The following is a 288,358-nucleotide window of genomic DNA, read 5'->3' as shown; positions in this document are numbered from 1 at the left end:
TGCCGATTTGAGCTTTGAACAATGCTGGGATCGACTGTCTTGGTTTGGCCGCTTGCATATGAACCACATCGCTGGCGGTCGCTGCGGAGGTAGGCACACCTTCCTGAAGAATCGGGGACTCGCCTCCTGCACCTGCCGTCTTCGTAGGTCCGATCGCTCGAGCCGATCTGCTAGCTACCGCCACAGAGCTCTTGGAAACTTTCGCAGGCATGGTGTTGAAAACGTTTTGTTCCTGTAACGTTTGTGACTTATTTCTATAAAAGTGAAAATGCACCTACTGACATCGTACAAAATAGGGGGCAGTGTGTAAGAGGGTAGAGTGTGAGGGGGCATTGTATGAGGACAAAGTGTGAGTGTGTAAGGGTGCGGGCTGTGTGTGTGTGCGGGTGTAGTGTGTGTGGCCTAAAGTAGTGTAAGTGGGTAATGTGTGAGGGTGCAGAGTGTATAGGGGCAGTGTGTCAGTGTGAGGGGGGTGCAGAGTGTGAGAGGGGGTGCAGAGTGTGAGGGGGTGCAGAGTGTGAGGGGGTGCAGAGTGTGAGGGGGTGCAGAGTGTGAGGGGGTGCAGAGTGTGAGGGGGGTGCAGAGTTTGAGGGGGGGCAGAGTGTGAGGGGGCTGCAGAGTGTGAGGGGGTGCAGAGTGTGAGGGGTGGTGCAGTGTGTGAGCTGGCAGTTTGTGGAGTCTAATGTGTGTAGGGCAGTGTGTGAGGTGGAAGTGTGGGGGGTCTAATGTAGGTAGGGCAGTGTGTGAGGTGGCAGTTTGTGGTGGCTAATGTGTGTAGGGCAGTGTGTGAGGTGGCATGTTGTGGGGTCTAATGTGTGTAGGGTCAGTGTGAGTGGTCTGTGTGGAGGGGTAAGTGTGAGTGGTCTGTGTGGAGGGGTAAGTGTGAGTGGTATGTGTGAGGAGGGCATTGTGTGTGGTCTGTGTGAGAGGGGGCAGTTGGTTGTTTATTGACTTGTCAGTAAACTGTATTTCTATTTTCTGTAAAGGCTGTATTAGTATTGAAAAAAATACACAATCTGAAACTGGCTCACGTAAATGACTGCAGTGCCTTTGAAGTAAACTCTATTCTTATATATTTGAGGGTGAGGGGGTGCAGAGTTTGAGGGGGCTAATGTTTGCTAGGGCAGTGTGTGAGTTGGTATTTTGTGGGGTCTAATGTGTGTAGTGCAGTGTGTAAGGGTGGGAGCTGTGTGTGTGTGCGTGGTGTGAGTGTACAGTCTGTGTGTTTTGAAAGTATTTTTCATTCACGTTTCATGTGAGGTTTGTGACTTGTAAGTAAAGTGTATTTGTATTGTAAACTCTCTTCTTTTGAGAAAAACACGCACAGTGTGACACTGGCTCACGTAAATCACTGCAGTGACTTAGAAGTAAAGTGTATTCGTATTTATTTAAAGTACTATCTTTTTAATTGTACGCAAAAAAAAACCACACACTGGCACCAACTCATGTAAATCACTCCAGTGCCTTCAGGGCTGTGAATACTCACGCTAAAAGTACAAACAAAAGGGGAGATGAAAGGAAGGGTGAGAGGGACTTTGTCGACAGAGTATATGGGGGTGAGGGGGTGTGCAGGACGGTGAGCTGAATGCGTGTGTCAGTAGAAGGAGAGCACGGCGCGTGCGCGCCACAGCATTTCCAGACCGCAACCTCCACGTGAATTTTGTTGATTTGTTAAATAAAATTACACAAGAATTAGGCACCAAATACATAGCACCGACAAACATTGACCGAAAACAAAAAAAAATGCTTAAAATGCGTTTTGGAAACGTTTTGTTCCTGTAACGTTTGTGACTTTAAAAAAAAGTGAAAATGCATCTACTGACATTGTACAAAATAGGGGGCAGTGTGTGAGGGGGCATTGTATGAGGGCAAAGTGTGAGTGTGTAAGGGTGTGGGCTGTGTGTGTGTGCGGGGTGTAAGGGTGCAGTGTGTGTGGCCTAAAGTAGTGTAAGTGGGTAATGTGTGAGGGTGCAGAGTGTATAGGGTCAGTGGGGCAGTGTGAGAGGGTGCAGAGTGTAAGGGGGGTGCAGAGTGTGAGGGGGGTGCAGAGTGTGAGGGGGATGCAGAGTGTGAGGGGGTGCAGTGTGAGGGGGTGCAGAGTGTGGGGGGTGCAGAGTGTGAGGGGGCAGTGTGTGTGGTCTGTGTGAGAGTGGAGCAGTATGTGTGGTCTGTGTGAGAGGGGGGCAGTGTGTGTGGTCTGTGTGAGAGGGGGCAGTGTGTGTGGTCTGCGTGAGGGGGCAGTGTGTGGGCTGTGTGGGAGGGGGACAGTGTGTGTGGTCTGTGTGCGAGGGGCCAGTGTATGTGAAGGACCAGTTGCAGGCGACTTGCGAGGGCAGACCTCAAGACACAGAGAGGCGCAACAGAATAAAAGTGCTGTTAGTGTAGAGAGTGATCTTCATCAGAATGTAAGCAGGAAAGCAAAGAATGAAAGTCATACAAAAGCATACGTGTTTGGGTGTGTAAAGTAAAATAATGAAACACACATTCAAAAGTAAATAAATATAAGAGATGAATGCAAAGCACAGAGGCAGGCGGAGATTCCGGAAAAGATGCGAAAAAGAGAAGGCGGGGCAGAACTACACGGAAGGGGAGAGATGCGTGGGCGGAGAGGAGCCTGTGAGAACACGCTGCGGAGATCAAAGAAAAGGTTTGTGACCATATGGAGAGTGAGGGGCTGTGCAGCCTGGTGAGCTGAATGCGTGTGGCAACAGAGGGAGAGCGCGACGCGCGCGCGCCACAACATTTTCAGACCGCAACGTCCACGTGAACTTTGTTCATTTGTTAAATAAAGTTAAACAATAATTCAAATTTAAGCACAAAACACATAGCACCAACAGACATTAACAGACTCAAAAAAGCAAAAATCTACTGATGCGTTTTAGAAACGCTTTCATCCTGTAACGTTTGTTTTTGTTAAAATTTAGAAAAGGCACCTACTGACATCGTACGAACTTGGGGGCAGTGTGTAAGAGGGCAGTGTGTGAGGGCGAATTGTATGAGGGCACAGTGTGAGTGTGTAAGGGTGCAGGCTGTGTGTGTGAGGGGTGTAAGGGTGCAGTGTGTGTGACCTAAAGTACTGTGAGTGAGTAATGGGTGAGAGCAGTGTATGTGGGGGCAGTGTGTCAAGGGGTCAGCGTGTGAGGAGGGGTCAGTGTGTGTGGTCTGTGTTAGAGGGGGCCAGTGTGTGTAGTCTGTGTTAGAGGGGGGCATTGTTTGTAGTCTGTGTGAGGGGGCAGTGTGTGTGGTCTGTGTGATGGGGCAGTTTGTGTGGTCTGTGTGAGGGGGCAGTGTGTGTAGTCTGTGTGAGGGGGCAGTGTGTGTGGTCTGTTTGAGGGGGGCAGTGTGTGTGGTTTGTGTGAGAGGGGGGCAGTGTGTGTGGTCTGTGTGTGAGGGGGCAGTGTGTGTGGTCTGTGTGAGAGGGGGGCAGTATGTGTAGTCTATGTGAGGGGGGCATTGTGTGTGGTCTGTGTGAGGGGGCAGTGTTGGTTTGTGACTTGTCAGTAAACTGTATTTCTAATTTTCTTTAAAGGCTGTATTAGTATTGAAAAAAAATACACAACCTGACATGGGCTCACGTAAATGACTGCAGTGCCTTGAAAGTAAACTGTATTTGTATTTGTTTGAGGGTGAGGGGGTGCAAGGTGTGTAGGGCAGTGTGTGATTTGGCATTTTGTGGGGTCTAATGTGTGAGGTGGCATTTTGTGTGGTCTAATGTGTGTAGGGCATTGTATGAGGTGGCATTTTGTGTGGTCTAATCTGTGTAGGACAGTGTGTGAGGTGGCAGTGTGGAGGGGTCAGTGTGAGTGGTCTGTGTGGAGGGGTAAGTGTGAGTGGTATGTGTGAGGGGGGCAGAGTGTGAGGGGGTGCAGAGTGTGAGGGTGGGACAGAGTGTGTAGGTGCAGAGTGTGTAGGGCAGTGTGTGAGGTGGCAGTTTGTGGTGGCTAATGTGTGTATGTCAGTGTGTGAGGTGGCATTTTGTGGTGTCTAATGTGTGTATGGTCAGTGTGAGTGGTCTGTGTGGAGGGGTAAGTGTGAGTGGTCTGTGTGGAGGGGTAAGTGTGAGTGGACTGTGTGGAGGGGTAAGTGTGAGTGGTATGTGTGAGGGGGCAGTGTTTGTGGTCTGTGTGAGAGGGGGGCAGTGTGTGTGGTCTGTGTGAGGGGGGCATTGTGTGTGGTCTGTGTGAGAGGGGGGCAGTGTTGGTTAGTGACTTGTCAGTAAACTGTATTTCTATTTTCTTTAAAGGCTGTATTCGTATTGAAAAAAAATACACAATCTGACACTGGCTCACGTAAATGACTGCAGTGCCTTTGAATTAAACTCTATTCTTATATATTTGAGAGTGAGGGGGTGCAGAGTTTGAGGGGGATAATGTTTGCTAGGCCAGTGTGTGAGTTGGCATTTTGTGGGGTCTAATGTGTGTAGTGCAGTGTGTAAGGGTGGGAGCTGTGTGTGTGTGCGTGGTGTGAGTGTGCAGTCTGTGTGTTTTGAAAGTATTTTTCAGTCACGTTTCATGTGAGGTTTGTGACTTGTAAGTAAGGTGTATTTGTATTGTAAACACTTTCCTTTTGAGAAAAAAACGCACAGTGTGACACGGGCTCACGTAAATCACTGCAGTGACTTAGAAGTAAACTGTATTCGTATTTATTTAAAGTACTATCTTTTTAATTGTACGCCAAAAAAAATACCACGGGCTCATGTAAATCACTCCAGTGCCTTCAGGGCTGTGAATACTCACGCTAAAAGTACAAACAAAAGGGGAGATGAAAGGAAGGGTGGGAGGGACTTTGTCGACAGAGCATATGGGGGGGTGAGGGTGTGTGCAGGTCAGTGAGCTGAATGCGTGTGCCAGTAGAAGGAGAGCGCGGCACGTGCGTACCACAGCATTTCCAGACCGCAACCTCCATGTGAAATCTGTTGATTTGTTAAATAAATTTACACAAAAAATAAGCACCAAATATATAGCACCGACAAACATTGACCGAAAACCAAACAAAATGCTAAAAATGCGTTTTGACAATGTTTTGTTCCTGTAACGTTTGTGACTTTTTTTAAAAAGTGAAAATGCACTTACTGACATCGTACAAAATAGGGGGCAGTGTGTAAGAGGGTAGTGTGTGAGAGGGCATCGTAAGAGGGCAAAGTGTGAGTGTGTAAGAGTGCGGGCTGTGTGTGTGTGTGCGGGGTGTTAGGGTGCAGTGTGTGTGGCATAAAGTAGTGTAAGTGGGTAATGTGTGAGGGTGCAGTGTATAGGGGCAGTGTGTCAGTGGGGCAGTTTGAGGGGGTGCAGAGTGTGAGGGGGGTGCAGAGTGTGAGGGGGGTGCAGAGTGTGAGGGGGTGCAGAGTGTGAGGGGGTGCAGAGTGTGAGGGGGGTGCAGAGTGTGAGGGGGGTTGTGAGAAAGTGGCTCTGTATATACTGTTCCCAAATAGGTACAGGGTGTACAGAGTCCACAGTTCCCAGAGGCTCGGCAGAGGCTAAAGTTAGATATAACCTTACTCTCTAAAGTGGTAGCTTGGTCGAGCAGTAAGGCAGTATCAGAGGACAGTGTAAAGCATTTGTTGTACACACTCAGTCAGCAAATGGTCTCACACACTCAATAACTGAACTCTAGGCCAATGGTTTATATATAAAAAATATATGCTTGTTTTATTTTAGAAACAACAATTGGAATTAAAATATACTTTCTCAGTAGGAGATGCTTTATAAATACTTTTGCAATATGCAATTGACTTTTGTAAACAGTTACAAGTGGTTGCAATAGGTAACACTATTTTAAACACAATAATGCATTGAGTTCAATGGAAGTTTCATGTTATTTGCCACAGATTACATTTAGGATTACTTTTGGAATTCCAGGACTGGATCCTAGATTCAGTCCTGGGTCAGTACTTGGAATCAAGTGATAAAAGTCGACTTAATTACTGTGATGATTTTTAGACAAAATTTTGCTATTTTAAAAGTTGACACTTAGAAAATATTTCATAGAAAACAGTCAATGATTCCCTATGGCAGAAAATTCAAGTTGCAGGTATAGTATGTTCTCGCTACTTTTGTAATGCAGTACTGGGTGCCTAGACTCAGTACTGGGACCTTTATCCAAAACAGGTAAGTAATTACGTTTTCAGATATTATACGATTTTTAAAGAATATTTAAAGATTGCAGAAATCGACACTTAGAAGAAATTTCACAGAAAAACAGTCAATGATTTCCTATGGAAGAAAATTGGGTTACTGGTAAGTACAGTTGTAAGTAGTTTTCAGAGTCAGTGCTGGGTACCAAGATCCAGCACTGGGAGCTCACCTAAGAGCAGGTGAGTATTTTCGTTTTCGTTACTCGGCTGATTTTTGGTGAATATTTTAGGTTTTGAAAAGTCCACACTTAGAAGAAATTTCAGAAAAAGCTAGTCAATGTTACCCTATGGAGAAAATTGAGTTATCGGTTTAAAGGTAAGTACTCGACTGGCAGAGTTAAGGTTCTGGGCATAGACTCAGGGGTCTACCAGGGTCAGATAGGTACAGTTAGTTCACCCCCAGCGGCACAAGGGCGACCGGGTGCAGAGAGAGTTAGGCCCAATGTGATCCTATGAGAGGTAGGGGGGCCTTGGTTGCAGGCCACGCGGCTGTGGGAGCTGGGCTCCTGGTCACTTACTCAGGGCAAGTGGGGAAGTAGGTAGGTGTAGAGGTTGCACTGCCAGGGCCACTCGGGCGGCTGGGTTGTTAAGTGAATCCAGAAGTCGTAGTATGATTCATGACAAGATTTCATCCAGAAATAAGAAAAAGGAAGCACCGCTGGTTACACAGCTTCAAGCTCCAGCAGACCTCCCACAACTGTCGCCTCTTGGTTCATGGGACCGATCACATGTTCTATTCTAGAACACTGTGATCGTGCCATTAACCAAGGGTTTATAAAACAACACGCATATGATCTCGTGCATGCAAGCACGAGATAAACAAAGGAAAAGCAAGTTAACACATATAACACATCCTTCCCCCTTAGGTAAAATAAACAAAAATAAAAACATTTAATACACAAATCTGTTTCTGATAAATGAAACAAAATCAGCCATCCACCCTGGTTTTTTCCGCTGTCGTTTTCCAGAATCTGCATTACATTCATCATCATTGGAAACATTTTCAAATTCAGCATTGCTGATAGGACAATTGACAAGATCTTCGTCTTCAAGATTGTCAACTGACTTTGTTTCATCCTCAGAATTGGAATAAATACTTTTTTCTCTTTTGAGAACAGCAATTCTACTTAAATTCCAAACCTTATTATTGGTAAGTTTGACAGAGTTCTTAAGTACCTCTTTTATTTCAAAAGGTCCCATAAATTGGCTTTCCCCTTTTTTGACTTTCCAGGGTTTTTTAACTTTAACAAGAATCCCTACATTAACAATTGGATCATGTACAGACCCTCTTTTCTTATCATACCGTTCTTTATTAACATCATGATTTTTGATGAGATTTTCCTTTACAATCTGAAAATCCAAACTAGACATGGTAGACGGAGCTAACCACGCAGGATTGCATTTGGTTCTTGGAAGTCTACCCCTCATTATTTCAAACGGGGAGTAACCCGTCATAGCATTAATGGAGGTTCTGTACATCCATACAGTTTTAAAAATGTGTAGTTCCCGTTTATCATTTCCAATTCCCGTAACTTGGATTGCACTTTTGAGAACTCTATTAAACCTTTCAATGACACCATTACCACTTGGGTTGTACAGAGAAGTGGTACAATGAATAATGCCTACTCTATTGAAATACGCTTTAGCTTTGTTAGACAGAAATTGAACACCATTATCTGTAATTAGCAGTACTGGTAACCCCTCCGCGGTGAAGATTTAATCCAAAAACGATAAAACAGAATCAGTATCCACTTTATCTACAATTTTGACCACTGGCCATTTAGAAAAAACATCGATGGTTGCTAGAACAAATTTAGAGTTAGGACCAACAGGACCCATAATATCCATGGCAATGGTATGCCACGGAAAATCCGGAATGTTATGTTCACCTATATTAGGTTTGAGAGTAACCAAAGTCTTATCAGCATTCGCACAAGTGATGCAATTCCTAATAATAAGTTCAATGAAAACATCCATGCCGGCCACCAAAAATTATTTTTCACTTTTTGTTTGGTTCTGACAATACCACAGTGACCCTCGTGACCGTGAGAAACGATATTATGTCTTAATTTGCATGGAGGAATGGCACGATCACCCCTTTTTAGCACACCATCTACCAAAGAAAGTTCATCCTTAATCTCCTAAAAACTTCTAAGGTCAGAATTAATGTTCTTTTTATTAGGCCAACCCGATAAAATATACCCTTCAACATTTTTTAAAATGGGATCATTTTCAACTCCCTTAAACCAAACCTTCCGGTCAATTGGTAAAAGGTCTTCATCATGCACCAAAGCTATATGATAATCATCCCACTCATTGTATGTACTTTCTCTCAGAGGTAAAGGCATTCTTGATAGAAAGTCAGCCGTTACATTATCTTTTCCGGGCACATAAACAATGGTGTAAATAAAATCCTGAAGGCGCATAGACATTCGGGCTATGCGTGCTGAAGCTTTCAACATGCCTTCTGTGGTTAAAAGGCGTACTAAAGGTTAATGGTCACTTCTAATTAAACACTCCTTGCCCCACACAAACACTCTGAAATGCTCAAGTGCCCATACGCATGCTAAAGTTTCCCTTTCTATAGTAGAATATTTCTCTTCAGCAGGTGTGAGTGCCCTGGACGCATGCGCAATGATGTGTTCATTCCCATTATTTGATTTCTGAGACAGCACAGCTCCTAAACCCTTTGAACTAGCGTCTGTAGTGATAATACTAAGGAGTGAAGGATCAAAACCTGAAAGTGCAGTAGCAACACAAATGGCTTTCTTAACGTCATTAAATTCAGTCTCGCAAGCCTTAGACCACAAAAATCTGCTTTTGTTTTTAATCAATTGTCTTATGTTAAATGTACGACAAAAAAAATGTGGCACATATTTTGAATAAAATTCAGTAAGACCTAAAAAAGATCTAACATCGTCCTTGGATTTGGGATGAGGAGCAGATCTAATAGCTTCAACTAAGTCATTTTTAGGTTTGACTCCCTCCTCACACAATTCATGACTTAAATAAGTCACAGACTTCACTCCAAATTTACATTTGGAATGTTTAATGGTCAAGCCATGGTCAGAAAGAACCTTAAGTACGTTCTCCAATGCTGACAAATGTGACTGAGAATTACTTCCAAAGACAAGAATGTCATCTTGAAAACAAATTGCATTTTTGCAATTCTTGAGGATGTCCTGCATTACACGTTGGAAAATGGCTGCGGCAGACGCCAAATCAAAGGGCATTCTATTGTACCTGAAACATCCAAAAGGAGTAATGAATGCGGTGTAATCTTTGCTATTCTCATTCAATTCAATCTGGTGATACGCTGCCGATAGGTCAATCGTAGAAAAAATGTTTGCCCCCCCGACGCTGCTCAGCATTTCAGAGATGCGTGGTAAAGGAAATTGATCAATGATGATGTTGTTATTCAAATGGCGTAAATCAATGCATAATCTAATTTTCCCATTGGCACGTTTAGCAACGAAGATGGGTGAAACCCACTCAGAAGACTCAATTCGCTCAATAATGCCATCTCTCACTAATGATTCTAACTCTATTTTAACTTCCTCACGGACAAGAATGTAGGATTTGATCCTACATTCTTGAGAGTAAAGAGGGAAGTACTCTCTGGTTTCGCGCACTATCTTTGATCTATTACGGCAACCACTGATATTTGTTGGGTGCGGATTCAATCAGCCTCTACCCTCCTCTTTGTGCTTATACCCTAGGTTTCCTACCAGAATATTTTAGTACACCGCCTATATTAAAATCGCTTGACAGATTAATATTTAAATCACCAGAAAAACAAATAGGGTGCAGCCATAATGCTAGTTCTACATTAAAAAAATGTAAGACCTCCGGATCGTCCAGGTTTGATCCATAAACAGTGCAGATGGTTAATGGTCGGTTATTTATTACCAATTCAGCTATTGCCCATCTGCCCACACTAGATTGGCTAGACTTCCTACATATTCCAACACCTCGTTTCAGCAGAATAGCAACACCCCTTATCATAGATGACTGACGGGAGCATCCAACTAAATCAAAGCCAGGAATCTTCAAATACTCCCGTTTGTCCCAAGGTACGTGCGTCTCTTGTAAACATAGTATATCTATCTGCATGGTCAAAACAATTTTAGAAAACAAAGCCCTTTTCTTAGGATTATTGAGGCCACATATGTTCCAAGAGCATAATCTTAGTTTACCCAGCCCCATTTAAATTCATGAGGAAACCTACTCTACAGCGCCACAAGATGACCATTTTAATCCAACCAACTGAAAAGATACAATAACTAATAATGACAAGATAACCATACATGCCATACATGCCACGGCTGAAATTCTCAATCAAGCATTTAAAAAACCCCCATCCCTCCCCAACCCCCTCCCCGCCACCCTCACCCCTCCCTACAACAGCCCCACCCTGACCCTGAAACCCCCCCCCCCAAACCCCTCACCCCCCTTACTGGGCAACAGGACTAGGTCCTTGTGAAGGGAGAAGCTGGCTATGACCCCCGCTCTCCCCTGGCCTTAGGCTGAAGACTCCCCCAATCCTAGAGTGCCAATTAAATATTTGAGGACGTGCCGAAGAGGAAAAAAAAAAAAACAGGAAAGAGAAATACAATAAACAATAAGCAAGCAGCAAGGAACAGACCCCACAATGAATGAAAATTGTATCCTTATATCCTTATATCCTTACAAAATGGAACAGGCTCTTTAACTTTATCTTTAAGATCCTTGGCTCCTAGAACCGAAGATCTATTCTCAAAAAACAAAAAACAAAAAAGCGGACAGCGTAGTCAAAAAGAGACTAGGTTGTGTTTAAGGATTCCTTAGCCTGAATTTCAGAGACAAAAAATTTTGTCTGGCCCTGATATAAGATTTTCAGTTTAGAAGGAAAGAGTAGGAATGCTTCTGCTCCTTTCACCTGAAAAGGCGTTATTAGCTGTCGAAGCTGCCACGGTCGCTCTACAGTTGCTGGGCAGAAATCTGGCCTAACAAAAAATTCACAGCCTTTGCCAACCCTCTTTCTATCTGGCCTGGCCAGATCATAGATCCTCTCCCTAGCCAGAAAATTATTCAAGCAAACCAATATAGCACGTGGCTTTCCCAAGGTCTGCGCGGATCCCTGTTTTTGCTTAAACGGAGAGCGGTGAGCACGCTGAACTTCTGATCGCCAATCCCACTGTGTCACATCAGGAAAAGCCTCCGCAAAAAGTTCCACAACAAACTCCCTAGCGTCCGCTCCGTCACATCCCTCTGGAACCCCCAAAATTCTAAGGTTATTCCTCCTTGCTCTGTTTTCAAGATTCGTAAGTTTCCAAAGGACATCTTCCCTCTGGGTTTTAATGAGATCTGTAAGGCCCTTCTGCGTAGCGAGATTGTCTTCTAATGTAGATATCCTTTCCTCAGCCTCGGAGATCCTAGATGCGATATCAGAGCATGTTTTAGCTACTCTACAAATTGAGTTTTGAACACTCCGATTTGCTCCCTGGTTTCGTAGGCTCTTCTGGAGGGTCTCTTCGCGGCGAGTCATGATTGTTTGATATATAATTGAGAGTGTCACCTCCCCAGGAGGCGGCTGAGAGAGATTGACCACCTTAGCTGACCCCATATCAGTAGAATTACTCACTAATCCAGATGAGAAGGAATAGTCCCAAACAAGTGGACCCGGATTAGGACTTGACAGGAGAGCCACCTGCTCTCTTGCAGCTTTACGGACTGTACGAGATCCACTAGGTGATAGCTCCACTCTTGAATCTTCATTAGGTTGGAGATCGCCATAGTCACTATCATCATCATCATCCGTCCATTCCTTGCCAAAACATTCCTCCTCTAAAGAAGCTGAATGGTCAGAAAGGGAATAAAATGTGTCTCCCCCCTCTAAATCTCTTACATTTCCATTAAGTAGAGGCTGAATAGCACACTTCGTTTCTAAATCAGTAATAGGGTTTGTTTTAGAAGATAGCTCAGTCATGGTTTGCAAACAAAGAACCCCATCTCCGATATTTGATGAGTTCAGGACTACAGTTCCCATAATTCCACTGAGTGGGGTTGTAGGTGCTGGCAGCCCTTTATTATTAAGATCAGGCTGGGGAGGTTTGTTATCCTTCAAGACATTCACTCCCCCCTCAAAATTTACTGCCTCGCCAGATGTAACCCCCGCACTGGAAGGAGTTAAGCCTTCGGAGCATGAAGGAGAGCCTACCTTTCCACTCGACCCTGGTTCCAAAAGACTCACAAGTAGCAGATGTCAGTTGCCCGCGTTTATTCTTAAGCGGCAAATGAGGAGTTTTACCTTTGCCGATTTGAGCTTTGAACAATGCTGGGATCGACTGTCTTGGTTTGGCCGCTTGCATATGAAACACATCGCTGGCGGTCGCTGCGGAGGTAGGCACACCTTCCTGAAGAATCGGGGACTCGCCTCCTGCACCTGCCGTCTTCGTAGGTCCGATCGCTCGAGCCGATCTGCTAGCTACCGCCACAGAGCTCTTGGAAACTTTCGCAGGCATGGTGTTGAAAACGTTTTGTTCCTGTAACGTTTGTGACTTTTTTCTATAAAAGTGAAAATGCACCTACTGACATCGTACAAAATAGGGGGCAGTGTGTAAGAGGGTAGAGTGTGAGGGGGCATTGTATGAGGACAAAGTGTGAGTGTGTAAGGGTGCGGGCTGTGTGTGTGTGCGGGTGTAGTGTGTGTGGCCTAAAGTAGTGTAAGTGGGTAATGTGTGAGGGTGCAGAGTGTATAGGGGCAGTGTGTCAGTGTGAGGGGGGTGCAGAGTGTGAGAGGGGGTGCAGAGTGTGAGGGGGTGCAGAGTGTGAGGGGGTGCAGAGTGTGAGGGGGTGCAGAGTGTGAGGGGGGTGCAGAGTTTGAGGGGGGGCAGAGTGTGAGGGGGCTGCAGAGTGTGAGGGGGTGCAGAGTGTGAGGGGTGGTGCAGTGTGTGAGCTGGCAGTTTGTGGAGTCTAATGTGTGTAGGGCAGTGTGTGAGGTGGAAGTGTGGGGGGTCTAATGTAGGTAGGGCAGTGTGCGAGGTGGCAGTTTGTGGTGGCTAATGTGTGTAGGGCAGTGTGTGAGGTGGCATTTTGTGGGGTCTAATGTGTGTAGGGTCAGTGTGAGTGGTCTGTGTGGAGGGGTAAGTGTGAGTGGTCTGTGTGGAGGGGTAAGTGTGAGTGGTATGTGTGAGGAGGGCATTGTGTGTGGTCTGTGTGAGAGGGGGCAGTTGGTTGTTTATTGACTTGTCAGTAAACTGTATTTCTATTTTCTGTAAAGGCTGTATTAGTATTGAAAAAAAATACACAATCTGAAACTGGCTCACGTAAATGACTGCAGTGCCTTTGAAGTAAACTCTATTCTTATATATTTGAGGGTGAGGGGGTGCAGAGTTTGAGGGGGCTAATGTTTGCTAGGGCAGTGTGTGAGTTGGTATTTTGTGGGGTCTAATGTGTGTAGTGCAGTGTGTAAGGGTGGGAGCTGTGTGTGTGTGCGTGGTGTGAGTGTACAGTCTGTGTGTTTTGAAAGTATTTTTCATTCACGTTTCATGTGAGGTTTGTGACTTGTAAGTAAAGTGTATTTGTATTGTAAACTCTCTTCTTTTGAGAAAAACACGCACAGTGTGACACTGGCTCACGTAAATCACTGCAGTGACTTAGAAGTAAAGTGTATTCGTATTTATTTAAAGTACTATCTTTTTAATTGTACGCAAAAAAAAACCACACACTGGCACCAACTCATGTAAATCACTCCAGTGCCTTCAGGGCTGTGAATACTCACGCTAAAAGTACAAACAAAAGGGGAGATGAAAGGAAGGGTGAGAGGGACTTTGTCGACAGAGTATATGGGGGTGAGGGGGTGTGCAGGACGGTGAGCTGAATGCGTGTGTCAGCAGAAGGAGAGCACGGCGCGTGCGCGCCACAGCATTTCCAGACCGCAACCTCCACGTGAATTTTGTTGATTTGTTAAATAAAATTACACAAGAATTAGGCACCAAATACATAGCACCGACAAACATTGACCGAAAACAAAAAAAAATGCTTAAAATGCGTTTTGGAAACATTTTGTTCCTGTAACGTTTGTGACTTTAAAAAAAAGTGAAAATGCATCTACTGACATTGTACAAAATAGGGGGCAGTGTGTGAGGGGGCATTGTATGAGGGCAAAGTGTGAGTGTGTAAGGGTGTGGGCTGTGTGTGTGTGCGGGGTGTAAGGGTGCAGTGTGTGTGGCCTAAAGTAGTGTAAGTGGGTAATGTGTGAGGGTGCAGAGTGTATAGGGTCAGTGGGGCAGTGTGAGAGGGTGCAGAGTGTAAGGGGGGTGCAGAGTGTGAGGGGGGTGCAGAGTGTGAGGGGGATGCAGAGTGTGAGGGGGTGCAGTGTGAGGGGGTGCAGAGTGTGGGGGGGTGCAGAGTGTGAGGGGGCAGTGTGTGTGGTCTGTGTGAGAGTGGAGCAGTATGTGTGGTCTGTGTGAGAGGGGGGCAGTGTGTGTGGTCTGTGTGAGAGGGGGCAGTGTGTGTGGTCTGCGTGAGGGGGCAGTGTGTGGGCTGTGTGGGAGGGGGACAGTGTGTGTGGTCTGTGTGCGAGGGGCCAGTGTATGTGAAGGACCAGTTGCAGGCGACTTGCGAGGGCAGACCTCAAGACACAGAGAGGCGCAACAGAATAAAAGTGCTGTTAGTGTAGAGAGTGATCTTCATCAGAATGTAAGCAGGAAAGCAAAGAATGAAAGTCATACAAAAGCATACGTGTTTGGGTGTGTAAAGTAAAATAATGAAACACACATTCAAAAGTAAATAAATATAAGAGATGAATGCAAAGCACAGAGGCAGGCGGAGATTCCGGAAAAGATGCGAAAAAGAGAAGGCGGGGCAGAACTACACGGAAGGGGAGAGATGCGTGGGCGGAGAGGAGCCTGTGAGAACACGCTGCGGAGATCAAAGAAAAGGTTTGTGACCATATGGAGAGTGAGGGGCTGTGCAGCCTGGTGAGCTGAATGCGTGTGGCAACAGAGGGAGAGCGCGACGCGTGCGCGCCACAACATTTTCAGACCGCAACGTCCACGTGAACTTTGTTCATTTGTTAAATAAAGTTAAACAATAATTCAAATTTAAGCACAAAACACATAGCACCAACAGACATTAACAGACTCAAAAAAGCAAAAATCTACTGATGCGTTTTAGAAACGCTTTCATCCTGTAACGTTTGTTTTTGTTAAAATTTAGAAAAGGCACCTACTGACATCGTACGAACTTGGGGGCAGTGTGTAAGAGGGCAGTGTGTGAGGGCGAATTGTATGAGGGCACAGTGTGAGTGTGTAAGGGTGCAGGCTGTGTGTGTGAGGGGTGTAAGGGTGCAGTGTGTGTGACCTAAAGTACTGTGAGTGAGTAATGGGTGAGAGCAGTGTATGTGGGGGCAGTGTGTCAAGGGGTCAGCGTGTGAGGAGGGGTCAGTGTGTGTGGTCTGTGTTAGAGGGGGCCAGTGTGTGTAGTCTGTGTTAGAGGGGGGCATTGTTTGTAGTCTGTGTGAGGGGGCAGTGTGTGTGGTCTGTGTGATGGGGCAGTTTGTGTGGTCTGTGTGAGGGGGCAGTGTGTGTAGTCTGTGTGAGGGGGCAGTGTGTGTGGTCTGTTTGAGGGGGGCAGTGTGTGTGGTTTGTGTGAGAGGGGGGCAGTGTGTGTGGTCTGTGTGTGAGGGGGCAGTGTGTGTGGTCTGTGTGAGAGGGGGGCAGTATGTGTAGTCTATGTGAGGGGGGCATTGTGTGTGGTCTGTGTGAGGGGGGCAGTGTTGGTTTGTGACTTGTCAGTAAACTGTATTTCTAATTTTCTTTAAAGGCTGTATTAGTATTGAAAAAAAATACACAACCTGACATGGGCTCACGTAAATGACTGCAGTGCCTTGAAAGTAAACTGTATTTGTATTTGTTTGAGGGTGAGGGGGTGCAAGGTGTGTAGGGCAGTGTGTGATTTGGCATTTTGTGGGGTCTAATGTGTGAGGTGGCATTTTGTGTGGTCTAATGTGTGTAGGGCATTGTATGAGGTGGCATTTTGTGTGGTCTAATCTGTGTAGGACAGTGTGTGAGGTGGCAGTGTGGAGGGGTCAGTGTGAGTGGTCTGTGTGGAGGGGTAAGTGTGAGTGGTATGTGTGAGGGGGGCAGAGTGTGAGGGGGTGCAGAGTGTGAGGGTGGGACAGAGTGTGTAGGTGCAGAGTGTGTAGGGCAGTGTGTGAGGTGGCAGTTTGTGGTGGCTAATGTGTGTATGTCAGTGTGTGAGGTGGCATTTTGTGGTGTCTAATGTGTGTATGGTCAGTGTGAGTGGTCTGTGTGGAGGGGTAAGTGTGAGTGGTCTGTGTGGAGGGGTAAGTGTGAGTGGACTGTGTGGAGGGGTAAGTGTGAGTGGTATGTGTGAGGGGGCAGTGTTTGTGGTCTGTGTGAGAGGGGGGCAGTGTTTGTGGTCTGTGTGAGGGGGGCATTGTGTGTGGTCTGTGTGAGAGGGGGGCAGTGTTGGTTAGTGACTTGTCAGTAAACTGTATTTCTATTTTCTTTAAAGGCTGTATTCGTATTGAAAAAAAATACACAATCTGACACTGGCTCACGTAAATGACTGCAGTGCCTTTGAATTAAACTCTATTCTTATATATTTGAGAGTGAGGGGGTGCAGAGTTTGAGGGGGATAATGTTTGCTAGGCCAGTGTGTGAGTTGGCATTTTGTGGGGTCTAATGTGTGTAGTGCAGTGTGTAAGGGTGGGAGCTGTGTGTGTGTGCGTGGTGTGAGTGTGCAGTCTGTGTGTTTTGAAAGTATTTTTCAGTCACGTTTCATGTGAGGTTTGTGACTTGTAAGTAAGGTGTATTTGTATTGTAAACACTTTCCTTTTGAGAAAAAAACGCACAGTGTGACACGGGCTCACGTAAATCACTGCAGTGACTTAGAAGTAAACTGTATTCGTATTTATTTAAAGTACTATCTTTTTAATTGTACGCCCAAAAAAATACCACTGGCACGGGCTCATGTAAATCACTCCAGTGCCTTCAGGGCTGTGAATACTCACGCTAAAAGTACAAACAAAAGGGTAGATGAAAGGAAGGGTGGGAGGGACTTTGTCGACAGAGCATATGGGGGGGTGAGGGTGTGTGCAGGTCAGTGAGCTGAATGCGTGTGCCAGTAGAAGGAGAGCGCGGCACGTGCGTACCACAGCATTTCCAGACCGCAACCTCCATGTGAAATCTGTTGATTTGTTAAATAAATTTACACAAAAAATAAGCACCAAATATATAGCACCGACAAACATTGACCGAAAACCAAACAAAATGCTAAAAATGTGTTTTGAGAATGTTTTGTTCCTGTAACGTTTGTGACTTTTTTTAAAAAGTGAAAATGCACTTACTGACATCGTACAAAATAGGGGGCAGTGTGTAAGAGGGTAGTGTGTGAGAGGGCATCGTAAGAGGGCAAAGTGTGAGTGTGTAAGAGTGCGGGCTGTGTGTGTGTGTGCGGGGTGTTAGGGTGCAGTGTGTGTGGCATAAAGTAGTGTAAGTGGGTAATGTGTGAGGGTGCAGTGTATAGGGGCAGTGTGTCAGTGGGGCAGTTTGAGGGGGTGCAGAGTGTGAGGGGGGTGCAGAGTGTGAGGGGGTGCAGAGTGTGAGGGGGTGCAGAGTGTGAGGGGGGTGCAGAGTGTGAGGGGGGTTGTGAGAAAGTGGCTCTGTATATACTGTTCCCAAATAGGTACAGGGTGTACAGAGTCCACAGTTCCCAGAGGCTCGGCAGAGGCTAAAGTTAGATATAACCTTACTCTCTAAAGTGGTAGCTTGGTCGAGCAGTAAGGCAGTATCAGAGGACAGTGTAAAGCATTTGTTGTACACACTCAGTCAGCAAATGGTCTCACACACTCAATAACTGAACTCTAGGCCAATGGTTTATATATAAAAAATATATGCTTGTTTTATTTTAGAAACAACAATTGGAATTAAAATATACTTTCTCAGTAGGAGATGCTTTATAAATACTTTTGCAATATGCAATTGACTTTTGTAAACAGTTACAAGTGGTTGCAATAGGTAACACTATTTTAAACACAATAATGCATTGAGTTCAATGGAAGTTTCATGTTATTTGCCACAGATTACATTTAGGATTACTTTTGGAATTCCAGGACTGGATCCTAGATTCAGTCCTGGGTCAGTACTTGGAATCAAGTGATAAAAGTCGACTTAATTACTGTGATGATTTTTAGACAAAATTTTGCTATTTTAAAAGTTGACACTTAGAAAATATTTCATAGAAAACAGTCAATGATTCCCTATGGCAGAAAATTCAAGTTGCAGGTATAGTATGTTCTCGCTACTTTTGTAATGCAGTACTGGGTGCCTAGACTCAGTACTGGGACCTTTATCCAAAACAGGTAAGTAATTACGTTTTCAGATATTATACGATTTTTAAAGAATATTTAAAGATTGCAGAAATCGACACTTAGAAGAAATTTCACAGAAAAACAGTCAATGATTTCCTATGGAAGAAAATTGGGTTACTGGTAAGTACAGTTGTAAGTAGTTTTCAGAGTCAGTGCTGGGTACCAAGATCCAGCACTGGGAGCTCACCTAAGAGCAGGTGAGTATTTTCGTTTTCGTTACTCGGCTGATTTTTGGTGAATATTTTAGGTTTTGAAAAGTCCACACTTAGAAGAAATTTCAGAAAAAGCTAGTCAATGTTACCCTATGGAGAAAATTGAGTTATCGGTTTAAAGGTAAGTACTCGACTGGCAGAGTTAAGGTTCTGGGCATAGACTCAGGGGTCTACCAGGGTCAGATAGGTACAGTTAGTTCACCCCCAGCGGCACAAGGGCGACCGGGTGCAGAGAGAGTTAGGCCCAATGTGATCCTATGAGAGGTAGGGGGGCCTTGGTTGCAGGCCACGCGGCTGTGGGAGCTGGGCTCCTGGTCACTTACTCAGGGCAAGTGGGGAAGTAGGTAGGTGTAGAGGTTGCACTGCCAGGGCCACTCGGGCGGCTGGGTTGTTAAGTGAATCCAGAAGTCGTAGTATGATTCATGACAAGATTTCATCCAGAAATAAGAAAAAGGAAGCACCGCTGGTTACACAGCTTCAAGCTCCAGCAGACCTCCCACAACTGTCGCCTCTTGGTTCATGGGACCGATCACATGTTCTATTCTAGAACACTGTGATCGTGCCATTAACCAAGGGTTTATAAAACAACACGCATATGATCTCGTGCATGCAAGCACGAGATAAACAAAGGAAAAGCAAGTTAACACATATAACACATCCTTCCCCCTTAGGTAAAATAAACAAAAATAAAAACATTTAATACACAAATCTGTTTCTGATAAATGAAACAAAATCAGCCATCCACCCTGGTTTTTTCCGCTGTCGTTTTCCAGAATCTGCATTACATTCATCATCATTGGAAACATTTTCAAATTCAGCATTGCTGATAGGACAATTGACAAGATCTTCGTCTTCAAGATTGTCAACTGACTTTGTTTCATCCTCAGAATTGGAATAAATACTTTTTTCTCTTTTGAGAACAGCAATTCTACTTAAATTCCAAACCTTATTATTGGTAAGTTTGACAGAGTTCTTAAGTACCTCTTTTATTTCAAAAGGTCCCATAAATTGGCTTTCCCCTTTTTTGACTTTCCAGGGTTTTTTAACTTTAACAAGAATCCCTACATTAACAATTGGATCATGTACAGACCCTCTTTTCTTATCATACCGTTCTTTATTAACATCATGATTTTTGATGAGATTTTCCTTTACAATCTGAAAATCCAAACTAGACATGGTAGACGGAGCTAACCACGCAGGATTGCATTTGGTTCTTGGAAGTCTACCCCTCATTATTTCAAACGGGGAGTAACCCGTCATAGCATTAATGGAGGTTCTGTACATCCATACAGTTTTAAAAATTTGTAGTTCCCATTTATCATTTCCAATTCCCGTAACTTGGATTGCACTTTTGAGAACTCTATTAAACCTTTCAATGACACCATTACCACTTGGGTTGTACAGAGAAGTGGTACAATGAATAATGCCTACTCTATTGAAATACGCTTTAGCTTTGTTAGACAGAAATTGAACACCATTATCTGTAATTAGCAGTACTGGTAACCCCTCCGCGGTGAAGATTTAATCCAAAAACGATAAAACAGAATCAGTATCCACTTTATCTACAATTTTGACCACTGGCCATTTAGAAAAAACATCGATGGTTGCAAGAACAAATTTAGAGTTAGGACCAACAGGACCCATAATATCCATGGCAATGGTATGCCACGGAAAATCCGGAATGTTATGTTCACCTATATTAGGTTTGAGAGTAACCAAAGTCTTATCAGCATTCGCACAAGTGATGCAATTCCTAATAATAAGTTCAATGAAAACATCCATGCCCGCCACCAAAAATTATTTTTCACTTTTTGTTTGGTTCTGACAATACCACAGTGACCCTCGTGACCGTGAGAAACGATATTATGTCTTAATTTGCATGGAGGAATGGCACGATCACCCCTTTTTAGCACACCATCTACCAAAGAAAGTTCATCCTTAATCTCCTAAAAACTTCTAAGGTCAGAATTAATGTTCTTTTTATTAGGCCAACCCGATAAAATATACCCTTCAACATTTTTTAAAATGGGATCATTTTCAACTCCCTTAAACCAAACCTTCCGGTCAATTGGTAAAAGGTCTTCATCATGCACCAAAGCTATATGATAATCATCCCACTCATTGTATGTACTTTCTCTCAGAGGTAAAGGCATTCTTGATAGAAAGTCAGCCGTTACATTATCTTTTCCGGGCACATAAACAATGGTGTAAATAAAATCCTGAAGGCGCATAGACATTCGGGCTATGCGTGCTGAAGCTTTCAACATGCCTTCTGTGGTTAAAAGGCGTACTAAAGGTTAATGGTCACTTCTAATTAAACACTCCTTGCCCCACACAAACACTCTGAAATGCTCAAGTGCCCATACGCATGCTAAAGTTTCCCTTTCTATAGTAGAATATTTCTCTTCAGCAGGTGTGAGTGCCCTGGACGCATGCGCAATGATGTGTTCATTCCCATTATTTGATTTCTGAGACAGCACAGCTCCTAAACCCTTTGAACTAGCGTCTGTAGTGATAATACTAAGGAGTGAAGGATCAAAACCTGAAAGTGCAGTAGCAACACAAATGGCTTTCTTAACGTCATTAAATTCAGTCTCGCAAGCCTTAGACCACAAAAATCTGCTTTTGTTTTTAATCAATTGTCTTATGTTAAATGTACGACAAAAAAAATTTGGCACATATTTTGAATAAAATTCAGTAAGACCTAAAAAAGATCTAACATCGTCCTTGGATTTGGGATGAGGAGCAGATCTAATAGCTTCAACTAAGTCATTTTTAGGTTTGACTCCCTCCTCACACAATTCATGACTTAAATAAGTCACAGACTTCACTCCAAATTTACATTTGGAATGTTTAATGGTCAAGCCATGGTCAGAAAGAACCTTAAGTACGTTCTCCAATGCTGACAAATGTGACTGAGAATTACTTCCAAAGACAAGAATGTCATCTTGAAAACAAATTGCATTTTTGCAATTCTTGAGGATGTCCTGCATTACACGTTGGAAAATGGCTGCGGCAGACGCCAAATCAAAGGGCATTCTATTGTACCTGAAACATCCAAAAGGAGTAATGAATGCGGTGTAATCTTTGCTATTCTCATTCAATTCAATCTGGTGATACGCTGCCGATAGGTCAATCGTAGAAAAAATGTTTGCCCCCCCGACGCTGCTCAGCATTTCAGAGATGCGTGGTAAAGGAAATTGATCAATGATGATGTTGTTATTCAAATGGCGTAAATCAATGCATAATCTAATTTTCCCATTAGCACGTTTAGCAACGAAGATGGGTGAAACCCACTCAGAAGACTCAATTCGCTCAATAATGCCATCTCTCACTAATGATTCTAACTCTATTTTAACTTCCTCACGGACAGCTAAAGGAATGTTGCGTGCCTTATGAATCCTTGGACATGAATCTTTTTTTAAACGGATCTCATGTTTAAAATTGTTTAATTTACCAATATCAGTACTAAAAGCACTGGGAAATTTTCGTAATAAAAGTGCACTAAGGCCATTAGACTCATGTTATGTTATGTTATGTTATGTTATTAAAGTTTATAGAGCGCACGATTACCTTCCGGTGTCCTGGCGCTAAACACTGATAGCCTGTGGAGTAGTGGAGGATTAGAACTGAGAGAAAAACCAAGTTTTAAGGTTCTTCCTGACAGAGATGAGATCTGATGCATTTCTCAGCGTGAACGGAAGTTCATTCCATACTCTAGCAGCCCCATAGGTAAAACTCCTTCCTCCCCAGTTTAACTTTTTTATGCAAGGTATTTTCACCAGCTTGGCTCCGGAAGATCTAAGCATTCTGCATGGAGTGTACCAAGAAAACTTCTTTTTGAGAAATTCGGGAGCTGTCCCGTTCAAGGCTCTGAACACAATACACGAAGCCTTGAACCTGGCTCTCAGGTGGACAGGAAGCCAGTGCAGTCTCTTCAACTCATCTTTAACTGATACCCATCTAGGAGTCCGAGTCAGGAGTCTGGCAGCAGCATTTTGGATGACCTGCAGCCTATTTTGATGTTGTGACTGCATATTAATGTAAAGACTGTTGCAATAGTCGAGTCGGGATAGTATAAGTGCAGTCACTACAGTGCGGAGACATCCCTCAGTAAGATAGGACCTGATTTTCCTGATCATTCTGAGTACCAGGGAACAGCCAGAAGTGACCCTACTCACCTGGTCCCCCATGCTAAGTTTTTCGTCAACCACCACTCCCAGGTTTTTTGCCTTCCTGCAGGGAGTGGGGCAAAGCCCTAATGAGTCAGGCCACCAATCAGGGGTCCACATCCGAGGGTTGTTTCCAAACTTCACCACTTCTGTTTTGGCCGAGTTCAGCTTAAGACAATTAGCTGACATCCACCTGGAAATGGCTAACATGCAGTTCGAAAAGCGATTGCCTGTTTCGTTCTCAGCTCCATCCCTGACCGACTGCACAATTTGCGTGTCGTCGGCGTAGGAGGTAAGCTGGAAGCCAAATGACCTTATGATACCGGCCAGGGGGGCTACATAAACATTAAAAAGCGTGGGGCTAAGAGAGGAGCCTTGCGGCACCCCACAGGGCAAAGAGAAGGCTTCGGATGTAGTGTCGTTTAATTCAACTGTTTGAAGTCTGTCTTTAAGGAAGGACTCAAGGAGCTTCCAAGCTTGTCCTGTTACCCCGATCTCTGACAACCGATTTAGCAAAATTTTATGATGCACGGTGTCAAAGGCCGCGGATAAATCTAAAAGGACAAGCATAGCACTTCCTCCTTTGTCCATGGTTTCTCTGATCTCTTCTGTTGATTTAATAAGCGCCAACTCAGTACTGTGATATGGTCTAAAACCGAATTGTGAGTGATCCAAAGAGTCATTCAGCTGAAGAAAATCGCTGAGTTGCCTATTCATAGCTCTTTCAAGCATTTTGGCTGGTAAAGGAAGTCTGGAAATGGGGCGGTAGTTAGAGGGATCTTTAGGGTCCAGGGATTGTTTCTTTAAAAGAGGAAGTACTGAGGCCTTTTTCCAGGGAGTAGGAAAAGTGGCAGTTTGAAATATATTATTAAAGAGGGGTGTGAGAGCCCTGCAAGTGGTATCTGAAACCTGTTTAATAATCCAGGTAGGACAGGGATCGCTGGGCGCACCTGATTTAATATTGTTCGTAAGATTTTTTGTTTCCTCTAAGTTCAGCGGAGTGAAGTGGTCCAGGGTATTGGCCAAGGGAGAAGGAATATTGGTATCTAAAGCCTCATGCTTTTTGTTGATCATGTCTGATAAAGAAGCAAAAATGGATTCCACTTTAAATTTGAAGAATGCGGCAACTGTATTGCAAAAGTTGGGTGCAGTTGGACCGTTGGGCGTCCTAGGGTTGGAGAGTTTAATAACAGTTTTAAAAAGCTCCTTCGAGTCGGATTTGGCATTAGAGATTTGGCGTGAAAAGTAATCTCTCTTGGCTTCCAAGAGTGATTGTTTATAAGTTGCCATTGTTGATTTAAGGTCCATTTTGTCAGCTGTTGCGTAATTTACCATGACTGGGTCAGGACTATTGGGGTTAAGAACAATATCTAATTTGCCCTGATCGAACCAGCTTAAGACAGATGGTCCTTTTTTTTGACACGTATAATTTGGTAGTGCACTCACGATTTTTGAATCTAAAGATGAGTGTTCTATAACCCAGAATGTCAATTCTTTCACCGGAATAACCCTCTGGACTGATGTCCATCAACTCTAACGTGCTACCTAATTTTGGCACAAATTGTGAATTCCATACATTCTCATTCACAATGGAGTAAAGGGAACCTGAATCAGCATACATCTTGGTATTAACACCCCCGATAACCATATCACACACAGGTTTTTTCCTAATGACTGAATTATCAATATTCAGAATGGGATGATCTGAATCCTTAATATTGAGAAGGTAAGAACATACCTTACTGTAATCAGAGTTAGGTTCTTCGCCCTCACTATCGTCAGTTTGATCAATACACTTTACTTTGCTGTTAACCTTCTTTTTGTTGCAAGCTTTTGAGAAGTGACCAACTAAACCACAATTAGAGCATTTCTGCTTGATGGCTGGACAAAGTTTGAAATTAGCTAAATGAGTTTTACTGCAACATCTATAACACCTCAAATTATCTTTTTGTTCATCATTCTTATTCTTGAAAGAACTAGAGGTTTTATTAGTTTTAACGTCCTGTTCTTTGAAGCGAGTTTTTGTATTAACTTTAGCAATAGTATCTTTATTGGCACTGTTAGATTCCCCCTTGACCTGCTTTGCGCTTCTGCATGACATTTCAGATTTTCTTACGATGGCTAGAATACTCTCAAGAACCGAATCCCCATTGACCCATAACCTCTCTTGGATAGTAGAATTGTTTGTGTGCATTACTACTTGATCTCTAATGAATTCCTTTTGTAAATTGCCAAACTTGCAATCTAAAGACAAGGTTTTCAAAATGGAAACATAACTATCCACTGATTCATCAGTAAGCTGTTTCCTTTGAAAGAATTTGTACCTTGAAATGCCAATACAAACTTTAGGGGAACAGTAGCGATCAAAGTCTGAAATAGCCTTATCAAAAACATTTCCATCACCACTGCTTTCCACTCTGGGTAATTGGTTAAACGCTTTTAGACCTTCAGGACCTAAGGAATGTAAGAAAATGCCTTTTTTTTCAGGTGGTTTCATTTTACCATTAGAATCCAACGTCTCAATATAGTTTATGAAATACGCTTTCCATTCAACCCAGGGCATACATGGAGAGCTACCAGCTGACCAATAAGGTTGCGGAGGGGAAAGAGTATAACCTTGTGCACACATGTTTATGTTTTACAGAAAGAAACACAGTAAATGGGAGATAGATAAATCAACTATGGTACTACAAGTACACAAAAGCAAAACAGATAACGTGCTTATATCCAAAACACACTTTAAATTGCCAAAAGAAGCATTGAAGAAAAAAAACTGAAGAAATAGCACACAAATGCTTTGAATGCAATATGGAAAGGTATGCCACACAAAAAAATACCAAATTAAACCACTAGATGGCGTAAACGGCTAAAGCAAAATTGAACAGAAAAAAACATTAGTAAATTTTGCTTCGCTAATACAAACCAAGCCGGAACAGAATGTATTTAACCCGTTCAGCGCGGCGCGGATTTCCGCGCCGCGCTGAAGATTCCGTGCGCGGGCGGGGCCATGACGGAGCGGTTCCGTCATGCGCACAGCGCAACCGACGCACGTGACGGAACCGCTCCGTCACAAGCGTCGAAGGGGTTAAAGTGTCTTCGATGGTATAAATTGCTTCGCATAGATGAGAAGAACGTTTAAATCCGTCTCCTTGATGATGGAAATTGGTTACAAAAAAACTCCCAAAAGAACAATACTGAGTCAGTGTTTTGACGGGAAGAACTCCGTAGGCTGTTGAAATCCTGCCGATCTATGTGTAACGTAGCACGTGACGTTAAGACGCACACGCCATCACCATAGTTACGTAGCCAGCGCAGGAAGAAGAAAGAACTCTAAACGGAACGACGATGGAGCTCCTGGGGTGAATTCGGTGAGTGGAGCGTTGGTTATGTTTTAAAACATAACAACTAACCAGATGCTAGCCACGAGTGCTCCGCACGTCTCAAAAGACTGATGCTTACACTGCTGTAGGTTCCACACCTCTGTACAATACGAAGAGATCGTCCACTTCCAAATTTTCTTATTTATTTCCCCGCTCCGTCTCAGTATCCGTCCACTCTAGGCACAGCACTTGAAGAAATAAAATGTTCATAGGAAACGAACATCCAATCAAAATAAACTCCCACGAAGTTAAGCACAGTGGCTAGGAATTAGGATGGAGGTTCAGTTCAAACGAGATAATCAAAAACTGGATGATGAGCAAAATGCGAAGAAATTCTTGAAATTACAAAATCAATCCAACTCGTAGGTTCGATGGAAGGTGCTTCCTTAGATCGTCGCCAGTTTGTTAAGTGAATCCAGAAGTCGTAGTATGATTCATGACAAGATTTAATCCAGAAATAAGAAAAAGGAAGCACCGCTGGTTACACAGCTTCAAGCTCCAGCAGACCTCCCGCAACTGTCGCCTCTTGGTTCATGGGACCGATCACATGTTCTATTCTAGAATACTGTGAACGTGCCATGAACCAAGGGTTTATAAAACAACACGCATATGATCTCGTGCATGCAAGCACGAGATAAACAAAGGAAAAGCAAGTTAACACATATAACATGGGTGCAGGGTGCTTTTGAGCCTTCGGGCGCTCAATTGATTTCAATGGGAAATCTCCGGTTTAGAAAAAGACTGCAAGCTCGGGGACGAGGATTCTTCAGGTGCCACCACCACTTCGAGAGGTAAGTTGGGTAGTTGGAGGATAGGTAGGTACCACGGGATTGGGCACAGGGGTGCCTTTTGGTGTCGGGAAATCTTACCCTCTGTTGATCGCGGCTGGGGGGGCACCTTGTTCTGAGGCTGCAGGCTTCTTCAGGAGTGTCGAGGGAGGTCCTTGGATGCCGGACTCGGGGTCACAGTCGCCGTGGGGTCGTCCTCGTGGTCTTTGTTCACTCCGGCACAGGCCAGGCTTGGCTGGTGCAGAGTGGGCTGGGTTCGCGGTTCCGGGCTGCTGCCAGGGATTGGAAGTAGATTTTGACTAGAGCCTCTACTCATGGGAGTCCCAGGGACTTAGAGTCAAAAGGTAGCCAGGTCCTCCGGGGTTTGTGAGGTTGCTGGCCACAAGAGATGCCGGGTTGGAGCAGGAGCAGGTTCGAGGGTCGACATGGCTGGTAGGGCTGGGGCCAAGGCAGTTTGTGTCTTCCTCTTCTTAGCAGCTGCTGGGCAGGTCTTCTTTCTTCTAGCTCTTCTTCGGATTTTGGAATCTGGAATCTGGGAAAGGAAGGTTCAGGGTGCCCCTAAATACTAGATTTAGGGGCGTTATAGGTAGGTGAAGGCCGGGACCAATGGGTCCCTGTCCTGGGGTGGGTACACCCCCTATCCTGCCTCTCTCCTGTGTGAGGGGGGCAGTAGCCTAGTCCTGGTAGGGTAGGGCTTCCCATCTTCAAGATGGCGAGAGCCCGGGGATGTGCTTCACCTCGCCTCCCCCACCTGAGGGGTGGGGTTGGCAGGCTGGCACATCCCCTGTCCTTATTTGGGGTTTCTGGCCAAGCCTCCCGCCAGAGTGGGGGGTTGCAGTGGCCTGGGGAAGCTCACAGCGGCGGCCTGCCTTTAAAGCTTCCCCCTGCCCATCCTAGGGGAGGAGATTTAGCACCTCGCCCAGGATGTGCATTGTTGCAGGCCCAGGAGAGCAGGAGCTCTCCTACCCAGGGGTCCCGCAACATGTCTGCTGTGTGGCGGCCTAGCCAGCCTCAGAACAGACGTGGATTGTAGGTTAGGTTTTAGGGGGCATCTCTAAGATGCGCTCTGTGGTGCTTGGTACATTAAATCCCACACTGGCATCAGTGTGGGTTTAATGTGTTGAGAAGTTTGATACCAAACTTCTCAGTTTTCAGTGTTGCCATTATGGTGCTGTGGAGTTCATGTTTGACGAGCTCTCAGCACCATGTACTCTTAAATGGCAGCACTGCACTTACAGTGCCCAGGAATGGACCTGGGTACTGTAGGGGTACAGGGCTCTTGCTCCTGTGCCCACACCATTGTCATAGGGCACCCAGCTAGAGGGGTGGTTGATATATGCCATGGCAGTGTAGGTGATGGGCATGGCACACAGGGATGTGTGCCATGTCGACTCTTTGTTTTGTCTTGCACCCAGACACCCAGCCTGCAAAGGCAGTGTGTGTGTGTAAGGGTACAGGGCCTCTAAGGGTGGCACAATGAGTGCTGCAGCCCTTAGAGGCCATCCCTGGTCACAAGGCCCTGGGTACCATTTACCAGGGGCTGACATGTGGCCAGGGTTTGCCAATTTGGGTTTTGCGTGTTTAGGGAAGGAACATAGGCCCTGGGCACCTGATTGGCAGGAGTCCAGGGCACACTCAGTCAAAGTACATTCAGCAATTCAGCAAAAAGTGGGGGCATACCATGCAAGAAAGATGGCACTTTCTCACAGGGGTGCAGAGTGTGAGGGGGGTGCATAGTGTGAGGGGGGTGCAGAGTTTGAGGGAGGTGCAGAGTGTGGGGTGGTGCTGAGTGTGAGGGGGCAGTGTGAGTGGTCTGTGTGAGAGTGGGGCAGTATGTGTGGTCTGTGTGAGAGGGGGGCAGTGTGTGTGGTCTGTGTGAGAGGGGGCAGTGTGTGTGGTCTGCGTGAGGGGGGCAGTGTGTGGGCTGTGTGCGAGTGGGGCAGTGTGTGTGGTCTGTGTGCGAGGGGCCAGTGTATGTGAAAGACCAGTTGCAGGCGACTTGCGAGGGCAGACCTCTAGACACAGAGAGGCGCAACAGAATAAAAGTGCTGTTAGTGGAGAGAGTGATCTTCATCAGAATGTAAGCAGGAAAGCAAAGAATGAAAGTCATACAAAAGCATATGTGTTTGGGTGCGTAAAGGAAAATAATGGAACACACATTCAAAAGTAAATAAATATAAGAGATGAATTCAAAGCACAGAGGCAGGAGGTCAAGTAGTCACACAGAGCCGAGATTCCGGAAAAGTTGCGAGAAAGAGAAGGCAGGGCGGAACTACACGGAAGGGGAGAGACGCGTGGTCGGAGAGGAGCCTGTGAGAACGCGCTGCGGAGATCAAAGAAAAGGTTTGCGACCATATGGAGAGTGAGGGGGTGTGCAGCCTGGTGAGCTGAATGCATGTGACAACAGAGGGAGAGCGCTACACGCCACAACATTTTCAGACCGCAACGTCCAGGTGAACTTTGTTCATTTGTTAAATAAAGTTAAACAATAATTCTAATTTAAGCACAAAACACCTAGCTCCAATAGACATTAACTGACGAAAAAAAACAAAAATCTACTGATGCGTTTTAGAAACGCTTGGTGAGGGGGCAGTGTGTGTGGTCTGTGTGAGGGGGCAGTGTATGTAGTCTGTGTGAGGGGGCAGTGTTTGTGGTCTGTGTGAGAGGGGGCAGTGTGAACTTTGTTCATTTGTTAAATAAAGTTATACAATAATTGTAACTTAAGCACAAAACACCTAGCACCAATAGACATTAACCGACGAAAAAAAAAAAAAATCTACTGATGCGTTTTGGAAACGCTTTGATCCTGTAACGTTTGTGTTTTTGTTAAAATTTAGAAAAGGCACCCACTGACATCGTACGAACTAGGGGGCAGTGCGTAATAGGGCAGTGTGTGAGGGGGAATTGTATGAGGTGCTGTGTGTGTGTGCGGGGTGTAAGGGTGCAGTGTGTGTGACCTAAAGTACTGTGAGTGGGTAATGTGTGAGAGCAGTGTATGTGGGGTCAGTGTGTGAGGAGGGGTCAGTGTGTGTGGTTTGTGTGAGAGGGGGGCAGTGTGTGTGACCTAAAGTACTGTGAGTAGGTAATGTATGAGAACAGTGTGTGTGGGGGCAGTGTGTCAAGGGCTCAGTGTGTGTGGTTTGTGTGAGAGGGGGCAGTGTGTGTAGTCTGTGTGAGAGGGGACAGTGTGTAGGCTGTGTGAGGGGGCAGTGTGTGTGGTCTGTGTGAGGGGAGCAGTGTGTTTAGTCTGTGTGAGGGGGCAGTGTGTGTGGTCTGTGTGGAGGGGTAAGTGTGAGTGGTCTGTGTGGAGGGGTAAGTGTGAGTGGTATGTGTGAGAGGGGCAGTGTTTGTGGTCTGTGTGAGAGGGGGGCAGTGTGAACTTTGTTCATTTGTTAAATAAAGTTAAACATTAATGCTAATTTAAGCACAAAACACCTAGCACCAATAGACATTAACCGACAAAAAAACCCAAAAATCTACTGATGCGTTTTAGAAACGCTTTGATCCGGTAACGTTTGTGTTTTGTTAAAATTTTGAAAAGGCACCTACTGACATCATACAAACTAGGGGGCAGTGTGTGAGGGGGAATTGTATGAGGGCACAGTGTGAGTGAGTAAGGGTGCGGGCTGTGTGTGTGGTCGGGGTGTAAGGGTGAAGTGTGTGTGACCTAAAGCACTGTGAGTGGCTAATGTGTGAGAGCAGTGTATGTGGGGTCAGTGTGTGAGGAGGGGTCAGTGTGTGTGGTTTGTGTGAGAGGGGGCAGTGTGTGTAGTCTGTGTGAGAGGGTGGCAGTGTGTGTGGTCTGTGTGAGTGGTCTGTGTGAGGGGGCAGTGTGTGTAGTCTGTGTGAGGGAGCAGTGTGTGTGGTCTGTGTGGAGGGGTAAGTGTGAGTGGTCTGTGTGGAGGGGTAAGTGTGAGTGGTATGTGTGAGGAGGGCAGTGTTTGTGGTCTGTGTGAGAGGGGCATTGTGTGTGGTGTGTGTGAGAGGGGGCAGTGTTGGTTAGTGACTTGTCAGTAAACTGTATTTCTATTTTCTTTAAAGGCTGTAGTAGTATTGAAAAAAATACATAATCTGACACTGGCTCACGTAAATGACTGCAGTGGCTTGGAAATAAACTGTATTCTTATTTATTTGAGGGTGAGGGGGTGCAGAGTGTGAGGGGGCTAATGTGTGTAGGGCAGTGTGTTAGTTGGCATTTTGTGGGGTCTAATGTGTGTAGGGTAGTATGTGAGGTGGCAGTTTGGGGGGTCTAACGTGTGTAGGGCAGTGTGTGAGGTGGCATTTTGTGTGGTCTAATGTGTGTAGGGCATTGTGTAAGGCAAAACAGAATAAAAGGATACAAGTGCTGTTTGTAGAGAGAGTGATTTTTTGTTTGTTTTGCATGAGAATGTAAGCAGGAAACTCAGACAAAAGCATACGTGTTTGGATGCGTAAAGCAGAACAGAGAGGCTGGAAACTGTTGAAGACGAGGGCAGACAGCAAACACAGAGAGGCGAGACAGGGATTTTTTTTTCCGCATAAGAATGTAAGAGGGAAAAGAAACAATTAACGTGTTTGGGTGCGTAAAGTTAAATAAAAAAACATTCGATTGTGTAAGCGTGGCTGTGGTGCCTTGGCAACTTTCATGCATATTCTGTGGGAATGCCCACAGGTGGAGCGATTCTGGCGTGGTGTGCATGAGGTCCTGCGTGTGGTGACGCATGTTGCGCTGTTGCCTGAAGCGAGGAGATGCTTGCTGAATGTGTGGGAACCAAATGACTATTCGGTCCCGCAGACGCGGTGGGTGACTCTGGGATACATGATAGCTAAGCGCGACATTGCTCAATTGTGGGGATCCCGGTGGCCCCCAGCGGTGTTGGCCTGGAAAGAACATATGGATTGGTGTATGTTTCGTGAAAAGGTAGTGTATGTGGCGAGGGGTAAGCCTGGGGCGTGGGTGAAAATCTGGGGCCCCTGGAACGCCTATCGCGGGGGTATTTGTGAGCCGCCACTGCTACCGGCCGCCTCACCAGCTCCGTCCCCCTAGCCGACCCCCTCCCCCAGCCGCGGGCATGTGGTTCCCCTGTCCCTGATTTATTCCCATTCCCCTCTTCAGAGTTTGGCTGCTGGTTGGGATCCCCCACTTAAGGAGCACGTGCCGTCACTTTGGATGGCGGGTTGCCTTGCGGGTGTGGTTTTTTGTGTTGTTCTGTTTGGAAAAAAGGAAACCGTATTGTGGGCTTGGAGTTATGTGGCCTGCGCTATTGATATCTCCTGCTTTACCGATCTGCGCCGCCAAGAGACTCTTACTGTAGGTATGTCATATGCTTCTGCCACTCTAGCGGCCGGCCGGATGGTTGTAGGCCCATACTTGTAACCCTTTTTAACATGTAATAAACGGTTTCAAAAAAAACAAACAAAAAAAAACATTCAAAGTAAATAAATATAATAGACGCATGCGAAACTCATAGGCACGAGGTCAAGTAGTCAGTCACACAAAGCCCCCCAAAAAAATGCGACAAAGAGAAGGCGGGGCGGAACTACACAGAAGGGGAGAGACGCGTGGGCAGAGAGGAGCCTGTGAGAACGCGTGGCGGAGATCAAAGAAAAGGCGTGCAACCATATGGAGAGTGAGGGGGTGTGCAGCCTGGTAAGCTGAATGCGTGTGGCAACAGAAGGAGAGTGCGCCGCGCGCGCACAAAGTGTCTGGTAGAAAATTGAAGCTGTAAAGAATGCGCGTGGTTGTGGCAGTTGTTGACAATGCGCGTGAATGTGTTCCCATGACCTATACGCGATCCGCAGCTAGGTAAACTTTTCGGACTGCTTACTATAATCTCGCCTATCCATCCCTGCGGGATAGAATAGGCGAGACCTAAAAAAGAAAGAAAAAGGGGAGGAAAAAGAGAATAAAAGAAAATAATGGGCTATAAGGACTTTTTTGTCAAAAAAAAGGATAGCCCAGTGGTCTCACTGCCAGCTGCGGTGGGCTAGTGGGGCATTCTCTAGTGGCCCGGATTTGTACTGCCTTGCCTGCTTTTCCATTGGCCCAGAGCTCCTTGGGATTTTCATCCTTTAATAAAAGAAAACATATACATATATAAATATATATATATATATATATATATTTTTTTTTCAGCAAGCTCCACACCTCCACACGGCGAGAGTTCCACAGCACCAAGGAGCAGATATCCACAGGTAATTACCAAAAAAGTGCTTTATTGATGTACCATTGTGCAGAGCATGGACGATCTACGCGTTTCGGCTCTCAGCCTTCAACTGGACCTTATATGTATATATACTTAATTCAATTATAGCGGCCTGGATTCACTCGCAAGAGCTCAACGCTCCCTGAAGGTTCATCGGGGGTCAGTTCCAATCTCCAGCCCGTTGAGCTCTGTGGATGATCCAGTGGCAAGGGGTCTAAAGGATCAAAATCAGGAGAGGCCCGAAAACATCAACCGGGAGGGGGCGTCTTCTGATAGAGGAGTTGAAGGACCGGATAGTGTCCAATCCGTCTTAGTCATGTCCGGGCGAAATCAGTTGTGGACAATCCGACATTAGAGGATCTAAAAGCTACATTGGACCAAGAAAATGCATGGGAAAATTCCTCCAATGCACTTCAAAGTAAGACTAAGGAATTCCCGCTCTTTTTCAAAACTAAAATGCCCTCCCTGCCTCTACAAAGTCCAACTCCAGAACACCAGCTCCTTGATACTTCATTAGGGAGTGCTCCGTTAGCCACCCAGAGTCCGGCTTCGTCTTGAGACCATTGGATATACTTCACTCATCCTCCGGGGCAGGTAACCAACTGGCAGCGGGGGAGCAAGATCGGCAAGGGCCGAAAGATCTTCTTGGAGACCAGCTAGTAGAGCCTGGGACTAGCTTCCAATACGATATTAAAACCATGTTAAATCTCATCCTCGACGAGATACGGGAGCTGAAAGTAACGCGAATTAATGAAATAGCAGCGCTACATTTGTGCCTCTCTAAAACTGAAGAAGCAGTCTGCCCTTTTCTGGTAAGACTTCAAGAAGCCGAATACAGGATTTTTCTTCTGGAAGATCAGATGACCTCGATGCAGCAGCAGGCCACACTATAGAAGAAACAGAAAATTTTGTTGGATAGTAAACTGGAAGAGTTGGAAAACCATTCTCGACGATCTAACCTATGGTGGTTGGGGTACCCAAAGGCTGCGAAGGGACACAGATGCCCCAATGGGTCGACTCATTTATCAAAGATAATGTGTTACCCGAGTTCTCTGGTGAGCTTACTATTACACGAGCACATAGAGTTCCAGCTCAACCATTTCCGAATTCAAAGCTCCTAGAACTCTTGTAGTCAACTTTGCGGACCACCGAGTGAAAGAACAGATACTGACTAGAGCCATTCAAAAGAAACAATTTTCTTCTCGGGAAGTTCATGTTGCCGTATTTTTTCTGACATGTTTGCTGCAGCGGCTCTTTGTCGAAAAGAATGTGTTAAGCTTTTGTATCTGTTCAAGGCCCAGGGAGCCCAGGCGGCCATAGCCCAACAATCAAAACTTCGAGTCCTGGTCAAAGGGAAATTCCACATGTGCGCAAATCTCGATGAAGCGCAGGAATTACTGCAGAAAATCACTACGGAGAAGAAGAAAGTCAGAAAAGAATGAAGTGACTCTTGCTCTTCTCTTTTGATTCTGAATATATAATGATTTCGTTTTCTTTATATAAGGGGGGCAGAGTAGTAGGTCACATTAGGGTGCAATAACATGGCACCCAGCTTAGGGGGTTTCCAGGGAGGGGAGGCAGCGGGTATGGTGGGCTATTCCCCAACTGCCAGGGGTGGGGAGCGGCACGGGGGCTTAGTGAAGGGTAGGGTGGGGGATAGGCAAGAGGGAGGGAGAGGTAGGGAGGAGGGGTAAGGGGAGTAAAAGTGGGAAAAAGTGCCGAATTATAGAAGAAAGAGTAATTATGAGATTAAGTACGAGAACAGAATAGTGTGTTGGAACATATTGAAGGGGTATAAAATTGTATGTTTTTTTACTGCATTTACATTACTGAAATATGGATCTTAAAATAAGGATATCGATGAATGTCAAAGTGTGTCCAATAAGAAAAAATATGGTGGGCTGATTTAATGGCTAACCTCTTTTTCTCCTCAGGTTTTATATCTCCAGGAGACCCATTTAAAAACAAATTCACTAAACTTTTTATTCCTAAATATTATTCAAAGGCTTTTTTTGAATCTGCTGGGCTAGCAGTTAGGGGAGTAGCTATTTATTTTGGGCAAGGGATTAATTGTGAGATTGATCAAGTTACAAGAGACCCTAAGGGAGGTGGATTTGGATCATTGCCAGGGTAGACAGGATACCTTTTAATTTTGAAAACTATTACGCTCCAATTGATGATGATCCTATAGCTCTCATAAAGATTAATGAGTTGGTTAGAGGCATAGAAGGACCTATAATATTAAGAGGTGATTTTAATTTTATTCAGGATTTAAAAAGGGACACCTCTAATAAAGCAGAAAAGCAACTAAAGCCTAGGACTAAAAAAAATATTAAACTTCATGAAACAGGATTATCAACTCCTAGATCCATTGCACACGGTGCACCAAGGAGATACACAATTTACTTGCTACTCCCAACGATGCCAGACAGCTTCCCGTATCGATTTCTATCTTATTCTTTGCTATGTTAATTGTATAAGCGCTGAAATCAGGGCCAATTCATTCTCAGATCACTCACTAGTTATAATTGAGATCAAAGTTGAGGCTGTAAGGCGGGAGAGATCCAAGTGGCAGAAGGATCGGCTCCTCCTTTCAAACCCTAAATGGGTAGAGGACATTAAAGTTTGGATTAAGACATTCTTCCAGGAGAATATGGGCACAGCAGCTCTCTTCTCGGTCTGGGGGGCCTTTAAGGCAACATTGCGGGCAAGATGTTGGCATTTACGGCAGCCCAATCTAAGATGCGGAGTCAACAAATAACTGAACTGCAATGCGCAGTTGATACTGCTTTAATTGGCAGGGGGAGGTGCTCGGAAGTGGAGGAACAATTAACTAAAGCTAAACAGGAGCTAAGAGAATTTTTTATTTTGGAAGAAATAGCTAGCTCCTGGATGTATCAGCAGTGTGTATATGAGGAAAGTCAGATGGTGGGGAAATTGCTCGCCTGGGCAAGCAGAGTTAAGCAGGAAGCAACATTAATTACAGAATTGGAAGAACCAGAGACAGGGGTATAGACTTGTGACAAGGCAAAAACTGCAAAAATCTTTGGGACCATTATTACAATTTATATACAACTAAATATAAGGTGTCGAAGGAGGCGATAAATCAATATTTTTAGGGCATCAATCTCCCACAGCTTACAGCTGCCCAGGCAGAGGAAATAAGTGCAAAAATTACTTTAACAGAAATTAAGAGTGCTCTCGCCTCAATGCCGGGTGGAAAGGCCTCAGGAAATGATGGCCTACCAACTGAGTTTTATAAGGCATTCTCAGAGGAACTAGCAACGTTTCTGGTAGAGCTCTTTAACTTTGTGAGAATAGGAGGGAAAGCCCCTTCAACTTTTAAGGAGTCCACCATAGTTAGTTTCGTAAAAAAGGGACAAGAGTCCTAAAAATGTCAACTCGTATAGACCAATTAGTCTGTTGAATGTTGATTATAAGTTATTAATGAAAATTTGAGCAAATCGATTTTCTCCGAAAGCCCAGCAGATAATACGTAATGATCAGACGGTGTTTGTCTCAGGAAGGTACATGTAATCTAATACTGGTTTTTAGAACTCGCAGACCTGCGTTGCAGCGCGCATGCGCTGCTCGCTCTGCGAGGCTTTTTGTAATCTAGCAGATTTCTGAAGTGGAGTCGAAGCCCCGCCCATTATTTTCATAGGCTGGCATCATCCTTTATGCTAAACGCTGGCAGCCCGCCATTGCCTTCCGGAACGACCTGAGCTCCAACATCAGGGCCCTCAAGACCCTCCACCTGCGCTTCCGCTGGTTCCTGGCCAAAGTGCGCGAGCTGGGGCGCCGAAACAAGCTCCTCGAAAAGCAGCGGGCCCAACCGCTAGACGAAGGTCGGCATCAGCGCGCTCTCACCCGGGACCAGTCGGTTCAGACCAGCTTCATTGGACCCATCCGGCCGTATTTTTCATTGCGCTTGTTCGTTAAAAATATGTATAGTTACTTTCGGTGCATGTGTGCGTTTAACATGTTTAGTTACTGTATATTTTTGCTGCACACGAGCCCCACCTCTCCCACACCCACAGCTGCGGACGTCATGACCACTCGCCGCTCGCAGAAAATTGAGAGGCATAAAACGTTTAAAAAGATCCATGAGCCTACTAAGGCTGGCCCGTTTGATGACTTGAAGAGGTGATCCTGGACACCATTGATGTATGCTGCATCTGAGCACAATCAAGCACATCTGCTGTACTCGGTAAACAGACCCCCCGAATGGCCACCCGCTGTTGTCCATGTTAAGTACCCTCTGTGCTGCCTCCCACCCGCAGACAACCTTAGTGGTCTGACATGCCTAGCACGGATTGCTTTTTATCAGCCGCGCAGCTGTTGTCCATGTTGCCCGTTCACACGCCCGCCTTTTGTTTTCTCCCGGTGTCCCGCCAATCACCAGTCCTCCCCAAAACACGACTTTTCAAACTAAAGGCATCCTTCCTACCCATAAATGTTGTTGAAAAAGCACAAGGGGCTACTTAAAACTAGCACTGTCCTTCCGCGAAGAGCCCTAAGTATCTGTAAATATCGGTGTGCCCATGCTTGTTGAACAAGCATTTGCAATGCAATAGGTCTCGCATTTATGAAACTTTAAGCTATTGCCATTGTAAATGACAATACCTTTTACTTATCTGTTTTCAAAACCATCACTTAGATAAAAGGTTTGTCATTTACAATGCCAGTAGCTCAAAGTCTCGCAAGTGCAAGATCTATTGCATTACAAATGCTTGTTTAGTTCAAGCGATTGATTTTTTTTAACACTAACAAATTGCCTGTTTTAATCATGATGGTCGATGCTGGAAAAGCTTTTCATCCAGTTAACTGGAACGCTCTCTGTTGGACCCGGCCCTTCTGGCAGGTTCACCCCCGAGACTTTTCGCTTTTTATTGATGACTTGGTTTGGTGATTTTTGGATTTCTGCGCACTTTACCGCTGTGTCCCAGGGTAAAGTGCGTGCGTGTTGTGAGGTTGGCCTGCCCTCCCATAGGAATGCATGGGGGAATGTATGTGTCCTGGTAGTTCCTGATGCGTGGGGTGTGCAGGCCCGTGTTTGGTATGTGCGGACTCGTGGGAGTGAATGCTGCGCGTTGATGTGTGCAGCGTGCATGTACCTGGTGTGGAAGTGCCACTTCTAGAAGTGGGCACTTCAGTGTGCAGTATGAAATGTGTGGCTTGTCTGGTGATTGGCTGGTGAGGTCAGGTGACGGACTAGGGAATTCCCCAGAGTCAGGAGGAGTCGCCCAGTGGTGAATGGGGAGTTAGCATGTAGATGGCTGGGGAGGAGTGTACCTGGGTCCTGAATAGGACAGGGATTCCCCCACACAATGCTGGCGCCGGCCCCTGTGGTGCGTCTAATGACCCTAGCCCTGCCAGTGAATAGGGAGAGGGGCTGAGCAAAACAAAGTGCTCAGGAACCTGCTGGAACTGGTTCGCCCCTTCCCTGCACCTTAGACAAAGCCTTGTAGTGTATAAAAAGGGGCTGTGTCCCCTTACATTTGGGGTTCTCTTGCAGGATCATCTGAGGGGGGGCCTGCTGCTGCTGGGCGCCAGGAGAGACCGCCACTGGGGACTGCCTCCCTGCTGGAGGGCCCTGTGTGCTGGCTCTGGGCCCAGCCTGTGCCCCTGTTCTTTGAGGACTCTTTGCTGGACCTGTTTGGTGATCCATAGCGCCTGGGAGCGCTTCCTAGGCTTTGTGGCGCTGTGCGCGCTGTTTTCCTGGACTGGCTCTCTTTGTAGCGCCTGGGAGCGCTTGTGGGGCTCTCCAGCGCTGGGAGCGCTGTGCGTGACTTTCTAGCGCTGTGAGCGCTTTGTTTCAGCTTACGGGTGCCTACCCCGCCGAGGATTGCGTGTACGAGGGAGCCTACCCCTCTTATTGCTGAGGGTTCCGATCACCGCTGCAGCCCGGTCCGAGGAAACCCGGAAGTCAGGCGGGCCGAGGGCGGGCCTCCGGGACAACCGGAACTGAGAATAGGAGGGCGGGAGCCTACCCCGCCTCCTACGAAGTATCGCGGCTGCTCAGGGCCCCGGAGCAGGCAGGAGCCTACCCTGCGCCCCGGGGCACTCGAACGAAAAGAAGAGTGCGGCAGGAGCGGGTGCGGAGGGGGCGCGAGGCACATTGTCGGTGCCTGCCCCTCCGCGTGGAGAAGAGTCCGCCCGAGCAGAAAGAGCAGACGACGCGGGAGTCCCCTGAAGACAGCCCGGTAAGTGCAGAGGGCTGGGGACTCCACGCATGTGTTTGGGGGCTTGAGTGTCCAGAGCGCTGACGCTCCAACGACGGGGCATGGTGACTCAGAGTCCAGTGTGACTCCAACTACGGGGGCATTTCTTGTCTAGAGCCTGCGAGGCTCGAGGGGGCATTGTGTTTTCTTGAGCCCAGTGAGGCTCCAACGTTGAGCAGAGCCCAGAGAGGCTCCAGAGGCACGACGAGTGCCTGAGTTTCATTCTACAGCTGCCCAGCACTTAGTGGGCAGCTGCAACGTTTAGGTGGGGAAGAAATTGCTCTTTGGCTGGCGCAGCTGGCGCAGCTTGCCTGAGACAGTGTCCTAGCTTGGACAAGGCCAGTTGGCCTAGGGACTGCCACAGGTGGTGGCTCATGTGAGTTTTCACGCTAACGTTCCTACCTGCACCTCTGAATGTATTTCTGATGCATCATGTGTTTCCCCTTTTATGACACCGCTGAATGTAGTTTCTGCATCATGTGTTTTCTTCCAGAGCACCGCTGAATGTTTTATGCATCATGTGTTCACCATGTTCTGCACCTCTGAATGTTCTATGCATCATGTGTGATATGTGTTTTCCCATACAGGTATTGTGAAACCTAGGTGGTAGTGTTCCCCTGGTACCGGTGGTACTAGGGAGGTTCTGAGTCCCTGCGTGATAGTCTCCTAAAGTGGTTAGGGTTGCGTAGGTGGTACTGTCTGGTTACCAGTAAGTACTGGTTGTGTGCGATATGAATATTATTTTTTGTGCTACAGTGATTTTATATTTGGTGCTAAGTGCTGAATATCAAAAAGTGCTAAATCTGGACAGTGGTCCATGTGGCCCTGTCCCCTGTATATATATATAATCCCTTGTAAATTCTGCCCGTGCCTGTTGGCACATTGTAAAATGTGTGTACTTATCTAATGTGTTGTGTATAATACAAAGGTTATTTTTATAGAATACCTTGTGTGGAGTTTCCTTTGTGGTGGGCCTTGGGTGTTGTTGCTGGGTGCGCGCGCAAACGCTTTACACATTGCCTCAGAGATAAGCCTGACTGCTCGTGCCAAGCTACCAAGGGGGTGAGCAGGGGTTATCTTTGGCGTGTAACTTCCTTGCCCTGACTAGACTGGTGGTTCCTGCCTGGCTTTGGCGCAAGCCTCAGCCAACCGGAAATCGCCAGGTCTAACATTGGTGATCAGCGGTGGGATTTGGACTTGCGTTTGCGCTGTACCGCAGCAGCGACTGGCTACACCACAAAACTCTGCATTAGATAAATCACATTTTAGGGATTATTGTTTTTCTTTTTTTTAGCTCCATTATTTCTTCTCCCAAAGGTGTCCCTTTTGAATCATGTACTCCTGTGTTAGCTCAGACACTCAGGTTCCTTGTGTTAAACTCTTCTCAGGAACGTCCGCCAAAATGGAGCCTGCTTTTAACTTCTGTAGTCTGTTTAGGTACAGTAGGTTGGAGCTGGTAAGGTTCTGTGAGGAGAGGGGCATAGAGGTGGGTGAGTTAGATACCCAGTCCAAACTGAGGGACAACCTGATCACTTGGCAAAAGGTTGAGTGGGAGCGAGAGCGCAGCGAGGGAGATAGGGCCAGGGCCGCACGCCGAGAGGGTGGTGGGTCTGTGGGGAGCCCTGAAGATTCAGAAGAGGAGGAAGGTTACCTGACAGGGACGCCAGTAGAAAGTGAAGACCCCATAGATAGGGAGTCCCTTGCTGGGTCCAGTGTCAGGAGCAGCACCCCATCCCTTTACCTGTCCCCAGAGGAGTGGATAGATAGGAGGGAGGAGAGGGAGCATCAGCTGGCCATGGAGAAGCTCAGGTTAGAGCATGCCAAGGAGATGGCGCAGCTGGGTATGGAGGAGAGGATGGCGGAGGCAGAGAGGGCCTTCGCCAGGGAGAGATTAGCTCTGGAGGGTAGGTTGTCCCCAGAGCGCAGTTGTGGTTTTCTGGATTCCCCAGGGAGGGTGGAGTCCAGTGGTGGCAGCGATAGAGAGAACAGTGCAGAGAGACCCATTCCCAGTTCACCCAGTCTGGTACCTGTTTCCCAGGAGGAGGAGTTAAGGTTGACATTCAGGGGCAGTAGGAAACTGTCTCACCAGTCATGGGAGGAGTTTGTGGAGGCATGTGAGAATGCACTGTTTGATTGGGTAAGAGTTCCCGCAGGATATGATTATGACAACCTGTGTGATCTGGTTCTCAAAGAACACCTGCTCAGTTGTTGTGTGCCTGGGTTGCGCCAGCACCTGTTGAGGTGTGGATTGTCTGGGCCGTTTGAGCTGGCAGAGGAAGCGGACCGTTGGGAGGGTGCCCAAGGTTCTGATGAGGTATGGGAGAGTACTTCCAATAGCAGTGGCTCAGGGATCTTCCCATCGTGGATGGGGGTAGAGGTTCAGAGTAGCCCAGCTAGGTCTCAGAGTAGTGAGAGGGGTGTAGGGGCTCACGGCCTATCTCAGTGGAGTAGGAGTGAGTGGGTGACTTTGAGTCCCCAGAGGCCCGAAACCCAGTCTCAGAACCTGGATGGTTTCTTAAGGGAACACCAGGTTGGGGGCCTAGGCTGTCCTGTTAGGTCACTTGAGGAAGCTCGCCTAGGGTATGGAGAACCTGGAGTCTCTGTAAATGGAGCTCCAGTGGTTCTGGTGTCAGGCAGTACCGCTCCGGTAGGGAGGGTACAGAAGTCCGGCGAGAGGAGTGGCATGGGGCTGTGTTCCCCGGTGGAGGAGCCAGTGGGTCAGGGACCAGCCGGTAGGGCTGAGTCTCCTAGAGGTGACCATGGCGACTGCACGTCTGTCCTGGGGGATCTTCGCGCACTGTCAGTTGGACAGGTGGCGGGAGATCTGCGCCAGGCAGACTGTCATGCAACATATGAGGAATATGTTACTCTTGGGGGGATACTGTGTGAGTCCCCAGAAGTCCTGGAGTGCCAGGCAAGTATGCAACCGAAGGTTTTAGACCAGAGGTTGGGAGGCCAGGTTCAGGATCAGCCTGACCTGAAGGGTAGGACTACTGTAACCAGTGTCCTGACCAGTGCTTCTTCCGGAGGTACCGCCCCAGTTGGTGGGGAGCAGGACTCTGGAAGGGGGTGCAGAGGGTGGGAGAGCCCACCTCTGACCCCGGTGCAACCTGAGGGGTTAAACCCTAGGTTGGGAGACCAGTTCTCAGGGAGGTGTCCTGAGCTGGTGGGAAAGTTGATTTCTGAGGGTGCCTCTCAGAGGAGGAGAGGACGGAACCCTAGAAGGAGAGGTAGGGGGAGGAGAGCCTCACCCGTGACTGTTGGTCAGCTTGAGGGTTCAGACCCTGGGCTGGAAGATCAGTGGATGTTTCGGACAGCCCTGATGAGGGGAAGGGTGGAAAATGGTCACTATGTGCCAGGGGTTACTACCCCCCACTCTGTGGTTAGGCAAGGACCAGTGGCGCCTAGATGGCCTAGGGCCTGGTCCTGGCCGCGGACAGCTGAGGAGTACCCGTGGGGTAGCCCAGTTGGTCCGCCGAGTTCTTTTAGAAGGAACTCCAGGGGTTTGGAGTGGCGTAAAACCGGAGAGTGTCCCTGCCGTTGCGGGCCTGTGTCCGTGTTTTGTCGCCCAAAGCAGGGAAGACCTTCACGGTGGTGATTGGTCTACCCTGCGTTTTGGCTGGAAGGGGGTTGTGTTGGACCCGGCCCTTCTGGCAGGTTCACCCCCGAGACTTTTCGCTTTTTATTGATGACTTGGTTTGGTGATTTTTGGATTTCTGCGCACTTTACCGCTGTGTCCCAGGGTAAAGTGCGTGCGTGTTGTGAGGTTGGCCTGCCCTCCCATAGGAATGCATGGGGGAATGTATGTGTCCTGGTAGTTCCTGATGCGTGGGGTGTGCAGGCCCGTGTTTGGTATGTGCGGACTCGTGGGAGTGAATGCTGCGCGTTGATGTGTGCAGCGTGCATGTACCTGGTGTGGAAGTGCCACTTCTAGAAGTGGGCACTTCAGTGTGCAGTATGAAATGTGTGGCTTGTCTGGTGATTGGCTGGTGAGGTCAGGTGACGGACTAGGGAATTCCCCAGAGTCAGGAGGAGTCGCCCAGTGGTGAATGGGGAGTTAGCATGTAGATGGCTGGGGAGGAGTGTACCTGGGTCCTGAATAGGACAGGGATTCCCCCACACAATGCTGGCGCCGGCCCCTGTGGTGCGTCTAATGACCCTAGCCCTGCCAGTGAATAGGGAGAGGGGCTGAGCAAAACAAAGTGCTCAGGAACCTGCTGGAACTGGTTCGCCCCTTCCCTGCACCTTAGACAAAGCCTTGTAGTGTATAAAAAGGGGCTGTGTCCCCTTACATTTGGGGTTCTCTTGCAGGATCATCTGAGGGGGGGCCTGCTGCTGCTGGGCGCCAGGAGAGACCGCCACTGGGGACTGCCTCCCTGCTGGAGGGCCCTGTGTGCTGGCTCTGGGCCCAGCCTGTGCCCCTGTTCTTTGAGGACTCTTTGCTGGACCTGTTTGGTGATCCATAGCGCCTGGGAGCGCTTCCTAGGCTTTGTGGCGCTGTGCGCGCTGTTTTCCTGGACTGGCTCTCTTTGTAGCGCCTGGGAGCGCTTGTGGGGCTCTCCAGCGCTGGGAGCGCTGTGCGTGACTTTCTAGCGCTGTGAGCGCTTTGTTTCAGCTTACGGGTGCCTACCCCGCCGAGGATTGCGTGTACGAGGGAGCCTACCCCTCTTATTGCTGAGGGTTCCGATCACCGCTGCAGCCCGGTCCGAGGAAACCCGGAAGTCAGGCGGGCCGAGGGCGGGCCTCCGGGACAACCGGAACTGAGAATAGGAGGGCGGGAGCCTACCCCGCCTCCTACGAAGTATCGCGGCTGCTCAGGGCCCCGGAGCAGGCAGGAGCCTACCCTGCGCCCCGGGGCACTCGAACGAAAAGAAGAGTGCGGCAGGAGCGGGTGCGGAGGGGGCGCGAGGCACATTGTCGGTGCCTGCCCCTCCGCGTGGAGAAGAGTCCGCCCGAGCAGAAAGAGCAGACGACGCGGGAGTCCCCTGAAGACAGCCCGGTAAGTGCAGAGGGCTGGGGACTCCACGCATGTGTTTGGGGGCTTGAGTGTCCAGAGCGCTGACGCTCCAACGACGGGGCATGGTGACTCAGAGTCCAGTGTGACTCCAACTACGGGGGCATTTCTTGTCTAGAGCCTGCGAGGCTCGAGGGGGCATTGTGTTTTCTTGAGCCCAGTGAGGCTCCAACGTTGAGCAGAGCCCAGAGAGGCTCCAGAGGCACGACGAGTGCCTGAGTTTCATTCTACAGCTGCCCAGCACTTAGTGGGCAGCTGCAACGTTTAGGTGGGGAAGAAATTGCTCTTTGGCTGGCGCAGCTGGCGCAGCTTGCCTGAGACAGTGTCCTAGCTTGGACAAGGCCAGTTGGCCTAGGGACTGCCACAGGTGGTGGCTCATGTGAGTTTTCACGCTAACGTTCCTACCTGCACCTCTGAATGTATTTCTGATGCATCATGTGTTTCCCCTTTTATGACACCGCTGAATGTAGTTTCTGCATCATGTGTTTTCTTCCAGAGCACCGCTGAATGTTTTATGCATCATGTGTTCACCATGTTCTGCACCTCTGAATGTTCTATGCATCATGTGTGATATGTGTTTTCCCATACAGGTATTGTGAAACCTAGGTGGTAGTGTTCCCCTGGTACCGGTGGTACTAGGGAGGTTCTGAGTCCCTGCGTGATAGTCTCCTAAAGTGGTTAGGGTTGCGTAGGTGGTACTGTCTGGTTACCAGTAAGTACTGGTTGTGTGCGATATGAATATTATTTTTTGTGCTACAGTGATTTTATATTTGGTGCTAAGTGCTGAATATCAAAAAGTGCTAAATCTGGACAGTGGTCCATGTGGCCCTGTCCCCTGTATATATATATAATCCCTTGTAAATTCTGCCCGTGCCTGTTGGCACATTGTAAAATGTGTGTACTTATCTAATGTGTTGTGTATAATACAAAGGTTATTTTTATAGAATACCTTGTGTGGAGTTTCCTTTGTGGTGGGCCTTGGGTGTTGTTGCTGGGTGCGCGCGCAAACGCTTTACACATTGCCTCAGAGATAAGCCTGACTGCTCGTGCCAAGCTACCAAGGGGGTGAGCAGGGGTTATCTTTGGCGTGTAACTTCCTTGCCCTGACTAGACTGGTGGTTCCTGCCTGGCTTTGGCGCAAGCCTCAGCCAACCGGAAATCGCCAGGTCTAACACTCTCTTTGCTGTACTTACAAATTTGGGATTTCCAATACAGATAACACAAATGTTGTGAAACCTATCTCAAGGGGATCAGGCCCAAGTCTTTATTAACTCGCGGTTGTTGGACAGGCCTCACAGACGACTTGCTCCCTCCCCGCTCGACAGGGCCCGGACTCCGGCCCACCTGGCATAACCCCGCGACAAGCACCTGTACTCCGTCTCCCGACGGACCCTTTGCCCTCGGACCCTTACTCCTCACGGGGTCCAGCCCCACCGGCTTCCCCGGCCGGGTCAAGCCGCCATCTTGGGCCCTGCACCACGCGGCCGCCTGGCCTCCCCTCGACCCTAACCCCGGGCCTGGCCGGCCCCGACATCCCGGCACCACCATCCACCCAGGAGGTGAGCGGACCACTTGGCAGGTCAATGGGAGAACGAAGTGTCAAGGGCTCCCCCGCCAGGTGCCGATCGCCCCCAGCTCCCCCAGGCACTGGCTCCACCCCCTGCTGGGTGTCTGGACACTTTCATCCCGGACCCTCCGACCTCCAAGTGCGAGGGTCCGGACATCAAAGGGCACCAGCCCTATAACTGAGGCCGCTCCGGAGCAGGAAGGCAGTTGTATCCTGGAGTCGAGAGACACCGAGTGAACTCAACCTTGACGGTCTACTGGCGCTGCCATAGCCCGCTCTTGTGAACCATCGTCCTGCCTGCTGGCGCTGCCGCGGCCTTCTGCAACATTCATCTTCCTGGGACCTGCTGGCGCTGCCGCGGCCCGTTGTAACGACCATCCTCACCGGGACCTGCTGGCGCTGCCGCGGACCGTATATCTTCCGGGGACCTGCTGGCGCTGCCGCGGCCCGTTGTATCGACCATCCACACCGGGACCTGCTGGCGCTGCCGCGGCCCGTACCACCAAGCTCGAGGATTGTGAGCTCATCATCATCTCATCCGAACTACCTGATTGGTAAATAGACTGTCCCGCTACCCCCTTCCCTACCTTACGAGACTATAATCGAGGGGACCCCTGAGTCCAGACCTCCTTGTACCATTCCACCGTACCTTAAATAAGTGCTTATAAAGAACACTGAACCTTATCCTTGTGTGGCATCTGTCTGTGGGGGGGAAGTTACTCATCTGTACGATCGCTGGAGACGGCTCTCCCCGGAGACCTCTCCTCCTGACCCCGGCCGACCCTCCCGGTCCGTCTACCTTTTCTAACAGCGGTTAGCAGGAAGTGTGGAGATAAGGCGAGGGACTCGCCAGGGATGTCCTTTATCCCCTGCTTTGTTTGCGTTCTTTCTAGAACCACTCGATGTCACGTTTAGGGATAATCTGCAGATAAAAGCACTTCTGGCAGATATGTCTAAATTGAAATTGTTTGCAGACGACATTATTCTTTACCTTAGGCCAGAGGAACAGAATATCAGGACAACATTGACAGAATGTATCCGGTTTGAAGCTCTTGGGGGATATAAAATTAATCATAATAAAACTGAAATCCTGTTACTTAACCTCTTCGCTGCCAGGCCTTTTCCCCCTCCTGTGCCACGCCTTTTTTTGGCTATTTGGGGTAGTGCGCGCTGAGGCCCCTGTAACTTTTTGACCACATAAGGTATCCACGCCAAATTTGCGTCCTTTTCTTCCAACATCATGGGGATTCTAAAGGTACTCAGGGTTTGTGGATTCCCCTGGAGGGCTCACAGAAATGAGCCAAAATACAGCAATATTTAGTTTTTGGGGGGAAAAATGGGAAAAACGGGCTGCAAATGAAAGCATCTGGGTTTTTCCCTGCAAATGTTATCAAAAAAGGGTTTGTGGGGCTGAAATCACCATTTTCCCAGCTTTTAGGGGATACCAGACTTTTGTCAGAAACCCAACATTTTTTACACAGTTTTGGCATTTTTCTGGGACATAGCCTATTTTTGCTAATTTTTGTGCTTTCGACCTCCTTCCAGTTAATGGTAGAAATGGGTACAAACGCAATAATGGATCCTGGAAAGCTATACATTTTAGAGAAGTAGATAAAATTCTGAATTCAGCAAGGGGTCATTTGTGTAGATACATCAAGGTTTCTTTATAGAAACTAACAGTTAAATGTAGGATAAATTGAAAATTTGTTGAAAAAAAAAGCCTTTTGTGTCAACGTTTTCACCTGTAACTTCTTCTAATTATGACAGCTCTTTGAAAGCAATATATCGTTACATCCGCGGACATTATTGGTTGTGGGGATATATAGGACTTGTAGGTTCACCAAGAACCCGACGAACCCAGAGCCAAAAACTGAGCAGCAACTTGCAATGGTTTTTTATTATGTACCGGGTATATAGTAATTATTCAGTAAAAATGTGTACATGGAAAAATCGGTATGAAAGACACCTATGTATTTCTGAAATGGGAACAAAATATAGAGTTTAGAAACAGTAGATATTTGTACATTTCCGAAATTGGGAATGCTCATACTAGCATGAGAATTATCAGTGATTTTTTAGAATGACTTCTTTTTTACACAATGTCTTTCATTTGGAAGGCAGAAATGCATCGAACGTCAATAGGTAATAACAGTTCCTTTACAAATCTGAATTACCCTAAGTCTCCCGATAAAAATGGTACCTCACTTGTATGGGTAGGCATAGTGCCCACGACAGGAAATGGCTCAAAACCCAACGTGAACACACCACATTTTCACAATGCAAAATTACCCTTTTTTAGCAAAGTGCCTGGCTGTAGTTTTTTAACCCTAGCTCTGCCGGCACCTAGGGAAACCTAGCAAACCTATACATTTTTTAAAACTAGACACCCAGGGGAATCCACGATGGGGTGACTTGACTGCCTCTCACCAGGTTCTATTACCCAGAATCCCTTGCAAACCTAAACTTTTGTTAAAAAAACACATTTTTTTCTCACATTTCTGTGGTGTCAAGTTCTGGAATTTGTGTGGATCCACAAATTTCCACCCACCTCGCGTTCCCCAAAGTCTTCAGAGAAATATGGTACCTCACTTGTGTGGGTCGGCCTAGTGCCCGCAACAGGAAACGTTGCAATAAAGCAACATGGACACACCTCAATTTCGCAGTGAAAAATGATCCTTTTTTGGCAAAGTGCCTAGCTGTAGTTTTTTAACCATAGCTCTGCCGGCACCTAGGGAAACCTAGCAAACCTATACATTTTTTAAAACTAGACACCCAGGGGACTCCACGATGGGGTGACTTGACTGCCTCCCACCAGGTTCTGTAACCCAGAATCCCTTGCAAAACTAACACATTGCCAAAATAAACACATTTTCCCCACATTTCTCTGGTGGAAAGTTCTGGAATCTGCGTGGTTCCACAAATTTCCACCCACCCCGCATTCCCCAAAGTCTTCCGAGAAAAATGGTACCTCACTTGTGTGGGTCGGCCTAGTGCCCGCGACAGGAAACGGCGCAAAACGTAACGTGGACACACCTCAATTTCGCAGCGAAAAATGACCCTTTTTTGGCAAAGTTCCTAGCTGTAGGTTTTGAACCATAGCTCTGCCGGCACCTAGGGAAACCTAGCAAACCTATACATTTTTGAAAACTAAATACCCAGGGGAATCCAGGATAGGGTGACTTGACTGCCTCCAACCAGGTTCTGTTACCCAGAATCCCTTGCAAACCCCCAAAAGTGGCGGGTCCTTAGGCCTCCCACACGAGTAAGGCACCAATTTTATTGGGAGACCCGAGGGAACGCTGGGTGGTAGGAAATTTGTGTCAGCCCGGTGATGCCACAACTTTCCCACACAAGAATGTGTGAAAAAGGTGATTTTTTCAGCTAAATTTGAGGTTTGCAGGGCATTCTGGGTAAGGAAACGTTGGGGGGTCCACGCAAGCCATACCTTCCTGGAATTCCCCGGGTGTTTAGTTTTCAGAAATGTGTAGGTTTGGTAGGTTTCCCTAGATGGCCGCCAAGCCCGGGGCCAAAAACTCATGGGACCCCCTTTGCAAAACCAAGTTGTTTTGTGATAGGTTATTTTGATGTCTCCTCAATAGGTTTTGGGCCCTTGCCTGATGCGGGCACTAGGCCTACCCACACAAGTGAGGTACCATTTTTCTCTGAAGACTTTGGGGAACGCGGGGTGGGTGGAATTTTGTGGACCCACGCAGATTCCAGAACTTTCCACCAGAGAAATGTGAGGAAAATGTGTTATTTTGGACACATTTTTATGTTTGCAATGGATTCTGGGTAACAGAACCTGGTGAGAGCCAGTAAAGTCACCCCATCCTGGATTCCCCTCGGTGTCTAGTTTTAAAAAATGTACAGGTTTGCTAGGTTTGCCTACGTGCCAACTGCGCTAGGGCCCAAAATCCACAGGTATGCACATTGCTAAAAAAAAGTCGGAGCCCAGTGGGCTTTCTGCCGCCCTGGGGGGGAATCGGGTTTCATCCCGATATGCCCCTAAAGGGGCAGAAAGACTGTGGGTATTTTTTGTGGGGGTGGGGGCATTGGTATGACCATTTTGGGCAGCCCCCACGCATAAAAAAGCCTGCGTACTCGCTGGCGCCTAGTGGGCTCTCTGCCCCCCCCCAGGGGGCAGATCAGGGGCCACTGCCACCACCTGCCCTCCTGGGGGGGGGGGGGCAGAAAGACTGGAATTTCTCTGGGGGTGGGGTGGGGGTATTGTCATGCCCATTTTGGGGAGTCCCTACCCCTACACTAATAAAACAAAAAAAGCCATGGTTTCTAGTGGGCTTTCTGCGCCCCCCAGGGGGGGCCAGATTGGGGGCTACAGCTCCCATCTGCCTCCTGGGGGGCAGAAAGACTGTCATTTTTGTGGGGGGAGGGTGGGTGCCCACACCCTAAAAACAATTACGCAAAAACATCCCTGGTAGATAGTGGGCTTTCTGCCCCTCTGGGGGGAGGGGGCAGAAAGGCTGTAATGGTGGCGGGGGTGGGGGCATTGGCAGGCAGCCTCCAACTAAAAATAAAATCCATCACCCTAAATACAATTGCGCGAAACAAATCCCTGGCGTCAAGTGGGCTTTCCGCCCCCCCCCCCCCCCGAAGGGGCAGATTAGGGGCCAATGCCCATCTGCCCCCAGGGGGGCAGAAAGGCTGTAATGGTGGTGGGTGGGTGGGGGCATTGGCGTGTCTGTTTCGGGCAGCCTCCACCCTAAAAAAAACCTTCTAAAAACAAATCCCTGGTGTTTAGTGGGCTTTCTGCCCCCCCCCCCCGAAGGAGCAGATTAGGGGCCAATGCCCCATCTGCCCCCCAGAGGGGGCAGAAAGGCTAATGATTGCGGGGGGTGGGGGCATGGGCATGCGTGTTTTGGGCAGCCCCCACCCTTATTTTTACTTTCTAAAAAAATCCCTGGTGTCTAGTGGGCTTTCCGCCCCCCCGAAGGGGCAGATTAGGGGCCAATGCCCCATCTGCTCCCCAGGGGTGGGTAGAAAGGCTGTAATGATGGTGGGTGGGTGGGGGCATTGGCGTGCCCGTTTCGGGCAGCTCCCACCCTAAAAAAAAACTAAAAACAAATCCCTGGTGTTTAGTGGGCTTTCTGCCCCCCCCGAAGGGGCAAATTAGGGGCCAATGCCCCATCTGCCCCCCGGGGGGGGGGGGCAGAAAGACTGTAATAATTGGGGTGGTGGGGGCATGGGCCTGCCTGTTTTGTGAAGCCCCCACCCCTATTTTTTTATTTTGTATTCCCTGGTGTCTAGTGGTCTTTTTTTTGGGCAGGGCAGAAAGGCTGTAATGGTGGCAGGTGGGTGGGGGCATTGGCGTGCCCATTTAGGGCAGCCCCCGCCCTACAAAACCCTAAAAAAAATCCCTGGTGTTTAGTGGGCAGATTAGAGGCCACTGCCCCATCTGTCCCCGGGGGGGGGGGGGCAGAAAGACTGTAATAATTGGGGGGTGGGGTCCACTAGACACCAGGGAATTTAAAAAAAAAAAATCGGGGTGGGGGCTGCACAAAACAGGCAGGACCATGCCCCCATCCCGATTTTTTTTTTTTTTAATTCCCTGGTGTCTAGTGGGCTTTTTGCCCCCTCGGGGGGCAGATTGGGGGCTACTGCCCCCATCTTCCCCCCAGGGGGGGCAAAAAGACTCAATGGTGCCAAAATAATCAGGGGGGAGCAAAGGCCCTCGCCCAAGGGGCCGCTCCCCCCTCCCTGGTGTCTAGTGGGTGGATCCCTGCTTGGGGATCGCCCTCCTGTGGCGATCCCCAAGCAGGGATCCACTGGGGAGATTCTCCCCTTTCCAACAATACCTCTCCCGTCTTTCTACGTGCTCAGGGGGCTGAGATAGCCCCCTGAGCATGTAGAAAGTGAAACTGAAATGAGCCTCTTGGCTCATTTCAGTTTCACTGTAATGACGTCGGCACGACGTGCGCGCCGATCGTCATTACAGGGAAAGCAGGGTGGAGGCCTCGGGAGCTGGGGAAGCTCTTCCCCAGCTCCCGAGGCTATTTTGAATTAAAGGGAATCCCTCGGGTGCCCGCACCAGAGGGATTTCCCAGGGAATGCCTCATGACGAGCTGGACTCGTCATGGGCACACGAGAACTGTGTGCCATGACGAGTCCAGCTCGTCATGGGCATTCAAGGGGTAATATAAATTGTCAAATTCTTCCAAGTTTTTTGCAACAGCAAGCCCAATCTCTTCATCCCATTCGATATTTAGGGATCTGCCTGCATTACTAACAACTATGAGGAACTTTTTTTATTGAATTACTTAGCCATGATTATAAAGATTAGAAATGTATTAGATAGATGGACCCTTCTTCCACTTACATTAATCGGTAGGATAGCCCTTATAAAAATGTCAATTTTAGCATTATTAATATTTTTATTTTCAAATGTGCCGATTAAAATTAACATGTCTTACTTTAAACAATTGGAAGCTATATTACGTCAATTTATTTGGAAGAAAAAGGCCTCACGAATAAGACTGCCATTGCTTCAACTCAACATAAGGCCAGGGGGGTTGGCACTTCCCCATGTGCCAACCTATTATGAAGCTACTTTTATAGATATATTGGCTCGAATACTAGATGGCAAGGAATCATTGGATAGTTTTTTTGTGGATAAGATGGTGCAGGAAGCAGAATCTTAGACTTCAATCTTTATGAAAATGGCAAAACTCCCAAAAAAGACTCGATATAAGACATTACAAGAATTTGGGGATAGAATACGGGTATTCTATCATATGAAGGCTCAAACAGCGGGATATGAGTTTTTGAAACTCGCGGAATGCAAAACGCTGGGTCTTCATATATAGAGTAGCCAGATACTATTTTGGGACAATAATGGGTTTAGGGAACTAGGCCACTTTATAGGAAGGGGGAGATGTTTAAAATGGCAGGAGTTCCAGGCTAGGTGTGACGCTAGTTGCAAGCCGTATTTTGGGGGTTTTTCTCAGATTACTCAATTTGTGAAAAAATGTTGCTCTCCATTAAGCAATCCCCGGCGCCCTTCTTGACAGCTATTTATAGAACTAAACTAAGTGGTGTTGGAAACTAGTACAGAGTTTAACGGAATCAAAGGGATAGCTCTCTAGTAACAGGCTTTTTAGATAAGATTTCCCAAGAGAAACAGTGTACCTTTTCAGAACTAGAGTTGCAGGAGATTGCGATATACGGCAATAAAGTACTAAAAGCTGCAAATTTCAAAAGAATGGCATTTTTTATCACGCTGGATGTCTTATAATACACAAAGAGTTTTACATAAGATGTATTCAGAAGTAGAGGACAAGTACTTTCGCTGCCAACAAATGGTTTTGGGGGGCTGGCTACATATTTTTTCCACCCGCCTGCTTTTAACCCAGTTCTGGGACGAAGTGTTCTCCACTTTCAACAAGGGCTTACAGAGAAAACTAAAACCAGAGCCAGAGATAGCATTGTTTGGGTTTGTAAGGCAGAGCTCTAATGCCCCAATCTCCCAAGGGGGGAAAGAATTTATAGCGATATCCGCTTTAGTAGTACGGTCCTTGATTCTTCAGATTTGGAGGACAATTAAAGCTCTAAACTACCTAAATTGGCATAAAAAAATGTTACATATTAAAACCTTCGAGGAAGCATATGCAAAGAGGGCAGGGGCTACTAAGAAATTCTGGGGAATTTGGAAATTTATGGAGGACACAAGAAAGTAAAATATATAGCATTTTAGAATGAGACAGGATGGTTAACTCTTGGTAGATAAGATATATCTATTATTTAATGAAGAAAGGTTTTAAAATGTTATCTAAAGAAGTTTTATCTGTAATAATGAAATTATTGGGTTAATTATGTAAAAGCTGCTATGCATTGCACTTTAGCTTTAGTATTTAGGATAAGTAGGAGGTTCGTGATGTCTTGAAAATGGTTGAATCATGTAAAAGCTGCTATGCACCGCACTTTAGTTTCTGAACTTAGGACATGAGGGAGATTTGTCTTTTAATAACTTGATTGTAAAAGCTGCTATGCACCGCACTTTAGTATTTGTAGAGGGAGACTTGCGCTTTTAGTAAGTTGAGCTAAAACACCTGTTCAAATTGCTTTGCACCGCACTTTATTATTTATTATCTGTATATGGGCTAGGCGCGGGAGTTGTGCCTGTCTGAGATGAAGATGTGGGAAAGGTATGATTTCAGTAATTAGTTCAAAACAAGCATTAAATTAATAATCATATGTACTGTGAATGATTTCTTGCTCTGCTATAATTCTGCTCAATAAAATATTTTAAAAGATTCAAAAAAAGAGACTAAACTATGTCCTGCAAATCACAGACTGCTGTGTCTTACAAGACCCCAAAACACAAAATGATAGGTGTCGCTGTGGGACACACTGTTTCTTCACTCATGAAATGGCGAGCGGTGACTCAGTGAAGAGCCACTATCACTGACATGGTAAGCTGTAAACCCTTGAACACAACAGGTTTCCAAAGCAAGCGTGCATGTTCTGCTATATTTAGCTCGAATCAAATCTTATCAGGACAAGGGAACAGAATCTAGATGATTTTGTCCTTGCTGTGAGGGAGGGTAGGTGCTATGGTTCAAAACTCCATACTTCATGGCCCCTGTCCACCGCCCCACCTCTTCTCCGTTTGTGAGCACATGGCAGGTCTGCTTCTCACCCCAGCAGCAGTCACAATGACTTCCCAAGTCATCTGTAAGAGTTTGTTATACAGGTCCCACAGCCAACTGATGATGTCCACAACTGAACTAATAATATTAGAGCTAGACTGTTCACAGACATTGCAGGGTTCCTGTGTTATTGTTATTTATCCAACTCCTTATGCCTTCAAATTTAACAATATATAGCACCACAGAGTCACAACCAGCACATCTACACTCAAGACTGTGCTGAATATTATATATGGGATAAAATACCCCTGTCGTACATGATAAGGATACTGCAAGTCACAGAGGAGTTCCACGTAGAGGTTGGCAAGCCACTGAAATCTCGAGCCAGGCTCGAGAGTGAAGCCTGACTCTGGCTCAGCTCGAGGTCCCGTTGGAATCTGCAGCCCATAACGAGCCGAGCTTTCACGTGGCTTCTGTCTGCCTGACTCCCTCTACCCAGAATGTGGCGTTATGGCCAGAACTGCCAAACAGGTTTGTCTCTCGGCGTCAGCTCAACATTCTGGGTTTCTGGGCAAATCACTTAATCTCCCCGTCTATAAACAATGGATGTGACCTTGTGTAACACAATTAACACTCATGTAAAGTGCTTGAATACCTTCAGATCGAGTTCACACTATACAAAGTATAAAAATTGCAAAAAATGCACACAGAGATCAAAACACAAAGCCTTACTTAAAGGAAAGACAATTTGATACCCATTTCCTGGCTATTTTTTACAAAGTAAAACCAGAAACCCTGGAAAAATAGCAGCTTCCCCACTTAAATTGTGTGGTCTGAGGCAAATACTTTAATTCACCAAAACTCTTTTTTCTTGATTAATGAATGCAAAAGCAATTTCAAATATGTGAGTTCATAAATACCAGTTGTACTAAAACCTACTGTGCTTGATTTAATAGACTCTATTGTTGCTCTATACCAATCTGGGTTACATACACTGTTTACAGGACAATTGTCTCGCTTCTTAGTGCACTAATGGTTCATGTTTAAAAACTATTATTTTTAATAACTACTTCCCGGTGCAATGTTATTTATTAATGTCAAAGCTCTGCATATTAAGAAAATACACTTTCTAGAACTTTGAAGAGGCTTTATCATCTTTTACGTTATGCTTGTGTGTACTTTACAGAGCAAACATTTTCAGGGCTTGGCTTTTGCACAGGCTCTAGATCCCAGCCAGACCCTTGGCTCGAATCTGGCTCGGCTCTCCCTGTAATTCTGTTCACTCGCCCACCTCTAGTTCCATAGAGGAACAAGGTTGATTTCCTTTATAAGGTTATGGAACGCTGAAGTTACTTGCAATATCCATATTATGTACGGCAGTGGGTAATTTATTCCTTGCAATAGATGGTCATACCATCACCTTTCCCACAAATCACTTAAATCCTCGGTGTGTAGCTGTTTTCTATGAAAGAGAGAGCATATTTGCAAACATAAATTAAAATAGAATCCCTCATGCTAAATTAAACACATTAAAAAAACTGCTAGTTGTTGCTAACAGATATTAATGACAGTTTAATACAAGGCAACTTTTCTATAACTACCCAAGGAGTGCCAAAAATAAACATGTCGCTATAAATATCTACTTTCTGCTTGTAACTCTACAGCTAGAAAAATAGAGCTGAAGAAAGAAAAGCCACATTTTGCTTTCCTTCTTTAAGCAGCTACTTTAATCATGCTTCCTGACCTGCACTGCCTTTCTCTTCTGCTGCTGGCAGCAGACATTGTGACGTCAGAACTCAACTGGAATGAGTTATTACAGTCGATTTCTATTGTCTTTTATTTATTATCGGTGACTGTATGCGTCACTAGTTGCTCATTATAAAGCAATTAGAGACAACTGTTTATAAAGGGACTGCAGAATCTGATGTATTATAAAGTATTCTAAAGCAGTTCTGTCTGGCAGGGTGGTGCTAAGGCTGGTATTGCACTTGCCTGAGCTCTAGAACAGTGGTTCCTGAACAGTGGATCGCAGAGCAAATTTTTGTTTGGTCGTGAAAGTCAAAGAAATTAATAAAGATGCCTTTAAACTATGTATTTAACTTGTCGCATTTGCTGCGCTCCAAAGACAGAGCTCAAAAGTCAGGCTATGTTTTCTGAAAAATTGCGACTTATTTTTTAACACGCGGTTGGTGTTTACAAACTTCCCTCACTTTGCAGTTAGAGAGAGAGAGGTAAAGTGAATTATGTGGCAATCTTGTTGGGGTACAGAGTGTGAACGGTAAGGCTGTAGAATGTCATGTTTTGCAACACAACAAAATATAAATAGCTGTAAATGAAATGAGGATATGTCATAACAGCTGGAGCTGCCGACTTTGGTACTTGGGAACCAGGTTCTAGTCTGGCGAACACTCAACATCCTGTGACTCTGGGTAAATCACTACTCTCCCCTCCCTAACAAGAAATGAATGTGTCTTTGTGTAATGCATCTGGGGCTCATGTACAGCAGTATAGTACCTTTGGGTTGAGTTCGCGCTATATGAAAGTGCAAAAAATTTAATAAACTGTACACATTCAGCAGGTAGGAAAGCAAAAATGAAACAGTTTTTGTTATTCTTAAGTGTGATGGAACCAAAGATTTGGATAGGAACAAAACAAATCAAGACACTTCACTTGGAGACGCCCAAATGTGAATATTCACTTGAACCCGATTCCACACATGATCCCTTGTGTGCTGTATAGTTTTATCAGTAAAACAGTGTGTCTGTGCGAATTTAGTGGCCAATTCAATAGAAAATGCGCTATGAAAAGGACACTGCGCTCCAATGTTACATTAAAAATCGCCACCTCTTGGCAATTAAACTTGGGTGGGTCGTGAAAATGTGTCATTCTAAAAAGGGGGTCGTGGTGCTAAAAGGTTTGGAAACACTGATGTGGAACACATGCACAACCGTAGCTATTCCACATCCCTCACGGGTTCCCAGTCATCTTTTGAGAAAAAAGAAGCAGTGAGAATGCACCTCCAATAGCGTTTTTACTCTCCAGAAGAAGCGCGTGGGGTCGAGCGACGAGAAAAAAGAATACAGTATTCTAATAACTTCTACTGCTGCGCCGCGCTCGCCCACGCTTCACATATCAGTACTCTTACGTTCAGGAAGTTCTTCTAGCATTAGACGTATAGAAGAAGTCCTATTTTGTTCTCTACTCAACTTCGAACCGGAAAAGGAAGAGTAGCCGCAAAAGATGCTGCACACTTCCGGGATTACCCTACTGTAGCCGGCGAGGCTTAGGCTGGGAAAAGGACAGCGCTGATGACATTTCTACATGGTTTGTGTCCTGCCCCACTTTCAGTGCGGGGAGGCGTTTCACATTGGGAATATGCCCGCAGGATATCTCATAAGTGCTGGAGGGGTGGGGAAGGAGCTGTGAGTTGTGTCTATGGAGTTATGGAGCCCGCTGTAAGTTTGTGAGGGAAGATTTCTGGTAAATTGCTGGGTGTTGGTACTCCATGCTGGTTGGTAAGCGCAATGGGAGTAGGTCGCTGGGCTATGGAGTTTGGTTGGTAGTGGTTTTGGGACTGGCTATGTTGCAGGGGATCTTTGAATTTGATGAATGTTGCAATGGTCGAATTGGTAAAAATAAAAAATGTGGTAATTGTGATGTATGACTTAACGTTTGGCGGGGCGACTAGAACGGCAGTGACATCGGGGTTTGGGTTAATGATGCTGGATCGGAGACATGGCTAGAACTAGCAGTCTGTCCTGGCTTTTACGTTGGCTTTTCATTGACCATTAATTGCTTTTAATGGATTTAAAGCATGTTAACTTTTGCATTCAATGGTATGTATCTTTGATATGTCTGCCGAAAAGTTCCAAGGAATTAACTTTTGCAGAAAAAGACCCTGCAGTTCTCTCTCGACTACCTCTTTCTTCCTTCTTTTGTGGTGTTCACTCTTCAACTTTACCTTCATGCTTTCTAATCACTCCAGCCTTTCGAATCCATCTGAGTGGTACATGGTTACACTGCCACCTATACCACCCACCTTTCTTTCCCCTATCACTTTTCCTTTTTTGCTTGTAGGGCAGTTCAGGCCCGGGAGGGGAGAAGGAATAGGAAACATGAAGTTAGGAGGAGGAAGGCAGAGGGAGAAAGGGGTGTGAATTGCTGGTATTGGGAGGTGAGAGATACATGAACGCTTGATGAGCGAGAGGAGGAAGAGCACCAAGTATCATAAGGATCTTAAAGCGTGTTTAATAAACGTTAGATCCCTCATTAAAACCAAAATACACACCTGAGATTTACTTAATGATGAGTGTAAATGTTTTTTTATTCTGTGCTTGCTGTCCTCTATCGTTCACAATTTGTATGCACCTTGTTTAAGTTGGAAGGATTGTTTTTCTCTCTAAAGTTTTGGGAAAATGTCTCCCTTTCTGGTGCTACCGTCCCCCTTAGCCCCCTCTCAGTCTTTGGATGTTCTTATTAATGCTTTTACCCCCCAATTACTCACAATGTACACAGAGATGACGCCCCCTACAAAAGATTAACAGAGCAGTTCAAAGATTCTATGTCTGATTTAAACCTTATACAGCTTGTTAAGGATGCCACTCATATTGGAGGCCATACCCTTGACATAATTAATCTAGTTATTACTCTTCGTCTATGACCGGTGATGCAGCGCGGAAACCTGGGTAACGGGAATCAGGACAAAACCCCGTACCTAATATCCTCCCTTCGTCACAGACCAAATATCACATTAACACATTCACACCTACAATCATTGGTGGGGCCCATAACACCAACATTCACACCTAGCTTCTCCCTGGTCTGCACTTACAGGAGAGATGAGTGTTCCAAGTGCTGACATGAAAGGAATACCATATAACCTATAGGGAGAAAAATTATTTACTTTTCTATACACTATTACCCTTATCACTGCTCATCTTATCACTTGCAGGTGGCCGCCTAAGTGAGCGGAACTGCTTCTTTCGGGTCAGCAGTCTAGTCGTTAGTCGCTAGACTACATAAGCGGGACGCTGGTGTGGCTGCGCAGCTAAAGCTTCGTTATCCTCTGATTGGCGGGGGGCTAAGAATCTGCGTATTTTGCACAATTTATTTTGCACAATTTATTTTAGTAAAAGGAGCGTGTAAAAGGAGCGTGTTGCAATTTTAATATCTGGGAATTGAGGGAATTGCCAATGTGTATTGTTTTACTGGGTACAAACCGAATGAATTTGAATTTGACCGACTTGCAGGTGGCCGCCTAAGTGAGCGGAACTGCTTCTTTCGGGTCAGCAGTCTAGTCGTTAGTCGCTAGACTACATAAGCGGGACGCTGGCGTGGCCGCGCAGCGGACGCGTGCCAAAGGCAAGCCCGTCTGTGCCCGGACCACGCATAGCGCCAGCCATGCTGCCCGTGTCGTTGTGGGGGACAGCGTCAGTGAGCGGCTTTGCTATTCCAGTGAGGAACTTAGACAGATAGGTAGGTCAGTAAGCGACAGGGTTATTACTTCCTGCTTGTAGGGCATATTGGATATTAAAACTGACCCTAGAAGGAAGAATGTTATATTGGGAGGGCTGCTTAATCTTAGGTCCTTGCCTAAACGCCATGTAGAGATCCAATTGCTACTTGATTCTCATTGTTTGGACGCTCTCTTTATGACTGAAACTTGGACCCACCCTGGACTGGAGGTTGATTTAGGCCTGGCCTGTCCTCCAGGTTATAAAATTATACATAAACCTAGAGCCTCAGGACGAGGAGGTGGGGTAGGGATTATATTTAGGGAAAATCTGGACCTCACTCAAATTGAGATCGACGAAACTGAGGGCTTTTAACTTTTGGGCTTTTCTCTTAAAGATTTTAGGGGATGCCTACTGATGGGCATTACAGACCCCCAGGAATGATAAAAGCATCTCATTTGCAAGGCCTGATTGATACTATCTGTAATGTGGCTCTTACCCATTCCAATCTACTTCTCATGGGTGGCTTTAATCTATGGTGCAATGGAAACCTAGATTCTGGGTATAGTAATCTTATTCAGGCTTGTGAGAACCTGCGATTGCACCAGTGGATCACTGAACCCACCCATAAAGGAGGGAATATATTGGATTTTGTCTTCTCTAAGGAAAAGGCCGTGGAGGTAGTGGAGATCCTCCTGGTTGGCTAGTCCGACCACCACCTGGTCAAGTTTCAGATACTTGACCCTAGAGTGGTTCGGCCTACCACCAAAGCAACTAGAATGTTTAGGAGTAGAGATTGAAAGGGCATTTTTTAAAAAGAAGACTGATTATTCTTTAACCTTCTCTGTGGGTCAGGCCCTTGATATAGATGGAACAGTGGAAGATATCTATTTGGATTTTTGCGATCAGGTCCAAAGTAGGATTGACTTGATTGCTCCTCTTAAAGACTGTAAAAAGAATGGTAGGCCGTCGGCTTGCTGGTGTAATGATCACTTGAAAATTTTAAAACTGACTTGCTGAAAGGCTGAGCGGAATTGGAGGAAGTCCTATCTGGATGAGGACAGAGCTTCTTGGAAGGCCACTATGGCAGAATACAAGAAGGAAATCAATTTGGCAAAATCTAATTATTTTGCCTACATCATTTTACACTCCAAGAATGACTCTAGAGCAATCTTTAAAATAATGAAGGATATGACCGTCCCGGAGTGCACTCAATCTAAATTTATGCCAACTCAAGCTCTGTGTGATAGCCTAGCGACCTTCTTTATGGAGAAAATTAGTAACATCATTGATGGACTGAATAAGAATAATTTCTCCCAGAAAGAAGGAACCACTTTTGAATGTAATAAGACACGAGACTTAGGGTGGGATACTAGGGTAGAAGTAGGTCCATTGTCCTCCCTGAGTGTTTTTGAGCTTCCCTGGGAGGAAGTATTTAACAAAATTGCCATGAGTGTATCCTCAGGGTCTCCTTTAGATCCTCTTCCTCATAAGATCTGGAAGGAGTTGGGCTCTGAGCTCTTTCCTATTCTGCGCCAGATTTGCAACCGCTCCGTAACTTCTTGTCTGGTGCCAGCTTGTTGGAAACGGGCTATGGTTACACCGCTCTTAAAAAAACCGACTCTGGATCCGGCATGTACGGGGAATTATAGACCCATTTCTCTCCTACCATACCCGATCAAAACCATTGGAACGGCTGGCAAGTAATTCTTTGTCTCAGTTCCTGGAATCTAACTCTAGACTGGATGATGTTCAGTTTGGCTTTCGACCTGGCCATGGAACTGAGACCGCCCTAGTGACCGTGTTAGACGATCTCCGACTGCGGGCAGACAGGGGACAATCGGGCATTTTAGTTTTACTCTACCTGTCTGCCGCATTCGACACAGTGGATCACTGTATCTTGCTGACCAGGTTGGAAGAAGCTGGGGTGTCAGGGACAGTTCTGGAGTGGTTTAGTTCTTATCTCTCTGACAGAAGACAGGCAGCTTCTCTTCCTCCGAACCAGTCTAAATTTTCTAACATCCACCATGGCGTTCCTCAGGGATCGGCTATAAGCCCTATTCCCTTTAACATCTACATGAGACCCTTGATAGGAGTTATGAAGGCGCATGGTGTGAGAGTGGTGAACTATGCCGATGACACCCAGCTCTTCTTTTCCTTCGAGGGAGACCAGTCGATCTCCTTAGTATCCTTTCATGACTGCATGCAGGATACTGCCCAATGGTTAAGAAATGACTCACTCCAATTTAACTCAGATAAGACGGAAGTCCTATATTGTGGTGTGGGGAAGGTCCCCCCTCCTTTTCCGTACAACTTTTGGCCTTCCCCAGCTACATCTGTTCAAACTCCAGTGATGTTGGATGCGCATCTGACCATGGAAATGCAGGTAAATAAGGCAGTGGGAAACTGTTTTTCCCTGATTAAAGCACTAAGGAAAATTCTTCCGTTACTGTCAAAGACGACGAGGGCGCTGGTCGTTGGTAGTATCATTCCTAGTAGGCTTGAGTATTGTAACGCCCTACTATTGGAGGTCCAGGAATTTTTGATTGACCGCCTCCAAAGAGTCCAAACTGTGGCCGCTAAGCTGGCATTGATGAAACCTCGCTGCTCCTCTGGGTCATTAGCACTGGCAGAACTTCACTGGCTACCCATACTGCAGCGGGTTCAGTTTAAGTCCCTGTGTTTGGTCTTTAAGGCCCTTCATGGCCTGGGACCTAGACCTCTTCAGGGGCTCTTCACATGGTACACACCATCAAGGTGCCTTCGATCGGCCACTGCCTGTCTGGTGAAAGTCCCGAAAACTCAGTTAGATCAGGAGGAAGAGCGTTTAGCTCGGCTGCGGCCAAACTCTGGAACAGCATTCCTTTGGAATATAGACAGATGTATGATCTGCTACAGTTTAGGAAAAAGATCAAAACATGGCTGTTTCCCAGAGTCTAATGTACTCGGAAGCCGCTCTGCCAGTCCATGTTGTCAATCTCCCCCCCCCCCCCCCCCCCCCCCACCGCTTGTTGAGGATTTACGTACTAGCGCCAAGGTACCCGTTGGGGGATAGCTGCGCTCTACAAGTTCTGCATACAGTACAATACATCATAAACCTAAACCTTATGATACTCCTCCCACATGATCGATGGATCAATTAGTTGATTTGATATTGATGATTTAGTCCAGCTAAAGCAAACTCAATGATCCTGATCTACTCCCTTTCAATAAACGACCAAACACATTTTCTTGTTAATCAGTATTTTTGTTTATCTAAGTAATGCAAGAATTTTAGTTCCATCTAGTAAATTTATTAATCATTACGCCGATCACAGAACACCATATTTACCAATTCTGGCTATTGGTCGTCCTCCAAGTCATCAAATTTAGTCGTCAGCACGCTACAGTCCCAAAGGATCAGGTCAAGGACCAGAGACGTGCAAATATCGATCAGTGCCCATAGATTTATGGAAGTGCGTAGTTCATCAAGAAATTGGGCAGCAATTCAGTCTGTCAAAGATTCAGGAACACAACCGTCACGTAGCGTCACCGTCGTCTCCGTCAGCAAAAGGGAAAGTCTGAGATACCCTCTCTATTCTAACGTCATTTATATAATGGAAATAAGCTCTAAAAGATACAATTTTGAGAATTTTGGCTCATCCCATTGGTTGGTTGGGATCGTCCGGTGAGGTTTCACACAGATCAGGATGTTAGGTCATCCTACATGTTCCATCCGGTTTTTATAAAAGTCTTTTTTCGAAACACCTGGCAGGCATCCCGTCATGGCCTTGCTTGAGCACATCGAGTCTAGGGTCATGTCGAGGCCACTGGTACATGAGGTTGGCGCAGGAAACCTCGTGGAATGGTGGCCATCTCGTCGAGTATGTCAGCCGGCCATCTTGATTTTAGACCCAAAGGACAACTTAAGCGAAACAAACACAAAAAGTAATTAAAACATAGAAATAACGAATAACATGTTAAACCCTCACTAATTCCCCTATGTGCTTGTAATTATCTAGCATATGGCGACATTTAAAGCGTTCATATTCACCCATTGATGTCATCTGGATGTAACATACGATAACGTCACAAAAGCAACATATATCATGCCATATTCTAGTATTAGTATGCGTACATATGTTAATTACAAAATATTTTAGCTATGCAAAATGCAAATCCCACGTATTTTTTCGTACATTAGTAATGTTGGGTAAACTTCACACAAGCACATTAATAGTATTATAATTAATAGATTATTCTAATTAGTATGAACATGCAGAATGGGGGGTATACAAAATTTTGTACTACCCGCTCCATCACCGGTCCACCGCTTCAACTTACTTGGACTAACCATTTTCTTGTACCCTTTTATGTCAACCACATCATAGCCCAGTCTTGTAACCTAACGATAAAGGGACTTTTAGAGCCTGGAACTCTCTCTGAACTGAGTTTAGCTAAACTGTACTCGCAGATAAAGATCAATATGTCCATGGTAATTAACACAGGTGTTGTCTCCTTTGATAACACCTTACTATCAGACTTTGGCACCTTAAAAAAAAAACACTAGGAAGAGAACCACGCCTTTGGCAGGTTGGTACTCATCTAGCCTTCAAGCTGAAAAGCTTAAATGTAAACAATTGGAAAGGGAAAAAAATGTTTTTGCTAAACAAATAGCCGCATCAAAAAACGTCCAATAGCAGTCTTTAAAATTGTCAAAGCATTTTTAAACTCGAGGTGTGCAAACAATCTATGCTAACTTCTCAGTTGCTTGCGGAAGTCCTATCTTTATTTTTACACTCGAAAGTGGAAAGAATCTGTGCAAACTTTGATCAGTATATTGAACCTCCTCTTACGAAGCCCACTATTTGTCCGTCCCAAGATCAGGAATATTCACTGCTGCAATCATTTAAAGAGATTTCTCTTGCAGAAACGGAACTTATCATACAAAAAGTTAAATCTGTATCTCTTCTTGATCCATGTCCTCCCCGCATACCATCAAAGGCAGGTACTGCAAATTAACCCACGGATTAACACTCTCTTCATCCTCTCTCTAGAGCAGGGAAAAGTGCCTCCCATTTTGGATAAAGGCACTCATTGAGCCGCTTTAAAAACAAACAATAAAAATTAATACTAACCCGCTCACGCTGAGTAACCACAGACCAATTCCCTCCTCACTATCTTAGGGAAGATGTTGGAATCTCTGGTGAACTGCCAAATCACCAATTATGTTGAGTGGAATAATATTCTCCATCCCTCTCAGTCTGGCTTCTGTGCAGACTGGCACAGAATTCGCCCTTTTGGAGGTTACTGAATATATCCGAACACATTTTTTTTTTTAAAAGTTATATAGTGCGAACTAGACCGGAAGATATCCGGTATCAGGGCGCTTTACATGAGTACCAGTTTCGTTACTTAAGGACCCATTCATTTTTTGTTAGGCACAAGGAGATTTCATGATTTGCCCAGAATCACAGGATGTTGAGTGTCGTCGAGACTCAAACCCAGTTTCGAGGTCGACTGTTCTCGCCGTAAGGCTACATCCTCTCCCAACCTTGATTTGAGACGTGAGGCAGGGATCATTTTGTTAGATCCCTCCACTGCTTTTGACACTGTATCTCATTAAGTTCTCCTACAGAGATTGGAGAAGGTAGAAATAGTGGGCAGGGCCTTAGATTGCGTGTGTTCCTACCTATCCGGAAGGCAACATGCAGTATTCCTTTAACCCTTTACCACCCAGTTTCGATCCATAAGTTGGGGGGTCCCGCTGGGCTCAGCCTTGAGTCCCACCCTTTTTAACATCTGTATGGCCCCAGTGGTAGAACAGTAGGCGTTTGAATATCGTATTGTATGCAGATGACTCAATTTATGCTGGCCTTCCAAAAGCTTGATGATTTTGTGGACAGTGATTTTCAGGACTATCTCTCTGATGTTGTCGATTGGATGCACAATGTTGTCTGCAACTTAATTCGGACAAAGCTGAAATTCTGATATTTGGTTCTCCTTCTCCTGTTGGTTCTACAAATTATGGCCTCCTAAGTTGGAGCAAGCACCTTACCTCAACAGTTGCCAGGAATCTTGGGGTGTTGTGGAGTTTTTTGTCCTTCAAAGTCCAAGTCCATGCCATGGCTGCTACCTATTTTGGGCTTTTAAAATCATTGAAAACAATTCTTAAAATATCTTCCTCTAGTTACCCAGAAGGTAATTCTACATGCTCTGATCATATCCAGATTAGAATATTCTAATGCTTATTTGGGAGCCTCTCAAGACCTTACTCTGCTTTATCGTGTCCAGAATGCTGCAGCCTGGCTGGTACTAAATATTCCAAAAAGAGATGTTTTATCAGGTCAGGCATAAAATCACTAAATTGGCTGCCAGTCAAGTCTAGAATTAAATTTAAAACTCTCTTGGTCATGCATAGAGCATTTTTTCAGAATGGCACACTGGATATCCAGGACAGGTTAAAAAAGTATCTCCCCTCTAGGGAACTTTGTTCAGTAAATCAAAATTTGCTGTATGTTCCTAAAGAGCAAAGAGCTAAATCTGGTGAAAGATCTTTCTCTTCTTGCCCCTACCATCTGGAATTCTTTAACACTGTATCTTCTTACTATTCCCAGTGATAGTCTGTTTAACTCAGCTGAAGCCCTTCCCTGTTTCGTGAATTGTAGATTCTACCCTTTACTTCCCTGCCTTATTTTAGTGCCGGGAGGCTTTTCATGAATCTGCAATTGTGCTTTATAAATGTCTTTTCGTTCATTCAAGTGGCGGAATGGGGAGGAGCTGCTAGTGAGAGGGAAGAGAGACATGCATATCTGTATGGAGGGAGGAGGAAGAAGGCAGAGGCAATAGGATTAATGGAAAAGGGGTGGAAGGACCTGAACAAGAGTCGACCCAGAAGAGGAAAGAGGCAGAAATAAAAGGTGATGCAAGTGCTGCAGCTAGTGATAAGTAGGATGCATACAGAAACCATTTAGAAGTCATGCTGGTGTCAGAGGCGATTGTAATTTTATTTATATATCGCTTACTAACCATGATGAGGCGTTGAGGAGCTTTATTACTGGCAGCACGCTGTTACGGAATACCAGGGTTCATGATTAGTCCAGTATTACTCATTATTGTTTGCTACTGGGATTCGTCTTGTGAACCCAATCAAACCATTGCGGGCATTAACTCCAGTTTTTTTTGTGGTGGATTAAATTAATAGGATTTATTTTTTATTTTATAAACCTTTATTTTTCCATTTTATAACAGTTCAAAGAACCAGGCAGCAAGTAGTGTGGTAAGTACGGTGAGAGACGTATACATAGGATATCAGGCCTCACCCCTCGGGAATTGAATCCAACGCCCCTTCCGCACTTCTTGTAGTAGACTCCACCCCCCCATCCATACGTTCCTCCCCGCTATCGCCAGCACCTTCGATTTATTTGTTATCATTAGTAGGTGTTTGGAGGGATTAATAGTTGAGCTAGAGGAGATTAGGTATTGTTAGGTTGCAGTGGTATGACTTAGGGGAGGAGAGGTTGTGATCTTGTAAATGGGTTGTGAGCAGTTAGCAGAACTGAAATACCAGAGATCAAATTGAAGGGAAGGACTGGGCAATTTGAAAAAATGGAGACTCAACAATAAGTTTTGATTAAAAGTTTTTTCATGCCAGATTTTGGGGCTAGGGAGGATCATTTTTTTGGTGGCATGCCTTTTAAGGATGCAAGACTCGAAAGAAGCTTTATTCGTATGTGAAGATAGTGTTATATTAGGTATTTTTGATAGGCACTAGAATCAGAAACAGCCTGCCTGCTAGGAAGATAGTGCTAGACCACCGCTTCAGGGAGGTCAGCTGATGAGCTCAAAGGTTGGATGCAGAAAGGAATGGATCGACACATATGTAGCAACATATTGAGAGCTTCGGCTGCACTCAAAGGAAGCAGGCAATTAATAAGCATAGCAATTTAAGAAAATGTATGGGTGATGATTGCTAACATTGAAACATGGCAGTGGATGTCTTTTGCTGTTCATCCTCAAGTTTGGCTCACAGTATTATAAAAGCAATGTGAGATCTATTTGGATGTGTCTGGTTTTGCATGGTACAAGATAGCATGCAGTCAGCTTCCCCAGACAGTGGAAGTGTATTGCCTTCATTTCTGTGCCTGGAGGGTGGAGATCCAGAATCTGTGGTGTGGCAGATGGTAACTGAACTCCCTTTCTAAATTAATTAAAGGCTTTGTTAAGAAGAGGCTGCTAATTTGACTTCCTGAAGCACTCCCCTTTGGTAAATAGTAGGGGCGAAGGGTGACTCTACGCATTCTGATGTGCAAAGTGAGGGGGGCCTCTAGGTGAGGCTCAGTCATTCACTTTCTTGATCACACTCAGTAGGTCTCAGAAGTGCAGAAATATTACACCTCTTTGTGTGTCTGGTGTGAGAGCTCCAGACTGAAGACTGCCATACTGTGAGGGGCATCACTACATGCACAAAGGCTGCAGCTGGAGAGCAGCCTGGAAGGACATTTGACAGGACAGCCTCCCTAAACTGGTTCTGATATAAGGCGGCAATGATTGTTACACCCACCGATCTAAGCCATTTCTCTGCGTTATCTACCTCCACATCCCTTTTGGTGCGATGGTGCCTCTCCAGAGTGTGATTGGTACCAACTTTCTCAGGATCTGCTCTGAGCAAGAGCAACCAGTAGTGCGGTCATGCTAGGGAGCAGTACGAGGGGTTGGCAAGACATAGAAAGCAGAACAGGCACTTACAAGGATGGGGCCTACTAACCCAGCTCAAGTGCCAACCTCGGAAGCAGGTGGCTCGCAACATAGTTCTGGCTTCACCACTCACTGCATGTTATGATCCAGGTTCACCACCTTCTCCGAACCCTGGTTCTCTCATCTGCTAAGTCACTAACCACTGTGAAACACACCAAGCGTGGATAATGAGCATTTCATATAAAACCATGGTCCAGACTTATTCTGGACCTCCCCAAACGAACCCACACTGCCCCCCCCACCTGAGAGACCTCCACTGGCTCCCCATCCTGAAGAGATGCCAGTTCAAGATCCTTATGCAACACTACAAAGCCCTCCACGACTTTGGACCTGCCTACATCAACCATTGACTGAACTTCTACAAACCCTTCAGACACCTGGGTTCCTCTTCACTTGCCCTCGCGCACACACAACCCCCGCATCCGTTGTAGCCACAGCGGTGGCCCTTCCTTCTCCTACATCGCTGCCAAGACCTAGAACAACCTGCTCCCCAGCTACACACAGTCTCCTTGCTGGCAGACTTCAGAAAGAAACTCAAGACCTGGCTCTTCGGAGACATAGCTCCCAGATACCCCTATGGGTGATAGTGGTGCGCTTTACAAATGCTAATTGATTTGATGATGGCTCTCAGATCTTTAAGTTAAGGTGTCAGAATGCACTGAAACATATGACAGACTTTCACTGGAACAAACAGTTTTCAAGCTGCTTCTGGAAGCTGCTGCAGTTGCACCTATTTCACTAAAACAAACACCAGATTCCCCCCAAAAGCCTTTTTCTTTTAAAACAAATATATTTGTGCATGCCTGCTTTGATGAGTATGGACAATTACAAAGGTATGGCACGTAAGGAGCATTTGCTTCTTGGGCTGCAGAAAAGAAGGCAGGGCCTGCCTGTCGTTCACTGGTGCCTCGTGACTTCTTCCTTCTTGACCAGATGCTCCTCCATTGCAGGAGGAGCAGAGTCGGACTCTAGGGGAGGTGAGAAGAGCCAGGCGGCATGCAGGCACAACTCTTCTTTCACTCAACAGGTCATCAGGGTCTTGCGGCCTCCCAAATCTCAAAGGCAGCCAACACAATGAAGCTGTCTAGATATCTTAGCAGGTTGACGCCCTGGCTACGGGTACAAAAGCTGTGCTCACTGGTTTAAGTCAAGGCTTGGCTCACTCATATTATCCACTTTCTAGGGCGCTTCAAGGCACTTCCTGACGTAGGCCACTTAGGAATAAAAGTGCTCCTATGATGATGATAATTTTGAGTAACAATATATTGCCTCCTCGATGTATTAAAAAAATCCACAAAGATGTTTAAAGAAATGTTTTTAAAAACATTTTAGCCAGTAGTTGATTACTAGTTCACGGCGGAGGATGTGAGATAGTTCACTGTCAGTGTTCGCTTTCAAACAATCTCCTACCTAAACTGCTTATGATTTGATAGAATATCACACACTTAAAGAGCCAGTGCTCAGTGATCTATGAATGTACACAGACGTGGACTGCACATGAGGCCCTTCTAGGTTGAATATTTTCTGGCTCAAATGGGCAGGCACTTATGGATGCCAAGCGCCTACACTTATATTGAAAGGGAGAGTACTATTTCACAGCAGGCAGCATGTACTCTGGCATATTGAGCATCTGCTCTTATCGGTTTTAGTCAGTTGCTGTATTTGTCACATTTGATTTAAAGACACTGCATGGTCTCTAGCTTTGTCTGTACCAAGCATGCCTTCTGTCCAGTGTCTTTCCAAGGTCATTGTCAATCCGGTTTCTACTTCAGTTTCACTGCTTTTGCAGAGAGCTTGATGTCACGATTCCCTATTGAGCGGTAACTAAAACCTAGGTCTTATGATAGTATGTTGTTGCTCTCCTTTTTAGGTCTCGCCTACGCAGCACGCATGCGCTGCATAGGCAAAAGACCTTTAGCAGTCGCTTCGGCTTTTCAGCCAAACACGTGCACGCGTTCCATTGCCTTCAATGGCAACGCATGCACTTGTGGAGATTCACTTGCAGGAGCGAGCGGCACCATATGGTAGCAATTATTGCTCCCGCAAGGGAACCGCGCAGGCCCCCTACCTCCCCCCTGCTGCCGCGCGTGCTTGTTTAGCACTTCCTTACGGAGCAGTCTCCAATCTAGTTCGGATAAGCAACTCAGCACTGTCTCCCAAATCCGTTCTATCACTGGACATAGCTTCACCATACAGAGAAAATCTGCCTCTGTGCACATACAGCTAGGGCAGAATATGTATCGACGCCGCCCCCTGGGCATCCAATAAGGTGCAGGCAGCAGTTGAAATCTTTAGTGCAATATATTAGGCAGGGCTTTAAGTGGGCCGGATCCTGCCGGTGCGGAGCATCAGCAGTTTTTAAATGGGGGCATCAAAACGGGCCCCTCTTGGGCTGTGTTTTCGTGCCCTGGCACTGACGGTCCGGTTTTTGCATGAGCTGTAGCTTTGGAGTAAGCATGCGTGCTAGTGTGAAAATTCATGCTCACTTTTCACTAATGGAGCAGTTGCAGGTGACGTCACACCAGGTGAGTGTTGAGGCGGGATGGGGATCCTTTAAAGAGAGACAATTTCTCTCTGGATTTCCATTCCCTTTCTGTTACGCCAGAGCAGCAACAACATCGTTGTGCCAGCCAAAGAGGAAATCAGATCGTCTGAACCACCAGGGACCGGAAGGGACCACCACGACCCTGCTCTGTCCACTGAAGTCATAGCTCCCAGTAGAGAACCAGCAGCATCCAAACACCGGTACGACCCTACTCTGCCCTTTCACAGGGAGCGACCGGCCTGCACACTGCAGTTGAATCCAGCCACAAGGGAAGAGTTTGCACGGGATGTTCAGTACCGTCTTAGGGGGTCTGAGAAAAAGCAGCGCCAAGGCCGTTTTCAGAAGCATCGGTTTGAAGCAAGAAGGGTCTGGAAAAATCTGGTGAGATTGGGACGGGACTCGTGGTGAGGGCTTCTTTCAGGGATTGAAAGGTTTTAACAGCTAGCTGTGGGGGATTCGCTAGATCTTATGTCTTGGTCTCCTTTTTAAGTAGGTCTGTTAGGGGTGCGGACATCTGAGTACTGCGGAATAAAACGGCGATAACCCAAGAGGCCTAAGAAGGCCCAGACCTCTTTTTTGGTAGTAGGGAAGGGTGTATGGACAATTGGAGGGTGAGGTGGTAATGGTGGAGCTGGTGTTCCCATATAGGGATGAAAATGATAATATCGTCAATATAGGCAGACGATTAGGCCTGGTGATCTACCAGAACCTTATTCATGAACCTTTGGAATGTGGCTGGGGCCCGTGCAAACATTAAATTTGTACAGGCCCGAGGTTGTAGAAAAGGCAGTTTTATCTTGATCTTGTGGTCTGAGGGCCGAGCCGCTCATCCACCCGGGGTAGGGGGTAGCCGTCGCATTTGGATATGGCATTAACAGCCCTGAAATTGATGCAAAACCGAACGGAATGGTCTGGTTTAGGCACCAAGACGATTGGCGATGACTGTGAGAAAGTGCAATCTTTCTTGCATGGTATGCCCCCACTTTTTGCTGAATTGCTGAATTTACTAAGTGTGCCCTGGACTCCTGCCAATCAGGTGCCCAGGGCCTATGTTTCTTCCCTAAAACCCAAATTGTTACACCCTGGCCACATATCAGCCCCTGGTAAATGGTACCCTAGGTACCCAGGGCCTTGTGACCAGGGAAGGCCTCTAAGGGCTGCAGCACTTATTGTGCCACCCTTAGAGGCCCTGTACCCTAACACAAACACACTGCCCTTGCAGGCTGAGTGTCTGGGTACAAGACAAAACAGAGAGTCGACATGGCACACATCCCTGTGTGCCATGCCCACAACATACACTGCCCTGGCATACATGAGCCACCCCTCTAGCTGGGTGACCTATGCCAGTGTTTTTTTATTTTTTTATTTATTATGCTTGATTAATTAAAACCATTGTATACACAAGAAAAAAATAAAATATCTTACAGTTTTCGGTAAAATCGTTATTAAAATTCCCAACTTTTTGTCAGCAACCATAATTAAAGTGATTTGTAAAATTTTACAACACGTTAGAAAAAGGTGCTTAATTTATTAAAACATTCTGCAGGTTAGTCCTATTGACTGTAAGTAATGTTTCGACTATGCCCAATCTTGTAATGATTATATCAGTTTTTATAATAAATGATCGTTGGGCTGCTCGGTCCGGTGTTTCAGTCTTTTTGCAATTATGTCAAGATATTTGATTAGCCAGCAGTTTAACTGGACCAGCTCTGGGTTGAAACACAACATTACCGCTTGTCTGCACGATCTGGCTCCATACTGTTTGAACGCTGGCTTTAGCAGGGTGATTCTTATATCTTTTAGCTTATTGCAGATGCATATAATGTGGATTGCGTCTTCAACACCGCTGCCACATAAACGACAAGGCTGGACACCTCCCTTTCTCTCCCAAGGTGGCATAAATTGATTAAAGGGGCCAACCCCCAGCCGGAGTTTTAGGAATTTTTCCGTGGTGTTATTTTTTGTTCCAATTTTCAGGTAGAGCTGGGGTTTTGGCATTTTATATGTATTTAGCACCATCCAGCCATGCGATAGTTTGACTAATGTTTGTTTGTCCTCTATTGCGGATAGTAAGCAGATTACCTTTGATACGGATTTTTTGAATGTGAGGTGATTCACCGGGATGTCCCACAAGTCTGTTAAACCTAGATGTATAATAGATTCCTGGAGGTATAGGCTTGCTAGTGATTTTCCTGGGTGGCAAAGTTCCGTCCAAAGTTATTCAGGGTTCCTTTTTCGTCGCCTTTGATTTTATACCAACATTTCACATATGCTCCCATGTGCTCCAGTGACTGCTTATGAAGCCCAAATTCCAAGCGTATTTGGGCCGGGGAAACCATTCTGGGGAGTTGAAAGATCGCTCGATATGAGTTGGATATTATATTTTCAAGGGTTGTTGCGTCTTTTCCCTTCAGTGCTTCACTTCCATAGGTTATTGTTGGCTGGAGTTTAGCTTGCAGGACCCTTAACAGAGGGTCGCACCTCAAGTCCGGTAAAAGCTTCTTAAGGGGCTTTATGGCCAGACAGGTCGTTACCCCCCTTCTGCGCAAAGATTCTATTTGCGCTTTTGATGAATGATTTTGGTCCAATATTACCTCTAAATATTTGTAGCTTGCTACTTGTTCCAAACGGTGCCCGTCAAGAAACCAGTTAAAATGTTTCTTCTTATGGTAATTGACTGCCATCGTTTTTGTTTTGTTGAAATTTATTTTGAGTGCGTTTTCTTGCGAGAATTTGTAAGTTGCATTCAGTAAATGTTGGAGTCCTATTGGGGTCCTACTTATCAAGACTAAGTCGTCCGCGTATAACAGGTTTGACAGAGTGGAATTCCCTAGTTTCGGGGCGTGGGCTACACAGCTGTTCAGCTCCCCCGGAAGGTCGGCTAAAAAAGATTGAATAACAGGGTGGCTAGCACGCACCCTTGTTTAAGCCCTTTTGTGGTATGGATTTTTTTTGATATATGCAGTCCTTCGCCGAGCTTTATTCTGACCCATGTGTTGGTGTGAAGGTTCCTTAATTGGAGTAAAAGAGTTGGAGGAATCCCCCAGCCGTCCAATTTTTGCCAGAGTTTTGTTCGATCGACATGGTCGAATGCTGCAACAAAGTCTATAAAACAGAGGAAAAGCGGGTATTTTCCCTGTTTAGCTGCGTCCATGAGCAGGGTCAGGGCCATTATGTTGGTTGTTGTACCTTGCCTTTTCCGGAATCCTGTTTGAGTTGGCGATTATATGATTCTCTTCGGCCCAGGTGGTTAGGTCATTTAGGAGGAGCCCTGCAAAGTATTTGGCGTCGATGTCAATCAGGGTTATCAGGCGGTAATTTTTCGGCACAGACCTTGCTCCTTGTTTATATATGGGGCTTATAATTGAGCCTCTCCATGACTCAGGAATTATAGTGTTTTCGACTACGTATTTAAAGACAGGTTCAAGTGCATTGCTCCAGTAATCCGGGTCATTTTTGTACAGCATTGGTGGAATGCCATTGGGGCCGGGGGCTCTGGCCGGTCGACACCTTGCTATTTGTTTCTTTATCTGTTGAGTGGTATACTCCTCCACTAATCTCCGTTTATCTTTTTGTGCAGAGATTGGAGTTGTTGCCCGTTGTTGTTGGTGTGGCACTGTTCTATCCTCAAAAGAAGGTGGACAATGTAGCGTTGGCTCTTTTGCAATCCTGTTAAAACTCTCAGATCCTAGGCGTTTGGTGTGTGTAGCTGTTTGTTCGATGTCATTGAAATGATTTGAGAGAAAGTCTATCCATGCCTCTTCAGTGATATGAGAGCTGATCCTGTGGTGATTTGGCCGGTGTAATTTGTTTACGGACTGCCAAAATTTGGCCCTATTTTTCTGTTTTGCGTCGTAAAGAAGTCTAGCCCCAAATTCATTATTCATGGTCGTTTTTCTGACCCATCTTCTTTTCTTAAAAAGGGCCTTTGAGTCAAGCAGAGACTGCTGCAAGCTCTGATTTCCCGGTGTTCGCCGTAGTTGTCGTAATAATTGATTTATTGTTAGTTTTAGTTTCTTAGAGACTGGGCTCTTTACTATCGTCAGTGGCGAAATGTTTACGTTCTTTTGTTTTAGGACTGTTTTGGAAGGAAATTTGTCGCCAAGAGTACAAATGAATTTTTCCCAACTTTCCAACGGTTGGCTTGGATTTTCCTGTACTTGCTTAAGCACTTCTTTAGCTGTAGCTGCTATTGTTTCTATATTTGTTGAGTTGCACCTTATGCGTTTGAGGTTTGTTGTTCCTACTGGGATGATGGATTTATCAGCCTCCAAGAGTAATGTTGAGGTTGCTTGAAGTATCATTTCTTGTGGCATATGATCGCTAATTGTGTTTTTGCCTATTTGAAATGAGGCTATCCTGTCAAACATGGTAACGTAGTAAATGTAAAGTCGAGATAAGAAGATGTTTTGACTGAATGGTATGTAGGTGCAGGGGGGTTATCCCCCTTGAAACGGCCGTTTACTGCCCTTGGGTTCAGGTGTTCTAATTCTGAGAGAAGGTAGTTTGAACTCTTCGCTTGTTTGATTTCCTTCGAGGGGCCTTGAATCGGGATTCTCCATATTCCAGTCAAGTCGTGCGTGAGCTCGTCTTCCTGGCCATTCCCTAAAAGGTGTATATTAAAATGTCCTGCCAAAATAACGTTGTCTACATCCTCTTTACCCATTACTCTTGAAACTATGCCAGTGGCGTGGGCGCATGAGCCCTGTGCCCCTACAGTACCCAGGTCCATTCCTGGGCACTGTAAGTGCAGTGCTGCCACTTAAGAGTATATGGTGCTGGGAGCTCGTCAAACACGAACCCCACAGCACCATGATGGCTCCTCTGAAGACTGAGAAGTTTGGTATCAAACTTCTCAGCACATTAAACCCGCACTGATGCCAGTGCAGGTTTTAATGTACAATGCACGACAGAGGGCATCTTAGAGATGCCCCTGAACCTAACCTACAATCCACGTCTGGTCTGAGACATGTTGCTGGACTCCTGGGTAGAGAGCCATCCGCTCTCCTGGTCCTGGAACAATGCACATCCTGGGCGAGGTGCTAGGTCTCCTCCCCCAGGATGGGCAGGGGAAGCTTCAAAGGCATGCCGCCTTTGTGAGCTTCTCTAGGCCACTTGCTGTACTCAGCAACTGGCCCCTACCAGTTCTAAACCCCCACTCTGGCGGGAAGACTGTCCGGAAACCCCAAGGAAGGACAGGGGGTGTGCCAGCCTCTGCCATCCCCACCCCTCAGGTGGGGGAGGCGAGGTGAAACACATCCCCGGGCTCTCGCCATCATGAAGATGGAGTCCTGCCCAATCAGGCCTAGGCCACTGCCCCCCTCCCACAGGAGAATGGCAGGATAGGGGGTGTACCCACCCCAGGACAGCGACCCAGTGGTCCCTGCCCTTTACCTACCTGTAACGCCCCTAAATTTTGTATTTGGGGGCACCCTGAACCTTCCTTCCTCAGATTCCAGATTCTAAAACAGCGAAGAAGATCAAGAAGAAAGAAGACCTGCCGTGCAGCTGCTAAGAAGAGGAAGACACCAACTGCTTTGACCCCAGCCCTACCGGCCAGTCGACCCTCGAACCTGCTCCTGCTAAATCCCTGCACCTCCTGTGGCCAGCAACCTCACAAACCCCGGAGGATCTGGCTACCTTGTGACTCTGAGCACCTGGGACTCCCACGAGCAGTGGCTCTGCTCAAAGCAAGTATCTAACCCCTGGCATCAGCCCGGAACCGCGAACCCTGCACACTCTGCACCTGCCATGCCTTGCCTGTGCTGGAGTGGACAAAGACCCCGAGGATGTCCCCCTGGTGACTGTGACCCCGAATCCGGCACCCAAGGACCCACCTCGACGCTCCTGATGACGCCTGCAGCCTCAGAACCAGGGACCCCCCCCCCCCCAACCGCGATCAACAGAGGGTAAGATTTCCCGACAACCAAAAGGCACCCCTGCACCCGGCGCCCCCCTGTGTCTGACTCCTGGGTACCTATCTATCCTCCAACTACCCAACTTACCTCTCGAAGTGGTGGTGGCACCTGATGAATCTTCGTCCCGAGCTTGCAGCCTTTGTTCGCCCTTTAGCTTTTCCATAGCAATCCATTGAGCGCCCGAAGGCTCAAAAGCACCCTGCACCCTGCACCCAGCCGCCCGAGTGGCCCTGGCAGTGCAACTTCTACTCCCACCCACTTCCCCATTTGCCCTGAGCAAGTGACCAGGAGCCCACCTCCCACAGCCGTGTGGCCTGCTAGTCAGCAGCCACCAACCAAGGGCCCCCTGCCTCCCATAGGATAACATTGGGCCTAATTCACTCTGCACCCGGCTGCCCCTGTGCCGCTGAGGGTGTAACAACTGTACTTACCTGACCCTGGGAGACCCCTGAGTCTATGCCCAGAATCTTAACTTTGCCAGTCGAGTACTTCCAAGTGTCGATTTTGCAAACTTATAAATATTCCTTAAAAATCGCCTGTATAACTCAAACACAGTTTCTCAGCTGCTTACAGGTGGTACACTAGTGCTGGATCCAGGATCCAACATGGACCTAGAAAAAGTAACCATAACCCCACTTACCTGCTAAGTGAATTTCTTTCCATAGGATAACATTGGCAATTTGATCAGAAAAAGTTTCTAAGTGTCAACTTTTAAAATAGCAAAATATTGCTTAAAAATCACAACAGTAACTAAAACGTATTTACTCGTTTCCAAGAACTGTCCCAGGACTGAATCTAGGATCCAGTCCTGGAGTTAGAAAGGTAATCCTGAAAGTAATCAATTGCATATAACTTAAAATTCCCATTGAGCTCAATGTATTATTGTGTTTGAAATTGTGTTGCCTATTGCAACAAACTGTAACTATTGCATTTCAAGTCAATTGCCTCTTGCAAAGTATTTAACTAAAGCATCTCTTTCGGAGAAAGTATATTTTTATACCTATTGTTGGTTTTAAAATAAAACAACCATATATTTGTATATACAAACCATTGGCCTAGAGTTCAGTTCTTGAGTGTGGATGACCATTTGCTGACTGAGTGTGTACACCAAATGCTTTACACTGTCCTCTGATACTGCCTTACTGCTCGACCAAGCTACCACTTTAGAGAGTAAGGTTATATCTAACTTTAGCCTCTGCCAAACCTCTGGGGACTGTTCACACTGTACCTATTTGGGAACAGTATATACAGAGCCACTTTCCTACAATGACCAATTTCTTTGAGACGGCTTAATCACTCCCATAGAAAGCTGATGTAGCACGCGGCGGGAGTTCCGCAGGACGATTATGGTCACCGTGCTTTATATCTCATTTTGGATGTACTTTGAACACTGCTGAATTCACGTCATTGAGCGGTATTCTTCTGGAAATTGGACCAACTCCAAACGCTATCCTTTTGCATTTTGAATTACTCTTAGTGGATTCGGATGACCGTCCTTTTCATCCACTCTTCAGCTGTATTTAGTCAAGTATTTTGACCCTATCGTTGGACCTCTTCTCAACCCACTCTTTTACTGATGGTGGCTTGCCTAGATGCTTCAAACTCAAATCTATTCCTGTGTCCCACATTTGATCTGACTGCCCTGATGAAGGTGTGACCCATATCGGGTTAGTCACCGAAACACATGTTGGCGCTGGACAACCTTGTGCCTCCGTTTGCTTCCACCTTCTCTTATAGAAGACACTTTATTTATTTATTTATTTATTTGCGGGTTTATATAGCGCTAGAATCGACTCCAATGGAGTATCTCTGCGCTCTGGATCGGGTTTCAGCTGATCATTAACAGACAGGGAGAGCCGTCTTAGATGTCACTTTTAAACAACAAAGTTTTAAGCTGTTTCCTGAATTGCAAGTGTTCGGGACATAGTCTTAAAGTTTGAGGTAGACTGTTCCACAGTGTAGGTCCCACGACTGACAATGCTTTACCCCCATGTCTAGCTTTTTTGGCACGGGGCACTACCAGCAGAAAACCATTGCTGGATCTCAAGGACCTGGTAGGAGTGTAGGGAATGAATTTGTTTTCCAAGTACAGGGGACCTTGGCCATTAATACTTTTGTGGATCAGGCAACAGATTTTAAACTTAGTCCGTTGCCGGATTGACAGCCAATGCAGTTTTTTCAAAAGAGGTTTAGAAGCTGTTCTCGGAGGGGCATTAAGGACCAGTCGAGCTGCTGTATTCTGGATCACCTGTAACTTGGCCAACACTCCCTCATTTGCTGAGAGGAGCCGGCCATTACAGTAATCCAGCCGACTTAGAACAAGAGCCTGCACCAGGGTCCTTTTGGAAGAATCCGGCAACAAAGGAAGAATCTTACGCAACAGGCCAATAGTGTGGAAGCATACACCTGTAATATAATTGGTATGCTGCCTTAACACTAAATCCTGGTCAAGGCGTATCCCCAGATTTTTAACAACCTGCTTCGGTTCAGGAACTATACCCAGATCGGGGGGCCACCAATCGGGGGACCACAGTATCTTGGCCCCTCCAAACAACATAATCTCTGTTTTGCTGACATTACATTGTAGGTAATTAGATGACATCCATTGCCCTACAGACTTCATGCCTGCCGAGAAAGAGTTCTTAATTTCCGTCGTGAGGGTTTTGAAAGGGAAGAGGAGCTGTGTGTCGTCAGCATAAGACACTGGAATAAAACCAAATTCGCGCATCACTCTTGCCAGGGGTGCCACATAGATGTTAAAAAGTGTAGGGCTCAGACAGGAGCCCTGTGGCACCCCTTTCGTAATTTCTACTTCCCTGGAACGGTAAGTACCCATGGTGACAGTCTGGGTACGGCCAGTAAGAAAGCTTCTCAGCCAGGCAAGGGCTTTGTTCTTCACTCCCATGTTCGACAACCGGTCAACAAGAGTGTTATGTGACACGGTGTCGAACGCTGCTGACAAGTCAAGCAAAACTAAGATTACAGAGTAACCCCTATCTTGAAGCATATGTAGGTCGTCTACCACAGACAGAAGAGTAGACTCTGTGCTGTGTTTTGGCCTGAACCCGGATTGTGAGTAGTCCAGGCCACCCACATCTTCAACAAAGCCGGACAAGTGTCTGTTGACATGTTTTTCTGTCAGTTTCCCCAGAAAAGGAAGCAGTGAGATAGGTCTTAAATTGGTAAGCTCGGTCCAAGGGATAGATGTATTTTTTCTGATGGGCCTTACCAGCGCACGCTTCCAATCCTTGGGAACAGAGCCCAAGCCAAGAGACAAGTTGACCAGTCCTTGAATCAGGGGGCCAAGTTGTCCAGAAAGGATGGGCATAAGTTTGGCAGGTATGATGTCATCCGGACTACCACTTTTTATCTGGGTCATCAGAGCCAATAAGTCTGGGGAAGAGATTGAGGGAAAGGTGTCTAAAACTTGTGTATTAGGCACATGTTCAGTATCATTAAAGACCTGACAGGGGACCATGGCAGTGGAGGCGAGATTAGAATTGACAATATTCTCATAAATCCTGTCTATCTTATTAGAAAAGAAGGACGAAATTTGATCACAAAGAAGTTGGGATACTGATTCAGAGCTTTCGCAGGCAACTGGCTTCACAAAAGACTGTAGAACCTGATAGAGAACCCTTGAAGAATTCCCTGCCGCAGCAATTTGTGATGCTATATGGGTTTTACGTGCCCCACGAATGGCTTTGTGATAGATGGATAGAGAAGCCCAGTATTGCTTTCTATCCTTCTCCTGATGTGAGGTTCTCCATCTTTTTTCCAGCTTCCTAGAGTTCTGTTTTAAAATTCGAAGCTCATCAGAAAACCAGATCTCTTGTTTATTGGCAGGGCGTGGTTTAAATTGTCTCAATGGAGTGATGATGTCTATCGTTCGCCTAGTGGCTAAATCAAATTCCCTTAAGGCACCATCAATTCCCTCTGAGGCAGAGTAGGAGGGGTTAATAAAATTATCTTTAAAAGTCTGTTCATTAACCTTATACCAAGGACGTCGTTTGCAGGGAAGAGAAACTGATTCATGACCAATATATTTATGTTGAAAGGTATGAAATTCGATAACAAAATGATCAGACCAGCTGGTTCGAATAGGCGGTAGACATGAGACTAAAGGATGGTTTGCTAATATGAGGTCTAATGTGTGTCCTGCCCGGTGTGTAGGTCCAGAGTTAACCTGTGATAACCCCAGAAGCAAAAGGTCCTGTAAAACCGACTGGGCTTCTTTACAATTTATTAGTTCACTGTGAATGTTAAAATCTCCAAGTAAAATAAAATCTTTATCATTGCTGATGTATGGAGCCAAAGACTCAAGTAGAACGTTAGAAAAGTTTGCACATGAGCCCGGGGGGCGATATACTAAGGCACCCATCTACCCAATCACTTGAATGATTATTGACTATTTGATGTTTACTATGTATTTTATATCATAAATGTTATTCAATTTGATTTTTGACTATATCACACATGTTGAATTTCTCTTGAGTGTGGAGAGTGTATGAGTATGTTTGGCACTGTGGTTGTTAGTGTGTATTGAATGTGTGAATTGGTTCTTCTTGGGATTTCTTTGTAGGGCAAGCTCTGGCGATGTGGCCCATTCTCCACACTCAAAGCACTGAGTTCCTTTTGCGTGTAGGGGAGTAGGGCGAAGAGCACGAGGCCTCATTGCTTCAGGGATAGGTCTGGGTAGTTTTTTCTCAGTCTTACTGTTAGAGGGGCCAGAGGACCATGTAGGCTTGTCTGACTCCCAAGGTAATAGCGGGGTTGGACTCAAAGAAAAGCGGTGGCCATCTCCATCGCTTGTTCGACCGTTAGGTAGGTGTGTTTGAGCCACCTCTGTATGGGGAAAGGCAAGGCCTCGATGTACTGCTCCAGGTATACAGATGACATGATTTCCTCCTTGGTTCTCTCCTGGGGTTTCAGCGAATTGATCTGCTGCAGTCTTCAGTTTGAAGAACAGGGTCTTTGGAGTGTCACCTGGAGCGCCTCGTTCTTTTCTGAACTGGACCCTGTAGGCCTCGGCATCCATCCCCAGGTGGTTCAGCACGATGTCTTTTATTTCCTTATAGGACGTGTTCCCATTGGCGTTTGCCACTTAGTAAGCGGCCTGTGCTTCCCCAGTGAAGAGGGGAGCTAAAAAGAAAGGCCACTTTGGTTCTGGCCAGCCAGACGCCTTTGCTGCCCTGTCGAAATTTAACAAAAAAGCATCCGGATCTTCCCCTGGAAGATACTTCTGTAGGACCACGTTGGGTCCAGTCCCTGGCCGCGCCTGTAGTTGGGTGGTCAACTGCAGTTGGTCTACTGCCAATTTTTAGATGCAGTCCACTTGGTTGCTCATTGAGTGTTTGAAGACGTCTCTGGCAGCTTGGGCTGTTAACATTTGTTTTTCGGCGACCCATTCCAGCTTCTCCTGGCCACGGATAAGTTGCTGAATGAGGTTCTCCATAGCAACAGTTTATGGAGTGATCTCACTTCTGACACCACGTGTGGCGCAGAGGAGAAACAGACCGACTCTGAATTGAGGAATAGGGTCGTTTTATTTGGAGTTTTTACAGTCTTTGTCCTTTTGTTGGGGAAACTTGCTTCACTGGGGGGCTAGTAAACAAAAAGGTAGTCCTCTTCTTTTGGACGCTTGGCAATCGTATTCTCTTTAGCCTCGGAGAGTAGGTTTGGGGGGGGTACACCAGGGACAAACCATACAAGAAAAGGAAGGTAAGAACACGACTTTGCATCCTTTGGCGTGATCAGGGAAAAGGTGTTGGGGACTAAACACCCGTGCTCGCGTTGCTTTGGTGCTAGCGTTTTACGTGCCTCTTCTCGCCCGTGCAGCAAGCGCTTGATGCTATTGGGTGTTAGGTTCCCACACCCGCCCCGTCCTTGGAGGATAGTGCCCCCCAGACTGTCTCCAGCCTAGCCTGTACCTAGTGAAGCCACGCCCCTCCTGAAACGTCGCTGGTCTCCGCGTTTTGCAGAATAGGGACCGTCTCTCTCTCCCGGTCCTCTGCAGTGGGCGTCTGCTCATCTTCCGGCTCCGGCGCTCCTCCCCCGGTTCCTTGGGCTCCTGGTGTCACGAAGAAGGTCCAGTCTCTCTCCTGCTCCTCTTGTGGCTCTCCTTCCTCTGCTCGTCTTCTGGGTGCTTCTCCCCCCGCTTCCTTCCGCGTCTCCTTTCATCCGGCTACCGGTACTACGTGGTGTCGTCAGCTGATCGGGGCGCGGATCCCAGTGCGTGAAGTTCTTAAAGGCACAGTCCTCTTCCCTTTCTGACCAAGACGGCTGAAAATAGAGGCGGGAGTAGGGAGGGAGGTAAGGAGGGAAAGTGTCCAGGGTAGAGTCTTGGTGCTCTGTCTGCTGTGGTGACGGATCGTCACACCTGCTGTGAGTGTATATTTGCCTGCAAACAGCATAGCAGCTAAAAGTATTACGTTGTGTAGTGTGCACTACACACATAAAACACAGTTACATGCAGAAGGACCACCCACCACATAGGATTTCCAAGTACTTCCTTAGACCCACCCCCTCAATTGTAAACATTTCCAGGAGTTGTGATGGGATTATCCCTGCCCGAAAGAAATTGAGGAAGAACTCCGGACTAAATACACCTCAAACTCTCTATAAGAGAACATATCGGTGAGGAGAGAGCAGCTGCATTTTCCTACGATCATTTGCCATTGCTAACTTTAATGGTTTTATATTGCATTCTCTGGCCAAGTATTATTGGGATGCAGTAAATCAAGTGAGAGCAGGGCAAGAAACTCTAGTTTTTAATACAAATGATCCCAGTAGTGCTAGAGAAAAGTACAGCATGAGAGATTCTGTTTAGTTTAAGAGTTGAAATATGCAGGATTTGTAGGTTGTTTCAGTATGTGTTGAAATTTATAAATACAGTAAGACCAGTGCGTAAAGATTTTAGACCAAATTGGGTGAGGGTATTTGGAGCATTTCATGTGGGCAAAACGGGGGCAGTCGGAAACAAAGGAAGAGAACCACTCAGCAAATTTAACCTTTACAGCCTTGTGTTAGTTAACAGTGGTCTCTCCATAATTAGTGGCTCCGTCCTTTTGAACCAACAGTTCACAAAATACCTGGGCCTGATTTTTTTTTCATGAGTCATCCCCTTTTTGTTCTCCAAAAACCACTGCTGATGTTTTGGGTTGGATCGGGTCGCCTCCGATTAGCTTTCGGAAGGGCTTGCTAGTCTTCTGGATCTTCATTTTCCAGCTCTGCAGTGAAAACCAAGGGTTGCCTGGTGAACAACTGAAGTAGTGCTCCGTGGAACAATATGGGCTTCAAGATCTGCCAGGTACTATTGCATACTCATTCTTACTTTGAGACAACACGCTTGGTTAAGAGTCTACCAGTGCGTGTATGTACTTACTTGGCATTCCCATGCTCTGTGTGCTAGGTAGTAGATGCCTTTCTCAGGAGGAGCTGCATGTGTTGGCAGATCCCTCTGTGGATGCCATTGCTTCTTCTGTTCTACCTCCCAGGTCGGTAAATGGCTGTATTTTTATTTTATAAATATGTCTCTGTGTTTTTAGGCTATTGGTTGCAAGATGCTTTCTGTTTGTAAATTTTACACCTTTAAGTGGGAGAAAACTGTAATAATTTCAATGGAACCCATATAATCATAAAGCTAACTCCTAAGTTTATTTTTCTTCCATTTCAAAGTGTTGCATTTAGACATAGCAGGCATTTTCCTCCCAGTGGCTGTTAGATATGGTGTCCTGTCCTATTTGTAACTGAAAAATACAGCCAATGGTCCTACACAAAAGTCGACATGTTTCAGCGCTAAAGTATAATGTCCTTAGGGTCCTGGGCTTTCATCAGGATTGAATGAGCTGAAAACTCCGGAATTTTTTTATTTAGGGTTGTCAGTTAAACTAACACTATTTTGTCAGGACAACTACACAACATATAACATAAATAGTTTGCAAAAGAGTTGCTCTTTCCCTAGGACATTCTCGTCCTGGGTGCTGTAAGAGACAAAAAAAAACAATGGCCCTTTTTCAAGTTTCTTAGGCACGTCAGTTGTGCACTATTACCCGAATCAATTAACCAGACAGCACCTTTAGGAAAAATCTGTTCTGCATGACTATTTGCAGTAGGAACCACAAACCCTTCACAGATATAACACACAAATATGAACAAGTGTTTTCTTGTTAGCTGTAATTACTCATCTGTGAAATATGAAGGATTTAATATTGTGCACGTACAATAATCACGAGCAGTAACCTACCCTGGGATGCCTGGATAATATGATACGTGGGATGAGTACGGGACATGCTCCTGTATTCACACAGTATATTGGTTATGTCAGGAGACCTGTAGTGGAGAATACGATAAGGAGGAATAACAAACAGCCAGTGCTCGTACCTTCCATTGTTCTCTATATGAGAATGCATCCATTCTACTTACTTCATCAAGTGTTTCATGTCACCTATATAACCTACTTGGCCCCTGTCATGTCCCCGATGATACTGAGATAGGAAAAGCATGTTGTTTCAACCCTATGGTTCGGAATTCTTGGGGGATAACCTGCGCCATCACTGTAATGCGTCTTCGCGCATGCGCATTATGTCAGTGAGCTTAAATGAAAATGAAGTCCCAGTGAATGCGCACAGCTGCATTTGCAAAGGATGAAAAATACAAACCATGTATTGCTGCACATGCCCATAGAGGTTCTCTGTTGAGAAATCCCATCTTCAAGGTGTAAACAGGTACTCTATTCATAATGCGCTGGTGTGTAACACTATCTAGATAAGAAGGTATACCAAGGCATAGTGGTTATCATGCTAGTGCGTGTTCATGCATGCACATTACCTCTGCTTTGCTTTATGTAAAAACAAAGTCCCAGTAATTCGCATTAGACCACACGTGTGAAATAGGTGAAAAATTCAAACTATGTATTGGTGTACTTGTCTAGAAAGATTCTCTATTAAGTAATCCCATTTCAACGGGGTAACAGGTACTCCATTTCCAAAGTGCCAGTGTGTGACACAGTATTTTGATAACCCCCATACCTTGGTAGTGCTTTATGTTTCTCAGTCGGTATTACTTTAAAACCAATTCTGGTTTTGTTACTGGTGGTAGCATATTTCTTCTTTTATTCTTTGTTTTTGTCATTGGTCTGGCAATGCGAAACATACTCTTACCATAAAAATCATACTCTGGGGTTAGGTTGAATCTTCTAGTAGTGGACACATGATAAACAGATACTTGATGTGTTTGTGTGTGACTTTCAATCAACAGAGGGGGACTATAGGGCTTTTTTATTATGGAGGCCCAGCATACATGCCAAGGCATATGATTAGAAAAAAGGGTATGCAGTTCCTCTGGATGGTCAAAGGAGGGGGAAGGAGATATGTCAGAAAATCACAAGGGGGAGTGCTTAACCTAGGTAAGTCGGAAGGAGGGGAAAGAACTAGGGCCCTCACACACCCAGCCAGCTAGGTGTAATGCTTCATCATATGGGCCTGCTCCTCGTCTGATTGGCACTGCAATACCCGACGGGCACACTTAGAGGGGCTCTTTGGTGGAGATCTTTTGTTCCTTGCCGTTTGGTGCAGTGAGAGTAAGGGGCCTAGGAAGTGTAGATGTAGTGAGAAGTGATTAAAACAGGTTGGGTTGTCCAAAGACACTTTTATTCAAATTGGTTCTCCACCTGATTAAAAAGGGGGAAGAGTGGTGGCTATCTGAAGTAATGATTCTGGGTAACTATGCTCTGCTCTTTATGGGTCAACATGTTTCACGCCGAATGGTCAGGAGAATCGGTGGCAATTCATCAGGAGGATCAGTGGCAATTCATCAGGACCTAGTGGATAAACTACCTCTACACCGTGGGGCGCGGGGAACCTACCTACCACGTATCAGCGCTGCGAGTAAGGTACCCACAGCATCAAGGGATGACCTAAAGGTAGTCAAAGTGCTGCCTCAACAGTGTCCAGCGGGATAAACAGACACATACAGTATTGTGCCCATGAAGCCCCAAGAAGTGAGCCGTCAAACCTACCCCTCACCGCTGGCACCGGGTAGGCTTTCTCATGGGGATGATGATAGAAGTGATAATGGGACTCTTAAGTCAACAAGTATGGACATTATAAACTCTGCTCGGTCGGAATTTATGCCCTTGGTGTTTCTCAGATGTCCTAGTATTACTGTAAGGAATTTAACTGAATCCATGGTATATCATCATTAAGTAGCATCTGGTGGGTCACACTCCTGCACATTATAAATAGAGTACCTCCCCCAAGCATTATTCGGCCCCAAGGATCCTATCCCCTGTGGCCGAGTAATTAATAAAGGGAGGGGAGAACTTCCACCCTCCCTGAGCCTAATTAGGCCCTGGTGACCCTATTCCCCAGGGCTGAAATATAAATAAAAGGGGTGGAGGCCACATGGTTCAACTCCCCAAGCCTCATCAGGTCCTGGGGACTCTATACCCCAGGGCCATATTTACTTTGAAGAGATAGGGAAGCTACGCGGCCACCTTCCCAAGGCTAATATGGTTCCGTGGACCCCATCTCCTGGGGCCTACATTATTGAACAGTGGGTGCCCTGGTGCACATACCATGTATAGCGTTGGGGGACACGGGGGAGCACCAAGGCCTCAGAGTCCCCAGCCTGCTCCCCGCATGGAGCCAGCATTGCTCTCGCCCGGAGGGAGCAGCTATTTATGCTACTACCTCCAGGCGGGAACCTTATCTTGATCTGTTTTCCTGCCCCCATCAGTGTGGACAGTGAAATAGATCTCAAGTCTGCTTCCAGCCTGTGGGAGCATTTTTAAAGCTTTTGCCCGCTGGGGGCAGACTTTGTGTTTGCTTCCATTTGATTCAAAAAATGTTCCCAGAAGCAAACGCAAGTTTCCCTGCCCACCCCGTTGCGGGTTAGGAAACTGCTGTGTTCTGGGGGTGGTCTACACAGGACACAGCAAGTGAGCTGGTCCCAGGGGATGTCGTCCCTGCGGCCATTAAAGGCTCAGGGAGAGGGACTGTTCTCCCTTTTCATTGACTAACGACCCTCGGGGATGGGGGTACACAGGGACTTTTAAAGCCTGGCTTAGTGGGGCTTTGTGCCCCCTCCCCATAAAATATACTTTTGGCCCCAGGGGATGGGGTCCCCAGGGCGTATACAGATCGGGGGGGGGGGGGAGTGGCGCCCCAGTCCCCCGATTAATTAAATTGGGCCAGTGGGAGATGTGGTCCTCCCCACCCCCCCAAGAATTCACAGCTACTTTATTTTAAAAATCTTGTCCCTAGTTAGGGCCCCTCTGGGACTCTACCACCAGGCCTGTTCCTACCCTGCCCCCTTATGTCTTTTTGTTTAGTTTCTTTTTAGGACTCGCTACTGAGTTAAAATGGCTGCCACCACTTCCTGGTTCTGGTGGTGGCAGCCAACCAGATCTCCGTCTGAGCTCTGTTGGCTGTGAGGATCTACCGCAGCGTGATATATAAAACTTTTTTTTAACCTCAAAGTCTCAAACTACCAAACGGATTTACACCAAAACACAAAAAAACACTTTTTCTGGTCCAAGGTCGAATGTTAAGCCAAATTTGGTGAAAATCCATTCAGCGGTTTGGGCTGTGGCTGTGTCTAAAGTTCCTATGGAAAAAGTAATAGGGAAAACTCATTTTGGGACCCCCGTCCCTTTTTTCTCTCCCCCCCCCCCCCCCAAATGACAGATCACCCCGAAACTTTCCATGTGCAAGGTATGCAAAAACTACCACTTTTTTGAAAAGTTTCCTGGAAATTGGTCAAACGGGGCCAGAATTATTAGCAACATAAAAAAATTATTTCCTAAGGAAACAGGATCACAATCCTAACTAACTATCCAGTGGCGAGTGTCACTGGGTGATCTATTTGGGTTAAAAAGGTAGTTGAAAGCATGTGCGTCGTTTTCTTCATGAAGGGTTTATGACCCAGACTTTATTTGAAGCAAAGGTGGTATTGTTGAAGCAAATTAGTAAAGTGCATGACTGCACAGTGAAAGAAGGTTAATATAGGTAATATTGCCAAATAATCCTGTTACCAAGGACAAAATACTGCAGCTCATTTTTTTTTTTTACCACCAACTAATGTATTCTGCAATTGTAGTTCTGATTTGTTTTAGTTGATCTAATTGCACCTATCCACCTGAAAACTATGATTGGTAAAGCGAATGATTAACTTATCCTTTGTGAGGTCAAATCATCTATCAGTTGTAATGAAAGTGCATGCTGACGCAGTGGGTTGGAGAGTTGAGTATTGACTGCCGTAGAGTAACCTGGGCTTTTGGATGTTGGATGATGTCTGATACGTTCTTTAGAGCACCGGTGAGCCGCTGAGTGTTGTTGGTTAGCAGTGGTGCTGTGAGGACCTTAAGGGTCTGAGCAGAGGGTGAGAGGGCTAAATTATGTGTTCATGAGGTCTTTGTGATGGGTTATTGGACAGTAGTGGAGGTCATAGTGGTTCTGGTAGCAAGTAGGGTCGGCGCTGGGGGTCCGTGATGGCCAACTAAGCGGTTGTCACCAAGTGGTAAGGGTCCGTTGTACCAGCTAAACCTCTCTTAGGCCACTTGGGGGTAGCACAGGTTAACATATGTTGGATAGAGGACAGTGTAAGGCTGGCGGTAGAAAGGCAGAGACTCGGTGGCTGTGAGAACAGAAAGAGAGGGTCCCAGCACTAGCAGACTATGACTGAATAACTGAATAAGGGCTATCTGTGTCATCTGTGACCTTCCCTCCTACACCCACTGGTAGCAGGAGGATTACCCTTGCATATTGCCATGTATTGTAGGACCCAGCAGCAGATGACCTCTATTCCTCCTCCTCAGCTACCCCCATCCATCCTTGCTCTCTGATGTGCCTTTCCTTTACCCATACTATACATGTATTGTCTGTTCATAGGCCAGCCCTACACACTTTGACCATTTTCAAGATGGCAGAAATCTTTACCCACAATACACTTGGTCTCTGAAGGTTGGGTCTATATGTGGGGAGTGTATGATGGTAATCCTGGTGTCCTCCCACATAAAATACTAAGACCCAGTTTGAGGCAGTCACTGTACCCCCATTAAGCCCAGATGCAGAGATCTGGTGGAACAAAGAGTTTTCCAGCAACCAGTCAAGGACTACAGAAGTATTGTCTTGCATCCTGTTCTCATCCTTTGAACTGTGCTCCTAGTGTTCTGTGTAAAATCCCAGCAGACCTGTCAAGCAGGATGTGATATTCAAGCGGGATTTGACTCTGTAATGTCAAAAAAGATGCTCACAGCCCCACCATACGTATTGTCAGGTTCAGAGGGGGCCATCTCAACCTATTCAGTTAGTCTGTTTGCTCCTGGAAGGCATTTCAAACCTATTCACACCCATTCAAATGTTAATTACTGGCTGGCATAAGTGGGAGAGCAAATGCAAATGGGCCACCAGAGGCTTTAGACCGGGAAAAGGTAACTTTCTAAAAGTACCTTTTCCTTAATATGTATCAAAAACCTGACCACCATTGTTTTGGGTTTTTAAGAACTATTACAAATTGTTGTTTAATTATTTTTATAGCCGTTTCCCAACCCAAAGTAGCATTTATAAATGTAATAATATAGCCCCGTGTTTTCCTATGGAACTGTCAGCCTTTCTAAAGTGAATATAACTTTTTCTCTATAATATGTTAACATTAAATTCCTGCATGCCCTGCTTTTAAATACCATGCACCCTGTCTTATGGACAGCAAGCTGTACATAGGGAGGACTTCTAAATGTTTGAAAGGAAGATTTCGACCTGTCAAAAGGAGGAATTTTGACGGGATGAAATTTCAGTTTAAAGCTGCAAAAGCTAAGCTACAAATGGTAGTCCTTCGGTCATATTTGCACTATTACTGTAGTGGGTGGCACAATGGATCCCGCAGTCCATTGGTACATTTAATTTACGGACCCTGAATACACTTTGCACCATAGACTAGTTATTTCTAGGTAAGTTAAAGATGGCAATTAGAGGTATGTTAACTTTATGAGTACCAACACTTTATCTCTGGTTAGAAGGGGTAACATACATATAGTTCTACAGCCGGCAAAAACAAAGGGTCCAGAAAAAGGTGAGAAATCCGGGATGACCCTGCAGAAAGGACAAAGTTCTTACATGAACTAGTTGCCGAAGAACATTTTGATTATGTCCAAATGTGTTTATGACCTGTTCATCAATACTCTTCAAAGAACATCATCTCCGGAGGACGTATGCTCTTTATGTAGGTTTATGTCTCTGATCAGCTGTTTTGAGATTGCTTATGAACCTATGCATCCCACCATTCCAAAATCAATGTCTTCACTGATCTCTCGTGAAACAGCCTAAGGGCTCCTTGATAGAACTGTTTTGAGTCTGCTGCCTGAAGACCTCTAACCCAGCACTCTTGCACTGAATGTTTCTCACGCTGCTTTCTTTTTCAGTCCGGTCAAGATGACAAAGCTTCAAGGACTCCATTTTTGGAAGAAAACCCTGAATGGTGCCCGCTATGTGGTGGCACCCATGGTGGACCAGAGTGAATTACCCTGGAGGATGCTGAGCCGGCGCCATGGTGCACAGTTGTGCTACACTCCTATGCTGCATGCACAGGTGTTTGTGAGAGACATCAACTACCGCCGTGAGAACCTGTATTGTGAAGTGTGTCCTGAAGATCGCCCCTTGATTGTGCAGGTAGAGACTTCCCCTACCTCGTTTTCTATGTTCTTTCTTCCTCCACTTCCTGGTAGGTTTCACCAGACCCTCCCTTACTAGTGTAGGAGATCTGCTCTTTCAATTTCAACTTCCTCAGTGTATCCAGTAAGAGCAAGGATTATCTCTTGAAGCCAATCCTTGGTGTGAGATTGTCAACCAGTCACAGCCTCTGACGTGTGCTTCACCCTTCCTCAAGCCAGTCTGTGCAGAATACTAAACTTAGTATTGATTACTGCCCACTTGTTGTCTAAAATCAACTTCCGCCTTCACTGCTCACAAAACTAACCCCTTGCTTTTTTTTTTTACAGTTTTGTGCCAATGACCCAGAGGTGTTTGTTCAGGCTGGCCTCTTAGCTCAGGATTATTGTGATGCTATTGATTTGAATCTGGGCTGTCCGCAAATGATCGCTAAGAGAGGTAAGTAGCAGGTCTAGGTAAAAACATGCTTGTACTACATTGTCATGGGGAGTGTGTGTGATGAATGGGGTGGGTATTTGTCTGAGTGAGCAAGTCAAACCTGAATGTTATGTCATAGTGCCGGATTGCACCAGTCTAATGAGATTGGGAGCATTTGCTGTGGTGAGAGGCATGCTGTGCTGTCAGCCTTCTATTGCATTTATCTCTGGAATGACTGCTAACCAGTCTCCAAGCTGCCATGAAATAGGGTTACTAGGGACTTCCAACAATTTTACAAATCATTTTAGATCCCAGGAATTAAAAGGCTCTTGTGGGCTGAATTTTATACTGAAATAAAGGATTCACAGCCAGTCGCACAAAGAAATGTATGGGAAAACCCCAATAACAGAATGTGTGCACACAATTAATGACGGACTTGGAAGGATGCGTAATCATTATAATTATTTTGTGCTACTGGGCTCGGTTTTAATCTTGGTTTGAGAAAATCCGTTATAGTCACGGAAGACATTTTTAGGAAAAGGACCAGGCTTTATTTTCTATTTTATTGTGTGGTGAAAGGGTTAGACCACAGAGGAGGCCCGAAGCATCTCAACGCAAGATCCTCTGGTTAGCTTATAAACGCACGCTCTACTAGGCTGGCCTCTTCCCATGGAACCTTTCATTAAAGCTTCTTCAATAAGCTATTGGGCTTTTGTCCATTCATGACTCTGAATGAGCAGTACCCCAGGAAGTGGGTACTCGAGTGCTTGAGTTGGCATTCCGTCTTGTTTTGGGTATTGGTTGTAGTGCCACCAGAGTGAATTGAGATTAAATGTTTAGGAAGAAAGTGGAGGACAATCGTTTTTAAGTGATTTAGATAAGTGAGGCAGAATGACAATGCTGACAGTGGACAATTGATATGTAAACACATTGGAAAAGGGACTGCAATTGATTGTTTCCTCCAGACACCGGACAAGTTTGTTAATGCTTAGCATAAGGGTCGAATTATTAAAACAGATCAGCATGTTTAACTACCTCAACATCAAATGACATAATAACAAAAAGAGTGTTCGAAAAAATTCGCCAGAGCTTGCTATGTGTAATATGTCCTCTAGATGGAAGGAGTCTTCTTTTCATGACTGTTGGTAGATTGCACAAAAGTGATTCTCACGATGCATTTTTTGGTGCTATTTTCTTTCAGGGCACTACGGGTCATTCTTGCAGGAGGAGTGGGATCTCCTAGAGAGAATGAGTGAGTGTTGCACGGTTTCCCTGCCCTCCGGCGTCGCTGTCTGCACGATTGCCTGATCCTCATGGACTCCTCCCGTTTCTCTCCTAGTTCGGCTGGCCGGCGAGAAGCTGTCTGTCCCCATCACTTGCAAGATCCGTGTCTTCCCAGAAATAGAGAAGACGGTGAAATATGCACAGTTGCTGGAAAAGGCGGGGTGTCAGGTAAGGGGACTGCATTGCTTGCTGCTGGATTATTGAAATGGACTTCCTGTAGCTAGGTAAGGAGGTTGCTCTTCGTTTGGCTCTTTAATGGGGTTGTAATGCTTGTTGCATGATAAAGGAGATTGCATAGTCATCCTATGAATAATGAGGCTGCATGCTTTGCCACACTCCTTACTATTGGAGCAAGAAGCTTCGCCCTTCCTTCTTGATATGCAGATTGCAGGTCCTACCTTTGGGCAGCGACCCTGTGCACTGCTGGTTAAAATGTCTGCAGTGAATAGCAGCATTGCAAGGAGGCTGCGCTTTAAGGAAGCTGCACTTGTGCTGCTGGGTTATGAACGCACTTCTGTTTAGTGGTGACGGTCTATTTTCTGTTCTGGAATAAGGAGCAATCTGCTTACAGTCATGATGCCTCTAAATCTACTTCACTTGCATCCCACTACATTGCTGTCTTCAAACCCCTGTACTGTTTTTTTTGTTTGTTTTTTTGAGCCACCGTGTTTTTTCCTGTTTTGTTTTTGATGACTGAGGTGTGTGTACAGTGATGAAGCCTGTGTGCTTCCCCTATCTCTTTGGTGGCAAGTATTCATAAGGGAGAGAAGTGTGTGGCTTCACCTATCCTGGTTTGTCAGTGTGTGTGGATTGGAGGGCCATATGCTGCACACAGAGCAAGGAGTCCCAGTTTTAAAGAGTCTGTTTTGTCTCTTAGTTGCTGACAGTTCATGGACGGACCAAGGAGCAGAAAGGACCCTTGACTGGAGTGGCATCCTGGGAACACATCAAGGCTGTCCGGTAAGGAAGCATCAGAGAATCCCACCGATAAACCTACCGGCGTACACATCAGCAAGTGTTCATACAGGTCCGAATGAACGCCTGTATGCACCCACACTGTCACCGATGTGCATTCAAACATGGAGACCTACTCCTCGCCGTACATCCATTCTCACTCTGTGAAACCTGTGTGAAAACACATACTTTGAAATACATGCATGCCCTTTTGTGAATACCTGTGAGGCACGGAAGCACATTCGCAGACACCTAAACAGGCATGCATACACATTTGCAGACACTGCTTGCATGTGCTAATTTTCATACTGACGGACCCTAGCGCAAGCACTTGTTCAAACTTGCCACACTCCCTCCCACCATTTGCTTTACTCTTAGGAATTTGCAGTGAAGCAAACTCTCCCTCTTTTAAAGGCGTGCCTCCTGTACGTTCTTTTTAAACTAACCTAAGAGTGGGTGTACAGTGACGCCGAGATTGGAGCTTTTTCCCTCTTAAGAAGTCTTGCAATTCCATGCTTCGCTTTGCACACCCGGTCCTGTCAGTTGCCTCGTGTCTTGATATATTGATATGTGTATCATGACCCGCTGGTGTCAGACTTGTGTAATGGCTCCTGCTTTCTTCCATGATTTTGTACATGTGTGTTTTTGTGTTCTTTATTAGTTCTTTGATTCTGCATCATGGGATCGTCATTGATAGTCATGAATGCCAGAAAGATCCCTCATTATCTGCGTGAAAACCGGAACGCTTCTGTCACATCTTTGTCCATAAATTCATAGATGGAATGCTAATTTCCAAATAATGAGCATCATCCTTCAGGAGCCCATCATAAACGAGAATTTTCTCAAATGTAGGCTGTCGAACTCCAAAAGCCTTATCTCTGGACTAAGCTGCAGACTTTACTTTTGAGAAAGCTGAAATGCCCGATAGGCTTGCATTAATGAAGCCTGAGAAATACCCTTGTCGCCAGTAGCTTCCTCTACCTGTAATGCTTTGTACTGATGGTTGCTTCATAATGTCAGCTCTTTTTACTGGCTTATGTGTTAAAGATCCCAGAATACACTGGAGGCTTCGCATCTTTGTTTTTCAAATAATTTTCCACCAAAATATGACTTTTTTTTCAGCATGATGTGTCCTCTTTATCACCTGTCTATCAAATGAACCTGTTTTATTACATTTTACAGAATTTATTCGGTCAATGCCTTCATTCTGTATGACATGTCGTTTGTGGCAGGAAAAATGCAGCCACTGCCCCACACCAAATGTATGTGGTTTGTCTCTGCTCTTCACATTCGGTAAAGGAATGTGAAATTTGTAAGAAAATGTCAAAAAGAACATTAAAAGGATGGAAAGCCATCAAGGCTGAGAAGCACATTGGAGGACATGAGGACTAAGGAGGAGTAGAGTAAGAAGAAAGACTGAAAAGACCTCTAGCCATGCAGCCTAGATGGATAAGGGTCAAGCACCCTGGAACGGCTCTTGCAGAGATGAGGAGAGGAGGTTGATTAATAACAGTAGGAGACATCAGCACCGCTATTCTCAGTAACTCTCCTGGTCGATGTCAAAGATCACAATATGGTTGTCGAAGGCTTCAACGGTTAAAATTTGAATCCCTGCCAACGGTCATGCATCTGCACCAGCACAGATCTCCAAAGTCATCCGCTTCAAGGCACTCCTTATGGCTGCATCTCATTCACCTTCAGTATAGAAGTCAAGAAATCATCATACTATGGCGATATAGTTGCTGTTTAAATGGCCCCACCCAGTTGCTACACCTTTACTGGTGGTGTCAAGGCCCACTGTAATTAAGTTGGTTTCGCTGTTCATATAATCCATGCACTCCGTGTCACCACTTCACTGTCCGAGGCTGGATTTGGATTGCACTTCTTGTTGTTACCAAGATCGAAGCCGAAGTTCTTGATGTTGCCTGTAACCCCAGATCCAAGAAAGCCTGAGCCTCGCTCCCAAAGAGATTGAACTAGGATTGGGCCCTCCATTCTATCTCATACCAGTGGCAGACCCATTTCAAGTTCTTTCTGACGCCTTAACATGCCTTTACAACCAAGAATAGCCTCTCGCCAAACATCCATGTCTCCTGTCAGGAAGCTGCCTGTGCTAACTCGAATCCCATCAGGAGAAACATTGCCTCATGTTCCAGCTCAATAGCGGAATCCAACACTCCAAGCATTCCAGAGCCACACAAGAGGTGCAGGTCTCCCTCAAGGTCCCACTCCTATGAGGATAACTCCCTTTAGGACATATGTCAACACCTGCAACCTCACCCTGAAGACATCACCACTTTCTATGACATGCTCGTTTAACCTAGTGGAAGCACTAAAAGCTGCAATTTAATTCCCAATGGAGGCATTACAACAAAGGCTACAACAAGACTTCTCCTGCCTCTGGTTCCAGGCCTTCTAGATATTGCAGAAGAACTCCTCACTCCTACAGTGGTCAAGGTCGCAAATGTTCGCTGACCTTAGAAATTTTGCCCCCGTATCAACACATGTAGTTCTTAATGTTGGATGTAAAGCCAGACTCTGTAATTGCCACATCAGCGAGACACCAGCATATGTCTGCCCGAGAGAAGACTGCACCACTGGAAAGGGAGAGCAAGTACAACTGGAAGAAAGATGTGAGGCGCCGCGGCTATCACAGTGAAGGACTCCAGTTGAACAAATGTCCTGATATGTATTGCAAAAACAGCATCAGTGGAAAGATGCAACCAGCACTGAAACCTGCCTCAAAATGTGGTTAGTAAATTTTTTGTGTGCTACAACAGACAGCGCTCCTGCTGTAAAGAAGTGCAATTAAGTGCATTCCAATGAGCAATGACATACAAAACCCCCACCCTGTGTCTGGAGCACAACACAGTTTGGGCTAGTAAAGTCACAATTTTAATTTGGTCAAGACAAAACGTATTGTTAGCAACAATGTTTTATTAAGCATGGCAAGAAAAGTTTTACCAACTCAGATATAGTTTAGTAGTGTTCAGTATATATCACACATTAACAGTATATGTGTATTCAACAAGATACAGTACCAATTAGATACGTCCTTAGCACAATACAGAAAGCGTCCAGATACAGCCACAAAGTGCAATTCTGTCAAAGCACAGCCAACACGTGTGTTGTCTTTGACTAAGACTTCCTCAGGGCTGCAAAAGCAAGAGTATACATGCATTTTGTCACAGAGGCTTATTTGCAGATTGGTAATCCCCTCTAGATACATTCATGGAAAACATGCCATGCACCGCAAAAACTGGTAACATGTATTCGTAGTTACACTGATGAAAAGATCTTGAACACGTTGTGCAACAGGTTTATCCTACCCATGCCACCAGAATGTGCTATGAGTCACAAATTGAGTGAAAAGAAAGCAATAAGGCAAATTGCCCATCACAGTGAACATTGAGTACCATATTTGCACACCATTAAAACAAAAAATGCTCAAACATACACAAGACAAAGACCAGTGTTCTTTATCCTAAGGGAAAGAAAAATGAAAAAAGAAACAGACGCCTTTAAAAAATAGTGAAGAGACAAATATGCCATTGCCAAATCATATTCAAAAGCAAAAAATTAAAACAATTGTCCTCATTCACCTCAGACTTCAGTCTGTCTCACAACCTTTTCCGATTCGTACCTTTGGATTATTTGTGGAAAGACATTAGACCAAGGAGGCTGAGTCTCTCTCATGATACCTGACTTTGGGAGCTGGGTTTTTAAGCAGCAAGGAGAGCTATACAAGTGTATTAACTGAACATGTTCTATGCTCCTTGCGTTAATGCCCGGTTAGCCCTCGTGTTCCCCTGTCCACTCCATCAGTGTCAACCAAAACATTTTCCTCTTCGATTCTCCCACTGCCACATCCATGTTCGATAAATAAGAGTGTGCGTCAAGCCACTCTGAATAAAGAGGAGGCATATCACCCACCCATTTTCTACAGATTTTCCTTCTCGCCAGCACAATGAGATGGAAAAGTATCTTTCTCCTATCCCCACTCAACTCCTCCAGCCCCTGTGCTATCCCAAAGATAATCAGAGAGGCTTACCTTAATATCCATCCACACAATGCTCAAAACAGTCTTACCCAGTTCTTCCCAAAACAACTGGATTTCTGGACATTCTGTGAACATGTGGAGGTCAGTTGCCTTTTATAACCCGCATTTGGCTACACTCCATTTTCCCCATCTTCAAGATTCTGTATGGTGACAAGTAGGCTCTGTGGACGGAAAAAACGATTTCTTCTTAAAAAAAAAAAAGCAGGCTTAACAATAGTAAATAAAGTGTGCGTCGATACTTGCCACATGTCTTGCAACTGCGCCCTCGGCAGACATCATCCCCAGAGTTCTTCCGCCAGCTTGAAGTCCCCATCCGTAGTCTCTAAAGGTTCCCAGTAGCAGATTGATACTTCCTCCTTCCCTGGGCATTTTCCAGACAATTATTTCTCCAGATGGCTCATAGATCCCAAATCTAATTGCAGACTCTTCGCTCAGCTTTTCAGCTGTAAGTAATTGAATGTGGAGAGATTCTACCCCACCCCATCTTCTTGCCTAGCTTAACCAGAGGAGTAGCCTGCCAGCCCAGGAGAGATTACCCCAGGATTGTATTCCCGTCGCTTTTTTGGGTAGAGCCAATTTATCTTTCAAACACTCTGGAGTGCCTGGGGAATCCCATATAGGAGCTAAGTTGCTGTAATACTCCGCTTTCATTACGCGTCTGATACAAGACCACACCCTGACCATTGTTTGCTCCACTTTCAGTATCGCCTTTTTGAAGAACTTCACATCTCTGAATTTAAACGAAATGCGTTGCCCCCTCTTAACTCCTTTTAGCATGGCTTTAAACGGGGACCATATTTCTGAGCAGTCTGGAGTATTGAACAGCATCCGAGCATTGTTCAACTGAAAGGCCCAAGCATAATATTGCATGTCTAGCAGGGATAAACCCCCCCCCTTTTTCCCCTCCTATGCAACTTTCTCCATGAGATACTCTGCTCCTTAAATGCCGAACAAAGGAATTTATTGCCTACTGTATTTTGTCTAATCAATCTTTCCTGAGATCTAATGGGATTGTATTAAATAAAAAAACAAATTTAGAAAAAAATCACCATCTTCACTAAATTGGTTCTGCCAAAGATCGTCGGAGGCAGATGAACCCACCCCTTTATCAAACTGTTTTTCTGCCAGTGCGTTCCCAAGGTTTACATCCAGAATTTTTTTGATATCCTGCATAATCTTTAACCCCAAATATCTAATCTCATTCTTAATTAAGGGGTTATCCCTCTTCTGATTCCTAACCATAATCTCTGTTTTCTGAGCATTAACAGAGTAGCCTGAGACCTTTGCTGATGTCTGCAATATCACTGGAAAGGCTGTGGATAAGGCAGATGTAAAAATCATAAGATTAATAAAACATTGTTGCGAACAATAGGTTTTTACTTGACCACTTTAAAGTTGTGACTTTACTAGCCAAAACTGTGTTGTGCTCTAGACATTGATTGAAGCTGTCCTGATTAGGTTCTACATAAATGGGTGAAGTTGGTTAAAATGAGGATGGGACACAGTGGTGGTAGGGTTAGGGGAGAAATGGGCTTTATGAAATGTAATATCAATCTAAAGAGGATAGTTATTTACCACAGAGAGTTAAGTCACCTCGCTGTCCTTATCAGTAACAACAAGCCCAGAGATTCCTTTACTAGAGGAAACCATAAAAGGTCGAATCAACACCATTAGGAACTTCTCATACATCAGAAAGACACTCTTCTGGGAGGCAGCAGTGACCTCTTCCTCTCTGTTCACCACTTCAATTTGGAGAGCGGTATCTCATCATCTGTAAGATTGGGAGATAATTATGGACAGGTAGGTGCTGAATATTTTGAGTCATGGATACTTGCTAAGTTTCAAGGCAAAACCACTACCTCTTCCTCCAAAAACATTTAGTTTTACATCTTGAGGAAATAAATGTACGTTGCTGAAACGTGCAGTCGATCGAGCTTCATCCTCACAAAAGAGGATAACGTTTACTCCTGATACTTCGTTACTTTAAAGAATCGTACAAATTCAGACCATTTGTCGACCTACGCTTTACCAACAAATGGGTCCGGAAAGAAGTTTCACAGGCTTTTTCTCCATCAGCTCTTCACTTACTTGCCACAGAGAGACTGTATGCATGCATTTACTGGGCTCTTACTTCAACATAACAATAGCAAAACATCACAGGAAGTCTGAGATTTATAGTCGGAAATTCAACATTTTCAATAAATAGTTTGCCATTTGGACACATCTGTCTCATGCGCATTCTCCAAATGCAGTTCTGCAGTGGGGGCTTATCTACCAATCCAATAGATACGCTCTTATCCTTATGTAGACAATTGGCTGCTGTAACCCACCGTCCATTGAGGGTGAAGCCGGGCTTGAGAAGGGCAAGAACTTAGCGACACATTTGAGGCCTTCATATCAATAGATGGAAATCGATGTCAGTACCTACTCAATGCCTATCATATCTAGGAGTGACAATGGACACAGTAGATGGAAACGTGGAGGAGTGTTTGTAATCAATTCAAGACCGGGGTCACCATATGTTGAACAATACAAAACCAGTTTGGAGGATCACCTTCCTTCTCAGTTCCATAGCTTCCTGCATATCCATTGTCCTGAGCGCAATCATTTGAGATTCCTGCAGCAGTGACTAAAGGATCAATGCTTACAGAGACACAACCACCCAGGGGACAAAGTCTAGCTAACGCTTCGAGCGAAGCAATCTCTCACATGGTGCAAAAGAGGGGATCTGCAAGAAGTTTCATTCCAACAAGAAACCTGATCTGAAACGATTGTCGCAGATGCCTCGAACAGGATTGGGAGCTCATCTAGGACAGCTGTCTATTCAGTAGCATCCTTCTGATAAACTTAAAGAGGGCTCCTGCATATCAACTATCTGGTGGACAATAAAATGACCATGAACAAACAGAGAAGCACAAGATTAGGACCAGTATTGTTGGAAGCAAAGAATGTCCCACTGTGCGCAGTAGTTCGAGTTCTTGTATCTGGGCAGTTCACATTCCAGGCATCTACTCAACAGGCAGGCTTCCAGAGCTGTTCATACAAAGAAAACCTCAAGGAGCTCTGGAGAAACAAAGTATTGAAAGAGTGGGTAACTCCATTACCAGACCTCTTTTCAATGGCTCAAAGCAATAAATGCAGAGACTTCAAGAGCAAAATTCAGTGGGCAATACCCCTATGATAAGGACATTACTGCACACCTTATCTCCGATCACACTGATTCCAAATGTAGCTTTGAAGTTTCGCAGCTGTCCAGCATCAATGATGCTAGTAGTGCAAAGTGGTGATACCCACATCTATTGCAGATGTTTGAGGCCAAACAAGAAGCTACCATGGAGACCAAAACTACTGACCAGACTGCAAGGGAAAGTTCAACATCCAAACATGACATCGCTGAATTTGGTAGCGTGTCTCATGAAATCACACAATATGGCCATCTAATCTGCCATCTGCACGTATGGACTTTTAGACCAAGCGACCGTAATCTAGGACCTGCTATGCACTAAAATGGAAAAGATGTTTACATAAAATCAACCCAGAATGAGCGGATAAATGTTGGAGATGCAAGGACTCACCAGGGACCCGGGTTCACATTCTATGGGAATGCCCCAGACTAACACACTTCTAGGAAGAGATCCTATCGGAAGTCGACACCCATTTTTGCACCCAACTCCCCAGATTCCCCTCAAATATAGTACTTGGTCTCCCCAACCCAATAACCTTCCCACTCCAATCCAAGAGAGGCAGACACTTTACATTGGCTTTGAGGGTTGCGCACCAATCAATACTGGCTTTATGGGGTACGGACAAAATCCCATTGAGACTGTCCTGGCTACATTGTATTTGGGATTTGCTGGGGAGGGAGAGGCTGGCAGCGACACTTAAATCTGAAAGGGGACACGTTTAGAGAGACGTGGCACAATTTAGTAAAGCTTCTCTCGCAAGAATTCACCGGGCTCACATGTCGCAGATACCCCAGGCTGCTACGCTTGACAGAGCCACCTCCACACCAGAATTAGCTTGACCACATGGCCTAATGGCTTCTATTCTAGGATGCACTACTAATAACAAGGCACCCATGGGGGGGGGGGAGGTAGTGGGGAGGGGAAAAGGGGAAATTTTGAAGTTATAAGTTGCATAACTTCTGAGAGTGGCCGAATGTTGACGTAAGTCCAGCAGAGGACTGATTATATTACCAAGCTTTCCCAGCAACAATAAAACAAATGGAAACATAAAATCGAAAAGGCAGTCCACGCGACACCCCTTTACACTGACCTGCTCCCTGCTGACGAGAGGCAACTACCTCGAAACACGTGTCCAGGGATGGCTAATGCGACACATACTTTTCCACATACATCGTGGCATAGGCGTACTCGCCGTCGCCACTACATTGACCACAGTTCCTTGGGGCAACTTGCTGGTGTGACGAGCAGAGTGCGACCAACTTTTGATTCATTTATTACGGCTCCCTTGAGCCAACGGGCTGACGAGCCTTGGACCTGCACCTGCGCGCCATGAGAGGTACTTTACCTGTTTTAATTACATTTTGGCAGTCCACGCGGCACCCCTTTACACTGACCTGCTCCCTGCTGACGAGAGGCAACTACCTCGAAACACGTGTCCAGGGATGGCTAATGCGACACATACTTTTCCACATACATCGTGGCATAGGCGTACTCGCCGTCGCCACTACATTGACCACAGTTCCTTGGGGCAACTTGCTGGTGTGACGAGCAGAGTGCGACCAACTTTTGATTCATAAAATCGAAAAGATTCTGCATATGCTGCCAGAAAAATAGGAATAACTCTGTTACTTGCCAAGAGGAAGTTGTCATTCCATATCTCTTAAACTTGACATCCAAACTGCAGTTTTAACATATTAAATTGCACCTGGCTGCAAATACAGCTTACAGAAAGTCTCCAAACCTAACACCATGGAAAAGTCCTATAGTCAACGACTTCATAGAATGTCTGAAGAAAGTGCTCCTTCCAATTGGAACACCATCTCCTCCATGGAAATATAATCTGGTTTTGTCAAAACTCATGGCTGCAGTTTAAATTAAATAAAACAACTCTATTGATTTCTGAACAAACAGACCAGACATTAAACATCAGACCAATGTTGTCCTTTACAAATCCCTCCCCTCAAGTCAGGTGTACATAAATAATTCCAATCTGATCCTCTGTACATACCTATGCTACCACTCCCATAAGTTCTTGACCATCACCTGGAATTGCCTCTATGTTCGGCATGTTTGTGACGGTCAGCATTCCTATTCAGCCACAGATGCCGAAGTAGCCCATTTCGTCCTGTCTCTACAATTCTCCTTGGTCCATGTGCTGTTTGCAGGGCCGCCAAACATTTTCACATTTGCGTGGGGGCTCAGCTGGACTTCTAATCATCTCCTCTTGTGGCATGCACCAGTCTGTTTAATCTCCATTCTGTTACCTTTGTGGGTGTCTCTGGTCCCCAACAACAGATTGTCACACCTGGCCACTACCAGCACCACATTTCAAAACAATAGTGCATATTTAGCCAGAGATTGTGATACCTACTCCCCCCCCCCCCCCCTCCCTCCCCCCCCCCCCAAATTCCCAGTGTTAGGAGGGGTGGAGTAAAGGTAAAGGTATGTCCTTGTCCTTTTGACAATATTTTACAGATTGTATCCCAGTATTTACACCAGTATGGACATTCCCACAGCGTATATATTAGAGTATCCCGCTGTTTGCAGCCTCTAAGACACCAGTCTTGGTCCACTTCACCCATGGCCCATAGTTGAGATCTGGTATAATACACTATAATATCTTTAGCTGTATCAATTGAAAACCTGCCTGTATAGCCACCACCCTAGGGTAGCTAACTGCTTCTCCCCAGGTTTCATCCTGGTGTCTTCCCCAAGTCTTGTACCCACATGTCCCTGAGTGCTGTAAGCGACAAGAGGCTGCTGTTCAGCAGTGTGGCTTAGATCTGTGAAGCATTGCTATAGATGAGTACTGGGGACTCCCATGCACAAACATGTTGTCTCCTCAACTTACTCACCCAATACGCTCATATGTTTCGTCAGTATGTTTCATTTGGTACATTAGGTATTTTAATACCTAAACTTTTCACCACAGTCCCTGTGGTGAAAAGTTTAGGTATTAAAATAGACTCTGATCTCACCATGGCTAGGCAAGTTACATCAGTTGTGGGGACATGCATTGGCCTCCTGAGGCAATTACGTAAACTTGTGCCCCTCCTGTCTACGACCTCATTGCAGATGATTGTGTCTGCTACCATTATTTCAAGGCTGGATTATAGCAACGCTTTGTACATTGGCCTGCCATTAAACTTGATCAGGAAATTGCAGGTGGTGCAGAATGATGCAGCCCGTCTGATTTTTGGCCTGCCCAGAAGGGCGCATGCCTCTGACCTCCTTACCAACCTGCACTGGCTGCCGATGAAGCAAAGAGCCATCTTCAAAGGCCTCTGCATCACTTATAAAGCCCTATACGGCCAGGCACCTGCATACATCAAGGAGCGCTTTCAAATATATACCCCGAGACGTATTCTGCGGTCCTCGGAGGCGGGTCTTTTAGTCCCCCCTCGGTTTAAACTCGCCTCCAAGGGAGGCAGGGCTTGTTCGACTCTTCTTCCACATCTCTGGAATAACCTGCCGGAACACCTGCGCAAGGAGCCCGTTCTTTTGAAATTCAGGAAACTTCTTAAAACTACCCTGTTTAGAGAGTCATTAGAATAACACCTCACTTTTTCTTATGTTATTGCACGGTACTAGTGTTAGAAGGGCCAGCCTCAGGGAAGGACAGAATATGTACCTGACCACCCTGCGCCCCACCTTTTCCGGGAGAAGTAGCCGAGCACTGGCCGGAGACCCCCTCAGGGCTGGGTCTCGTACCTAGGATCGTACACTCTGATTTAGCCCCATGCAACACAGAGACACCACACCGTAGATTCTGGAGTACGTATGCTTTATCTAGAATATCAGGATCTTTATGATCCGCAGAGGCGTATGTACAAGTAGAGCAAGGGCTCACAAAGTCTCGGTAGGGGTAGCGGGACAACCTTAGGATCTGGGTCAATGCGGGAGCGTATCCGGCGCACGGCTCTCAATCCTCGAGCCGGGGGATACGAGACTATCTTTGGGGCCCAGCCGGACCGGAATGTCTCTTGAGTGTGACCAAATCTGCAGGGCTCGAGTCAGGGTGTCGAAGGTCGGACAATCTTCCAGGAGCCGCGAGTCGCTCAGCAGGGCTCAGAGTTCTCCAGGGTGCAAGGTGAGCCGCGACCACGTCAGCAGTGCTCGGATGTTTCTAGGCAGAAGTCCATCTCTGCCAGGTGGAGCCACGACGCTGTCTGCAGGGCTCACCGAGGTTCCAAGAGTTCCGTCGGATTTTGGGAGGATGTTCTTCAGCCGCGACCACGTCAGCAGGGCTCGTTTCGTTCCAGGATTCAACTGCCGAGGGTCCCCTTGTGATAGGGTGACTCCTCTGTGATGTCCGGAGCCCTCACGGGCAGGGGTCTTCGCGCCTGGGGGTCGTTTGTTGGGGGTTCCTGCCACGCGGCCCTTTGATCCTTTCAAAGCGGGGTCGGGAGGGATCCCAGACATGCAGCAGGCGTGGAGCCAGCCCTCAGGGTGGCCGGAGGGGCGATCGAAACTATCTCTTGGGAGGAGGCCAGGTGTGAATGAAACTACTCCTCCCTCTCCTGCTCACCAGGAGCTCTCTTCCCCCCCCCCCCCCCCCCCCCCCCCCCAGCCGGCATGGCGACTAGGCCGGGGTTGCGCTTGGGTCGAGGGCGGCCATCTGGGGTGCTGGGCCGGGTCACTGGAGGCCGATGGAAGGGGAAGGGTGCCCGGTGTCGGGAAGATGGAGGGGAGGACGTGGGTAGCCCCGGGTTCTGGGTCGGGTAGGCTACGTTAGTCAGGGTCGTGTGGGGTGTAGAGGTTAGTCTGGTGTCGCTACGGGTCTGGATGGGCCACGCCACGAGGCCGGGTCCAACAACTAGGACGCTATCTTCCTCTCCAAAGCGCGAAGAGACCAGTTGGTGAATCTGCACTATATAAAAGTCCTTTAACATAACATAACATGTATTGAAGGAATTGGCTACCTCAAATTGTGCTTGAAGCTCCTGAAAGAGGATCATGTCTCCATTTCTCCATACATTCCCCCCCAACTTAGATATGCCCAACATGTCCCACTTCTTGTAGCCTTCTATATTCCGCAAGTCTTTCAGTGCCTCAGATTCCCAGATTGGTGATTCAGTCAGTCCCCCAAACACCCCCACCTCACACCCTCTTTCCCCGGCAACCCTTTCCCCCCCTGCCCACCAGTAGTCTGTCTCCTTGCTCCAGATTCGCACTACAGACTGTTAGGTAGGACAATGAGTGTCCTGGCATTACCAGATGGGCATCGGAGGTAGCCGTTCGGATCCATAACTTGCCTGTCTCGCAATGTGACTGGACCTTGTTGGGTTCCATATACTCAGTCGTTGACCACTGATAGTTGGGATGCCCAATAATGGAGCTTTACATTGGGTAGGGCCACATCCCCATTGTAGGGTTTTCTCATTAGAGCTGCAGGAGCTATCCTGGGTGGTCCCCATCCCAGAGAAGCTTCCTCGTCAATTAGTCTACTTCCTAGAAAACCGGTCAGGGACCATAAAAGGGGCGTTTTGCCAAACGTACAAAAATTTGGATAGATGTAGTATTTTAAATATGGCCCGCCCCGGCCTAGCAGTGATGGGGGCAGCCTTTTGCAATGTTTAGCATTGTTTTTACAGTTCTCCAGGACCTGCCTAAGGTTCCTGCTGTAAAACCTATTCCGGACAGTTGTTACAAAAATCCCGAAGTATGTAAACCCAGTGGGTTCCCATTTCAGTGGGCATTCCCTCCCTTTACTAGGTTGCCGTTTCGTCACAGGGTTGATGTCATGCAATTTGTTTTCCTTTTTTTTATTTTATATATATTTTTATTGGTTATTTAGTATCATCAAGGATCATTTTCGCCATACATCATACAGTAAGTATACAGATGAATCATTGATAATTGGTATAAACATATTCCCAACTCCTCCCACCCCCCTCGTGCAGCCCAAGCATGGTTATAAACAAAATCTATTTAAGTGAATAAGTTTATGTGACATTGTCAGTGACTTACTTTGCATTTGACATGTTTCACAACCTTACACTTTTGCTTCTGAATGAGAGATGGACTAGCCCTTCGCAATTATTGAAGTCAATATATATGTCATACACATCTACCTCTCAGCATGCATTCCTATTTTCTACATCAGATACATTTTCATCTTCTCGCAGATCTATAAGCATCTATCTCCATGCCATAAGGTCATCCTCTAGTCGTTTGTCCCCCCTTGCTGTACTGCACTTTATGCGGAATACCACATGAGCGCCAAATACTTCCATGATTTTCAGAACCCATGGGATCAAGATTTCTGGATCAACCAGATATAAGAGAACGTCATTCACATACAGTGAGATCTTGTCCTCCCACTCTGTCCCACTGCGGTCCTAGCAGCAGGGCATCTGCCCGTACCCACCTGGTCAGCGATTTAATTGCCACTGCGAAAAGCCGAGGGGAGAGCGGGCAGTCCTGTCGTGTACCCCTGCCCAATTTGAATTCACGGAAGGTTGCTCCATTAGTTCGTACCCTCTCCAGTTGCTCGCTGTATAAAAACTCTATCCAGGCCATGAAAGAGGGGCCTAAGCCCATCTTGTACATAACTGCCCCAGGTATGGCCACTCCACCCAGTCAAAATCCTTCTCGGCATCAAGGGTTAAGAGAATGGCCAGTTCCCTTAGGTCTTTATACATGTCACTGGAAGGTTGTGCCTCATTGCCCTGTAAGGCATAAAGCCAGATTGATCTGGCTCTATCAATTTGTCTATCACTTGCACCAGGCGGGTGTTTAATATTTTAGCCAGTCTCTTGATTTCAGCATTTAACTGGGAGCTCGGCCTTCATGATGTAGTCGTCCGGGGGTTTCCCTTCTTTGTAGATGAGCACAATTGTGTCCTGCCTGCAGTCTCTGGGTAAAATCCCCTCGCCACATCAAACATGGCCTAAAGGGGGCCTACTATTTTGGATTTCACACATTTTTAGCATTTGGCTGGGAACCAGTTGAGGTCCAGAGTTTTCCTGCTGTGAAGTTGGGACACCGCCTCAAATATCAATTTCAGTGATCTCTTCCTTTAAAGCGACCCTTGTGTCTGTGCCCAGTCCTGGCACTAGAAGGTCACCCACAAAGCTAGACAGGCCCCCATATTCCTGCTTAGTCTTTGATTCATATACTCTGCTTAGATGTTCAGCAAAGGCGTAGGCAATGCCTTCGCAGTTTCTACAGGGTCCTGTCCCTGCTTTACACCCTTTGGATCCATCTTGACCGTGGCTAGCCAGTCAAGAAGTTTCCCAGCTTTGTTGCGCACATCGTAGAACCGCATTTTTTCCCAAAAAGTGCATCACCCCTCATTAGCTATGCTTGCTAGAATACAGTGACACAGTGAGCACTTGACCCACGTCTACGCATACCTGGCACACTTATGGCGAGAAAGCAAAAAACACACACACACAGATGATGTACAGAATGCGGAGCAAATCAAACATTCACCCCCATTCAAGAGATTTGGGTTAAATCCATTGTTCTTTTGCTCACCAAGCCCCCCCAGTTTAGACCCAGCCATATGCAAATCAGTCTTAACCCTGTTCCCCATGGGAACAGTCCAGCCCAAACTGCCAAGCCAGGTTTTTTCTGGACCGGAAACAAGCATCCCAGGGCCGGCTTCGGGGCATCACCCCATATCAGCCAGGCTAGCCTGAATCCAGTGTCACTCCAAGCCACTGGAGTCAGGCTAGCCTGGCTGATGAGGGGTGAAACCTCAAAACCAGTCCTAGGATGCTTGTTTCCAGTCAAGTGAGGACCTTGCTTGGCAGTTCGGGCTGGACTGTTTCCATGGGGGACAGGGTTAAGACTGCTTTGCATATGGCTGGGTCTAAACTGGAATGGAATGGGGAACAAAAAAACACAATGTATTTAATCCCAGATCTCTGTCCTGTAGTACAGCATTCTGTCTATCAATTGTTCTTTTTGAACTAACCTCTATTTTGGAACGGTCATTATAGGAGAGTGATCCATTATGCCTCTTGGTAAGTAATGCTTATCTCCAAACTATTGCAGCTGATGTGTGGGTACTAATAGGCAGTCCAGTTGAGACAGAGAGCACATTGCATTTGAGGCATAGTAGAATTGGCGGTGGGTTGGATGAGTCTTCCTCCACACGTTTAACATTCCTGTTGCCTCCAAGAATGTATGTAAGCATGTGTTCGTTTTGGGAGCTTTGCCGGTCTTTGTAGCTCTGTCCAGATCTCCATGTAACGTAAAACTGAGATCTCGACTCACCACTAGAACCATATCTGGCATTTCTGTGACTCGTCTTCCCAGCCTGGACGTCTGCAAGCCTGGTGGGGGAGAAGTACTACTTGGCCAGTGCCATTCCAATGTCCAGTAACCGCATCATAGCATCCTTGTGGGTCCTTCCAACATTTCGTTACTTGTAATGGCATGGATCTGTGGGAAAAAATCCCTGGATCCTGGTGTAAACGCTGCATGAGCCAGTAGGCGAGATCGGCCTCTCCTCAAGAAACCACACCTCTTCCCAGCTACGTGCGTCTCTTGCAGTAGTATAATGTCTGGATCATGTCTGTTCAGGTACTTTATCTTTAGTCCTCTCTTTAGCTTACTGCCGAGGCCGTTTACATTTGAGGAATGCAATTTAAGAGTTAGGCGCGCTGTGGGGTTTTGTGCCTTGGATTCCCCCATGGAGTCTGTTCCTGTGCGCTTATAAGGCCCTCACATGGTGCAGGTGTTGGTGTGTGCATATCATCAGTCTGTGGACCGGAACCCTCCCTTATCCACCCAGCTCTCTACGAACTCACTCCTTCCCATATCCTCGGGCTGCAGATATAAAACTACCCGCATCCCCAATACCAGAGGTTTCTGGCACCCTTTCTCTTCAAACAGTAGAGGTGTGAAAATAGAAAAGCACATTTCTAACCATAAACAATAGCTGAGGCTGGCCATACCCCGCAAAGTAATCTGCTTTGGTATACACATTTCCTCCGCCCTGGGCCAGCACTCTTGCCCTATCAATCTTACCAAATCGAAATTCTGTATGGCAGAAGCAAGTGAGAAGAGGGGTCATTCCCTCATCAAATGATCTCAGCTGCAGTCATTGGGATAACCCTTGGCAGGGAGGGCTCCCCATTGCTTCTTTCTCTTTTGGAGACGTCTTTCTCAGAGCCCCATGAGGCCTCTGCCAGGTCAGACAATCTGATTTGTCCTTAAAGTGTCTGTCTTTGGTGAATGTCCGCCACCACTTTGGCCCTCTCTGATTTTAGCCTGATCCCTGCAAGGGGCAGCCCGAGGTCTTCGGTGTGTGTATCAGCACCTCTTGTTCTCACGTTCCCCTGACGCCCCAGCCGCCTCCAGATCCTCCAGTCTAAATGGCCCTCGAGGAATCCAACCAATCCCATGTCTCTTCAGCCTAGGCGGGGAAATGCGATTTCCCCTTGTCTATTATCCGTAGCTTCGCCAGGAATGGCATAGCTAAAACTCAGTTACCGTAGGTGGCGTTCAATTCCAAGTAAAGTTTCCATTTGGCGCTGCACTACCGCTTTGTAATGTAAATATGTACTTCGCTGTCCTCTATGCATCACGTGCCATGCATCTGGGCTTCATGCAGAATTACGTTCCGATTAGGAAAATTAAGTAGCCAGGCCACCACTATCCTCGACTCGGACCATGGCGGCTAGCTCCCGGGGACCCTATTGGCATGCTAAACTATGAACTATTTGGAGGTTTTACCTTTCAGTATAACTGGGGACAACCACTCCTCTAGAAACAGCGCCATACTCTGGCCTACCACCTTCTCCAGGATGCCCACCAAACCTATATTGTTAAGGCACGATCATCCTACACCATCATTCAGTTTTTCTGCTACGGCGGCTACCTCCTACTCTAGTGTATGCACCTTAGTGTTGCAAGCTGACTGAGGGGTCAAGGCGAGCGAGGGTGGATTCTGCATCCACCATCCTGTCTGCCAGCTTTCGATGGTCGGCCTGCAGGAGGTGAACGTCCTGGGCCACCGTACCTATCTTAAGGTCCTGGGTTGCTTTGCTATTGTGAATGGCTGCTAATATGGTCTGTGGTATTCCAGACCCTTATCTGTCACTTCTGGTTGGTTATCCAATCCCTAGTTTCTGTTTTGGGACGCAGATTTTGTTGGGGTTGTTTTCTTGATGTTAGGGCGTACCATAGGTGCATTTTCCAGTAGGTAGCATGTCTCACAAAGACAGCTTCCACAGTGGAGAGCTGACTTCGGGCCACACCCTGATTGCCAAAATGTTTTCAATTGTAGACTGCCTCCAGCCAGCTACCCCCCTCGCCCCACCTGGGGTAAGGCATCGCCGGCAGTCCCAGCACCTGCAGGCGGGATTCCATGTGAAGCCCACCCCTCACCAGCAGGAGCACGCAACCCCCAGGTGAGGTGAGTGTCCAGGTAACACCCCCCCACCCCCCCACTCCTGGTACAGACCGACAGAAGACACCCCAGCACGAGCACCTCCAAATCTGGGTCAGGTAGTCTTTCCAATCATGAGGTCATCCTTTCACATCTCTGGGCGACCACCAGTGGGCCCTCCCACCGTCTCGGCTAGCTCCAGGTCCATGTCCTTTTGTATTGTTGCCAGGCCCTTTGTATGCCCCTTGTCCCAATAGCCCCCTCAGCTTCTGCAGGAAGCACCTCGGATCTTCACTGTGTGTTTCAACGATCCACGTGGGCCTTTGTTATAGCACCTGACTTCTGTCCTTTTTTGTGGGCTATGTCACTGGGTGTGGGATGGGGCTGCCTCTTCTCTTTTGCTGGCAGGCCTGGTGCGTATCACCTCCTACCATGACGCCTGTCACCCCTCTGGTGACCTCCACTGCAGCTGCTTTTAGGGAAGATTAGGGACTCTTTTTGTGTCCGCTCCCAGCCTTGGGCCAGCAACTATTGCTCTACGTGCCCTACTCCCGCCGTGCACCTCTGAGGTCCAGGAGTTGGGTGGGATCAGGAGTCTCTTTTTGGCGTAGAGATCAGGCCAGCTGCCCCAAGCTGTTCAGGCTCCCGCGACGCACCAGCACCATTCCAGTGCTATCTTATTCAGTTCTGCAGGACGACGACTCTGCATCCGCTGGTGACACTTCAATAGCACCTCCTTTTGAGCCTATTCACAGGGCTGCATTTGAGCATTTCTTCTGAAAAAACACTTTCTTTATAGCAATAATATCTTCTCTTAGTGTTAGCGAAATCAAAGACCCTTCTGCTGTAGAACATTTACACATTATTTTACTCAGATAGACTGATGAGAACACACTCCTCCTTTCTTCCTAAGGGTGTGTCAGAATTCCATATTAACCACACTATTATCGCACCTGTTTTTTCCTACATCCATCTTCAACAGCATAGTGGTCTCTTTGTTCATTAAATGCAAGGAGGGTTCTCCATTTCTATTTAGATAAGACTAAGACACTTTGTAAATCCAGCCATTTATCTATTAACTATGGACATATTCAACATGGTTGATTAACTGGACCTATTCAGCAGAGTCTAGCCACATCCAAACCACCTATAGTCTGATGAATTGTAGCCTGCATATCCATGTGTTACCAGATGGCGATCACAAGACATTACACCCTTGACTTGTTACAAAGACTGAGTCTAAAGTTGATCAGGCATCTGTGAAATCTTTTTGGGTAATCTGATCAATACTTACAATGTTCTCAACAGTGATCCATTTACTTAACCCAGCTTCTTTTTCTTCTGCCCAAATCACAACAGAAAATGTTTGACTTGTAGCTAGCTATCCTATGCTAACCTTTGACTTTCAATGAAGATCCTATGATTCAGAAGAAATGGTTACTCACTTGTGGTCCTAATTCTGCATGAAAGACTCTTGCCTTCTCATCTGTTGCTATATTGGGCATTCAAAATAGGAACTGCTGTGTTGTCATTCTATATCCTTTCTCCTCAAAAAGCACTGGCTGAGTCAAATGCCTATACACAGTATCTTGGATAATGAAAACTCCTTGAGTCTTAAAGGGTCAGCAGGCTTAGTCTCAGATTTCTTCAATATATGCTTATCAGGCATCGCTTTTCTCTCAATGTTCGTTAGATACTCAGGTTTTTGTATAGTAGATTCTGCAGTGTATACCTGGCACACAGCTATTTGGACTCTTTTGAAGTGCTCAAAGTTGCTACTCATCATATGGACATTCACACTGTATCTGTCAATTTATGGACAAATATATTGAGAGGAAGTGGTCTAGGGTACACACATGCAGTGAGTAATTATTCTAATGTTTACATCCATGACTATTTCTACGATGTAGAACTAGAATGACAAGAAGTAAACATTTCTAACTGTATCTCCCTGGCTACCAGGTCAATCCATGGTGAAATGTGCTGACTTTTAAATCCCTGTGCATTGCTCATAGCACGTTTGACCTGCAAGGCCTGTAACATTTAATCGGGATAGTCCGACATTATGCCACCAGCTGGGACCTCAGGACATTTTTGTGCATTAGGTTAACAGATGCTAGGCCACCAATAATTTGCAGCAGTGGTCAAGTCTTTTTTTTGTAATGGCAAGTGTGGCCCTTTCCATTGGAAAGCAGATAAAAATGCATTTAAAAAAAAGTCCTGACAGCGGGGCTCATGCCAAACCTAGACCTTTACCATGTTGCTTTCTTTAATAGTTGATTTTACCAGCATGAGTACATATGTACTCGTTACAAATTCTAGTAGATGTATAACGGTTGGCTGCAGTTGTGGCCGTTGGGACAGTTGACAAAATCTGGAAGTAATTGCAGTCCCTCCACTTGTTGCTTTTGTCTCAAACATTTTTTTCTCTTTTATCCAGATATGCTGTGAGCATCCCAGTGTTTGCCAACGGTAATATCCAGTACCTTGCAGACGTAGAACGATGCTTGCTGGAGACTAACGTGCATGGTGTAATGAGTGCAGGTCAGTGTATGCAGACAACCTGTATGTATGAGCTCAGAGCCATGCTTCCAGGGCACCCATTTGTATGTGCTTAGGGAACAGTTTGCAGAGATGTTGTGTGCACGTAGACAAGGTTAGTGTGTGCATGACAATGGTTTGCGTGAGTATTAGTGTGTACAGTAGGCAGGTGTGTGTATATCCTCCCTATTTCTAGTGTTCCCCATCCTTTCTTCCTGAAGATTTCTCCCTCTGAGTGAAGCACAACCAAGATATCTAATTTTTGCAAGCAAAATGTTGAGTTAAGGCACTTTGATGCATTAAAATAATCTTAGGTGAATAATGATCTGGAACAAAGCCTTTAGTAAAATGCTTTAAAAATAGATGTGGTCCCTATTACCTTTCAAAGGAAAACTGCTAAAACCTATTTTATTCGTTGTTTCTATGCTTTTTAAAAAGAAATAATTTTAACATCTCAATATTAGATAGACCTTTTCTTTTTAGGAGTCGTATGCAGCTAGAACGAGAGCACCTATATTTTGTTGAATTTCTTCAGATGAGGCTATTCATCTAAACTTGGATGTGATAGGATCTTGTGCTTGCTCTCCTTAAGGCATGCATTAAATCTGAAATATGTAAATGTCCAGTATTTGTAAAGTGCCAAAAAGTACCCGAGGGCGTCAAGGCACTGGGGGCCTTCATGAAGGTTATGCAAGCTATTGCCCAGAGTCACATGGTGCTGGGCTGATCTGCCGCCTGCGCCGGGGATCAAACCTTGAGCCCCGGGGTCTGGATTCAGCCGCCCTGGCCGCAGCCCCACACATCTTCCAATATGCTGACTAACTCATAAATTGCTGTTTTACAATGCCCTTGTCTACTTAAAACACAATAACAATAGATCGATAAAGAGAGAGATTTACACAGACTCTCAAACATAAGTTTTAGTCAATGGCCCTAGACCTATTGGTTATATCTCTCCTTCTAAAATATTCTGGAGCTCCTAGCACTGAAGTGTTTTTCACCTAGAGTGGTCATCTAACTGACTTGATACAAATAGAAATCCACAATGCCCCAGAAATACTTTGACAAATTGCTCTTTAGAATTAGTTATGTGGGACTACAATTTATAAATGCCGTCTTTTAGTCACTGCTCTGTCGAGCGTTCCCTGACTTCTGATTGGCTTGTTCCACAACTATCTCTCCCAGGTCAGCAGTTGCCAAGCCCGGAGTAAGGGGCTACACCCTTTGATAACCCCTGCTCAACCCTGTGGTAACGTAGCACATGCAGACGGGCCTATCTCATAGGCAGTGTATGAAGCATTTATGACCATACACAATAACGCAGTGAAGACACTACAAAGGGATACCCCACAAGTAGTTATAGAAAAATAAGTATATTTATATAGGCTTAACACAAGGCTCAAAAGCGATCAAGAAACCACAACACACACAATTACAGATTCACTTCAAAAGCAATCGAGGCACTCAAAAAGGGTGTGGAACGAACTCCATTCGAGGCCGGGGTCCACGCGGCCTGGTGATGCACAATGTACCTGAGATTTAAAGGGGCATGGCACGCAGCCTCACAAGGAAGCCGCGGTAATGACAAGCAGACACGCTGCGGCCACAGCTCCCCGCTGTAGCAGTCCGCGGCGTGCACTCACGATAATCCTGGGATGGGGCCTAAAAGCGGGCACCCAGCGGCACCCGCAGGTGATAACAAGATCCTCGAAGTGGTGACTAGTGCAGGCACTCAGCGGCACAGCTCCTCAGCTGCAGCGGCCCACAATAGCGATAGCGATGATTCTCATAGGACGGCAAATGCGAGCACTCAGCGGCAACAGCTCCTCCGCTGTGGCTGCCCACAATAGCGATGCGATGACTTTCAGCCCGCGTTCCCCGCAGTAGAACCCGAGGCTCTGGAATTCTCAACAGAGACCTCACCTGCGAGTAGAATCCCTCTCAAATAGGAATCCGGACGGCTGATGGGTGAAGTCTAATGTCCCTGAGACTTCAGCAGCAGGCAAGCTCAAATCAGGCCCTTGGGTAGTTGCTTCAGCAAGATGGATAAAAGTTTCAAAGTCCTTTCCCTCTCGTTACACGGGCAGAGGTTCGTCTTGGCATCCAGAAGTAACACACCGTGTAGGGGTTTTAGCACAGATCTTTATACCCCAAAAGTCTTTTGGTTCTCAAAAAGTCACAAATCACGGAACCCAGCCAGAACCAGTTTGGTGTCGTCCTGGAGCACTTTATTTACGAGGCTACATATTGCCTTTCAGCGCGAGGGGGTCTGCCATCAGACGCACAGTGGGAGGTGGAGCCATCATTCACCTTGCCAGGCACAGCCCTGCTCAGATCAAAGGGTCACCCTTCCCCATACTCCAACTGCTGCTCTCTCGATTTAATCCAGGTCGGTCTCAGCCTGTCCTGACCCTCCAAAACCAGACAGCCAATACACATAACAGCAGAGCACATGGGAAGGCTTAGGCAAGAAAATGCCTACTTCCCAAAAGTGGTAGTTTTAAACACCGAATATAAAAATAATCGTCACAAAAAGATGCACTTTAATATTTGGAGATCCGGCATACTAAATTCGACTTTCCTATCATGTTCCTTGGGTCAATTAGGATTATACTAATTCATACACTCAATTTACAATAGGGAGCATTCGCGCTGTGGCACTGAATGGCAGTGGCACAGCGCCCAGAGCATCCAACCCCGGCAAACACAGAAGAGACAAAAGTGAAAAATGGAAGGGAGACCCACGCCAATGGTACCAGGTCTAACACGCGTCCCCTCCAGCTGAAATGTGGGGAGAACTACCCACCCACTTGGGGGTTCTCATCACTAAGGTGAAAAAATCTGCCGACCATATATATTTTATGAATGTATTGAAAAAAATACTACACTATTTACTGGTTGGCGCAAGACGCCTGCGATGTCTCCTCTGCCCTATATGTACTTAATGTGATTTATGCAGTTTGTAACTCACTGCTCCTTCTAATGAAAAATCTTAATAAAGTTTGTTTTACAAAAAAAAAAAAGGTGGAAAAAATCTGGACAGACCGTCCGCATTAGCGTGTTCTGTACCAGGGTGGTGTTCCACCATAAAGTCCATACCCTGTAGGGAAATAGACCACCTCAACAGCTTTGGATTTTCACCCCTCATCTGCATCAAGCATCTGAGGGGCCTGTGGTCTGTCTGAACCCGGAAGTGAGTCCCAAACGGGTATGATCTCAGCTTCTTCAGTGCCCAGACCACAGCAAATGCCTCACGCTCAATTGCACTCCACCTCTGTTCCCGTGGAAGTAATCTCCTACTAATGAAGGCTACAGGTTGGTCTAGGCCCTCCCCATTGAGCTGTGACAGAAAGGCCCCCACACCATGCTCTGAGGCGTCTGTCTTGACAACAAATTATTTTGTAAAGTTGGGTGCCTGAAGGACAGGTGCTGTGCACATGGCAGTCTTCAGGATGTCAAAAGCTTCCTGACCGGTGTCAGTCCAGTTCACAATCTTTGGCTGCTTCTTAGAAGTCAGCTCAGTTAAGGGTGCAAAAATGTTGCCATACCCCTTGACAAACCTCCTGTAATAACCTGTGAGCCCTAAAAAGGCTCTCACCTGTATCTGGGTCTTTTGGGGCTCCCAAGCAAGGATGGTTTCTATCTTGGGCTGTAGGGGCGCCACCTGGCGGTTCCCCACCGGTGTTGGGTCATGTGCTCGTGGCGCAGTGTCCCGAGGACAAGTCTGGCTGCGGCATTCTGGATGGTTTGGAGTTTGTGTAGAAGAGTTTTGTTGATTCCGATGTAGAGGGCGTTGCCGTAGTCCAGTCTGCTGGTTATGAGTGTGTGGGTGGCGGTCCTTCTGCAGTCGGGGGGTGAAATCCATTTGAAGGTCTTACGGAAGATGCGAAGGCAGTTGAAGCTGGATGAGGCGACGGCGTTGATCTGGCGGTTCATGGAGAGGGAGGAGTCGAGGATGATGCCGAGGTTCCGAGCGTGGTTTGTAGGGGTGGGTGGGCTCCTGAGGGCAGAGGGCCGCCAGGTGTTGTACCAGGCGGCGGTGCAGGGTCATCCGGTCTGCCACTTCTTCATTCCTTCCTGGAAGCAGAGTCTGGTGTCTTCGGGATTCTTCATGAGCGAGAGGATGAGCTGAGTGTCGTCGGCGTAGGATACGATGCTGAGCCCATGCTGTCTGACTATGGCGGCGAGGGGGGCCATGTAGATGTTGAAGAGCGTGGGGCTGAGTGATGATTCCTGGGGTAACTCCGCAGCTGATTTCCGTGGGTTTGGAGAGGAATGGAGGGAGTCGGATCCTCTGGGTTCTGTCGGAGAGGAAGGATTGGATCCAGCCGAGGGCAGCTCCTTGTATTCCTGCGTTGTGAAGTCTGGCTGCGATGTGAGACGGTGTGGAAAGCTGCAGAGAGGTCTAGAAGGATGAGGACCGCGGTGTGCCCCTGATCCAGTAGCATGCGGATGTCGGTGGCGGTGAGGAGGGTGGTCTCGGTGATGTGGTTGCTGCGGAATCCAGACTGGGAGGCGTCCAGGATGGAGTACTCTTCTATGAAGGCGGTCAGCTGGGTGTTTATGATTCTCTCTGTGACTTTGGCCGCAAAGGGGAGGAGAGAGATGGGCTGGTAGTTTTGCAGGTCCATAGGGACGGCTGTTGGTTTCTTGAGGAGGGGTTTTACCTCTGCCCGTTTCCAGTCATCTGGGCAGATGCCTGATCTGAGGGAGGCGTTGATGGTCGTCCTAGTTCGGGTGCGATGACTGCAGCGGCCCTGTGGAATATGTGCGGTGTGCAGGGGTCTGTTGGGGCTCCTGAGTGGGTTTTCTTCATGGTCGCGGTGATGAGTTCGACGGTAGCGGGATCCCAGGACGTGATGGTAGGCTTATCGGCGGCAGTGGGTAGGAGGGTGGTGGTCGTTGTTGGTTCGCAGTTATAAGAATGTTGAAAGAAGCAGAAATACATAATCTATGGTCTGTCTTTCTGAAAAGGTGGGCAGTAAGGTGCTTAATTAAGACTTTAGTGGTAATGTTAAATAATGTGGGTAGTTATGGTCCTTATGAGACCATTTCTAGGTATTGTTTATTGGATTCCCCCTATTAGGAATGGAGAATGCTCTTCTTTATGATTATTGGGAAAATATGCCAATTACATACAGAGTACAAGCTAGCAGAAGGACGATTAATTTAATAACATCAGAAGAAAGGGTGGGCAGTAATTATGGCCAACATAGTGCCTTTGGATCTTTTTCAACAAAATATATATTTTGAACTATATATGTTAATACTGCTATTTAGTTCTCGTCTACAGACAGATTTTGGCTGTCTGTTGTTCAAAACCTGTTCAGGATATTGCAATACTTGCAGTGGGCCAGCCTGTTGCTTACCATTGGTTCAATTTGTGGTTTTCAATCTCATTTGCTTGCTTTCCTCTTCTCATGTTTGTCAATAACTTGGAACATAGAATATTTACCATCCTTTTGATTGGATGACTTGTATCCTTCCACTGTTTGTATTCAGGGAACTACTTTTTTTTCTCTCTCAGCTCTCCATCGCAGTGCTTGTGTTGTCTTGCTCTCTCTCTCTTGTGCTGCTTTTGTACTGAAACCTCCGCACCCCAGTTCATCTGTTGCTCCTAGTGCTTCACCTAAACTGCCTCTGCTGGCTTTTTCTTGTGATCCCTCTTTGCCCCAGTTTGTCTTTTGCATCTCCTGTCCCTCACCCCCATGCCTCCCCAGGTTAAAGAAAATGGGGATACAATTTGTGATTTTTATGTCTGGGTTCCTTTTAATGGTTTTGGTCCGTTCCCATGCTAAATTACTGCTGCTAGCCTCCAATGTCCCGCTGCTTGACGATAGCCATTTACAGGCCTTATTAGCATTTCCAACTTGGTTTTTGTGAATCCTCCATGTGAGTGCATGCAATTTCTTGCTTTCTCCCCATTGTGCTGCTTCTGCACTAAAATCCCTAATCCCCCCTTACCCACAAGCTTCTCTGGGGTCCTCCCTATGTTGAGGTGCCTAGGGCATAATAGCAGACAACACCATGTGCCCTGGCTCTGGGAAAAAGAAACACTTTGAAGTATATGTGGTACAGTTAGGTTTCACGGAGACCACACAAAAGCAGCCGAAACCTACTGAGATCCCTTTAAAAAGCCTTCCTCAAAGTTGCTGTCACTGGTGTTGTAGGGGTGTGGGGAGTGAGGAGAACAATGTTTACACCTGCTGCTGTAACGTTTGCAGGGTCCAACTAACCTGTAGGGCAATCTGACAGTGCCCGTGGGACGGGTCTGATAGGTCAGTGTGTGTGCTGTTTTTAGGATGAGCCTAGACAGCCCTTGCGCTGTCTCATTGAGGCATGTTGGATATACTTTGTGGGATTACAGCCTGCCGATTGCTTTTCATTTTTCTTTCAGTGCTCTTTAAGAATCCTTGCTTCCATCTTTCCTATTTGGTCTTCCTTTTTATTGGTTGTTCACTCTCATGGAGCAGCGCCTCAGTGCTTGTAGTCTTTCACTTGTCCCATTTTAGCATTGGTAAAAGGGACTACCTTTTCCTTTCTTTAAAAGCACTGTACATGACCACTCTATCTTTTCAGTTGCTCCGACTTCAGTTTCTGGAAACAGGGCTAGAATTCTTGTTTTGTTAATATGAGCGCAGCATTGCACTCGCTTTCATGTGTTCCCATCGTAGGCAAATCAGGAGGCCGCACACCTTTTATTTTATCAGCACGGTGTATTCTTCACGGCCGCCGTGCTTCATGTTTAGCATGGGAGCTGCGTGCCTAACTTTTATCTAGGACGACTCACGCTTGTTTTCATTGTCTCAGCTCTGCCTCTTCGCTTAACTGGATCAGCATAGCCTCACTCCCTTCCTACTTAACTATGGTACAAGCTCTGCCCTGTTTTATTGCCAACACACTCATTGCCTTTTGCCCTGTGACAGCTAAAGATACAATCAGGAGTACTTTTAGCCCCACCCATCATCTCTGAATACTTCTTGAACCCACCCTCTTTCGTAAATGAATCATTGGCCGCCCCTTTTCTCACACACAGTGAGATCCTACTACATTTCTTTCCATTCTTAGGTGGCGATGTCAGTGAGAATCCATCGTTGAGTGACATCCGGGTGTGGCGGACCTACAGTGACATGATCAGGCTTGGCCTGGCAGCAGTTTAGTTTCATAATATGGACTTTGAAAATTCTGATGTAGTTCTAGGGCCTGGGCACACTGGAGCCGCCTCCCGTGCCTGCACCTGCCACTTCACTGCCAACCATCCTGTCCAAGGCCACCTATCCCCTTTGGGGACTGTAGCAAAGCGAAGCGGCATGGAGCGCCTCCGGTACGCCAGCACACGCTGGGGACACCTGGATGTCCCTGCTTGTTTCTTCGTCTCCTGTTAGCTGTAGAGCATGGTGCCCGGACTGCAGCAGCAGGGGGAGCCAGGTCCAGCGCTAGGCACCTTGGTACCCAAGCAGTGTGACAAGCCGAGCGTGAATGGAGCCTATAACCTGGTGAGCGAGCGGGCAGTGCTTGTGCCAGCCTGGCTGGATCGGGGATTAGTTCCAGCGCTGCAAGGGACTGTTCAGGTCCAGACACTGCCAGGGGTTGTTGGGTTACATTTCATGGGCTATAAAGGGCCCCACATAACTATGGCAAAGGGATAAGAACAAGACCTTATCAGTGAAGGGTGCCTGCATTTATCGAGGAGCGGTACAACGAGAAAGCTGTCTAGTACAGGGCATCAATCTCAAAGGACAACGGCCCGTGCTTAGGGAAAGAGTATGTAATAGAAGGGGCAAATAAGTATGTGCATGTGATGGGTATGTGTATCAAGCGAGGGCATTTTGTTTTGGTATGAAGTTATAAAATTGGTTTACTTTTGTTGTAAACATAGTTATTTCCAACCCATATCACAGTTTTTTCCTGCTGCACAGGCTATAATATGATTTGTCTCAGAGGTACTAACTCTATTTAATCTGGTAGTGTTGTGGAATCAGTTGCCTTATTGGGGTTTGAACTATAAAATTACATAGATCTTTTCACAGCTTATCCTCTCAGCTATCTTGCAGCTTGTAAATTATCTTTCATGATGGTGAGACATCCCTTCCCGGTTGTAGCAGGGATCTTTCTTCCTATACTCTTTTTAGGTGTTACATGAAATGACACATAAGACCACTCACTTTAAGGTGTTGTTGAAATATTGCAAGTATTACAAAAATGGTGAACAGTTATCCAACAGTGAGCATCAATTTTTGCTAGAGGTTACGGCAGACACTTACTATCAATTACAAAAGTGACAGCGACACAGTTTTACATTACGGTAAAGGAGATATTGTCCGCAACAGTACACTGCATAAGAACAACAACAAAGGGAGAAAAAAAATAGGACATAGAAGAAGACATCCACTCAGCAAGTCACATATCTGCATTCACAATAAAGGTGGCAATTTTGGTAATACCCATATCATGCAGGGAATCACAAAGTCCTAATAATGTTGGGCTGTTTCGAGACAGGTTGTATTTATTTATCATCTAGTTGACCTGATGGACCAGCCCTACGGCAGCCCCCCTCAGTCTCTGCTGTATCCGCACGGGCACACAGGAACACCTCCAGGGGAAGCCAAATGTCTTTAGGGCGGGAAAGTATGGGCACAAGTTCACAGAAGGCAGTAAGCTGTTCCTTGCAATAGGCAGTTTTCTTAAACCAGTCAATACCAAGCGGTAGTGCACGCTGCCCCCTCCTCATTCCAGCTTTGCCCTTAGCAAGCAGAAGGAGGAGCGCCGCCAGTTTGTGCCTCCCGGGTTGGACTTCCGGGAGATATGCTAATAGCGCAGTATGGGGAGAGCCCTCAAGAGTGTGCCTATAATAGCAGCGAGAATAGCAAAGATTTTGTCCCAATAGTCTGAGATTCCTGGGCTGTCCCAAGCAAGGTGAAAGAAGCCAGAATTTGGGAAGGGGAGCTGTCATCCTGTATTTCAGTAGTGTGATTGCTAGGCCAAGGCTTGCAAAGTAACCGAGTGAGAGATATGCCCGGTCTGTCTCCCTCCCCTAAGTGCCTAGCACACGTCTTCCTCTCGAGGTAGTGCGTTTCCACCGCTTAGCCTCTTCATAGTCGGATGGTTTGCTCTGAATAGCTGCGAGTCTGGAGAAATTATGATCATTAACTACAGTTTGAGTTCTCTAATTTGTTTCTCTAGACATGCTAGGTCTCCTCGCAGGGTGCGCAGAACGCCTGCCTATTCGGCAATGCTTGCTCACCTAATAACCACCTTGAAGGCCTCCCAAAGGGAAGCCCTCGATATTTCCACTTTATCAGTGTGTTCAAAATATTTCAAAAGTGCCGCTCTGATAGCTTCCCTGAACACCTGATCTCTCAGGGCACCAGGTGGAAGGTGAGAGAGTGTCCGTGGCAATGTGATATGTGGGCAGTCCAGGCCAGTACGTCCCGCGACTCCCACCAATAATCTATTCGCAACCACGAAGCGTGGGCCATGGTTATGCATGTCCCCTCCATTTGGTCGGAATGGCGGAAGCGCCAGAGGTCCGTCAATGTCTTCCATGATAAGTTGCAGCTCGGTCGCTGCATGCGGGGGTGGGGGCGTCTGGAATCACTAGACCTATCTATCTCGGGGTTAAGTATTACATTAAAATCTCCACCCCACAGAGTCACTCTAGGCCTTAGCGTCTCAGCCAGCCACCACATTCTTGCAAAGAATTGGGGGTCATCTGTCTTTAGGCCATAGACAGAAAGACTGTGTGATCTTGGAGAACCCCTGAGAGTAAAACAAATCTGCCCTGAGTCAGCTTGTGTGCCACGGCAGCCCAATTCTAATAAGGATCACCACTCTCCGACCGTAATTGGAGTAAGGGGCTACATGTCTTTCCCAAACCACCCCGGATCGCAGCCTCCCTCGACTTCCCTCGGTGAGGTGGAGCTTCTGCAAGGGGCAGATATCCATGGAGTGCCTTTGTGGATATGCAAAAACCTGTTCCATTTTGCGATGGCTGCTAATATTCAAATTTATTAATTTAAGTGGACGCCTGGGTGCATAGGAGGAGGATACTGTAGCGGTGAGCGCCAGCCTTGAAAATCATATGTATTGGCTATAAGGGTTTGGGAAACTAGTGGTAGTGAATAAAATAATAGCACATTACGCCAAAATCAAAAAACCCACCCACCTCCCACTTTGGCCCTGAAATCGGGCGAAATGCACCATCCCAGCCCAAACAAACAAACCCAAATGCCATTGGGATCTAACAAATCTGGGAAACATCCCTTAGGGGCGGACCAGGAGAACGGCACAGAGAGAACATAGATAGAGGCATCGTGGCTCAACACATTAAGCAATAGCTCACTGGGCGAGAGCCAGGATTAGAGCCAATATTTTGCAGCAAGTTACATGGAGAAAACCAAATACATGTATTTTTGTGCAATCCTGTGACGCAAGTTTACAAGCCAGAAGTAGAAAGAGGATTCCTGACAATAATCATAATCTAGTTATGGAGGACAGCCCCCCCTTTGCCCCCATTATGTGATGCAGTCTACATATTAATCAGTTTCGCTAAGCTGATCACATGGGTAATCGATCCGCCTATATTTGAAGAGTTTTGGTATACTTGGCTGCCTTCTTCGGGTCTGTAAAAATGAGTGTTTAACCTGCATGTTCTATACACAGTTCAGCGGGATACAGAAGAAAAAAAACTGGCATCAGTTTGCTGTAGAGCATGCATAATCACCAAAAAGTCTCCACGCGCAGCCTGCACTGTGACTGTGAAATCATGAAACATTGAAACTTCAGATCTCCTGTGGTGGAGAGATCTTCGCTCCTAGGCAAAGTGCAGAGCAGTGTTGTGGTTGTGATAATTCAGTAGATTTGCAATGATGGGGCGAGCTGGAGGCCGAGAGACCTATGGGCTCTGTTGACCGTAAGCATGGGAGATAGATCAAAGGCAAAGAGTGTACGTTGCATGCCCTCCATGTCCTCCACAAAATCCTCCATTCTACCCATATTTGTGGATTCTGGCACACCAATAATGCTTAAGTTGTTCCGGCAGGAACGAGCTTCTAAATCCTCATTTTTATTCCGTATTACCTCAAGCACTTTTTCCATACACAAAAGCTTTACCCTGTCTACAGATCGGTTATCTTCAGCCTCTGTCGTAAGTCCGAGTTGTTTAAGTCGATCGTCATGCTTATCAACCTTTTCTTACAGTCTAACAAATCTATCCGCAAGGAGATGCATTTTGTTGTCTATTGCTGTCAAGCTCTGCTTCAGATCTTGAAACATTGTACATCTATCGAGGTGTGAGGGCAGACTGTCCCCACTCCTTGCGGTTCACCAATTGGTACCTCCTTGACCCGCGTCTTCCGTCGAGTAACAAAAAGTAGGATGATTTAGTATCGCCTTTCTCCATGCTCCAGATGCGATGCTCAGGATATAGCACAAGTCAATTCACCCAATGGGCTCAGCCCAGTCATCAATATATCAAAATAGAATGGAGGCGAGGAGTCCTCCTGCACAGCTAGGTAGCATACAAGGCACTACGAGCTATGATCGGCTTTGTGGTTGTTCCATTGTGGCTGTCTCACGAAGACTTGTAGAACAGTTGCGAAACTGCATTCTAAGCCACTGTACTCTACGCCACTACACTCCACTCTGCACCACTCTATCCCGCTGCATTCTGTGCCACTCCAATATATCCTGCACCACTCCAGTCTACGCCACTCCAGTCTACGCCACTCCAGTCTACGCCACTCCAGTCTACGCCACTCCAGTCTACGCCACTCCAGTCTACGCCACTCCAGTCTACGCCACTCCACTCTACGCCACTCCACTCTACGCCACTCCACTCTACGCCACTCCACTCTACGCCACTCCACTCTACGCCACTCCACTCTACGCCACTCCACTCTACGCCACTCCACTCTACGCCACTCCACTCTACGCCACTCCACTCTACGCCACTCCACTCTACGCCACTCCACTCTACGCCACTCCACTCTACGCCACTCCACTCCACGCCACTCCACGCCACTCCACGCCACTCCACGCCACTCCACTCCACGCCACGCCACGCCACTCCACTCCACGCCACGCCACGCCACGCCACTCCACGCCACGCCACGCCACGCCACGCCACTCCACGCCACGCCACTCCACGCCACGCCACTCCACGCCACGCCACTCCACGCCACGCCACGCCACTCCACTCTACTGCACCCTACAGCACTGCACTCTGCACCACTGCACTCTGCACCACTGCACTCTGCACCACTGCACCCTACAGCACTGCACCCTACAGCACTGCACCCTACAGCACTGCACTCTGCACCCTACAGCACTGCACTCTGCACCACTGCACCCTACAGCACTGCACTCTGCACCACTGCACCCTACAGCACTGCACTCTGCACCACTGCACCCTACAGCACTGCACTCTGCACCACTGCACCCTACAGCACTGCACTCTGCACCACTGCACCCTACAGCACTGCACTCTACCGCATTACACTCCACAATACTCCACTCTGATACTCCACTCTGATACTCTACTCCATTAAACTGTTCCACTCTAGGACACTCTGCTACACTCTATGCAACTCTCTGTATACCAATCCATGCCACTTTACTCCACTGTATTCTACCACACACTGCACTCTATACCAGTGCACTCTACTACACTCTATGGCATTCATCTATACTACACTGCTCCACTATATGCCACTCCGCTCTATGACAGTCTACTCCACTCTACGCAGCTCCTTCTATACAACACTACCATACTGCACTCTACACCACCCACTCTCCCTTATTTTTGTTTTGTATGTCGGCTAGACTGTGCTTGCGCTGTCTCTTCGAGACATGTTGTATATACTTTGTGGCCTTCAGCCCGCCCATAGGCTTCCTATTTGCTGACTCCATTGCAGCTCTCCTATTCTTTCTCCCCATTTGTTCATGGCATTCATTTGTTATGTCTCTTCCTGTGTTTATTTGTCCTCGATAGCAGTACTATATCAATACACTGGTCACCATTTTAGCATTCTGTTTCAAGAACTACTTTGTTCTTTCTTATGCTGGGACTGCTGCTGAGCTGGGCTGCATTGTGTGGCTGGCTCAGCCAGCAGTTGAGGCTGGTGTGCCAGCCGGCTGTGGCTTTGTTCCAAGCCCTTCCACCCCAGCCTTCTTTCTATACAAGTTTGTCTGTTACGGCCCAGAACTACTTTGTTGTTTTCTCTCCATGTTTGTGTAAACTGATAAGAAGCCCTTATACTTTGTTTGAAGGGGGCGGCTCTTGTTTTTATTCCTAAAAAATTTTAAGAGCAGAATATTGTTTACAACATTCATTTTAATTTTGGCTTTTGTGAGTCACCCTTTGTTTTCGTCCATAATGGTTCAAAGAAAGGATTACCAACCCAAATCCTTTAGAAATGTTCTTCTTTTTTTAACGTTTTTATAAAGTGTTTGTCGTATTACCCCAAACATGACTTGACCTGATTGAAATAGAAAGAGAATTTAGGAACCCCATAATTGCGATTACATAGCATAGTGGTCTTGCTTGTTTTCATATGATTGGCTCTTCTTAGAAACTAAATGTCTGATAAGGTGTAGAAGAGAGTTTTTGTCTTGTCAGAAAATCTTGCATATCCTATATATTTTTATTTAAATACTTGTCACGAGCGAGGGCCCGCTTCTAGGGACTGATTTGCTCTCTGAATTGGACTTCATGGTGTGTTGCTATGTATAAAACTTCTAAATGACATTTATTTTTGTTCTCAGGCCAAAGTTCTCTGATAAAGTTCGATTATTTGCCCCCAAGTGTTATTGACTTTTCCTCCCTCATATTTCAGCCTGAGCCCTTTGTTATTCCTTAGTGAAAGTTCTGTTAGCCGTAACTGTCTCTGAATGCCTATGTAGTTGCATGTGTTGAAAAGTTGTGTGTGTTGCTTTATTTTAGTTTTGTGCTTTGGCATCTCTGTATCCATACATCTCTTGAGATGCATCATGGAATTGCCTGCTTGACAACTATGGCATCATCTCATACTTTGCACATCATAGAAACCTTGCTTTAGATCCTTCAATCTTTATTTACTGATTTTTTTTTTTTTGTGGTTTGTACTTAACATCATGGGATGTAGGAGAGTTCACCTCATTTTAAAAATCAGTAATCTTGTTGATAGTCATACAAATGGCTCTATACTGTCATGATTCCCTGTATATATGACATTCATCACTGGCCACCTGTATGGTAAACTGCCTTCTTTCCACGGTATCACATGTGCCCTAGCAAGGTCCTCATGGAGTCTTTCCTTTGTATTTCTTCATGTGCTCCTTTGCTTGTCCTGTTGTATATTATTTATTTCAATATTGTAAAAATGTTCTTCTTCAGTGGTGTTACAGCATTCTTTTTCTAATGCAAAATTTCCAGCAGTACAGGAAGCATGCATTCATTAAACTGGCCCATCAAAAATCAAACTCACATTTTTTCTTCTTTTTGACTGTCTTACCCTACCTAATGCATATTGTTGGGGATTGTATTTATTTTTTTAACCATTTTCTTTTTTACCTCATTCATCACTCTTCTTTTCCATCCTTTTGTGTCTATCTGTGATCTACCTGAATCTACAGAAAGATCACTCTACTTCTTAGCTATGTGGAGTGTGTCTTCGAAACAGGTGTTCTGGAAGTGTCTGCTTCAAGCTGGAAAACAAGCTGCCCTCCTCAAAACAATGGCAGATCCTAGTTTACAATTGGAAGCCTCCCATTTTATTGTTTTAAATATGTTTTTAACATGCATTATCAAGTGCTGTGTCTGTTTATGGACACAGGTTCATGCATTATTTCTCAAACATGGCACATGCTGAGAAGGAATGTGGTGTTTAAATGATCCATGCCACAGATCTACAAGTCCATAAGGAGTAGCACTTGCACAGGGAGCAGGTTCTTGCTCAAGCTTGGCATCAGGAAGGGACAATCCGAATGATAATGCTCCCTCCCCTGCATAAAATGCTCATTCCATCTTCAATCCTCTATTCACTTTGAGAATACTGAAGCGGATTAGGAATACAAAGCTCACCTTATGCAAACGCAACGGACTCCTAGTCAGAGCTGACAATCCTCATACATCTTTTATGCTCCTTGATTAGATGCACAACACACATCTCTAAAGTATGCTTTATCAACTCCAGTTATAGTGTTAAATGTTAAACATCACCACAGCGCAAACAGCCCCTTTGAGTATAAAGTGATTTGTTGATAGACCTTTCCTGAATTCATCAATGGGGATAAATTCCTTCCTCATTGGAAGCTGTGGGCAGTTCAGCCTTTCAAAATTTTTTCATACATGTTAAGTTATCAAAGGTTCGGTTCTCTCATGTTCATTTATTATGCTTACGGTAAACCAGTTTATGTGCCAAAGCAAGACTGTTTTCACAATATGCTGCATTGCAGAATTATTAGCAAATAGTAAAAGTCCTTGAAATTATCATCAAGCCAGCACATGCGGTTGCTTTAACCCGATCTGACTACTACACAGTTCCTCAAATGTCATGCCATGTTAGCCCCCAAACCGCCCGCCTCCTTCTGTCGCGACACCAACTCCTTTCCGCTTGTGTGAGATGAAGCAAACAAATTGATCTTCACCTGTAATTTGAAGACTTCTCTCAACTACTGTAAATCCTTGAATAACTTCCATTCAAATCCAGAGGACACTTCCAAACCCACTGTATCAGAGGTGAATTCATAGATCTCACATCTCTTCTGCAGAATCATTAATTGGGCTCCAATGATCATCCCACAACCTAGATTTCTTACTCTATTCTAACCGAATGCAAGCAAAGACATTTTAATACAGAAATAAGCAGTCCTCGACAAATGCATTTAGATGTCTACCTGTTACCTGGTATGTGATTTTTAACATGCCTTCTTTCATGCACAAACCCTGATGTTTTTAAAACCCTAAGGATTGAGACTCCAGAAGCCCCGTGTCAGAAAATTATTTTTTACTCCTTCTGATATATTGACCTATCTAAAAAGAACTGCATATTTTAATTTATACGTGTATACTACAATCTACCCCACACCAATCTACTCTACTTCACTCCACTACAATCTGGGCCTGGCTCCTCCTGTGCTCCATTGGTTCTTGTGTGATTTACTAATCTGTTACGCGCTTTTGGGTGTGGCCCAGAGCCCTGGGTGTGTCCTTTCACTCAAAGCGTGGTTGCCAGGTTTACAAGGGTGTGGGTGTGTTGCTGACCGTCTGTTTATTTATGTTTGCTGTTTTTATAGCACCGAACTCATTATTTTATTGGTAGGCGCAGGGAGATGAAGTGATTTGCCCAAAAACGCAGGATGTTGCCGAGGCTCTAATCCGGTTCCAACTATGGTTGCTCTGGCCATTACGCCACTTTCTCCCCTCTTTTGTTTATAACGTCCCGCGCTGTTTATATGCGCAGATTTAACAAAGTGATGTTTCCCATTTGAGCTCGTTGTGGTTTCTCCCACAACATATTTACTGCCCACGCTCAATATCCTGTACGCAGCAGTAGCACATGCAGTTTGTCCTTTCCTACAGGATATGCTCACGCTCATTAACGTACTCCTTTCCTACAGGGAACTCTAAGCTCGCACTCACAGGTATAGTCAGGGCTTTAAGTGGGATGAAAAAACTGGGGGGGTGTCTCAAACGGGCATGGCCAATGCAATTAGGGCGTGGCTTAAAAAACACTTACGCTTAAAATCTGTGCTTAGTATAGTGTGCCGCCCGACTTGTAGTTTGCTGTTTCTGTCCTTGCATCCAGATATATGATACAACAAGTAAATTCATACCTACAACAAGTCAGAACTATTGGGTTTGTGAATGTTTGTTACTTGCATAAGATAAATAACCAGCAATTATGGCTTGTATATAATATTGAAAAAGCTCCCACTTAAAGCCCTGGTGACACCACGGCAATGCTGCTGCTCCTGAGATTCAAAAAGAGAAGGGAAATCCAGAGAGAAAATGACTCTTTAAAGGATTTCCCTTCCCCTACAACCTCACCTTGCATGACCTCCTGCCATAACTTTTCCACTAGTGAGCAGTGTACATGCATGTGCCTGCTGTCGTGAGAATTCGTGGTCCAGCACCGCGCATTGCGAGGTTAGTATCTGTGACTGTACCCGGTGTAACATCACTTGTAATCATCACTCGACTATTCCCGTCAGGCACTCTCCATATGCTCATTCATTTTATATTTCCGTGTCTTCATCACACGTTATGGTGATGGCTTGCGTTTTCACCTTTCTCACCTTTACCCGTTTTAATCATCACTCGTAATCATCACTCGATTATTCTCGTGAGGCACCCTTTCATATGTTCATTCAGTTTGCATCCCCTTGTCTTCATCACACGTTATGATACCGGCTAGTGGTTTCACCTTACTTACCTTTTAGGAATGCATCACACCTTCCTCACTCTGGTTGGCCTCTACAAATTTTAAGTCGTACAAATAGAGGTTTCGTTGCCATCTCTGGTTGGCCTCGACAATGATTAAGCCATACAAATTGAGGCTCTCCGGTTTTATCAAGCTCTGTGATTCTTCAGTGTTAATTCACTTCAGATATGACATGCACCGACATGAGTTAAGAATTGTGCATGACTGTTAACTGTCTTCAAAGCTTGCCCTTCCATTTTCTATCGGCGATAAGCTTGTTTGGTTAGCCTGAAAAAATGTTTTCTTTTTAAAAAAAACTGTGATTGTCCTTAATTGTTTTGTTTGTTGAAGGTTCACAGGACTGTGGCCCACTCTAATTTGTCGGTTGTATATTCATTTATCACGTATATTATTAAATTATATGTCCGGCTGGACATTTTGTACTAATATAGAGCCGACTCTGGTCTATATTTATTGTTTATACATTGTATCATTTTTGAAGGACCGTTTGTCTTTCTAAATAGTAAATACCCTAGGTCCTTCTTACTCTATGGGTTCCCCTTGTTCATAATCAATATCAATATATCCACAAGGCATTTCATAAGCATAATGCAAAAGCCTTCTTTATTATAGCACTTCCATACCATGTGTAAGTATTTGCTCCCCTCTTATTTCCATTTAAGCTAGTTCAAGTTTTATTTTGAATACATTGCTTGCAATATAGTTAGGGTAATGCATACTTTTTTACAATACTTTATATGGGTTTTGTGCTAGTTTTTAATTGTGAGTAACACTTTCCCGTTCCTAATCCAAGCAAAACCACCCATATAGTTTTCTTAAATTTTTCTATCCTGCCTGATAAATTTTAAGATTTGAGGACTCTCCGGCTTCCCAACTTTTCTTCACACTGCTTCAACTAGAGAAGTTTCCTCTTTTCATCTCGACTAATATAAAAATAACTTTACTAAGCTCTGATTCCTAACACAACTACGTTAATGTTGTGAGCCTTTCATTGATGACCTATTTCATCCTAACACATTGTTATTCATGTGTGCCCCTCAATTTTTGGGTATACTCATAATACCTTTTAGCACTCAATGGGATTGTATGCATGTAAACACCAAATTTGCTGCAATAGTCGTCATATGATGACACAAGTCTATTATTTATAGCAACTGCACTAGTTGTAGTGGATACTTTATCAGAGCTGTCTGTGCTGTCATTTTTAAATTGGATCACATTTTGCATCTGTTGTATAATAATAAGGCTTCCTGATTTTCGCATTTAACCAGTAGACTACTGCAAATCTCACAAGAAGGGAAATGGACGTTCTCTATTTAAATTGGTAAATACCACTTTTCCTTGGTCAGTGATCATGCAGCTTGCTTTTAGGTTAACTGAACTTAACAAGCGAGCCTTGTACTTGTGTGCCCTGCTTCAGTGATATTACAGGGATAGTTTTCTGAATAACTAAAGCTAGTCTACACAGAAAGGAGTTTGATTTCAACTATCTTAGCAGGGATCTTGCAAATGCAGTGTCATGTTTCTAAATGAATCGGTCATACGGCGTTGAGCATTGTCGCACCACAGTCCGTTGAATGGAAGCTTTTGGTGGTAATCCTTTGTATCACAACAGAATTGCATTGAAGGATTATACTCCTTTTATTAATGCGGCAAAAAAGCGCAGTCAGCCCAGCCAGTCAAACTTGGTTAAATGTGGTCTTTGCAGCAGAGTCAGTAATCTATCAAGCTTTCTCACTTGGTTATCAGAGTAGAAGGGCCAGAAGTCAGAATCAGTTAAGCAAACTTTAAATGAAAGCGTAACATTTGCCACATAATATAGGACTAGAGTAAGAATAATAAATGTGCCTTCCCAGTGACGTGTATCCTAAGGGTGCAACTGAAGGCCTATCATTGAATGAAAAACCTGGGTCTGCCTACACCCAGCAGTACAGCTCCTTCTTTGAACATTACAGCTCATTCTTTTGGTGTTCTTTCTTCCAGACTCCCTTTCTCCTGCCCCCTCTTTCCCTTGTCTTTACAGAAAGCAGCAATATGCTCGGTTCTGGCTAACGCCTTTCCTGCTGGTGCTACAGCCTCCATTTCTGTTCTGATAGAGTGCAAATTACTGGCTGAGTTCAGCCTAATTTCTCCCTTGGGGGCTTTGATAGGGAGAAAGTGCCAACAAACTCCTAGCATTCTTCTTATTCCATATACTTAGCCAATCTGGATAAGTGCATGCCCCCATCTTTTTCCAGGGGCTTTCTGTAAGAGCAAGGAGTGCTTGCAACTAAATGATAAGACAAATAGACTTAACATGGGGAATGTGTCGACCGTTTTCCTCAAAAGTTGTAAGTACACTCAAAGTTATAAATAATACACTGAGAGAGTATAAATAACCTCAGCAGTGGAAATGGTTAACTTCTGCCAAAATAAGAGCACTTTAACCTTCTGCAGACTAAGACCAGTCGATCATCATCTCTTGGATTACTGGCATATTGAATACTTTTTCCTTGTGCTTTTTAACTAGAACATATGGTTTTCGCAAGAAACTTTGGGTGATGCCTGGATTTGGTAAGGACACAGAGATTGAATAGGGACAGCTGATCGGTAGTGGTTAGCTGTAGCATTTCGTAATGACTTTTGAGAAATATGTGAAGTATACACTCCTGTTTACTGCTGATATTTACAAATTTAAGTCTGCAGTTTATTTAGGCGTCTAATATTCGGAAGCTGTTACCATACAGCTAGAACAAATTATGATGGCCTTTAGACTGCCATAGCTAAATAATGCAATCATATGAAATGTACCATGATGTTCACTTCTGCATTATTCCTAGGTATGTTTCTGCTAGGGATGTAATAATGTGTGGGAAGTTTGGACATCATTTTGTTGCACTTAATGTGATAGAGACTTCTAGCTGAAAGTTTTTAATGTAGAATTATCCCCAGGCATCAGACTAGACCCATAAATGTTTCGTGAACAGTACCTCTGCACGCTGGTAGGTAGCGTTGTTTGGCTCCACATGGCATCGTTGGCGTCGTCCATGCCAGAAATGACGTTTGTGGTGCCTATATAGGCGCCACCCAGGTGCGCTGACTCCAGTTATTTCTTTCCGTGCCAGTAAGCGCAGATCTGGAAAGAGCTACCCCTTAGCCATTTTTTGACTATGTGTTTTCAATGTTTTGTCAACTGTTTTTTTATGATATCCTCCTGGTGTGGCAAGGCTATGTCCTCTACGAAGGTTGGCTTCAAGCCATGCAGTGCCTGTCACTGGCAAATGTCGGTGACGGATCCGCACCTTGTTTGTCTTTGGCGCCTTGAGTGGGACCACGACCTGAAGACCTGTCCTAACTGCCGCACCATGCTCCTAACGGCCTTGAGGAAGCGATCCCTCAAGCTTCTAGCGGCTCGACATATGATGATCGCGCTCCCGGTCGAGAAGGTGGTCCCAAGAGTAGCTGGGGAGCCCAAGGTCGTCCTCGCACTCCGAGTTGTTGAGCCACTCTTGTTAGTCCAAACATGAGTGTTTTGACTTCTCCTCATCTGTCAGCCAACGGGATGATGGATCGTTGCCACTTGAGGTCTAGCTCTGCGGTAGAGCCAGTGTCTGGGTTGGCTTCCCATCTCCCTGAGTTTCCAGGAGCTGGAGTGACCCCCGCCCAGCTCAGAGAATTTTATGAGATAATGCAGCTCCGATTTAGGTGACTATTCCCTTCGGTGCGTATCAGAGCCCCCGTTAGTTTGGGAGTGACCCCTTCTGGATCCACATCGATGGCTCTGGCGCTAGTCGAGACCCAAGGAATGACTGATGGATCCGGACCAGCGCCAGTTGTACAATTCTAATCTTCCCCATCGACGGTCCCAAGGCCGACATTCCTGGCTCCTTCCCCATCCACTGCCCGACTCCAACACTTAGCCGGAGGGGTGCTGGCCAACGCCGAAACTGGCGCCTTGCCAGAGCCAAAGCCCTATTCTTATGGTCTGGGACTCGGGGAGGAGTAGGAGGGGTCACTTTCCTGAAGAATGACAGCATTACACTATCAACTGGTGTGAGGATCTGGGTGAAGGCAGTTGACTGGACATCTCTCCGGATGCCGACATGCTTTATTCCACTTCTGTGGCTACAGAAGAAGGAGCTTCATGTGCAATGGTGGTGCGTAGGGCTGCTGAGGTCTTTAGCCTTAGTTTGCCCTGTTTAACAGTGAAGACTTGCGTCTTGACAGAAATGCTTCATCTGGAAGTGTCCCCATTAGAACAGCTTTTCCCTTTTTATTGAAGCCCTTACAGGTGTCCTGTTTGGGACATTGTCCAAACCCAGCACAGAGGTTCTTGGGAACAGGACTATTGCCCGCAGCTACCGCCCCACTCCAGGGCACCCAAACTTCCTCACCCAACACTCCACCCCAGAGATCTTGGTGGTCCAAGCGTTCACCTCACAAGTACACCCTGGTGCATTCCAACAGACCGCCAGATTGGGAATCCAAAAAGCTGGATAATATCGGCATGAAAAGGTTTTTTTTTGTCAGCTTGTCATTGACACTGCATGTATTTTGGGCTGCTACTCCCATGCTGTCTGGGACGCGGTTGCGCAGGTGCTGCCAATGGTTCCGGAGGAGGCCTGGGCCAAGCTCTACTGGCTGTTGCTGACTGGAGAGACGCAGCTAAGTTCACCATTCACTGTGTACTACACACCACAAACTCACTAGGCAGAGCGGTTTCATCAACGGTGGCTCTGAGATGCCATGCCTGGTTGAGGACTGATGGTTTTTCTGGGGCTGTCCAATCATCACTCATGGATTTGCCCTTTGATGGCTTCCAACTCTTTGGAGACACGGCGGATTCGCTGTTGGAGCGCTTTAAGGCCAGCAGCAGGCGTCCAGGTAGTTTGACCTTTTCATAGCCCATCCTCACCCTCTATCTGCCTTTCACTCCTTCTGTGGCCACGGAAGGGACGTACAGCCACATACTTAACCGTCCAGCCACCACTGAGCACTAGCTTACAAGCCCCTGTGTTTGTGCAGACGCAACTCCTACCAGTCGCATGGGTCAGGTGACCAGCGGTCGGTTTAGTCCACATACTCCCCTTCAGCCGCAGGCTCCAAGCCATCCTAGTCTGCCTGCTTACCATCATGGGCACCATCGCCATCACTTCCGCCACTGTTATTCCATAACATCGGATAGGTGCATTTTGCAGATTGTCCAAAGGGAATACTCCCTATCCTTCAAAACTACCCCTCCCTCCATGCCACCTACTTAGGACAGGCTGACAGAGGACCACATATCTCTTCTCCACGAAGAAGGGGGGCCTTCATCTTATCTTAGACCTGAGCTCTCTCAACTTCTTTCTCAAAAAGGAGAAGCTCAAAATACTCACTCTAAATGGTAGTGTTGTACTCGCAGGTCCACATTCCCATCCTGCCTGCCCACAGGCGTTGCCTGCGGTTCACTGTGGGCCTCAAGCACTTTGTTGTGCTCTGCTTTGGCCTTACCAGCGCCCCTCCGGTGTTCACCAAGGTGATGGCTGTGGTTGCAACTTATCTGTGAAGATCAGGGGTGCCAGTCTTCCCCTGTCTTGATGACTGGCTGTTGAAGGCAGGCTTGCCTCAGGCTGTCGTCTCCCACCTCCAGCCTACGGCGGGCCTCCTGCATTAGCTGGGATTCACTATCAACATGCCAAAGTCACACCACACTCCCTCTCAGATGATCCCTTTCATCAGAGCTGTTCTGGACAGTGTGAATTTTCGGGCCTATCCTCCTGAACGTAGAGTTCAGGATGTTCAGGCTACGATTCTGATGTTGTAGCCTCTATCCTGGATTTCAATAAGACTGGCTCTGAGGCTGCTGGGCTGGGCCTCATAGCCTCCTGCATCCTGCTTGTGACACATGCCTGTCGGCATGTGCGGCTCTGCAATGGGACGTGAAGTTCCCATGGGGCGTGGATATCGTTGAGAACTGCCAAGGACCTGCAGTGGTGGCTTACAAACCGCGATTGGGTCAGCGGCACACCCCTCTCCCTTCCCCAGCCAGATCTGACAGTAGTGACAGATGCATCAGTCCTGGGATGGGGCGGACATCTCGGAGAAGCAGAGCTCGGGGGACTCTGGCCTTTGGTGAAATCCGGACTCCACATCAACCTGTTAGAGCTCCAAGTGATTCAGTTGGCATTGAAAGCCTTTCACCACCCCATCCAGGAAAGGCTAGTGAGATTGTTCAGACAACACCACCGCCATGTGGTACCGCAACAAACAGGGTGGGATGGGGTGGTGGACCCTTTTGTCAAGAGGTTCTGAGTTTCTGGACATAACTGGAACAGGTGGGCATATCCCTGGTGTTTCAACATCTGGTGGATGAGCTGAACGCCAGAATAGACAAACTCAGCTGCCGATGGCTAGCGGATCACAAACAGTGTCTCCATCCAGAGGTGGTGCAAGGACTCTTTTAGCATTGGGGAAAGCCTTGGTTAGATATGTTCATCACCGACAAGAAAGCGCAATGTCGGTGGTTCTGCTTGCTGGAGTTTCCAAGGCGGCTCTCACTCTGAAATACTTTTTGCCTTGAGTGGAGCTCAGGCCTCCTGTATGCCTTTCCGTCCATACCACTCCTGCCCAGAGTTTTCAAGAAGATCAGGAATAACAGGGCCCAAGTCATCCTTGTGTCACCGGATTGGGCACAGAGAGTCTAGTATCCTGAGCCGTTTAGCATGATCGGTCCTCTGATCAGGTTGCCCCTTCAGGAAGATCTTCTGTCCCAGCAGCAGGGGAGGGTTCTCCACCCAAACCTGTCAACGCTCTACCTTGTGTGGAGATTGAGCAGTGAAAGTTGACAGCTTTCAACCTTCCTCCCGATGTTTGTAACAACATGTTGGCAGCCAGGCATCCCTCTACCAAGATGGTTTATGCCAGCCGATGGGCAAAATTGGTGGCATGGTGTTCAGAATGACACATTGATTACCTTTCTGCCTCCCTTTCCCAGGTTCTTCTGTTATTTCTTTCCCATGTTCTCCTGTTATTTCTTTCCTATGCCTAGCAGGGCTCTGGGCACCTTTAAGGAATATATGTCTGCATTCTCAGCTTTTCTTTGGTTCCCTTTCTCAATCTCCTATTGTACATAGGTTTTTGAAAGGTTTGCAAAATGTTTCCTCCCACTTGTTTCATTCTCAATCTCGTCCTCACATTGCTTATGTGCGCTCCCTTTGAACCTCTGCACAATTGTCCACTCAGGGTCCTTAACATAGAGACAGCCTTTCTCGTGGTTATAACATCTGCCCGAAGGGTGAGTGGGCTTCAGGCCTCGTCATCCAAGACTCCTTATCTTAACTTCTACCCTGACAAACTGTGCTTCGTACGAGAGCTTCCTTTCTTCCGAAAATGGTGGTATGTCGGAGTGAAGAAAGGATGGACAGTACTGAAGAGGACCATCTATGGATAGATTGTTCTCTGTATCAAAATATGCTGCACATTGCTAAGACTAGGGTTGCATGCTCATTCCACCAGAGCTAAAACTGCAACCACTGCATTAGCTTGCAGAGGTCTGCTTCTGGACATCTTCCAGGCAGCTACTTGGGCCTTCCCTGCACTCGTTTACCAAGCACTACTGCCTGGACATTCAGGTCCGTAGTGATGGGCACTTTGCCTGTATGGTCCTGCAGGATTTCCTTGTGTGAAATTGGTCTGCCGACCCACCTCTGGGGAGATATTGCTTGGGTATCTATTCTAAGGTAAGTTAGTTAGTTAGAAAGTACTTAGTAAAGCGCACTGTGACCAAGTGGCTTCCTGGCGCTAAAGTGGAGGACTGAGGAGCAAGAAAGAGTCTGCCGAAGGTGAATCAGTAGGAGTACGCCTGAGAAAACAGGAAGGTCTTAAGGGCCCTGCGGAAGTGTAGGTAGTCTGGAGTAGATCTGATGGGCAGAGGAAGACTGTTCCAAAAGCGGGGAGCTAATACGGAGAATCTAGTGCCACCGGTCTTAGATCTGCGAAAGCGAGGGATAGTGAGAAGGGCCTGATTGGAAGAGCGGAGAGCACGACTGGGAACGTAGGAGTTAATGAGAGAGTTAATAAAAGCCGGAGCAGTGCGGGCACGAGCCATGAAAGCCAGACAGCCCAACTTAAAAAGGGATCTCTGGCAAATGGGGAGCCAATGAAGGGACTTCAGGACAGGGGTGATGTGGTGGAGCTTGGGAAGATGATAAATGAGTCTGGCGGCCTGATTCTGGATAGACTGAAGACGGCGTAGTTCGTAGGCCGGAATGCCTGCATAGAGGTATTCCCGTAATCGAGACGGGAAAGAATCATTGCCAAAATAATAAGTTTAAGAGCATCGGGGGGAAAAAAACGGGACACTTTCCGAATAATCCGAAGGGAAAGAAAACAAGAGGAGACAACTGAGCTAATCTGGGCATGCATGGAGAGGTCCCGGCTGACTTTAATACCTAAGGTCTTAGCAGAGGCCGCCGATACTGGCGGAGGGCCGAGTGAGGGAGGCCAAAAGGCGGCAGACCAAGGGGAAATGATGGGGCCAGTCAGGACTAACTCCGTCTTGTCCAGATTAAGCTTAAGTTGGTTGGTATTCATCCACTCGGAAATAAAAACTAAGGTAGAGTGGAATTTAGGTAGGGAATCCAAAGGAGAGGAAAGATCAAAGACCAACTCGAGGTCATCCGCATAATTATATACGGAAACTCCCATGTCGAGGAGAGAAAGAATAAGGGGGTAAATGTAAAGGTTAAAAAGAAGAGGAGATAGGGAGGAACCCTGGGGGACCCCGCATGAGACCAAGCGGGTAGGGGCCGAGAAGCAAGAAAGATGGACCGCCTGAGTCCGTTCTTTAAGAAAAGAGGCGAGCCAGGCGAGGGCAGTGCCCCGAACGCCCGCTGGACTGACACGGCCAAGAAGGATGGAATGATCGACCGTGTCAAATGCAGCGGACAAATCAAGGAGCACCAAGGCTTAAGGAAGGTTGGAATCGGCTTTACTCTTAAGTTCATCTAGGACGGACAGAACTACTGACTCAGTGTAGTGGGCCGGGCGGAATCCCGCTTGGTGGGAGGCCAAACAGTGGTTGTCCTCAATGAAAGAGGAGAGACAAGAAGTAACATGACTCTCCAAGATCTTCCCTAAGTAAGGAAGGAGCGAAATAGGTCGAAAGCTAGACGGAAGAGAGGGGTCTAACCCAGGTTTCTTCAAGATGGGGAGGACTATAGCCGATTTGAAAAATTTCGGGACCAGACCTAAAGAAATGGAGGCGTTAAGGAGGGAGAGGGAAGGGTCGGGACAGTGAGTGAAGAGCTCTCTCAGAATGCGAGCTGGAACGCAGTTAGCAGGAGAGCCTGACTTCACTTTTTGAAGTAGAGCAGAAAAGGAATCCAAAGAAATAGGGGAGAACTGGTCGAGAAAGGAAGAGGGCGGAGAAAAGACAGAAGGAAGAGATGGCGAGGAAACTGAGGGAATGTTGGATTTGATCTTCGCAATCTCCTCTATGAAAAAATCATTCAAGGATGAACAGAGAGCTTTGGATGGAATTAAATTAGGGTTGGCCCTGTCAGAAGCAACTAAGTTGGGAACTATAGAGAAAATCTCTTTGGGCTTATTGATGGATGATGTAATTTTATCCGAGAAGTAGATGGTTTTGGCTAAAAGAATAACCTTCTTGTAGTTAGCTAAGAGAGACTTGTATTTGGCTCGCAAGAGAGGACAGTAGTTACGCCTCCAGAGGCATTCAGAGCGCCTAAGGTCTGATTTAAGAGTTTTCAGCTTGTCCGTAAACCGTTTTTGGGCATCATGGGGACGACAATCCTTCACTTTTCTGAGAGGGGCAACCAGGTCACAAGAGGAGGACAGCCAATGATGCACGGCGTTAACTTGAAGATCAAGGGGGAGGTTAGAGAGATCAGGGGAAGAGGAATCTGAGGCTAGACGTTTCTATCAGTAAAGCAAGTTACTTACCTTCAGTAAAGCCTTATCTACCAGAGAGACTATCTAGCCGAGATTCCTTACCAATCAACCCATCCTCCCCGCTCTGTGAACTGATTACTAGGGACAAGGCTTTTCCCCTTTCAGGGTCCTAGTTTTCCACACTGGTGGTCTGTAAACTTCGTGGCACCTTGATTCTGGCGTGTAAAGTCGCTAAAAGTAACTGAACTCTGCACGCGTAGGTGGCGCCTATATCGGCACCCTGAACATCATTTCCAGAGAGAACACCACCATGCGAAGCCGAACTATGCCACCTACCTGCGTGCAGGGATACTACTCAGAAAAAATGTGTGGATCCAGTCTGACCTCTGTGGATAATTCTAAGGTTAGGAATTGGCTGCTAGATAGTGTCTACCAGATAAGGTGTTACCGAAGGTAAATAACTTTTTCTGTACAAGCATTTTTTTGATATAAAGAAAATTAGGAGTGATTAGCACTGCAGCTATTCCCACCACATTTCCCGTTCTAACTCCATTCTAGCCTTTATTTACTGTTCCTTACATGAGGAGTTCATGGCGTATCGATAAAGACATTGCCTCTGTAATCACTTCATAACAGTTTCCAAAATGTATTAAAGTAGCATTCATTGCAAGTGCCATAATGCTTTTTTTATTGGCTATTACTACGTCCGTTCATTGCAATATGGACAACGTTTCTGCAATTTGACCCAGTTTTGGGGAACACTTCTGCATTCCACCCCTCACCTTAATACCAAGGCGACTGCTCATTCAAGCCTCATTATTGTATGAGCTGGTATCTTTAATATTGGCATGTTCACGGCTTTGAGTGTTTGCTTGGACAGTGAAAGTGCCCTACTGCGCTGCTCCATTGATCTCCTACCTAGAGATCTCCCCACGGGCCTTATCCTTGGTCAGAGCTATTCACTGCTCCTATCCTGGACTAGTCATTTATTAACTATTACATGGACACGTATTTGATGGGTAAGGGACCTTTTATATCCCATACTCAGTCTTCAGTCAATAAAAAAATAAAATAATGATTAATTGTGATCACTAACAGACTATTCCTCTATTTCATGGTATCTCACTACTTGACTACTGGAATTTGCTACCAGGCCAAATACCTGTGAGCATATTCCCTACACTTCACTGTGGTGATCCTCACTCCGCGTGCTGTATTCGCAGCCTGCCCATGTCTTATCTTTGCCCTGGACTTAAACATGTAATGTTTGTCCTAATGGGGCAGTAGTGAATTTATCCTTGTAAATCCAGTTGAACAGGTTCTAATTCCTTGTCCCAGCATCTCCTTAAGGTGCCCCCCTAATAACATTTCGTCCTGATTAGGCCCCAAGATTCTGTTTGGAGTCGAAACGTCATCGACATGATACAAACTGATTGTTTTCCCGTGAATTACGTGCATACAAACGGCAGTGGGCCTGTTCTAATGGACTGAAATATGCTCCTTGCCGTTGTTTGTATATCAAGAGCACTGCATTGTCATATTTGCACCGTAGTTTCACTGAGTTTTAGAAGTGGGTTTTGCACAGGGTCACTTAAATTCACTCTTATGCACACTTACGAAAGAGTAATGTGAATTATGTTGTAATAAACCACTGAATAGAACAAGAACCTCTGAATTGTAATGCATGTGTTATTTACGCAAATTTTTGCTGTTCAATATAATTTTTCTTTTGAATGATTTCCGTGTGAACCATTGTTTTTTACATACGGCTAGGGAGAGGGCACGGAATATTGCAATTTTTAACAATAATTTATACATTTTTGCACATCTTGGTATTAGTACTTCATGGGAGAATTATCTAGGCAACTTGTGCCACTCAGGTCAAGAAGCAAGACTGTTGTATTCTACCACTGACTTTTCAACATAAAAATAATTTATGGTAGTTGGTGTGAGAAGGTGGCCTGATATATGCTGTTCACTAGTTCTAGTGGGCACCTTGGGTCAGTCCAAACAACCCCTTATGGTGATAGGTTAAAGACCACCTTTATTGAAAGCTATCCTAGTGGTAGCTATGGAGAGCAGCCTTCAGGCTAAGTCTTGAAGGAATGTAAAGCAGCTTGTTTTACCAGTCCATAATCTCTTGAATGATCAAATGAAAAGACAACCACACCAGGTATATATTCAAAATATATGTATTTAAGATAAAACACACCCCTCTAGTCTCTTTATGAGGCTGGAGTTCGAAGTACTTAGTTTGCAAGTCAGCAATTATCAGTAATAGCACAAATACACGTTTGGGCCCTAGGGGCGTACCAAACCATATACCAAAAAAGTGGTATAACAACCATGACTGGAATAGACACTAGGCCTAAAGCCTGTAGAATCACTGGGACCCCAAGGAACCACCCAAGGTAGTGACACAGGGGACCCACGGGGACTATATTCAGTGTGTAAACACAACCGCGGGTTCCTGTTATCTTCTATGGGCAATGTCGCAGTTGGAAATTTAAAGATTAGGGACACTTCTAATCAAGACCGGACCAAACTCTTTTGGACTTAAGAAGTTCTAGGGCTAGCACCCACGAGAGCACCGGAGTACTCCAGTTACCTCACCCAGGGAAGCCGGGTGCATAGGTGTCTTTTGGTGTCGTGTCACGTCGTCTATTTCAATGGGAGCCTGCAAAGAACTGCTGCTGCCGTGAAGAGAAGTGTCCGAAGAGATCCAAGCCTGGATCTGGGATGGAAGGAACCTGAAAGCAGAGGGGACAGAGTCTGGGTCACTAGCCAGTGACCAAGGGCAGGATGGACCAATGCCCACAGATGTCGGGCGCTTCAGGTGAGTGGATGGGTGTCTTGACTCTTCAGCCACGAGGTCCAGGAGGCGTCGACAAAGTCCACGAGCCGGATTCGAGCTGTCCCACGAAGTCTGTCGAGTGCTGTGGTGTCGGCGACCAGATTGGACCCAACAAGCTTCGGCAACGGCAAGTCACAGGAATTCAGAGAAAGGACTGCGGTGCAGAGCAGCAAGGTCTGAGGGACTCACCCAGCGAGGGTAAGTCAGGGCATGTCTGGAGCAACCAGGGAAGCCCAAGCAGAAAAGGAGTTGCCTTCGTGGGGACCTGCTAGCCAACGGGCTAGTGATCGCGAAGGAGCCTTGAGCGGTCGCACTTGAAGCTGGCCCACGGGTCACTCGTGGAGTGGAGGCCTACAATCTTCGGTGCAGGAGGTGCTCAAGGCTGGGTCTACTCGGAGCCCAAAGCACAACTTCGAGGAGGACCAAGAAAGATAGTGTTGCTGAAAAAGTTCACGGTGTCCAGGGGTCACGGTTCCACGTCACCCACGATAGCCACGGGCCTCAGCTTTGCTGTGGACTCAGGGTAGCCTCGGGGAAGTCTGGAAATCCACCTCTGGTGATGCAAAGTCTTCGGCGTCCGGCGGGAGCTTCGGCGATGCAGACCGGTCAGTTGCTTCTTTGGTGCCTGCCAAGCAGGGGAGTCACTCCTTGACACCAAGGGAGATTTCTTCTGTCTTCTAGTCAGGATAGAACGTCGAAGGTCCAGGATATATGTAGCAGAGTTTCGTCCAGGGTAATCTAAAGTCCTATACTTATAGTAAGTTTAGGGGATGGACTAACTCTAAGGCCCCACCTATGGGTGGGCCTGGAAAGAGGGGTGGTTACACCCATTTCCTTTGTCCAGTTTCACGCCAGAGCAGGTGCAGGTAGCCCCTGCAACCGGTTTGAACTGGGCTGTGCACAGGGACAGCAAACGTGCACCCAGTACAGGACTTCAAAGCACCAGAGAGTGCTCCCGCCCAGCCCCATTACACATCTGCCTGTCTGGGGAGGTGGTCCCTTTGACAGGGAACCTATTGTCCAGGCTTTCCCTGCCGGAGTTTCGGTCAGCAGCAGGAGGCCAGACCCATGTCTGTGGCAGAGGCATCCATTTTGTAATACCAGGGCTCAGGAAAGTCCTACCGGGTTTAGCCATTGTGAACATGTCTCTCCCTCTAGATGTGTGGAAGCTACCCCTGCCGCTAGAACTGGCGGTGGTAGTATTCCAAAGCGTTTGACACCAAACACAACATGTTTTGATGCAGCCATCCCACAGTTAGCATTTACCGCGAGCTTATAATGCACTTGAGTATATGGTATGGCTGTCTCACAGAACAGCCATAAGGAAGTATTTCCGAAAGCTGCAGAGGGCCTCAGCTCATGCTTGGGCATCCTCTCACATAAAACCAAGCACTCTGCCTTCAGGATTGTCAAGGCCTGCCATAGGAGTGGCTTATAGGTTTATATGGGTCTGTATATAGGTGTGGATATAGGTCGCCTAAACCACTGTAAGGGGTGCAAGCACACCCTTACCCAGGCTGCAGTAGCAGACCTATGGTGCCATTTTGGAGGGCCTCCCAGGGGTGGCATAATATATGCTGCAGCCCCTGGTAGGCCTCTGAGGTACCTATGCCCTAGGTACATAGTATACCATATACTAGGGGCTTATAAGGCACTCCAGAATCCAATTAGAAATGTACCTAATGTACATAGAGACCATTTTACAGAGAAAGCAGATGGTCTGGGGCCCTGAATAGCAGGATCCCAGTCCAACTAAGTCATAAACCAGCAAAACACCAGGGGAAAAAAGTGGGGGCAACCATATAGTCAGATTCCACCGTCCTACAGTTGGTCCACATAATATGTCAAATGATATCCTTGCAAATCCTCATTGGTGGGCATTAGGAAGATTTTTGGAAACACTAAACAAAATACTAAAGCGATGCCAGAATCTTGAAAGGGGCTTACCTAGTGTCCGTCTACAAAAACCGTGGTAGGAAACAGCTGGAAAATTAAAGAGTTCTTAATATGCAAAAATCTTTCCTGACTGATCACCTGATGGAATGGGCTCATAAATGCAAGATTCTGCCACAGACTCAGACTAGATTTAGAAAGCGGATGTCTACAATGAAGGGGCATTGGTCACCATGGTGCAATCTGCGATCATACCTCATGTTTTGTCCCTACATTGTTAGTTTGTAGAGTTCTCCACAGCATACAGTACTAATAAGCAATCAGAACGTTGCTGTTGGTTGGCTTTTTAATGTTTAGTGACCAGAACTTGGACACCTGGGAACAGTTGACATTAACTGGACCTACTAAATTGTCATCCAGGATAGCCTGTGAGAAAGGATTCAAACAGGGATGGGTTATACCATCTATCCTGCTTGCTATTTAGATCTGTGAGTTGGCTGTGCCACCGTGTGTTAATACAGCCTACGAACTATCGTGCCTGCCAGTTTTGGGGGATTAAGTGGATAGCATAGTGATGTCATCATCACACATGAGCTGGACTCGAGCACTGCTTGGACTCCTCGCATGAGGACTGTAAGAGCATTTTCCTAAATGTTACCATGGGCAATAATCACATTGACTCCTTTGGTAAATTCATGCCTGGCCCTTCCTGGCATCTGGGCTTGAATGATGCCACACCCCCAGTGGACTCTCACTTAGGCCTGGGCGGTAAATTTCGTTCCGCTCGTGGAATTTGCGATATTTTGACATTTAAGCGTTCCGTGGAGAGCGCGAAAATGTAAAAACTTTCGCAATCTGCCGCAAAACGGATGTATTTTTCTTGTTCGCGCTTTAAAAATGCATTCTCGCGCGCGCGGTCGCGACTTACCGGGTCCCTGCATTCGCCGACGAGTTTTCCTATCCGTTCGCGCGCGCCACAAGATGTTGGATTGTTGGTAGCCGGTCGCGCTATCCCGCGAGAGTTTGCGATCGCGAACACGGCATTGCGATCACGAACAGGAAATAAGCATCGCGAGCAAGATGGCCGCGCCCATTAGCGACCGAATGGGCAAGTTGGAAATAAATGCCCGATCGCAGCACAGGCCTTTCAAAGTCACAAAGGGGCATCGGGTTCACCCTTTCCAAAGAGAACAATAATTTTGTGCCTACTCCTTGGTATTACTTTGTGGTTTGGTTCCCCAGATAGTTGTGTGTTTTTTCGTTGCTTGGTATTTGCTGCCACGATATTGCCTTAGTATAATTTAGGTCGCTAATATTGTCTCAGTTTGACATTTTCTGTGTGTTTTGGTGCAATCTGGATTATAATTGTTTGTAGTTACTCCCTTTCACCTGGTTTTGTATTCCCTATGATTCACTGAAATTATTTGGATATTTATTTCCTGGGTTAGCTGGGAAATAGGGTTCATTGTTGCCGAACAGCGTTTGGAGCTAACGGGTGTACACTGTAGTAAACTTATTGTGTTGGCATTAACAAAGGGATGAGACTCTTGAATTTCATGATGGTGAAGCAGAAAGAGCATCAGCGCCACAAGATGGTGCTGTTCCATTACAGAAGTAATAGGAATTATAGTGTTCGCATCGGTGACGGAGTTCTGGCTGTTTCCGGGGTGGAACAGACCTGGCAGCACAGGAGGGCCATTGATGGAGGGTGCTTCCAATCTCGGAACATATGTTCTTTGTTAGCCAGTGTACGTGCAATGTTAGGGAAGCCTCTCAAAATGTTGCAAGGAAGGGTACCATTTGTTTTTATGAGATTGAGAGATTGATTGAGAGAGAGAGAGATTGATTGAGAGAGAGAGAGAGAGCGAGAGAGAGAGAGAGATTGAGAGAGAGAGATTGAGAGAGAGAGATTGAGAGAGAGAGATTGAGAGAGAGAGATTGAGAGAGAGAGATTGATTGAGAGAGAGATTGACAGAGCGAGAGAGAGAGATTGATTGAGAGAGAGGGAGAGTGAGAGAGTGAGAGTGAGAGAAAAATAGGAGATGGAGAGAATGTGTAACGGGCAGTGTGACAATAGGAAAGATTTGTTCTCAGTTAATGTAAACACAAGGAGATGGATCCAGTGGCAAAGTGAGCAAGGGACCCACGTCTGGGCATATCCTGCCAATTTAGGCCAAATAAAGCAAACACAAAGAGATGATGGATGGAGAGCTGATACTTTCAGACACTCGCCCCCGGTGTCAGATCTGGGTTGAATCCATCATCGTTCTTTAGCTCACTTCACCACCCCAGTTCAGACCCAACCATATGCAAATAAGTCTTGACCCTGTGCCTCATGGGAACAGTCCAGCCCGAACTGCAAAGCCAGGTCTTCCCTGGACCGGAAACAAGCATCCTGGGACCTGTTTTGGGGTAACACCCCTAATCAGCCAGGCTAGCTTGTTTCCAGTGGCAAAGTGAGCAAGGGACCCACATCAGAGCATACCCTGCCAATTTAGGGTGAACAAAGCAAGGAGATGATGGACGGAGCACTGACACTTTTCAAGGATACTTGTTTCCAGTCCAGGGAAGACCCTATTGGAGCAGTTGTGAAACTACAGGATTGGCCATAGGGCCTTAAAATGGCTGGCATCTTTTTTGCAAGGTTGTTCCTATCTAGTTTTTCAAAAGCCTTATCGATCAAAGGTGGTTCCACTGGCTCAGTGAATGCCTCATGCTGATATGCTGATGCCATGCCATATGCTGATGACACTCAACTGATTATTACTCGATCTCCAAATTCTGCCAGTGGGGCAGCCTCCCTGAAGTCATGTCTGCAGAGATTGCCCAGTGGATGGACCTCAACTGCCTGAAGTTAAACGCAGGCAAAACCAGGGTCCTGATCCTGGGCAACCAGCCGGCCGTTTTGTCCCTGGTTTGGTGGCTGGCGGCACTCTGCTCTTTTCCAGCACCAAAACCTAAGGTCAAGAACTTGGCCATGTGGTTTGATCAAAATCTCACATTCAATGGCCAAGTTATGGCTTTGGCAGACAGGCGCTTTTGAGTTCTCAGGTCTTTAAATACATTTATTGGTCTTCTTCCACTACATGCCCAGAAAAGTGATCCAAGCCCTGGTCATCTCATGGCTGGATTACTGTAATGTTTTGTATCTGGGTGTTTCTCAATCACGGCTGCTGAGACTCCAACAGGTTCAGAAATCGGCAGCTCGACTATTAAAACGTTCTAAACGGGCTTCTATGGGCCCCGCACTTAAACGTCACTGGCTCCCTTTGAAGAAGTATGTTGCTTTTAAGGCCTTTTGCTACTGCTTCAGGATTTTCAGGAGGTCCGGAGTGACCTATTTGCACCCTCTAATCACGCCATACTCCCATTTGAGACTTCACAGATCCTCTGGGAGCTTGTTAGCCCAGGTCCAGAGGGTAAAGAAAACATGTATGGGTGGGAGCTCCTTTGTCGTTTTGGAACCAGGCTTTAGAATGTCTGTTTTGGAATAATCTAAAAACCTGGTTGTTTGCTAACTAGATATCCGCTGTTTCTTGTGCTTGCAGCTGTCCGTTGGTGTGTCTGACCTTAGCGCTAGAACACTCCTCTGGGATTAGCCACTGCTCTATTATTTATTATTAGAGGTATCGTGTGCTGGGGAAGGAAGGCCAGTCTGGTGGAGGACATTGGCAGAGTGATGGTGAGTGAGGTACCAGTGTGGTGGGAGGCGGGGACATTAGTAGAGGACCACTGGAGTGGTGGTCCCCAGAAGGGCAGTGTGCTGCTGTCCGTGGGCAGTTCTGGGGAGAAGGGGAAGTGGTGGTGATGGTAGACTCGTTCAGTGTAGTAGAGGAATGATGACCATTGTGGCTGTTGGGTAGAGGTGTCAGTGAGATTATGGGAGTGTATAGGATGGTGCAAGGGATTCGGGGGAGGTGTGTGATTAGTGCCCAAGGCTCGTAACACCTTTCAATTTGACAGTGCTTTGTTTTCTCTGTTCCATAGAGGGTAACCTACATAATCCTGCTCTGTTTGAAGGACGCAGCCCACCGGTGTGGGAAATGACAGAGGAGTATTTGGGGCTTGTTCTTCAGTATCCCTGCTCACTGTCTTATGTCCGTGCTCACCTCTTCAAGCTGTGGCATCACACGTGAGTACCTGTGCTCTTGGATAAGAGAGACCAATGTGAATTGCAGTGCTCACCTATGTGCTGGGAGATGATGGAAGAGGGCTGGGGTTGGTAGGCAGTGACAGGAGGCATTCCTGAGCTCACCATTGGACTTGTGCAATGGTGGAATGACAGTAATTTGGGAAGTTTCTGTTTTGAGTCACCGCTGGTGCTCCAATGCTGTTGTTTCTTTGAATGCGATTACGGTGCAAGGACAATATCAAGGAAAGGGTTCATTGATATAGGAGGCCGATGTGATGTTGAGTACTGAATCCTCCTACAGCTTCACACGTTCTTGAAGTACAAAAATATATTCCTTCATGTGATAAGAGCTCCAAGTTCTTGTACCGTGCCTCTGTCTCACCAGAGTCGCTAGTGAGTTGGCTCAGTTGTCCTTCCTCTGCCGCAGGTGAGCTGCACAGTGCTTTATTCCTCTCATTAATCGTGGGGCAGTTGCTAATTTGTCTCCCTTTTTAGGTCTCGCCTGGCTATCACGTAAGCGATCGCTCAGCGAGACTTATGTAGGGGCTTCAGAAAATGCTCACAAAGGCTTCCCAGGCGGATCGGGTGGCGGTTACGCGCACAACCACGCGCATTCCATTTGCCACCAGCTACTTCCTGCGCGTGCACCGCCTCACGCATTCAGAGAGATTTAGTAAGGGCACAAGACCTTAGGAATGCGGTCTATGGACAGTGCACGTGAGGTATTCAAGCGCAAAGCTGGCATCTGGCATCGTACTTGAAAGCAGCAGACTGCTTTCGCCAGCGCGCGCTCGGCCTCACTTCCTGCATCCCCTCTTACAACAATTAACTTTCGTTATAACTCACACCCATATGCTCGTTCCCTCCCACCCTTCCTTTGATGTCCGCTTTTCTTGTTTACAAACCACGCCACACACTGCTGCACGCCACACACTGCTGCACGCCACACACTGCTGCACGCCACACACTGCTGCACGCCACACACTGCTGCACGCCGCACACTGCTGCACGCCGCACACTGCTGCACGCCGCACACTGCTGCACGCCGCACACTGCTGCACACTGCTGCATTACTCACTGCTACATGACACTGCTGCACGCCGCACACTGCTGCACGCCGCACACTGCTACACGAAACACACTGCTGCACGCCACACACTGCTGCACACCACACACTGCTGCACACTGCTGCATTACTCACTGCTACATGACACTGCTGCACGCCGGATATAGCTGCACGCCACACACTGCTGCACGAAACACTGCTGCTCGCCACACACTGCTGCACGCCGCACACTGCTGCACGCCACACACTGCTGCACACTGCTGCATTACTCACTGCTGCACGCCACACACTGCTGCACGCCGCACACTGCTGCACGCCACACACTGCTGCACGCCTCACACTGCTGCACGCCTCACACTGCTGCACGCCTCACACTGCTGCACGCCTCACACTGCTGCACGCCGCACACTGCTGCACGCCGCACACTGCTGCACGCCGCACACTGCTGCACGCCGCATACTGCTGCACTCCACACACTGCTTTTTTATGCTACTGACATTGTAAATGACAATGCCTTTTATTTGTTTTAAAACCAAACATAAATAAAAGGCATTGTAATTTTACAATGCCAATAGCTCAAACTCTTATAAATGTGAGACCTATTGCATTGCAAATGCTTGTTTCATAAGGCAGAGTAGCTCAGTGCCGCTCTCCCCCAAATCCTTGGCTTAGGGGCTCATTGTTGTCCTCCCTTTACTACTCCCCCTCTTCAGTGCTCTTACCGCTTTCAGGCAAGAATTCTCATGGCTGTGGTGAGAGACCCATGTTCTACTCTTGTCTCAAAGAAGTGGCTAAGTACTTTTACCACGTCCTTCAGGTGAGTGGCTGAGTGTTCTCCTTAGGCGTCAGTCTCACCCTGTTACTCCCCCAAGTGCAGGAATAAGTGTTGCACTTCTTTGGATGAGTATCTCCACGATTCTCACACTCTTTAGGCAAGCGGCTGAGCATTCACAATCTTTCTCCTTTGGTGAATAAATGTTCCTATTGTGTTTCTCTCCTCACAAAAATTTGAAAACATGCTTGCTTTAACAGCTCATAGTAGAGTAGGTAGAACAAAAAAACAGGCTCTTAAAAAAATGTAATAAATTAATCTAGCATTCTTCAAAAACTTGAAAATATCACTAAGGCTTTATAGTTAACATGAATATTTGATCAATCACGCAATCCACACAACCTTTTTAAATCCGGTTTTTGGCACCTTTGATGCTACATGTACAAAAAGGGAATTTCTGAACCAAAATTAAAAAGAAATGCACTCAACTGATCAGCAAATCTTTGATTCCTGATCATTGAAATGATGCACTAGCTCAGGGCTACCCAAACTTTTTAGAACCACGACCCACTTTATTTAGAACGAAAAACGTTTGTTTATCACCTGACTTTAATGGACATGCAGTGGACAATTTATTTTGTTTTGTTTCTTTAATGTAACTAAAGCATCGTGTGGCAGCACACTGTCATTTACAAACACCACCAAATTTGCACAGACATATACAGTTTTACTGATAAAACTATGCTGCACACAAACGATAATGTGTAGAAATCGGTTTTCAATGACTATCATTAGTTCATCAGCAAGTAAAGTGTCTTGAATTGTTTTGATCCTATTAAAATATTTGTTTACTTCATACTACAGAACTACAAAAAATGTGCTTAATTTTCCTTTTCTAACTGCTGAATGTGTACATTTAATTTCAGGTATTTAAATTCTGTTGTGTATTGCAAAAAAATGACATTCTACAGCACTGGTCTTCAACCTTTTTAATGCAGGCCCTCCCCTCCCGAGTGCAGATAAAAATGTCATGCTCCCCCCTCCCCCAGGGATCACTTGAGGCCCCCCTAGGGAGAACCACCCCCCAGTTTGAAGATCCCTGCAGCCTTTCCTCTCATTCTCAGTTCCCCAGCAAGAGGGTCACATAATTCTTTTTAATTTTCTTTCTCTGACTGGAAAGTGAGAACACCGAACCCCATGTTTAAAAATAAATAAATAAATCAGCAATTTGTCAGAAGACATAGCCAGAGCCAAAAAAATATATTGTATGATTAATTAATCTTTAAAATTATCCTGAAAAATAATAAAGTTTTTACAATCGCAATTAAAACCAGACAACATTAATAATATCCCATTGGTTGTATAGCTTAAGTGCATGTGTTTAGCCAACGCATAAAATGTTATAAATACAATAATTAAAATTTAAATCTAATCCAGCTTCTGTGATCCTGCTTACTAAATAAACTCTTAATCTGTTTTACATTCAGTCCATATGTTACGCAATTGGCACCGTAGGGCCCAAGCCTGGTCAGTCATTCTTCAATATTTTTCTCCTGATCTGCTTGCCGTAAAAGTTTTCTTACCTCTGCGAGTTATTTTACCCCCCGGCAGGCCAGAATTATGGAGGAACCATCCAACCAGCGTATCACAGCTTGCCTGCACGTGCGGATATTCAGTTCGTTAAAAATGGTTTTAAGTACTGTCTCCTCAGGAGCATAACTGCTGGGCATACGCATAATAGGTGGGTTAGGGATTTCTTATTATAGTCACACAGTCGACACTGCGCTGTTTGGTGTATTTCCAGGACGGCTGTAGGTCTTTTGAATGGTGCTGGCCCATCCGAAAGTCTGTGTAGCTTTTTTTTCAAATGCCGGCCAAAGTGTGATATTAAATATGCTTGCGGTTTTAATGATTTGTAAGAAGTGATGACGGTCCACCCATGCAGACGTTTAGAAATTGTATTTTTATCTTCCAAAAAAGATTTCCTTTTTGCTGCATCGTTGACCTCTTTACTGATACTTGCTTTGTCTGCCCTGTTTTCCCATGCTGTTTGTATTTCCAGGTCGGCCAGACAAGTTTTCAAATAGCTTCCCCATGAACTCGATGTTTCTTGGTCCACCTGGTACTTAATTTCTTCCCAGCATAAGCTGCCCATTGTGTCTGGGTCTGCAGAACAAAGTTTTTGGCCTAGCTTTACAAAGCCGCTCATGCTCCGAAATTTCTGATTTTGGAGGCCGAATTCAAGCCGAACTTGCGACGGGGAGGCAGACTTTGGCAGATTGAAAACAGCCTTATATATCTTTATCTGGAGGTCATTTAATAGGTCAGCCTCCTTGCAGCACCAAGTGACTAAACCGTATGACAAGGTGGGCAAGACTTGCGCAACCATCACGTTTAAAAGGTGGTTATGATTCGGGCCGTCCAAGTTTATTTTTAGTAGTCTATATGCAAAAATTAATGATTGCGCTTTGGCTCTTATGGCCAGTTTATGCTCCTTGTGTGTTATGCCCTGCCCTAATATTATACCAAGGTATTTGTAGGACCCGTGCTCTTCCACCGTTGCCCCTTTCACCGACCGTTTGAACTTAATTTTTTGGGAATCCACTAGGCGAACGACTTTTGTTTTTGCTTTGTTTAATTCCAAGTTTTCCTGGTCCAAATAGGATACTAGGTTATTTATCGCTCTTTGTAGACCTATTGGAGTTTGACTTAGCACTACAATGTCGTCCGCATATTGTAAAACAGTAATCGGCTTGTTGGCCATGTAAGGCGGATGACAATCGGCTGCTTCCATGTTTTTGCTGATATCTGAACGAAAGAAATGAAATAGTCTTGGTGCTAACACGCATCCTTGTTTTAAACCTTGCTGCGTGTCAGTGCTCGAAGTTGTACTGCATCCATCGCCTAATTTCACTCTTGCCCAGGTGTCGCTGTATAGGGCAATTATTGCATTTAGTAGTTGGCTCGGCAGTCCCCATGCGTTTAGCTTTACCCAGAGACGCGCTCTACTGACTCGGTCAAAAGCAGATTTTATGTCAACAAAACATGCATGCAGCCGTGTTCTCTTTTTTACTGCATTTTCAGTTAAAATAGCCAAGTTTGTTATTGTGCCCATCCCTTGCCTAAAGCCTGTTTGGAACTTGGGAATTATGTTATTATATTAGACATAGCATTTGACCCCTCCGTCTTTGAAGCACAGCAAATATGAAACGATAAATACAAAATTGAAAAGCATCTTTATTGCTTGGACTTTCATGGGCCACTAAAAATCAGCTCTGGACCCCCCACCGAGTTGTACCACCTCTTTCCATTTCCCTCCAGATTGGCAAGTAGTCCCTTTAAGTGAAGTTTGAAAATAGCGCTAAGATAAAGTACATTTTTATAATGCTTTTGTTTATATAAATCTGACATTGAGCAGCTTTCACAGTAGCTGCATTGAACAAGTATATTGAAAAATTACATGATTATACAATTTCCTTATAATACTAGTTCCATCCTTTGGACGCTTTAACTTGTAACATAAACGTTCAGTTGATTAAGGCTACCTACACCCAATAACGTAATTTCTCAAACTTTGTATCATAGGTTTATTTTGACCATAAAATACTTAATCATGCTGTAGTGCAAGTAAAACTGCTGTGTGTATTGTAGTTTCAATTTGACAGTTTTAGAATATCTGGGATTCTAGCTGTCTAGGATATAATCGGTGGGTGATGCATAGAAAACCTTTTCAATTAATTCCACACTATATTTAGAATACTCATTTTTGACTGCTAAAACAGTATACATTGAACTTTGCACTGTACATAACAATAGAAAGCATGCATACTGCTTATAGATTTAGGTAGTCTAATTCATCATAAGTGTTGTACATTATTCATTCTTTGACCCATAGAGTGCTAGTGCCAACATAGCCTGTAAGTTTAGAAGAACTGCTGGAATTTAGTATTCCAGTAACAGACCTATTGGATGTTAGTGCAGAAAGGTCACACACAACTCAAAAGTTCTCACTAATCATACAATCAATCCACATCTAAAGGGAAACCACTTTTCTCCAAGGTCAGTGTCTGTATCGGAGGAGCAACCGACTGTATTTTTGCTGTTGTGTTCTTCTAGCTAGAAATGGTAAATCCAGGTATGTGGCAGACATTAGCAAACAACTGAGACCAGTAGCTGAAATAATTAATATGGGTGGAGGCTTGTATGCTGTACTCCTAAATTAGTTATAATCAAATGGGAGGGAGAAAGAAGAGCATGTGATCCACTCAGCTTCTTTTCTCAAACGTAAAAAAATCAGGTGGAGAGTGGATCACTAGTCCTGAGAGAACCAGGGTTAACAGTGTCAGTACCGTGTACCGATAAAAAACCCTCATTCACGTTTAACAGGTGGAATAAAGCGGTATATCTTGATTCTCCGCTCTGTTGTTATCAACGTGACCGCATCATCATTGAGTTAATCAAATGCTTCCTGTAGGAGAGTAGGGTCTGCAATCCTATGATCACCCAGATTTTTTGCTTTTGCTTCATTGGTTTACGACTTTCTCCGGCTGTGGGCCTGCCAATCAGACCCACAGCCTAGCTGTTCTCTCTCGAAATTAACACACATGTACGTTAGGTGCATCCACTAATTGGAACTGGGCCGCCTTGTCAGTCCCTGTCTCAGCATACCACAGGTATCCAGGGCATCGGTGTACCCAGGGCCTACCAGGGGCTGAAGCATGTATTATGCCACCCCTGGAATGGCCGCCCAAATCTGACACAACTGGCTGCACGACAGCTGGGGCCACGTGGTGTAATCACCCGTTGCTGTAGGTGTAGTATTCCTACACCTAAACCCTAAAATGGACACATGGATTCCTATCAGTCACTCCTATAGCAGGCCTTATCAATCCTGAAGGCAGAGTGCAGGGAATCATGTGGGACGGTGCTCTGGCGCGAGCTGAGCCCGTCGACGGCTTGCGGAACCAAGTCCTAATAGCCGTTCCATGGTGACGCGGGCCAACTACTTTTAATGCATTATAATCCTTGCGGTTATTTGCTAACTTTGGCCTCACATCACCTACACATGTCGAGTAAGGTGTCATACGAATGGGAATACGAACCCCTCGCCAGTCCTGGTGACGGGGTTAGCATTCCCCCCTTTTAGAGGGACACGACATGGAAGTAACCTTGAACCCCGGTTAAAGTTGACTCAAGCCTCAGCATCACAAAATGGATGCTGCCACCAGACACAAGTCTGACCTCCTGCTGCTGGGGGACCTTCCAGCAAGGGGAGCTTGGACAAAGGGTTTCCTGTCGAGGGCGGTGTTAGCACCGTCCCAGACAGGTTTTGTGTATCCCAGGTAGGCAGGGCTGAAAGGAAGGTGATTGCAAGTGGCACCCCGGTGCTCACTGTGCATAGCCCGGCTCAAACCAGTTTCGGGGGCACACCAGCCCCTGAGCTGGCGCGAAGCCGGACAAAGGATAGGGGTGTAACCACCCCCCTCCTGGCTCCACCCATAGGTAGAACCTAGTCACGGGCCAGCCCCTTTTCTTAGAATAAAGGTAGGAGCGAGTCCCCTTCCCAAATTGGATAATCAGATAATCGGATAACTCCAAATCACGAACCACTTTCCACGAAAGGAACTCTTGACTATTTCTGAAGACTCTCCCTTGTGGCTAAGGAGTAGCCACCCTGCACCAGCAGGCACCACCTAAGCGCTTGTGGTTTGCTGTAAGTCTCTCCTACGGATCAAGACTGCCCAGCTCGACGAGACCCGAGTTCCCTGCCATCTCTGACCTTTTACCTACCTCATCAGCCCAGCTGAGAGTCGTAGGTGTGACGAGACCTGCGGGACCGGCTATCTTCAGAACCTGCACGACGCTTATCTAGCCGCCCACCGAGGGACCCTCGAGTGAGTGCACCTAGGGTTTGAGAAGCCCTAACCCTGAGCAGCTCCAGCATCGAAGTCTGCCTCCCCAGCATCCCCGAGATCTGCGTGGGGGCCCTTCCGCTCCTTGCTGTTCACCGCGTTGTTCGACCACTTGCCGACCGGCTTGTGGCCCTCTTCACGACGCACCACGATTGTTTCATCACTAGTCTGGTTGCTCCAGACTGGCTCTTGCTCCCCTTCAACAGAGGAGTACCACGGACCCTCCTGGTCCACTCCCAACGCCATCTTGACTCCCCCGCTTGGGTTGCCACTGCCAAGATCCGCTGCCCTTCCTGGGCCCAGCATCATCGACAGCAGACACCTTCGTGGGACAGCTCGCCCTCCATCCTGGTCGCCGCCGCGCCTCCTGGTCCGAGGAACAGCCGAGTCCGACGTCACCCACTCACCTGGTCGAGGTGACTTCAGCCGGTACCCTCCTGGTACCCACACGATCGCTGGCTAGCGGTTGAGAACTGAGTCCCCTCTACTTTCAGGTTTCCTTCATCACCGATCCAGGCGTGGATCGCTCTGAACATCGTCACTGGTCGCCTGCCAGCAACTTCTTCTTTCAGGCTCCTGAGACTACACGAGGACTCCCGACATCTTGCCGAACTTCACGCAGCCGCAGCCTCCGGGCTAGGTAACTCGAGCATCTCGGTGCTCCATCGCAGGTTCGCTCTACAAGTGTCCAGTTCCTTTTTCGTTTAGTCCCACTGATCGGATCACTCCGGAATCAGTACCTCCAGACTCTAACCATTCGCATTTCACTGTTAGTGTAGATGGTTTCTCGTGCCCCTCGGGCATTTGTGTAAATTGTGCAACTGAAGTATTTTCCTAAGAGTTTTGTAGTGTGCTTAGCTCCCTGACTCATAAAGAGCCAGGGTAGTCTTGTTATAAATAAATATCCTTTTATTTTCATAACAACTTGTGTGGTGTCCTTTCACTTGGTGTTCAAGGGGTATATGTGATGGTAAACAGCTGGCTTAACACGCCCTCTAGAGTTTAGCCTAAGACTGCTCGTATCCACGCTACTAGGATAGCTGGTCTATAAGGTTGACTTACAACCAATCATCAATGAGGGTCGTTTGGAATGATACACAGTGATCACTAGAATAGTGAGCACTACATATCAGGCCAACTTCTCACACTTCCTCCACCCGGAGGTTATCCCACTGGTTATTTCAGTAGTGATCTTAAAAATTGGTGATTGTGTATGGTGAAGTGACGTGAAGTGATATATTCTAATAATCTCGTAAAGCCAGTGCGCACTTTTAATTAGACTGGGTTCGAGAAAGTTAAAAGGTCTTGTTGTGCACAAAAAAGACTAATTATGGTCTGATGCACTGTGGAGTGTCCATAAACAAGGTTGACATGTTTCAGCCCTTTATATTGCCCCTAAGGGTCAAGTGGGCTTTCTTCAGGACCTAGCAAAGTGAAGGGTGCCCTTATCTTAGTAGGGTCTCCAGTGAGTAGGTGGGATGATTATTCCACCTGTCTTCGTTCAATTTGAACCTACAATGATAAAGGGGGTTGGGGGGTGGGGGAAGTAAGAAAAGACTAACTTTGTTTAGTTTGTACATATGCTGTATTAATGCTAATAAAATAAAAGCATCAAACGGTGCAACAACTAGAAAATGGCAATTCTTTAACAGTAGTCATTTCACTCTGTTATGATAAGTCAAAAAATGGCAATTCTTTAACACCACTCATTTTCAGTCGGTTATGGCAAACTCATCCCTCATTTATGCAAGTACAAATCTGACAATACATCCATTTTGTCATATTAAAGCTATTATTTGCGAGTAATTACGATATCGTGTCGTATTTATTTAGAAAATCATCATAGAAAAAGCCACTCGAAATAATCGTGTCTATATTCTTTCATCATTTAAGTTTAAGATGTGTAGCTGTTAGTGGAAAGTAGGAGTAACATTACACAGAAAATGTAAGGTACTGGATGAATCAAAGGATAGGGAGTACAAGTAAGAGTTCCCCATCCTTGCTTTTTAGAACCGTGGTAGCGTGAATGTATCAGTATCACTAGATACAATAGATGGGCCTCATTCTATAATCTCTGGTGTGGGCCTCCGTGTAGAATGTGCTTTAAGGAATAGCGCGATATTGTGCTAGTCGGTATAGTCTATCTACGGACTTCAATATACGTGAAACAAAACCTGATGTTGATGTAAGAAGGATGTTCAAAAAGGAGAGCTTACGTGTTTGTAAAAACAGGGAGAGATTACGTGTTTGTAAAATGTCCCTTTTCCATTCTTCCCATCTCAATTGGAGTACTAGTGCGCTATATTGCGCAAGTCAAAGAAGTGCTTTTACGTACTCCCTTGTTTGTAAATTCAACTGTTACTGTTGAACGTTTCTAAGATGTATGTGATATATTTGTAGAAGTAATTCGTATGATAGCGCGATATTGTACAAGTCGATATGGTCTATCTACAGGCTTCACTGTACATAAAATAAATATTAAAGTCATGTGAAACCATGGAGGAACTACAATACATTGCGCTAAAACTCGTAGCAACGGGTAGAATCTACTTAATGTGCACAATCATTCAAGTTTTAGCTGTACCTTGTATCCCAGGGTTCGGACTACAACGGGTGTTAGGGATGCCGTCTCCGCTCTTGAGATAATAGAAAAGAACATTCATGAGGGGCACTGCTGGGTAATACGTTACGTTTTTTTGCCGGCGTCCTCGTTTTCTGTTCGTATACCTTTGTGGCAGGAGTGCACGTATAGTGCTGGCTCTACCTCTTGTGACCCGGTACTGATCCGGGTACAGCTTCATGTGGTTAAATGGAAAAATTCATGAAGATCCAAAAAGGACTGGCAGTTCACTTCGAGTGACCATGTACTTTTAGTAATTAACCCCGTTCTTTTGGTGAAAATAAAGATTATTAATTGCTGTGAGCAATCGTAGATGGATATCAAAAAGGACTTCTGCCTTGGAGAAAGGGTAAATTCAGAGATATATGTCGTATTTGTGTCATTAAATAAAATAAAATTGCACTGACAAATTTATTATTTAATGCTGAGTCACGGAATATTATCGTTCAGCCCATGTGTATGTGTTTGTAGGCGATAGACCCATCTTTGCACTTTTTCATAGAGTATGTGTTCTGCATTGTGATTTTTGGCCGCCAAGGTCTCAAGGATTATCCATTGTAGGTCGTTGACTGTATGTCCTTTCTCCAGGAAGTGACTGCTCATTTTAGTAGTATTCCTCTTACACCTGACATTACTCCTGTGTTCACAAAGTCTTTGTTTGACCTTGCGACAAGTCATTCCTATGTAGCGTCAACTGCAAGGACAGGTAATCATGTAGATTACATGAGTTGTGTTACAATTCGTGTGAGCTCTGATTGTCCACTTCAAGTTTGGCAATAGTTGTAAAGTTTTCGTAGCCGTTGTGAGATGGCAAACAGAACAGGAACCACATGGGAAGTGTCCAGTCACAGGTATGTTGTTCCAAAGTCCTGGTAGAGCCTCATTCCGAGGTTTCGCTGGCGGTCTAGTGTGGACTAGCATATCTTTTAGGTTTCTCGTTCTCTTGTTAGAAAACCTAGGTTTGGGCCATTTCAAGGATCCCAAGGTCAGGATTCGCCAGTTCTTATTGATGATTTTCTTAACATCATTAGATACCGTACTGTAGGTACTGACACAGGTAACCAGGTCTTTTGTTGGTTCTTTCTTTGTAGTGTCCAGAAGGATATCCCTTTGTTGATTTCTTGCCCTCTTCTGACACTTTTTGATGGTGCTTACGGGATAGTCCCTACTCTGAAGTTTGTCACCAAGGTCCTTCGCTTGGTTTTTGTAATCCTGGATGTTACTACAATTCCAAGTTTAAGCGGAGGAACTGACCGTAGGGAAGGTCCTCTCTCATCGGGCGAGGATGGAAACGTCTGTATGGGAAGAGGCTGTTTCTCGCAGTAGATTTAAAGAAAGTTTTGTTCTGTATCGTGTCATTTTCAATGAAAATTGTTACATACAGGAAATCCAATTTGTTAGAGCTCGCTGTGTAAGTGAATTTAAGCCATTCATCCCTGGTTGTTCAACCATTGATGGAAACTGGTTAATCTTTCTTTGTCGCCTTCCCATATTAAGATGACATCGTCTATGTAGCGCTTCCAAAAGATAATCCATTGTAAAAACGGGTTGGCAGAGCTGTGTATATGGTTGGCCTCAAAATCAGTTGCGTATAGTCCTGCTACGCTCGGCGCAAATGTACTTCCCATGGAAGTACCATGGCATTGTCGGTACATTATGTTTTTATACTCTAAATGATTTTCGGTAAGGGCTAGCCTGCAGCATTCTAGGATGAAATGTCTAGGTGTTCTGTAATACCACTGTTTATTGAACAGTAACATTTCCAGTGTCTCAAAAGTCTTTTGTTGTGGTAGACTGGTATATAGACTTTCAACGTCTAGTCCGACCAGTAGCATTCTCCCTTCAGAGTATTGTTGGTCTTTAAGAAGGTTCAGTAGATCTTTGGTGTCTTTGAGGTAAGTGGGGGTCTGTTGTACCAAGGGTTTCAAGTAGTGGTCAGCGAATTGGGATAAAGGTTCCAGGATAGAGCCAATCCCAGAGACAATTGGTCGTCCTGGTGGTGGTCTGCGTTCTTTATGAATCTTAGGGAGGGAATAGAAATAAGGCATTCTTGGTGTTTTTGTCAACAAGAATTCTGCTTCATTCTTTGAAATTCAGTTATTAGTTTTAGCCTCATCGACCATGAGTGCGATGGTTCTTTGTAATCGCATTGTGGGATCTGTAGTTATTACCTGATAGAGTTTTTCATCAGAGAGTAATTCGGTACATTGTTGGTCATATCCTTCTTTGCTGAGGAGTACGATCCCTCCACCCTTGTCAGCAGGTTTTATCACTAGTTCTCCGTTCTTCCGTAGTGTGTCTAGTGCTTGTTGTTCTGAATTTGAGATGTTCATAAAGGGTTTCCTTGTTTGGTCTTTTTAGACCTTCTACTTCTTTCCTTATTGTCTGTTCAAAAGACGAAATCTCCACTGGGACTTGATGGTTCATTGGGCAGAAGTTGGACCTACGACGTAGTGTAGTATCATCGTCTTCAGTTAGCTCTTCTTGATTGTTGAAGGCTTTAAGTTTGAGGTTCCTGCAAAATTCAGCCATTTCACATTGGAGTTTAAAGATATCCAAGGGTGGTGTTGGAACGTAGCTTCTGGTGTGGACCTGTCGCTGTTGGTCTGTCCAGGTCACTCCTTTCCGTCTTGTTCTGTGGTTGGTCTGGCCTCTCCCTTAAAGGTGGCCTGTGTGTATAGTTCTGACCCATATTTGGCGGCATTGGTGTCTCCATCGGTGGTGGTCCTGGGTAAAAAGAGTTCGCCCAGCTTTGAAAATTTGGGTTGAAAGCTTGGAAAGGTACTGGTTGTGGTTGTGTGCCAAAGAATGGCGTATACCATGTGTTAGGTCTCCTTCTATTCTGGCGTCTGTACTGTCCTCTGTTTCTCCTTGGTGTATAAAACTCATCTCCACTCCAATCTGAGCCATTTGTTGAGGAACCTATACTGGAGTTGCTGGAGTTATAATCAAGGGTGTCATCTGGAACTTTGTAATCATCTGAGCTGTAGGGGTGCATACGTTCCATAGAGAACTTTTTGAGATCCTTCCCAAGTTTCTGTATTTTGTTCTGTGTAATGTAGTCTCTAGTTTCGTTCATCTCTTTATTTATTTCTTCTAGTCTTTTCTTGTATACGGTAAGATGGACCGTATTCTTGAGTTTGACTTCACTCATTTGGATTTTAATTGTGAGTTCTTCGGTCAGTCTTGTAGCTGTTTTTATTATCAAAACTAGGTAGTCTTTCGTACACTTCCAGGAGATGGCGGACCAGTCTTTCCGGAAGACTAAATCTTGGAGAAAGATACGAGGAGCATTGTTTACCCAGAGTCCTTTTGGTGCCGCATTTGCACGGAGGTACTATGTCATTATCACGCTATGAATGGCCGTGCGTACCTGTTCTTTTTTTTATCTCTGATAGTTCATCCCAGTCAGTGGTTTGAGTTAGGGTTTGAGTCAGATCTTTATCTTGCAACAGTGAGGGAAGAGCCAAGATAGCATTTATTTCCTCCGTCGAGTAACTCAGGCCTAGATTCTCGGCCATGACACATTCCTTATTTGGGGGAGGGGGCATATATTGATGCCAAAAAGCTTTCGGAGACGTAAAAAAACTATTAGTTGGGAGAAAGCTCCCACAGCTGTACGCTGCTAAGACTCAGTTATAATCAAATGGGAGGGAGAAAGAAGAGCATGTCATCCACTCAGCTTCTTTTCTCAAATGTCAAAAAATCAGGTGGAGAGTGGATCACTAGTCCTGAGAGAACCAGGGTTAACAGTGTCAGTACCGTGTACCGATAAAAAACCCTCATTCACGTTTAACAGGTGGAATAAAGCGGTATATCTTGATTCTCCGCTCTGTTGTTATCAAAGTGACAGCATCATCATTGGGTTAATCATATGCTTCCTCCACCCGGAGGTTATCCCACTGGTTATTTCAGTAGTGATCTTAAAAATTGGTGATTGTGTATGGTGAAGTGACGTGAAGTGATATATTCTAAAAATCTCGTAAAGCCTGTGCGCACTTTTAATTAGACTGGGTTCGAGAAAGTTAAAAGGTCTTGTTGTGCACAAAAAAGACTAATTATGGTCTGATGCACTGTGGAGTGTCCATAAAAAAGGTTGACATGTTTCAGCCCTTTATATTGCCCCTAAGGGTCAAGTGGGCTTTCTTCAGGACCTAGCAAAGTGAAGGGGGCCCTTATCTTAGTCGGGTCTCCAGTGAGTAGGTGGGGTCATTATTCCACCTGTCTTCGTTCACTTTGAACCTACATTGATAAAAAAAAGGGGGTTGGGGGGGAGGGGGATGTAAGAAAAGACGAACTTTGTTTAGTTTGTACATATGCTGTATTAATGCTAATAAAATAAAAGCATCAAACGGTGCAACAACTAGAAAATGGCAATTCTTTAACAGTAGTCATTTCACTGTTATGATCAGTCAAAAAAAGGCAATTCTTTAACACTACTCATTTTCAGTCGGTTATGGCAAACTCAGCCCTCATTTATGCAAGTACAAATCTGACAATACATGCATTTTGTTATATTAAAGCTATTATTTGCGAGTAATTACGGTATATTGTCGTATTTATTTAGAAAATCATCATCGAAAAAACCACTCGAAATAATCGTGTCTATATTCTTTCATCATTTAAGTTTCAGATGTGTAGCTGTTAGTGGAAAGTAGGAGTAACATTACACAGAAAATGTAAGGTACTGGATGAATCAAAGGATAAGGAGTACAAGTAAGAGTTCCCCATTAAGGTGCACATTAAGAAGATTCTACCCGTTGCTACGAGTTTTAGCGCAATGTATTGTAGTTCCTCCACGGTTTCACATGACTTTAATATTTATTTTATGTACAGTGAAGCCTGTAGATAGACCATATCGACTTGTACAATATCGCGCTATCATGCGAATTACTTCTACAAATATATCACATACATCTTAGAAACGTTCAACAGTAACCGTTGAATTTACAAACAAGGGAGTACGTAAAAGCACTTCTTTGACTTGCGCAATATAGCGCACAAGTACTCCAATTGAGACGGGCAGAATGGAAAAGGGACATTTTACAAACAAGTAATCTCCCCCTGTTTTTACAAACATGTAATCTCTCCTTTTTGAACATCCTTTTTACATCAACATCAGGTTTTGTTTCACGTATATTGAAGTCCGTAGATAGACTATACTGACTAGCACAATATCGTGGTATTCCTTGAAGCACATTCTACACGGAGGCCCACACCAGAGATTATAGAATGAGGCCCATCTATTGTATCTAGTGATACTGATACATTCACGCTACCATTGTTCTAAAAAGCAAGGATGGAGAACTCTTACTTGTACTCCCTATCCTTTGATTCATCCAGTACCTTACATTTTCTGTGTAATGTTACTCCTACTTTCCACTAACAGCTACACATCTGAAACTTAAATGATGAAAGAATATAGACACAATTATTTCAAGTGGCTTTTTCTATGATGATTTTCTAAATAAATACGACACTATATCGTAATTACTCGCAAATAATAGCTTTAATATGACAAAATGGATGTATTGTCAGATTTGTACTTGCATAAATGAGGGTTGAGTTTGCCATAACCGACTGAAAATGAGTGGTGTTAAAGAATTGCCATATTTTGACTTATCATAACAGAGTGAAATGACTACTGTTAAAGAATTGCCATTTTCTAGTTGTTGCACCGTTTGATGCTTTTATTTTATTAGCATTAATACAGCATATGTACAAACTAAACAAAGTTCGTCTTTTCTTACTTCCCCCTCCCCCCAACCCCCTTTTTTTATCAATGTAGGTTCAAATTGAACGAAGACAGGTGGAATAATCATCCCACCTACTCACTGGAGACCCTACTAAGATTAGGGCCCCCTTCACTTTGCTAGGTCCTGATGAAAGCCCACTTGACCCTTAGGGGCAATATAAAGGGCTGAAACATGTCGACCTTTTTTATGGACAATCCACAGTGCATCAGACCATAATTAGTCTTTTTTTGTGCACGACAAGACCTTTTAACTTTCTCGAACCCAGTCTAATTAAAATTGTGCACGGGCTTTACGAGATTTTTAGAATATATCACTTCACGTCACTTCACCATACACAATCACCAATTTTTAAGATCACTACTGAAATAACCAGTGGGATAACCACCGGGTGGAGGAAGCATATGATTAACCCAATTATGATGCTGTCACATTGATAACAACCGAGCGGAGAATCAAGATATACCCCTTTATTCCACCTGTTAAACGTGAATGAGGGTTTTTTATCGGTACACGGTACTGACACTGTTAACCCTGTTTTTTTCAGGACTAGTGATCCACTCTCCACCTGATGTTTTGTACTCCTAAATTAGGCAGTGATGGAAATGATAACTTGGGACTGGATTGCAATAAAAAAAGCATCAGATGAACTAAATTATCTGAATTTCCGAGGCCACATGTGCTTATTGCATTTTTAGGTCTCGCCTGAGCCAGCGCATGTGCTGCTCTGCAAGACATTTAGTAGGTGGGTTTCCAAAGTGCTGCCACAGGCTTTTGGTGGCCTAAAGCTTGCGTGCACGCACGCAGCCGCCATCTGTCTTTCCTCCGTTGATCGCGATCACTTTCACTTTCGCCATGCGCCGTGTCACTTTCACGTAGACGGTAGGTAAGTCTTGCTGTATTGATGCTTTGAGTAGGTGAATTTACGGCAATTGATTCTGGCACGGCGCAGCCCGTAAATTGCAAGCAGACTTTATTTGCGAGATTTATCTCTGGCTGAAAGAGTGAACATGAGTGTCTAAAGGCTGGAAGAGCTAAAAAGAAGAAATAACTTGTTAGGAGGAACATGTTTTCAGACGATAGAGTTTGGTCGCATGTCAAGACGGTAGTGTTCATAATGTTCATTCTGAGTTTACACTTGAGCACAAAAAAAGTTAGACTACCTCGCCCTGCTAAGTGAGTCAATACGGAAAATAGGTCTAATGTTGTGGATGGGCAGGATATACTTCAAAGATTAAGATAAATAATGATATTTACTGACATTTTTAAATAGTCTAAATATTTCTAAAATACTGTGATTAAACAACACTAACACGTTTCTTGTCATGATGTTAGGACGATGTGACCCATCCAGGAGATGAAGAGTGGGGCATAATTTTGTTTCTTACGTTTCTCTTTAAACCCCTCGTAGGCATTCACATCTCCAACTACAATACGTATTTTATATGCACGATGCGCATTATTCGTATCGTCTTTTACAGTATAATACCTTTATTTATATAGCATGTAATATATAGTGGTTTTGCTTTTAAGTGCGGTCAATCGTGTTGCTGTTACCCATTTCAGTGAATGTTATTAAATCTATAAACTTTTGAAGAAATATAATCTGGGTTACCTTTGTTGGGATAACACACAGAATCTCCAGTTCTCACACACAGATGCCAGCAGTGAGTCAGTAACTAATTAATGGACCTATCTGACTGAATCAGAGCCAGCCATGATTTCCTCACGTCACTGGGCAAAGAGGTGACCACAGTGACATTTTTTTATTTTACCTGGCAGAGAATCAAAGTCTATATTACCTCTGCGTCCCTTGTCCTTGTTTCAGTCAGTACGTCATGTGGGGAATCCTACCTCCAAAGACAGGAAACAAACTAGAAATGCTTACCCTAAAACCACACCCACCCTTAGCTGGGTGTCGTAAAAGACCGCATTCCCAGCCTCTTTCTGTTCTGTATCCTGTCTTCAGGGTCAGAGACAAGAGATGCTGAGTTTACTGACTGACTTTTGACCTCCACCATAGTTCTCTGGTCTCCTCGCTTGCCAGGCCTGGGACGAAACCCCAAACCATTGTGTGAGCTGCCACCATGGGAACATGTGAAATTAATTATCGACTCGCTGCCATATGCTGGAGGCCTGTGGTGGACCATACCTGCACCTTTAGATATTATTGTTGCTTCATTATTGAGGGAAATACTAAATCTTGTGATCTCTGCGTCCTGATATACCTGGTTATTGATGCAGATTGCCTCTGTGTTAATGTTGAATATGCTAGCTCGTTCGTTCTGTTATGATCGATGCAGTCCATTTTTATTTCGACAATCAATACCCCCTGCACGTGTGGTTACTGTGGGCTGGGGCTCCATGCAGGCGCGGTAGTCAGTAGAGACTGTTGTCCCTGTGATGGAGTGGTGCATGCGTGGTTGCTATGCACCTTAGGAAAATCACGTTTGGTTCTTCAATACGTAGTAACCGATCGAAGGAAACCCAAACATCTCATAATTAGACAGACCGAATCTTTTTCATTCAGAAAGCATCAATCCAGATCACCCACTTATATAAGGACAGGATCCTCTTTCAGACAGCCATCAAAGACACCGCAAAATGCTGATTGAAATAAAAAATCACAGAGCAGGCCATTTTCTGGGATATTTCAGTGAAAACGGAAGTCTAAAATGCAGGGAAAAAAGATACTGTTACCTGACTATGCCGTGCTGCAGGGAGATGAGGGACAAGAGTTGCACATGGTTGGGATGATCCATCACTTCCTATTGGAATGGGAAAAATCCACTTCAGACTTGTGTGTGTTGCGTTACATGAGGACACATTCATTTTTGTTAGGCACGGGGAGATTAAGTGATTCGCCCAGAATCACAGGATGTTGCGCGTTCTTGCCGAGACTCAAACCGGTTCCCCAGATTTGAGGTTGACCGACCTAGCCGTTAGGCCAACTCCTCTCTCCAAGGTATTGTTTGCGTGCTCCTAAGAGTAAGCATGTGTGCATGTCCTTGGCACCCTCTGTATGCGGCGAATGTATGGATGTCTGGGGCGCATCCCTGGCATAAGCTTTACGTAATGTAATGTGGTTATCTTGAGCACTCTGCGTTCTGGTGTCCACCGATGAAATAATGATGTTATTGGCATATAGTGGTCATCACAGTACTCATTGGCATAATCATGGCCATGTCAAAATGCCTTGAAATATTGTCTTTGGCATATTGTGGTCCATAGTATAATAGCGCCCATGGCATTTTTGTAGCTTTACTTGACTTATCGTGCTCTCCTTGGCATTATGTTGGTCAACCCTGTCGTAAAGGTGGCCTTGACATATTGTGCCACCTTAATGTTATGGTAGCCATCCTTGGAAAATGATGACATCTCATGAGTAGTATAGTTACTCCTATCGTGATGGTGTGTGCACCATCTTAAGTTTCGATGTATTTGTTTTAATACACTTCTAACATTCATCTACTACTCACTACGAACTAGCAGTAGATAGATGTAAACTTATCTAATAAATAACACACACATTTCAATTTTCATTTTAGAAAAAAAAATACCCAACATTCATAAGCTGTCTATGGCAGACTACGTTCGCTCTTACCATGTCAGTTAAGAAGGTTATTAGTATTCAGTGTTGCATACTGTATGTAAAATTAGAAACTCAGTTTGGTCCTGAGATCCATGTTCATTTGTTACTGTTTATCAAAAAAAGAATTTATAGCACCCACACAAAGTCCAAGGCAACTGAAACAATGTGGACAGATAGCATTGCACAATGACATGATTGGTGAAGAACAAACATTGCGTATTACCACAAGAATCTCATATCTGCCATCGAACATGAGATCGAAGGGGTGATGATTTGGGTCACCTTTGCAGCAGCAGGAGCTGAATCCCTCACAGCCATTAAGTACAGCATGAATTCCTCACTATACCACTACATTCTAAAGGAAAATAAGACTGTCCTCCAATTGCCAAAGCTCAACCAAAAGTGGATCATGCCACGTGACAAGGATCCAATGTGCACCTGTAAATCTATAAATTCATGGCTGAAAACAAAAGAATCAGAATTTTGGACTAACAACGTAACTCTAAAGTCCTAAACTCCAAAACTCAGCCCAGTTGAGATGCTGTGGCAGGAGCTTTCCATACAAAAACACATTTAAAGATCACTGAGCCTAAGCAGTTTTATAAGGAGCAGAGGGTCAGAATTCCACACAGGTGATGTGAGTGATTGCTGAACTCATACAAAAACATTTTACTTTGTTGTTACTGGTAATGGAGGACACACATTACAGCAGCTAACTCTGCTCACTCGTCTTCTATTCTGAACCTACAAGTCTCAGGTTGCATAGACCTATTGGCTTTTTACCCAGGATAATGTGCTGCATGGCTAAACACTTAAAAAGCCAAAAGGCGAGACCTATTGGCTATGCCAATGCTTGTTTCTATAGACGACAGAATTCTGCCACTGTGCCTGGATAAGCAAAAATCAAAGTTTTATTTTGTCTTTTTATTACTCTACCATTTTATGTCTGGCTCAACAATGCAGCTGCTGACTGACCTCATGAGATCAACTTAAAAAAGAGCTTTCAGGAGTACTACAGAGAGTGGTTTTGGCTTCACTTACATGTTCGTGAATAGGAGTACATGTTTTGTTTAGGCAGAAGTTGTGCACTTCCACAGAAAAAAGTGTTTGCCCTCCAAGAGCTGTAATTATTTGTTGATCAAGTTGTGTGAGCCGGAGTTCTTTGTCAAGTTTAGCTATTGTTTTAAAACCGAGCCTGGCCTTTAGATCAAACACATGCCACTGAAATAATTTTGTTTCTAGATAATTAGTTAATTATAGTGTTCTTCTTTAGCACCAGCACTGATGGGAGGAGCATTGTCAGTAGGCATGTATTGCTGTATTGTAGTCGCTTCCACCTTCCCGTCATCAAATTCAGAGTTCGCACTCCTTGAGTGAATATTTGTTCTTTCCAATTCTCAGTTATAAGATTTAATGCTATCCTCCTTGGAATCCTAAAATCTGCTTACCATCCCTAAATGCTACACTTTCCTGAACTCCTTATTACCACTAAACACTTACTGAGGGACAGTGCCTGCTCAAAGCAAGGCAAGCCAAAGATTGAAATACTAGGAATAATTGTGAACCAAATTACCGATTTCTCCGTAATTCCTAAGGCAACCCTACTTGTGATACCTGTTATCCCATTACTGCCTCCCTCATCACGGTTATGAATTCCTTTGTATCAGGAACTCTGAGGAGGAGTTACTGGGTGTTATCAGAAAAGCTTACCTTAAATAATTATAAAAGTGTTTTTAGGGCATTGCTGGAAGCCCTTTCAGGACTTAGTTCTGCTGTTTATGCACAGTGGAGCTGTGCTGTATTGTCGTTTTGGAGAAATGAGCATTGCCCCACTATTAAAGTCATCTGCAGAATGATGGATGTTTTGCTGTAATCTACAATTCAGTAACTGCATTACCACAACCACTTATCATGAAATTACCACAAATGTTAATATTAATGTGCTAGAGTTGTTTCTCTTTTTCAGCAATTATTGTTCTAAAACTAGCCCCAGCTTTTTGCTCATGCTATGGTACTAATAGACTAGGAATGCAGCAGTAGCATTAAATGCATTGAAAAATGCTTTCCGCAAATCCCACTGTATTCTTTTACAGATTCCCACATGATCTAAGTGACCCACAAAGTAGTATGCGCTTAATCGACATGATACTTACTGCAAATTTCAGTACATTACTATTTTGCATTTCTTCGTAGTAGTAGCCTATCTAGGTAAGGTTAACTTCCCTTTTTGGGTCTGGCTTGACAGTACAGCTCTCTGAATGGGATACTGCAACAATCCTTTAAAACGGACATAGAGTGGCTTTAGGTTTGACGGTGAGCAGTCTAAATATCGAGTTTTTAATTTCGAACTACAAGTATATCGAGTTGTAAATATCGTAGGTAAAGAATATCGAAGTCAAGAATATCGATGGACAGAATATCGACCCCAAGGTAAGTATTATCGAAGTTAATAATATCGAAGTCATTAATATAGATGTAAGTAATATCGTAATCAAAAATTTCGATGCCAAGAATATCGATATTTTATTAGTGTAATGTATTTTAATATGTATTTTATTTGTATGTTAAAGATTATTGTAATGTATTTTAATACATTTAAAAATAAATGTTTAGAGATTAATAATTATTTAAAATATAATTTAGCGTTTTAGTATCAGAGCGGGTTGTGGGTTTATAGGGGGATAGGGTGGGAAGTAATTTAATTATAATTAATTAATTAATATGTATTGTTTAATTGGTATTTATGATTAATTGTTAATTAATTACTAATTGTTAATTAAATATATTAATTGATTAATTAATTGTTAATTAATTATTAATTGTAAATTAATTTTATTAATTGGTTAATTATATAAGTTATATTTAGTTTAATTATTTATTGGTATTGTTAATTAATTAATTACTAATTAATTGGTGATTTAATTTTATTAAGTGATTAATTGATGATTAAATTAATTATGTGAATTTTTATGTGTAGTGGGTTGTGGGTTTATAGGGGAATAGGGTGGGATGTAATTAAATTCAAATAATTACTGAATTTTTATTTATTTGTAATTCATAATAATGAATTGTTAATTAATTATTAATTGGTATTTAATTGTTATTAGTACGTTAAATATAGTAAATATAAATAATTTATTATTCCATGTTATTTGTTGTTATTGCTAATTAATGTATTGTTTAATAATTAATTTGTGAATAATTGTAATTTGGTAGTTAATATGTATAAATTTGTAAATAATAAGTATATTAATTATAAAGAATGTATTAATTGTAAATATTAGATAAACTGATATTTAAATGTATTGTGTATTTTGTATGTGTTGTGTGTTAAAGGGGGAATAGTGTGGGATGTAATTTAAAGTTATTTATATAAATATTTATTTTAAATAATTGGTATGTAATAATACATATTTTGTAAATTAATTATTAATATGCTATTTTTTTATAACTCATTATTTAATTGGTTATTATGTTTATAAAATCCCTATGCTATCCAGTGCTTTCCCAACTGTTTTACTATCTGGAGTTGGAATAGTAATTTTTAACCCTACGCTATCCAGCGCTTTCCCTACTGTTTCACTTACTGGAGTGGGAATAGTAATTTGTACCCCTACGCTATCCAGCGTTTTCACTACTGTTGCACTCTTTGGAGTGGGAATAGTAATTTTTACTCCTACGCTATCCAACGCTTTCCCTTCTGTTGGACTCACTGGAGTGGGAATAGTAATTTTTACCCTTACGCTATCCAACGGTTTCCCTACTATTGCACTCTCTGTAGTTGGAATAGTAATTTTTACCCCTACGCTATCCAGCGCTTTTCCTACTGTTGCACTCTCTGGAGTTGGAATAGTAATTTTTACCCCTACGCTATCCAGCGCTTTCCCTACTGTTTCACTTACTGGAGTGGGAATAGTAATTTTTACCCCTACGCTATCCAGCGTTTTCACTACTGTTGCACTCTCTGGAGTGGGAATAGTAATTTTTACCCCTACGCTATCCAACGCTTTCCCTACTGTTGGACTCACTGGAGTGGGAATAGTAATTTTAACTCCTACGCTATCCAACGTTTTCCCTACTATTGCACTCTCTGGAGTTGGAATAGTAATTCTTTTCCCTACGCTATCCAACACTTTCCCTACTGTTGCACTCTCTGGAGTTGGAATAGTAATTCTTTTCCCTACGCTATCCAATGCTTTTCCTACTGTTGCACTCTCTGGAGTTGGAATAGTAATTTTTACCTTTACGCTATCCAACGCTTTCCCTACTGTTGCACTCTCTGGATTTGGAATAGTAATTTTAACCCTACGCTATCCAACGCTTTCCCTACTGTTGCACTCTTTGGAGTTGGAATAGTAATTTTTACCCCTACGGTATCCAATATTTTCCTTACTGTTGTTTTTGTTGGAGCTGGACTAGCAGTTTTATTGTGTCTGATATTTCATATGTTTTGTATTATTTTTGCTATTGTAATATATCATTAATAATAAAAATTATTCACATTAAAAATATTGATTATTATTTGCTATATGTAATTATTAAATATTTATTAATGTTATTATTTTATGTGTATAGATGTATTGGTAATTTTTAAAAACATTTAATAATTTATATGTTACAGAAATTATTAGTAAAATTAATTAAGTAAGTATATATATTATATATTGTATGTATATGTTTAATTAAAGTTTTATTAAATTATATATATTAAGTATACATTTTAAATATTATACAATATATTTTATTATGTTTATTTAATTTCTAAGTATAATTTGGTTTATTTTACATATATTTTTAAAGTAAAAGAAAAACGATATTTTTAATAACGATATTTTTGTACTTACCATGTTGTAGATAGGATGTCGATATTCTTGACATCGATATTTTTGTTGCGATATATTTGTAGGTCGATTTTCTGTCTGTCGAAATTGTCATACAACCAGGTTTGACTCCACCCGGAGGACTATTACTGTCCCGCATCATGCTATCAGTTGGCGAAATGTCATTCATATTCCAGAAAGTACTTCCATTAGAATGCACAAGGGTTTATTCTAAATCTGCAAAAATAATCTCTCCTGAGCTGTTTCATATTCTATTATTTTTCTCCTATATGAATTCTACACAGAAAGCAATATTTTTGCGATGTTTTCCTACCATTGGCAAATAAGAAAGGCTGTAATGTGATAAACAACATTTGTGCTTTAAACCAGAAGCGGAATTGTTTTTTATTGTGTGATAAGTTAAAATTATTACAATAGTTTGATAATTCTCAACATATCCATATAAAAACTAATCAGCCTATGAGTCCATGCACTTAAAAGCTTCCTTATTTGTAATTAGAACATATGACTTTGAAAAGCTCGTTAACAGCCAATTACCTATGAAAAATAACATTTTCTACTGGTAAAAATCGATTTATAGTGTGATTAAAATATAACATATATTTTACAGCTCATAAAAACTATTTGAGTACTTCTGTACACACCAGTAAAGTGCTGTGTGCATTGGTTTAGATCTATTAATAAAATCAATTTGCAACATAATTAAAGTGCTATGCATAGCTTTTATGCCACATGTTTGAAAAGCCCGTCTATAAAATCCCTGTAAAGTGCTTGCTGCGGCTGCATTGGCTGCCATCTGGCAGGTTGCAAGTGTTTCAGCTGTCCCATGCTGGAGAAGTGAGAGCGTATCTTAAAGAAATTCCAAAAAGTAAGCAGATAACTGTTTGGTTTCATCTTTCAAGCAGGCTTGTATAACGTTGCAGAAGGGAGTAGCGACCGGCGGAGACGGGGAGAGGCACGCAGCTGGATCGGCCCTGCTTCTATGGGAGAACCTTCCCGAGTGCCCTCACTGATCTCATGAGGTCCTGACTTTAATTTTAAGGGAAACACTACTCCCTTCTACAAACTTGGTGGCACTGGTTAGTTCAGGCCGCCACTGATACTAAAATTGACCCACCTTTGGTCCTGAAGAAGCGCTTTGGATCTCCTTCTGAGGCCACATACAGCACGAAACGTGTTGACTGTTATATATGTTTATAATCAAAAGGAATGGATCACTTGTTGCTGGCACCAGGGTTCAGGTGGCTGTTTCCGATATAGGTAAAAAACCCTCAATCACGTAAAGAAGTACGGGGGCGGTATATCTTGGTTCTCCGCCTTTAAATACGTGATAGCATCATCATTGGGTTTATTCCATGCTTCCTCCAACCTGGAGGGAACCACTGAATCTTCCAGTAGTGATCAGGGAAAAAATGAGAAAAAATGATAAAATAAAAAAGTGAGAAGTGCTCAAGTGAAATGATTGGTTATGATAAAAATTCCTCACGCTACCTATAAAAAAGCTTTTATTCTAATAGGTGCTGGGGAAAGGTTAAAAACATTGAGTTGCAGACTGGACGTATTATGGATCCTCTGCGATGTTAATCGTAGTGGTCGGTCGACATGTTTCAGCTCTTAGAGTGCCCGGGATGGGGTCGGGGAGCTTTCTTCAGGACCTTGAGTGAATAAAGTGAATTGGGATATTTTCCAATATCATGTGGAAGTTCCAATATCAATTCAGAGGGACTTCGTCAGGGGTAGTACCTATATCCAGGGATAGGGGGGAGGAAAAAGGGGGCAGGTAAGTATAAGTGTCCTTGGTTAATGCAAGGAGGACGTTTTAGTCAGTCAAGGATGCTGCAAAAGTAGTAAAAGAAGGCAATACAAAAGCAACTATAATTGGCAAATCTTTATATACATTTGGTATACATCTTTATCTGCAAGTGGAGATTTGAACCAATGCTAATTGGGAGTGAGCTTTCAAGATGCAATGTGCTGGGAAGCAAGCGGTTAAAGAAGTGTTTATCTATAGGGAAATAATGCTAAATTGCGAAAAAGTTGTGAGCGTTTGTAAACCCTTTAATAGATTAGAGTTGTGGCTCTGAGGCGTGGTTAGTACAAGGCCCATTGGTATATTGAAAGGGCTTAAGGACGGTACAAATCCGTCTGTGATAGCAGCAGTGTTAGTAATGAATAAGTAAAGTTCCGCATCGAGCCCATTGGTATATAGAATTAAAAGGGCTTGAGGACGGTACGGTACGTACTCGTCTATGATAGCGGCAGTATTAGTAATAAAGTTCCGCATCAATGTAAACGCATACTTTGTTAAAGCCAAGTGGTAGATGTGATGTGCGCTAAGAGGAAGGTCAAGTGCGCTAAGCGGGAAGTCGTCGTTAACAAGGTGCCTTCTGTAGAGCAATGTGGAAAGCGGTCTCGTGCGCGCTAGGTGGAAAGTAATCGCTGAATTAAACTTCTAATGAAAGGTACCTGAGGTGTTCCAATTACGGACTCCGTACATTGATCAAGGCAGCGATATTGCTGTACGGATAAAGAAAAAATGAGCATTACAGAAAGGGTTACAGAATAACTTTGCGTGTCTTCAGAGTTGAGCTGGTGTTCGGGTCTCCGTACCGCGATGGGCAGCTACGACTTGTGCTGACTCTAGTTTCCTGTGTTGACGGGGAAACCGGGGGTGTGTTTTAAATAGCGGGATAAGCGCCAACAAAAGAGGACTGGTGAAAGCGGTGTCTGAACCAGAAAACTTTATTGAATTGAAAAATTCATTGTGTATGAATAATTAAAGTCATCAGTATTTACTGAAGAGGAATTATTTATTAAAGTCAACGGTATTTGCTGAAGAGGAATGCGTTTTTAACTGGCAACTATAAATAGTGGAGACTGGAGGGAAGGCTCAATTTAGCGGAACTCACAAAGTTTTATCAATGTTCATGCTGGGGATGTGATGTTTTGCTGTATATACACATCTGTTCATAGTCACATGATAGGCGAATAAAAAAATGGAAGGAAGGCACAGCGTAGCGCTATTGAAATAAACATATTATGGTGTAATGTATTCCTTTACATACATCTATTTATAGTGACATGCTTAGCCACGGGATGTCGTCATTCAATCCCAGACTGTTAGTTTTGAGGCGATGGACCCATCTTTGTTCTTTTTTGGAAGAGTAGTTTTTCTGCATTAGGTGTTTTGGATGTAAGGGTTTCAAGTATTATCCATCTCAGTTCGTTCACAGTATGTGGGTGGTCGATATAGTGAGTGCTCAATTTGGTTGTACCTCGTCCGCATTTGACATTACTTCTGTGCTCGCAGATTCTTTGTTTGATCTTGCGGCAAGTCATCCCAATATATCTGAGAGCACACGGGCAGGTGATCATGTAGATGACATGCGTCGTGTTACAGTTGGTATGTTGTCTCATCGTCCAGGTCAGTTTTGGTGATAAGACTACAGTTTTGATAGGTTCTGTCAAAGGGCAGACGGAGCAGTTGCCGCATGGGAAGTGGCCAGTAACAGGGGGTAGGGTCCACAAGGTGCTTTGAGTCAGGTTCGGTTTGGGATCTGGTGGACGCGTATGTACCAGGATGTCTTTGTAGTTCCTGGTTCGTCTGTTGGCAAACATGGGTTTGGGCCAAGTGAGAGAGCCAGAGGTAAGGATACGCCAATTTTTGTTGATTATTTTTTTAACTGAGTTTGTTACAGTACTATAAGTAGTAACGCAGGTCAATTTCTCAGTTGTTGTGGCTTTCGGTATTGTCTCCAGAAGGCTCTCTCTTGGCTGGTTTCTAGCTCTCTTCTGACATTTCATGATTATTTTCTCAGGATAGTTTCTTTTGCCAAGTTTAGTGCAAAGATCTTGTGCTTGCAACTTGTACTCGCTGAGTTCACTGCAGTTCCTTTTAAGGCGAAGGAATTGGCTGTATGGCAAATTTTCTCGCAGTGGACACGGGTGAAAACTATTGAAAGAGAGCAAGCTGTTTTTGGCCGTTGGTTTGAAAAAGGTTTTTGTCTTAATGATGTCATTTTCAACATAGATAGTGAGATCTAGGAAGTCCAAACGTTCCTTATCTGCGTTGTAGGTGAACTTTAGGCAGGGGTCTTGGGTATTAATCCAGTCATGAAATTCTTGTAGATTTGTTTTGGTACCGTCCCAAAACATGATGACATCGTCTATATACCTTTTCCAAAATAGGATTTTGGAAAGGAAGGGGTTGGTGTCATTTTGTATGAAGGTACTCTCAAAATTACTCACATAGAGGCCTGCCACGCTGGGAGCAAAGGTACTTCCCATGGAAGTACCGTGGCATTGTTGGTAGAGAGTACCTTCATATTCGAAAAAGTTTTCAGTCAGGGCCATTCTGCAGCATTCTAAGACAAAATGTCTAGGTGTATGGTATAGCCATTCTTGTTGGAAGAGTAGATCTTCGAGGGTGTCAAGAGTGGCTTGTTGTGGTAGGCTCGTATAAAGGCTTTCTATATCGAGTCCTACAAGCAGCATCGTCTCTCTGGAAAAGCTTTTATCTTTTAAGAGATTGAGGAGATCACAGGTGTCTTTGAGGTACGTGGGTGAACGTTGTACCATGGGTTTGAGGAATTGGTCCGCAAATTGGGAAAGGGGTTCGAGGACTGAGCCACTCCCAGAAACTATGGGACGTCCAGGTGGAGGTTTTCTTGCTTTGTGTACTTTCGGGAGAGAGTAGAAGTATGGCGTCCGTGGGAGGGGGGTGCGCAAAAAAGAAGCTTCGTTCTTCGAGATCCAACTATTAGTCTCAGCTTCTTCAACCATGAGGTTGATAGTTCTTTGTAATCTGGGTGTAGGGTCATCAGTTATTACTTTGTAGAACTTGTTGTCAGATAGTAACTCCAGACATTGTGTGTTATAGGCTTCTTTATTGAGAATGACAATGCCTCCGCCTTTATCGGCAGGTTTGATGATGATGTTAGGGTGTGTTTTTAATTCTTCTAGAGCTTTTTTCTCTTTGGTTGTAGTGTTCATATACGGTTTTTTTGCTGACTCGCCAAGTTCGTTGATTTCCTTCATGATTGCTTGTTCAAAGACTTGAATCTCTGCTGGAACTTGATGGTGCGCTGGACAGAAAGTGGATTTGGGTCTCAAAGAGGTGTCTCCTCTGTTCGTGTTATCTTCTTTGTTTTGGAAGAAGGCCTTAAGTTTAAGTGTTCTACAAAAATGGGCAACTTCGCTTTGCAGTTTGAAGATGTCTAGAGGTGGAGTAGGTACAAAGCCTAGACCTTTATTAAGTACTGATTCTTGTTCTTCCGTAAGTAGAGTATCGGAGATGTTGAAGATCAATGAGTCGTGCTTGTGCTCGGTTTGTCTTTGTTCATGTTGGACATGCTCCTGGTTAATATTTGCCTTTCTTGGTCTATCCAGGTGACACCTCTCCTTCCTCTCTGGTTGGATCGGCCTCTCCCTAAAAAAGACGGTGGTTGCTGGGAGAAGGGTCCCATATAGGGACCTAATGGAGGTGGTACTGTTTGGTAGGGATTCATCCATCCTTGGTAATTTTGAACAAAGGGGTGGAAAAGTGGGGGTGGGTGTTCACCGAAGGTTGGGTTATGCCACGTGTTAGGTCTGCGTCTTTGTTGGCGTCTATTGGAGCCTCTATACTTGCGTTGTTGTGTAGTATCTTCTCCACTATAGTCTGAATTATTAGAGGAGTTGGCACTGGACTCATTGTCAGATTGGTAATTGGGTACTTCATAATCATCTTTACTGTATGGATGCATTTTCTCTATGGAGAAACGTTTCAGATCTTTACTTAATTTCTGGATTTTATTTTGCATTAGATATTCCTTAGTCTCGTTCATCTCTCGATTGATCTCTTCTAGTTTCTTTTTGTAAACTGTAATGTGTACCATGTTCTTGAGTTTCGCCTCGCTTAATTGGATCTTTATGGTGAGGGCTTCAGTTAGTCTAGTTGCGGTTTTAATTATGAGAACGAGATAGTCCCTGGTGCACTTCCATGAGATGGCTGACCAGTCTTTTCTGAAGGCTAGATCTTGCAAGAAAATTCTAGGAGCATTATGTACCCAAAGGCCTCTGGGTGCAGCATTGGCGCGCAAGTACTCCGTCATGATGACACCATGGATAGCGGTTTTGACCTGTTCCTTCTTATCTTCGGATAGTGTTTCCCAGTCATTATTTTGTGCTAGAGTTTGCGTAAGGTCTCCATCTTGTAGGAAAGATGAGGGGGCTGCGAGGATGGCATTGATTTCATCCAAAGAGTAACTTAAGCCTAAGTTCTCTGCCATCTTCCAGGGAAGGGAAGGGGGAAGGATCAAGGTTATTAGTTACCAAGATCTAGTTATTCCTTGTAAAAATAAATACAGGAATAAAGGGAAAGATTCCCACAGCTGTGCGCTGCTAAATATATTTCAATCAAAAGTAGGGAAAAAGAAGAGGCTGTGATCCAAACGGCTTCCAGCTAGTCATTTATAATCAAAAGGAATGGATCACTTGTTGCTGGCACCAGGGTTCAGGTGGCTGTTTCCGATATAGGTAAAAAACCCTCAATCACGTAAAGCAGTACGGGGGCGGTATATCTTGGTTCTCCGCCTTTAAATACGTTGGAGTCACTGTTCCTTGTAGAGGATGAAAGAGGGAGAAACTTATTTTCGTGTGCTAGCCTATATGTGGGGGACAGTGTGTTCTCATCATAATGCCCTCACACACCCTGAAGGATGTTATGCATTGTCATTTGGGCTTTGTTCCTCGTCGGGCCGGCGCTGCAATGCCCTATGAGTCCCCCGAAGTGTCTCTTATCAGAGATCTTTTGATGAGAAGCCGTTTGGTTGCGTGGGTGTAAGTGGCAGTGAAGTCTAAAGTGGTGTGTTAAAAAATGACAGGAGGGAGAGTGGGTACTATTTATTAGGGTGATCCCTCTGTCATTGTTAAAACAAAGTGTGCAGTGCTGCTCTAGGGGATATCATGTCCCTCTGTAGCTGGGTATATGTCCCTAATGGACATATGTAACAGTCAACACGTTTCGTGCTGTATGTGGCCTCAGAAGGAGATCCAAAGCGCTTCTTCAGGACCAAAGGTGGGTCAATTTTAGTATCAGTGGCGGCCTGAACTAACCACAGGACACTAGAGTCAGCACAAGTCGTAGCTGCCCATCGCGCAATATCGCTGCCTTGATCAATGTACGGAGTCCGTAATTGGAACACCTCAGGTACTACCCCGGACGAAGTCCCTCTGAATTGATATTGGAACTTCCACATGATATTGGAAAATATCCCAATTCACTTTATTCACTCAAGGTCCTGAAGAAAGCTCCCCGACCCCATCCCGGGCACTCTAAGAGCTGAAACATGTCGACCGACCACTACGATTAACATCACAGAGGATCCATAATACGTCCAGTCTGCAACTCAATGTTTTTAACCTTTCCCCAGCACCTATTAGAATAAAAGCTTTTTTATAGGTAGCGTGAGGAATTTTTATCATAACCAATCACTTCACTTGAGCACTTCTCACTTTTTTATTTTATCATTTTTTCTCATTTTTTCCCTGATCACTACTGGAAGATTCAGTGGTTCCCTCCAGGTTGGAGGATGCATGGAATAAACCCAATGATGATGCTATCACGTATTTAAAGGCGGAGAACCAAGATATACCGCCCCCGTACTGCTTTACGTGATTGAGGATTTTTTACCTATATCGGAAACAGCCACCTGAACCCTGGTGCCAGCAACATGTGATCCATTCCTTTTGATTATAAATGACTAGCTGGAAGCCGTTTGGATCACAGCCTCTTCTTTTTCCCTACTTTTGATTGAAATAGACTGTTATATATGTCCATTAGGGACATATACCCAGCTACAAAGGGACATAATATCCCCTAGAGCAGCACTGCACACTTTGTTTTAACAATGACAGAGGGATCACCCTAATAAATAGTATCCACTCTCCCTCCTGTCATTTTTTAACACACCACTTTAGACTTCACTGCCACTTACACCCACGCAACCAAACGGCTTCTCATCAAAAGATCTCTGATAAAGAGACACTTCGGGGGACTCACAGGGCATTGCAGCGCCGGCCCGATGAGGAACAAAGCCCAAATGACGATGCATAACATCCTTCAGGGTGTGTGAGGGCATTATGATGAGAACACACTGTCCCCCACATATAGGGTAGCACACGAAAATAAGTTTCTCCCTCTTTCATCCTCTACAAGGAACAGTGACTCCATTTGTGTACTCGTGACCTGCGGGGTAGGCATTGAGCGAGACGAGGGAAAAAAGCTGTGCGAGCCGCCTAATCTGGTGGGAGCCCGGATCCCAGACCACAGACCGGGTGAGTGGGGCTCGGGGGACCTGATGAGCAGGACTTTATCTGTGGCGGTCCTCCCTCCCTTTCCCTGCCTCTCTCCTTCGGGCCTCTACACATCCTACATACATTGGCACCAGTGACAGGCTTGCGACGGGCGGTGGGGTGACCCCACCCTCTGCATGTCGGCACTCCGTGGCCAATTGGAGATACACTACCTGCAGGGTCAATCTGGGGCCTACTCACCGGGTAGCAGTGTCGACAGGCTGCGGGATTGGGACCAATAGATGGGCACATGGGGTCTCACACCTACCCTCCTCGCTTCCAGGGTCCCCGTCCTGGCAGGCAGCGCTGTGGGGCGTGGCGGAGTGGTTTCGGACAAAGGACGATACTGAAGTGGCCCCGGGGGGAAAATTTGTCATCATGAGAGGGGGCAAAAAGAGCAAATAATCGCAGCTGAGCAAAATGGAATGATACATTCTCCTGCCGCTTGTGCACACAGACAATGGGGCTAAGCTGAGCACACAACAGCTGGAGGAAGGGTCCCAGAAGCCATCACTCAGAAGTCATGGCGACCATTCAGAGTATAAAGGGCACCTTGGAGCCCAAGCTTGTTTAGTGTTGGTGGAGTGACCTTGATGAGGGCGGAATTAAATAGGGAACTGGACTAACTCCGTGACACGACAGACTGTCGAGGATATCGGCGAGACTATTACCCAGCTATAGAAGCAGGTTACCTCCCCTCCAATGTCACTGTGCAGGAACGCCCGGAGGACATGGAAAGCAGATCCAGATGCAATAATATTCGCCTGGTGGGGGTTCTGGAAAAAGCTAATGAGCCCTGCTCTGAGCTTTGCGTAAAGCACATCATCACCACAGTGCTCCAGCCCAAGGGCCTCTCAAAATGTTTCTCTGTCGAGAGGGTATAGAGTGCCTGCCGCCGGGTATGCTTCCCGCACCATTGTGGCTCCCATCTTCATTCATAGGGACAGGGATGTAATCCCACAGGCGGCTTGACGCACCGTGGATCTGAAGTTTGAAGGAACTACAGTTGCCCTTTACCCCGACTACACTCTTAAAGTCCAACAAATGCAAAAGAGCTTCATGGCAGTGAAACATGAGTTGCGAAGTCGCGAAATCAAATATATGATGAGTTTCCCGGCCTAACTTGGAGTCGAACTGGCGATGGAATGGCTGGAGGGCTGGCGCAGGGCGGGGGATGGAAAAAGACACCGGAATCTACAACCAAAGCGTGACATTGCAGGGAGAGGACTCACCAGCGATAGCCCTCTGTGAAGTGATACAGATAAGAGCAGAGATGGTGCGAAGCAGCCCGTTGAAGCCTCCCATCCATCAGGCTCCTGAGTCGGGCGGGAGAGAAACATGTACCTCTACTTATCAGAATCTATGGGGCCTAAATATAACATGCAAGTGCGATGGCCCATGGTGTGCAAGGGGAGATTTGATGTTTATATCTGGGAGGGAAGAACTGACGCATACCCACATCACCGAACAAGTTTGCATCACAGCAACTGGGGACATCATTCATCACTTCCATAAACTTGTAAAAGACTCACCCCTTGGGCCGGCAGAGGGGTGCAGAGCTGCCCTGGTCACAGTCCCTCCAGTTGTGAATTGACTAATATGTTTATTTTTTCTAGGGGCGAGAGGTGCCCTGCCAGTTGAGTTTGGGAGGGCAGTTCAGTTTCCACCGGGCAGGGTAGCAGGGTGGGTGTCCTTAGTTTTTAGGTCTCGCTGAGCCAGCGCATGCGCTGCTCTGCGAGATATTTAGTGTGTGGGTTTTCAAAGTGCTGCCTCAGGCTTTTGGTGGCGTCAAGCTTGCGTGAACGCAAGCGTGCACGTGCGCAGCCGCCATGTGGGTTTCTGTCAAGGCTCATTAAGCCTTGTGTGCCTCTCTCCGCCTTGCTTCCCACCACAGAGCGCGTCCAGCTCCTCCCGCAGGCTGCTGTTGCTCCTGCTCCTGGTGCCATCTGGCCACTTTCATTTTCATGGGCGCGCGGCCGAATCACGGTTACGTGTTGGTAAAACCACTGCACTCTACATCGAAATTGAGCAAGCGGAGTGGCATCCCCCCTTTGATCTTGAACAATTATAGACGTGCTACTTTCTTTTTAAATAGAGCAGCTCACCCAAATCTTTTTTGGGGGTGGGGGGGAAATTATATGTTTATTTATACAGTGCAGTACGCCTGATCAACAACAATGGCGGCGTGCACCTTTCTTTCATTTTGCACAGCTCGCCTGCAGCCTTTTAGCCACACCTTCTCAGCTCCCTCCAGAATGCCACAGTAGGGGAAGGGGCGTGTGTCTACCCTCGCAGCAGTCCGATGGGGCTGTCCTTAAGAGTGCTAGCACTCCACAGCAGTTCAGATACAGTAGGGAAATGAAGGTGCAACAGCCTCTCATTTCCTCCAGAAGCAGCTTGCGATGGCATTGTACCCGAAGGTGTATGCTTAAGTGCACCAGGACCGCCCCATCACAGCCCCTACCATCCCTGCATACCACAAGCCCCGCCCACCACAAGCCCATACCGTGCCTACACACCACTAGGGGTGGGCGGAATTTGCGGAATTAACCTTCGCAAATTATCGCGAGAATGTTTAAAATTATCGCAAACAAGCAGAAATATCGCGAAGATGCGGAAGTTTTTTTCCGGCACGTTCGCGAGATTTTCTGCATGGTTGCGGGTCGCCAACTTACCCATGTGGTTGCTTGCGGGCGCGGCCATCTTGTTTTGAGTTGTTCTCGCGGTGCATGATCGCGAGAAGAAAGACGTGATCGCGCGACGCATGACGTCACTGCGGGCGCGAACTGTCGCGAGACAGCGCAAATGGCTAAAAACAATACAACATCTCATGGAGAACGCGACCGGATCAAGAAAACTTGTCAGCGAACGCAGGGATTCAGGTAAGGCGATCGCGCGCGCGCGAGAATGTATCATTTTACAGCGCGAGCAAGAAACAAATTATCGCCAAGCTGCGGAAACCGGAATTTTTGACATTTTCGCGCTCTCCGCGGAACGCAAAAATGTCAAATTATCGCAATTTCCGCGAACGGAACGAAATTTTTGCCCAGGCCTACACACCACCATTCATTACAAACATGTGGCCGTGCACCCATCCAGGAAGTGAAAGCACCGCCCTTCTCCCACCAGCAGCCGTGCTTATAGACACATTTGAGAATGCAGACCTGCTTTATACCCCGCTTTGCAAAGGGATTTTTTCATTCACTCGAGATGCAATTCAGGGAGCACAGAATCCAAAAGAACTGTGAAGTGCTTCGTGGTTTTCATCAGAAATTTATCACAATGAGACCTCGTTCATGGGCTCGGAAGTGCTGTGACGTCACCTCGTACTACAGTGAAACCCACAGCTTGTGAAGCTCAGCGAGGGGGGTTGCTGCATATTTCCGAAGGCTTTCTCTGCATTCCCCCTAACTTTTACCTCAATGGACACTTCAGCCTCAAGATTCTGGAATGGCTTCCCACCCAACCAAATGGTAAATGCCTTCAGGTATTTAATTCATCATTTTTCTTTAATTTAATTTTTTTTAGTTTGTGGTTACACAAAAACCTCTAACATTTTATCAAAATGGTACACAATGCTTAATTTCAAAAACTTGCCTATGAAGCACACGGCTCTCCAGGATAAAAAATGTATTTTATATTGCTAATATATTACACTCCATAACACAAGTGTAAACAAGCATTGGCATAGCCAATGGATCTCGCTTTTGGGACCTTATAAGTATTTAGTTTTGCAGCACAATATCCGTGGTGCAACAACATCGGCTGTTGCATGGCTAAACCTTGTACCTTATAAGTGTTTAGCCATGCAACAGTTGATGTTGTTGCACCAAGGGTATTGTGCTGCATAACAAAATACTTATAAGGTCCCAAAAGAGAGACCTATTGGCTATGCCAATGCTTGTTGTGGGTTAGTTAAAGCAACACATTCAAGCGGCAACAAGCTACCTTTTTGACGCCACTCCTTGGGGCCCCTCCTACATAGGTGGGTCCGACTCGTTCTCATGCACTACACATCATGTCACCCCCTTCTAGTACCCGGTCTCGCTTGTCAATCCCATCATGGAATGTGAATGGTCTGGGCAACAAGATCAAGCAGGGTATGGTCAACCAATTTATATGTAAACACATTCCCGATGTTGTATTATTGCCAGAAACACATCTGTTAGGCAACACATGCAAAGCAATGACATGGGGAGGCTTTACGATGGATGCACACTCGGGCTATACAACTGATTCACAAGGGGTGGGTATCCTTGCCAAGAATTCTGCCCCCTTCATTCCGCATAAGGCTTGGGTTGACCAGCAGGGAACTTACATGGCGCAAGCGGGCATTTGGGAAAGAATTCCTATCAACCTATGTTCTGTTTATGTCCCACCACTGCCTCGCCACCTTACTCTCCCAAATTTGAGCGAGCTGCTCCAATTACCAGAAGGGGTCCTACTCCTTGGGGGCGACATCAATGCGCTACTCTCACCTGACCTTGACACGTACTCTCAAGCCCGAATGAGGCAGTGGGTCCACAAGCTTTCTAATGATGTCAATGCCCTCGGCCTAGCTGACACCTGCTGCGCACAACACTCAACAGAACGCCAGTACACCTTTTTCTCTGGGGTTCATCATAGTCTGTCCAGACTAGACTACATCTTCACTCAGATGGTTCACCTGGCTAGGGTGGCAGAGGTGCGACACTTGGCCAGGGGAGTCTCAGACCATTCCCTGGTGTGGTTAAAAATATGGGGATGTGCCAGTGCAACCCGTGGCCCACGACCTATTAAAGCCTGGCAATTCCAAGACACCACATTCACTAGGGAATTGATTCAAGCCACAGCTTCCTACTTTGAAACCAATGAGAGATCAGTTGTCTCTTACCTAACACTCTGGGAGGCCTATAAGGCAGTCATATGGGGCAGTGCGTACTCCTTAATACTAGGGCAAAAACGAAAAAAGTAAAAAGCACTCCTCATGCTGGAGAGTGAAATGAGAACCTTGGAGAGGGAAGGAGGACACAAGATGAACGAAGACGGGATGTACACCCTACGCCTCAAGCAGAAATAATATAGAGACTTAATGGAGGACAGGGCAAGAAGCTCCTATGCCCTGTCCCAACGGCGATCATATGATGTTGGTAACAAGGCAGAGAAACTATTTGCATGGCTCAAAAAGAGCGATTGAGTGAGGGAATGGGTGCCACACATCATTACGGACCTGGGAGAGACCATTTCCATCCCCAAGGGCATAGTGTAAACATTTGAGCAATAATATGCGCAGCTGTACTCCACCCCCCCGTCCCCCCCAAAAAAAACACAGGTCACCCACAGACATTAGTGAATTTTTGAGATATTAAACACCCTACTCTTACACAGAAGCATCACGCTTTCCTGGAAGTGGATATTAAAGCGCACGAAGTAGAACAGGCGATGCGAGCATTAAACTCTGGCAAGGTTGTGAGACCCCATGGTCTCCCTATCGAGCTCTATAAACTCCTTGCCTTCAAACTAGCACCCCAGATACTCCATTTGTGGAGGGAAGCACAGGGAAAATGCATGCTTCCAGAAGATCAATGCTTGGCCCTGATAGTCATCATACACAAGACAGGAAAGCCACTGGAGCGTTGCAGCTCCTATCAGCATATCTCCCCTCTCAATGTTGAAATCAAGGTACTAGCCAAGCTCCTTGCTAGTAGGCTGTGTTGGGTAATGACTGCGTTGGTCCATACTGACCAATTTTGTATTTTTTACCTTTATAAGTGTACGTTTATTCATTTGTATCCACGTAAGGGTTTACCATTGAAGCAATGTACATTTGTTATAGAGCAAATCACGCAGGTAAAGACAAACCTTATTCTTCATATTTCAGTGTGAACCCCAACTGTTTTCATCTACAGCATATTTATCAGTTATCTTCTCGGTACTGCTGAAGATTTGTATTCTAAATTTCTCACAAATTCTGTAACCATGTCTGATTGCAAATATATATATATATATTTTTTTTTAAAACAAATTTTATTAAATGATTGCATTACAGTTGCTGAGCCCTGACCTCCAGGTACGTCAGCCAGGCAGATGTATCACAATAACAACAGCACAATCCATTTTGTTTTACTGTTAAACGAAGAACATACTACACCTACTTTCAAACCTGAACTATCCCCCCACCCTCCTCTCCCCCTCCCAACCCCCTGCCCCTCCTCCCGGTTCCCCCCCCCCCCCCCCCCCCATCGCATGGTCACTATTACAGTCCCCCCTCCCATCCTTCGGCCCCCATCCGTAACGTGGTGTGTTCCTGACCTGCCCTGTCTCCTCAGAATTCCTGCCCTGGGTCTTGGTCCCCTGGCGGCTCCAACCAAATGCCTCTGAAGTTTGCCCACCGCTGCCAGATTTTAAAATGTTTACGCGGGCATCCCCGAGCTACGAAGATCGGCTGCTCCATGCCCATACAAAAATCAAGTCCCCTTTTCCAGGCTAGCACCGAAGGGGGCCGCGGGTTCTTCCAGGCCTGTGCAATGTCTCTCTTGGCCAGGGTAAGACCCAGTAGCAGCAAGTGTCGCTTATGGATATTACCCCCAATTCCCTCCATGACGTGCAGGAGTCCCAACCTTGGCGTACGAGGGAGCTCCCATCCCAGGACTTCAGACAGGCTATCCCATACCCCCTTCCAGAAGCGAGATAAGGACCCACAGCTCCACACCGTGTGTAAAAGTGTCCCAACTTCCGATCCACATCGAAGACAATCTGGGGAGGCGATCAGACCCGCCCGCCACAGCCGCTGTCTAGTATAGTATGTGCGGTGCAGGTACTTGAATTGAATGAGACGCAGCCGCATTGCAATGGCCGCCTCCCTAGGGGCCGCTAACGCCTCCCTCCAGTCATCCTCGTCTAGATCTCCCACATCCCTTACCCACGCATCCCGTAATTTCTGTAGCGAGGGGGAGCAATGAACGACCAGCGACTGGTAAATGCGTGAAATTTTTTTGGTTTCCAGGTCACCCATAAACACCCTCGCCTCCAAGGGGCTGAACTCCGGCACGGACTCCAGACCCTCCAAGTACGGGGCAATGGCGTGGCGAAACTGCAGGTATCGGAAAAACTGGGTTCGTGGCATGTCATACTCCCGGCTTAATTCCTGGAACGATTTTAGCGTAACTCCCGACAGTACGTCGCCCAGCGATGATATTCCAATGTTATCCCAACCCGTGAATCCCCGCAGAGCCGCCAGCTCCGGCAAGCGTCCATTGCCCCAGAGGGGAGTCTCCCCAGTTAGGGTATTCCACCATCCCATACGACGCAGGGCCTGCCTCCAAATCCGAAAGACCGTCTGCGTCCCGGGGGGAAGCGCCCCTCGTATCGGCGCCGCGTAGAGTATCGTATGTAGCGAGTGGGGTTCCATGAGACAGCGCTCCCGGGCATAGGCCGGGTCCCTTCTGTCCCCATACCACCACTCGTTAAGGACCAGAAGATGAGAGGCCTGATAGTAGGATAGTATATCCGAGGTCGCCAAGCCACCGCAGTAGGTGGACAAGAAACATGTACGGAGCGCCACCCAGACCGTACCGCCGGCCCAAAGGAACCGACCCAATTCTGAGTCAACCTGCCGAAACCATGCGGGTGGAATTGGGTAGGGGTGATTCTGCAGTTGATACAGCAGTCTGGGTAAGGCAACCATCTTAAAGATGGCGGACCTGCCAAATATTGTCAGCGGCATACGAGTCCACGTCTGGATATCCGCCTTGACTCGCCTCCAGACCGGCAGCACATTCCGTTCCCACGACAGCTCTGGCGCAATCGACAGGAATACTCCCAAATATTTAATCCCGTCGACCGCTATCTGCAGATCAGACGCCCAGGTTCCAGGTACCCCGCGTCCCCCCAACACCCACAGCGTAGACTTGCGCGGGTTTAGATATAGCCCAGAGGTTTCCCCGAAAATTTGCAAGATCCGCATGATGCGCGGTCCAGACCGATCAAGATCTGTAATAAAGAATAGCACATCATCTGCGTACAGTGCAATTCTATCCGATGGTCCCCCAGGCCATTCAAATCCCCGCAGCTGTGCGTCTATTCGCACCCATGCTGCAAGGGGCTCCATGGCCAGCGCGAACAGATATGGCGATAGGGGGCAGTCCTGTCTAGTGCCCCGCTCAATCGCAAACCGATAAGAGACCGCCCCTGCCACCCGCACTGTGGCCGTCAGATCCATATATAAGAGGCGAACATAGGCCAGAAAGTGAGGGCCCAAATTAAGGCGGGGCAGCAACGCAAATAAGTAGATCCAGCTCAGGGAGTCGAACGCCCTATCCATATCGGCCAAGAGAAGGGCCGCCGACTCTCTCGCTTTCTCGGCCGCCGCCATCGCCACATGTGCCCGGCGAATGTTATGTCGGGTGGCCCTGCCGGGCATGAATCCGGCCTGATCTGGGTGAATGAGATCCGTTACATGGGGCAGCAGCCGGTTGGCCAAAGCCTTCGCCAGGACCTTGGCCTCCACATTGAGCAATGATATCGGGCGATATGAGGTGTGCTGTTCTGGCGGCCGCCCAGGCTTCTGAAAGACCACCACCTCCGCATGTCGCCAGTCCGGAGGGAGAACTCCTGTCTCTCTAGCCTCCTCTACAACCGCCTTGTAGTGAACTCCTAGCTGCAAGTGGTACCTCTTGTAGAATTCGCTAGGGAAGCCATTTGAACCCGGGGCGCGCCCCGTATTCAACTCGCCCAGCGCCGTGCCCAACTCCTCTGCTGTCAGGGGGAGCTCCAATCGTTCCCGCGTCTCGTTTGACACTGCCCGGGGTGGGAAGTCCGCCAGGAATTTATCCACCACATCCGCCTATCCATTGCCTGGAATGAACGTAAGGGACCCTGCGGTGCACTAACACCGCCACTCCCCTAGAGCCCCTAGTAAAACCCCCATGGAAGACTTGCCAATAACCGAAGCGCTGTAGGCATAATACCTTTGTGCCCAGTAGGTGGGTCTCTTGTAGCATAAGGACATCAGCTCTCATTCTTTTAGCGAATCGCAGGACTGCACCCCTTTTTATCTTGTCCAGGACCCCCCGCACATTCCAGCTGAGCACTCGAAGGGATCTACTAGGTCCTGTCGACCTTTCTTCTGAGCCCGCCATCAGGGAACATCAATTGTGTAGGTCGTCTCTGTGGGCCGTGGTGTGGCCTCTTCCATTTCTGTGTGCCCTCTCCGTGAACCATGCGACGCCCCTCCTACCCCATCTAAAGTTCCCCAACTCCCTAGTCGCTCCTCCTCCCCTCCCCCCCCCAGAACCCCCACCCTATACTTCCAAACCATTGAAGTACCTGTCGCGGTATTGCAGGTTTGATACTCCTAACGTGGAGCCCAAGACCATACACACCAATGGATCCCCCGCTAACAATCCCCAACTCCCTCAACTCCCTTCACCCAGCTCACTGAGGGAGACCTACCCGCCATTTCCCTCCTCCCCCCCCCTCCTCGCCCCCTGTCTATCGCCTTGGGACATCAACCACTACTTCTCCCAACCCACCCGGACCTACCCGTGTCCTACGCTCCCCACTCAATGCCCCTGGTGGTAGTACATGTTATGGGATAATAGTCAGCTCTTGGTGCGCCCAGGGTGGCTCTCACGGATCTGCTACACTGCCGCCTGGAGCACCAGACTTTGACCCTCGGGAGCTGCCTGACTCCGATCGCTACCGAGACCGGGACCTCCAGTTGCTCTTTTGCCGGGCCTTCTGCGCCGCCGATCACCGCGGCCCACCCTGGGCCTCGGAAGAGTCCAACCCCGGCTGGGCCGGCACCCGTACCGACACCTTTTCAACTGTCCAGCGGAATACTTCCTCCGGCGTATCAAAGAATTGAGTGCGGGACTGAAACACCACCTGCAGGCGAGCCGGGTACAGCAACGCATAGGGGAGTTTAAGGTCTCTCAGGCGCGCCTTGGCTGCTGCGAAGGACTGTCGCTGTTGCTGCACTAGCCTCGTGTAATCCGGAAAAATCATAATGCGGTAATTCTCGTAGAGAAGCGGCTCCTTAGTTCTGGCCTCTCGCAGGATGGTATCTCGGTCATGAAAGTTCAATAGTTTTGCTATCACTGGTCGAGGGCGGGCCCCCACCGGTGGCTTCTGCAGTAGGGCCCTGTGTGCCCTTTCGATCACAAAGCACTTAGAGAGGGAGGTCGGGGGGAGCCAGCTCTCCAGCCATTGCGTGAGGAAACCCTCCATGCTGCCCTTCTCACAGCCCTCCGGGAGCCCCACGAACTGCAGGTTATTCCGTCGGGCCCGCCCTTCCGCATCTTCTGCCCGAAGGGCCAGGCTCCTCTGGGTGCTCTCGAGGCTGGCTACTTTGCGTTTGAGAGTCGCAATATCATCCTCCGCTCCGGAGATGCGGGTCTCCGCCTCTGTTATGCGGGCCACTGCGTTCCTCAAATCCTGTCTCAGTAGAGTGACATCTGACCCCACCACTCCTATTTTCGCCTCCAGTGTGTCTCTCGATTGTGTTATGGCAGCCATCAGGGCCGCATTGTCCGGTACCGCATCTTGATGACCACTGGCCGCTCCTGTTCCTCCACTCGGCCCCGTGTACTTATCAATGGGCCCGTGCTTAGACGGTCCGCCGCCCCCCGCACCTCTCGTCATGGCGATCACCCTGCTTGTTTGTCACTGGTATCTCGAGCCTTGGCCCTACGCACAGGATCCGTGTCCTTATGGCAATGCACCCCAACCTCGGGGGCCACGCAGTCCAGTCTCGGATTCAGGGCCAGATATTAGCGGCTCTCCCCCTCCCGCCGCGACCCGATCTGGTCGCCGAGCGCCCCTTGCCTTGCCGTAGGTATGAGACCCGAGCCGGCCACCGCCCGGCCCGACCGTCTCTAATCACCTGGGGTGGTCCATGAGCTTTCCAGCGACCACACCCCACAGCGCCCCTGCCGCCTCCTTACTTGCTCTGCGATGGTCTCCGTCCTCCAGGGGTCTCGTGTCGGATCTGCACCCACGGCGCCTACTGGGCCCTCAGGTCCGGCCCCTCCGGGGGCGCTCGTGCCACTTTAATCACGCCGTCGCCAGTCAGGCCTCAAAGATCCACGTACCCCACAGCTACGGTGGCTCGCCCTGTCTCCTCAGTCACCTTGCCCCCGTGTTGGACTCGGCCCCCGGTCACGCGGGACCCGGCGTCGCCACTGTGTGTAGGCTTTGCTCTGCCGCTGCACTCGATCGGCGCTTCACTCATGCGGCCCCGGCCAGCTATGCCTGCGTGTGGAGCTCCCGTCAGCAGCTGGGGCCCACACTGCAATGTCGTGGCAGCCCCTCGCACAGTCCAGGTCACTAGGGCCCCGTCGGACGATCTCCACTCTGGCACCCCCCAGCGCGCTCCTCAGCCACCGTAGCAGGATTCTGTGGCCCCCGTATTTCTCCTCCGTCGCAGCCGGTCCGGGCCAACCTCAAGGCCCCGGCTTCTGTGTGTCACTAGGGCCTCACCCAGCAGCTCCGTTATCGGCGGCCCCCAGCACGTTTCAGGGCACGGGTGTCCCGCCGGATGAGCTCCGCCACTTCCTACAGCTCTCCGTGCCCACCTGACCAGAATTCTGTGGCCCCGGTGTGACGCCTCTGTCGCAGCCAGTCCTGGCCACTCCAAACTCGAGGCCCCGGCTTCACCGCTCCGTACGGGCCGCTACTCGTGGTCTCGCGATCTCCGGTTCCCCGTACACTCCGAGGCCCCGAAATATCACCGGAGGACCTCCGCTACCCTCCGCTGCACCCTCGGATCTTCTGGGACGAAAGCAGGCGGGGGAAGGCAGGATAAATCTTCGGATTATGTATCGGCGGGACGGAGCTCTAGCAGGCTGCGTCCGCCATGATGGCTCTCTTGGCCACGCCCCCCATATATATATATTTTTAAACTTTATTTTCAAGTTTGTTTTTTTAACGTGGCATACATTACAAAACAGAGCATGTCAATACGTACTCAGAGCTAACGGAGCGGGTATCAGCAGAGCGGTACAAATAGTCGTTAAAGTCCATCAATGTACATACCATGGAACAACACAGTAGGATCTGCAGCGATGCAATTGTGCGCCTTATTTTAAAACAGAGGTATTTAACAGTAGCAATCAACATGTCATATGGCCCGAAACAGACAATGGTGACAAAACATATGTGAGACAGTGGACGCCTGAGGACATAACACACCCCTCTGATCGATTGCCCACCTAACGGAGAGCCAAGCGGTAAAAGGACCAGCCAATAAGCCTAACAATCTATATCGGCAGGATAGTGGAGGCGACGTGCAAGCCATTACCTATTCGCTGACCAAGGGCGGGATCGTTGTGGATGAAGTATCACCAGATTGAATTCCCCCCTGGTGTGATCAAGTAACCCTTGAGAGGGCCCCAAATGTCGGCAGGACGTGATGAACTAAGGATTAATTCTGCAAAATGAGTCATTTGTTCCTGGCAATACACTAAGCCCATTATCCAATCTTTTAACTTAGGTGCCCGCCCCCTACCCTAGCGTCACGCTACTCTTCTCTTAGCCAGCACCAGGCACAGGGAAAGGTACTTACATTGCGCTTTAGGGACATGCTTGGTGTATCCCAATAAAGCAAGAAGTGGGGTTTTCGTTATAGTTAGCGTGGTCCTCTGCTCCAGGGCATCCAGGACTTGCCCCCAGTACTCAAGTACCCCCGGGCATTCCCAAGCCAGATGTAAAAAAATCTGCGTCTGGGCAGCCGCATCTATCACAGCAATCAGAATCCCTGAGCTTGTATTTGTACATTCTAGCAGGAGTATAGTATGTGCGTTGTAGGAATTTAAAATGGGTAATTCGCAGCCTGCTACTAGCGGCCATTTGCTCCGTCTGCAAACAGCAAAAGCCCCATTGGTCATCGGAGAGCTCAATCCCAAGTTCAGAATCCCATTGTGCGCGCGCAGGACATGGAGTCCTCTGGGATTGTGTGTATGTGGTATGATATATCATAGAAACGAGACGCCTCGGGGAAGGTGCACTAAGTAACACTTGGAGTGGGAGAAGGCATGGAGGTTCCTGCGGGAAGTCTGGGGTGATAGAGCGCAACCCTTGCCTAAGGCGGATGTATAAGAAAGTGTCTAGCAGAGTAGGCTGTTGTGCTTGGAAGAAGGTGTCCGCATTACGAAATCTGCCTTCTTGATACAAGTCCCCCCACGTACGAATGTCAACACGATCTAGGAGCCGACGAAAAGCTATCTCCTGTAACAGCGGCAGTCTGGGGTGGTATACGAGGGGAAGCCGTGGAGAGTATAACGAGGGAGTTTGCATGATGGCCTTTATGTGATTCCACGCCAGGATCGAGCAAGTGAGCGTGGTAGGTACCTTTTCACGTGGTTGTATGTTGGTGTGAAGCGCACCAGCAATGGGTATGGGATCAGCCAGCCAGTGTTCTGCCGCTACTTCCGGCATATAACTGGGAGGGTATATCCAAAAATAAACCTAGTGCACCTGCATACAAAAATAGTATAGTTCCATATCGGAATATTGAAACCGCCTTGTGCATAAGGCCTAGTGAGAGTGCTCCAGCTTACTCGTGCCTGCTTACCCCCCCACACTAGCCAGATCATCTCAGACTGTAGCACTTGAAAAAAATACCTGCCAGGGTGGAAAGGGTTATTGAGGAAGAGGTAAAGGAGCCGCGGTAGTATAACCATTTTGATTAGTGACACTCGTCCCGCCAGAGATGGTGGTAGAGTGAGCCAACGTGTAACACCTTCTTTTATCCGTTCAATGGATGTACCGTAATTTAATTGCATCAGCTCCTCCCGATCTTGGGAGAGATAAATACCCAAATATTTTTTAACGGATTCACACCATTCTAAGGGGAAATCTAAGGGAAATTTAGATGTCGAAGAGGTTAGCGGGAAGAGACTGGATTTCTGCCAATTAATATTTATCCCAGAAAGGCGCCCGAAACGTATGAGTTCACGTAAAATGGGGTTTAGATCCTCCTGAGGGTGTCTAACATACAAAGTGATATCGTCAGCATAGAGTGAGACTAAAATCTGATGCATATTGCATCGGAGTGCCCTGTGTTGGTGATGTTGGCGGAGTTTTGCTGCCAAAGGCTCCACCGCAAGGGCGAAGAGTAAAGGCGATAGCAGGCAGCCTGGTCTCCTCCCCCTAGAAATCTCAAAAGCAGGCGATGTGTGTCCATTTATGAGAACTGCACTCTTGGATATACAAAGGCCACGGACCGTAACCTTGAAGGCGTCCCATATCGTTCCTACTTCTTCCACAGAATCCTTGTTCCTGCTAAAAAAAAAAATCCCTAATCTCCTCCTCCCATTCCCTCCGAAAAAAACTGATCCAAAAGTGCAGTGGGCTGCAACCTCCATCTATGGCGCGGAGAACAATACCCTGACGGGCTCAGAGTTAGTAAGACTGGAGAGTGATCCGAGTAAGTGCGTGCAAGGTGTGTGACATCAACAATGGCAGGCACAGGCCCCTGTGAAAGCAGCATATAGTCCAGTCGTGCCCAAATGGCGGCCTGGGTAGTGAAATGTGTGCCCTCGCGTATAAGCTGGTGCGCATGTCTCCAGGCGTCCGTTAGGGAACATGATGCCCCTCAGAGTCGCGCTGGATTTTGTGTAATGATGTGGACTAGGGTTAGAGCGATCTATGGAAGGGTCATGAACTGTGTTTAAATCCCCTCCCCATATTACGTGGGTGTATCTGATTTCCAAAATCCTGCCCCACAGGGACGAAAGGAATTCTGGAGTGTCTGTGTTGGGGCCGTAGCAGCATGCCAGGGTCACAGAGTCAGTCCCCAGACGCCCCCATGCAAGACAGTATCTCCCCTCAGGATCACTGAGCGCTCCTATCAAAGCAAAGGGCGTGTGCTTTTTAATAATGATAGCTGTACCTCTGGCATATGAGGAGTAGGATGAGAAAATTCTGTGAGCAGCCCGTTTCTGCGCAAAATTGTTAATGTGCTATATTGACTTGGTGCCTGTCTAAATAGGCTAAAATTTGACTCTTCTTCCAAGGGTCACGCAACCCTTTAACATTCCAGGTGATGACGTTCACTTTCCCGGGAGGGGGTGTGCGCGACATTTAATCAGGATGGGTGTAACGATAGGCATAGAAAAGAAAAAGGAGCAACATGAGTGCTGATCCATGGACAAAAAGATCCCGCCCTACTGCAGACATGCTAAATCTCGAACAAACTCCCTGTATTCCTACCCCCACCCATTGAAGCAACCTCAGCTTACCAGAATTAAACACCCGCTCTCCCACCCCTGCCCTAAATAGTAACATCTGCTTTTTGAGGAACATGCTTAAAATGAGACACTCCCCCCGAGTCCCCACCCCCACCCACTGAAGCAACCCCAACTTGCCAGAAATTATCTCCCACCCTCCCCTGTCCCCATCGAAAACAAAATAAACCAAACATGCACTGCAAGTGTTATACAGTGTACAACAGCAGGGGAATACCCATTGGGGGCCAACCCTAGATGACTGCACAGGTGCACCTCGCCCGTAGAGTCCATTTCTGATGGTACGACTGAGCTCTAGGGGGCAGAGGGTGCCTGGTGAGTAGTGGAAATAGCTCAGAATGGCCAACCAGCTGAGCAGGGTATATGGCCTGTGAAGTAGACCCCGCTGTTAGGCAGTCATCGCATCCCAGTCCTCCTCTCAATGATCAGTTCTTGTCAGAATATTGTTCATTGGGAATCATCTTCCGCTCCCGTCGAAGAGGATTGTTGCGACTCTGCTAACGTTCCATTGTTGAGATTCGCGCGCATCACATGTTTAAGAAACTCTTCCACCTGCTGTGGCCTGGTGAAAAAACGTTGTTTGCCTTGATGGGTGACTCTGAGGCGCGCAGGGTACAATAGCGCGTAATCAATTTGCGCCTGTCGCAACTTTTTAACAGCTGTGAACTTTCGCCTCTCCTCCTGGACTGTGGGGGTAAAATCCGGGTAAATGGAGAACGTATTGCCATCATAGGATAGTTGTTGTTTGCCCCTTGTGACACGTAGTGCAACGTCCCGGTCCCTATAGTTCAAAAGTCTCGCTATTATGGGACGTGGTGTGCTGCCCGGTGGCGGGCGCGGCCCCAGGGTTCGGTGTGCGCTCTCTATGATAAACTGGTTAGAGAAAGAGTCCGCTACGATTGAGGACAGCAGCAGTTTTTCAATATACTCCTCCATCTTTCCCGTGTTGGTCGACTCGGGGATTCCTAGGACGCGAATATTGTTGTGCCTGCTTCGCGCTTCTAAGTCCTCATTCTTTGCAGCGATGAGTTTCAGAAGTTTATACATGTGGGCGAGTTGCGTTGTAGCTCTGGAAGTTGTGTCCTCGTTATCCGAGAGGCGACGTTCTGCCTCTTTTAGGTGGTCCTCATGCCCCTCCAACTTATGTGCAATGGCATCCATGCGTGACGACATTCTATCCATCTTGTCCACGATAGTGGCGAACCCCTGTCGGACCTCCTTGAGGATACTTTGCACAGCAGCAGCCTGTGCGGTTGCACCTCCCTGGGCCTCATCCCTTTTGTCGAGATCCTGGTCATCATGTGGGTTCCGGGTACTACGTTTCGCCACCTTGAAGTTCAGTTTAGGTTGTCTGGTGTCTGTCTTGCCCATGACAGTCGGAGTCTGCTGACCGACCGCGAGTCGGCAGTGCCGCTAGGTGCGCCGTACAGGTAAAGGAGATGATGCACACTGTCTTAATGGTGGACAGTGGTGAAGGAAATAGTGGTGCGAGGGGGTGCAATCGTGCGTGGCAGGTCAGCCGTAGCGCCACTGTATTACCGTTGTTAAGCTTGGCTGTGCGGTCAGAGCACCTCGCCTCTAAGCACCTATACCTTCCCAGTACTAGACAAGTCAGTAGGATGGGATCACAGGGGGAAGTGAATTGAAACACACCAGCACCACATACCATCAGCACAGCAGGTTGACCATTTGATTGCTGGGGTGGGGTCCCACAAATTAGGCAGACACAGATGAAGGCAGGCCCAGAGCGCCAGGTATAGCCTTGTGTCACGGCGAGGGTCTAATACCTTAAAGCGCCTCACAAGTCAAGAGCAGTGTCCTAAGGCAGCAAACACAGCTTGTGGCTTAGAATCGTGTTGGGCACACAAGATGGCAATCACCAGTAATCAGTTGTCAGGGGCACAGTCCAGTGTGTGATGTCACAGTTCGTCTGCCTGCTAACGTTAAGGGGCAGCGCCGAGACCTCGTGTAACGTTGCCACAGAAGCGGGTCTCACTTTTGCAGACTCTATGGGGTGATGGCAGGCTTGCGAGATGACGAGGTATCCACTATGGTTCTCTCTATAGATGCCTCGACGGCTTTTGACACCCTGGAATAGACCTATATGTTCGGAATGCTCAAGCGCATGGGTTTTGGACCCAATTTCCTGGGTTGGATGCACCTACTATACAAAGACCCAATAGCCCATGTTAAGCCTAATGATATTGTGTCCTGTAATTTCGCACTGGGCAGGGGGACTAGGCAGGGATGGCCTCTCTCCCCATTGATACACACTCTTGCCTTGGAGCCTCTGGTGACATGGATCCGACAAGACCCGCTCATAAGAGGCATCACCTGTAGGGGATCATGAGAAGAACGCATTTCTTCGTATGCGGATGATCTCCTCTTTTATGTAACCTACCCCCTGCGACAATCGCCCGGCTAGCTCATATCCTGCAAATCTTGTCCCAATTTACAGTGTATCCGGAGTATTGGCCAAAGTCCCTCATGCATTTGATAACAGGCCCCATGCTCACACTGCCTGGAAACGTTCGTCTTCCCCTGGGCACTTAAAATATCTGCGTATACACATTACCATTGCCCTCCATCCTTGAACGTTTTGCATCAGATGTACTATATTGGAAGACCCTCCCACTCTCGCTCTTGGGACGAGCGGTAATGTTTAAGATGATGACTTTACCCCGAATGCTCTACGCACTGCAAAATACCCCCCATAAAATACCTGATATTTAAAAAATATATTTTATTTTATGGAGTTTTATATAGCGCAAACTTGACCTGAAGGTATCAGAGCGTTTTACACCAGTACCAGTTGCATTACATGAGGCACATTCATTTTTGATAGGCACAGGAAGATAAAGTGATTTGCCCAGAATCATAGGATGTTGCTTGTCCTTGCCGAGACTCTAACCCGGTTCCCCAGATTTGAGGTTGACTGCCTTAGCCGTTAAGCCAACTCGTCTCCCCTATGTATTTTTTCATACCACTGAGTCCCTCCTCTGTTCACTTTTGAGGAATGCAACCCCACCACGGATTACCCTCTCTAAGTTGATGTGTGGGGTGTACGATGGAAGCATTGGTCTCCCTGACATTAAAAGATACTATTGGGCATCACATTTAGCAGTTGCAAATGATTGGACATTTGCTCCCTGAGATGATCCCTCCTTCAGGCTGCAGAGATTCTCAATGGGAACTTAAGTTCAACAGCATTTACTCTACAATTCACTCAAGGCCAAAAATCTATTTCCTCAGACACACACAGGGGCTCGGATTTGGAGATCAGGCACAACGTTTTTAGGTTGGAGGAAGAAACTCACTGATTTGACCCCGCTGCTGAGTAGTGATGTACTCATTCAGGTGCGCAGTCTTCAGGGCTTTAAATGGTGGCACCTTATAGGAATATCCTTGTTGGGAAATGTATGGAGGGAGGGTAACATGCTCACTTATGCAGAGTTACAGGCCCAATGCGAACTTGCACCCACTGAGTTTTTCAGATACCTCCAGCTCCAACATGCCCTTAGACTCACATTCCTAGTGGGACTTTCATCTCAGATTTTTCCCCTTTACAAGATAGTCCTAACTGAACCACTACCCAAAAAAAGGTCTCCCAGATTTACAAAAAACAAATGAATCATTCGTCCCAGACTCTCGTGGTGCTTAGGAATAAATGGGAGGGAGATATTGGAGACTGTGATGATGGTGAATGGGAAGAGGAAGTGGAAACTTTCACGAAGTAGCCACCCACACAGGGTTTCAATTAATCTACCTACGCATACTGCATTGCTCTTACTTTTCAAGAACGGCACTCCTGAGCCATGTGCCACACTTCAATAGGTCTTTGAGTCTGGGGCTGTGGCAATAGAGGCACCTTCTTCCACATTATAAGTCATGCCCGAAAATTCAGACCTTTTGGACAGATTTACAAATAACTATGAGGGAGGTTACGATGCACCTCCTCCCCTCCCCTCCAAACTGCAAAAGGATGTTAATTACATGTTTGGGGAGAAGACTCACCACAAAAATACACCAAGATATGGCTGTCATTAAGCCTTATAGGAGCCAAACTAAATATTACATGGCTTTGGGGAGCGTTGGGGACCCCAACAGTAGGGGAGTGGGATCGGGACATGGATTGGTGCATGACAGACGAGAAATTGATACGTCAGGGGAAAGGTTGCCCACACAATTGGGAAAAAGTTTGAACAGAATGGCACTCATATAGAGGTTGGGATATGGGACCCAGCCCAATGCATGCAGATAGGGAGCAGGGGCCTCCTGAGTTGAGGCCATGAAGTGTCGATCCATGCTGCAACTCCAATGGCCATCCTTATCCACCTGTGTTGCCCTGATGTGATTTCCTTTTCTTCCTTAAGTGGCATACACATTTGTAAAACGATTTCTCCTTACTGCTTTATGCTTATGTTTATTTCATGGTTCTTTTTTGAAAAACAAGGGGAAAAAATTCTTAAAACCACTTTTTGTTGTTTTTGGTCTACTTTTTTTATCCGGTGCCACCGACAAATATTTCAAGAATGTATTTTACAGTGATATTTAATGACTTGGTTTGCCATTAATGTAGCAAGGCTTGAAGATGTTATAGTTTATATTGTGAAAAATAATTACGTTGAGTTCTTTTAGTTTTTAACACACTTGCAAATAGCCTTCCTACTTGCTAGTCCAAGTGTGTTGCAATCTAAACGAATGCCTGCCCCAAGGTAAGTTATAAGCACATTTTATGATTCTCCGATGTGTCCTTTTAATTCCAGACCAACGGTGTACAACACGTACTCCAATTATTACAGAGAGGAATGTATGGCTCTAGTGCCCCTGGTACAATTAAATTCGGATTCTCTGGTGAAATGTGAAATGGGAGCATATATTGTGCACTCCGGTTTGTTATGAGAAGGGCCCAGTAATTTAAATAAAAGGTCCTCAAAGTGCTAATGAGCCTTTTATGTGACCTGTCAGGTTTGTTTTTGGAAGCACCTTTTACTTCCACTGTTTCTTTTCTTTATTGACAGTACTGATGCTTGAAATCTTCTGGAACTTCTGCTTCACGTAAAAATATATAATCCAATAAATAAAGGTGCATTATCCATTGATAGAAAATTTACCTCTCTATTTAAAAAAAATATTGAGAACACTTAATAACTGATAGGCATGCATTATGCATCAGAAACCTTATTTTGCTTCTTTTTAGTTTTCCTTGCACACAACCTGTGGATTTTGTGTTCTTTCTTTTAATCCCAGTTTCTCCCTTTGTCCCTTCCTTCGGCTTGTGGCTTTGTATTTGAAGTGGCTGAGTGATTGCCTATTGGCACGGGTTTATGGAACATACTAGCCGAAAATACTTTAAACCAGGCGGGTGCTCCAAAAGTTTTCAGCTCCCAGAGGAAAACTCCACATGAACACACACAAGACAAAAGGAAATTTCAGCTTCCAAGTGTCCTGATTTACTCCTTTTCTCTGGGAGTTCTGAATTTAAATGTAATATTTGTAGATAATGAGATAGATCTATCAGCAGGAGACAAGCCCATTCCTGGGGTAGCTCTGTCAGAGACCCATCCAACGACTAGGCGGTTAGTGCAGACAAGCCAAGACATCAATGATGTCACTGGACCTTGATCATACTTGATGCATGTGTGCACCCACGTTACTATATTATATCCTAACTTTCAGATCCTCACTAGAGCATAACAACTGTGTGGGCCGTTTTTACCTGTTGCACATACCAATATTCCTTTATTCTTGTCCCAACTCTAGCTTAACTATCCATGTGATCTAAAGATGTTATATGTGAATTAATGAAAACTAAAAAACGCGTTACAGGTAACCAAAATTGTGGAAAACCATTTCTAATGACTAAACAATTTTAAGGAAATACAAATAAATCAAAAAAATACATTGAAAAATGAAATGAAATGGTAGTCTGAATGAATCTATCTATATCACTGGCAGTCGCTAGTAAGTAGTTACAGTTAGATCCTAGTTTCCACAGGAAACGCATTTTTAGGTCTCGCCTGAGCCAGCGCATGCGCTGCCCTGGCGAGACTTTTAGTTAGTGGGCTTCAAAAAGCCAACCAGCTTTTAGTGAGGCCTCTAGCGTGCGGTTATGCGAGCGGGTACGAGCACAGGCGCCATCTGGCTTTCCTGTCTCGCCGTGGCTTATCGCTCGCGGGCACTCTTACAGTGCGCGCACACAACTCCCGGGCTTTTTTACATTTATTCCTCTGAGGAGAACAAGGCAATGGCGAGCACTTGTGTTTGTGTGCGCGCGCACCACGTGAAATCCCAGCGAAAAGTCACCAGCGCTGAAACCCTCCCAATCGCAGCCCGCCAGAATCGCTCCGGATGAAGGCAGGGCTTCTAGTGGCTCCCCAAGCTGTTTTCCCCTTACATACTCTGGTCTCAGCGCATGCTGTCAATCTGCACCGCACGGAAGCGTTTTTTTCCATTCATTCCCCTGAAGGAATGACACAATGCCTTTCCCGATCTCACAGTTTGCACTCTTGTAGCTGAAGTTGATCCCAAAACCTTCCCTTTCACGTTAAAACCGTTTCTTCTCCCTTTTCCACAAGCGAGGGATCATCCCAGGTAGGAGGGGCCAGAGGGAGAAAGAGAACCGCAACGCCTCATTCTTTTCTCAAACCCTCACTTTCTCTACCTGCATTGCTCGGGTTTCCCTCTTGTCTTTTGTTTAGATCATTTCCATCTGTCCCTTTGCAAAGCTGGTTCCGTCTTTACTTTCCTTTTCACCCATCTCTTTTCTGTCATTCCGTATTTTCTGTTTGCCTCTCTCTACATTGGGGGTAAAACGATTACAAAGAATTTGACAACTATAAAATTCACACACAAACATATTAGCCCCTTCACATAGACTCATGAACACTTTAACAGTACAGATGCATCCCTCTCCCCCACCACAGAGGGCATCAGCTTCATTACTTCACGCGCGGCCTCTCCTTAACCTAATCTACCTCACCATCTATTCTGCGTTGTCAGACTGCTAGGCGCCTTCGTTGCATTTGCTACTATTTGCTTTAACACAAACTAACACTTTACCATACTGCACTTCCTGCTTTCTCCCTCCCTACCTCCCTTTTTATTAAACCCCTTCTGCTTTAGCTACTTGCCACTACTATTTGCTTGCCATCTTCCGCGCTGCTAACCCTCCCTTTCTCCATTAGGCCCCTACTGTTTTTTGTATAATACACCATACCATTTGCACACAATACTACCTTACTCTTACGCAACTGCTACTCGCTCGTTCTCTCCTTCCCTGTCTCTACCTACTACAGCATCCATTTTAATATAACAATATGGAGCTTTACTGCAATTTTCGTATTTCTGCTACTTCTCATTATTGTTTACTTGGTTTTATATGTTATTACGATGCTACAATTGTTCGTTATTTCTGTTAAATAACACTACCACCCACAAAAACAATTCTTCATTTCCCCTCTACAAATATGCTCACATTCCTTTTGCCTTCCATAATTTTACTATCAACAAGTTGCCGCTCTTACCTCTTTTGCCCCCCACTCTTCCTTATCCCTACTCTGCCATTCACCCATTAAATCTTCCTTCACACACACAATACTTTTGAAATAACTTTCTCGCATATTACCTTTTAGCACTCCATACTAACAAGCATTTGTGCTGCATACTCCCACAGTCCGCCGCAGCTCAAACTCGCACGTTGCACAAAACTCCATATTGTATTAAAGTAGCGTGCCACTTGCCAGCCGCAATTAGCCTCCTGGTCCACGTACGCCCCCCGCTCCCCAACTACAGTAACCCAGCAAACTCCCTACACGGCCCTCCAATCTGCCAGTGAACTCTTTCTGCTTTGCACCTCACCTATTCCACTCACCAATTAGAAACAATTAAATCCTTCGACATCTTCGGGAACACCCCAACATCACTCAGGAACACCACAGCATCACTCAGTACCACCACAACATCACTATGCACTACCACAGCATCACTTAGCGCTACCACAGCATCACACTCAGCACCACCACAACATCACTCAGGAATACCACAGCATCCCTCAGCGCAACCACAGCATCCCTCAGCGCCACCACAGCATCCCTCAGCGCCACCACAGCATCCCTCAGCGCCACCACAGCATCCCTCAGCGCCACCACAGCATCCCTCAGCGCCACCACAGCATCCCTCAGCGCCACCACAGCATCCCTCAGCGCCACCACAGCATCCCTCAGCGCCACCACAGCATCCCTCAGCGCCACCACAGCATCCCTCAGCGTCACCACAGCATCCCTCAGCACCACCACAGCATCACTCAGCATCACCACAGCATCACTATGCACCACCACAGCATCACTCAGGGGCACACAACATTAATCGGTGCCACAACAGCATTGCTCTACACCACCACAGCATCACTCAGCGACACCACATTATCACTCAGGGCCAAGACTGCATCACTCAGCACCACCACAGGATCACTCAGCGCCTCCACAGCATCACTCAGCACCTCCACAGCATCACTCAGCGACACCACATTATCACTCGGGCCAAGACTGCATCACTCAGCACCACCACAGGATCACTCAGCGCCTCCACAGCATCACTCAGCGCCTCCACAGCATCACTCAGCACCTCCACAGCATCACTCAGCACCTCCACAGCATCACTCAGCACCTCCACAGCATCACTCAGCACCCCCACAGCATCACTCAGCACCCCCACAGCATCACTCAGCACCCCCACAGCATCACTCAGCACCTCCACAGCATCACTCAGCCCCTCCACAGCATCACTCAGCCCCTCCACAGCATCACTCAGCCCCTCCACAGCATCACTCAGCCCCTCCACAGCATCACTCAGCCCCTCCACAGCATCACTCAGCCCCTCCACAGCATCACTCAGCCCCTCCACAGCATCACTCAGCCCCTCCACAGCATCACTCAGCCCCACCACAGCATCGCTCAGCCCCACCACAGCATCGCTCAGCCCCACCACAGCATCGCTCAGCCCCACCACAGCATCGCTCAGCCCCACCACAGCATCGCTCAGCCCCACCACAGCATCGCTCAGCCCCACCACAGCATCGCTCAGCCCCACCACAGCATCGCTCTGCGCCACCACAGCATCGCTCTGCGCCACCACAGCATCGCTCTGCGCCACCCCAGCATCGCTCTGCGCCACCCCAGCATCGCTCTGCGCCACCCCAGCATCGCTCTGCGCCACCCCAGCATCGCTCTGCGCCACCCCAGCATCGCTCTGCGCCACCCCAGCATCGCTCTGCGCCACCCCAGCATCGCTCTGCCCCACCCCAGCATCGCTCTGCGCCACCCCAGCATCGCTCTGCCCCACCCCAGCATCGCTCTGCCCCACCCCAGCATCGCTCTGCCCCACCCCAGCATCGCTCTGCCCCACCCCAGCATCGCTCTGCCCCACCCCAGCATCGCTCTGCCCCACCCCAGCATCGCTCTGCCCCACCCCAGCATCGCTCTGCCCCACCCCAGCATCGCTCTGCCCCACCCCAGCATCGCTCTGCCCCACCCCAGCATCGCTCTGCCCCACCCCAGCATCGCTCTGCCCCACCCCAGCATCGCTCTGCCCCACCCCAGCATCGCTCTGCCCCACCCCAGCATTACTAAGGGGCACCACATTATCACTCTGGGCCAAGACTGCATCGCTCTGCGCCACCACAGCATCGCTCTGCGCCACCACAGCATCGCTCTGCCCCACCCCAGCATCGCTCTGCCCCACCCCAGCATCGCTCTGCCCCACCCCAGCATCGCTCTGCCCCACCCCAGCATCGCTCTGCGCCTCCACAGCATCGCTCTGCGCCTCCACAGCATCGCTCTGCCCCACCCCAGCATCGCTCTGCCCCACCCCAGCATCGCTCTGCCCCACCCCAGCATCGCTCTGCCCCACCCCAGCATCGCTCTGCCCCACCCCAGCATCGCTCTGCCCCACCCCAGCATCGCTCTGCCCCACCCCAGCATCGCTCTGCCCCACCCCAGCATCGCTCTGCCCCACCCCAGCATCGCTCTGCCCCACCCCAGCATCGCTCTGCCCCACCCCAGCATCGCTCTGCCCCACCCCAGCATCGCTCTGCCCCACCCCAGCATCGCTCTGCCCCACCCCAGCATCGCTCTGCCCCACCCCAGCATCGCTCTGCCCCACCCCAGCATCGCTCTGCCCCACCCCAGCATCGCTCTGCCCCACCCCAGCATCGCTCTGCCCCACCCCAGCATCGCTCTGCCCCACCCCAGCATCGCTCTGCCCCACCCCAGCATCGCTCTGCCCCACCCCAGCATCGCTCTGCCCCACCCCAGCATCGCTCTGCCCCACCCCAGCATCGCTCTGCCCCACCCCAGCATCGCTCTGCCCCACCCCAGCATCGCTCTGCCCCACCCCAGCATCGCTCTGCCCCACCCCAGCATCGCTCTGCCCCACCCCAGCATCGCTCTGCCCCACCCCAGCATCGCTCTGCCCCACCCCAGCATCGCTCTGCCCCACCCCAGCATCGCTCTGCCCCACCCCAGCATCGCTCTGCCCCACCCCCACAGCATCGCTCTGCCCCACCCCAGCATCGCTCTGCCCCACCCCAGCATCGCTCTGCCCCACCCCAGCATCGCTCTGCCCCACCCCAGCATCGCTCTGCCCCACCCCAGCATCGCTCTGCCCCACCCCCACAGCATCGCTCTGCCCCACCCCCACAGCATCGCTCTGCCCCTCCACAGCATCGCTCAGCCCCTCCACAGCATCGCTCAGCCCCTCCACAGCATCGCTCTGCGCCTCCACAGCATCGCTCTGCGCCTCCACAGCATCGCTCTGCGCCTCCACAGCATCGCTCTGCGCCTCCACAGCATCGCTCTGCGCCACCACAGCATCGCTCTGCGCCACCACAGCATCGCTCTGCCCCACCCCAGCATCGCTCTGCCCCACCCCAGCATCGCTCTGCCCCACCCCAGCATCGCTCTGCCCCACCCCAGCATCGCTCTGCCCCACCACAGCATCGCTATGCCCCACCACAGCATCACTCAGCACCTCCACAGCATTACTAAGGGGCACCACATTATCACTCAGGGCCAAGACTGCATCGCTATGCCCCACCACAGCATCGCTATGCCCCACCACAGCATCGCTATGCCCCACCACAGCATCGCTATGCCCCACCACAGCATCGCTCTGCGCCTCCACAGCATCGCTCTGCGCCTCCACAGCATCGCTCTGCGCCACCCCAGCATCGCTCTGCGCCACCCCAGCATCGCTCTGCCCCACCCCAGCATCGCTCTGCCCCACCCCAGCATCGCTCTGCGCCACCACAGCATCGCTCTGCGCCACCCCAGCATCGCTCTGCGCCACCACAGGATCGCTCTGCGCCACCACAGGATCGCTCTGCGCCACCACAGGATCGCTCTGCGCCACCACAGGATCGCTCTGCGCCACCACAGGATCGCTCTGCGCCACCACAGGATCGCTCTGCGCCACCACAGGATCGCTCTGCGCCACCACAGGATCGCTCTGCGCCACCACAGGATCGCTCTGCGCCACCACAGGATCGCTCGGGGCCAAGACCGCATCGCTCGGGGCCAAGACCGCATCGCTCGACGACACCACAGCATCGCTCGACGACACCACAGCATCGCTCGACGACACCACAGCATCGTTCGACACCACAGCATCACTCGGGGCCAGCACAGCATCGTTCGACGACACCACAGCATCACTCGGGGCCAGCACAGCATCGTTCGACGACACCACAGCATCACTCGGGGCCAGCACAGCATCGTTCGACGACACCACAGCATCACTCGGGGCCAGCACAGCATCGTTCGACGACACCACAGCATCACTCGGGGCCAGCACAGCATCGTTCGACGACACCACAGCATCACTCGGGGCCAGCACAGCATCGTTCGACGACACCACAGCATCACTCGGGGCCAGCACAGCATCGTTCGACGACACCACAGCATCACTCGGGGCCAGCACAGCATCGTTCGACGACACCACAGCATCACTCGGGGCCAGCACAGCATCGTTCGACGACACCACAGCATCACTCGGGGCCAGCACAGCATCGTTCGACGACACCACAGCATCACTCGGGGCCAGCACAGCATCGTTCGACGACACCACAGCATCACTCGGGGCCAGCACAGCATCGTTCGACGACACCACAGCATCACTCGGGGCCAGCACAGCATCGTTCGACGACACCACAGCATCACTCAGTGCTTCTTGCACTTTTTAATTACACCTTCTCACCATGCTGCACAGCAGCCACGCTTATCTACTGCTCAGCTTAGAAACACTGGCAAAATCAATAGCTCTACCTAAACACTTCTAAGGCCCCCCAATGCATAGCCGATAGGTCTCGCATTTGGGACATTATAAGTGTTTGGTTATCCAGCACAATATCCTTGATTAAACAACATCAAGTGTTGCATAGCTAAACACTTATAAGGTCCCAAAGCGAGACCTATTGGCTATGCCAATGCTTGTTTTGTTTTGCTAATAACTTTGGGCTGTTTGACGAATCTTCATGAAATTTTCAAAACTAGTGTGCCAGCTACTGCAGCTGTTGTCTGCAGTACTTCGTGGTGATTCGTCAAGCAGGGGCGAGAGAAGAGGAGGGCATCCCAAAACGTGTTTTGCCCATGTAATTTCCCATAGGAATTTTAGACACAACTACAGCCCGAACCGCTGAACAGAATAACACTAAATTTGTCAGAAAGCTAGATCTTGGTCCAGAACGAGTGCATTTTGTAATGTAAGAAACTAGAACTTGTGCCCTAAGGTAACTATAACTTGCGCCCTCACCATACACTGCTAATTACACCACATATTACACCAGTCATGACATCTTCTATGACATCATTGATATTATCACTGCAACATTTGTAGTAAAATTATTGATGAGGAAACTGTGCATGGCAAGGGCACGAATTTCTATGGTTTAATGTGTGTAAAATCTGAACTGAACTATAACTTCCCTGTAACCTTTGTCTGCAGCTTCTTTAGCGCTCAATCTTACGAGGTGGGTACATATTCCCTGTCACTTGCGCGACTTGAGTTGGTGAACAAACATATCTAGTTTAAACTCCTCCTTTTAATGTTCAGAGCGCTGCATCAAACAGGCGCAAGATATTTTTCAGCTAGGATTCAACGCTACAGCCCTAACAGAAACTTGTGTTTCTCTACCTGGCTGCAGTCCCAGAGGTCTGCCTTTCAAAAGGTGGAGGCCATTATTTCTCCTACTTCTGCCCTGTGACGTGTCATAAACTCTCCCTTGACTTTTGACAAATTGTTTCTGAGTGTCAGTTTAAAAAGAAACTAAAAAGATGGCTTTTGTCTCAATAGAAAGCTGTCATGCTTTCCTCACCCTTGACTGTAACTAGAGCTAGAACAATCTCCAGAGCAGCCGTCTGCTGTATAAATCCCGTTTCATTTAATTTCTCCTGTGGGCTGGAGCTTTTGGGGCCGATTTGAAAGCCTGGTGTTTGTCACTTTCCCAATGCCCTCGAGGTTATTTGCAGCAGGTCTAGGGAGGCTTCAAGAGAGGGAGGGTGGGAGGGGGAAATAGAGAGAAAGTAATTGGAGAGGGAGATATGAGAGATTGGATGGATGGGAAGAGAGAGAGATTGCGCAAGGAGACGAAGGGAATGGCGCTGGTATAGGTATTTTTAAAAGAGCTGATTTTGGTTCTCCATTCCGGCCTGTGTTGAGGATACTTGTTCAAAGGAAAAATAAACATGAAAACTTGATGTCCTTGACTCAAAACATTATGTTTAACGCATCGGGCAATTGGAATTGCACACCTCTTAGCTCTGTGATGCAACTGTTGCCAAAGGTCTTCACACCACCCGGACATCATGTTTCACTTCACTACCCCTCCCGGTTGTCTTATGGCAAAGCTTCTATATCTAGAGACAGCAAGTCTCTAAGATAGTGATGACCTCCTTGCATTTCATCATACACACAGTCCTGAGCTTTAAGTGATTACCTAATCTGTGTATGGGCATCTTCATTTGCTGCCTTCAAATTAGACTAATTGCACTAGCTAGTGATTTGTACGCACAGTGTCCCTCATGAAGGGTAGCGAGGTGGACACCCTCTGGCTGCAGAGTCAGTAGTTTGCATAGGCGTGAACCGTCTTGACGCCTGTCCAATGGTCTATTTCGGTGTGCTGTTGACTCCTGAATGTTTCCATTTTTTCGTCTTCCATCTGATGCCTTAACCCTTCCTGTGTTCTGCCATCCTTTGTCCTCTTATCCTATGCGCTGTTGGTTCTCTTCCATCTTGCCCTATTCAAGGCCTTGATAAGTACAGTACTATACTCACTCATTCAATGTTCTGCATAGTATTCCATGTGTTCTTCTATGCATAACTCTTCTTTCCTGTGCTCTCCTTCACACTATCCTTCCCCAACTTGTCACATACTGTTCCCCTGTCATTTCCTTACCTTCTCTCCCAACCTGATTGATGTTCATGCCCACGCTTTGCTCCCAGCTCGTTCGCTTCTTTCCTATTTACTCCCATCATGGCATTCAACAGACCGACAAATTGCAATTGAATTCTGTTGTGTCTTCAGGACCTGGCAAGAGTATCATTATGTTCATAGGATGGGCCACTGTAGATGCACATGCTTGCCATACTCCTGCCATCTAGTGTTGGGCTTAAACGGATGCAGCTTGTTTTTGTTCAAAGATGTCTTTAGAGGCACACTGTGTTACTCTTCTTTAGCTGGCAGTGCACATGAGCACCAACTCCATTATTAGGGTGTTTTTCTCCACCATCTGTTTGGACTTGTAATGACAGTGATCCTTGACTTGACGTCTTGGCACTCTTTCTTAAGGCCCCCACAGCAAATCCTCCACTCAAGTCGCCAAGAATAACTTTTTTATGACTGTTATCCCTTTCCATTCCCTCGATGCACTTCAGAAACTGTTATGTAAAGTTTCTTTTCTCGTCAATGGCAACTTTATCTGTTCATGTAAGAACTTGTTTCGCTCGTATTCTGAACATGTAAAACGCATCTTTATTTTTGGTGTCTATGCTCTCCAGAAACCTGTTAAATAAATAAAAGTAAATTATTGACGACCCAGTCCCTGACTCTCCGGGTGCCCCACCCCTTCTGGGCCCACATCTTCTATCGTCGACTCCAGAGAATTAAGTGACGTGAAGGGTGATGAAACGGACAACCTTCAGCAAATGCCCTCAGTGCTACGCCATACACACCTTAGCCGACCTCCACAAGGTCTGTGATCTCTTTCTAATAGAGACTTCTTACTGTAGATTCCTCATTTCTCTTAATACTCCCCATGCCTCAGACTGGCTGGGGAAAATCTTGAGTAGTACCCCAGTGCACCGACAGGTAACATCATATGGCCATGCATTGACAGTGATGCATGGGGCCCTATATAAACGCCACCCATGCACGCTGACATCGGTTCTGCGCGGCCGTGCGAAGGCGCATCAAAGGCAAGCTAGTCTGCGCTCATCCGCTCCTGGACCACACCCGGTGCCAGGAACACTGGTCCCCTGCGTTTCGAAAAGGTACTCTGCTGCAGACCTCCTTGCCCTGAACCCCAGACTCAACAACAACTGCTGCCTTGCATAACCTTGCTCCACAGATGGCCATTTGCCTGCCTCCACTGCCAGTTCAGCTCCACCCCAGCACCGACCACCATCACAGCAACCAGCGCCATGCCAGCCCTGGAAGCAGAGACCCCTCCCAAACACACCTTCCCCCTGATCAACGCCAGATCGCTCTGCAAATACGCCGCCGAAGTCTGACACCATCTCTATGATCACCCTCACCATAACCTTCATCACAGACCTGGTTCACCCCGGCAACGAGCCTGGACATCGCCACCGCAACACCCATCGGCTACAAGATGAAACACTGTGACCGCACCAACTAACACAGCGTCATCTACATCGTACACAAGTAATTGATCACCTGCTCAATCCTAGGCGATGAAACCACACAGATCACGGAACACATAAACTTACGACCTCTATGCAGTCACCACCATCGAACTCATGCAAAGACTCCAGACAATCCAGAACGCAGCAGCCAGACTGATCCTCAACCTGCCCAATCTCGCTCCGGAGGTCATTCCTTTGACAGATCATCTAAGCAAATTTAAATCCTCAGGTAGATCCAAGAATTAGTGTAAAAAATCCAATTGGGACTCTACTCCGTTCCAACACTCTCCATATCCCGAGAAGGCACAAGGGTGTAATTGTCTCTACAGGTCGCGTTCTACTTCCAACCCTTTTCCCCTGCAACGGAAAATTCCGGGGCCATCAGAAATGCCACAACAAATCAAGGATTTCTAAGGAGCTATGCTGCATCTTTTTGGTATGTTACTTCCTCCTTCTGGTGCACCTGTTGATCATGACCTCCTAGCACTATCTTCACAAACAGGTCGACACACATTCCAGTGGTGCAGTGGATTAGAGCATTGGCAATACATTACCAGATACACCTAATGATGTACCTCCCGGGAATAAACAACGACTTTGTAAACTTGCTCAGCCGGATGCAGGAACAAGTCCAAGAGTAGGAAATCAACCCACAAGTACTACTCTTCCCATACTTCCAGGTGTGAGGGTCCTGGACATAGACCTCTACATCACTTGTGAAAATGCAAATGCTAAAGCTTTGCCTCCAGGTTTCCACATCCAGAGTCCATCCGCAATGCTCTATGAATGAAGTGGTCAGGGATCTTTGTTTACGCTTTTTTTCCTCTCCCATGATAAGGAAGCATCAGCAAACATCCCTCACTCTCATCCTGCTGATTACCACTTGGGCCAGACAACCATTGTTGTTATCCCTTTTGAAGATGTCCATCGCTCCACACAAGGAGCGCCTCTTCAGGCTGGACTTTCTCACACAGAAAAAAGGCAGAGTTGAAGACCCCAAGCAGCTCAACCTAGCAATCTGGCTCCTGAGGTGCTAGAATTTGGTTACCTTAAGCATACATGTGCATCCTGAAGGAAGCAAGCAGATCCACTGCATGGGCCTACTGTGTAGCTAGGTAGAAGAGGTTTGTTCACTATACCAATTCTAACCTCATCGACCCCTCAAACCAGCGGTACAAGGCATTATTTGCTATCTCCTACATGTAGAAGTCAGGGCTAGCCTACACCTCAGTGCAGAACAGGAAGCGCTCTTCACTTTTCAAAATCCCTATCAGGAAGACCCTAAAAGAATCATCCCAGCCATGATGCCACCAGCAAGTGTGGAACCTTAATGTTGACCTTACTAGACTCATGCTCCCCCCCCCCCCTCCCCCCTTTCGAACCATAACACAATTTCCCTCTACAGTTCCTCTCTTGGAAGGCCACCTTCCTCGTAGGTATTATGATCCTCAAGCGTATTTGCAAATTGAGCCTCTTACATTGTAGGATCCTTTATTCCAGGGATGCAACAACAGGGTTGTACTTGGTTCTTATCCAAGCTTTTGTCACCTTTCTATCTCAACCAAACCATACAGCTCCCTGTCTTTTTTTTCCCCCAGCCCGACTCAATAGCTGAGAGGTAACTACACACATTTGATGTTAAGCTTGCCTTAATGTACTAGATTCACAGGACCAAATCAGCAGATTTTTGTTGCCTTTGCTCAACCTCATAAATGCCACCCTATATCAAAGGCGTATATAGCCAGGTGGATCAACATATCCATCCAGACCGGCTACCTTAAAGCGAAGAGAACACTACCTCCCCCTCCCAGGCCACATTCTAACTGTAAACAGAGTACCACTGTGGCTTTCCCTAGAGAACATCCCCATAACTAACATTTGTAAAGCAGCTACATGGGCAAATCTACACAACTTTTCAAAACATTACTTTGTGAACATCCTTGCACACCAAAAAGCTAGAGTTGGACAGACAGTCTTAAGAACTCATTCAGACATCTGCACCATCCACTGACTGGCCAACACGTGTGAGAGTACTGCTTTACAGTCCCTTCAGAGCATCTGTGTCTACAACCACCCATGCTATGAACTGTAAATGTTACTTACCCCTGTTTCCATCTGTTTGTAGCGTGTAGTGCTGTAGATTCCCATGGGCCCGCCCACCTGCACGGGAACCAATAGTTTGTGACCGATATCTTCACTTTTAACATTCTATCTTTCTATACTCACGGTCACTATGCTATTCTCTCTCTACTTTATACTTAAACTCACGCACTGTGCAGAAAACAATGTAGCGGTGGAGTCGCTGCCCATGCAAGTTGCTAGCTAAAGATGGAGTTGCACTATCGGTGACCCGTGACTCGAAAGACTTCTTTGATGAAAAATAAGTTGCAACCCTCTAAGTCCAACACTAGATAGCAGGAGTGTGTTGAACTTGTGAATCTACCGCACTATATGCTACAAACAGATGCTTACATAGTAAGTATCAAAGTCCTTTATTTGGGCCCCTTCTACCTATCTTCATCATGTGCTTCTCGTTCAGAATGCAGTTGCTAAACTCACTGTAGCTGTGCTCTCTGGTCTTTGGCAGTAAGCTTGCTCACCCTTACTTTGCTTCCTTACTAATCATCGCTATTTGGCCACCAGCCTTAACTTTGCCTTTCTGCCCCGGTCTAGAATTAAGAGCAAATCCAAAACAAATGTACTTCAAGTTTCCAGTCTATGAAGAGTATCCCGTTTCCCCAACTGTGCTTCCATGGTGCATGCAGTGAGGTCCACTGCAGGATAAAGCATAAGCCACAATACAGGCGTGATCACTAGGCCCAATCCATGGTGTGATGCCCACTTTCCCTGACTATGCTCCCCTACTCATATTTTCCTCTGGCTACAATGAGAAAGAGGTGGAAGAGAAGCCCATCTACTATCCACTTGGGCAAGCAACTTGGTGCCATCACTTAAGTTTTGTTCTTGTGACTTTTTACCACCACTACAGTAAAACAGTTGCATCAGTATTGCAAAAAATGTGCCAGAGTGCAAAAGGATAGAGAAACCTTCACACATTAATTCACTTCCAAAGAGTGCTCCAGTACTTAATTTCATTTGTCTCCCTGTCACAGTACTGGGTTTTCTGAGGCAATTCCTGCTGATCATACCGATCGGGACCTTGGTATAACCTGACTGTAAGAAAACAAAATCGCAAAGCAGGTCTAGTAACTGTTTTATGTGAGCACAGTTGACAAAATAGGTTTTCCCATATGATTTTGATGTTTTGACTCTACAGGCTGTGTTCTACTTCCTTTGTTAGCCTTTATTCTGCTTCTATATTTGTCACCAGGTATGCAGAATGTCACAGTGGTACCAATTAGTGATGCAGATGCACATTAGATTTCGCTGTGTCTGCTCCAGTCAGCAGTGTAATCTTCCAACACTTTGGCAGTGAAGCACAACTCTGATGGTCTGATTAGGTGAGAAGAGTGCATAGTGGGGCCTGCAGAAGCAAGTACTTGATATAAGGTGTACAAGTGTGGAGCTTCCATTAGGGATCGATTAGGTTTAAGGACTGTACACACACAGTGAAAGGCATAAGGTTAAAGGAAGACGACTTGGAGAAATAAAGAGAAGTAACCTGCAATTGGGAGTCTCAAAATAAGTCAGGGTGTGTAATGTAGATCAGTGGGACGGACACTAGGTGGGTGAGAAGAGATAAGTGAGAGGAATGGATTGCCTGAAAGGTGATCAGAGAACACATTTTAAAAATGTTATACAGTTGATACTGGTAGGCATGAGAAATTGTAGATGGTGAACTAGATTAAAGACCCTCGGAGAATAACTTGATTTTGTGTGAGAAGGAATGTTCACAATAAATGAATATAATTGTAGATTGAGGTACCATTTGGAAGGAAAGGGCCCGTGTGGATGCGTGCACAAGGTGGTGGTTTTCTGCAGGGTTTCTTTTTCAATGGTGGACATCGCAGACTGCACGTCACCTTTAAACCATTTTTACCTGTCGTGTTTCCTTTAGATTAGATTTCACTTGGGACCATTAACCAGGCACATTACTGCTGTTGTCTAAAAATGGTTACCTTGCGTTGGATTTTGGCTGGGACATCCACACCTTGACCTGTTAAAACTGGTCTGTCCTCGGACTACCTGCCCCAGTAGCCTGTGAAAAAAGCCATAGAATGAAGATTCTCTCTTCTATGAATGGGAGTGGGACCTGAATTTTCAAGAATTTTGGAGGCACAGAACGTGGGCAGTGGCCCACCACCGAGTCCACCACCCCTGCGACTACCACTCGCACCAGTCGCCTGACCATCTGGTCCAGCGTCAGCGACGAAGACACCATCAAAACCATGAACTCCATCCACTCCGGATCCCCATCGGACCCCTGCCCTCACCACGTCTTCAACAAAGCCAGCGCAACCATCGCGCCCCACCTCCGGAAAACAATCAACTGTTTCTTCGAGACAGCAACCTTCCCAGAAAGCTGGAAGTCCGCCAAGATCAACGCCCTTCTAAAGAAGCCCAAGGCGGACCCCAACGACCTCAAGAACTTCCGGCCCATCTCCCTGCTCCCTTTTCCGGCAAAAGTGACCGAGAAGATTGTCAACAAACAGCTGACCCGCTACCTCGAAGTTAACAACATCCTGGACCCTTCCCAATCGGGTTTTCACAGCAACCACAGCACCGAGACCGCTCACATCGCCGCCACTTTCGACATCCGGACCCTGATGGACAAAGGAGAAACAGCCGCCCTCATCCTCCTGGACCTATCAGCAGCCTTTGACACGGTCTGCCACCGCACCCTATCGGCACGCCTCCATGACGCCGGTATCCAAGAGAAGGCCCTGGCCTGGACCACATCCTTCCTCTCCGGCAGAACCCAGAGCTTCCGCCTCCCACCCTTCTGCTCCAAAACCACCGAGATCATCTGCGGCGTCCCACAGGGATCCTCCCTCAGCCCGACGCTGTTCAATATCTACATGGCCCCCCTCGCCCACGTCTCCCGACAACACAACCTCAACATCATCTCCTACGCCGACGACACCCAGCTGATCATATCCCTCACCAAAGATCCCCACACCGCCAAAGCTAACCTCCACAGAGGAATGAAGGCCGTAGCCGACTGGATGAAGGACAGCAGACTGAAGCTGAACTCAGACAAGACGGAGGTCCTCATACTCTGACCCACCCCATCAGCCTGGGACGACTCTTGGTGGCCCACGTCACTAGGCACAGCCCCGGAACCCACGGACCACTCACGCAACCTGGGGGTCATCCTCGACTCCACTCTCTCCATGACCAGGCAAGTCAACGCCGTCTCCGCGTCCTGCTTCAAAACCCTCCGTATGCTCCGCGGGATCTTCAAATGGATCCCCCTTGACACGAGAAAAACCGTTACCCAGGCCCTCATCACCAACAGACTCGACTACGGGAACGCCCTCTACTCAGGAACTACAAACAAGCTCCTGAGACGACTCCAACGCATCCAGAACGCCTCGGCCCGACTCATCCTCGACGTCCCCCGCCGCAGCCACATCACACTCCACCTGAGAGGCCTGCACTGGCTCCTTGTCAACAAAAGGATCACCTTCAAGCTCCTGATCCACGCACACAAAGCACTGCACAACACCGGACCCACCTACCTCAACAACCGACTCAGCTTCCACACCCCCACCCGAAGCCTCCGCTCAGCCAACCTCGTCCTCGCCACAGTCCCCCGCATCCGAAAAACCACTGCCGGCAGCAGATCCTTCTCCTACCTCGCCGCCAAGACCTGGAACACTCTCCCCACCATCCTACGACAGACCCAGGACCTGCTGGCCTTCAGAAGACTCCTCAAGACCTGGCTCTTCGACCAGTAGCACCCCCCCCCCCCCCCCTCCCCAGCGCCTTGAGACCCTCTCGGGTATGTAGCGCGCTTTACAAATGCAGTGATTGATTGATTGATTGATTGATTGATTGATTGAGAAAGGTTATAGATACTGGATCTGAATTTTTGGGTTTAGAACAACATACATAATCTGGACATTGGGGACGCATGTTGTTAGAGTTGGGAAAACATACTGTGAAGGACAGAACCTCTGCTGGACAGTTTTCTCCCTCCGGGTGTGGCCAAGCCAGGCAACCTGAAACATCTTGCTTCAGTGACTTGTGAGAAATTAGGAGTTACCTGCCCTGCAGGGATAGGAGCCTCACTGACCAGCCAACTCTAGATCTTCATGGAGGTTTACTCAGGAAATCAAGACCATCCAAGGAACATCAGATCCCAAGCGAAACTAGCATAAATAAGACAGGCTAGTGAAGGCCTGGGAGTTGAACTACCAATACTCCTTCCTGTAACATCACTAATGAACCTGCACCATCCCTGACCTGCTTCTTATTCTTAGAAGGCCCATACCAGCCAATATCCAGTATCTGAGTGATGTGTGGGTTTTTAATCGTTACAGCTGTGGTTTGGGCTCTGGTCCATTGACTGATTCCAAAACTCTTTGAATTATATTTATGGTCTTTACAGTTAGACACAATATCGTTTAAAATTGTGGTTCCTCACTAATCTTCAATTTCAAGTCCCAGTTTGGCCTTTTGGAGCCCTGGGGTCCAGTGCATGACTGCTCCATCGTAAGAACATGAACATAACCTGCAATGTTTGAGTTGAGGGGCACTAAAGGTTGTACATCTGGGGCGTCCTATAAGATCATACAGAATGCCTGGTAACCCGTTGAACATGACACAACCTAAAGCTACTCCTTTGACTCTGCTCATTATTTGCTTGGGGGAATCTTTGGTATGAGGATTTTACTATTGTACTGGGGTAAAGGCTGAAGGGTACAGTTCCTTTGTACTTTCCCATGGCTGCTGTCCACTTACTAGTGCTGAAACTGGTGTGGTATCTGGTTGTGGTCCCATCAGCCTGGTTGTGCACTGATACGTTGCTCTCCCACTGCACGCAGCCAGCGAAACGTAGCTGCTGCTGTAGTGCACATTGATTCGACCCTGGCCCTGCTAACTCCTGCCACGGTCTCCAGTGAAGAGGTTGTGCACAGGTGGGTGCCTGGTCTAAAGAAGAGCAGCTGTGCAGGCACAGATTGACAGAGGACTCACTCGATCACGCTTGTCGCAGGGAAAGAAATCTACAATGCTGGCTCATCACCTGGCCCAAAACTGAACCGCACCACCTAAACAAATGAAGATCCAACCCTAAGTTCACTATAGTGATCTCTGGTGAGGGTCTACAATTAAACTGACAACTGATGTTGTATGTTCTTCCAACTCCAAGCAACCACATGCACTTCAAATTATAAACCTGGCGAACACAGGTCCAAATTTTCTTACCGCCAAGTTGTCACAGGTGCTTCTTTTACAAGTCTGTCTTCTCAAGTCACTTTAGGCCATCTCTGGCTACCTTCTGAGCAGGTGGGAGAATACAGTACACATACACAAAGACCAATTTGGTGAGAAAGTTACCTCACCCCAATGCACACTGCAGAAGTACCAAGGTCATGCTGTCTGGTCTTGCTGATGCTCCCCAGGGCTACAGCAGTCTTCCTGCACAGCCCTCCAAACTCCATCCTGTATACGGTTTACACAGGGTGTCCAAAATTGATACCTGGATTGGAAAGGTCAAGCACAACACGTATGCTCCATGCTCATCCAACTACACATACATATGGTAAACGTATATCGCCATCCATATCCTACTTGGACGATGTGAAAAACCCGGTTGTAGGGGCCTGGCAGAGATTATGACCATAGTCTGTCAGTAAAAGGGGTGCACATTGTGTGCTCCTCCAAACCAGTGCCGTGCTGTTGCCTCCATCCATTTTAGAGCATTCCATGAGCATGCATGGCTCATGGTCATGTTCTCCAAGTTTATAACGCAAAAATATTAAGAATCTACATGAGGAAACTCTCTGGTGGAAGTGATGGGATGGCTTGAGAGCACATGCACTCCTACAGGGTTTAGGGAAAGAAAGGGGCAGTGGAGAAGACTGCAAAAGAATATCAAACCACAGCCAGTGAAAGTAAGCCAAACGCCTGCCATTTCCCCACAGAAGCCCTCATACCAGCTACTATGATACGGACATGAAACCCAGCCCTTCCTCCAGAGGTACTCCACAGTAAACATTTCATTTTATTCTCCATGTCATTTGGCCCCTCAGTTGCACAGCCTTTCCTCTGTCTAACTCTTCCTGTGTAAAACCATTTTTTCCCCTGAAATTTCACCTTCATCCATATTCGACACCTGTTCTGCAATCATTTACTTCTTGGTAGCCATTGCTTCTCTCTTCCAGGCCATGGTGCCTGGGCTGAGTTCAGAAAGAAACAGTAGCCTACTCTCCCCTGCTACGGCCGCTTTCTTTCAGATATCGATCTACATGATGTGCTCTTCAGCATGTTCTGTTTGGTTCTTGCCTTGAGTCCTACCAATATCAAAGTCCTAGAGGCAAAATCTCTTTTCTGACGATGCTGAGGCAACCTGTAAGCCTTTTTGATCATATTCCGTTCTGGCCCATCATACAGATCCAATAAATAATAAAGCATCTTTCTCATCTAAGCAAGAAGAGGCAGTACTCCGCAGGGATCTCTACAGGAGTCCAGTTTCAGCAAGGCGTGCTGCCTGAAGCGGGAGCTCTCTCATCTCCCTTTGGTTTCAGCTGCAGCATCTCTTCGTCTGTATTCTGCTCACAGCTAATGATGCCTTATGAAATGTATCCACCTTCTTCACTGCCACGAGGATGGCACACATCTTTCCTACCTATCTGAGTGCAGGGCTGATATTGAGCAGAGCAAAGAATGCTCACCCTTAGGCATTTCTCCCTCATTGAGATTCGCTGTGTTCAGCTTGCTTGTGTTTCGTTTACAAGCTGCTGTATGAGGTTTGAAAACATTGCCCTTCACTTTGTTCTTCACAGACCTGTTTCTAGTAGGCACAGCAGTCGGAAGGGAAGGCTGCATCGTGGAGTTGCCCTGGTCTGCAGTGGCGCCCATACCACTTCATAGGCTCACTGGCGTCCGCTCCATTGGTGATATTAGAGTGGGTGCCTCACCAGGGGCCCAACTTGGCAGATCCAGCTATTCCCTTTGTTCTAGGCTCAAAGGTGGGGGAGTGAATGCCATGTTTAATTGACTTGGTCCTCCTTTCTACCTCCCCCTTCCTTCTTTGAATCACTGTGCTGCCAGTTTCATCGTAAAGGATGCAAACAAAGTGTTGGACTGAGTGCTTGAATTAATCTCACCTTACTGTGTGCCACATCACAGACTCTAAGTAACTACCAGTGACTTCAAGGATTTTATCCATCACATCATAGGGATACCCTAAATACGAGTTCTGCAAGGCGTGGGTCTTGTGCTCACTGTGCCACTGAACCCAAAATGCACCCCACTAAAGCAGCCAAGTTGGGCTAAAACCGGTCTTGGGTTGCTTGTGTTCTGTTTCAGAGTAGATGTGGCTTGGCAGTTTGAGCTGAACTGTACCTTCTGGAGCAGGAGTAAGGCTGACTTGCATTTGGCCGAGTCTCTTCCGAGGTAGAATGATTGGCAAAAAAAACAAAACTATAGGCTGAGAATGTGGCCTGATTAATTCCCAGTGGCTGAAATTAATTCCTTGGGGATCTCTGCCACTGTTGCAGCCTCAAGTCGCATGTGAGAATATTGGTGCTCCCAAAGGCTGGCTACTGTCCCTGTACCTGCAGGGTCAGACTCTGACAGGGTTGTCACTGCCGACTCTGGAAGCCTTCATATACTCTCACACAACTTGAAACAAGCAGAGGAGGGAACTTTGCTTTTATCCACCTATGTCCCAGAGCAGTTAGGCTAAAAGCATGATTCCTTCTGCATGAGTTCCTGTGCGCGTTGCATAGCAGTAGCTGTAGGTTACTTTACCTTGGTAATTTATTTTCACCTTTCTACCAGCCTGTCTCTCTCCCTTGTACTAGCTGTCACACTGATCCTTTTGCAGCTATTGTCTGATTTCCACACAGCACAAGCCAGCAGCAATGCCAGCCTTTACTGAGTCCCAATTACACAAATGGTCCAGGATTAAAACAGCCTATGATGAAATGGTCTGGGCAACATTGCGTTTTTAATAGAAATGTATTGCATTAGTGCCAGCCTGGACATGACAAGTGCCAAGGCCACTTGTTTTCGTGCAGGGAGATAAATGAAAGGAAACCCTTTCCTCAGGGATTTGATTATCCAAAAGCAAGTAGAAACTGCCCTCTTTAACTTCAGGTCATACAATAGGTTTGTGTTGATCAATAGTCCAAGATTTCTTGCGAAGTCTGTTGGGGTAGGTAAGGCCCTTAGCTTATTTGCCCACCACAAATTGGACCATCAAAGATCAAAACCTCTTTCTTGTCCCCATTGAATCTTTAGTAGTTTCTTTCTATCCATTTGGCCACAGCCTGCATACAGTTTTTAAAATTGAAGGCAGTCGCATCCATGTCTTTGGAGATATACGCGATGATTTGGGTGTCATCAGCATAAGACAAAGCCTGGAGCCCAGAAGATCAGTTTTGCCAGTGGGGAAACATACCAGTTGAACAGTGTTGGGATCATAGAAGAGCCCTGAGGCACCCCACATGGCATAGTTATGGACTCCAAGCAAAACTGATCCACCAGAACCATATGAGACCTGTCACTTAGGAAGGATGCCAAACGTTTTAGTGCCAGGTCTGTGACCCCCAGTTGCTGGAGCTGATCGACAAACTGGGTCAGGGAGATGGTATCGAAGGTTGCAAATAGGTCCAAAAGACTAACGCTGCAGCCTCTCCAGCATCCACCATGGAACAGATGTGGGCTGCAGAAACTAGTGCTCTCTGTCCCATGGTTGCTCCTGAAGCCAAACTGAGGTACATCTAGGATTTGGAATTGTTCAAGATAGTTCATAACCTGGGCATTAAGTTGTTTCTTGAATTTTTTTGTGGGTACAGGAAGCAGGTAAATAGGCCGATAGTTTTTAATTCTCTAGTATCCAAGTTGGGCTTTTTGAGCAGAGGCTTAACCACTGCGTTTTTCCAAACTCGAGGATAGCACCCACATTTAATGACTTTATTCAGGGTTTCAGTAAGATGGGGAACTATACCCTTAGCTCCTAATTGCTGGACATTAGAGAAACAAGGTTCAAGTGGGCATCCCGATTTTACACTGAGGAGGTAATTTTCTGTCTGTTCTTGTGTCAACAGAGTGAAACACAATAGACCGGCTGTGGGGCTGTCTTTAGTGGACAGACTTTTTTTGAAGGCCAAATTTGGCCTGAGACTCTTACATTAAAGGAGTTAGAGGGCTTAAAGTTGTGATGGTCAATGGTCTTTGTATATATCCACAACTTTAGAGTAGAAGAAATTGGCCATCTGCCACAAAAATCCTGAGAGTTCTTTATGCTCGAAGGAGCTGAGAAGACCGATAAGAGGTTGATCAACTTAAAAAGAACTCTGGTGGATTTAGTTGAAGCAAGCTCATTAGTGCAGTACTGAGACGTTTCCTCCCCAATAGTCACTTTATATTCCGCCAAAATAGCCTTATAAGCAATTTTGTCAGTAGAGAAGTTAGATTTTCGCCGTGCCCGTTCTTGGCGACGAAAAGCAGTCTAAATCATTCTGAAAACCATGGTGCTGTTGGCGTCTTTCTTCATATATGAATTTCCTTGAGAGGGGCCACAATATTAATAGATGCCGTGAGCCACAAGTAAAATTCTGTGGCCGCTGATTCAACTTACTCATGAACTGTCAGTTTGCAGTTATTCAAGGCCAGGGATAGGGTTTCTACTCTTAAGTCCTTTCCAGTTTCCTTTTGAGCCTGAAAGGGGAATCCTTAGTCTCTTATGAAGAGTATTGCAAGTCCTAAGGGAAAGCTGTAGGAAGCTGTATCTGTATATACTATACTAAAGTAAGGTATAGAGTGCACAGAGTCCCGGGAGTCCCTAGAGGTATAACAAAGGCTACATGAGGTACGTAGTAACAGATCTCTATGTGGTAGTGTGTGTGAGCAGGTGGGCTTATCCAGAGGGTGTCTTAAGCATTTATTGTATTCACTCAATCAAGACTGAGGCACCCACTCGGAGTCTGAATCCAGACCAATTAGGTATGTATAACAAGGTATACATATATTTTATTTCTAGATCCTAGGAGGACTTGGTACAAGTAGCTAAAATATACTTTTATGGTAAACCTTTACACAGAAATGCAATTGGGAATGGATTTGTACTTGCTACAGGTTGGTATGATCTTAAAAAGCAGTTTGAATTACACAGAAATTACTTTTAGGATACTTCTTGATTACTTTTAGATTACTGGGATACCACACCTAAGGATCTCACAATACATGGTAAGTAAGACTTTTCTTGCCTTGAGTTATAGTTACTGTTTTTCCCATACAAAACAACAGTTCCACACATGGAAAATTTTTAGGCCCAAAATCTCATAACATGGGTTCCTATGGGAGAAATATGGTTATTGGTTTTACAGGTAAGTAAACGTCCTACAAGTGGGCATTTTGGGGGTTAGGACCAAGGTTCCCCAAACTCTAGGTAGGCACTCTTGTTGCACCACCAGCGGCACTAGGGCGGCCGTGTGCAGAGTGCAGGGGCCCAATGTTAGCCAATGGGGGCTAAGGGGGCCTTCGGTTAGGGACTGCTTACGAGCAGGCCACTCAGGTGTGGGAGCAAAGCTCCTGGGTTAAGCTCAGCACTGCAGGGGGCAACAATCAGTTCAGGAGCGGCACTGGGGCGGCAGGGTGCAGAGTGCCAAGAAGACGTTGGAGACCCTGTAATTTTCAATGGGAACCTTCGGTTCAGCAAAGTTGCTACAGGCTCGGGCATGGAGACTTCCTGAAGGCGACCACTGGCTGGAGAGTTAAGTTGGGTTAATAGTGGATGCCTGGACACTGTCGATTGGGCCACCCAAGGCCGTGGCGTGTCAGGTGCAGGGGTGTCTTCTGGCATTGGGTGTTCTTACCAACTCCGGTCGGGGGGACCATTCAGACTGAGACTGCAGGCACCATCTTGGAGCTTGAAGGAGGTCGAGGGTCACCAGGTCAGGATCACTGGGGAGACCTCCTCGTAGTATTGGGCCACTCGAACTCGTGCTGTGGGCCTCGGGTGCAGGGTGGTGCAGAATCGCAGAGTCGCTGGAATACAGATTCTGGTCTTGGGGTCTGGTGCTCACAGGAGAAGGAGTCTGTAAAGTGAGTGCAAGGCAGGTCCTCCGGGCGCTGGGGGGCTGCTGGCTACTCTACAAGCCGTTGGGGCAGGCCGGTATGGCTGGGTCCAAAGCAGTAGGTGTCGTCTTCTTCCTGGGTTAGCTCGGCTCTTCGGTCCTTCTTCTTTCTTCCTCGAACGTGAAGGCCAGGTTCAGGGTTGTCCCAAAATACTAGATAAAGGGGTGTGCAGGTCGGGACAAATGGGTCCCTTCCTTGGGGTGGGTACACGCCGTAGTGTGCCATCCTTCAGTGGGAGGGGGGCTTGAGCCTCTTCCTGATTGGTTGGGTCCCCTCATCTTCTAGATGGAGGGGCCTGAGATGTTTCATGGGCACACATCTCCTCCTAGCTTGGTTTTCCCGCCGATTCTCCTGCCTAAAGTGGGGGGCAGAACCAGTGGGAGCTTGGGACCCAGAAAGCGGAGGCTCTCTAACCAGGGGTCCAGAAACCTGCTGGTGATGGCAAATGGTGGGCAGCCATTTAGGAACCACACCAATCCTGGTCATTTTTCAGGGTTCATCTCTAAGATGCCCTCTGAGTGCATTTTACAATAAATCCCACACTGGCATCATTGTGGGTTTAATGTGCTGAGAAGTTTGCTACCGAACTACCCAGGTTTTAGTGAAGCCATTATGGAGCTGTGGCGTTCGTAATGACCAACTCCCAGACCATATACTCTTTATTGTTTAAGTACACTTACAATGTCTAAAAATTGACTTAGACACGGTAGAATAATGCCCTCACCTAAGGCTAGTGCACCCTGCTAGAGGGGTGGCTTCCCTAGGCCTCAGGCAGTGGGTTGCAGGGATGGCACACAGGGATGTGTGCCATGTTCAGACTTCACTTTTCTCTGCAGCAAAACACACAGCCTGTAACTGCAGTGTGTGGGTGTTGCGGTACAGGGCCTCTAAGGTTGACACAATAGTTGCTGCAGCCCTTAGAGGCCTTCTTAGGTCGCAGTGCCCTTGGTACTCATGGTACCTTTTATAAGGGGCTTACCTGTGACCAGGGAGATGTCAATTGTGAATACAAAGGTACAGTTTTGGTAAAAACACCGGCCCTGGGAGCGTGATTGGCAGGGACCTAGGGCACATTAAGTCTGGTTGCATCGGATGTCAGGCAAAAAGTGGGGGTAACCATGCAAAATGAGGCACTTTCTGACAAACTCCACATGTATTCAAAGGCACAGCTAAAACATGGGAGTCAGCAGATATGACGGTAGTCGGGTGGTCATCATCTTTGATTCTCCCCAACCTCCTACCGCTACATTAGTAAATGGTAAGTACATCTGTTCAGACACATAACTCGAGGCATGTCATTGGCAGGTTGGGAAGATGGAGGATGCCACACTCTATCCAGGCGAGGATCTTATAACGTTTGCAGATGCCCAGGTTGCTTTTTAAGTGAGACCTGCCAGAGAGCTCTGGAGAGTGTTTCCAAGAGCTCCAGAGGAGGTGGCCACATTGGTGGAGCTGCTGGACCTGGGGCAATTTGAAAAATAATTTCGGAGGCTGAACAGAGATAGCATGTGCTCATGTGCAAGAGGTATCAAGCAACAGACTGTTTAAATTAATACACTTTTAAATATGTTCAGTCCACATATTTTGCACCAGTAAAACTAAGTAGAATATATCTCGATTGGACCCTGAAAGGCCTATTGTGTGGAGAACAAGAAGCTGCGTTCTTGCTTATGAATTGGATGTGCCCCGAGATATTGGAATCTTTGGAAAATAAATGAGTCGAGAACAATGAAACCTGCGAAGTCCCACAAAACAATATACTCTGATAGAGACTTTTAATTGCAGATTCCTTACCATGTGTATACCGCCAGACACTGCTCTGGGTGCAGAGATTTTTTTAATAGCAATTCCCTCTTGTGTCAATAAGTGCTATCATGCGGCTCCACATGCGATCCACTATGCCTTGAATGTGATGCCGGGCCACTGTATGAGTACCAGTGAGTTGGGCAACAAGAGACATCTGTTATTCAGCGCGAAGAAACCTCTGAGTGAACATGCGCTTTACAAATACATATGTTATGTTACTATATTTGTACTAAATCTATGTGGCGATGTAAGATCCTTTCTTTTTGCATCTTTCGACTTGGATCCAGAGCTCCATCTATCCTGTCAGTTTAACAGAATTCTTTTGTCTCAATATTTTCTCAGTGTGCAAGGGATGTCTCCTACTAAAACCACAGGTTTTACACCACTCAGGGACATTCATCGTCCGATGTCAGTAACAGACTCTCACAATGTGCCTCTGCTTTAAGCATGAGTCAATGTCATGCAACTGCTGTCCGAAGATGAACCAAAGACCATACGTGACTGCAAAACCAAACTTGCTACTGTGGGACTCGGTCCTGGTTGAGGGCACAGACACAGTCTCGTTCCCAAGGCCGATCTTGAGATCAAAAGTCATCAAAATTATAAAGCTCAGGTAAGTCCAAGAAATGTAGGCAATATAAGAAATCCAAGCATTGATCTCCTTCGTCACATCATTCCCACCATTCTTCGTTGCGTGACATTATAGGTACCTTCAGGCCGCAGTCATTCCTCAACTTCAGAACTGATTTCAGCCATGTCAGTGCACCTTAATCTTCTCTGGTTTTCGGTACACCACAACAGCTGCATGAGCTGAGGTAGGCCAGGTACCAGCTTTTCGGTAACTATCTGAATCCCTCTGGAGCACCTTTAGGCACCAAGGATTTGAGGTGTCCTCCAGTGAGTTTACCCCCCGCGGATTTCATCCCCCCTTCCCCTATTGTGAGACTTGGCCTCAACATGAGGCAGTCCCCTTCTTCAAACTTGGCTCCACCGATTCAAGCCTCGATAGATGGCATCAGTCTACGCCTTGACACTGACACCAACGTCTCTGATGCCGGAAGTGGAGCCAATAGTTTTGTCAGACTCCAAGAAATATTACAATACACCTTTACTTGCATTTGGACCTCTCCAGAAATTGGCCTTTCCTCACCTAATCCTGCAGTGGCAGCCGAGGGGCCTGCATTCTTTGCAACTGTAATGAGGCAGTTTCTGATGTGTTGATTGGCACCTGGGCGAAACTAATCTATTGCTGTTCAGTCAGTTTATAGGTAGCAAGGCAGCATGGGCTTACTCGGAGTCCCGAATTTCATCCCACTCTAGAAAGCCCAGTGATGAATGCGTCCACAAGCAGAATTAATTCAAAGTCATTTTAGACTACACGCCTAAAAGAGAATCCAAACGCATGGAAATATATGAATAACGCATATTTGCCTCTAGTAGCCTTGACCTTCGATCAGTCAACACCAGCTGCATCCTTGGAAGGTACGTACACACATTGTGGGCCGAGGCTTCGGAGAGGGAACCAGCAGAGACAGCACCAGAATGTGCCCCTGCAACAATATGCCTCCCAGTCCTTTTGCCTTTTAAGGTAGAGCCAGGCAATCTGGCCAACAGCCTCCAGGCCAGCAATCTACTCAGCCAGTAGCTTGTCCGCCCCCCCCCCATCCACCTCTGCCGCAAAAATCACTGTCATTCTCTGCAGCCAAATTGTAGAACACGGTTACCCCCTTCCTGTCGCACATCCAGTTATGCCACTCACACCACAACACCTTCAGGATGACCACCTGTTCATACTCCAAGGAGAAGGCTCTCTTGGCAAAGGAAGCCATAGAAGAGGGTGTCAGCTTCAGAGACTGGGACTGGCTATTACTCCCATGATTTTCTGGCTCCGAAGAAGGACTGAGGGCTTCTCACCATTCTCGATCTTCGGTGTCTGAACCCTTACCTCTTGAAGGAGGATGCTCACCCTGTCCCAAGTTCTATCTGTCGTGGAACAAGGATACTCCATAGTGGCGTTGGATTTATATGAAGCTTATTTTCACAAACCCTGCCCTGCAATCCCAAGGACGTTACCTGCAGTTTTAGTGGTGCCCCTTTAGCTGAGCCATCCCGGATACAGTGCTTATCAGGGTCATTCCTCCACCTCAACAAGTCCAAGACATTCAGGCTATGATCACGATGTTTCAACCCTTGACCTGGGTCTCGATGAGTGACTTTGAGGTTCTTGGCCTTCTGTATTCTGCTTGTGGACCATGCCAGGTGACACAGACTAGCTTTGCAGTGGAATTAGCACCAATGAAACCCGTCATATTCCAGCCAGGTGTCGGAGGCGACTGCAAAAGACCTGCAGTGGTGGCTTCTCGACCACAAATGGACCAACAGCAAACCCCTCTCCCTACCCCAACCAGAGCTAATGGTCATGATGGATGCATTGTTGCTAGATTGGGAAAGTTACCTGGGAGAGGTGGAGATCAGGGACGCCGGTCTCCAGCTTAGACTCTTCTCCACATTAGCCTGCTGGAGTTGTGAACAGTTCACTTAGCATCAAAGGTGTACCTCCCGTCCATCAAAGAGAAATTGATTCAGGTTCTCACAGACAACACAACCACCATGTGGTACTGCAACGAACAGGGCTGAGTGGGGTCGTGGATCCTGTGCCAGGAGGCTCTACATTTCTGGGAGTGGCTGAACTCTCTGGGCATCTCCCTGATTCCCCCACCAAACACCTGGTAGGATCATAAAAAGTCAAGGCAGACAAACTCCGCAAATGTTGTCTAGCAGATCACATATGGCAGCTGCTTTAGGAGGTGGTGTAAGGCATCTTCCAACAGTGTGGTGTAGCACCCTGGGTTGATCTATTCTCAACCTCCGAGAGCGCCATTAGTTAAGCTTTTGAATGTTGGAGTTCCCAATACGATTCTCCTTTGGGGGATCCTTTTGCCACCAATGGGGCTAAGGACTCCAGTATGCCTTTCCACTCCTGCCTGTCCTGCCAGAGTACTGAAAATGATCAAGAAAGACCAGGCCCAGGTCGTCCTAGTTGCCCCAACTGAGCGAGGAGAGTGTGGCATCTGGACCTTCAGACAATTTGCATCTGCCCCCACTTTGGCTGCCTCTTCAGGAAGACCGCCTGTTGCAATAGCAGGGTCTGGTCCTGCACCTGAATCTGCACAGCCTACTCCGCCATGCCTTGAGATTGAACAGCGACAGTTGATGGCTTTCGAACTCCCTCCTGAAGTGGTTCATGTAATTTTACTAGGCATCATTCCACTACCAAAACTGTATATGCCTAATGCCGGGCGAAATTTGTTGTTTGATAGATTTTCCATGACATTCAGCCTTTGCAGGAAATGTTATCGGGCATTCTGATGCTTTGTCTTTACTTAGCCCTGCAAACCATTGCTGGGGCAACAATTAAGGGTAATCTTTAGGCCTTTGTGTTTACCAGATCAGATCTCTCTTTTCAGATCACTTGTTGGAATGAGTTTCTTGAAGGGGCTGTCCATGTGTTCCCACAAACACCTTTTGTAATGCTGCAGTGAGACCTCTATTTGGTTGTCACATACCTGTTGTGCCTTTTTTTTTTTTAAGCCGATGCACAGCTGCTCTGGCTATTCACCCTAGAAAGCAGCCCCCGTAAAGCTTGCACATTCTTTCCACCTCAGCAAAGGCTTTTTACTACTGCGCTGGCGTACGGTGTGCCAGTCTCTGACATCTGCCAGGCTGACATGTGGACGTCCCACCACGTTCAGAAAACACCACTGCCTGGATGACCAGGCCCAATGGGATAGGCACTTTGTCCAAACTATCATGTAGGATTTCCTGGTCTGAGCCATTCCACAGATTAACACCTGGTGAGGTATTGCTTTGGTATCTGTTCACAAAGAGAGGAATCTGTGGTCAGCAGCTCTATTAGAAGAACAAGTTACTTATCTTCGCTAATGCCTTTTCTGGTAGATGCTCAGTCTAATCACAGATTCGTCACTGACCCACCCTGCTTTCTATTCTGTGGATTGGACTCGTATGGTCCATTAATAAGATCCCAAGCTATCTATATTGACACTGGCATATTGAGATATTTATAGGCTCTGCGTCCAACGCTGCAGACTGATATCCGGATGAAATTGACGTCTGGGCACTGAGGTGGTACATTGATATAGTGGCCCTAACATCATATGCTGGTTATCATGGATCCGACGCAAAGCTGCATGTCACCACCTTTCAGTGTGGTGTGCAAGGTTATTGCTTTAAAAAAATAATAATCCAGAACCAGTCTGGTGCCTAGGGGTATTCACTGGATGAGGAATATGTGGTTAGTCTCTACAAGGAAAGGCATTAATAGAAGGTAAAGTTTTCTTCTGGGGATTATATCCAGTCCTATGCCAAAAAAACACAGCATAGGTTTTTAGCTTTGGGAGTGGCGCTGGTGAGTAAACTTCTAGTGATCAAATGGTTGCGCCATCAACCACCAGACATAGTTCAATGGGAACAAGATATGATTGAATGGTCACAGGTTGAGGAAATTGAAATGTGTGAGGTTGAAACTGATAAGAAGACAGTGGAAGATTTGTCCATGTAGGCTGAAATGATTCAGGCATTTGTTGGGGAATAGGGGAGCTAAGTTATGTTATCCCCAAAGAGGAATGTATGACCCTTCTTAGGGATAGACTATGTAAATAACTTGAGGAATATGATGAAATACATGAAGTTACACTATGGCTGTGTATCAAACTAATCATGAATTGTAATGCTCGTGCTGCTAAAAAAGACGAAAAATAAAGACATAAATATCAATGTAGTAGCTGTATATGCTTGCAAGAGATTTGAGCGCTGGAAAATACTGCTTTAAGAGGTTAAATGATCAGTCAACATAATATGTAAATAAAGAATTATGAACTGATATTAATAAAATAAAAATGTAAACCAGATTGACCCATGTTAATGAACCAATGTATGCATTTCAAAGCACATTTTTAATGTCGGTTTCCTGACCCTCAATGCACTCACCTGCACTTAAACTACCCTCTGCAAGAAGCTGAGACCTCCAGGCGACACTGCTGCATCATGGCCACTCTTAAAGATGAGATTCACACAAGGGGTTTATGAGGAGATTTAAAGGACCTGCGTGGGCAGACTCCCCACTAAATCAATGCTAAACACACAAAAAGAGCCCACGGGTCCTAATCGTAAGTCTATTGAACGTGTGGGTTCTGCCTACCAAGCTATGGAGAGGATCCCTTTGAAAGGACGCTTCCCCTGTCCTCCGGACATACGCTCTTGCAAACCCTGCACATCACAAGCGGATGGTTGGCACCTTTGGCTCAAAGCCCAGGACAAATGCGATAAATTCCCTGACTGTTGTGGGTTCCACTGACTAATCTACTGAACAACAGGACAACTGGTGTAGTATCACATACCAGTGTCCATTGTGTTTTTCACTCACTTTTGTACATATTCACTTTCTGCAGTAGCTGAAATTTGATCCTGACGAAGGCCATGGCATTTTTATAGATCTATTGGCTAAAACATGTTGATCGTTTCTGAATGCAGCTGTCTAATGCTGGCAGCTATATTACAAGCTATCTGTTTTAATTCTGTCACAGGGTAGTAGAATAAGGTTTCCCTTAGCGAACATTGTAGGCAGTTTTAAACCATTAAATCACTATAGCACTGCACCTCACCTTAAACACACCACGCTCACATAGGGTTTTAGGACCATCCTCTTTCACAAAAAACATCCCTGAGCTCCTCCCTTGCAGCGAGGGGGTTGTAGCCTGTGTCACGACTAGGCTACGGACGCGAGGAGGCACCCCTATGATACTTTCAAAGGGATCCCCTCCATGGCTTAGTAGGCAGAATCCGCATGCCCAATAGACTTACGATTAGGACCTATGGGCTCTTTTTATGTGTTTTGTACTCTTGAAGATGTACAAGACAACCTTTGGCAGTTCTTCCACTTTCTCTTCAGAGCATAGGCACCTAACCCACTCTCCAAACAAAAACATAACCACTCTCTTGAAAGGTTTAAAAAAAAAAAAAAACACACACACAGTCAGTACGTGGTTCTTTGCCATTCTCGGCAAAATTGAACGCCTATGCAAAACATGGTACACCTCTACTCTCTGCTTAGAGCAGTGAGGCACCTTAGATGCCCTTTCTCTTCAGTGCTGGGAGGCTCACCAAGATTCTTCCTTTATTCCAAAAACCCTTATGTGCTAATCTAGTACTGCACTGTCCTTCTGCAATTGTGGACAAATTTGGTCCTTCTATTCCACAAGTTGGTCTGATGGCATTGTTTAGTCATTCCTATCACTCTAGTGTTGGCTTTTAAAGATCATCCTATGATGATGATTTTCATATAAGGATTTATTGTTTAATGCGCTGTGGGATTCAGGTAGCAACTGAGATTGAGAAGCAGAGTGAGACGTTCTACCTTTTGTTGTTTTACTTTTTTTCCCCAGGCTACAGATTTATCAGGATCTGCGGGATGAGTTGGCAAAAGTCAAATCATTGGAAGGAATTGTGGATGTGAACCAGAAACTGAAGCAGAAATGCCAGGTAAAAGAGTAAACTTGAGGCCATTTGTCTTCTTATTTATCTCATAGTATCACAGAAAACCATGTATCAAAATGCTCACTTATTCCGGCAGCTTCTCCTCCACATCTTTCTAGCTTTTCTGCGCCTCCATAACCACTACCTAGCAGCACCCTTCCACTTCTCAATGGCACCGTCCACCTTCTGTTTTTTCCAATGCCTGGTGCAGCACTATCCATCACAACACTTCACCCACCATTTGAGGGTGCTCATGCATGCCAGCTTTGCACTGCTCTCCTTCCTTATCTCGCTTCCTGCTGACCTCTCTCCTTGTAGCTCCCAGCACATTTCCAACTGTGCAGCCCCTTTCACACCTGCTTATTTTTTACAGAATTGGATCTTTTATAGATTTGCGTGGCTGTCATTAAACAAGGAGTTCTCAGAACATTAAAATACGTATTCACGTGAACACATTAACATAATAGTCTACCCTCCTCATATATTGGGCTGGGTTTTCTGAGCCACTGAGATAAGATAGGCCTTGGACCACAACCCTGTGCCAACCTTCAGATTCTACTGTAAACGTTGCATCTCTCATCCAGGTCAAAGCATTTTAGATTGCTTTTCTATTCAAATGTTTAAGGATATCTGACAGAATGTCATAATGGTGAAGGAAAAGTTACTTCACTCTTTGTATGCCCTACCTAGCAATTCATCTTGACACAACAACAGAAATGGAGGTATTTAATTTTGAAGAAATTTGTTTTTTATTGGAATTCATAGATCACATAAAGGGCCAATATGTGTTTCACAACTTTTCTCCAGGGCATAAATTCCATCAGAATCTATGAAAAAAAAAATCAAAATACATTCATACAACAAAATAATGCAATACAATTATTAATATCCATTACAGTGTATTATTAAAAATAATTGAGGAAAATAAATGTTCTAAAAATAATTATTGATGACTACACTGGAATGTGATTTTGTGTAACAACTGTCCATCAATATCTAAAGTGATTTACACAATTGTTATAACTGGTAATTTGATGTGTGAATATATGTTTTTAGCGATTGAAGAAATCACAACTTAATCTGAAATCAGAAATTTCATAGTTATGGTGTGCTACACTACTTGGTATTTACCAGTTTATTATTTCTACTAAATGATTCATTCGGAGGGATCTGACATTGAGTTGTAATTAATATATTGCAAGGATGCAAAATTTGTTGTATGAGATTGTGTAACACATTTTCATTGAATGCACAGCCTAAAATTTGTGGATCGACCAATAGGATTTCCTGCCATTATTATTTTTAATAATAAACTGTAATATACATTTTTAATTGTTTTGTCATAAACATATTATGCGTTTTCAAAGATTCTTGTAGAATTTGGGCCCTGAAGTAAGACATGGTAGTTGTGAAACACGTGTTTGCCTTTTATGTGATATATGCATTTCAATAAAAGAAACCCATTTCTGTGACAATGTATACCATCTTGTAAACTCTCATGTCTGTTTTTGTTTCTATAGCATTGGCTGCTTGTTTCAATAGACACGAGTGTGTCCCATTGTGAAAGATTGTCACATAGTGGAATTTATTAAAAGACCAACAATATCTAATAAAAGCTACAAGCAAAAACATCTGTCTCAAGTAGAAGATATCCTTGGTATTTTATTTAAGAGGGTGTTGACAGAGCCACCTTCAAAAGAAAGCAGCCAATAAGTCTACTTCAAGTACTTTCTGGTCAAGAGAGACATGTAAGTGGAGATTAATCTTGACCTTTGCGCAAATGTAGCCAAAAGCAGCAGAGTGGTACATAAGGTCAAATGCCAGCATACAGTGAACGTGTGGTGGAAGAGTTGGCTGGATTCTTGGATCGAGTGTATTGTTAATGCATTGTGCTGTAATGTTCTTTAAAGATTCCTTCAACCTTTCCCTAACTGGGAGCAGTGTGCTCACACCCCTGACGGAAATGGGGCTGTTGTTGCAGATTCTAGGTGCATATATGTAAAATTCCTGCTGTGTTTTTTTTTTTTTTTTACACTTCTTAGTCTCCAGTCTCATGGTTTCCTGGCTGCGAGCATGCTAAGTGCCACCAGAGATGGTGAGCTTGTGTGCAAGATAAGCAGGGGTTCTGGTTGGATGGTTTTATTACTGACATACAGTTCTCTTCCAGGGGATCCTCATCAAAGTCATAAGCATCTGAATATTCCCATCCATGCGTGGGACCCCGGAAACACTATATTATATGTGCCCCATATATATATATATATATATACAATTGCAGCCTAATAAACACCAGAGCTGAATCATGCTGTAAGGAATTTCCACCATACATAAAAAACATGCATTAGAAACAGGAGAAACAACAACCAAATATGTTTAGAAACAGTTTTAATGCTCAGCAAACAGTAGAAACTCTCATAAATCACTGAAAGCATAGGAAGCTCCCAGGCTGCATTGCAAATACCCAGTCTAAAAAGACTGAAAAGCTAACCTGTAGCTGCATAGCAATAAACTGACACCGTGCCTTTAAGGCACTCCTGAACCCCCAGCTTCCCATCATGCCTCAGGGGTGACAGTTAGGTCAGTTGTTCTTTCCGTCTCCTTCAGGAAGGATCCTGGCAACACAGCTCCACTCTTTTCTGTTTTTTGTCAGAAAATCTTTTCACTTTTTACAACTTTTATTCCTTACTTCGACGTTTTTCATCTTTTGAAGTAAGAAGCTGTCTTTTTCTGACAGGTTTGGGCATTTTTTAACAACTTAAAATGCCATCTCTTTTTGACTCTTGCCCTTCTTGTGGTAAAAAGAAGGCCAAAACAGACTCTCATGAGGTCTGTATTCTTTGTCTACATGAGGATCATGATTCTAAGACCTGCCCTCACTGCCAGAACCTGTCAAGAAGAACCTTAAAGGACACAGAAAGAATTCGCCTGTATGGCCTGGCAGATAAATCATCTAGAGGAAGATCTCCGGTAAGGAAGGGCTCCAAGAGGTCTAGAACGCCTTCTAGAAGCAAGTCCTCGCGTCCTTCTGCTTCAGCGTCGGACTCGGCGCTGAGACAAGATCTTCAGGTGGGTCATTTATCTAAGAAAAGACCTTCGACATGGGGCTCGCCGTCGAGAAAAAGTACGTCGTCGACGTCGAAGATTCGGAATCCTCTGCCGGCGTCAGCCCGGCGACGATCGGCGTCGAGGAGCAGAGACCCTCTGCCGTCATCAATCCGGCAACGATCGGCGACGAGGAGCAGAGACCCTCCGCCGCCGTCAACTCGGCGTCGAGGAGCGAAGACCCCCCCCCGCCGTCGTCTGCTCGACGTTCGGCGCCGAGGGCAGGTTCACTTCTGTCATCGCAGTCCCATCAGCGATCGACGTCAAGAGCGAAGACTCCTCCGCCGTCGTCAACTCGGCGACGATCGGCGTCGAGGATGAGGTCTCCGCTTTCGTCTCGATGGCGTTCGGTGTCGAGGGCTAAAAATACCCCTCCGCCGTCGTCTCGTAGATCTTCGACGTCGAGATTGGACACAGCTCCGCCGTCGTCTAGACGATGCTCGGCGTCGAGAGAGAGAGTCCCTCTGTCATCGGTTTCACATCGCCGTTCGACGTCGAGACAGCATTCTTCACCTGCTTCTCATCGGCACCGGTCGCTGTCGAGACTGCGTTCGACGTCGAGCAGACGGGAGGTCCAACTAGCAAGAAGTCAGGAGCCAGGATCGACGTCTGGAATGCGTGCAGGTTCAACGTCGAGAGCACGCTCGACGTCGAGACAGGCCTCGGTGAGGTCTAGGGATGGATCGGTGGTCCTGGTGACGGAGTCAGCCTCGCGCCATTCGTCCTCTCACTCTTCCAGGAGGACTTCTTCAAGGTCAGCCACTCCGGAAGCTGCTAGCCATGTCCGCAAGTCTCCTTCAAGACAAAAGGAGGCCCCTTCGGCTATTCAGTTGTCCCCAAGATGGCAGCTGCCCTTACGTCACTGGCAGGACTCAGGGGCGACCAGGCGAATGCAGGAGTATGCCGGTCTGGTTCATAGATCTCCTCTTCAGAGATTGGTGGACGAAGTGGACAGTCCTCCCAGGCAAAGGCACGAGAGGTCCCCTGAGAGGCGGCACTGTAGATCGCGTTCCCCCAGGCGAGAACGCATAGTCAGATCACGAGAAAGGAGGCACCGTGCTCATCGGCGAAGTAGAAGAACCCCATCTACTTCCTCTACCTGGTCCTCCAAGAGGGATTATTCCCCCACACTATCGGACAGCCCGGTTTCCAGGGTCTCTCCCGTAGATGACATTAATACATAACCATGAGGTTCTGCAGAAGGGTGCTCAGAAGCTCAACATTGAGATGTCTGTCCCGCAAGTCACGACGACAGTGATTTTCGAAACTCTTCATCAGAAGATTGCATCTCGGCCATTGCTTCCATTGGTTCCTGGGATCCTTGACCCGGTCATGGACACTTTTTTAACTCCAGCAACCATCAAAGCGGTGCCGGCTCGCATCCTAAAGAAATATAAGCCGGCTACCTCGGATCCAGTCTTCGTCAAGACGGACCCTCCTGCAGACTCAGTCAACGTGGCGGCAGCAAAGAAGACGCATGCTGAAACGGCCACTTCTTCTGTTCCACCGGATAAAGAGAGCAGGTCTCCGGACTCGTGGGGTCGCAAAGGACTCGTGGGGACAAAGTCTCTGGGACTCTTTGGAGCGGTTCAAAACCAAGCTCCCAAAAGAAGACCAAAAGGATTTTGACGAGATAGTCACTGAGGGATCTTTGGTGGCAAATCAAATGATTAGCACAGCGGCAGACAGTGCGGTGCTTTCTGCGCACTCTTACGTGCATGGAATATGCGCCAGAAGATCATCCTGGTTAAGATTGACAGGACTAAAACCAGATGCACAGCAGAGGATTTGAACCTCCCATTCTCTGGCTCTTCTCTCTTCGGCACACACGCAGATGAAGAGATGAATAGAATGAAGACCGAGTTGGACACCCTCAAGGCGGTTGGGTTGGAGTAAAAGAAGGAATTTAAACGCCGCTACAAATCCAACCAGCGCAAGGGGCCTCAACAGAGAGTTCAAACCCCTCAGTGGTCCCAGAACAAAAACCAGGGGAAGTCCCAGTTTCGGGGAGGAAAGTCCAACAGACGTAGAGGGGGTCACCAGCAGCAGTCCTCTACCACGGCGAGAGCGGGAGGGAAGTCATGAGCAGTGGCTTCCTCTGCCAACGTTGCCCACTCCAGTAGGAGGAAGTGCTTCACAACATCTGGCAGAGTGGGACAGCATCACAAAAGATCGCTGGGTGCTAAATATACTGCGCAATGGATACGCACTACGTTTCCGTGCGCTACCAAAGGACATACCACCAAAAAAGTCTCGTCCTCACCAATTAAAGCTGCTTCAAAAGGAGGTGAGGGCTCTTCTTCAAAAGCAGGCTATAGAAAAGGTTCCGCCCTCTCAAAGAGGAAAAGGAGTTTACTCCAGGTACTTTCTTGTCCCCAAAAAAGATCAGGAGCACAAGTTTCGACCGATCCTGGACCTTCGACTTCTGAACAAGGTCATAGTGAAGGAGAAGTTTCGCATGTTGGCCCTTCATCAAATATCTCCACATCTGCAAGTGGGGGATTGGATGTGTTCGGTGGACCTCCAAGATGTGTACTTCCACATTTCAATTGCAAAACGTCATCGCAAGTACCTACGGTTTGTGGTCGGCCACAAACATTATCAATACAAGGTCCTGCCCTTTGGACTCAAGTCGGCCCCGCGAGTCTTCACCAAATGCATGGCAGTGGTGGCAGCTTTTCTTCACGGAAAATGTCTCTTCGTATATCCATACTTAGACGACTGGCTGCTGAAAGGTCCATCCCCGCTGCACGACTTCCAGATCTGTCTACAACAGTTGCACTATCTCGGCCTTCATGTCAACATGGAGAAGTCAGTGCAACAGCCCACCCAGAGCATCCACTACCTCGGCTCTGTTCTGGACACATGCGTGGGAAGAGCGTATCCTTCGGAGGAGAGACTGTCTTCGATGAGACAGAAGTGCAGGCTTCTGCTCCAGGTGCAGAATCCGACAGTCCGGCAGGTGGCATCCCTGCTAGGATCCATGGCGTCCTGCATCTTTCTCGTTCCCAACACCAGGCTGAGGATGCGGCCTTTGCAGCAGACTCTGGAGGACCACTGGGATCAGTCAACAGGTCGCTGGGAAGATCAGATATGTCTCTCCCAGGCGGCGAGATACTCCCTCACATGGTGGACTCAGCAGCGGAATCTGATGGTGGGAGTCCTTTTTCACCAGCCACTTCCAGTGCAATCGGTGGTGACAGACACGTCTCTGCAAGGCTGGGGGGCACACATGGGGTGCCCTCAGATACAGTGACGGTGGTCAGCGAAGGAACAGACCTACCACATCAATATGCTGGAGCTACGAGCAAGTCCACCTTGCTCTGAAAGCTTTCCTACCGGCAATCGAGTCCGATTCGGTCCTGGTCCAGACCGACAACACGACGACCATGTTCTACCTAAACAAAAAGGGTGGAACTCGGTCGCATCCTCTTTCCCTGGAGTCACAGGCGATCTGGCACTGGCTTCTCGCCCGGAACCTCTCGGTGGTGGCAGTACACCTTCCAGGAGAGCTAGATGTCAAGGCAGACGCACTCAGCAGGCACTTCGAAGATCAGCCAGACTGGGTGCTACACGACGAGGTTGTGGAGGACCTTTTCCATCGTCGTCCGGAAATAGATCTATTCACAGACGACGAAAACACAAAATGCCATGCCTTCGCGTCCTGATTCCACCGTCCAGGGACCAGGGGGAATGCGCTTTTGATGGACTGGTCAGGGACATTTGCCTACGCCTTTCCTCCTCTGCCCCTGATCCCGAAGGTGGTGTCCAGGCTACTCAGATCCAGCATGACGATGATTCTGATAGCTCCAGACTGGCCACGGCAGTGGTGGTACCCGGACATTCTTCATCTGTCGGTACTTCTAAACAGGAGACTACCTTGTAGGCCGGACCTGCTGACCAAGATGGGCGGGAGGATTCTTCATCCCAACCTTCCCTCACTGAACTTGACAGCATGGCTCCTGAGGTCCTGCAATACGGACATTTGAAACTGCCTCCTGATTGCATGCATATTTTGAAAGAAGCGAAAAGACCCTCCACAAGAGCGTCATATGCGTTTAAGTGGAAGAGGTTTTTTCTTTGGTGTAGAGAACATCACCTTGATCCTACGAAGGGACAGGAGGATGTCATTCTCCCTTACCTTCTGCACTTAGCAAGATCGGGTTTAAAGTATGCTTCTATCAGGGTGCATTTATCTGCCATTACGGCGTACAGGAGATCACCTAGTCAGCCCTCCTTTTTCCAAATGCAGGTGGTCAAGGACTTCTTTCAGGGGTTGAAGAAAGTGTATCCCCCTGTTCGAAACCCTTATCCTCCGTGGGAGTTGAACCTGGTGTTATCTAAATTGATGGGCCCACCTTTTGAGCCAATCCACAGAGCTTCCTTACAGCATTTGTCTTTGAAGGCCGCTTTTCTGGTAGCCATTACATCAGCGCGCAGAGTAAGCGAGATCCAAGTGCTGTGTACCAATGAGCCTTACACTGTTTTTCACCATAACAGAGTAGTTTTAAGGGCGCATCCATCTTTTCTCCCTAAGGTGGTGTCTGATTTTCATATCAATCAGTCCATTTCCCTTCCATCTTTCTTCCCAAATCCAGCAACCCCGGCTGAGCGGTCGCTTCATTCCTTAGACCTCAAGAGGGTGCTTAAGTTCTACTTAGAAAGTACTAATGGCATAAGGAAGACAGATCAGTTATTTGTCAATTATGGCGCCATGAGAACAGGCTTCCTAGCCGCTAAGAGATCCATTTCGAGATGGATTGTATCCTGCATTACCTTAGCTTACCAGCTGGCGAAAAGACCCTTACCGTTGCCTCTTAAGGCGCATTCCACTAGGGGGAATGCGGCCACAGTTGCTTTCTTACATGATGTCTCAATGTCAGAGATTGGCAAGCCTGCAACCTGGAAATCGGTTCATACCTTTACGAGGCACTACTGCCTAGAATCTGATTCCAGGACTGATGCTCAAGTAGGCCAAGCCTCCTTGAGGAATCTGTTTGGATAGTTTTTCTTTTTTTGCTCTATCCGAGCTTGGTTTTCTAAGCTTACTGATCACATTTCTGTGTTCTCCTTTGCCCGCAGGGAGATGAGGTGAGACTCTCTATTCTATTCTAATGTTTATGACTATTGATGAGGATTAGTTACTTACCTGTAATCCTAGTTCTCTTCCAGGGGTATCCTCATCAAAGTCATAAGCAACCCTCCCGCCTCCCCGGGCAAAGGTTTGTTATATTTTGAAGATATTGTTAACTCTTTGTACCATGGCTTTTTCAGTCTCCGCAAAGAACAAATGACCTAACTGTCACCCCTGAGGCATGATGGGAAGCTGGGGCTTCAGGAGTGCCTTAAAGGCACGGTGTCAGTTTATTACTATGCAGCTACAGGTTAGCTTTTCACTCTTTTTAGACTGGGTATTTGCAATGCAGCCTGGGAGCTTCCTATGCTTTCAGTGATTTTATGAGAATTTTTTTTTTTAACTCTTTGTTGTCTAATGAATAAATAAAGAGAACATTACAGTCACACATCTGATCATATGCAAATTAGGCTCAAAAACCATCATTATCTTGACATTGTACATTGGGTACTACCACACGTCCACATTAGCCCTTCTCTGCGCCAGGTCCCCGAGCGCCCGCCCAGTGATATGAGAGTGCCATCTGAGCAAGCAATCCCCCCACGGTGTCCCAATCAGGAAGCATAGGGTCCCGGGCAGTGTTCAGCAGCACTGGTCTCCAAATTCCATCGTCGATCAGACCAATCCCTATTCCGCACCCCCTTCCCCACCCCCCCTTCCCCCCCCACCACCCTTCCCCCCCACCACCCTTCCCCCCCCACCACCCTTCCCCCCCCACCACCCTTCCCCCCCCACCACCCTTCCCCCCCCACCACCCCACAGTGGCAGAGTCGCCGCGCGACACTCGCGCAAGGGAACTAGGGCATAGAGGGGGGGACATCGCAGGCCGCGGCAGGGGACCCCCAAATGATATGATCCGTCCCAGGAGAAGCATTGCAGGGGGCGGACAGCCTATACGTCAAGCTGTCCGGGAAGGGTGCCCGTAAGACACACTCCCCCAGTGGACCCGGCCCATGGGGAACTATCCTTCAGTGACAGTAGGGGGAGATATCTGATCCCCATGTGCAGCGAGGTACCGCGTCCGGGGTCCCCATATGTCAGAGGGGCGAGAGGCAGATGGGAGCAGCTCAGAGTTTAGAAGAACATTTTCCTGACAAGTGAGCATATCTCGCAGCCATTACTTAAATTTGGGACGTCTCCCCCTTCCCCCACCTGCACGCTATGCGACGTTTGGCCAGCAGCAGTGCACTAGTGACAAATCGGCGATCTGGTCTAGGTATGTCCCGAGTGTAGCCCAACAGTGCCTGCAAAGGGGAGGGTAGTAGTGGGAAACCTAGCATTTCCCGCAAAGCCGTGTAAACCTGGCTCCAGTACTCGTCCAGGCTAGATGTAGGAAGTCTGACCGGGGGGAGCGGCACCTGTCACAACGATCATCATCTCGGAGATGAAACCTATGCATACTTACCGGGGTGCAGTATAAACGATGCAGAAACTTATAATAGAGGACTCTGAACTACTGCTAGAGGAGATCATTTCAGTTTGTAAGCAACAATACTCCCATTGATCGTCCGTGAGGGCAAGGCCCATCTCCGCCTCTCAGCCGGCACGGGACCCCACCACCCCCCTCTCAATTTGATTATATAGTCGCCGATAGAGAGATGAGACAATGTGCGACGGGGAGGCGGAGCTAAGCATGTAGTGGAAAGGGTCCAAAACAGTAGGTTCATGCGGATATGCCGGCAGTATTTTCTGTAGACCACTGCGGAGTCGAACAAACGCGAAGAATTCCAGGGGGGTGGGGACATTGTCCCCGTAGAGGAGCGGGAGGTCACGGAACCTGCCCTCATGAAATAAGTCACCCCAGCTAGTAATTCCCATTTTTTGTTTTAATTGCTGAAACAGCCCTTCTTCTAAGAGTGGGAGGGTCAGATGATACACCACAGGCATCAGTGGGGAGTACAGTAACTTTGCACCCATGTGATCAGCAATGTAATTCCAAGCCTGTGTTGTGGTATGGACGGGGTTGTGTTCCGCGCGAGATGGGGGTACTCCAGCCAGGACCACTCCCTCCAACGGTATTGGGTCTGCCAGCCAATGTTCAACCGCGGTCTGTGGCATGAAAGGGGAAGACCTATGCCAATAGTACGCAAAATGTGCCTGTGCACAGTTATAATAAAGTTCGAAGTCAGGAATATCAAATCCGCCTTGTATGTACGGACGCGTGAGCACACTCCATTTTAGCCTCGGTCGCCCCCCCCCCCCACCCACACCAAACGGATAAGTTCAGATCGTAGTGCCCGAAAAAAATAGCCACCCGGATGGAATGGTATATTTAGGAACAAATAGAGCAATTTGGGAAGTATATTCATCTTTATAAGTGAAGTCCGACCTGCCATGGTCAACGGTAGGGTCAACCACCTGGTCACACTCGACCGTATAGTCTCAAGAGCCCTGCCATAATTCATACGCATCACCTCCTGCCGATCTCTAGACACCCACACTCCCAGGTACTTTACATCAGTTTCACGCCATTCCAGTGGAAGGTCCAGAGGGACCCTATCAATACCATCCATCAGAGGAAAAACAGCGGACTTGCCCCAATTTATGTGGATTCCGGAGTATAGTGCAAACCGCACGAATTCTCTAAGTATGGGGTTTAAATTGTCCCGGGGATGTTTGATGTATAACGTGAGGTTTCCGCGTATAAGGACAGCAAAATTTGCCGTCGTTGACACCTTAAGGACGCCGCCAGATAATTCTGCCGGAGACGCCACGCCAATGGTTCTATCGCCAAGGCGAAGAGGAGTGGCGACAGCGGGCACCCCTGCCTGGTGCCCCTGGTGACCAGAAAAGGATCAGACACCCGACCATTAATGAGGACCCTTGCCAGTGGGTGATGATACAGAATGTGGATCCATCTGGAGAATGCCAGAGGCATACCCATGTTCCTCAGAATCAAGTGGAGGTAATCCCATTCAACCGAGTTAAATACCTTGGTGGCATCAAGGAACACCGCCACCAGGGCCAGAGAGGGGTCAGCGTTCTGTAGGATTGAAAAAAGCGTCCGCAGATTATGGGACGTAGATCTGCCCGGATAAACTCCGCCTGGTCCGGCAGAATCAAGTCCCTGATCAAGAGATTAACGCGATTTGCCAAGACTTTGGCAAGAATCTTAACAAAGCAATTGAGAAGAGAGAGGGGCCTTTAGGAGTCGCAGCAATCCGGGGCTTCCCGGGCTTAAGAAGAGAGACAATTAGGGTCTCCGAAATACTGGGTGGCAAGGAACCAGTCTCATTCGCCTCCTCAAATACCCCTTTTAGAACCGCCCCTACTGGATCTATGAAGGTTTTATAGTACTCGACAGGGAATCCGTCCAATCCCGGCGCCTTACCCGACGCCGTTTACATTATGGCGTCTTTGATTTCGGCTATTCCGATAGGAGCCGCGAGAAATTCTCGCTGGGCATCAGAAAGCCAGCCTAGCGTGAGGTCCGGCGGGTAGTCAGACATCTCTAACGGCGACTCTCGCTTGGACGTGTATAGGTTGGAGTAATGAGATACAAAGGCAGAAAGTATGGAATGTGTATCGCGAAGCGGTGTGCCATCTGAGGCTTTAACTTCCAGTATGTGACTGGCGCATCGCGGGGGACGAACCACTCCCGCCAAGAATCTACCGGGCCGCTCCCCCTCCCCATATGCTCGTGCAGTAAAGTATTTACCGCGAAAATGGACTTCCCTGTCCGCAACAGCCCTATACTCTGTGAGTTTTGTGCGGTAGTCTACTTGTGCCTTGGGGTCATTCATGAAATTAGGGGCCGTCTCTAATGCATGTAGCTCTCGTTCCAGGGAACCCAGCGCGGTGCGAAGCGAGCGCAGAACACCCGAACCTTTGGAAATGCATACTCCTCGCATGGTGGCCTTAAAGGCCTCCCACACCGTCGCCAGGCAGTCCACCGATCCCCTATTCCGATCCAGAAAGTCCGCAATCTCATCGGACATCTCAGACTTAAAAAGCTCATCTAAAAGGATATTAGGCTGCATGCGCCAGGGGAGTGGGGCCCCGTCGAGGCCAGTCCTAGCCAGAGTGATCAGGACGGGAGCGTGATCCGAATGCGTACGGGACAGGTGCCGGGCACATAGCAAAGAGGAACCCAAGCTTCTGGAGATTAAGATATAATCTAATCTAGCCCAAGTAGAGTGCGGCGCCGACCAGTGTGTGCCTTCTTTCACTCCTGGGTGAGCATGGCGCCAAGCATCGAGCAGCGCGTGATGGGCCATTAGATCAGACAGGTATGCCTGAGTGTGTATGCGATGTGTGGTGCCCGCATTAGACCGGTCCAGCGCAGGATTCCAATTGGCATTAAAATACCCTCCCCAGATTACGTGTGTGGACCCTATGTCTAATATCACCTCCCACAGGGAGATGAAGTGTGCAGGCTCGTCGGAGTTGGGTCCATAGGATGATGCAATGGTAATGGTAGTAGCTCCCATCCGCCCCCAAACCACACAAAACCTCCCTCCCACATCCGTTTTTTCCCCCAAAGGCACAAACGGAATATGCTTTTTAACTAATATGGCAGTGCCCCTGGAGTATGTCGAGTAGGAGGAGAATAGGGAGTACGCCGCCCACCGAGATGCGAATGTCGGCAACCGGCGGGGGTCTGTATGAGTTTCTTGCAACAACGCAATATGTATCTTCTGACGATCAAGGTAACCCAGGACCTGTCTGCGCTTACGCGGATCACCCAGCCCTCGTATGTTCCACGTTAGAACATTGACCCTACTATGTGGATTGCGTTGCGAAGGCTCACCCCCCTGTGCCATTACCCATAATTACGTCCAATAGTGACCACGGGCACGCCCCATGACCGATCCCCGCTCTCCGTGCATGCCGCACCACACCTCCCGGAGCCCAGCACAGAGGCTGCCATGTATTGAAGCCAAGCGTGTGTGTGTGTGTGTCCCAATGCCCAAGTGTGTGTCTGCAGTTGCATTCCCCACCCATTCCCCTTCCATCCGACTTCCCCAACATGTCGGAGGAGACCCTCCCCAAGAACATTTCCCCGGGCAAGGAGTCCGCAGCTCGCCCCACCCCCTCCCACCACAACAGCCCAAACCTGCCGGGATCTACATCCCTCCCATCAACCATAAACTACATAACAGATGTTGTGGGGTACTCCCTGGGGGACACCAGTGGGCCGGACCTACCCTCCCCTATCCCGATATTTCACCCACTGCACCATCACCATACTTGGCGAGGGTCGAAATTGGGGTGGGGGGGGGGGGGGGGGGGGCTCCGCTGCTGAGAGGCAGGGGATTGCTGTTCTTTCTTTAGGAAGTTCTCCACCTGCTGGGGGTTGCCGAAGTTTCTTCTTCACTTCCGCAAACTTGCGACTGGCCTCCTGTACCATCTGAGTGAAATCTGGGTAGAACGAAAGAGTGGTATTTTCGTGCAATATCGGTTGTTTTTCCCGGGCCAGGCGCAGCAGGGTGTCGCGGTCTCTGTAGTTTAGGAACCTGATGATAACAGGGCGTGGCGGTGCACCAGGGACCGGTCGGGGCCGCAATGAGCGGTAGGCACGCTCCACCACCAGTTGTGGCGAGGAGGAGTCGCGTCCGAATTTTTCGACCAGTAGGTGCTCTATGACCTCCTCCATGCGGCCCCCACCACTAGATTCTGCAAGGCCAATCAGGCGGACATTATTCCGGCGGGAGCGCGCCTCCAAATCCTCATTCTTCTCCGCAATAACCCTAAGCAGCCGGTCCATCTGCGAGAGTTTGGTTGCGCTAGTACTGGCCCGATCCTCGAGTTCTGATATACGTTCCTCTGCCTCTTTCAAGCGCTCACCGTGCTGATCCAACCGCTACACCACCGCATCTAGCCGATTGTTCATACTGTCAATCTTGGCATCAATGGAGGTAAGGCTCCCTTGCATGCCCACGAGGAGGGCCTACCAGTCCATATCAGTGTCATCACTAGGGTCCGGCTCCGCTCCATCTGCGGATTACGCGCGCGTTGTTTTTTTTTTTGGGGGCATTAAAATGTACAGTAGTTTGTTTCGTGTCTGTTTTGCCCATACTATCAGCAGGCGCTAGCCCAGATCACCAAGTCCAGGCAGAGTATGGAGTGCGACCCGTGAATAGCACGACACGCTCCGGCCCTGGAGTCCAACCACAGGACACTCTCACCTCTGCAGTCTCTCTCACCTCCAAGCCTCCGGTCAGGGATAGACTGCTCAATTCATCGACCTCCGAGGGTTCCAAAAGACCAGCCTGGGGGGGGGTCCAACGTGCTACAGGAGCCAGCAAAGTCCACAACGCCCCCCCACTCTCTCCACACCACAGCAGTTGTAAGAGAAAAAAAAACGATGTCCAAGGCCCCAGGGACGGGCGTAGGTCCGTCCTCCGATTCAGCCCCAGCGCATTCCTCCAGCGAGGGGGAGGGGGCAGAATAAAGCGGCACCGCCAGCACCACACCGCTCTGAGCCCTGATCTCCCCACAGGCGTCACACAGTTGGCATCGGATCTCACAAGGCACTTCGCGGCCCCAGGGTAGGCGAAGGGGACAGGCGGATGCGGCCCAGGTTCAACACCAACCTCAAGAGATGGCGCCCAGTCCCTCCGGCACAGCAGAGGCCCGAGACCAGGCCCCCCCAGCGCCTTCAGCAAGCAGAAAGATCTCCCTCCGCGGCGACAGGTCACACCTCCGGGAAGGGGGGGGGGGGACCCCTCCCCAGCAAACACTCGAGGGGGTGACGGCGGCAGTGCCCCAGGATCAGCGTCACAGCCGCGGCCCGACAGGGCCCGCAGATCCCCGGTCTGAAGTGACGAGGTCCGCCGCGCCACCAATCCGCCTCGCGCGCCAGAGCTCTCCCGGCGGCTCCCGGTGCCGATATCTCCGCCGCCGGACCTCGGATTTGCTTCAAATTTTCACCGAGTAATCAAAGTGGGCTGTGCTATTAGCCGATGCCTTTAGACCATCAGTATCTGGCAAGGAGGATGGTCCTGCATGATTCAAATTCGCCCGACTGGCTGGAGCCTCACTAGAGCGCGGCCATGTCGGTCCAGCGCCACCTAGCGCCCCCGATTTATGAGAATTTCTACTGTTTGCTGAGCATTAAAACAGTTTCTAAACAAATTTGGTTGTTGTTTCTCCTGTTTCTAATGTATGTTTTTCATGTATGGTGGAAATTCCTTACAGCATGATTCAGATCTGGTGTTTATTAGGCTGCAATTGCTTATTTTTATATGTGTGTGTGTGTATGTATATATATATAGGTATATATATGTGGGGCACATATAATATAGTGTTTCCGGGGTCCCGCGCATGGGCGGGAATATTCTAATGCTTATGACTTTGATGAGGAAACCCCTGGAAGAGAACTAGGATTACAGGTAAGTAACTAATCCATTGTGGGCATGGTGTGTGCCACCCATAAGAATGTGATCCTATTTCTTCAAGCCTTGAAAAGATGTGGTGAGTGTGCAGGAAGCCTTTTAGGAGGATGTAGGGGGTGCAGTGTGGAGCCTCAGAGGCCATGAAGTAGGACACTACACCATTCAGATGAGACCGTATCTGAAAGAAACTGTAGTTCTAGATTCCTTACCTTAGAATGACCCCAGGCGTCAGAATGGATCTGGAGAAATTGTTTCCTCGCAGTACCCATGCGCGTCGCTCTGTGGCGTCAGTCGACTCCGCGTTTGTCATCGGTGTCGTGGTCAACGGGATGATGTTGCGGTGCGTACTTAGACGCCGCCCCTGCGTGCTGATGTCTGTTCTTTTTTTTTTTTTTGCCGCGCCAGCCTGCACAGATCCGGAGAGAGCATGCCCCTTAGTCACTATTTGATTAAACTTTTTTGACTTTTGTCGAGTCTTTCGACTCCTGGTGCATTAGGTATGTCCCATCTTTCAAGCCTTGTGACTCCTGTCACAAGCTGATGTCTGTCACAGATCCGCACCTCGTGTGTCTCTGGTGCCTCGAGCGCGACCAAAACCCGAAGTCGTGCTCCAACTGTCGGGCCATGAACCCGAAGTCTTTGCAGGAGCGGTCCCGAAAGCTTCTGGAGGCCCGGCTCCGCACCGCTCGAGGTCCCGGTTTAGGGGAAGGTCGCGGGACCGATTTGCGGAGCCACCACCATTCGTCATCGAAGCCTTCGCACTCATCGGGTAAGTTGGAGCACAAGAAGAAGGCGAAGAAGCATCGTCGCTCTTTGCCTTCTCCGCATCCGTCGGCCGACGCGGACCCGGAGCGTCGTCACTCTCCGGCTCCACCTTCGGAGCTCGCTTTTGGGACGACTCTGCGCTTCCCTCCCTTTCCGGGAGCCAGAGCGTTCCCTGCCCAGCTTCAAGCTTTCTGCAAAGCGCTTCACAGCATCTTTGGGCAGCCCGACCATGCTGGCGCGCCTTCGGGCCCCGCGGACTCGGCTGGTGGCCCTGGGCCTTCAAAGTTGGCAGCTTATGCTCCAGAGGGCCCCCAAGGATCCAGGCCTGGACCTGGATCGCTGCCGGTCGACCTCACAGTACCTTCCCCGGCACTGATTCCAGTGATGACGCCCCCGATGCAGATTGTGCCCCCAACTGGCGTCAACCCCAGCCTCACTCTCTACTTGGACATGGAGCCGGACCGTCGCCGACCGACACCGGTACCAGTGCCGACCGGTACTTTTGTACCACTGTTCTTTCCTAAGAAACAACAACAACTCTCAACTGGTATCATTCAACACAGACAAATATTTTGCATGTAAAAAACATTACAGAAGAGATAAGGAAGACTCAAAGAAAGAATAATTTGAGAAAAGACATACTGTATTAAATTAGAAAAATTACTTGCATAAAGACATGTATAAATTTAAATAATCCCAAAAAAATGAAGCAGTAATAACAGCACTGTACGTAAAGTTAATATACCATAAAGACAACCCGGACTTGTACTTGGTGCTTAAAGTGTATGTGACACGAAGACGGCGACGCAAGTGACAAGGTGAGATCAGCAGGGGACGGCGCAACGTGAAGTGAAAGTGAATAATGGAACAATAATTACAGGGTTCTGAATTCAATTTTCGACATTACAAAATAATTTCTACATCAATTTAAAGAACCATAAAGCCATCAGTTAAGCTGAAAGGTCGACGGCGTTCCGATCCGGAATAAATTGGGATCATCGTCAGGACAGGGTTGAATTATTCATCCCAGTGCTATACAAGAAAAGGAAAACAGTATGAATGAATGATAGAGAAGTATAAATTGTAAAAGGAAAGAGCTAAGGTCTAAATATTCAGAGAGCTGGTCTTGCCATGTAATCAAGACGTGCAGATGTGACGGAGGGAAAAGCAAGGTAGGTGATAAGGTGGGGGAGGGGGGGAAGAGGAAAGGGGGAAGGGAAGAGTGAAAGATAGAAAGGTGACAAGCAATTTATTTACCTAAATGGATGAAAGGTTCTAGGTTAGGAAACGGTGGAAAAAACAGGGTCCAATGTAATTCTGTGAGGAAGCAGTAACATGCTATGTAGGATATATATAGCTAATATCCTAGGTAATCTCATAAAATACAAATTGTTTAAGGGTCATAGAGAGTTATTCATGGAATTGACAAGGGGCCAGCGGGTGAAAAAGGAGGGGGGGGTTAATTCCGTGAAGGGTAGAGAGAAGGGGGGGGGGGGGGGGAAGGAAGGGAGGGGGGGGAAGGGGAAGGAAAAACGAGAAAAGCAAAAAAGGAGAAAAATCAAAGAGTCAATTGATTCTATGCAAGTTTAAGGATCATGGGTAGAAAGAAATTAAATTCCATGAGAACATAGGTGTAGAGAGAGACTTCAGAGCAATATCGTACTGTTCCATTCATCAATGGTATTCAGGCTAGCGTTCACGGAGTCACAAATGGTCATCCATTTGGACTCACTTTTGTTCAACAGTAGTTTAATATTACCCCCTCTTAGGGGTAATGTGGGTTGTTCAATCACTTGCCAGACAAAATCTGTGGAGTTGTGACCCTTTTCCAGGAAATGGTTCACCAATGGAGCAGTCAATGTTTTACAGTGTATTCGGCTTTTGTGTTGTATGATACGCTGTTTAATCATTTGGGTTGTTTGTCCGATATACGTAAGGTCACAGGGACATCTGATTGCATACACCACATTAAGAGACCTGCAGTTCGTCATGGTTTTAAGTATGTAGCTTCTGGTGCCTGTTTTGAACTCCTTAGTATTTTGCGTTAAATCACACACTGAACAGTTCTGACATTTGTAGTGACCGGTGATAGGGGGAAGGCCCCACGCTGAGGTAATGGTATTTGTCTCCGGTGTATTGGAGGGCCAAGTTATAGCATGGACCAAATGTGTAGCAAGATTTTTACCCCGTTGATATGAAAACAGGGGAGGTTCTTTGAAAGAGTCCAGCTGTCTGAGTACAGACCAGTTACGTTTGATGATTTTGGAGACCAAATGGCTACAAGGGCTAAATTTGGAAACAAATGGAATTCGCGACATGTTTTGTTTTGGTTGTGGTGTCAAAAGTACTTCCCGTGGACAGTACCAGGCTCTCTTCCGTGCTCTAGACAGAAGGCTTTGGGATAACCTCTGTCTGATAACTTTTGTATTAGGACATCTGATTCAGAAAAATAATCTTTACGCCACTTACAATTGCTACGAATCCGTAGGAATTGTCCATAGGGGAGACCATCTCGCAAGGCTCGGGGGTGATAACTCGAGTAATGAAGAAGGGTGTTTCTCTCCGTGGGTTTTCGAAAGAGGCGAGTACCAATCACATCCTCCTCGGCGTGTATAGTGACATCAAGGAAGGGTAAATCATTAGGTTTAGCTTCACATGTGAAGTTTAGATGTTGTTGTGACTGGTTGAGCCAAACCATGAACAAATCAAGTGTCTCCGAAGTACCTTTCCAAAGGACCAGGATGTCGTCAAAATAGCGACGCCAGAGGGAGATACAATCAAGAAAGGGATTGATGCCGTGAGAAAGTGGGTTTTCTCCAAGTTGTGTACGTACAGAATAGCAAAATTTGGGGCAAAACATGCACCCATAGATACTCCTTACTTGTAGGTAAAAGGAATCACGGTATAGAAAATAATTGTTCTCTAACGCAACTTGGAGTAAATCCATTACAAAATCTGTAGGAATCAAACAGGGGCGTGGTCTAGAATCTAAGAGATCTCTTATAACTCGAAGAGCCCATCCGAATGGGGGATGTTTGTGTAAAGAGATTCGATATCTAAGCCTGCCATGATTTCAGAGTTATCATCGAATGGTCTGTTCTCAATTGTCACAATGAGATCCATGGTGTCTTTTATGTAAGTATCCGTGCTGGGTACGAATTCTTTGATGATGGCGTCAATATACTTGCCCAATGGTTCCAAAATGGAACCACATCCAGACACGATTGGACGGCCTGGAGGATTCGTGGGGTTCTTATGAATTTTGGGAAGTATATACAGTACTGGTGTCCGAGGGAATTGGTTATTGAGAAAATTAAACTCCTTTGCAGATATAATATTGAGGGCTTTTGCTTTTCCAGTCAATGTCAATATTTTATCTCTAAGAGCAGGTAAAGGGTCTTTGGTCAATTGTAAATAATGTTTTTTATTCGAAAGTTGTCGTCTTATTTCCAAATCATATTTGCGATTGTCCATGAGTACTATAACGCCGCCTTTATCTGCTGGTTTGATGGTAAGTTCTGGATTATTTGCAAGGTTTTTGAGAGCTTGTTTTTCAGATAGCGGTATGTTATAGGGAACATATTCAAAACGTGTTCCTAAGTCAACTACTTCTTGTAGGACTAGGCGTTCAAATGTTAGAATCTCGGCAGGCATGGAAATAGAAGGGGGGTTGAATCTTGAGGGGGATGAAAACGGGGAGTCAAAACATTAAGGTCACAGGGTTTGTCAGAGAAAAATTGTTTCAATCTTATACGGCGAAAGAATGTCAAAAGGTTAGATTGTAAGTCAAGGAAACTAGTACGTTCAGTAGGTACAAAACTTAGTCCTTTACTTAGTATCTGGGTCTCATGTTCAGAGAGAATGTAATTAGATAAATTGAAAATGGGTATGGTCAATGAATCCAATGAATTGTTAATAGGGGTAATTGGGATCATTGGGGAGGTCCCCATTGGTAATACCTGTTGCGAGTTTGTCTCTCCCCTGGGTATTGGTGTTGGTACTGGCGATTGTTGCGTGGTCTGGATTGTGATTGGCCGCGTCCGCGGCTGGGCCCTAAAAAACCAGGTGGTAAGAGAGGTTGAGGTCTTTGAGCCAATCCACTTGTGCTAGAAGTACTGGCTCCGTCTGAGTCTTCCAGGGAGGTATTGGAGGAATCTGAAAAGGTAACGCGCTGGTTGTTACGTGATCTACCCCAAGTGCGTGTCCTCAGTGGGGTAAATGGAGTGTTGTAAAACTCTTCTCTAAGATAACGATAAGTATTATCAACACTATAAAATTTGATATCCTTCTGTATTTTAGTGACTTTTTTATTTTGTTCGAAGGTATTGTAGGTCAAGATAGTGGCACTAATTTTATCAAGAAGGTTTTTGGCCTCTGTACAAGTAGTGTCTGCTAGAATCAATTTCTCCAATTCAGCAATTTGCTCCAGTTCAAGTCGACTATGTTCTATTGCGGTATCAATACCCAACACCATCCAGTGGCGAGAGCAAGTAGAATTTAATTTCTTTCTACCCATGATCCTTAAACTTGCATAGAATCAATTGACTCTTTGATATTTCTCCTTTTTTGCTTTTCTCGTTTTTCCTTCCCCTTCCCCCCCCCCCTTCCTCCTCCCCCCCCCCCTTCCTCCTCCCCCCCCCCCCCCCTTCACGGAATTAACCCCCCCCCCCCCCCTCCTTTTTCACCCGCTGGCCCCTTGTCAATTCCATGAATAACTCTCTATGACCCATAAACAATTTGTATTTTATGAGATTACCTAGGATATTAGCTATATATATCCTACATAGCATGTTACTGCTTCCTTAGGTCAATAATTTTTTTATATATAGTCCCAATTTAATATACAGCCCTTTATTATTACACTACATGTTTACCTTGGTAGTTGTAATAAATTCACTAATTGTCATGTGTCTTTCTGACAATTTCCTAAACCTCCTCGTTTTTTCCTGCTCCCTCCCGTACACTTTCTTCTAGCTCCATTGCATTCGACCTCTCAACCGGACGTATTCTTACGTCATAGCCCCACCCCCCGCTTCCTTATTCGTACAGCATTGCTTCCCCACGTATCCCTGCAGAGTAATTGCATGGTGCTGGAGTCCTGGTGATTGAGACGCCCTCCGGACGCCGTATTAGGTAAGCGCCCCCGTCCCGGTTTTACATTTTCCGCACCCTTCCCTTCCACTGATGGCGGTAATGGACAACCCCGTTTTTCCCTTTTTTTCCCTTTATCTCCCATTCCAGGCAGTCCTGTCCGCCCACCTCCCCGGAATTTCCACACTCCTCCCTAGTCGAATTCAGAACCCTGTAATTATTGTTCCATTATTCACTTTCACTTCACGTTGCGCCGTCCCCTGCTGATCTCACCTTGTCACTTGCGTCGCCGTCTTCGTGTCACATACACTTTAAGCACCAAGTACAAGTCCGGGTTGTCTTTATGGTATATTAACTTTACGTACAGTGTTGTTATTACTGCTTCATTTTTTTTGGATTATTTAAATTTATACATGTCTTTATGCAAGTAATTTTTCTAATTTAATACAGTATGTCTTTTCTCAAATTATTCTTTCTTTGAGTCTTCCTTATCTCTTCTGTAATGTTTTTTACATGCAAAATATTTGTCTGTGTTGAATGATACCAGTTGAGAGTTGTTGTTGTTTCTTACATTATCACCCTATCTCAACGAGGTTTACGGGTTACGCTCCTGTTGTTTTTTCTAAAACTGTTCTTTCCTAGCGTTCCATTCCGCCCTGACTGGCAGTCAGAGGAAGGTGAGGTGAACTGGGAGGGGACTGTTGACCCTCTAGCAGACCAGCTTGGAGAGCTGGAGAGAGGAGTTGGGTGATGCCAGTGATCTGGATACCTCTCCAGACCTTGGTATGCTTTCTCCCCCTTAAGTGGCTATGGAGGAGGGAGCCTCCTACGCTGTGGTGTTGCGTAGGCTGGCTGAGGCCTTGGGCCTTGAGCTACCTTCGGTGGCAGTCAGGACAAACCTCCTGACTGAGGTGCTTCAGCCGGCAGCAGCCTCTTCGGAGCCCCTGCTGCCTTTCAATGAGGCCCTCACTGACATCCTTCTGGGCACTTGGTCCAAGCCCAGCACAGGGGGCTCCTGTGGACAGGATGATTGCCTGATGCTGCAGCCCGGCCCCAGGTGACCCACTTTTTCTCTCCCAACACCCTATCGCCAAGAGCTTGATGGTCCAAGCCTCATCCTCCAAAGGAAGCGCATTCCCTGTAGCTCCCCAAGATAGGGAATCCAAAAAGCTGGACTATCTTGGGAAGAAGATGTTTTCTTTTGCCAGCTTAGGACTGCGGTCAGTGAACACTGCATGCCTCTTGGGCCGTTATGCACACATAGTGTGGGACACGGTTGCGCAAGTGCTGCCACAGTGCCCGGAGGATGTTCAGGCCATGCTCACCCGAGCTCTTGCTGGAGGTCAAGATGCAGCAAAGTTCACCATCTGGTGTGGGCTGGATACCGCAGACTCGTTGGGCAGAACGGTTTTCACGTCAGTAGCCCTGAGGCACTACGCCTGGCTGAGGACCTCTGGCTTCTCTGGGGACGTCCTATCTACCCTTTGCAGGATTCTTATTTTCACATCCTCGTCTTGCTTGCCCACCGGCGTTGCCTACGGTTCACAGTAGGCCACAAGCATTTTCAGTTTACCGTGCTCCCCTTTGACCTTACCAGCGCCCCTCGGGTGTTCACGTAAGTGATGGCGGTGGTTGCAGCACATCTGCGCAGATAAGGGGTTTCAGTCTTTCCCCTATCTCGACGACTGGCTGTTGAAGGTGGGCTCCTCCAGGCTGTCGTCTCCCACCTCCAGACTACAGCGAACTTCCTGCATTCGCTGGGGTTCACAGTCAACGTGCCGAAGTTGCACCCAATTCCCTTCCAGAAGCTCCTTTTCATCAGAGCTTTTCTGGGCACAGCGCAGTTTCGGGTCTATCCTCCCGAGCAGCGAGTCCAGGATATTTGGGCTATGATACCGATGTTTCAACCGCTAACCCGGATTTCAGTGAGAATTACCCTGAGGCTGCTGGGCCTCATGACCACGTGCATCCTGCTGGCAGATCATGCCAAATGGCATATGCTGACTCTGCAGTGGGACCTGAAGTTCCAGTGGGCGCAGCATCAGGGAAATCTTTCCGATGTCGTCCAGATCTCGAAAGGGACTGCAAGTCGCTTGCAGTGGTGCCTCACAAACCACAATTGGGTCAACGGCAGATCCCTCTCCCTTCCCCAACCATGGTGACAGATGCAGCACTCCCAGAATGGGGCAGCTACTTGGGAGAGGCGGATATCAGAGGCCTCCGGTCTCCAACGCGGAGTCAGGGTTCCACATCAATCTTCCCAAGCTCCGGCCGATTCGTCTGGCACTGAATGCATTCCTTCTTTCTGTCAAAGGAGGAGTAGTGCAGGTGTTCATGTGGTAAGGCAACAAAAGGGGTGGGGTCGTGGACCTCATGTCAAGAGGCTCTTCGCCTTTGGACATGGCTGGAACATCAGGGTATATCCCTGGTGATTCAACACCTGGCAAGTTCCCTGAACGCCAGGGCGGACAAACTCAGCCGCCAGTGCATGATGGACCACGAATGGCGTCTTCACTCGGAGGTGGTGCTAAGTCTCTTTCAGCAGTGGGGAGAGCCTTGGTTAGATCTATGCGCCACCATATGTTGAAGTTTGCAAGGCGGCACTTGCTCGGCAATGCCTTTCATCAAGAGTGGAATTGCGGCCTCCTGTACATCTTTCTGCATGTACCATTTCTGCCCAGAGTGCTGAAGAAGATCAAGCACGATCGGGCCCAAGTCATTCTTGTGGCTCTGGACTGGGCACGAAAAGTCTGTTAACCGAACTCTTGAGCATGGCCATCGATCCTCCAGAGGATCTTCTGTCGCAGCAGCAGGGGACGGTCCTCCATCCGAACCTGTCCAGCCTCCACCTCCTTACGTGGAGATTGAGCGACAACAGCTGACAGCTTTCGACCTTCCTCCCGAAGTCTGTAACGCTATCTTGGCAGCCACGTGCCCCTCCACCAAAACAGTATATGCCTATAGATGGAGCAAATTTGTGGCATGGTGCACAGCAAAGGCTGTGGATCCTACCTCTGCCTCTCTTTCAGAGGTTCTCCTCTTCCTTCTTTCTTTGGCCCAGCAGGACTTTGCTCTGGGCACTCTAAAAGGCCATTTCGGCCTTTCTTCGCCTTCCTGATCAGCCAGCCTTCTCTTTTCAAGTGCCAGATTGTTAACAGGTTTCTGAAGGGCATTACTCCTCTCTTTCCTCCTCCTTTCGTAATGCCCCAGTAGGACTTGAACCTTGTGCTCACTAAGTTTGTGTGCTCCCTTTGAGCCACTACATAATTGTCCTCTTCGTCTCCTTACTTTAAAGACTGCGTTCTTGCTGGCCATCACCTCTGCTCGCAGGATGAGTGAGCTTCAGGCTTTATCTTCCAAACCTCCCTTTCTTGCTGTCCATCCGGACATAGTAGTCATCCGTGCTGGGCCCTCCATTCTGCCCAAAGTGGTTACTTCCTTCCACATAGGTCAGACCATCCATTGCCCACCTTCTTCCCACCTCCGCACCCTTCCAAAGAGGAGGAGCGACTCCACAGTCTGAATCCAAAGTGTGTGCTGTCTTCCTACCTTGACCGCACAAAAGACTTCCAGTTGGACGATCAACTCTTCGTGGGTTATGTGGGCGCTAATAAAGGTCGTGCAGTGCACAAACATTCCATCTCTCGATAGGTTGTCCTTTGCATTAAGATCTGCTATTCTTTGGCTAAAAAGGAACCTCCAGTGGAACTGCGCTCTCACTCTACAAGAGCGATGGCAACCACTACTGCTTTGGGACGTGGAGTTCCCTTACTTGACATCTGTCAGGCGGCCATGTGGGCATCCTTGCACACTATTAGGTTCTGTTCTCCAGGACTTCCTGTGTGAACTTAGTTCGCAGACCCACCTCCGGGGTTGGCATTGCTGGTTTTTTTTTTCTAAGGTAAGGATTCTATAACTACAGTCTCTTTCAGATGAACAAGTTGCTTACCTTTGGTAACGATGTATCTGTAAGAGACGTATGTATTTATAGATTCCTTACCACCCCACCAATCCTCCCCATTCTGCGAACTGACTTCTAGGGATAGGGACTCCCTTCTAGGGCCCTAGTTTTATGTACCAGTAGTCGGTGTCTTCCATGGCTCTGCACTTCTGGCGTGGAAAGTCGTGTCAGAACAGACGTCGGTGCGCTGGGGCAGCGTCTAAGTACACACCTCGACGTCATCCCGGCGACCACGATGCTGACTACAAACGTGAAGTCGGGCGACACCACCTACCGACGCGCAGGGGTACTGCTAGGAAAAAATTTCTACGGATTCAGTCCGACACCTGGGTGTATTTCTAAGGTAAGGAATCTATAACTACGCGTGTCTCTTACAGATACATCATTGCCAATGGTAAGTAACTAACTTGTTCTTATGGTCTTAAACAGCAGTTCTGAGGTCTCTTTCTAGAAGAAACCTTCTAGATGATACTCCTTCAAAGATTATTCTGGTGTTGCAAAAATTGTGACTTTTGGCAGCCATATCTCTGAACAAGAAGTATGTAAATGAGGGGGAAATGGGCGCTTTACAATAGTAGCCGAGTATTAATAAATTAGGTAGCTCGTCTACTAAATTAATTCATGGAATTCAGGCATGGCAATTGTAGAATATGCTGCGTGAACAACATTTTCTTGGAACACATACACAAGAAAATGGAATAGGTTTATTTTGTGTTTGCACTACCTCACCAAGACCTAAGAGATTGCAATTGGAAGAATTTGGAATAAAGCATTTTCTACCTGACAGCAGTTTCCAGATGCTGTATGCAGTCTTATCCTTATGTTTATGTAAACGTTCATAGAAAAAATGCTGAGGTCATTTAATTCCATTCACAAATCAGCCCCTGATTTGGAGCTCCTCACATTTCCATTTAACATAGATCATCCCCTTGAACCCTTAAATAAGGCCAATGTAATGCTTGTTTCCTGACGGACAGCTGTCATAAGATTTTACTTTTGCCAGTGTAGTAAACAGCAACAAGCATTGTTGGCCAGGGAATGTTGCACCAACCTTCATATGAACAAGATAATTCTGAAGATTTCTTGTAAAAGCAAATGGGGTCCTTACTAATATCTGGACAGAACCCAGAATTTAGTAAGTATAATCAGTTATTTATTGTCTTTGAACAAGGAAGGCCAGGTCAACATCTTCCAAACTAAGGCATTACAAAGTAGAATAGTGCATGCATTGCTTTGATTTATTCCAAAGCTAATGTAAGATGTAACTGAAGAATTGGGCTTCACTCAAACAGAGGAATAGAGACAATAATGGTCCTCCTTGCAGTGGTCCCTTTGTAAGGCATAGACAAAGCAACAGCAATGCAGATGCATATATGCTTTTACAAAAGACTGCCTTTCCATTCCTTACAATTTTGAAGCAAGAGTGGGGAATGTGGTGGTGAAGATGTGAGCCTCACTTCTGACTCTCCAGTTTTACATACTCTAGTTATTTCAATCCTAAGTATGTATAAAAGATCCAGTTCAAGAGCAGAACATTGCTTACCAGTAATTGCAAGTCTATAGCTCTAAAATCTGTTTCGATCCTCATGCAACCCACCATCCTCCTCATTGAGGTGATTATAGTTGATAAAGTGTACTTTAAAATCTGAATTTAGTTGACCAGTAATTGGCACTTATCAAATTTGCTATCTGAGGCATGCAGGTAAAAAAATTGAATAAGCTAATATATTATTTTATTTAACACTGTTATGTTAATGGATGAGGAGTCTCAGTTGTATTACTGCAAGTAATTTAAATTATGCAAATCTTTAGAATATACCACCAGTGACTAGCTGTAGATACAGATATTCATGTTCCTTCCGTAGCCCATGTTCACTGCTGACTCCTAATAGTTCAAACTGTGCAGAAGCACAACAGATGTGTAACATTTTTTAATGCAGCTGCTCAGTAGGAAGATATGAATCAGCTCTCTCAAGCTATGGAACTCCATAACCTGACTGGCTGCATCCTCATAATGCATTGCAAGTCACTTTTCCTTTAGTGTCCCCAGGTTTCTGATCATATAGTACTCCCTCGTCTGTGAGCTCTTAGACAAGTCCGTTTTTCAAACATTTAGCTGCTTTATTGTTTGCCTTTTGCAGGAGGAAATGGCCAGTCAGAAAAAAGGAGAGCAGCCACACGGAGGGTTGCCATTACACCACTGGATCTGCCAGCCCTACGTCAGGCCAGGGTGAGTCGATGAGAATTGTCCCCACCTCAAACCCTTCCATCTGGAAACATTGTTTAGTCGTAGGTTGCCACCATGGGGAGGATGATCTAATTAGCAGTAATACTTGCTTCAAAAAACATAAATTTGGAAAGCGTAACAAGTTTCTCAGATCAGGCACTAGAGAGGGAGCTGGAATATGGGCAGAACTAGACAGCACTTTACTATCCATGAAATACAAAAGGGGGCATATTAATGGGGAGTGTGTCCGAGCCTGGTATGAATTAGTACGGGTATTCAAGATAAGCATTATGATAACAAGCCTTCTCGGTTTTGGACCTTCATGTATGTACGGTTTGACTGTCATGGAGTTGCAAAATTGTTGCTAATAATTGTGTGGGAACAATATTGCCCGGTCGAAGCATTCTCACTCTGCACTGCTCATGAGCTGTTGTGAAATGAGAAGTGATGGTACTGATCAAGATGCTTGTTAGTTTTCACTTTTTTTTTTTTGAAAATTTTATTGAACAATAAATCAATTACAAGCATGGGCCTACAACCACCAGGGCCGGCCGCTAGATTCGGAAAGGATCATACAGATGTTAAGGCAGTAGTCGACTCCCGGGGTCCAGCCCCGTACATGACTCCGGATAGTCCTGGGGAAGCAGGATACATAGGTTTAACATAAATAACAAATAAAAACAAAAGGCGAGGCGTAAGGGCAAAAAATGTGGGGCAGGCTACATCCGGGGGACTCTACTTCTGACCTTCAAATAGCTACTAAAAGGAAGGAGTAATGATAGGTCGGGGGGGGGAGGGGTCACGGGAGAGGAACGTCTATATTCGATTATCCCAAAAGTCGCAAGGAACCATCAAGGGTCAGGGGGACAAGGCAATATCGGTGTCCACTAGGGAGGGAATACAGATACCCCCACGATACGCGTTCCATTGCCCCCAGATTCCACCCCATGCCCCCGGTTTGCCACGAGCCACATACACAGTCTTCTCCCTGAACATGCACCAGTCCATGTTCTCCTTCCATACGGACACGGTGGGAGGCCGCTGGGAACCCCAAAGCTGCGCTATATCTCTCTTGGCAATCATGTTCCCCAGGGCCGCCCACCTAGTCTGAGCCGCGTTATAATCATTGGGCTCCCACACATTCAGGACACAGCGACGCACCTCCGGCAGCAGCACCACCCCGGTGACTTGTCCCATGACCACATGAACCCGGCGCCAGTATTCCGCCACCTCGCGACACTCCCAAAGGATATGGAGAAAGGTGGCTCTGAGTCCGCATCCCCGCTTACAGAGCCCGTCTTCAGAAAATCCCATCGAGACCAAACGGGGACCCGTCACATACACCCGGTGGAGAATCTTAAGTTGGACCAGGCGGAGACGGGCTGGAATGGCCACTTCCTTGGGGGACGACAGTGCGGACTGCCAGTCCTCGTCGTCCAGTTCCACCCCATCCCCCGTCCACGCCTCCCGGAGGCGCACCAAGAGGTCAGCCTGATTATTGATAAGTTTTTTATAAATTAATGAAATAGTACTGTCGGGGACATGACCATCGAGTATGCGGTCCTCGAGGGGCGAAGAAGCCGGGATATTGGTCCCCTCCCCAAAAACAGAGAGCAGGGCATGCCGAATCTGGGCGTAGCGGAAGAACTCCCTTTCCGTAAGTTCGTATTCGCTCTGGAGCGCCGCGAATGTTTTAACAGCACCCTTAATCCATAAGTCTCCCACTCTACTAATACCAATCGTGTCCCAACGTTCAAACCCCTTCGTTGTCCAGAGGCTTCCCAGGCGGTCGGAGGCAAACAGAGGAGTAGCACATGTTAATCGCTCACTCCAGCCCAAGGCTACATTGGCCGCCTTCCAGATCCGTACCGCAATCTTAGTAGGGCCCGTAAGGGTCCGTCCAGCCGAGCTGGAGTAAAGTGCCCTGTTATAGTTCCCGCCGGGAAGCAGGAATTTATCCATCTCATACGCCGGATTCAAGCCAGGCGCATACGTGGCATGGTTAATGGCCGACAGCTGTGAGGCCCAATAATACCTGCGAATGTCGGGAAGCGCGATGCCCCCGTCGTACCAGGGGAGAGTAAGCTTTGCCAGAGCGATACGCGCCCGTCCGTCCCACACCAGTCTCCTCTGCAGGCTCTCCACCTCCCGAAAGTAGGACACAGGAATAACATCGAAGGAGTTCTGAAGTGCATAGAGAAATCTGGGAAGGGACATCATTTTAAACAGTGCTGCCCGACCCAGCGGGGACAAGGGCAGCCTACACCACCGAGCCGTGTCCTCCCTCAAACGCCGAAGTGGAAGCAGGAGATTCTGCTCATAGCGAGCCACCGGGTCCATCGAGACGTATATTCCCAGGTATTTAAAGCCGGACAGAGATAATTGGATCGGAAGCCGAGGCGGCAAGAGAGGAGGGTCACCGGAGATAGGATAGACACAGGATTTAGACCAGTTGATCGTTAGACCCGAATTTCTCCCAAAAGAAGTCAGAACATCAAAGAGAACATTAAGCGACTGCCGCGGCGAGGTGAGATACAGGAGAATATCGTCCGCATACGAGACCCGATCCTCGAAGCCCGGGGCCCACCGGATCCCTCTGATCGAGGGCTCCCAGCGGAGCCAAGCAGCGAGCGGCTCCAAGGCAAGAGCAAAGAGCAGAGGGGACAGCGGGCACCCCTGCCTCGTACCCCTACCGAGAGCGAAGGGCCGAGAGACCCGCCCATTAACTACCACCTGAGCCATGGGTCCCGTGTAAAGAAGCTTCACCCAGCCAAGAAATCCCTCCCCAAAGCCGAATTTGGTCAAGACAGCCCAGAGAAATGGCCACTCGATGGTGTCAAAGGCCATCGTGGCGTCTAAAGAAACCAGCACGGCTGGTTCGGAGAGGTACTCCGCCCTGGCGAGGGCGCCGTGAAGACGCCGCAAGTTAAGAGCGGTGTTACGGTGAGGGATGAAGCCGCATTGATCAGGATGAATCAAATCGCAGATGACGCTCATCAAACGATTAGCAAGGACTTTCGCCAGGATTTTAGGCTCTGCATTTAGCAGCGAAATAGGCCTGTAGGAGGCACAGCGATCTCGTGGCTTACCGTCCTTGGGGATCACGACTATCGTTGCCAGACGTTGGTCGTCAGGAAGGGAGCCTGCCTCAAGGGACTCCTGAAACATACGACGGAGGAAGGGCGCGAGTTTATCCGGGCGCAACTTATATAATTCAATAGGCAGCCCGTTGGGGCCCATCGCCTTGCCCGAATGAAGGGACCGAATCGCCGTTGCAATTTCATCTACAGACAAGGGGGCGTCCAGCTGCTCACGGTCTTCGACAGACAGGCCGGGCAAAGCAATATCCCTCAGCAGAAGGCGAGAGTCTTCTTCATCCCTATCAGTCACCGGGGAGTACACGGCCCGGAGGTGGTCAGCGAAACATTCCACAATCTCACCAGGCTCAGTCACACACACTCCATCCGAGACACACAGCTCCGGGACCACACGGTTCACTCTCTCCTTCCTATCCAGCCACGCAATCAACTTTCCCGCCTTGTCCCCGGCATCATACAATCGACCCTGCTGCTCCCTATACAACGTTTTGGCGGCGTCAGTGACAAGAGACCTGTATTCAAACTGTTTCAGGCTGAGGGCATGGAGCCCGTCCGGAGTGACACCCGCCTCCAAGGCCGACTCTAGCCCCGAAATGTCAGTCTCCAGCTTCACCACTGCCTCACTCTTGAGCTTCTTAGCCACCACTATCTGGGAGAGGGCGTGTCCGCGGATTACGGTTTTAAAGGCTTCCCACAGGGACATTGCGGACGACACCGACCCCTCGTTTTCAAGGAAGTATTGGTCCATAGCCTTAACCAGGCTGTCGCGAGTCATAGGGTCTCGCAGGTACCACGGGTTAATGGGAGCAATCCGCCCTGCAGACCGCGTCTCGGTGTCAAAGAGCAGCCACAGCGGGGAATGATCGGATATACCCCGCGCCAGGTGCCTAACCTCCCGAATCCGACCAGTCTGTGCCGCGGGCATAAGGAAATAGTCTAACCTAGAAAGACTCCCATGCGCCCCAGAGTGAAAGGTGTACTGACACTGGGTCGGATGCATTAATCTCCAGCTATCTACCAGGCCGAAGGTCTCCAGCAGGCCACCAAGCCATGCCTGGGCAGCGGGGAGGGCCCTGGGTGGGTGACGATCCAGGTCACCCGAAACCACCGAATTAAAATCCCCGCCCATAAGCAAAAGACCATCCGGAAGTTCAAGCAGCATTCGACCCAAGTCAGCGAAGGTGGAGTTCTGGAGGCCCGGGGGGACATAAACTGAGACCAGGGAAAGGGGCTGTCCCTCCCACCTCCCAGTCAGACACACATAGCGCCCTCTGTCATCCGAGATTACCCTAGTGATATCCAACGGAAGTGAGGATCGCAGGAGAATGCCCGCCCCCCGGGAACCAGTTGTGAAACCAGAATGGGCCACGAGGCGGTATCCCCCCCTGTTCATTGCATGACAGACATTGCCCACCAGATGCGTCTCCTGGATAAACACCACATCAGGAGTAAGACGACGCAAATACTGCAGTACTATACCCCGTTTGATACGATCCCCCAACCCATTGACGTTCCATGACATCAGTCTCAACCCGTCCCCCCCCATCCCCTCCAATAGATCAAAGGCCCCCCAGTCAGTAGCACAGTTCCCGTATCTGGACAAAAATCAATACCTCGCCCTGTAAACAAAAAACACACAGCAAAACAACCCCTCCCTCCCCCCAACCCCCCCCCCAAATCCAACTCCCCCCACCCTGCACCCCTGCGGGCCTGAAAACCCCCCCAACTTGCAGTGTGCCTGTCGCCCTACTAACCCCATTCTACGAAAAGACCCCGGAGGAGGAAAGGGACCCGTCCCCGCCCGCCCCCCACACAGGTCCTAGTGAGACAAAATGAACAAAAGAAGTAAAACCCAGCTGAACAATGCAAAATGGCAAAATCAAGGACCAAAAGTCACTCCAAAGGGGACCCGTCACCTTCGGCGCCTGCAGAGGGCCCGGGACGGTCACCTCTGTCCGGCAACGAGTCCAGCCAGTCACTCACGGCCACAGGAGAGTCAAAAAAGGCAGTCCGGTCCTCATGTTCCACTCGGAGTTTTGCAGGGTAGAGCATAGAGTACTTTAGGCCCAGTTCACGGAGACGGCGCTTCACCCCCTGGAATCCCATCCGCTGTTTCTGAACAAGTTGGGTAAAGTCCGGATAAAAGTTAATGGATGAGTTCTCATGACGCACCGGGCCGTGGACCCGTGAGGCCTGCAGAATCGCATCTCGGTCTCTATAGTGGAACAGTTTGGCCACGATAGGCCTCGGGGGGGCCCCCGGCCGTGGCCGACCGCCCGGAACTCGATGTGCCCGCTCCACGGCAAAGAACTTACTTAGGCCTGCAGGGGCCAACTGTTGGAGGATGAGTTCCTCAACCAGGAGGTCAACCGGGCGGCTGTCGGAGGACTCCGGTACGCCTATGACACGGATGTTGTTGCGTCGGGCCCGTCCCTCGAAGTCCTCCAGCCGCCGGGCCATCTGGTCGTTGACCGCCTTAATGTCACCAAGCGCGGCCTGCAGGTCCGACACATCCGTACCAAGGGTGGAGGTCCGCACATCGAGAGCCTGAACCCTCTCATTTGTTTTGGAGAGATCTGCCCGAATTAAGGTGACATCGATCGCCACCGTGTCGATTTTACGGGCCAGGGCCTCGTATTGCGTGGCGATGGTTTCCCTGATGCCATCAATGGCGCCCATGATGTCCTGCAGGGAGAGCTCCGGAGAGACGGTCGTGCCACCACCGACGGCATCCGGGGGGGGGGGCCGGCCGCTCCAGGGGACCCTCTGCCCTGAGTGTAGCGGTCCATGTTGTTGGCCTGGACCGGTCCCCCGCGGAGGGAGGCCTTAGTCTTACGCCCCTCGGGGCCCCCCTTGCCCCCCATGTGGTCACGGACACCGAAGGGGACCGCCGATCAAGAGTCGTAGGGGCACCGGCACCGCAGACCAGCGCCTCACCAGAGACCACAATATAACGGTGCGGGTGGACCCAAGGCGATGGGCACTCTAGCGGCAGGTGGAGACAAGGCCTCGCGCAGAGGCCAAGGGAACACCCCGCCACATCAATCGCATTCGCAGGCCAGCCCCCTGAAGTCCGAAAGTGAAACCGAAAGTGGTAGAGCGGCCACTGGCACCGCACTGCAGCCGCTGTTGTTCAATTACGACACGGCTCCACGGTTCACCTTCGCCCCGGGCACCTCCGTCGGGTGGGTCCCAAAAGTTCGAACAACGACAACTCAGGATTCCCAGGTCCGATTCGAGTTCTGAAAAGAGATACGTGCTCAGCCGGTCTTCATCTGCCAGATTCCACAAACCACATCAGGATATTCTCAGGATAAATTCCGAGGGGCAGCAAGGGTCCGGGGAGCCCTGTGCTCACGCGACCATCTTGGATGCGCGCTAGGCTCCTCCTCCAGTTTTCACTTTAATTTGTATTTTTAGAGATGTACTTGAAACGGATTTCGTTTTTTCGCTTACTGTTGCTTTGCTGAAAATAAGTAAGAAGTAAAGGTGTCCTTCAGGAATAGAAATTATCTTGTTTAGTAGAGTTGGTTGTGCAGAATATATGATTGAGTGCTTTTATGAAAAATAAATATATAAAAGAGAGGTTAAAGTCCTTGCATGCCTGCAGACCCCTGATCAGCAGCCTGGGCTTGCTTATTGGCTCCCTAGCTTCCAAGCAACCCTGAGCCCTCCTCCCACACCTGCCCAGGCCCCTTAAAGTTTGAGGAGTGACCCCCAAGACCGCCATCTCTATCTTGAGACCCGTCTTCCCTGTGCCCTGCAGCCCAGTGAACAAAGGACCTCGAGGTGGTAAGGAGACGGACTTCGTGCTGTCTTTTCCTTGATAATTTAAAAAGTGATTTTCCTCTGCCCGTGACTGCTCTATTTTACCTGTAGCATTGTGGGACTTGTAGTTTTATGTTCAGCTGTTTTTCTGCCCGTGAATGGCTCAATTTCCCTTGTTTGTTGGTAGGTTGGGGTTTTGATTATCTGTTTTACCTGCCCAGGAAGGCCTCAATTTACCCTGTTTGTTGCTGGGTTTTGCTGTTGATGATCTGTGTTTTTACCTGCCTTTGACTGCTTTACTTTTCCTTCCTGGTTTCTTCCCTAATCTGTGCTCAGACCTGTGTGTAAGCAATCCACTCTCAGCTCTCTTTTTGTCTTAGCAAGTGAGTAAATCAAGATTAAACCCCCTCTCCCTCAAAGAACACATTGACATTAGACTTCGGAGATTAAGCAGAGGGTGCTCTGTTGCTGTAATCTACTTTGAGTTTAAGCTGTGTTTAGAAAGTGCATGTAACATTCGTTTTTTTGGCTAGGAGAGTTAGTTGTTTAAGTGTGGGAAAAGCAGTATTGTTAGAGGCCTGGTTTAGGCCCTTACCTGGGGCACTCCAGAGCGTGGATTGAGCATGTCTGTCTCCAAGGAGATTGACTAGAGGAGTAGCCTCCTGCCTAGCAGCTGTGTTTGAGGTCACACGCCCCTTATATAAGATACTGTTGGATGTTACATTTGTGCACTGATTGGTGGCTGTATCTGTTGTTTGTATTCGGTTTACGGTTGGTGTCAGTGTTTTTATTGGACGTAGGGCTTCGGGTTAGGGTTCTGATTGGTGAGTTGGTTTAGGGTTTCAATTTGGTTTCTGGGAATAGGGGTTCTATTGGGCGTAGGTCTTCGTGCCTTATTAGCTGCTGGGACTAGGGCTGAGGCTAGGGTTTTTATTGAACGTAGGGCTTAGGGTTTCATGCCTGATGGGCTGCTTGGACTAGGTCTGTGATTGGCTGTAAGAGGCTGGTGTCATTTTGGTTATAGGGTTTACGGATAGTGTTCTGATTTGTTAGGGCTAGGGTGCCCATTGGCCAAAGGGGTCACCTGATTACTGGGGTTATTTTTTGGTCAGGGTTGTCAAGGCATCTCAGCCCGGACAGATAAGCTACGGGCGGAAAGGACAAGGGCAGTTGCCAGTTTGAGGTTTTTTGAGCCTGGTCAAGTCTGGTCGGGCCTAGGGCCAAAAATGCTGCCCATAATTACATACACCACCACCCACGCTACCCCATCCATAACCAGATTAACACACTCACTGCAAACTTACTCCACTAATTTACTACAGACTAACCCTACACAAAGTTCAACGTCTCAACACCCACTACAAAACCCAATAAACTACACCTATAACACCTATATATGTTGCGGGGATTCTGCTCATGCACAGAGCTATGCACAGGAAAGCATGACCTCGGTGAATTGTGGTGTACCAAAAAACTCACCTCAGTACCCAGAACCCCTATCCGATTAGCATCAGTGTCTCATTCGTTCTCCGTACTACAGCGAAGCTACCAATGATTAGACAACCCAGAACAAGCGACTTGGGGTACTCTCGGGAATGGTGGGAATCAAGAACACTCTTTCGTTTTTATTCTCCTACAAACCCACAATGTGAGTAATCAGAGACACGAAAAAGTTTAAAATGTTTATTTTTAACTACTTGCTCTAAGATGCAGTATTTTGGCTAACATAAACGGGCAAATGATTAGAAATAAAACAATCTGCATTGTTACAATTCCATAAAACACAAAGGGAGAAATCATGTTATAATGATAGTGGAAACAGGTCTAATAGCGCCTTGTGTTTCGCCCTCCCCTGGCTAGAAGCTAGTTTTATAATAATAAAAGGTTTCTAGGTTTGAATGGGGAACCCCGTACCTCCAAGATCAGCTTAGGTGAATCAGATCACATCACAGGATCAACAACGCTGTCTGTAGATGGAATAGTTTTCTCCAAGTGCCAGCATCCTGCATGCAATGTAATATTAAAGGCAACCAAGTTTCAGATATTTGCAGCTGTGTGCGTGTTGTGTCTCGAGCGTGGGCTGATCAACCTGAAGCAAAAGCATACATTGTTATTTGACCTTGAAGACTTCTGCACACAGTGTACAGACTAAGGTCGCGGTGTAAGTGTAGGGATGTAAAAAACAGACCGTTCTCATGTGAAGAAAAGCAAGAAGTTTAACTTACAATAACAGATGCACGTACGTGTTTTGTGCAAAAGCAGCCAAGTGGCAAAATGGCTTTTAAATTTCTAATACGCTTATGCTAACATAGCAATGTGTGCAAGCAGAACCTTTTTCTTCACTACATACTCTTCTACCATAGTTACCACACATTTGCACCACCACTTAAAAACAATACACCACTCTATCCTATACCACTAACCAATCATTACAAACACAACCCAAAGCCACACAATAAACTATAACCCATCCAGACACACACTCCTGCTCTAATTAATCGAAACAGACCCCTCTTTGTCAATAACAAACCTACACTCAGCCTTCCATCTTTTCATCACCAACACCCTTCTCTTTTTTCTATTACAAAAACACTATCACACAACACTTACACTCCACTGCACCACACTTATTACCTCTTTCAGTAATCACATAAAACACTGTTAACTCAAGTTCATCCCCTCTAATACGCCACATACACTCTATTCACAAACACATCACCACTTCCACTCACCGACAATATTTTACATACATATCCTTCTCAGGAAACAAATACATCAGCACCTCCTTTCACAACTCCTCATAAAGAAAACATAAAACGCACACCAGCACAACAAAATCTTTCACGCACAATACCTCATAATACTTTCCGTCACAAGCTACAAACATACACCCGATCCCACCTTCCTGACTACACGAGTCATGCCCACCATGAACTAACACCAATGCCAAGCTTTCTTTCTTCCCCCACACCTAACACCTATACAGCAACTCAGCAACTCTCTTTTAACCACCTCTCATCCATTGGACAATTTAGAGCCTTACAACATGACCCACATGCTGCACCACCACCCCTAACTCATGCATCTTCCATCCCTAACTCATGCACCTTCCACCCTAAACACACGCAAGCAAAATAAGCAACATGCCACTCCTCACAACTTTGCTTCTCCATGTCTACCGCACAACAAGGATACACTACAAAAACAACACAGCTCAACAACTCACTCTCAACCACCATCTCCTCCACCTACACACTCCGATCAAAAATGCCTTCTTAGCCTGCTGGACAGGTAACACATTACAGAGCAGCTACGCTATTGCTCTCCTCAAACAGCTACCATGTCTACTGCACAAGGCTACATACAAAAACAAAACACAGTTCAACAACTCCCTCTCAAACACCATCTCCACCACCTACACACTCGGACCCATCAAAATGCCTTCTTATCCCGCTGGACAAGAAGCATGATACAGAACAGCTACACTATTTTTCTCCTCATACAGTTAATACCAACACTAAGGACAAACCTGCTACAAGACCACAAAATACTGCTCACTCTTCTACAAAACAAAGTCACACCATCATCAAAGCACATTCTCTAAACTTCCTACTAATAAAAGCTTGATCGCTCTCTAAAAACAAGCATCACATCTACGACCATACTGACACATAACCTGACATACTCTTCATCACTTAATCATGGTTGGTTGATGATATGGCTCCAGTCTTGCATGAAGCAGTTCTTCTAAGCTGTCAAACGATCTCCCAAAATCGTATAGGCAAAAAAGGAGGCGGCCTAGCTGTTGTGTTCAGGCAAACATTAAATATCACTAAAACTGATGACGTCTCCATGCAAGGTTGTGAAGCCTTCTTCACCAGGTGCAACCCTACACAGCGTTTTCCTCCTGTAACTTACTACTCCTTTATAGACCTCCACCTTGCAATGCAACATTCCCAGACACACTTGTAGACACAGTTTGAACCCTTATAACACTACACTTCAACCTATGCATTCTGGGTGACCTCAACATTTAGTTTGACAAACCCAATATGCCCCATCCAAAAACCATCATTACTGGCCTAGACGCACTGAACCTGCATCAGATCGTCCACAAACCCACACACATTGCAGGACACATCCTGGATGTTATTTGTTCAAATGCACAACTAGTTGCCTTTCAAACAATGACTACATTCACATGGTCAGACTACCATTTGCTTGCTTTCCAACATAAAACAACACTAAGCGACACACCTAAAACCACCTTACATGTATCCACCTATCAAACGTGGAACTAACTCAATTTTGAACTCTTAAACACAGCTAACATCCAGTACAGATCGAGACACAATAAATTCCATAAAAAAATTATATTAGTCGCTTCAGGGAGATTTTGATATCCTAATACCACTATAAACGACACAACAGAACAAAAGAATACAGGCACCTTGGAGAAATACAGAGCTAAAAGAGATAAAACAACAAATTAGAAAGCTGCAACGTGCAACAAACACCAATCAAGACAAACTTTGCCTACAGAAACTTAACAGATTATAAAAGTAGGCTTTCAAAAAAACAAAAAGATACTATTCAGATAGAATTCAAAATGCTAAACGTGCCAATAAAGAATTCTATCAAACTCTCACTGGATTTCGCAAACCAAATTGCCTAGAAGGAGCTCATCCCATTACTCAAGATTTCCGACAAACTGGCAAATCATTACACAGCCAAAGCAGACATGTGGGACTCCTTTGCCCTTTGTCCTCCACAGACCTTGAAGAAAATTCTAACATGCTCTGCTGCCACACCAGTAAGAAGAATCATTATTAATTCCTTAACTACCCAAGAAGGGTTTCCTGGTGCCGAATTTGGTTACCAGTTGCGAGACAAACCATGTTCAATCTGCTTTGTATCACCCACAAAGCAATACATGGAACAGGAATGCTCTTCATCAGAAATAAAATCACAAAATACATTCAATAAATGAACGTCTACTCTAGAGTAGCACCTTGCCTCAAAATCCTACTAAAAATAAAAAAAGATAGGTGGCACATCCTTCTCTGTTCAAGCACCCGAACAATAGAACTCTTTACCTCCAAACATAAGATCCACAGATCACCACCTCATCTTCGGAAGACTACTCAAGAATTGGCTCTTCCCCACATAACCACCATACTCAAACATACATATGCAGCATATCCCTGTGTATATAAGCATTTATTTGGACTATAGATGTGTACCTACATATGTGTAATGCTTTATATAAATGTGTATAATAATTGTTTTTGAAGCTATTCATTAGTTCTGCTTAACAAATGTACATATTACTTATAGTTACATTATTCTATGTTTAACATGTATACAATGACTGCATAAATAAGTAAATAGTTCCTCATAACTATTTATCTACAATTGCTTCACTATTGAATTACAAACAAATAATTTAAAGTACAGCAACACTTGAAAGTCCGATTTCATTAAATGCAACTTTAATCTACATATATCACCTTCCTTATGCATATATACCTTCCATGTACTAATGTATCTTTATATTTATTACTTTGCTTCTACTTTAGCATATCCAATGCACTACCCTATATCTCACCCTATACCTCTCTTAATATATCCAGTACCTCAATGGTCTGACTCAGCTCAAACCTCATTCTACTACTCTTTCCAATGCACTACCCTATTTCTCATCCTATACATGTCTGAATATATCCTCTACCTCTACTCATCTCAAACCTCATTCTACTACTCTTTCCATTGCACGACCCTATTTCTCACCCTATTCCTCTATCAATATATCCTCTACCTCCAATCTTTTATCCCAAACCCCATACCACTACTATGATCCCCAAAATAACCTTTTCTTGACTCTTCCCTCTACCCCTCCTTGCATCATCTCATTCCTGTTTTGCTATTCAGATATTCCAAACAAGCCTTTCTAAACCCTTCCCTCTGACTTTTCCCCCTCCACCTCCCCTTTACGCATCTCAACCCCCCTCCTATTACTTTGAACTAAAAAAAAAAAAGCAAACCAAACCCAATACTTTCTAGACCCTTCCTTCTTCTATCCCTCCACTATTCATTTTACAATCCAAATAACAGACAAACATGTCCACCGCCTAAATCTAATTATCTAATTATTTCATATTTTCCTTAACTAATTCACCACTAATCCTTTTTGGGTTCCAGAGTAGCCTGCTACTCCTCGAAAAATGCTGCAACACCTCATCAGGGGTAGCAGACGCTATATAAATGCAAACCTTTTCCTCTTCTATCCCTCCACTTTCCTTAACAATCCATATAACAGACTAACATACCGATCGCTCAAATTAATTTCATATTTCACTATACTAATTAGTCACTATACCTTTTTGGGTTCCGGAGTCGCATGCTGCTCGACGAAAAAGCACTTTGACGCCGTGTCAGGGGTAGTAAGTGCTATATAAATGACATTACAATACAAAACGATAGTAGGTAACTACACTCACTGAATGTTAATCTGTACATTTTTTCTCCAAATGAGTACACTGGTAATGTGCTGTTCTTTTCCGAACTGTGCAATGTGGCTTTTCAGCAACCTTTCACTAGTAGTATGACTTTTGTCTTTTATAGCTGTTTGCACAAAAGCATGATCTGGTAGGTGTGGAAGCAGGTGAAAAATCGGCTTAAGCCACTTGCTTAGAGCAAAGTAAAGCAAACAATCTCTAGATGCTGGTGAGCACTAAAACTACTATAATCTACAGAAATTAAATGACCGCCGACCTAGCTACATGGACTTGTGGACTTTGTGCTTCCCACTTTAGTGATGGTGAACACATTTTACTCGGGTGTGTTGAATTTTGGCTCTAGAGGTTTACCTTGGGCTTGTATTGATACCCCTTTGATTTTGCTTTGCAAGGATTGTAAAAAGTGCTTATGCATTTCTCTACTGTCAAATAGAGATGTGGATGGATGGTGGGTGTTCCTGCTTTTGACGGTGGCATGTGGGTGCATCTGTACTACTTTTTAGGGCATGGTGATAGGGGGTTTGTGAAGGGAGCTTCAAAACCATTTGCTTTAAAGGGAAAATATAACTAATACTCTGTGCGCTGGTGGAGAGTCAGGATTGAATGTGCAACTCCAGTGCATGTGGTGGTTGATACACTGCAAATTGTTTTTTATGGACGTTGGAACTGGGCCCTTATATTTGTGAGTGTGGTGGCTGGTGACTTTTCAAAGTGGTGAGTCATAAAAGTTAGGGGCGAGGTTGACTTTGACGTAGCTAGTGAGCCCGACTGACATGAAGGTGATTGGGGAGGTTCTCCTCCTCAGAAAAGTTTAAAAGAAAGAGATAGGGCAAATGGTGTATGTTAAAGCTAATTCATAATGCCCATGGCCACTGACTTGCTTCTTAGTTCATTAATTGGCATTGTTGCTAGGAGGAGGCGGATGTTTCTAGTAATTTTATATTTAGCAACTTTCACTTTTGGTAAATGCCACTCAATGCAGTGTTATAATAATTCTGATGTACTTGGGTGAAACGCCTCGGCTCATTAAAAAATAAACTTTTTCTTGTAGCGGCTACATAACATGTGCTGGTGCAGTATTCAGGCTGCCCACGCACCATGTGCAGAGCAGGGTTCTTGTATGCTGTGCTCAGGCGTTGCAGCACTGTCAGGTAAACATAAACCCCATCCAGGCTCTGAAGGAACATCTCTCTGTACATTCACACTGAAACATTGACTAGTTTAAAGAAAGCAGCGTGTGCACCAGGAGCCGTCGAGCAGCCCCTGACCACGGCCCGGGCCGTTATCTGTGCCTTGTTGTCAAACCTGAGTGGACACATCTACTACTAGGCACTGTTGGAGTCTCGGCGCTAGCTCTATATGCTGTGATTCTGGGGAAATCGTTTAACCTCCTTGGCCTAAAAATATTTGACCTTGTGGAATATAGCGGGGTGCTTGTATAATATGTACCAATACCTTTGAGAAAGGGCTCCGGCACTGCTTTTACTACATAATGCTTACAAAAGTGAAAGCACATGACAAGAGAGGAACGAGGAGAGCAGCCAGCTGCTCCCCTCCTACAGCCCGCCCCATCTCGTGATGGCTATTAACATGTTACCACCCACTACCACATTCTCCCTATCAGCCTGTCCCGCCCTTGCCATTGAAATGAATGGAGCTCTTGGAACGCCTCCCATGGTCATTGTGTAAGAGCCCTAAAAGCAACCTTATGCATGGCATTCTAATGGGCGCATCCTCTGCCATGATGTCACTGCTTCAGCTTGTCCCTCCAGGGCAAAGAAAACTTTTCCCGGCAGGCACATGCACATCAGGACGTCTGCAAAGTTCATCAGAGCTGCCCCTTTATAAGTGCGAGAGCAGCAAGTAGTTATTTCTTTTCAGCTTCTTGCATTTTTAGGTCGAGCAATCGCGACCTCTTGTATATACTTTAGTATATACTTATTATATACTGATATGTGTATGTACTTTGTGGGCTCTGAAGATCAGCCCTCGGACTTCTCTGCTTCCGCTTAGGGACTTTTTTTCTGGTCAACTGTCTTGATAGAAAACGACCAGCAGAGGTCAGTAAAATACCAGAATCACTTTAGCATTCTCTAGATTCCAGTCAATAGAAATAGTTTTCCACTAGCACCCATAGACAATCATATTTTTTTCAATTCTTGTATTTTCAGTGATAGGACTACCAAAGGCCCTGATTTTATTAGTAAAAACAGAGCTTTGGACTATACCATTTCACGCTGAAAGCCAAATTTCGCTCCGTGTGTTCCCATACCTGGCGTGTCACGCAGTTTGGTTCTTACTTTCCCTCCATGTTAAAGAACCGTTGATGTTTCATCACCCAGGCTAATGTGGTGCATAGCTAAAAACATATAAGTTCCTAAAGGCAAGACTGATTGCATTGCAAATGCTTGTTTTTCTTCTTGTCTCGCCCCTCTGGGTGCCTATTAACACCAGTCGCCCATGGGTGGACTATATCAGATTTTCAACAGTGGTGCTTATAACTTCTCCATCTTTAGGGGTTTAACCTTAAAACTCAACCTTTTTGGTTTAGATTGCAATGCGCTGCAGAGGAAAGAAGCCAAGGCCATTTATCCTGCACTCTGGTTCTTTTAATAGGATAGCTGGAAAATGACACTGAGAGAAAGTAGGTTTTATTCAGGCCCACTGGAATTATGCAATTATTGGTCGATTTCCTCATAATGATGCATTTGCCACATAATCCATGTGCATTATCTGCAGATTTTAAGAAAACAAAAATTTCGAGTGCAAAAGGATAAAAAAATTACTAAAAACATGGCGAGATGTTTCCCCATGCTGTAAAAAGTCCTCTGCAAAAGTTGACTGGTCATCTTTCGATTGCTTATTGTTCTAATTGGGAGTTAAACTGGTACTAATAAAGTGAAATCATTGCTCAGATAGTAACCATGTTTAAAAATGACAATAGTGATGTAATACTATCGCAAAATGTGCCACATTATGCTGCATAATTTGCCTATTTTGCGACATAATTTAGTCAGCCTTGCTGTATAATTTTTTTCCCAACCCACCCCAGTCCCCCAGCGCACCTACTGCAGGCAGATTTCCACTAGCCTTGGTTTTATTCCATAATATTATTTTAAAGGCGTGTGTAGCTTAGTATGCAATTATGCTTGCCTTATGTATATTTATTTTATTTATGTATGTATTGAAGAGTTTTATATAGCGCAGGCTAGACTCAAGGCTTTCGGAGCACTTTACATTGGTACATGTTCACATGACAAAATAAAAAAATATGTATATAAACAGGGCAACTGAGATCAGATTATACATTATCCTTCACTGGGATTTGTAGGGAGGCTCTGTGGAAAGACTTTGGAAACCCTTTAACATTACTATTACAGGCCCAAAGAGCAGAAGATGGAGAATGGTGTCCATGGCCCAGAGAATGCAGTGCGGGTGAAGCGGGCACTGGAAGACGAGGACCAACCACCCACAGAGCTCCTCTCCAAGAACAAGCAGAAGAAGAGGCTCCGGAACCCTCACAAGACCTTTAATGCCTCCCTGAAACGTATGTGAGAATAAAATCTGCCATTTAAGGGAAAGCACAGTGGTCTTGGACTTTGAGAGGCAGAGTAGATGGGTCAGTGGGACACTCTAAACAGGCTAATATGATCAGGTTTTTTATTTTTTATTTTCAATTGAAGAGGAGGATGGATATCCTTGGTAGATTTGGATGACAGATTTCGTGTTGAGGAATGGGTCTTTGTATTTTCTGGTCTGAGATGGATTGTGGTTTGGCAAGATGCCTTTTATTGGGAGGATTTTTGTTGTTGTGAATTTAGGGAATTGTCAGCATTTGGACCTGACACTGTCTGAATTTTCAGTAGACTAATAAACATGTTTATTTTTTTGCTTTCAGCAAAATATGTAAAATGTGAACAATGCGGAAACCCAAAGGTGAGTGAGCCTTCTGTCTGTAAAGAGTATGTTGCTTTTTGTACCTCCTTTCTTTAAAGCTGCATTGTTTTGAATTACCGTGTCACAACAGCTCACAAATGTTTATACAAGTCTAGTGTTTTAATTGCTATCATTAATTGAATACAAATGCAGAAAAGTGTTCGGTGCTCAAATATGGCAATGGCAAGTTAAAAGCTGTGCAGGTGTGTACGTACAAAGAAAGGGCAAGTGACCATGGGAACTAAATTACAGAGTGCCCAAACAGTTTATTCTAGACAGTAATTCACTTATCTGATTTTATTTAAAGTATTACATTTACAAAGTGTTTCTGTGTTATGTGTGACATTTGAACCCCAACACAGCCTGTCCTATGTAGTGCTCTCACAATCTCTTTCCTGTTGTATGCAAGTCTTTTTCTCCCATGATGCACCATGTTTTCAAAGAACACTGAAACTGAACGTTGCAGTACTAAAGTACAAATACATTCCACTCCCCCATTCATCTGAGTACAAATCGATAGTTAAGAGTTTGGAGGGCAGTTCATCCCATCATTGTCTCTTCAGACATTCTTCAACTGCAGGCGCATACACTTAGGGCTTGATGACAAGTATTAGGCCGCTCAGTGACCTTCCAGCACTTTTTGTTCCATCTTTGGTTTTTTGTTTCTGGATTAACGTCCCTACTGTGTCTCTCCATTCTGATGACCATTGCACTTTCACAGATAATGATTGTATTGGTTAAGAGTAGTCTGAACATAACAGAATGTGGCGGCCGGGGTGGGGGAGTGGGCAAAGGGATTGTCTCATTCCTTCCTTTTCACCCTTGATAAGCGATCTTTCTATTGTCGCATGCTTTTTCATCATGGCTTTGTTACTTTGTTCATAGATAGCAACTGTTAACGTCTCTTCACCATTTTAGTGGTTCATCAGAAATTACCCATTTTGCAGACAAGTCCAAGGAGCTCTCATTTTTTCCTATGAATGGAACACTAATTGGTTTTATGCATTTCCAGGGAATTCGGTGTGTTTTCCACCTGTGCAGAGGATGCTGTAAGAAAAAAGCTTTCAAAGAAATGGCCGATTGTCCAGGTGAACGCATTCGTCTTATTGACTACTGAGACTCTTGATGCACAGTCATTTATTATTTCCATCACTGACTGTCAGAAGCCCTGTGCGTTCTATATTCTCCCCCTCCAAAGGCTTAGACATTCTGTTCATCCATTAGTGCATTTGCACAGCCTTTGTATCTCCACCACTGGCTTTACCATAATCTTTTACCTCCTCCACTGACTCACTCCAATCCTCTACAACCATCATATGCATGCGTTACTGCTTATCACACCTCTACCAATACTTCTGCCTATCTGCTACTCCTTTCTAATCCCACAAACCCTTTAGCTTTCATTGATCTTCAAAATGTCATGACCTGCTTGCTGTTAGTGTGAATTTTTTTTCCACTCATCCCACCACAATTCCTCTGCTTCCACCTCGGAACTCCATAACCCCTTCATTTATTTCCACACAAGCTCAGTACCTGCGCCACCCATTTCGTCTGTACACAAACAGAAAACGTATGTGCGGGCTGAATCGGACAGTTTCGGCCAGACACATTCAGAACTTGTTCAGCACCAGAGGAACCCACAAGACAGACTTTTCCATCTCTCTCAACACAGCACCAAAGCCCAGAGGTTGGCACCGCATTGACAACCGTTCATTCCTTCTCCAATATCTTTTCACCAGAGATGCAACATCCTTTTTATTCACACCACTTCTTTTGCATACTTCTAACAGCAGATTCCTTCCCTTCGAATATCCACAGGTACCAGACTGGGCCTGCTAAAGTTTATAGCAGTACCCCACTCGCTAATAGGTGTTGTTGTGTGACTCCTCACTGATTTAATACCATAGTGGAAGTGACATGGAAAAGTGCCACCTATAAGCTCTACCCCAGTGCTCTGACATCAGTTCCTTTCTTTCCATACCACAAAACTGCAAGCGCCTTCAGTCAGGATACCTCTGGCGGGCGGCCCTTTCCCAATGCCTTCTGTCCCAATGAGACCTTTTACTAGGCCTGTAACGACTCTGGTGCACGATCAGGCGACATAGACCTGCTTAGATACCTTTATTGGCAGGGCAGTTGTTACAACTGCATGAATGAGGTCCGCTAGATTTTCAGGCGATGTACAGGCTTTACTGCTGGGCATGCTCTGTTTGTTTCTTCAGAGAGACGGGGATTCGTCACTGGAACTGTTTAAGAATAGTGGGGCCAAAGCGTGTCCCCTGCCTGCTGACTCCTACAAAGCTGTTTCCCCATCAGTTGTAGGGACTACTCCAGGGGGCTAGCCTATAGGCAGTGATGCATTCAATGCCTTTCCTTCCGTGCAGCGAGTCCAGGACATTCAGGCTTGGATCTCAGTATTTTGGTCTTGATACTGGTGAGGGTACTCTGAGGCTTCTTGGCCTTTAGACTTGTGCATCCTCCTTGCCCAGTATGCGAGGTTGCCCATGTGGGCCCTGCAGTTGATTCTGAAATCCCAGTGGGCCCTGCTTCAAGGCTATTTTTCTGGCCCCAGCCAGCCAGCCTAGGATTTGAAGTGGTGGCTGATCGCTGACTATGTGTTCTGCGGCAGGTTGCTCTATTCCCATCCCCCCCATCCAGAACTGGCACTGGTAATGGACGCCCCTGGGTTGAGGAAGTCATCTAGAGAATGTGAAGATCAGATGCTACCCGTCTGCAGCAAGGGCCAGCTTCACATGAACCTACTGGAACTCTGGGCCATCCATTTGGTTCTGAAATCTTTTCTGACATCTATCAACGGGAGGCTAGTGCAGTTTCTCACAAGCAACACTACCGCCATGTGACACTGCAACAAGCAGGGTGCATTGGGTTTCTGGGGCCTTTAGCTTGTGGTTGAAGCAGCATAACAAGGCCAGACTGGACACATTGAGCAGACATTGTATGATAGATGTCAAGTGGCATCTGCAACCCAAAGAAGTACAAGGTGTATTCAGCCGATGGAGATAGCCCTGGCTAGAATTGTTCGCCACCATTAAATTCCTATTGCCAACAGTTTTGGGAGTTACTGCTGTCTCAGCAACAGGGTAGGAATCTCACCTGAACCTCCGCAACCTACATCTCAATGTATGCCAGCAAACTATTTCATTTTATTCCCCCATCTGAAGTCCTGTAAATCCACTTACGCTGAGGGCTGAGATAAGTTCGTAACCTGGTGTGCTGCCTTGGAGTCTAATCCCGTACAAGTGAAGATGCTGGGCATCCTTTTGCGTGTTGAGTTTTTAGCCCCACAAGGCCTTGAGGTAGGCACTCCGAAATGTTATTTTTCATCTTTGTCAGCCTTTTTTTTTTTTTTTGCCCGATCAACAGTATTCAAATCCCCGGTTGTGATGAGGTTTATTAAAAGTTTGTTGCATTTTACCTCTTAAACTGTTTTTGACGCCCTAGTGGAATCTTGATTTGGGTGGCGTTCGAACATATGCAGATTGGTTTTAGCATCCCGACTCTGGAAACTGTCTTACTCATTGCAATTACCTGGTGCTTTCAATATGATCCTTCTACAACAAATTCTTAGACAAATTGGTGTTGAGGAAATGGGTGACATTTTTGACCAAAGTTGTGACTCCCTTCCACGTCTGGCAGCCGATCATTCTACTTGGATTCTTTGACCCCCCCCCACCACTCCCCTCAAAAGTGAAGAGGCTTCATCAGGTGGACCCCATAAGGGCTTTGAGTTTTTTCATGGATCAGACCATGGTCCATTGATTTGGGCGATCAGTTTTTTGTGGGGTTTTCGGGAGCAAAAAAAGGAAAGGCTGTACAGAAGAGGATACTGCTGAGGTGTACATTGTTTCTTGCATAGATCTTGAGGGTCTGAGAGCCCATTTCACCATGGCCAAGGACTCCGCCTCTGCAGTAGTGCAAGGGGCGCCTGTCTGTGCAATCTTCCAGGCTGCAACATGGGATTTTGTGCATACATTAACAAAGCAATAGTTCCCTTGCAGTCAAGTTTGGTGGGAAGGCGATTTCGCCTGCTCAGTGCTGCAAGATATATTGGTTTGAGTCCACTCCACAGACTAAACCTTTGGAAGATACTGCTTTGGTATCTATTCTTAGATGATGAGGCTGCAGTTGGACAGAGTACCCTCTAGAAAGAGTGTTACCTAGTAACTTCTTCCTTGTGTCTTCATGTGTACAGTACTTCACCAAAAAACACTATTGCCTAAGGTTTGATAGTTCAACAGCACATTCCACTACTTGCACACCTTCCGCCACAGAACCATTTGAAGAGGCTAAGTATATCATGCCATGTCCCCATATGGAATTTGTAGCTATATACCTATGCTTTTATTAGCATTTGTGAGAACAGTGATGTACACTTAACTACACATTAAATGGGTGGCAACAGCTTTTGTAGCCTGTAAGAAGATCATAACATTTGTTTTGGTGATTTCCTTTGAAGGTACAAGAACCACCTGTGTTTGTCAGTGTTGTGTACTTTTCAGACTTTTAGTGAAAGGGCAGTAGCACATTTGGCTTACTTTGAAGTGGGAGGATCTACTGCAGAGAATGCTTGCCTTGTTTTTTTACTCTGGGGGTGTGGGGGTGTTAGTGGTTCTCAGTGATGTGAGCTGCGTGTTCGTTTCTAATAGTTTATTTTCTTCTTTCCATTTTGCATCTTATTGGCTTCATTGATCCCCATTCTCTTTCTCATTAGGTCATGGCTTACTTTTTAAAACCAAACATGAAAAATCCCTTCAGTGGAAACTGGATCAAATGGAGCAAAGCACCAAGGAGCAAACTGAGGGGCTACAGATTGCTGCTGACAGCCCAGTCTGAAGGACTTTTCCATAGTCTGATGTGCCTGATACACAGACCCATCTGCAGCGTCATTCTACGGGTATCTGAAGTGCCAAACTTGCCCTCTGGGAAAATGCTGCTCTCACAGGAAAAACGCACATCTGCCAGTCACTGGCAGGCTCAGCATAGCCGGTTGCTTTTTAACTTGGGTGTGCAAGTTAAATTGTTGCACTATTTTAAAGGACTATCAGCAGATAGAGGGTGTGGCCATTCTGCCATGAACAGCTGTACCTCTGTCAGGTGCCAGCTTGTTGATGAGCATTTACAGTGTCATCTGGGTGCTTGGATTAATATTGTTGCACCTGATGGTGCGGGAAGTTCTTGCAAGGGGGTTGAGTGTTGATTTCGATCTGCTCCGGTGTTGGATGGAGATTGAATAAATGTTTTTTAATGACACTGAAAATGTCTGTTTTTGAATCACTAGATTCGCTGTTTATCCGAATTATAACTCTGATGGGAAGGCTGATAAGCTGTATGTTCCTACTATGCAGCACTGTGTGAGGCACCTTTGCACTTTCTCCATATGAAATGAGTTTACGTTGTCCGTTGAAACCAAACCTGCAGTTCACCTACAGAATGCGTTTCTGGTCCATTCATAATGGTAATGAGAAATTCAGCGACGAAGGAGTTTGTATTATCCTTGCGTAGCGTCCCTGTTCTGTTTCGTAGGTAGTCGTTACATGGGGCCCTAATATCACTTTTGTTTTTTTGCAGTAACATTTAAGCCAAGCAAGCACTATTAAGCCAGCAGAACTTCTCTAGAACACTGAACCCATTCAAACCCCATGCCATTGTCAAGGGGTAATGCGTTGCTATTAATGTATGTTTGGATTAACATTTGTGGAGCACACATTCTCCCACAGGGGCTCTATTTCAATTGTAAGTGCACATATATTGTGCTTACTACCCCAAATGAGGCTTTGGAGCACTTTATACCGGGCATTCTCCGATAGGGTGGGGAGCAGGGATGGACACCGGCGACTGCAGAAAAGGTGGCACAGGCAGCGATGGCATGGTTCGTGTCTGGAGCGTGATGCAGCATGCCTGTGCAGCTGAGCGTTTGGAGCCCAGATGAGGAGCAGAAGCAGAGGGTTGGTCGTGGCACACTGATCCCAGTGCAGACATCTCATAGGGGCAGTCTAATGTTAGAGGTGGTTGCCATGCGGATGGACTAATCCTGGCTGTCCTTCTGCGAGATGCTTCGGGAAGTTGACTGCTTCCACCGCCTTGGTGAGGATTCTCCACATGAGTCGGCCGGGCCCTGGTGGAGTAGTGGACCTGCGGGAGAGGCAAACCAGTTGACGACGAGAGGTCTGGAGTTCAAGCACGGATCAGCCCGGACTGAGGGTGGTTGATTTGTGCTTGGATCCTGCTATGAATAAAGTGACTCCTTCCGTGGAGGTGGTTGAGGTGGAGGCACGGGGGTCTCCAGTGGGCTATCTGGGGTGCTCAGTGCTACCTTATTTCCCTCTTCTCTGAGCCCTTCTGCCCCCTGCGGAGAGATAGCGCAGTTACAGTGGTTCACTGGGGCTGAGAAACTTTATTTGCATGTGAAGATTGTGCTACATTAGGTATTTTTCATGGTCACTAGTAAGAGGCAAACAGTCTTTCTGCTGCAAGGCTTTTGCTAGACCACGGATCTGGTCAGGGCAGTTGTTCAGCTCATGGGCTGCAAGCAAAAAGTATTGGCTAAACACATTTGTCAAGAAATATCAAGATCTTTAGGCTTAACTCCGAGAAAGCAGTAACCAAGATACTAGCAATGTGAGAGAATACATTGACAAATAATGTACAAATTAAAAAATAGATGGAAAATGCTGGAGCAGATGTCTTCTAATGTTCATCCTCAAGTTTGGAGCACAGTATTAATTATAAAGCTGAGTGGGATCCATCTCAATGCCTCTAATTTTTATTGGCACAGGATGGAGGTGTGGGACGACTTTCAGGACAGTGGAAGTGTATTGCCTGCTGTCCCGTGGCTGGAGGGCTGCTGAGGGGTGAGTGA

The 288,358-nt window shown here is 46.6% G+C and overlaps 1 protein-coding gene across 2 annotated transcripts; it reads left to right on the top strand.

The window, feature by feature from the left end:
* Positions 1-57,846: 57,846 nt before the first annotated feature.
* Positions 57,847-286,756, top strand: DUS1L (dihydrouridine synthase 1 like). Of its 2 annotated transcripts, none has more exons than XM_085617567.1 (14): positions 57,847-57,978; positions 91,726-91,972; positions 92,302-92,410; positions 93,591-93,641; positions 93,729-93,841; positions 94,551-94,633; positions 114,658-114,761; positions 150,789-150,933; positions 236,451-236,547; positions 264,073-264,161; positions 280,923-281,089; positions 281,441-281,478; positions 282,491-282,566; positions 286,211-286,756. In XM_085617567.1, the coding sequence occupies exons 2-14, from the start codon at positions 91,736-91,738 to the stop codon at positions 286,330-286,332; spliced, it is 1,431 nt and encodes a 476-aa protein (XP_085473693.1). In that variant the 5' UTR covers positions 57,847-57,978; positions 91,726-91,735; the 3' UTR covers positions 286,333-286,756. The 2 variants fall into 2 exon arrangements, with proteins under 2 accessions (XP_085473693.1, XP_085473692.1); XM_085617566.1 differs by having other exon boundaries at positions 57,910-58,109.
* The last annotated feature ends 1,602 nt before the right edge of the window (positions 286,757-288,358 follow it).

Source organism: Triturus cristatus, chromosome 7 (genome assembly GCF_964204655.1).
Source record: "Triturus cristatus chromosome 7, aTriCri1.1, whole genome shotgun sequence".
In the NCBI taxonomy this organism is placed as follows: Eukaryota; Metazoa; Chordata; class Amphibia; order Caudata; family Salamandridae; genus Triturus; species Triturus cristatus.
The sequence above is the reverse complement of the archived record's forward strand: the minus strand, read 5'-3'. Positions and strand labels throughout refer to the sequence as shown.

Bases quoted from the DNA above. Each gene is read 5' to 3' on its own strand.
- DUS1L (XM_085617566.1), top strand. From the start codon at position 58,090: ATGGAGTTATGGAGCCCGCT. The intron at 236,548-264,072 runs GTAAAAGAGTAA...TGCCTTTTGCAG, and splicing joins AACTGAAGCAGAAATGCCAG to GAGGAAATGGCCAGTCAGAA. The intron at 282,567-286,210 runs GTGAACGCATTC...CTTTCTCATTAG, and splicing joins AGAAATGGCCGATTGTCCAG to GTCATGGCTTACTTTTTAAA.